General features: G+C 39.1%; 4 protein-coding genes and 1 non-coding gene across 9 annotated transcripts; 2 read left to right on the forward strand and 3 right to left on the reverse strand.

Moving 5' to 3' along the window:
- The first annotated feature begins 8588 nt into the window (after nt 1-8588).
- Nucleotides 8589-23464, forward strand: CCN6 (cellular communication network factor 6). The gene is made up of 5 exons (XM_045544204.1): nt 8589-8883; nt 14872-15169; nt 18557-18799; nt 21859-22052; nt 23120-23464. The coding sequence occupies exons 1-5, from the start codon at nt 8638-8640 to the stop codon at nt 23399-23401; spliced, it is 1263 nt and encodes a 420-aa protein (XP_045400160.1). The 5' UTR covers nt 8589-8637; the 3' UTR covers nt 23402-23464.
- Nucleotides 23465-23674: 210 nt separating this feature from the next.
- TUBE1 (tubulin epsilon 1) lies at nt 23675-48622 on the reverse strand. 3 transcript variants are annotated; one of them, XM_045544201.1, is made up of 12 exons: nt 47878-48622; nt 47706-47779; nt 47047-47099; nt 44632-44689; nt 41524-41639; nt 33581-33702; nt 30150-30337; nt 29756-29931; nt 28825-28965; nt 25520-25660; nt 24769-24943; nt 23675-24425 (listed from the first exon to the last, which is right to left on the reverse strand). In XM_045544201.1, the coding sequence occupies exons 1-12, from the start codon at nt 47900-47902 to the stop codon at nt 24267-24269; spliced, it is 1428 nt and encodes a 475-aa protein (XP_045400157.1). In that variant the 5' UTR covers nt 47903-48622; the 3' UTR covers nt 23675-24266. The 3 variants fall into 3 exon arrangements, with proteins under 3 accessions (XP_045400157.1, XP_045400158.1, XP_045400159.1); XM_045544202.1 differs by lacking the exons at nt 47706-47779; nt 47878-48622 and adding an exon at nt 46132-46199 and having other exon boundaries at nt 23678-24425; nt 47047-47688; XM_045544203.1 differs by lacking the exons at nt 47047-47099; nt 47878-48622 and having other exon boundaries at nt 23678-24425; nt 47706-47777.
- A 15792-nt stretch (nt 48623-64414) lies between these two features.
- FAM229B (family with sequence similarity 229 member B) lies at nt 64415-66026 on the forward strand. The gene is made up of 2 exons (XM_045544205.1): nt 64415-64553; nt 65805-66026. Exons 1-2 carry the CDS (start codon nt 64429-64431, stop codon nt 65920-65922), a joined length of 243 nt encoding a protein of 80 aa, XP_045400161.1. The 5' UTR covers nt 64415-64428; the 3' UTR covers nt 65923-66026.
- Nucleotides 66027-73786: 7760 nt separating this feature from the next.
- LAMA4 (laminin subunit alpha 4) lies at nt 73787-206673 on the reverse strand. 3 transcript variants are annotated; one of them, XM_045544208.1, is made up of 39 exons: nt 206392-206673; nt 205924-206253; nt 171904-172005; nt 165676-165800; nt 160764-160844; nt 152105-152319; nt 150043-150117; nt 148534-148685; nt 146310-146420; nt 139326-139437; nt 136381-136548; nt 133404-133597; nt 127654-127770; nt 121824-121972; nt 118674-118815; nt 117964-118060; nt 113635-113751; nt 111834-112013; nt 109085-109224; nt 106655-106828; nt 105855-106000; nt 105229-105391; nt 104233-104366; nt 103594-103765; nt 101071-101202; nt 99237-99379; nt 98203-98341; nt 97624-97761; nt 95319-95452; nt 94263-94427; nt 93321-93474; nt 86847-87034; nt 85126-85315; nt 83233-83388; nt 81822-81981; nt 80171-80301; nt 78997-79090; nt 78394-78513; nt 73787-74265 (listed from the first exon to the last, which is right to left on the reverse strand). In XM_045544208.1, the coding sequence occupies exons 1-39, from the start codon at nt 206533-206535 to the stop codon at nt 74120-74122; spliced, it is 5730 nt and encodes a 1909-aa protein (XP_045400164.1). In that variant the 5' UTR covers nt 206536-206673; the 3' UTR covers nt 73787-74119. The 3 variants fall into 3 exon arrangements, with proteins under 3 accessions (XP_045400164.1, XP_045400165.1, XP_045400163.1); XM_045544209.1 differs by having other exon boundaries at nt 150022-150117; nt 206558-206660; XM_045544207.1 differs by having other exon boundaries at nt 150022-150117; nt 206392-206529.
- Nucleotides 156689-156796, reverse strand: LOC123633690. Its single transcript, XR_006733713.1, has one exon. It is a non-coding gene; the product is annotated as a U6 spliceosomal RNA (small nuclear RNA).
- Nucleotides 206674-288358: the final 81685 nt, after the last annotated feature.

Genomic DNA, 288358 nt, shown 5'->3' on the forward strand with positions numbered 1-288358 from the left:
TTTTGTCCCATTAAAATGGAACTTCTCCCCATTCAGTGCCAATCCACAAATTTAGTTTCTGCAACCCCTTGCTTCTATTGGGGAGGAGAAGTCGTCATCCTGTTTGAAAGGGTTTGCCACTGGTATTGTTTACAGTAAATTCCAGCCTAGAGTGGGAGGGGGAAGAGGCATGTTTTGGAGGAAGGAAGGCAGGAAGAGATTCTCTGCCCCCAGGACTGGTCAGAGGACTTGTGAGAACGGGAGCTGCTCAGCTCTCCTTGGCGGTGTGCTGGGGAGGTGGCAAGACATGCTTAGGGGTGACCCTAGCCAGGGAGATTGGACTGTAGATGCAGAACCTTCCAGTGCACCAATGATCCTCACGCCCCAGGACTAATACAGACATAGCAGGGTCTTCAGAGCGGAAGGAACCATGGGCGCTGGGGCAGTGTGACCTGTGGGCTGCAGGAAGGTGGAACCCTGACTCACACCAGGATGGAGAGGTGCTCAGTAATGACTATGATTCGGTTGGTCAGTAGCTCAGTGGAAGGGAGACTTAGAGTCACATATAACTTGATTTAACGGATTTCTAAAAATATATGATTTTTCTTGTGCACCTGAGTTTAAGCACTGAAATTCTTGCTTACTGCAGTTGGACATATTAACCGTGGACATAAAGCCTGAATGGCAGGAAGGGCAGTGTCTCTGTGACTGGCATAGGACGCAGATGGTGCGTTCTGGCAGCCAGCACCCAGGACTGAAGGGCTGCTTTCCACACTCTGACATTTTGACACGAGCTTCATTTGGGCGAGTCTTTTGTGGATGAGTCTCATCAAAGAATAGTCCCAGAGTGAACACAGTTTTCTTCTGCCAAGTCTTAAGACAGCATTTGATTTAGCAATTGATTACTTGTGGATCTGGCTAAGTGGTAGATTAGTCTATGCTTTTTGGAGGTGTATCTTTTAAAAATGATGACTACTTTTCTGAATTCAGGTGGAAGCTGTCTCGATTGACTACTGTATAACTGGCCATTTTAACTAACTCTCCATTTCTTCTGAAAAACATACGAAGGTGACCAGAGCCACAGAGATCTCAGGTGTGGGACAGGAGGCTGCTCCTTAGCAGGCCCACGGTGTGGTGTTTGCTTCTTTCCTAACATCTGATCGTATCCTGATACCTACACGATTTGAGCAAATATTCCCCAAACCGGTGATACACAAGCACACAAAGAAAGGGGATGTGTTTCCAATGAAAATAAGCCAAATGCTTCGGAAAGATTCAATGAAGAAACGTCACTTAAAAAGTGCTGTTGAATTATATCTGATGGTTTTAAGTACAGAATCCAGGATTTTTGAGTCAGGATGCTTTGCATTGTTTTTAAATTCTCGGTTCACTAAGGGAATCCAAATGCGACAACATAGAGGATGCATTGCATGCGTGGTTCACAAAGAAAGAGGGCAATACACCACTCCACCCGGCAAATCTGTATTCAAAGACAAGGCAGCGGCCAGACAAAGAACCGGGAGTCCGTATGCATTTGGGTTCCCCGTAACGCGTGCCGCGAGCACGCACCGCGCGGACGGCCCGCACGAGCGCCCCCCACCGGCCCGCGCGTCGCACCGAGGCCCCACCCACGCTTTAGTTTCAGATCATCTACGTGCAGATTTCCGGTCACAAAGCTGGCTGAACATATAGCCGTGGTTAAATCAATATAGTTAAACCGTTTGACGTCTCAAGTACTTTCCTAAGAATGTTTTGTCATTGGGAAACCTAAAAGAGCAACACCCCCCTCCCCCCGTTATTGCCTTTCATTTACTTTCGGTAATATTTCGAAATAGATGCTGATTTAAAGGCAGTGGCTTTCAAAAAAGTGCAGCTGCCATTCTTTGGTGCCGCTACACAGAATGACAATGAGAAATGAAAACGATTCTCTGAAAAGGTCCGATTTTCCTATGAATGAAAAAAGATTATGTGTGCAACAGAGAGAGCTATCTCCCTTCCCCCCGACCCCATCAAGGGACTTTTTGCAGGGAGAGAAAAGCATCCAGAAGGGACGCTGCCGACACTGCAGGCGACTTGGCGAGATGGCGGCCAGCTCCTCCCGCCTCTGCGGCAGCGTCGCCGTCAGTAATGCAGGCTCTGCGGCAGAGCACACGCCGCCCTCTTGCAAGGGCGCGGGGACCGCGAGCCGGGGCTGGTGCCTGGGCTCGTCGTGCCATCTAGTGGCCGCCGACGCTCATTGCAGGTGGCAGCGGGAAAGTCAGGAAACTGCAATCTGGATTGTGCACCGGGTGACCTTCAAAGAATCTCATTTAAAAAGGCAAAGAAAAAAATGAGTGGAGGGTTGATTGCTTTGCCTGTCAGGTGAATAATATTAAGGCTAGAAAAGCCAAGCGCCAATCATGTGAAGTACATAAAAATTGCTCAGGCGCCTGCTCTATGTCAGTCATTTTGTGGGTACCAAGGCTGTGAAGATGAGCCCCAGTCTCCACATTGACGTGACCCAGTCTGGTAGGGAAAATCTTAAGAACATCCGTCCAGCTACATTTGGATTTCAGGTTAGTGACGCATAATATTTTAGTATAAGTGTGCTCTGTATATACTAAAGCATTTCACTGGGCATCCTGTCATATCACTGTCATCGTTTTTATTAGCTAAATCTGGCAACCTTATGTACAGATGACTGCAATGCAGGTTTTACCAGGGCCAGTGGTGGCACACAAATTGCTTGAGGAACTTTGCTCTGGGTGCTGGTTGGGGAGGCTTCTCAGGGGAGAAGTCACGAATGCCAGTGGCTCACCAGCTAAAGCAGTGGGCAGGGTTGTCCTGGGAGAATGGCACGAGCAAAGGCAAGAGGCCGGGGGCTCACAGTCTGGCAGTTCTGTTCTGCTAGAGCTGGGGGGCTGGTGAGGCAGAGAGAGGGCGGGCGTGAGGTTGCTGCTTCGTGGAAGGCCTTCTACTGGCTTCCCAGGAGCTGGGTTTTATCTTGTGTACAAGGCGGGTGAAAAAAAGCTTTTAAGTAGGAGAGTCACATGATCAAATTTGTGTCTAAGGAAAATAAATTGGATAGCAATGTTGAAGATGGATTGAGGGAGTTAAGAAGCCCCCAGGCAGAGTCCTGGAGGAAATTGTCCAAGGTCAGCGAGCTCAGAAAAGTAGCAGAGCTTGGATGTGAATTGAGGTCTTCTGATTCCAAGTCTAGCATGCTTGTCTCTGTCCCTTCTAATTGGATTATGATTTACACGTGCAACCATTTTAAAAATCAGGAATGGCACACCACATCGTGCATGCTTTTCCTTCGTGAAAGATTGGCTCCACCCACATTGGGAAATACTGAACATTCTTTGTCCTCCTTCTCTCCTGCTTCTTACTCCTCTTGCGGCCATCCTCAGTGCCTGCCTCTGAGTACCTCGGCCCTCTTTCCCCCCGCAGAGCTCCCCCTGCAAACCAGACTGACAGGGCCAAGTGACAAAGTGAATTATATCCCTCTGAGGTAATTGGCCTTGTTTTCCTTGGGCCACAGCCTGACTTTTTAGAATGCCCTTGGAATGAAGGCACCTGCTTTTTTTCCTATTCCAGGCCCATGCAGATGGCAGGGCAGGGCATTTTGTGGTTGTCAGGAGTTGCTTGTTTGGATCTGGTTCGTTAAAAGCTGGACAAGAGGCCAAGCAGGGCCTGGTAACTCTCTGCCCTTCCCTACGTGGGGTGGGGTGGGGGGCTTTGGCAGCAGCTTGGCCCGCAGAGGGCAACCCCACAGAAAATGCGCAGGTGTTGGTTAACAAGGCTTGTGTATGGGTTAGTGGAGGAAGAAGAGAGGACAAACCTACTGTCTCATGCATGTATCACTAGAATCATGCTGAGATCTTGAGGCTAGAGCTTTATTGAAAAAATTGTGATGCATTTAACAGAAGGACATATAGGAAAAAGGTAAGTGAGAAGTACAATATAGTCACGCACCACATAATAACATTTCAGTCAAGGACAAACTGCATATACCACAGTGGTCCCGGAAGAGTATAATGGAGCTGAAAAATTCCTACTGCCTAGTGACCTTGCAGCTGTCACAATGACACAGTGCAACATGTTACTCATGTGTTTGCAGTGATGCTGTGGTGTAACCAAACCTACTGTGCTGCCAGTCATATAAGTCTAGTACCTACAATTATGATAACGAGAATAAATGACTGTGCTACTGGTTTATGTATTTACTATAGTATACTTGTTATCAATATTTTAGAGTATAATCCTTCTACTTATTAAAAAAAGTTAACTGTAAAAACAGCCTCAGGCAGGTTCTTCAGGAGGTATCCAGAAGAAGGCATTGTTATAGGCTGTGACAGCTCCATGCATGTTGTTGCCCCTGAAGACCTTCCAGTGGGACAAGATGTGGATGGAGGTGGAAGACAGTGATATTGATGGTCTGGACTCTGTGTAGGCCTAGGCTAATGTGTGTGTTTTTGTCTTAGTTTTTAACAAAAAAGTTTAAAAATAAAAAATAAAATAAAAAATTGTTAAAATAGAAAAAAGTGTATAGAGTAAGGACATAAAGAAACTATTTTGTACAGCTGTGCAATGTGTTTGTGCTTTAAGCTAAATGTTATTACAAAAGAATCAAAAAGTTAAAAAAAATTAGAGGTTTATAAAGTAAAAATGTTACAGTAAGCTCAGGTTGACTTATTATTGAAGAAAGAAAATATTTTTATAATTTAGTGTAGCCGAAGTATACAGTGTCTCTAAAGTCTACAGCAGTGTACAGTAATGTCCTAGGCCTTCACATTCACTCACCACCCACTCACCGACTCAGTGAGTCCTGCAAGGTAAGTGCCCTACGCAGGTGTACCATTTTTTATCTTTTATACCATATTTTTCTGTACCTTTTCCATGTTGAGATACACAAATACTCACCAATGAGTTTCACTTGCCTACAGTATTCAGCACAGTTAGACGCTGTGCAGGCTTGTAGCCCAGGAGGAAGGGGCTACACCACGTGGCCTAGGTGTGTAGTAGGCTGTGCCATCTGGGTTCGTGTAAATGCACGCTATGATGTTCACACAATGAGGAAATTGCCTAATGACTCATTTCTCAGAACATATTCCTGTCATTAAGTGACACATGACTGTACTTGGTAATAATTTGCAAACAGGCACAAAAGGATGCAGTGAATAAATGTATAAAAAATCATAGACATGCTTAGCTTTATTAGTTATAAGGTGATTTAAAAAGGAGTCCTTTGAAATAACCAGCAAGTGTCTACTGAGCACTTAGCACGTGAATGTCCTTCGGCACTGTGGGGCCGGCAGGCTCGCTGAACCGTCAGCCACCTAGCTGCGGCCCCAGCCAGGAGTGAACAGAGCCAGAGGTGATGGCATAGGTGCTCCGGCGCTGGTGTTGGTTCTGAGGACTGTGAATTGTCAGGGGGAGTACACGCTCCAGGAGAATAGCGATTACGTGAGACTTACATATTTGTAGCAAGTATAACTATGATTCCACAAATTCACTTTCTTTCATTCAAATTAAACCTGGCTCTGAACCCTCCTCCCCGACCTCCATCTGGAGATGGATTTATCTAAGGTGTCACTGGTGCCTTCCTCCCCAACCCCAATGCCACCACCACCATCATTACCACCACACACACCACCAGCAGCAGCAGAAGCTGAACAATGCGGGAGGCCCACGAGGTGCCTAGAAAAGAGACCAGGCCTCTGGCACCCATTTCTAAGTTTTCTGCCAATATCTGGACAGTCCATGTCTGCATAGAACTTGAGGCTTTATATTCTTTCAAAGTTCTTTGGGGAACTTTGCCAACCCCGGGACCCCTGGTACCGGGGCAGTCTCTGGAAGCACCATGGAGCACCAAGTGCCTCTGGGCTCCAGCCACCTCCGGGGGCTGCTGCATGGAGAGGGCCTGAGCCCAGTCCTCACCCAGCCCGTGGGCGGCACTCATCTTCCTCTCCCTCTCCTCTCCCAGCAGCACTTCTTCAATGAGATCCAGACAGGATCTCAAAAGACAGGATAAAGTATTCCAGTAGCTTCCATTTTCTGCATGGAGGATGGATCGGGGGGAATATAAAGGGCCTCACTAACCTCTTGAAATCTGGAAGGGGAGCATGAGGCAGGAAAATATTGAGAATTCAATGTAAATTCGTATTTCAATAAGTCATCCTGCTACAGATTATTATGCCATTTGTAGCCCGTGCAGAGAGGCAGCAGAGCACGGTGAGTGCTTGGAATCTTGGTTCTTGCTCTCCACTGACCTTGCTCCGGTTTCCTCGTAAGTAAACCAAAGGTAGTAACAGTAGTGCCTGTCCCAGCTGTTGCTGGGAGGATCAAATGAGTTAATATATACGCGGCACTTAGTGCAATGCCGAGACCAGTGAAGGCAGCAAATGTTAGCTGTTGTTATTGTTATACCTGTAGTTTCACTGATGCGAATCCCGCCCTCCCTCGTAGCACACTTTCACGTCACTCCAGCAACAGCATCTGTCCCTTTTCTCCAGGCTGACAATACCTCCCTCTCCACAACCAGTAAGACAGGAAAAAAAGGAAAGAGGGGACGAGGAGGTCACACCCCGTCCTGTACTAAGCGTGCTGACCAAAGGTGCGCTTCTGGCCTGCCCAGATGGTGCGTACTCCCAGGAGAAGGGAATGTTCTAGCTGTGACGATGTTCCTGACAGAATGACTTCAGGAGTCGATGGGCGGGGTGTGGGCTGTGCTCTGTGCAGGTGGAGCTCGTCCCCATCAGAGGTGTGCGTCTTGCCGGTGGAAAGAGCCCTGGGCCGGGCGTCTTCTCCCGTCTCCTCACCTGGCTTCATCTCTCGACTCTGTAAGCATCATTGCCTCAGAGGTGTCTCCGCTGTACCTAATCTAAATTAGCTGCCAGCTGTCATTCTCTCTCATAGTTTCTTCTCCTTTACTATTAGCCTTTATCCAGTTTGCGATGAGGGATACTTTGTGCGTTTATTTGTTCGGTGTCTTCTCCCCCAGTGGATGATACAGCTCTAGAGGGCAGGGATTAAATGTGTTTTATTGACCAAGTGCAATCACTTAGCTCTAACTTTTTAATCTGTCAAATGAGGATGGTAATACTCCTTTTGCCTACCTCATTGGGCTGTGAAATTAAAAAAGATAATACATGGGAAACTTGCTTGTAAATCATAGAACATGGCGTGGATTTAGCTCTGCTTAGTGCTGTGTCTATTTGAACGTACAGCACAAGCTGAGGACTTGTGAAATGAGCTCCTAGACAGATTGGCTTTGTGTTAGATGAGATAGTGGAGGGAGGTGGTCAGAACAGGATGTACCCCGTGATAGCTCTTATTGTATAAAGTCAGAGATAGCAGCAGCCTCTGAAAATACCGTATTCACTTAGTCCACCCCTAGTAGGATTGAAATAGTTAAATAGGAGCCCCCGTGGCTGGAGACGTGTAAACACACACGAGAGTGAGTAGCCTGGAGCCTTGTGTTCTGTACACGGGGGGGGGGGGGGGGGGGGGGGGGGAGGTTTCAAAAGTTAGTTCTCAAGTGAGATGTCCCTTTCCTACCAAGAGGCAAGGTGCTCACTGTGACATCTTCCCTGCTCCGCAGCAGTGAGACTGCAGAGGGAGGGAAGACGCTTCCAGGCCAAGGGCTGCGGCTGCCAGCGTGGCACAGAGAGCAAGCGGGAGGAGCTCCCGGTTGTCCCTGACTCTCCAAGGACACCAGATTCCCTGTGGTTAGAGGAGAACCTAGTTTTTCCCAGAGCCCCAGCTCAGGCCTGAGTGAGGTTTCCTTCCTATGTCTTCACACAGTTGTGAGTGCCTGGAACAGAAGCAGAGGTGAGCGGGGAGTCAAAGCAAATAGAAACAGGCCCTCGGATGGGGCGGCAGGTGGACTGGATCCACAGGAAGACGGAGCTCCACCGCAGGTGCAAGTTAAGTCACATGAACAAAGGCCAAGGTCGAGAAAGTGGGATAAGCAAAGTCACACGTGACGACACAGGGGGAGATGGGCTGGTGGCCACACATGTCAGAGAGGTGAGCGTGAGAGGGAGAAGGGATACAAACCTGTCACTCTTTAAAAAAAAAACCTTAATTTGTTAAATGAATGATTACCACCAGCTTAATTACTTGATTTTAGGCCCAGAAGATTGGAGTTAACTTTATTGGCATCCATCATGAAACCACGGCCACAGAAAGAGGCTTCGAACAGGCCGGGTGCTGCAGGCGCCCACCCCTTGTTCCTGGTGGATTTTCCCCATCACAGCCCAGCTGGTGCGAGACTCGCGTTGCAGGAGAGGCCGGCGCGGGGCACTGCGGGGGGCGTCAGAGAGCGGAGCCAGGGAGTCCTCTGGAAGCCTGTCATGGATGCCGAGGGAGAAGGCCAGGGCCACTCTGGGATGGGGTGCAGTGCACCCTGTGCTTGGGGGGCCACACAGGAAGAGGAAGCAGCCCAGGCAGGCGCTGGAGCAGGGCACACGGGCGGAGAAGCCAGGGGCGAGGAAGGGGACGGGGTCTCACTCTGCCGTGTGCCCGAGGGCAGGCTCTGCCGGGCAGGAGCAGGTAGCGCAGTCACTCAGGGAACAGTCACTGCTCCATCCACCCTTGGGGGCCCCGGGAGGAAAGTGCTCACCCTCTCCTGACATGTGACACGCTAACTGCGGAGGTGAGTATCGGAAGAGTCCCATGAAAGTCAACAGGGTATTAAAACGGATCCTTCAAAACGAAAGTGCAGCCTGCGAGTCAGCAGCGTGGGAGCTGGAGGCGTGTGTTCTTCTGCGGGGGAGCCGAGGGGTTTGCAGAGGAGACAGGGCAGCTTTGTGCACCCTGAGCAGCGAGCCAGCTGCGGCTCCTCTGCCCCTCAGGCCGGCCCAGGTTCCCAGCAACATGCAGGGGCTGCTCTTCGCTCTCCTCCTCGCTGGCCTGGCGCAGGTAAGTCCCTCTCCTCGCTCCTTGCCTCCCGGACACCACAGCCACGCTTAGTTCTTCAGGCCAAAAAGTTTAAAAAATGAAGATGGGGGAAGAGGGAGGATAAATTACTTGTGGAAACACTTCCTAAGAAGTGGGAAGCCATTTTCTTCTCCAAATAAAGATCTGCTTTAGCTCATTAGCTTCATGAACGAAACGTAAACCATTTCTCCCTTTCAGCCATTGGCACTGAAGCCTGCTGTTGGCGTGAACAGCCCCGCACTGTACTATGTGTGTTTGTGGCCGAGTCTAAGGCACAGCACCTACCTGGGACGCCCTGTGCCAGGCAGCAAACAGAGTCTCTTCCTGCCGGCTCCAGGCTGGGGCTCAACTTTCCATGGTTATTTGCAAAATGTGCAGAGCCCCTGGAAAAACGGATTTGGACAACCACCTTTTTCAGTTAAGCCTGTCCTTATTTGAAAGGAGCACCTCGGCACAAACATTTACATTTTTAAAACATTCTACGACTTTGTCTTTTCTCAATCCATGTGTTTCTCACTTCATGAAAGGGAATCAGGCCATGGACCAAAGGGAAGTTTAATATGAGCAGTTCATTGCCTTGGTAGTTTTAAATAAGAAGATTAAAACAGGATGACTTATTGATTTATTTACACAGTGGAGGTTATTGTTGGCACAAGGGACACAGCTTTTGAAATCTTCTGGTGACTTAGAAAACGTGGACATGTCTGTGAGTTAATAGTTGCTTGAGGCAGTCAGTACTAGAAAACAAGGAATTGGAAATTGTTATACTATATCTAAATATATATCTATATATCTATATATACTATATATAACACAAGATCGGGCCAGCTATTAATATCCTATTCCACCATTCTTGAGAAAAGGGCTGTCATTGTGGATTGAGAGCAGCTACGTGTTCTTAAACAGCAAGCATTCCAGTGTGGAAATGTGTACAAAATAAATAAACACAAAAATGTGTTATACATAGAGCAGTAAGAAAGTATTATTTTGTGTTTAACTTTGCTTTTATGAGTTGTTGAAGGGCCTGGTAATGCCTGTCATGTATCAAACATCTGCTGTGTGCCAAGCACTGTGCTAGACACTTTAGTCATGATCTCAGTTTTTAAAACAACCTTATAAGGTGAATATTATTAATCTCATTTTATAGAGGAGATTGAGGCTCAAAGATCAAATCTAAGACCACAGAACTATCCTAAAGCTCAGACCTGTTGTCAAAATGCCTATTCTTTCTATTGTCATTCTGATGTCTCTCATCTTGAGATTTTGCTTTTGAAAACAATCAAAATATTTCTGAAGAAAGATAAAAATATATAGTTCTCTATATTCACCCACATATTTGCTATTTCCAGGACTCTTCATTTCTTCTTGTATTTCTGAGTTATTATCTATTGTAATTTTCCTTCAGACTAAAGATCTTCCTTTAGTATTTCTTGGGAGGCCAGTCTGCTAGCAACAATTTCTCTCAGTTTTTGTTTCTCTGGAAATGTCTTTTATTTAACTTTCATTTTTGAAAGATAGTTTCATTGGATATAGAATTCTAGGTTGGCAGGTTTTTTTCCTTCAGCATTGTCTTTGGGCATTATCTTCCTCTCCACTTCTTCCTCTTCTTTTGATGAGGAGCTCATTTTTATTGTTCTTCTCCTGTATGTAATGTTTCCCTTTTCTCAGCCCACTGCCATAATTTTCTGTTTATCCTTGGATTTCAATAGTGTTACCTTTTGACCTCAGAGATGATCTGGAAATGCTTCAAGACTGAAAGGATAAACGGGCGTCCCCAGGTTGCTGGTATTGGGAGTGGGCATTTCATTAGCGAGCAAAATGAGGAAAAACAGGGAGGAGAAAAGCAACACAGGGAGTCTGGTAAACAGTAAGGCAGAAGGGAGAGCATGCTGAGAGCTAAGGCTGGTGAGGTGGGCATCATGTTCAGAATTTGGGCTGCAGACAGCAGGGAACCACCGATGTGCTTTAAGGAGAGGAGTAATACAACCAAGTAGTTCTCTAAAGGGATCCCTCCAGCAGCACCATAGTAGATGCACTTAAGAAGTAGTTCTTGAGGCAGGAAGGCTAGACAGGAACTTGTAGCAATAGTACTTAGTAGCAGTGGAATGGGGAAGAGTAGCTAGTTCTAAGGAGATAAGGACGACGGAGTAAGCAGGATAAGCTACGAAACAACCGTGGGATGGATGACTCTTAGCTTCTTGCCTCGAAACTTTGTAGGTGAAAGATGATAAGTTTTGGGCCTGAGTTTTTCCTGTAGGACATTTAGTGATATCCAGTAGGCAGTCAGCTCATGGGTCGAGAGCTCAATGGAGAAGTCCAGGCTGGAAATTTAGTTCTGAAACTTGCATAGGATGGAAACTGGAGGCAAAGGGGTGGATAAGATTGCCAAGAGCAGGGTGGTAGCGTGAGAAGAGCAACACATTAAGGTTACAAAGCACCAATAAACCTAAATGTAAGTCAAATTCAGGGGAACAGGAGCCTGTGAAGGAGGCTGGGAAGGTGTGCTGGTAGGAGGGGGAGGAGAGGAAGGAGGGGAAGGGCCAGGTGCAGTGAAAGATGGGGAAAGGAGAGTCAGACGCCTTGGGGTGGGGCAAGAGGACTGAAGAGATTCCATGAACACAAGACAAGCTGAGAGGCCCGGAAAGGAGAGTCAGACGCCTTGGGGTGGGGCAAGAGGACTGAAGAGATTCCATGAACACAAGACAAGCTGAGAGGCCCCTGAACCTGGCGTGTGAATCACTGGTGGCCATGGCTGAACCTGTGCAAAATTGAGAGGCAGGCAAAACATTTTTTTAGTTTTAAAAATTTTTAAATTCTAGCCTCACTATTTCTACTCTCTTCTGCACTTTTGCTCCTTCTCCAGAAGCCTGGTGCTGTCCTGTCCTCCCCATCAAACTGTTCTCACACTGTGCAGTTGGCTTTTAACTAACAGCCAGACATGTTGCTCTTTACTGGGGCATACATGCTTTACCAGTGATAAGAAAAAAGGCTGAGAATTTCATGGTAGGATTTTATACTGATACTTCTTAATGTAGAGTTTTTGAGTTGGAAAGAGGCTTAGATCTCTGATTCATTCCAATTGCTCTCAGGTCCTTCAAATAAACATTGAGAGTTAATTGCATAAACTAATCACCAGGTGCTGTGCTAGGTGTCAATGGTACACCCACAAATGAACTGCAAGCACCTGAGGTTGGGTGGCTTTATGGCTGGTGGAGAAAACAGATACTTCCTCAGATAATTTCAGTTCAAAGATTTGTCCGAGGCAGGGAGGTTACAGAAAGCTTCCTGGAAAAGGTGATACCTGAACAGAACCTTGAAGGATAACTAGGTGAAGAAGGAGTGAAACTTGGGGAAGAATGTTCCAGGCAGGAGGAACAGCATCATATATGCAGAGAACAGCAGGTGATTTAATTTTCTGGAACATAAAGAATATGAGGACTGCAAGAGATGAGGAGGGCCCTGAATGGTGTGCTTAGGAGCTTTCATCTTTCCTGCAAATCGGTGACTCTCAGGTGTGAAGGATCAAGGTAAGGAAGATACCCAGAATGGTTTTTCGCTTCCTGGCTTGGGGACCTGAGTGGATGGTGACACCATTCGTTAAAACGGGAACTGTTAGCTGAGGAGCAAGTTGGTGGGGGTGGCGGCGAGCTGCTTGAAGAACCTCAAAGTGGATATATCCAGAAGCAAATAATGAGTTGTTAATAAGTTTAAGGGGAGAGGTCTCGGCTGGAGAGACAGATGCAGAGAATCAGTGATTTGGTCAATGTCAAATCTGGGGTGCAATGCGAGCTAGGACTAGTCGGGGACGGAGGGTGAGGGCTGAGAGCTCAGGCTCTGGAACCTGCCTGCCTGATTTAAATCTCTCATCTACCACTTCCTTGATAACCTAGGGCAGGTTAAATAATCTGAGCCTCAGGGTCCATTTATAAAATTGCTCATATAGCTTCCTATTGCTATTATGACAAATCACCACAAATTTAGCAGCTTAAAACAACACAAATTTATCATTTACAGTTCTATATGTCTGAACTCCAAAAACGGGTTTTATAGGGCTAAGGTCAAGTGTCAGCAGGATTGCATTCCTTCTGGAGGCTGCAGGAGAGCAAGAGTTCTTTGCATTTCCAGCTTTTAACCACTGTCTGCCTTCCTGGGATCATGGCCCCCTTTCAGCCACAGCATCACTGCACCTCTGCTTCTGTCCTCACAGCCCCTTCTCAGAGACACCTGCTTCCCTCCCAGGTGGATCCAATGTACTTGTGATTACAACTGGGCCCTCCTGGGTAGCCCAGGATGCCAACCCCAAGATCCTTAACTTGATCACATCTGCAGTATCTCTTTGTCATTGTAAGGTAACATATTAATAGATTCCAGGGATTAGGATATGGACATCTTTGAGGGTAACATTATTCTCCTTATCACATGGGATAATAATTACTGTATCCTGTTGCTATGAAGGTCATGTAAGATAACTATGTAAAAGTACCTGGCACACAGGAAGCACCATGTTCTTGTATTTAATCATTTATTGCAACCAGCAAGACAGACATTAGGCAAAGGGCCTTGATCTCAAGCAGCTCACATTCTTGATGCAGGAATCAGAAAAGAAGCAACTAAAATGCTAGAATAGGTAATCAGGCAGGTGGTAAGGTCTACGGGGAAAGGGCTGGGGTAGAGAGCTCTTGTACAAAGGGAGGCCAAAGAGGTCCTCGCTGAGGAACTTGAGCACAGACCTGAAGACAACGAAAGAATGACCCCTGGGGATGTCTAGGGGCAGAGCTGGCTGTGTGGCTGGAGTGAAGGGAGCAGGAGTGAGTGGTCACAAGCAAAGGGAGACGGGGGCGTGGGGACTAGGGGCTGCAGGGCCTTGGAGGTAGTTTGGATTTTATACTGAAATGGGCAAAGAGTGATGTGAACTGACATGTTTTAAAAGAATCCTTCTGGATGCTGAGTGGACAAAGGGGGGAGCAAGGAGAACATTTAGGAGGCCACTGTACCCATCCAAGTGGCTTGGATCACGATGGCGGCAGAGGGGGGTACTAAGAAATGAGCAGGGTGGGTGTATTTGAAAGGTATAACCAACAGGATTTACTGATGGGATTGGATGTAAAATGTGAAATAGAAGAGCCAAGAATGATCTGACTCCAAGGTATTTTGGAACTGTGAAATTGGCATTTGCTCAAATAGGGAAGTGTATGGAAGAGTAGATTGGCAGGGGGGGATAGGGAATTTGTCTTTGGTGCTGTTAAATTTGCTTGCCTCTGAAGCAACTCAGTGGAGATGTTAAGTAGGCGGTTTGAGACTGAGTCCAGAAGGGAGGTATAGGCAGGAGACATGAGATGCAGTGAAGGGAAGGTACTTTAGAAGTCTTAGCCATGGGGGCTCCAATGTTTAGAGATTAGGAGGATGAGAAGAAACCAGAAAAGGAGACCGAGAAGGAGCAGTCGGCGAGAAAGCAGAAATAAAAGTGAAGTCTTGGAAGCCAAGTGAAGAATAGTTTAAAGAGACAGTGATCATGTCAAATGCTCATAAGTATTATTATTATTACTACAGAGTCATGACACTGTATTCTACCTGTTTGGGGGAATTTTTTTTTTTTTTTTTGAGACAGAGTCTCACTCTGTTGCCCAGGATAGAGTGCTGTGGCGTCAGCCTAGCTCACAGCAACCTCAAATTCTTGGGCTCAAGCAATCCTCCTGCCTCAGCCTCTCGAGTAGCTGGGACTACAGGCATGCGCCACCACGCCCGGCTAATTTTTTCTCTTTTTAGTAGAGACGGGGTCTCACTCTTGCTTAAGCTGGTCTTGACAAACTCCTCTGAGCTCAAGTGATCCTCCTGCCTTGGCCTCCCAGAGTGCTAGGATTACAGGCGTGAGCCATGGCGCCCGGCCTGGGGGAAATATTCTATTCCTATAATCTCTCTGAAATTAGTTTGAGGAACCATTTCTAACATCACCTTTATCATCAAATGAAGTTCTGCTGCAGGACACAGGGCGCTGGGCCGTTAGACACGACACCTGAAGCAAGGTCCGGAGAAGCATCAGAAGTGCAGCAGCGTAAACAGTTTTGTCACTGGCCTTGCAAATGTCCTTATCAGAAGCCCAGTTGCCCTCCTGGAGTGAGCTTCGTGAGGGACGGCTGTGGATGCTGTAAAATCTGTGCCAAGCAACCAGGGGACATCTGCAATGAAGCTGACCTCTGTGACCCACACAAAGGGCTGTACTGTGACTACTCGGCAGACAGGCCTAGGTACGAGACTGGAGTGTGTGCATGTAAGTGTCTTTTTCTGGACCTGCTGGAAAAGGCTGAGTCTAGACAGAATTTTTTCCCCCAGCAATTAACTTCGAGTGTTTAGCTTACTTTGGTTAAATATGAGGTGGGTTTAGTTTCATGCACCAGTGGGATTGACTCCATTGTGTTGGACACCATGTGAAATTAGCAGATGCTTATGCATTTTCAGAAACCTGTTATTTTCATTGCATTGAGGTGATCTTGCAGTTCTTCTCAGGTAATGGCTTTTAATGATAGAAAATAGAAGAAATTATGTAAACAGAGTCTGATTTGTTAAAGTGCCACAAAATGACAGCTTTTGTTAATACTGTCAAAAACAATCTGAATTCAGCCTTTTCTGTAACTGAAAAATAATCCTGCTTAAAAATATAAGGCTGTATGACTAGTATTCAGACATACTACTTTAACCTTACCCTTCCCAACTAACGATCAACTTGCTGTGCTTTTTACTGCAGCAGATTTGCAAAAAAGGTGAGGTCACCCCAAACCACAACCTGACCCTCAGCTTTATGGTTCTAAACTCTAGGGATGGATTCAAACCATCTAAACCTACAACACACTGACACTCATTCAGGATGCCAAGTTGTTTAGGATAAAAAATAAAATTTCTAAGCAAAGAGAAATACTCTTGTCACCTGGACAGTTTAGTCTCTCTGCAGAAAAGTCTTAAGTGGGAAGGCAAATTCCTACCAGAAGTTTGAACATGGAATGAAGGAAAGATAGGTTCTATCTTTGGAGTCAGACTGACTGTGTAGAGCCATGCAAGGTTGATAGCTTGATCCCCCTGTCAGCACGATATCGTATTGGGAAAGAATGTGAGATCTGGGTTCAAATCCTGTTTGCTCTTCTGAGAAACCTTGACCAAGTTGTTTAATCTCTGTGCCTCCGTTACATCATATGTATGTCCTGGCTTATGGAGCTGTTGGAAGGGTCAAATAAAATAATGACATAAAACCTAAAACACCCAGCACGATATCTAGTAAGCAGTAGGCTTTCAAAAATGATTTTTATTTATGGGAATTCTATGGGGAAAACATGACTCTGGCATTCCAGACACTCCTCTCTCTCAAACTGGGCAGGTTGTTTCATTAACCTCACAAACAGTGAGCATTCACTATGGAGCCGGGCACTGTGGCCAGCAACTAGGGACACAACAGGGGAAAAAAGATACAGAGTCTGTGTCTGCCCTCACAGAATCAAAGTTTATTACATTAGACAGATCTCTCCACAAGGAATCGCACACAAAATGTGATGACACTTTTAAGAGAGGACAGCCATGAGGATGGGGATTGGGGATAATCTATAACTGGAGTCCACAAACTATGGCCTGGGTGTCCAATTTGGCCCAGAGCCTGTTTTTGTAAATACCATTTTATTGGAACATGGCCCATTCATTTACATGGAGTCCGGCTGCTTTGCAATGGCTGGGTCAATTTCGACAGACTCTGTGGCCTGCAAAAGCTAAGATATTTACTATCTGGCCCTTTACAGAAAATTTACTGATCCCTGATCTAGAACATTTTAAAAACTTTTTGGTCTGAGGACCCCTTTATAATCTTAGAAATTCATAAGGACCCAAGAGCTTTTACCTGGGTTTTATCTATGGATATTTAATAATGAATTAGAAATTTAAAAATATTTACTAATTCATTTAAAAGTAACAAGCCCATTGCAAATATTTTTTATGAAAAACCTTATTTCCCAAAACAAAAAAAAATTAGTGAAAAGAATGGCATTGTTTTACATTTTTGCAAATCTCCCTAGTGTCTAGCTCAATAGAAGATAGCTAGATGCACACATCTGCTTCTGCTTTCAATCTGTTGCTATGTTTTTCTGGTTGAAGTATATGAAGAAAATGTGGCTTCACACAGATATGTAACTGGAAAGGGAATATTTTAACAGGCTTTTCAGATAATTGTGAATTACTTTTTTGGTATTATATCAAAACTTGGTAAGTGGTAGTTTCTTAAAAATTACCTGCGTCCTGGAATCTGAAACCACATCAATAAACTTTGAACTCTGTGACATTAAATACATTGGTCTATCCAAGACTCACTTGGAATGTGTCTCTTCCTCATGCATAATTTTGTCATTCTATGAATTATTTGGAAAATACCAGTTCACTATGTTTGTAGATGTTCAAAATGTTGATACACTTAATTATGTAATATTTTGAAAAATCACATGAATTAATATCACTCTCATCAGAAAAGTCTACATATTGGGTAGCTTAAAGATCTCAGTGGTAGATACAAGTTTTCCAAAATTCTAATTTTTGCTTGAAGGCTTGAATTCTATCACTGGCAACAAATATTGTCAGTTGTTTTCTCTGAAGTGACAGGCTTACTTTGTTCGTTTTCAGGAAAATGTTTCCAAAATACCCAAGTTTGAATAACGATAGTTGGTTGTCAAAGTAAAATTCTCACTAAAAAAGTGGCTAGTTCAGCTCGCAACTTGAACAATGGCATAGTTCCTTATGTTTCTTCAAGACAGCTATTGTGCTTTAGACTATTCTATATATACTTTCTATTTTGTCATACAGAATATTAAAAAAGACATACGCGATACTTAAGATTTAATAAAATTAATAAGTTTTACTGTGCCATCAAGGACATTCTTAGGCAAAATTAGCCTTTTTTTTTTTTTTTAAGTATAAGTACATGGCAAGGAAAAATACAATGACTGTCTCTACAGTTTGATTTATGCTAAAGCACCAGTTTTAGCCACCATTACTTTTGTACCACAGTGCAAATATCAACAGTAAAAAAGGCCAGCCACACTGGTATTTTGAAGAGTTTTGACCTTGCAGATCTCCTGAAGGTGTCTCGGGTACTACCAAAGGGTTGGTGGACCGCACTCGGAGAAGGGCTGATCCCGATGGTCAAGAATACCTCTCAGAGGAAGTGAAAGTCTCCAATTCTCTTAACAGAAAAATCAGTTACCTTGCAGTACTGTAGTTAAATAAATTATGATTTCTTCAGACATCACTTATCCCGTCTTCCTAAGACTATATTGTAGCCTTCTTGGATGTCTGGGGAAAACTGTCTCATGAGGCATCAACCCATCTCTGATTTGTAATTGAATGCTATACTTATGGTGATTTTAGAAATAATTTTACTCCAGAACAGGGCCTTTACTTGGTCTTAATTCTGGAAATGACCATTTGGGGTTTATTGCCTACAATCAATGAAAATGCCTCATTTTAACCTTTCTACAGATGTTTTGTGATGAAGGTTCCAAATGGGGCCCAAGAAGTTGAGAACTATATTCATAAAAGGGATAGCTATTTCTTCTAAGGTATATAATTGGAGGTCTAGACTATTACAAATTATGGTTTCTTTGGTGATTTTGCTCTTTTTTCTTTTCAGACCTTGTCGCTGTTGGATGTGAGTTCAACAGGGTACATTATCGTAATGGCCAAGTGTTTCAGCCCAATCCCCTGTTCAGCTGCCTCTGTGTGAGTGGGGCCATCGGCTGCACACCTCTGTTCATACCGAAGCTGGCTGACAGGCCCTGCTCTGGAGCTAAAGGGGGAAAGAAGTCTGGTCAGTCAAACTGTGGCCTGGAACCATTACGACGGCAGCTTTCGACAAGCTACAAAACAATGCCAGGTGCTCATAAGCAGAGCTATTTTTCATGTATGACTTTGGTGGTTTTCTTTCATGTTCCTTTTATGTACCAGAGGCACACTAAGTACTTATTGATTGGTAGTCAGAGTGAAATTTAATTTAGGTGTATATTCTTACTGTCTTTGCCTCAGGCAAGTGTAAGTACCTGAAAAGGAAACTTTATAATGTTTTAGATTTTTCTGGTAAAATATTTTTAAAAGATTTACTATGTCAGGAAACCCTTCTAAAATCTTATACTTCTGCTTATTCCCAATCTCTTCTCAGGGAAATTGACCAAATATTGTTCATATGTACCCTAGAGAAATTTTTATTTGTTCTATTATGGGCAAGAAGCCTGACCATTAGTTCCCCAAATTTTCAAAGGCAACTTTTCTATATGGTACAAGCAGAAATGGAAGTCATCTGATGAAAAATATTTAAGGACTGACACGTTTTGAACTTGTAAATATTATTTCTAAAAATAGAAAACTGATATAAAGTCCTCTCATTTACTCTGAAATCGAAGCTCAACAATTACTAATCTCCTCTCTCTAAACACACACACACACACACACACACACAGAAGCACTTTTAAGTAGTTTACCCACATATGTATGTAGCGAGAAAAACCAAATGCAATTCTTTATTAATAATCTTGAGCACCTGGCCATTTGCAGCTAGCTTAAATATATTCATAAAACTTGTAGTCTGGTCTGCTCTAAAGGGTATTCTGGAGACAGGAGTTTCAAAAATACCAGCAAATGAAGCACAGAAAAGGAAGGTCTCAAAAGGGGTAATATTGATGTCTGGTTCTTGTTCATATTTCTGTGTTCTCATCTAGAAATCAAGAATGCCTTTTTATTGAAGTTTAGAGCTTAGTGAAAGGTGCCATGGAAATACAGAATATTTGTATAAGTTCACTTTTATTATGTGGATATTTAATAAAAGCAACTATAATCAGAGAAATGAGTTTTAGATATTTAAAAACTAACTATGAAAGGAACACTCTTTAGGGACTCTGTCAGTTAATTAGAAAAAATTTACCAAGTCGCGGTGAATTTGCATTTACCATACACAGTTATTCAGCTGACAGCATGACACTACTAATGCTCTAAAACCTCTGAAATTATAAGCCAATTCTTTTGTGCTTTTGTCAACGTGTCCTGAACAGCTGGCTTTCTGCATTGGATCTTAGTGACTCAATATAAGGCTCTTCTTAGAACCCATGCAAGAACTTTCCTGGAGGGACTACCTTAGAGCATGTTTTCACAAATAAAGCTCTTTGGATCAAGTTTACGTTGGTCTCATTTGTGGAGTTAGAGCACTTTCAGTGGATTCGCTTGAAGCCTGGTTGGGGAAGGCATCTGATGGTCAGCCGTAGTAGTTAGCGCTTTGCTACACAAAATCAGAAAATCTCTCAAAGTACTCTCTGGTATTTGAGATTTAGGCCTAGATATGTTTCAAAGGGCATATGTTCAGTCTAATGTCTCTCCTCTCCTTAACTGTTTAACTGTATTTATGACTCACACAGGCATTTGGCTTTAAAAATTAACCATGACAAAAAAACACTTTAAGATATATTTGTGATAATAACTTACACAGTCTATGGTTGGAATCTAGCTTTTGCTGGGTCAGTATGAAGCATGCAATGACATAATGCCCTCATGCTTTTCTCAATGCTCACCAAACACTAAGCTTTTTGCTTAAAAAATCTCTTCTAGTTTTCTTGCTTTTTAATGACTGTTCAATTCCTGAACCGCAGAGCTCTTGGTTTAACAAGCGGGGTTCCTGGTGATGCGGTAATCTAACCTACCTTTATTTATTGCAGATGTGTGCCAGGCTTCTAATCTGTTTCCTGCCTTGAGGTCTTTAAACTGTTGTCTACCTTCCAGGTACCTTCATGTTTCTGCTGCTTCTCCCTCAGTTTACTGTGCAATCCCAAGCTCCTACTGTAATAACACTCAAAGCAGTACCATACTATCATTTTATTCAAAGATAGCACATACTTCAAAGTGACTATTTCCTATGAAGAAGGAATTTTTTGGGGTCTTTTTAGAGTTTTAAATTGATTTTTTGAAGCAGTATAGCCACAATTTTCCCATGTAGACTCAAATCACAAACTTACTCCTAAAGCATCCATTTAAAAATGCACATTAACCTTAAGGAAATGCCTTGAGACAATAAACCACTATGTAGTTTGCTTAAAATGAACCCTGGGTCCTGATTCATTCATAACAAGAAGCCCCCAATGAATTTACATGGAGATGGAAAAAATTTACACTTATAATCTCATTATTTATCCTCTTCCCCTCCTATTTCTCTGAAGCAGCAGACAGTGGAGGGGGTTCTATGTATCCACCCACTCACCTACCTATCCATAGATCCATTCATCCATGTATCCCCCCTTTGTCTTTCCATGAGTGATCTGAAATGGCTAGCCACTTAGAGAGTACCATGGGCCAGTAACATAGGAAATGTGAAAATTAAGCTGAATGAATGATAACACATTTGCAATGACTTAGTATATAATTATTTAGTTCAGTGTAACATTACTTGATTTATTAGAGATTTTCTAAAGGACTAGATTAAAACACATGGAGGAAAACTGGTCTCATTGACAGTATAATTCTCAAATATTTTTGTATTTTACATTTTAACATATGATGAAATTTAACAGTAAGATCACACTATTCTGGTCGAATTCCCTAATCCTACTAATGATTATCTCAATGTCTGCTGGAAATGTGGCAAGAACTAGGGAAAAGACATATCAATTGGAACATAGGTTTGGTATTCAGAGTAAGCAGAAAGATGCAAATGGGTGAATCAACTCAGTTTTTCAAAGATAAAATATTTTTATTCCTCTTAAGAAATTGGACTGTAATACTTGGTTATTTGGGGAGTGGGAAAAGGAATACAGAATGATAAATTAGACCATAAACTTCTTTTATGCTGAGTTACATTATGCAAAAATATTCAGATCTCTGTAATATTAGTTTAAAAATATTATCTATCATACCAGTACATATATATGTATAAATATGTAATTTCCCTTATTTTAGCTTATAGAAATCTCCCACTTATTTGGAAAAGAAAATGTCTTGTGCAAGCAACAAAGTGGACTCCCTGCTCCAGCACATGTGGGATGGGAATATCTAATAGGGTAACGAACGAGAACAGCAACTGTGAAATGAGAAAAGAGAAAAGACTGTGTTATATTCAGCCTTGCGACAGGAACATATCAAAGACAGTAAAGGTAAAGTCTAGATTTAACTTAATTATTCAATATTAAGAGATTCCTTAAAAGTATTAATATGTTTGTGTTTTGAAGAGGGGGATGGTGTTTGGTTCTTAGAAAAATAAAACCACCTCATTATAACTCTTAAAGTCAAACTATCTCAGAGGAAAACAGATATTAATCTAACTGCACTTTGTGGGGCAAATTTTACCAAGCAGAGAGGTAATGTTAACCTGTTGATTCTAGACACTAACAGCTTAATAATGTGGGTCTTGATCAGCCTGATTTGTTGTGGTACCCCTACATGTATATTGTTCTTTAAGAGATCCTTTTTAGATTCTAACTTCTCTTTTCTATATTAATTGTACATGGTGAAATTAAAGCAATGAATAAGATTTTGGTTGCTGTACCATAATTATGAAAATAGATACTCTGAACATCAGAGAAGTTCTGGTCTGTTATCTATCACCGACTTGAAAGGAGACCACACCATTTCCAAACTGCTCTGTGCTTAGATAGTAAACTTGCTAAAGGACTATGATAAAATATTTACTCTAAGATTGCTTGGTATAACTAGAGCTGGTCCTACTTCTTAAACTAGGCAAGACATCTGTCTCAAGAGTAATTTTTTGAAATACTGCAAAATCCTTTTCATCCTTAACTTATTCCCTATCATATTAGCAAACTGACAACTCCATTTTAGAAGGATTAAGATATTTATTCATCTGCCCCTCCACCCAAAAGTGTCTAAGCTGTGTTAGGGAATTTGCCAACTCTTAGGTAAATAAGCATTTAATAAGACAGGGCCCCTGATACTAAACAAAACAGAAATTTCTATTTATTATGGAATTGAAGAAAAGATGCAAAAACCACTGCGGAGTGCGTCCTATAATATGATGAATAGTAAAGACAGACCTCTGGTGAGAGGGGATCTGAGAGGCAGAGAAGGAGAGGGTGCTGGAAGTAACTACATAGCAACTATTATTATTGGCCCAGAAATAATTACATCTGTATGTTTGTACAATAAAATGTTCTGTGATATCATTTTTCTAAACTACTGTAATCCAATTTATGTATCTTTTCAGATCCCCAAAGGAAAAACATGCCAACCTACCTTCCAACTTTCCAAAGCTGAAAAATTTGTCTTTTCTGGATGCTCAAGTACTCAGAGTTACAAACCCACTTTTTGTGGAATATGCTTGGATAAGAGGTGCTGTGTCCCTAATAAGTCTAAAATGATTACCATTCAATTTGATTGCCCAAATGAAGGGTCATTTACATGGAAGATGCTGTGGATTGTATCTTGCGTATGTCACAGAAACTGCAGAGAACCTGGAGATATGTTTTCTGAGCTCAAGATTCTATAAAACCAAGCACATAGGGAAAAGTCAATCATGTCACCTAATAAAAACATTACAGTGGTTATAAAAGGGTGGCAAATCTGGTTTTAAAAAAGTAAGAATGCTTAGCTATTCTCAGATCATTTTGTTTAAGGCATTAGGAGCTTTGCAAAAAGCTCCTTTTCAAATTTTATATATATGATTACAGCCATTTACTGCAAAATTTGGAAGGAGACATTAAGCTGAGTAATGCTCTGTTCACTTGCATAAATAGTGACATGCAAAATAATAACAAGCAGCACTGTTTAAAAGTATGGACATTTATTGTTATAAATATTTTTAAATAATTGCTTTATCAAAACAATTATTTAATATAGATTCTTTTGAGTATAAATAAGTTGTTACCTAAAGAAGAAACAAAACCTCTTTAACAGCTGTAATAAAACCTATCCTGGAAAAGTTAGCAGATATCACATGGAGATATTCATATTGTGTTCTACTCAGTACCTACTTTTAAAGAATCAGGAGAATTTAAACAGAATATCAAAATATAAATTATAAATAAATACGAGAATATATCTGTACAAGATTTTTATTGAAAACATGATTATCAGTGTCTATATATGCTTAAATATTAGGCTATAAATAAAGCAAAATATTAATTTTCTGAAGACAAATGCTTGATATTAAGGTACTAAGACTTCACTAATTTCATACACTGGTATCATCAACAAATTGTGATTAAACAGAAACCACTCTTTTAGATAATACTTCCTGCTAATATGAAACACAAATCTGGCTTTCTGAATCACAAAAATGCTGAAACAGAAGGGTGACAAAAAATAATGTGAAATTAAGAAAAAGTAAACGTTATGTTTTTTGTGTTTCTTTTTTACATAGCTATGCTTAATCTAGGCATATCTGCCACAGGCATGCTTTTCGTGGCATCCAGTTGGTTATACTCCTGTATGAGTGCCGACAAGGATGACACAGCTCCTGTGAAACAGCTTTCTTCCATCCCTTCAACTTGTAGGTAGTGATGAAGGTGAGCCTATAAATTAAAAAAATCTGGATGTTTACCTTTGCAGGAACTTTAATACACAGTTATCCTATAAGGTAAATATGTTCTATTAAAACTATAGTTCATTCAGCTTTGTAATGGAAATGAGAACTTGTGTTAAATGGAATATTTTGCCTAAATCCTATAATAAACTCACAAAATTTCTCATTTAGAGTAATAATAAATAGTATGAGTAAGCCTCTCCTCTTCAGTTATAATCAGTACAACAAATATAGTAAACAAGATCACCCTTGATTTGTAATAGTGTAATTCTTAAGACTATATCTTAAATAGCCAATAAACACATATAGTTACAAAGGTGTATGATAATTACCTTTTTCTTGTAGAGCCTCATGAACCTCTCTCTCAGTTCCACGAAGGTAGGCTTCACACAGGTGTTATTTGCTAAAGCTAATAATGAATGAGAATGACCCACAGGAGGTACTGAACACAGGCTGGTCTTCCAGCCTTCTTGATTCCAGGAGACAAACCGTAGAGAGGGTTTTAACCTGAGATTAAAAAACCCCACAAAGGTAAGAACTAAGGACATTATTGATGGTATAATTCTAATTGCTTACTATTTTTTTTACTATTAGCAGTAATATGGTGAACTAAGAGACAGTTGGTAGGGGGGACATTAAACTGGCTGTGACGGTGATTCAGAAAGGTAGAAATGCATTCCTTAAGATCAGAAATCCAGGGATAAAAAGAAATGAAGGCATTATAATTTTCCTTACTTTGTAATTCAATAGCGTAGTTTTCCTAAAAATAGACTGTCACTAAATAGTAAAACTTAGAAGAAGTATAGTAGTAGTGCTGGTGGTAATAATAAAAACAGTATCAGCTATAATTTTATGAACACTTTCATAAAACATCTATCATTTAATACCCATAAATAACAGCTTTGTATTATTATTATTATTATTTTACACTTGAAGAAAACAGGGCACAAAGGCTAAGTAGCTTGCTCAACGTCACACTTTAGTAAGTGGCATTGCGAGCATTTGAACAGAGGCAGTCTTAAGTACTATGCTACACTGTCTCAAGCAGTATACATAAATTATCTTGAAAAATAAAAACCAAACCTTTCAATATTTCTGCGAAGATCTGAAATCTGTACGTTTCCTCTAACCATGAGAGCACAGGCGAGGTAAAGACTGTGTTTGGGGTCTGCCCGAATTAGCTGGTGATCTTTACTAAACGCATCTGAAAACATCTGATCCAATCTGGAACAATGAAAGTATCATTGTTTATACAAAATATTACTTCTTCCTTCTATGTATAACTATAAAATGAAAAGACAGTCATCTATAGGTAAATGAACTTCACACCAAATATTAATATTAGAATATATTACATATTCTAAATATATTAAATAGCCAGCTATCATTTTCTCAAAGCAATCTTGATGATAAATATGGGAAGAGAAGAAATCGTGTAATATCTTTTTTGGGGGAAAAAAAGCTTCTGCAGTAGACTGGTGATTTCAGGTAGGTACAAAATGTTGACTATAGCATTAGTGAGCTCTATGTAGTACTGATTTCTGAAATCTCTATCATTACTTAATCCAGTATGCTCATCTACTTTATAGTATCTGAACTATCAAAGCTAATTAAAAACCCACAACATTGAGATGATTACTTTGTCTCTGTAAAATATATCATAAATTAGTTAAGAACAATTAGGAGGAAACTATCAAAGGACAACATGAAGCTCTCCTATAAAACTGTGGTCCCCAACCCCCAGGCCATGGACTGGTACTGGTCTGTGGCTTGTTAGAAACTGGGCCGCACAGCAGGAGGTGTGTGGGCAGGTGGGTGAGTGAACGAAGCTTCATCTGTATTTACAGCTGCTCCCCAAAGCTCACATCACCGCCTGAGCTCTGCCCTCCTGTCAGATCAGCAGGAGGCATCAGATTCTGCATTATGGTGAGTTGTATAATTATCTCATTATATAATGTAATAATAAAAAAAATAAAGTACACAATAAATGTAACATGCTTGAATCATTATGAAACCATCCCCCCACTCCTGTCTGTGGAAAAACTGTCTTCTATGAAACTGATTCCTGGTGTCAAAAAGGGTGGGGACTGCTGCTATAAAAGATGAAAATGTGTAGCAGTATTCCTGAATGGGGAGACTTTTAAACAAAAGTCTTTTCACTGAAGGATAAAAATACAAATACAAGATTGTTTTACCCTTCAGTTAAAGAGAGGAAGATAAAGGCAACTGAAAAAGTTTATATCTAATAACACAGACTCCTAGGTCCTTAATATGGCCCCAGTTTGTTCTTAAATCCCATTTAACTCAATGTAAATATGATTAGGTTCCGTAGATAACTCTAGCCAGAGGTTTATGTGCTGAATCTGCAGAACGTCTGTGAAGAGCTGCAGAAATCTGTGCTATTTATCAGATATTTACAGTGCCTACTCTGTGCCAGGCACTATTCCAAGTGCAAGAGACAAAGCAGTGAACAGAATAAGAATTTCCTGCCCTCATTGAGATGACATTGTATACTGATTATCCTACAGAAGGAGAGATAGAGGACTTCCTAAGGCACAGGTGAGTTTTGGGGCATTCATGAATCCTCTGTGATTATGTTCAAACTTCTGGTGAGTATGTGTTTTGGGGCATTTTTATGGAGTCAGAGAAGAAAATCCAGAAAAGATTAAGAACCACTATACAACAAGCAGGTAAAATCACTCCTAATTATTTTCTTGACTCATAAAATATAAAAACTAGTAAGAAACTATTTATAATTATTGGGATACTTGTTTTTATATATGCTTACTTTCTTTTGGTAAAAATGGACTAGGTAAAGAACTGACCTTTGTTCACAAAATCTACAACAAAAAAAAATTCTCACTTGTTTAGAAACTACTTGTAAGAAATTGAAGACAGCTTTAAAACTATGCCTTTTAATACTATAATTTTAAAACAATTTATTATTTACTCAAGGATAAATGATTGTGTCTATATACCAATATGGCAGCCTTTGCAATATCTACAAGTACAGCAGAAGCAAATAGCTCCCCACCAACCGCCCTACAAACATAGTAAAAACACTGTGACAAATTCCTTAAACATCTAAAATTTTAAAAGTTCCCTACAGATTTTCATGAACACATTTTAAATAAAAATAAGCCTTCACCACAAATTATGATTAAAATTAAAAAAAGTTGATAGGCATTATTTATATCAAAATGTACTCACTAGAATCACAAGATATTCAACAGACTTTGAAATATTCAGGTTGAAGGACCAAGTCACATTTTTTTCATTATGCTGAGCTTAATTAGAAATTCCATATCTTTATTTTTTAAGAACTTGAAATACAAAGAAGTTGTCACGATTGTACAATAAACAGCTTAGCACTAATTTGCATTCTATGTGTTCACGTTAAAGGTGTATGTTCTATTTCAATATACTAAAATTTAATATGCTGGGCTGATACTAGTGGGCATTTAATGATCACCATGGTCTATACACTGTGTATGCTGCTTAACGTGTTAAAGTTCCATGCAGAAAAGGAGTCCTACCTATGAGTTGGTGTAAATGGTCATTTGCAACTTGCTCAAATGAAACCTTATCAGTATCATTTGTGACATTCCTGAAATATAGAATTGTTATCTTGCCAAAACTTTATAAAAATAAATCTTTAATTTAGGTTTCACTTTCTCATTTATACACTCTCCCTTTGCAGAGTTTGTCAGGACCTTTTCCCTCAGTCAACTGTAAATGCAGTGTGAACTTTTCAAGCTCATCCTAACTGTATACGCTAAGAGTGTCTTTCAAAACCATTTTCTGTTAAACTGATGTAAACTTTATGCTCAAAAATGACACACAGTTTAAAAAAACCGTGTTCTGGCAATATATAATAGCTACTATAGACATTTATATCTGAAAGCCTTCTATGGTGTTGGGCTGTGATAAGAACTTTAAAACACAGTCTTATTTAATCTATTCAATAAGCAAAAAACTAAGATGAAAAATTTAAGTTACTTGCCCAAGGTCCTGTAGCTACTAAGTGACAGAATTGAGATTCAAACTTAAGTTGTCAGACTTCAAGGCATTTAATCTTTTTCAATAAATATTAAATCTTTATTTTCACAAACCTACAGGTTTAATCATTAGATTTAATTTCAAATAGTTTAATGACATTTTACAACACTTACTTCAAAGTAAAGAAGTATGCATCTAATGGAAAAATGGCTGTATTTATCACTTCTCACAACTGTATTTATCACTGTATTTATCAACTGTATTTATCACTTCTCACAAATAAAATGATACAAAGAAATAACTAGAGTTATGGCAAACTTTTTCTCTGAAAAATTTTTTTTTACAGTAATTCAAGTTCTCAAAAAAACTGAAATAAACTTACTTCTTACCTTCGAGGAGGAATATTAACATCTGCCAGTGTATACAGAGGAGTTAGGCTTGACACAAGATAATGAAGTTGAGGAAAAGGAACTAAATTCATGCTGATTTCATTAAGGTCCATATTAAGGGATCCTTCAAATCTCGCAGAGCTAAAAAATTAACATTAAAACAATGAGAAAAATTTTAATTTAAAAACTATATACTTCCAATGCAGCTTGATTTATTCAGCAGACAGCTTCTCAAATCCTTTTGTACACTTCCTCAATGCAGAATATGTGTTTTCTGTATTAGTGAAATTTAGTATCATGAACAATCATGTATAAAGATAAAATATAACACACATGTACAGTAATTCTTTCTTCTGTATTACCTGAAGTGTGACCAACATACTATTATAGTTGTTCACTGCACATATATCTTATTAAAAACAAACTTTATTATTTGAATTAAACACATATAGATCAATAATTATTCTAGAAACTTTACTAAATTCCTCGAGGGTTTGCGTAATCCACTCTATAATCTGGAATATAAAAATGCCAAAGAAATTTGATACCAGAATCATGGAAATCTTTTGGACCAGCTCAAGAGGAGGTATATATTAGTTAGCTTAAAAGATCAAGATATTCAACAGTAAAAAATGTTTAATTTTGTCTAACCAAGTGTTTTAAAAGTGTGTCTACCACAAAACCTTTTATATCATGACACCTGTTAATATTCCACGGAATGTACTTGGGGAAATGCTGCTTTGGATTCATAGAAATTAAAATTCTGCTTTACCACTCCAGGAGATGAAACTACAAGAAGAAATAAATTAAAAAACCCCACAAAAACAAAATGAAGCTCCTATAACTTAGAATAACTAAAAAATGCTACTACAAAAATTCAAAACACCCTCAAAAGCACAGTAGTTTTTTGACTACTCTTAGATAGAATTACCTTGTTAGGTTGAGCAGCAAATTTGCCACAATGTTGTTCATTGCATCAAAGGGCTTCTTATGCTGCTTTTTTAAAGCCCCAGCACTTGAAGTAACCAGACTCTTTGGCTTCACAGTTGTATCCAACTTTCCAGAATTCACCACAAGGTCAATTTTGCTAATGATGTCAAATAAAGACTTTTGAGGAAAAAATATTGGGAGAGAAGCTATTAAAGACAGTGGACGTATATGATATTTTACTAGGAAAGAAAGACAAAGAATAACAATTTAAACTTATTTTTTCTCTTAGATAAGAAAGCTGAGAGGTGAAGAGAATGTTTCATGGAAACACAAAAGCACAACACAGGATTGAATACATACAAAATTTGTCCATAACTTCCAATGTCATTTCTTACTTGATTGTCAATGGGCAACACACAGTCTGCATGCTCATTAAGTTCCTTCATTGCCAAGATGCTATTATAAGGTGAGGTTATGACATCATCCTCACTGGAAGGATAAATTGAAGTTACAAATCTGTACACTTCTGGGAATTCATCTTCAAGCACCTTTAAAAGAAATGTGCCAAGTCCAGATCCTGTTCCTAAGAATTAAAATTTCAAAAAAAAAAAAAAGCACAAATGATTTGGAACATAATTGTGATGAACTTGGAATTTTATGTTTTATTATGGAGACATAATTTTCAATTTATTTGTCATTACATATTAACTAACCTAATTTCAGATAAGAAAATGAAGACAACATGGGTAGTGAGGTCTAAGTCCTAAATTCCATTTCTGGCTCTGATAATGAATTTGGGAAGGCTTTGTATATTTCACTCTCTTTCATGTTTAAGTTATAGCTATATGATGCCACAAGAACTTACTGAACAGTAGAAAATTCAACTAAGACAGTATTCAGTCTACACCTGATGCGAAGCAACTTAAAAAACCTAACTTGACAGCTTTGGTTTAGTATATATACAATCTTAATCATGAAGAAAACTATCAAGTCATTAAGCAACTTATACTGTGTTAAAATTATTTAAAATTAAGCATGTCTACCTTGAACTTATAAAATTTTCAAATACCTATTTAAAAGTACAAATTACAGGAATCTCATTAAAGACAACTTTCTGATACATACAGTTACATTTAAATAAAATTTAGAAATTTTTAAGAACTTTTAAGTGAGAGATGGAATCTTCTAACCTTTTTTTTCCAAACTGGGTTGTGAACCATTAGTGGGCTATGAAACTAATTATCAGATTACTACCAGTATTTTCTTTTCTTAAATGAAGTCATAGAAAATATCAAGGTGTCACACGTAGTGTGGGTAAATAATGTTTCCTAAATCTTTTGTTTCAGTGTGTATACGTGTGTGCGCGTGCATGCATGTGTATGCACATAGCTGCATTGTACCATAAAATCTATTTCTTACTATTCTGGTTAACCAAAAGGTTAAAAGCCAATGCTCTAATCCATGTAGATAAATATTAAAAGGCTATGATGCTAAAAATACTAGAAGAAAGTGAGGCAAATTTTTTTGGGTAATCTTTAATGAGAAGGACTTTCTAAACATCATAAAAAACAGAGCCATTATAGAAAAGACAGTTTTGGTTTCATTAAAAATAAACAAAACTTCTATATATGTTTGGGGAAAAAAAGCCCCATAAACAAAATAACAAGACAAACTAAAAAATCTTCAACACATACGATGGAGGACTAAATTTAAGAGTTCTCACAAATCAACAACCAAAAAATCATGAATGCAACTGAAAATTGGGCAAAGGATAGAAATATGTAACACAATAAAACAAACACAATTGGCAAATAGAAGTAAAGATGTTCAACATTACTTCTAATTAAGGAAATGCAAATTAAAACAAGATATTTTGAACATATCAGATTTACATTTCATAATTCTCAGAGTTGATGACAGTGTAGGGAAATGTAAACTCTTATACACTGTTGCTAATAATATGCATTGGTGCAATATTGTAGGAAGGTATATTAGTAGTATGAATCAAAATTTAAAATGTACATATTCTTTGGTTCTATCTTCCTTTCTAGGAATATTGCCTATAGCTATAAATGGCACAAATGCACAGATTTATGTACCAGATATACATGGGGATTGTCTGTAATAACTAAACACCATAAACAACTTAATGTCCATCAATAAGAAACTGACTTAAAAATTATTACATATATTCCAAAATTTACAGTAATATTAAATATAAAGCATTATATATTATATACAATTGATTCTATGAGAGGGAATGATAGGGAAAGATATTTAAGAAAGATATAAAGTGAAAAGATTACAGAATAACTTTTATGATTTCATTTATGTAAAAATATACACACATACTTTCATAGGATATTTTCATAGATAGAAAATATCTGAAAAGGTAGACATAAAAAAACCCTGCAAACCTCATTATCTGTGAGGAGAGGGACTTGGAATTAGATGTGGGAAAGAACTTTAACCTTTAGCATTATTTAAATTATTTCTGCCACCTTCAGTGAATTGTAAGTATATTCTTCTGAGATGTTGGGTAACAGGGGGATTAAAAAGAAAGGTCCCACAATGAATTATAAATCAATGGTTTTCTTTTGAAAACTTACTCAAATTTGAAGTTTAATTATACTACTATAAAGACAATTTGTTTCTTAATTAAATGATTATGATGGTTTTCTAAAGGCATGGTTACAGAGCAATTGTAACTAATTTTAAAATGCTATGTCAGTGAATAATAGATAGAAATGTATAAAAATCAATCGTACATGACCTGCTGAATATACAATCTTAACCTCAGCTTGGAGAAAAAAAGTATGGCAATTTTTTTCTTTTAAAAGTTGCTAATCTTGGCCGGGCGCGGTGGCTCATGCCTGTAATCCTAGCTCTGGGAGGCCGAAGCGGGTGGATCGCTCGAGGTCAGGAGTTCGAGACCAGCCTGAGCAAGAGTGAGACCCCGTCTCTACTAAAAATAGAAAGAAATTATCTGGCCAACTAAAAAATATATATACAAAAAAATTAGCCGGGCATGGTGGCTCATGCCTGTAGTCCCAGCTACTCGGGAGGCTGAGGCAGTAGGATCGCTTAAGCCTAGGAGTCTGAGGTTGCTGTGAGCTAGGCTGATGCCACGGCACTCACTCTAGCCCGGGCAACAAAGTGACACTCTGTCTCAAAAAAAAAAAAAAAAAAAAAAAAAAAAAAAAGTTGCTAATCCTGCTTTAAAATTAGCAAATTATATTCTGTTTCTATTTCATAAAATGGGACCAAAATACTTTAGTTCTAAGGTACAGGCATCCTTTAGAAAGGAAAGCGATGCAGATCATTTATTTTTAATTCAAGTTGATTAATTACCACGTAAGAAAAGATTTAAAGGAATTGACTGAGTTTCTTTTACTCTTTTTTCTCTTACTGGAGACAAGAAAGGTTTGAAGGTGGTTAAAGAAAGGTTATTGATATCCTTTGGCAAGCACACATATGAGCAGGCCAGAAATGCTTAGCTCTAGTTAGGAAATAGGACTGAACAAGCAAACTCTGAGAAAGTAAGTGCTCTTCAAAAGCTCATATATCTTAAAGTGTCGCTAAAAACTTTGTGAAATTTCCAATATACCCACTCTTAAGAGGGCTTAAATTAAAAAAAAATTGGTAATAGTGACACAATTTCACAAAATTTTAAGATAAAAAGCTCGATGTACATACATTCAAACACATAAACATCGAATAGTTCTATCTCCATCAGGCATAGGTCTAAAAACAAAACTTATTCTTGCAAAATGAATTCCTACTTATACTTTAACATTGTTATAGGCAAATGAGTGAATAACTTTACCTCCTCCCATGGAATGTATTATAAAGAAACACTGCAAGCAATCACAGTGCTCTGCTGATTTTCTCAGTTTCTCTAAAATCTGTTCTTGGTAAAGACTGCCAAAAACCTTGTGACCCACAGCCCTGAAAATAAAAATACAGATTAAAAAAGCCCTGGAATTTATTATTTTTGATTTTGTTATTTCTGATCTGAATAAAAAGATTATAGAAAAATGTTAAAAAGTATTTTTATTATACCAAGTAAAATCTATTTTTGTTTCATGTAAATAAATCATGTTATAATATCTTGAAGATACTAGATAGAAAATTTAACAAATATTCTGTATCTATAATTCTCAAATATCTTGATAAGAGAGCTTATTAGCAATGGCTATCAAACTATGGCTTTCTAAGTTTATCTTCTCAACTTTTAAGGTACAATTACAATAAAACAAGATTTCAGTTACACAGTTTTTTCTTGTCTCTATTTAAAGTAAACTCTGAACTGTAGTGGATTTTACATATTATTAATAAAAAAAAGCAAGATGGGGGAAGATGGCTGACCAGAGGCACCAGCTGCCAGAGTGTCTCAGTAGGAAGAATAGGATTTAGATGAAAGAGAAAAATAACAGACAGATAAACACAGATGGGGTGTAATTCTGAGGGAAGAGTGCCAGAACCTGTGGGGGACTCCATGGGAAGAAGTTGCAGAGCAGAACGAGGAGGAGCAAGATATTGATGGAAATCAACCCCCGAGAAGCTTGGAGTCCAGCAAAATTAGGTGGAGTGATTTGTTTCTCTCACCTTCACATCTCTGACAGAGGGCTTCCGAGCTGCTGGAGTGACTTTCTACCCCCATGAGCCCAAAAGCTGCTGCCACCAGAGAACTGGGGGCTTCCTGTGGACACACTACCGGGCTCCCAGTCTTGCAGAGTGCTTCCTATCACCACAGACCCAAACGGAGAGGGCAGATGCCATATTGCTTCTCTAACCCACCGTGTGCCTTTGTCCTCCCCAGGGGGCTTCAACCTCTCAGTTTTTGGCTTGCTTATTCCCATGCAAATATATCCCAACTCTGGCCCAGACTGCGGGAGCCACAGGGGCCCAGTGGGTCCTGGGGGATCTGTGTGACCCTGGAGCTAGGACATTCCAGGTGGGCTGCCTTGCGGAGAGGGGGACGGAGATGACCAGAGAACTAGCTTTCCTCCATCCAGACTCTTTTTCTCCCCATCCCTATCCCTACCCGCAGCTGCCAAAAGAAACAATTGAGCCACCAAACCGAGGCTTCTACAGAGAGTGAGGCTCAAACTGTTTCCTCTTAAAGTCCTGCAGTGGTCTAAGGGGTACTTGGGATGGTGAGCTCCCTGCTCACTGGCCCTCCCTGGTGTTGTGTGCCCAGTGGCTCCACCAGAGCAGGGCACACCCCAAAGTGGAGGGACATCAAACCTGCTGAAGCACCCCATAAGCAACTCAGGACCAGCACACTTCTCCCTGGTGTGGTCAGGGACTGCTATTCGGGGACCTGGGGATAGGCTTGCAGGCCAGATCCTGTACCCTCAGGACTTGACTGTGTTGCTCAGCGGTACCGAGGAGAGATTTGTTAAATAATCTCAGGAGGTGAGGGAGCCCACACGGACAGAACTAAGAGGAGAGTGCAGTGAGGGTCCCAGCTGTGGCATACTTGCAGAGTGCTTCCCACCACAAGAAGGCCATGCTCTCAGCCCGGGCCAGTTATCCTGGGCGGGGAAGTTCCCCAGCCTGCAGTGCAATCATAGGGGAGCTTATACAGTGTGAGCTCCTGCCTGCCTGCTGGCAGACACTGGAGGGAGAACATAAAGCAGGGGAGCGGGGAGAAGAGTGAAATCCACTTATGACAGCCAGATTGTGAATCTCAGATGGCACCATCTCCGCAAGCAGGCTTTCTGGTTAGGTGGGGCCACTTCAGCCCCTCTCTGGCAGCTTTCCTCAGAGGCTGGGAGCAGACATTTGACCCCTGCAGAAACAGCTACATTGCTGGCTTTTGTGGAGCCTGAGGGTGGGCTCACCCAACCCAGCCCCCCAGCCACAGCAGAGAATAGGGACTCAAGCGGAAGTTCCAGGGCCCCACCCAGCATCTGGGGCATTTGAGTGCTTCTCCTGAGGGACTAGAGCCAGTCACAGGTCCCCAAAACAACACTGCAGCTTGTGCCTTCTGGCAAGTGCCACCTACTGAGAGGGAGGTCATTTCGCATGCCCTTTTCAGCATCCATTGACTTGTTCATACAGGGTGTAGTTGATTCTCACCCATAAGCACCATGTACTGTCGCAGAGATTAAACTGGGCATGCCAACTGAATTCACACCGTTAAGAAGACCACAGGGCTGGGGAAAGAGAAAGGATTCCAAGGACCTCCATCCTCCCTCATCAAAGAGAGACAGGAAATCTGCCGACTCACACAGCTCAAAACTCCTAAAGCCTATGATCAACTAGCAACTGAGAAAACCACCACATTAAAGATATCTATAATCAAGGCATTCATCCAGAAACTAGAGTGCCATCAAAGCACCTATAAGCAAAGCCAAAGATTCTTACCCAACATATGCTACAAACACACCCTGTGAATGAGAGGGGAGGAAAAAGCTCCATCTTAACAAAAGAAAATCCCAAAATAAGAAGCAACAGTTGCTCCAGATAAGGAATCAGTAAGAAAACTCTGAAAGTATGAAAAATCAGAGCAGAAGGACACACCCAAAAGGGAACACCAACTCTCTAGCAATGGATATCAACCAAAATGAAAATACTGAAATGACAGATAAAGAGTTCTAAATATGGACTGTAAGGAAGCTCAATGAAATCCAAGAGAAAATGGAAAACCAACTCAAAGAAACCAGAAAAACAACTCAGGAAATGAATGAAAAATTCACTAAAGGAAATACAAAACACAGTGGAAAGTTTTAAGAATAGATTAAGAAAGAATCTCAGAGCCTGAGGACAACTCTGTCGAATTAATTCAGTCAGTCAAAAATAAAAAACATAGAATTAAGAGGAATGAACAAAGCCTACAAGAAATATGGGATTATGTAGAACAGCCAAATATAAGAATCACAGGCATCCCTGAGGGTGAAGAAGAAGATGCACGAGGGCTGGAAAACCTATTTGAGGGAATATCAAGGAAAACTTCCTTGGTCTTGCTAGAGATTTAGACATCCAGGTACAAGAAGCTCAATGAACACCTGGGAGAGTCATGGCAAGGAGGCAATCTCAAGACACACAGTCATCAGACTAGCTAAAGTTAACACAAAGGGGAAACACCAGTAAGCCCTAAGGTGAAAACATCAAGTGACTTACAAAGGAAAACCCATCAGGCTAACTGCAGACTTCTCAACTGAGACCCTAGAAGCCAGAAGGGATTGGAACTCCATCTTCAGTCTTCTTAAACAGAACAACTCCAGCCTAGAATTTTGTATCCTTCAAAACTAAATTTCACACATGAAGGAGAAATAAAGACTTTTCCAGACAAGCAAACACTGAGGGAATCTGTCAAGACCAGACCTACCCTGTAGGAAATACTCAGAACTGCATCATACACAGATCAGCACATGAGTCACCTATCAGTGTAAAACCACCCAAAAGCTAAATCAGAGCTCATATAAAACAACAGTACAAGAGGTAAAACAAAGCAATAAGGTACTACCCAACAGAATGAACAGAACAGCATCCTACATATCAATTCTATCAATCAATATAGTTTGAATTCCCCACTCAAGACACAGGCTGGCTGAACGGATAAAAAAATACAAGCCAAGTATCTGCTGTCTCCACAAAACACATCTAACCCACAAGGATTCACAGAGTCAAGCTGAAGGGATGACAAAAAATATTCCATGCAAATGGAAATCAAAATAAAGCAGGTATAGCCATTTTCACATCAGATAAAATTGACTTTAAATAAAAAATAATAAAGAGAGATAAATAAGGTCATTATATAATGGTAAAGGGAGCAATTCAACAAGAAGCCATAACAATCCTAAATATTTATGCACCTAGCACAGGAACACCCAGATTCATAAAGCAAACCCTACTAGATCTAAGCAAAGAAATAAAGAGGAACATCATAATTTCTAGGGACTTCAACACCCCACTGACTGATCTGGACAGATCATCCAAGCAGAAAATAAATAAACACTGGACTTATATGGGACTCTAGAACAAATGGACTTAACAGGCATTTACAGAACATTTAACCTCAAAACTACTGAATATACATTCTTTACATCAGCACATGGAACATTCTCCAAGACATCATATTTTAGGCCACAAAACATGGCTCAACAAATTCAAAAAAATAGAAATCCTATCATGTACAGTCTGTCTGGAAAGTATCCAGCCACATAATATGAAAAATAGAGACATTTATTGAAGAAGATACAAGAAACATTGTACATAGGACAATGATGCCTAGTCCTCTTCAAGGTAGACACCTTGGGACCTCACACAGTTTTCCCAGCATCTCTTAACCTAACCGTAAAACATTCAATATTCTCAGGTGTTGTGCTTGTTGCAGGCCTTCCAGAACATGGATCACTTTCAACAGATTCTCGACCATCTTTGAGGCATTTATGTCACCTTTTTATTTGCACTGCACTCACTGCATTATCCCCAAAAGCCTTCTGAATCATTCAAATAGTCTCCTTGGAAGAACTGTCAAGCTTAACACAAAATCTGATGTAGATTCATTGCTCTACTCACTCATTTTGAATGTGACAGCCACACTCAACAACATCTAGTGCCCCACTGACTAGTACAGTGAAGTCATCATTGTTCATGCATGTGCATTACAGTCCACTTTCCTTGGCTGCCAGGTTACATCGATGTCATGCAAACTGTTCTTGTTGTATTAACAATGGCTGGACACTTTCTGGACAGACCTCATATCTTGTCAGACCACAATGGAATAAAAGTAGAAATCAGCTCCAAGAGAAACACTCAATTCTATACAAAGTCATGAAAATTAAACCTGCTGTTGAACAATTATTGGATCAACAATGAAATTAAGATGGAAGTTAAAAGATTCCTCAAACCAAATGACAAAGGGGACACAAGCTATCAAAACCTATGGGATTCACAGCAAAAGCAATCCTCAGGGGAAAATTCATAGCCTTAAAGGTCTGCAACAAAAAGACAGAGAGATCACAAATTAACAATCTAATGAGATGTCTCAATGACCTATTAATAGAAAAGGAAGAGCAAACCAACCCCAAACCCAGCAGAAGAAAATAAATGACTAATGTCAGAGAAGAACTAAACAAAATAAAAAACAAAGGATCAATGAAACAAAAAGTGGGTACTTTGAAAAGATAAAATTGATAGATCTCTTGCTGGATTGACCAGAAACAGAAGAGAAAGGACCCAAATAAGCTCAATCAAAAAAAGGAGATATTACAACTGATACCATGAAATACAAAATATCATCTGTGAATACTGTGAAAATCTCTATGCATATAAACTTGAAAATGTAGAGGAAATGGACAAATTCCTGGAAACACACAATCTCCCAAGATTCAATCACGAAGAAACAGAACTCCTGAACAGATGAATAATAAGTAATGAGATTGAAGCAGTAATAAAAAATCTTCCAACAAAAAAGCCCCAGACCACAAAGGACATGAACAGAAACTTTTAAAAAGAAGACAGAATGATGGCCAGCAAACATATAAAAACATGCTCAACATCTCTAATCATTAGAGAAATGCAAATCAAAACCACAATGAGATATCACCTAACCCTAGAGAGACTGGCCTCTATCAAAAAATCCCAAAACAACAAATGCTGGCGAGGATGTGGAGAGACAGGAATACTCTTAACACTGCTGGTGGGACTGCAAATTAGAACAATCTCTGTGGAAATGAATTTGGAGATACCTCAAAGAGCTAAAAATAGAAATACCATTCGATCCAGCAATAGCACTATTAGGCATCTACCCAGAAAAGCAAAAGACATTCTATAACAAAGACATCTGCACCCGAATGTTTATGGCTGTACAATTCACTATTGCAAGGTTGTGGAAACAACCCAAGTGCCCATCAATTCATGAGTGGATTATTAAAATTTGGCATATGTATACAATGGAATATTACTCAATTATAAGAAATGATGGTGATCTAGCACCTCTTTTATTTTCCTGGATAGAGCTTGCGCCCATCCTCTGAAGTGACGTATCACAAGAACGGAAGATAACTGATCAACACTATGGTGCTCACATGGTAGTAATATTCTCTGGGGATTCGGGGGTTGTGGCAGGGGGGAACTCACAACTAATGGATGTGGTGCAGTGAGCATTGTAGAGGGGAAGGGCATGCCTCTAATCCTTGCTTGGGTGAGGCAAAGGCATAAAATGTAACCAAAATGTTTGTACCCTCATGATATCCTGAAAAAAAAAAAAAAAAAAAAGCCCCAGACCAGATGGATTCACAGCTGAATTTTATCAGACCTACAAAGAAGAGTTGGTATCCATAAGGCAGAAATTATTCCATAACATTGAAAAGGAGGGAATCTTCCCCAACTCATTCTATAAAGCCAGTACCACCTTGCTACCAAAACCAGGAAAGGACACAACAAAAAAGAAAACTACATAACAAAATCCCTTATGAATACAGATGCAAAAGTCCTCAATAAAATATTAGTAAACTGAATTCAAAAGCACATCAAAACAATAATCCACCATGACCAACTGGGGTTCATCCCAGGAATGCAAGGATGGTTTAACATGCATCAACTGATAAATGTGATTCATCACATAAACAGAAGCAAAAACAAAGATCATATAATCATCACAATAGATGCATAAAAAGCATTTGACAAAATTCAGCATGCTTTCATGATAAAAATCCCTCAACAAACTAAGCACAGAAGGAACATATCTCAAAATTATAAAAGCCACATATGACAAACCCACAGCCAGCATCAAACTGAATGGGGAAAGTTGAAAGCATTCCCACTAAGTACTGCAATGAGACAAGGATGCCCATTGTCACGACTTCTATTCAGCATAGTCCTGGAAGTCCTGGCCAGAGCAATTAGGCAAGAGAAAGAAATTAAGGGTATCCAAATCGGGAAAGAGGAGGTCAAACTATCACTTTTTGCTGACAATAGGATCTTATATCTACAAAACCCCAAAGATTCCACCAGGAGACTCCTGGAATTGATAAATAAACTCAGCAAAGTCTCAGGTTACAAAATCAACATATAATAATTAGAGAAAACCCAGTTAGGTGGGCTCACTTATTAAGTGACTGGTTCTCCCCAAATTAGCCTCCCAGAACACAAGATTCAAATTCATACTTTAGAAAAATTATACACCACTCCACATTATGTACTTGAGGGACTGCAAATAGTTAAAATAATGAATATGACATTTGCAAATAATAAGGAGCTAGTAAATTTTTAAAAAACAGCAAAAATAGTCTCAGTGTGAATTCTTAAATAAACCCTGTTGGAGTTTTATTTTTCCTCATTAAAGAGAAGAGACCACTATAAATTTAAGGGCCAAAACCACCTCAGACTCAGCTTGAATACTAGTACACTGGTATGGCTTACCTGTCTGTGTTCTATTAAATCTGACCAATTGGTGAACTTGAAAGAGTCAAATAATATAGGTTAGAGAACAGTTTATTAAAGTACTTAAAACTTTTGTTACTATTTAGTGTTATTTAAGAATCAATTTACAAAGAGGAATTCAGTAAAGTAATTTTTCATGATTCATCTTTTTCTTAAAAAAAAGTAAGAAGAATCTAGGAGTAAGAGTAAATATAGGTGGCTTCTAAGCATTGTGAAACACCATCATTTATTAAAGAAAAGATGATGGGCCGAAAGCTCTAGCTTTGTGTGGCAAATTATATCCTGCTTTCATATCAGCAGGACCTATCAGAATGAAGACTACACATTTTTTTAGATGACCTTCAATTTTTACATTCAGCATATTCTCACCAATTATTTCCTGAGCCAGAAATATCAGTGATGAGCTGCTTGGTATCAAATACATCTCTCAATGGTCCTTGCAGAATTTCATTCACTACCCCTTCTTCCATATCAATCAAGACAGCCTGAGAAAGAGAAATAAAATTTAATTACTATATTTTCTTTTATTCACTGTAAATGAAATTATGAGCTAAAAGTTACATTTTTTTAAATAGTTTAAGCTTAATCAAAATATTTATGTAGAATCTGTTGTAAGAATTAATTTCCCCCTGCTTGAAAGGTGGAATCCAATTAAAGGACTAATTTTAAACTCTTTTATCCTACTCCAAAATGCCAAGTGGGGGGACAAAGGGAAACATGCCCCTCCAACTGAACTTTTAACAAAGCCTCAGAAATCTAGAAGGTAACCTTAACCAAAAAAGGTTCTCAATAAATGTAGGGTGCAGTAATGCGTTTGCTCACTAGGACCATGCTGTTCTTTATGAATCAAAGCCAAAAACTGTCCAATTCAAATGAGTAAACTTACTATTATATGCAAAGCAGAGGCACTGGATAGATGTCAAAGATGACAACATGGCCCCGTTTCCCAAGTTATTAACAATCTAATTCATTACCACAAACTTTATTGACATCAGAGAAAACCTACTCTACTAAGAAGAAAATGAGAATAAAAAACAAAATTAATTATGCAAAGAAAAAAATAGAAAAAAAGATGAAGGAAATAGAGCAAAATGTAAGTAGGGATAGCTTGGCAGTTGTATATATGCTCCCTCCTCCCACTTCTTTGTACTTTACTTTCCATATGTTCTATAGTGAGAAAAAAGAGTGAAAAAGTAAAATAAGTAGAGTTAAATAAAAAAGCAAGGCTGAAAAAAATTCTGAAATAATCTTAGGGTACACTATAATTTGATTTGTTAACTCTTTGATTCAGCGTCACAGAGAAGTGCTCGGTTTATGGGTTTTAATTTTGTGCCATATAACATAAAGCAGTTATCACATGTCACTGTTCTGGATGCTTTATATGTATCCTACTATTTAATCCTTACAACTCTATGCATAGGTACTATCATCCCTATTTTACATATAAGGAAACTGAGGCCTAGAAAAGTTAAATAACTTGGCTATGATTACCCAGCTAGTAAGTGGTAGAACTGCGATTCAAACCAAGGTAGCCTAGCTGCAGAATGTTCACTCTTAACTACCAAACTCTATGCCCTATCTAACTGAAGGAAGACAGTCAAGTTTAATTATTTATAGAGTACTTACTACAATGGAGTTATAATTTATGCACATTTAAATTCTGTGTGTATTTAATGTGTATTTAATTAAAATGTGTATTTAATTATGCTACTTACTATAAGATATACAATTAAAATATAGCAGTATATTACAAACACTATAAAACTGTTTTACAATGTGCTCCTTTATATATAGCAATCATATATTAATATATACTTTACAAACACAGGACTGTATTGGGTTATATATTGGCAATTTTAGGGATTTTCAAGGATACTTCGGACAATATGCAATTTTTACCTTAAATGCTAACTTTAACACCTAACTAACTAAAGAGGGACTTCACTGTATGGGAAAACTATAGTACTACAAGTTGTGTAAGATTATATAAGAAAAAATTAGCTTATGCTGGCCTTGTTCCAAAACAGATTTATTGAAATGACTTGTGGAAGATTAAATGTACATAAATCACACCCTCAACTAACTTACTATCTGGCAAGGGAAACAGTATGCAGAATACAAACTGATATTCAGGTACCTCCTGGAGTGAGTTTTGAAAGAAACATCACTGTCCCAGTCACTTTGCATTAAATCCCTGACATAATATATAACTCTTGTAGTCCTTCCTTGGTCACATCAGGCTCTTGTTTTTCCTTTGGACATTACTAAGCAAACTTTGGGAGAGTATTGTGGGTTCCTCATTTAGGCATCCAAGGTCACAACTGTACCAGGATTTGATGTTTATGTTTCCTTCCACACAGCAACCTGTTAATAGCCTTCTGGCTTTTCCCTAACTGTAATATAGGATTTAGAAAATTCTGAGTATTTGCCTATTAAGCTAAGAAACTGAAAATGGTAGAGGGACTCAAGGACCAAATTATCTTAAAAAGCCTGGATTCTTTAGTTCCTAAGGAGAAAATGGAAGAGTACCTTCTTGGACAAAAAGTCAAAGGCTACAGAAACATACCGATTTCTTCTTTCTTAGTAGTGTTTCCCCCAACTCTCACTCTGCTCACTGAAATGGTTATAGGAAAGAGCTCAAATTGAGAGTAGTCTAGGAAATGTCAAGTCTCTTTGTCTTAAGATTTGGATTGGGACGATAGCTCTATTTCATGCAGTACACTGTGTTAATCAATTATCCTATCAGCCTACAAGCACACAGTCTCTGCCTTAAATTTTGTTTTCCAAGGACATCAGAGATCACAGATACAAGGAAATACTTCCCAGGTGCCACAACACTATTGCTGTCCAATTTTTCAGCCACTATACCAGGTCTGATCCTTAGCATGTCAATTCCTTCCACAGCATTTAAACTACTTTTCTTGTTATAGTCTAAGATTACCAATTAATAATCTAAAGAAGTAGTTTGTTGTAGAGAAACAACCACAGAAGAGAAATGCTGGAATGAGGATTAAGACTTTAACTATGAGCTATTAACTTAAAGCATTTTGTTCAGGAGAACGTACATGGTTATGATATTTATTCACTATAATGTGGCTGGGCCCATGCTTTGTATTAGTTGTAACCCTGAAGCAAATAAATCTTCCATTACCTTTAAATGAAACATTAAACTGTATTATTAGTATGTATTTCAGGTCCTTCGAGTTAAGATGGCTCCTTTTGTTACCATTTATCTAGATATCTATTTCCCCTGAAAATATTTTTAAAAATGCTAAATATACTGTGTTTTTAACTTAAGTATGAAAATTTCCCCTGAATGTTTTAGGTGGACACACATGTCTGCTTAGTTACATTTACATTATATGTGGCTTAGTAAATGTTTTTGAATTTGAGAAGTTAAAATTTGTCATGATAGTTACAGAGTATAGTTATTTTAAAAACACATGTAATGTAAGAATCCAAGCATATATATCTTACTCGTGCTTTTAAAGAGGATATTTTTCCCTTGGAAATACTGCCACCATCACCAGCCACTCTGAAAGATAAAAAATGAGAAAAGGTCATAAGATCTTCCATCGCTTATAGTGTTATCAAGTAACAAAGTTAACTTCTATTTATATAATAAGACTGGTTATGGGCAAGGTGAGGCAGACACAACAGCCATCCCTAAACTCCTCCTTTCTTGCTTACTTTCTGTTAGGCTAAAAAAGTGAGGCACTTATTTTCCTGACTTTCTTTATAGTTAGGGCTGGCCATGTAATCCAGTTCTACCCAATGAGATAAACGGGAAGTTTTCTGATAAAAAGGACCAGATGTAGTTGGTGCCAACCTTCTTCCTTTTCCTGCGTCAAATATGAATAGGGACGTGATTCCCAGAAAACAGACTACCATTTTATAGCCATGAAATAAAAACACAAGGACAAAAAGTCTACATACTAAAGAGAGCAGAACAATATACAGTATCTAGGTCTTTGAGGCATTTCTCCAAACCTAGAACAGCTAATTTCCAGATTTTTTAGTCTGTAAGATAAATGGACACCTTTATTGCTTAAGTCACCATTAATGAGGTTTCCTGTTGCAGCCAAACACACATCAACTGATATACCAGTTATGTATCATTGAGCATCTAACGCTGTTTCTAGAATTTCGTATTACCAAAGTACTGAAATATACAACCAAACACAGTATCTGCATCAATAAAGACAATTCACAAGATGACAATATGTGAAGGGAAGCCTAGTTAGACACAGATGACATGACAGATCAGAGGTTAGTAAACTACAGTCCTTAGGCCAAATCCAACTAGCCACCTGTTTTCGTAAATAAAGTTTTATTCAAATACAGCTATACCCATTCACTTACATATTATCTATGCCTGCATTCATGCTACAAGGTCAGAGTCAAGTAGCTGTGAAACAGACCTTATGATCTGCAAACCTAAATATTTACTATCTGGTCCTTCACAGAAAAAAATTGCCAACTCTTGCTATAGGTAAATACCTATCATGCTATTAAAAATGTATAATAGTTTGATAAGGTGTACATGAAGATGTGGTCTCATTTTTGAAAAAGATTTTTCATACTAACTTGTGAAACAGATGCTGCATGTATTGACAGTACACAGAGAGAAGAGCAGGATGCCACACCCCTTCTTCCCAAACTTAAAAAAACAATGCTCTCAGGTTAAAGTATAAAACAGAGTAGATGAGAGTGTAGTCATGTTAAGTCACTTTATTAAGAAAAGCTCCCAGGCTGAGTCTGAACTACGTAATACTCAATGAAAAGGGTTGGCTATCAAGAAAGGAGAGGTGGGCGTAGCACCTGAAAGAAGTATAACAAAGGCAAATTTGAGTCTTCTAATAGTATATAGAGGTGAGGATATTTTGGGCCACAAATAAGAAGGAATCTAGTCTATATGACAGATAGGTACACATAATAAAGATAAATGACACCAGCCATTAAGGTAATAAACCTAACCTTCCATGTCTGATTCCATGGTCACCAAGCAACCTTCTGATTATTATGTAGTCTTTCAGGTAGTTTTCCTACAAAAGATAATGTGTCTATGATGGAAAATGAGAATCTAGTCTTTGGTCAACATGACTGTCCTGGACAGCACTAGACCCATTTTCAAGGTGCCAATAACATTTCTGAGTTTGCAAGCTTGAGCACCAGACTCTGGAACTCTCTGAGGAAGTAGGCGCTAATTAGCATTCCTTAGAAGATAACTGCTCAAACACCCAGACAACTAATTCAAACTAGAACTGGAATTTCTATTGAATTAGATCAAAGCCTGATATTAAGTATATATTTTTCAGTTCAAGGCCGCCACAGTTTTATCAAGTATTTTGAAAATGTATGAAATTAATAATTTAACATTAAAAGCATAGACATACCTGAATGTCAACTTAAATTATTCTTTCAGATAAATGATATATAGTACTTACATATACCCTTTATTAAATAAACAAAAACATCTGACTATTTTTCTCATTTTTAAGCACATTTTATACTTAAAGCAAATATTCCTGACCACAGATAATATCAGAGAAATGTAAACAATCTATTTTTCTTTCAAAAGTTAGCCATTACTGGATGCATTAACAAGATACCCTCAGGGAAAATGTCAGCTTTTCTTTGGTGAAACTTTATTTCAAGGTTAAATTAAAAAAAAGTTACACCACAGGAACACCTATTGTCCTGTTCTGTAAGATGACGTGAGAATATTAATGATATAACAAGAATAAATACGCTCATATGAGAAAAACAAAAAAGCCAGACAACTTCCCAGCTACTGACTGTTTTTTTTTATTGTCCTTTGAAGAATTCTGTCCCATCTGTTGAAATGAAAAGAATCATCATGTTCTGTAACAGACTTTAATCCCATCTTACCTGGTATCCACATTTCTAAAAAAGCTGCTTATTGCCTCATCATAAATTCCTTTCTAAAAAGAAAACAAATATAGCATTTAAGTTTTGCCTTTTCTCCAATCTAGTCCTTTCAATTTTAATAATCCTACAATGGCTATTATGTGGCTAAGACAAGAAACAGCAAATTGTCACAAAATGCTTAGTCTGATTCTTCCAATCTCCTTCTAGAGGGGAGCAAATGTCATGAGATAGATAAAGTTCACCGGGGGTGCTGAAAAAAGGAGTCTCCATAATACTGTAGAACAGGTGCATCAAATGAGCGTTCTCTCAGGATTCTTACTGATTAATTTAAAAGCTGACTGGTTAAATTAAGGAATACAATAACCACACGTGTTATCTATTTTACAAAGTACTTTCACACACACTATCTCACCGCTCGTCACACGAACCCTAATAAAGAGAAGACCTTGAAAATTAAGAAAAATGTTAAAACTAAGGTCTCTGGCCAGTGTTGTTCTAGTTTAGTGTGTGTTTGACAGCAACGTATCTTTAAAAACCAGTATGTTCCGAAAAGACCCCACACGACTTATATCGTCAGATACAAGCTCAGGGTATTTTCTACTTATTTGCTGGAAGACGTCGGCGACGGCGAGGGCAGCTCCCAGCGGCGGGCCAGGTACCTGGTTCACTGCGGCGTGCTCCCTCAGCGCCAGGTCCCAGAAGCAGCAGCCTATCTGGTTTCCGCACTGGCCGACTGCGACGAAGGGAAAGGACAGAACATGGACATTAGGCAGGAAACAAGGCCGTTGGATTCCGCGACGAACACGTACCCATCCGCCCCGTGCAACTCACTCTGTACGACCACTGACTGGGTCATGCTGGAACATCTCCAGTCCTGGCCGCCTGCGAGCCTGCGGCGGCCTTCGCATTACCGCTCGCAACCGCGCTCTACGGGGGAGCGGCCGTAAGTCACGCCGCTGCCGCAAATCGCTGCCGTCGCGAAGCACTTCTCTAGGTTCAGGCTGAGGTTTTTCGTCAGAAGGCCGCGCAAGTGCACTTGCGTCTCACCGTTACCATAGCGACTGGGCTTCCGGACCGCAGATCCTCGCTGCCTTGTCAACCAACATCTGTGAACACTGGCAGCTCCGGAGCCCAGGGTAACTGGCCGATAACTAGGCTTTGGAGTGTTATTTTAGAATATGTGTCTCTAAACTGGCCAGGGAGTATCAGAGGTTTAGTTTTCGTTCACTGGCCCAACAGCCTGGGAGGTGGATCAAATTCTGTTTATTCAGATTACAAGGGTGCTGCGTTAGCATCTCTATCTAACAAACTCTTTGTTCTAATAGAAAACAAACAATGTCAATGAGCGCAAAGAAACCTCAGACAAATAGACATGTGAGGGCACAACCGAAACTAAGTGGTTATACACTTTGGCAGAAACGGCTAAACTAAGTTTAGAGACCCAACCAGTATTTGTTGAACCCGGTATACTCCCAACATTAACTTTAGGCCCTCTGGAGGATTCAAAAGAAATCAAGACAGAGATCCAACTCGAAGAAGCTTACAGTCTAATTGAAGACACATACAGACGAAATACTCAAAGAATTGTGACTTAAAATATTGGGTGGCATTGACTATAAGCGCAGTAGCATTCAGTGAATGAGGAGTAAATAGAAGTCTGATAGAAAAGATGGGATTAAAACTAGGCATTTGATGCATATATAATGTTTAGATGGGATAGAAGAAGAGAAGATTAAAAAATCAGATATTCTTGAAAATTACTAATTCCTTGATATTGTCAAACATTTAAAAATACTGTAAACTACTGATCAAATTATATCAGGTTTTAATTAAGAACACAAGCACTTCTTTAATGAAAGTATATTTTTCACAAAAATTCTGAGGAACTACATACAAAACCCTAAGAAGTCTTATTCACTTAATAAAAAGTTAAATTATACAGCATATGCCATTAATGTGTGGTAATATGAACTGTAATATTCAATTGATTAGAACACCTAATTCCCCTACCAAGACAAATAATAATAGTTGTTATTACATTTCTCTGATAGCTGGTAAGTTTGAAGTTTTAGTAGGTTGTGTTGCTGAGGCTTTCCCACATTTACATTTGATGTCATTCACCTTAGTACTTATATCTCGTATGATTAATAGGCAGCTTTTAATGAAGAGATTTTTTGAAATTTCTGGATTTGCTTTTTTTTTTTTTTGGAGACAGAGTCTCGCTCTGTTGCCCGGGCTAGAGTGAGTGCCGTGGTGTCAGCCTAGCTCACAGCAACCTCAAATTCCTGGGCTCAAGCGATCCTACTGCCTCAGCCTCCTGAATAGCTGGGACTACAGGCATGCGCCACCATGCCCGGCTGATTTATATATATATATATATATATATTTTTTTTTTAGTTGGCCAGATAATTTCTATTTTTAGTAGAGACGGGGTCTCGAACTCCTGACCTCGAGCGATCTACCCGCCTCGGCCTACCCAGAGTGCTAGGATTACAGGCGTGAGCCATCGCGCCCAGCCCCGGATTTACTCTTAACTGTTTATTGGTGAGCATGGGGTCAGTGGTAGAGGTGCAGTTAGGCACTTTGTGTCTTAATGTTGAAGTCCCAAAGTATGGGGCTTCCAAAATTTGCAAATCTTGGTCTAGTTTGTTGGCAGTGCTGTGAGTAGATCTGTATCAGTAAACTATGGTGTCAGATCACCTGGTATTCTGGCCTCTCTCTGTAGGGCTCTACTCCTCATGCTGTCCCAGTCATTATTCCCTAGAAGCCATACATAGGAAAGGAATTAAATTAATAATGTTCTGGCTGGGCACAGTGGTTTGTGCCTATAATGCTAGCACTTGGGAAGCTGAGGCAGGAGGATTGCTTGAGGCCAGGAATTGGAGACTGGCCTGGGCAATGCAGCAAGACCCATCTCTACAAAATAAAAATATTATTAATAGCTGAGTATGGTGGCATGTGCCTGTAGTCCTAGCTACTTGGGAGGCAGAGGATGGGAGGATTGCTTGAGCTAAGGAGTGCAAGGCTGCAGGGAGTTATGATTATATCACTGCACTTCAGCCTGGGTTACAGAGAGAGACCATGTCTCTAAAATAATAATAACAATAAAAAAGAAAGTACTAATGAGCCTCATTAATAACTTTAGTCTGGAGAGACTCAGACTAGAGAAATAATTCTGCTTAAGAGACAAGTAAGGTAGAACCTTACATATAAGCCACTCCAAAACCTCAGTGTAGCCAAACCCAGGTTAGTCAGTGGAGATCAGCTGAACTGCAGCAGACTGCCAGAATCTTAAAAGCAAGAAAAATGTTTTTGGTTGAAGGCAAAACATTTGAAATTCTGGGGTATAGTTGTATTGGAGCGTTAGTTGACTAACATACAGAGCAAATAGATTGGACAGAATTTCACATGCTAAAAATGAAAAAGAGAAAAAGTCATTGAGTTTCATGCGGACTACTACTATGGAAGGAAAGATGCAAAAGATAGATAAAATATATGACCTTGATTAAAACCTAACCTAAGTGTGGAGGCGGGTAGAGAAAAGAAAATTCTTCATATATGCTTTGTGCTGTAGAAGAATTTAATAAGAATATGAATGCAATAAAACAGGAACTTAATGACAAAATGCTAAAATAATATATTGATAATTGAGCTCTATGAGGGCTGAGTAATGCCTGTTTTGTTCACTACTATATCCCTAGTACCTAGAACCTTTCCTGGTATACAGTAGGTAGTAAAAGATAAAAGAACTAAGGAAATTAACTGAAGACCAAAATATCCACCTTAAAGGACCAATGAATAATTTTTAAAAGTATGAGGAAGCAGACTAGAGAGATAAAAATCAAATTAAGATGAGAGGAAAGGCTTGAGATAATCACAATACTGAGGCAAAGGACAAAGATATTGATGTTATTAAAAGATAGTATATGTGAAGAAAACAAAGATGGCTCAACATAAGATTAATACAAGCCCCTGAAACAGAAAACAGAGCAAATGGAAGAAGAAATGTACTTAATAATATAAAAAATAATGAAGAAAAATATATAAATTAAAAGGGTACATTATGTTTTATGGGAAAATTTCTACAAAACTGTCAACATCAAGGGATATATCTTGGTTAGGTAATTCAATTTTCAGAATAAAGAAAGACTTCTTTAGGTACCTGGTCAAGAAACAAATAGGGGGAGTAGGGTGGAGAAAAAACAGACTACTTTAGATTCATCTATAGCACATTCAGTACTGAAAGACATTGGAAAAAATGCTACAAAGTTCAGAGGGGGAATAAATGTGTTCAAAGAAAATTATACTTGTATCTCTTTCCAAGTTGTCATTTAAGTATGCACTCTATCCATTTTTATTCATGTTTGCACACTGCTATTGCTGAGCTCATCTCTTTCTCATATAACTTGACAAACAGAGTCAATGGCAACCAACATGTTATCAACAACTGTTTTCCAATCTCTTCTCCTAGCATTTAAATTCAGTAGGTAAATGGTCTGCTTTCTAGGTTATCACAGAGTTTTCCAAAGGTTTTCCCAATAGGTTTGTCACCGAATAACAGATCACTATCCTTTTAGCATCCAACAACAGTTTCCTTGTCAAATGCTGCGTGATCACTTAGGTAGTGACTTAATACTTTAGGTATTTGTTATGACAGTACCTAAGTCTGGACCTACATCTGTATAAATCAGGATAAACTTTGTTATGCTGTGGTAACAACAACAAACGTTTATTTTTTGCACACGATATAATACATGTCCATTGAGGAGTGTGTGGGGGGCTATGCTTAATGTTATCTCCCCTCTGGCACCCAATCTGGTCATCTACCATTATTTTGTCCATTTCTGATTTATTTAATTTTAGATTGATAAATAATAATTATATATATTTATGGGGTACAATTGATGCTTTTATATATATTGACATTGTGGAATCATGAAATCAAGCTGAACAACATATCCATCATCTTACATACTTATCATTTTTTGTGGTGAGAACATTTAAAATCTACTTTTTAAAGCAATTTGAAATATACAATACATTATTATTAACTATAGTTACCATGCTGTGGAATAGATCTCGAAAACTTATTCCTCCTGTCTAAGTGAAACCGTATCTTTTGAACATCTCCTGCTATCTCCCCCACCCCCAGCCCTTGCTCCCCTACCCTTTAATAACCACCTTTATACTGTTTCTGTGAGTTTGACTTTTTTAGATTGCACATGTAAGTGAGCTCATACAGTATTTGTCTTTCTGTATCTGGCTAATATCACTTAGCGTAATGTCTTACCGGTTCATCCGTGTTGTTACAAATGACAGTATTTTCTTCTTTTTAAAGGCTGTATAGTATTCCCTTGTGTTTATACACCATACTTTGTTTATCTGTTGATGGATACCTAGATTGCTTCCATGTCTTAGCTGTTATGAATAAAGCTGCCATGAACATGGGAGTGCAGGTATCTTTCAACATACTGATTTCAGTTCCTTCTGATATATACCCAGACGTGAGATTGCTGGATCATGTGGTGATTATATTTTTAGTGGTTTGAAGAACCCCCATATTGTTTTCCATAGTGGCTGTATTAATTTACACCAACAATGTACACAGTTTTCCTTTTCTCTACATTCTTGCCAACATTCGTTATCTTTGATCTTTTTGATAATAGGCATTCTAACAGGTGAGGTGATACATCTCATTATGGTTTTAATTTGCATTTCTCTAATGATTAGTGATGTTGAGTATTTTTTCATATACCTGTTGCCTATTTGTATGTATTTTTTCTGAGAAATGTCTATTCTTAAAAGGTCCTTTGCCCATTTTTAATTGGGTTATTTGTTTTCTTGTCAAATTGTTTGAGTTCCTTATATATTTTGGCTATTGGCCCCTTGACAGATATGTGGTTTGTAAATTTTTTTTTCCTGATCTGTTGGTTGTGTCTTCACTCTGTTAATTGTTTCCTCTGGTAAGCAAGAGTTTTTTAGTTTGATATAATCCAGTTTGTCAACTTTTGCTTTTATTGCCTGTATTTTTGGGGTTATATCCAAGAAACCATTGCTCAGAGCCATTTTGTGGAGATTTTCCCTGTTTTCTTCTAGTAGTTTTACAGGTTCAGGCTCTATATTTAGGTCTTTAATTTATGTGGAGTTTATTTTTATATATGGTGTGAGATACATTTCTGTTTTTTGTGGTAAAGACAAAGACATTCAAGAGGGTCTTGCATGGGCAATTAATTATTGCTTGTAATTCACTAGCCAAAACTAGTCACATGGGTTCCAAGTAATCTTAAGGCAGCTAGGGGAATTGTGGTTCCTGGAAGATAAAAAAGACAGAAATATTTGATGAACATTTGTAAGTAATGCACAAACATTCCCAGACATTACATCAGAATAAAGCATCTTAAGTAGGTAGACTCTAAGATGACACCCACTGATCTTTGTCTCCTATTCTTGTGTAATCTACTCTCCTTAAGTCTAGGTTAGACCTAGTGATGTTTTTCAAACAGAGCCCAATGACCACCCTGAGTTGAGGAGACAAAGTTATGAATTCTGGGAGATGAAAGCAGCTAGAATTTGCAGGACAGAATGCCAAGTAGGAGAAATTATATAAAGAGAAAGCTCTGGACATCTTCAGGGGGGTCCTCATGAGCTTAAAACTGAGTACTTATTGGTATATGCATGTGTGGAAACTAAAGCTAAGGGTAAGAATCAGTGGAAATAAGCAGGCAGAAAAATTCCTGAGGTTCACAAAGGGCTAGGACTAATTCACATTCCCAATATGTTCAGTGGAAAAACCTTGTAATATATGGTCTATCGAGGTGAGTACACATAATTGTGTTGCCTCAGCAGTGGAGACAAATTGGACCTAGATAAAAAGCTGTTGTGATATAGTCTAAGAAAACATAAAAGTAAGACTTCAAGGAACCAAGCTGTTTCCAAATAACTGTGCCCCAGACCAAAACTCAAAAGTACTTAGAGGACTAAAATTAAAATTATTCAGCAATAAAATTCACAGTGTCTGGCACTAAAATTAAAAATTGACAGATATGCAAAGATAAGCCCCATAACAAATCGAAAAATCATCAATTAAAAACAGACTAAGATATGGCACAAATGAAAGACTTAGTAAATAAGCACATTAAAACAACTATTATAAATATACACCATATGTTCAAGAAGACAGAAGGAAGCATGAACAGATTAAGAAGACACAAAGAGATATGAAAAAGAGATTCTAACTGGACTTCTAGAGATGAAACCTATAATGTTTATGATGAAAAAAATGGATGGAATGAAGATCAGATTAGACATTGCAAAAGAAAAGATTAGTAAACTTAAAGATATAGCAGTAGAAATTATCCAAAATAAAATAGATAATAAAAAGACAAAAAAAAAAAAAAGGAGGAGACAACTTCAAACAGCTCAATATACCTGTAATTGGAGTTTCAGAAGGAAGTAACAAAAAATACTTAAAGAAATAATGGCTGAAAAACTTCCAGATGTGATAAACATTATGAAACTACAGATTCAAGAAGCTCAATGAAGTTTAGGCACAAGAAATAGGAAAAAAGGCCAACACTAAGCACATTATAATCAAATTGTTCAGTATCAGTGCTAGAGAGCAAATCTTAAAAGCAGCCAACACTGCTTGTAGAAGAACAAAGATAAGAAAAACAGCAGACTGCTTGTTGGAAACAATGCAAACCAGAAAATAGTGGAGCAAAATCTTCAAAGTTCTTAAAGAAAACAAAACAAAACTGCCAACTTAGGATTCTATACCCAGTGAAAATATTCAAAAATGAAGATGAAATAAAGAGATATTAATACAAAAGCTGAATGAATTAATCACCAGCATACCAGCACTGTTAAATGAAAACCTTCAGGCAAAAGGAAAATGATGTTGGATGGAAATCTGGACCTACTCAAGGGGATAAAGAGCACTGAAAATGATAAATATGTAGATAAATATAAAAGAGTTCTCTTGTTTTTTAAAATCTCTTAAAAAGGTAATTGCTTAAGAAAAACTAATAATAACCTGTTGTAGGGTTTATAATATAGGTAGAAATAAAATATATAACAACAAAATCATACAGGGTGAGAGAAGGGAAATGGGACATACTTTTGTAAGGTTCTTCTAGTATATGGGAAGTGATATGTTATTTGAAGGCAGACTGTGAAAAGTTAAAGATGTACACTATAAAACCTAAAGTAACCCAAAATAAAACACAAAGATATGTATATATATACCAATAAGCCAATAATGGAGATAAAATAGATTCATAAAATATACTCCATTAATCCAAAAGAATAGAATAATAAGAAAAAGGAAACAAAGAACTGATGGCACAAATAGAATACAAATAGCAAGATGGCAGATTTAAATCCAACTGTATCTATGACATTAAACATAAATAATCAAAACACCCTAATTAAAAGACAGAGATTATCACAGTGGATAAAATAAGCAAGACTTCTACTTTGGGTTTATAAGAAACCCACTTTGAATACAAAAACCAAATATATTAAAAGGAAAAGAATAGGAAAAAGATACGTCATACTAACATTAATGGAGAGAAAGCTATACAAATTTCAGACAAAGTAGATTTCAGAGCAAAAAATATTATCAGGGATAAAAAAAGATGTTTCATAATGCTAAAGGTTTCAATTCATCCAGAGGATATAACAGTACTAAATATTTATACACCTCCTAATAGCTTCAAAATACATGAAACAAATGCTGGCAGAATAGAAAAGGAAAGTAAAGATAAATTCATAATTATAGTTGGAAATTTCAACATCCTTGTTTCAATAATTGATAAACAAATATACAGAACATTAGTAAAAATATAGAAGACTTGAACAATTCTGTCAACCTACTAATTACCTATATAGAATACTTAATTTAAGCCAACTACAGCAGCATACACATTCTTTTCGAGTACACATAGAACATTTACCAAGATAGTTTATATTATGGCTATAAAACAAGTCTAAATAAATTTAAAAGTATTCAAATCATACAAAGAATGTTCTCTGACAAAAATGGAATTTAGTTAGAAACCAGTAAGAGAAAAATAGACTCTTCCCAAATATTTGAAATCTGAATGATATAACTGTAAATGATTCAAAGGTCAAGGAATATAACAAAAGGAAAAATTTTAACTGAAGGAAATGAAAATACAAAATTTCAAAATTTCTGGAATCCAGCTAAAGTAGTGTTTTGATGGAAATTTAAAGAATTAAATGTTTATGTTAGAAAAGATAAAAGCTCTCACATCAATGACCTAAGTTTCCACCTTAAGAAACCAGAAAAAGAAAAACAATTTAAGCCCAAAGTAAACAGAAGAAAGGAAATAGCAAAGATTGGAGTGGAAATCACATAAAGAGAAAACAAAATTAATAGAGAAAAATCAATGAAACCTAAATATGTGCCGTGAGAAATTAAAATTCTTTGGCTGGCTTCCTTGCTCATAAGATAAAGTCTAAAATCTTTAACTGGGGTTTATGCTCCTGCCTGACTTGGCCTGTACTTATCTCTCAGATTATATTTCTTTTCTGTTTTCCATGCTGTGGTTATGCTAACCTTTCAGATCTTTTATTGTATTCTCTACTGGCACATGCTGTTTCCTTTGTTTGCTCCCTCCCCAACTGTTTCAATGTCTTTGCCTCCCACCTATTTCCACCTAATTAATGCCTACTCATCTTTTAGATTTATATTTGATATCCTAGTTTAGAACATATCCTACCCTCACCTGTAAACTCCATTAGATCAGGAACTTCATTTGTCTTTGCCTAATCTTTTATCTTTAGCACTAAACATATGTCTGGCTTATGGTGGAGTCTCAGCAAATATTTGCTAAATGGATGAATGAAGCCTAATAATAGGTCTTTTTTCCTTAGGATATGACCAGTTCAAACATCACTCCTTTTGTGCATCTCATAAATTTATATCCTGAGATTGAAAGGTCATTATTCTTAGGCTTCTGATAATTTAAGAGGGAATATTTGGAGATTTTACCATCTTTTTATTCATCATTTATACTTCACTTATTTATCTGCTGCTGTGTGAAGTTCTGCTGGAGAGTCAAGTTCATTTTGTCTTCTTTATTTTGTTGAGACAGAGTCTCGCTCTGTTGCCCAGGCTAGAGTGAGTGCCGTGGCGTCAGCCTAGCTCACAGCAACCTCAAACTCCTGGGCTTAAGCGATCCTACTGCCTCAGCCTCCTGAGTAGCTGGGACTACAGGCATGCGCCACCATGCCCGGCTAATTTTTTCTATATATATTTTTAGTTGGTCAGATAATTTCTTTCTATTTTTAGTAGAGACAGCGTCTCACTCTTGCTCAGGCTGGTCTCGAACTCTTGACCTCGAGCGATCCACCCACCTAGGCCTCCCAGAGTGCTAGGATTACAGGCGTGAGCCGCCGCGCCCGGCCCATGTTAGATTTTTTATTCCTTGAAACTTTATGAGGTAAGAATTAATACCATTTTATACACAAACTTTTAGTGATTTGCTGAAAGTCTCAGAGCTAACATGGTGTCAAAACTCAACCTAATTTGATGCCAAAACCCATAATTTTCCCACTGCTGCCTCCTCTCAAAAATGTGAACTATTAAAAAATTTTGCCATCCTAGGGACCAAATGTTTAGGTCTAATGATACATTAGCTAACAATGGCCAGCAATTATTTCAGTTTGTCTGACTGTGACACAGTCAGTTAAATAATTTTTCTAAGCTAAAATTGTGATTAACTTAGTCACAGATAGCAGCCTAGTAAGAAAAAGAAGGTAGAGGTAAGATTTTCTCTAACATTGCTTTAATTCTTATGTGAAATGCTAGCTTTCTATAACATAACTCATATGAAAACACAATAGTGGGAACTTAGCATAAAATGTAGGTAGTAAAAAGATTTTCATTAAGTTAAAAATGCTCACTAGCATTTAATAGTTTAGTCATAAGCTATGAAAATTGAAATATTGGTTAGCTGAAGAGTACTGTTCTGGCTTAAGGGTTAAACTTAAGCATTACTGAGCAGGGCAGACTTTCAGTGAAGTAAGCTGTTTATACAGAAACCAAGAACAAGCTGGGAGAGGGAGAGCAGTTCAGGGAAATGCAAAGATGGTATGAGCAGAGAAGCAGCTCAGGAAACAGAATAATGAGGACAGTACAAGATGTATTCTTCCTTTCACAATTGCCATTATTCTTGCCATTTGGGAATTTCAAGACTCTCTTGAGAAAATAGGAAAAAAAGAGTCCAGGAATTTGAGAGTGTAAAGAATCTCACCTAAGAAGAACTGTAGAGAAATTTGTAAAGGTGTGGGTTGGGTTTAAAGGCATTGAGTGGGATGAGGATGTAGATAGACTGGATTAATCTGGGTTATTAGTTAAGGGTAGGTCTGGGAGATAAAGAGAATGAGGAAAATGGGATATAATATGAGAAGAATCTCAAGTGTGATTTTGTGTAGACTGACTAGGCTATCGGTCTTCATTCATAGATTAAAATACTAGTATTGTTGGAAAATAAGGCAGTGACAACAAGAATAAAACCCTCAAAAAACCCTTAGAGACACTTAATTTTTAGCTAAGTTTCAGGTTGTTGCTGGAGCTACTAACTGACATTTGATTCTTTAGCAGGTAAGAAACTATGTGAAAGAATCTTCTGATGTCATAATTTCTGGGTGTCACTGGAACATTTGATCATCATTCTTTTGGCAATTCCAGTCTTCTATGAAAGGTCAGTAGAAGTAGTTGACTTATTCACTTCTACAGGAATAAGACTTGGCCTATTTTGGTAAGTCTACATGTCTTTGATCAATTTAGCTAAAACTTAATACCTACATATATAGTAGATAGTTATACTAAACCACAGAATTTACTATTGTTTTTACTAAATCATCATGGTGCAAAACACTTTTTTTCTTGATAATTGACAGCCATCTATAAAAATCATTACATAATGTTCAAATACTTAAACCTTAATTTAGTTTTATTATTACCATCAATAAACATTTACTTATTAGGCATAGAATAGTATACTAGTATAAGAAATAGTTATGACATTTTTTATCTTTCCTATCCTTTCTGGCCTAATAGTTGAAGACATGTGAATTATTTCAAGATAGAGTTATTAAATGCCCATTGTGTGCCAACCACTGTTCTAGGTATTACGGACTTAGTGGTAACAAAGACAAACATAGAATGGTGGTGGATATTAAACATTTATAAAAAGTTAGGGCAGTGTTTCTCAACAGGGAGCAATTTTGCCTCTCTCCCCTACCAGGGGACATATGGCAATATCTGGAGGTGTTTTTGACTGTCACAACTTTGGGGGAGCAGTGTTATTGGCATTTACTGGATGGAGGACTTGGATGCTGCAAAACATCCTGCAATACACAGGGCCGTCTCCTTCCTCCCCAACTAAGAATTGTGCCATGGTTGGGAAGCCCTGAATTAGAATGATAACTGTTACAAAGCAGAAATAAAGGATGCTATGAAAACTTAGACAATGGGGGTTATGGAAAGGTTCTCTGAGAAAGTGAAATGTAATTAATAGAGGAATTGGCCCTAGCAAGCGAAGGCTAGGAGCAGTGGAGTAGGGGAGAGTTCCAAGCAGAGTCAACAGTGGGCAGTAAAGAGTTGATTTATTATATTTATGTGTGTATGTATGTATGTGTGTGTATACATTGTATGTTTCATAATAAATTTCATAATTCATATACATATATACATTTACATATATATTTACTAATACTCAGTAGTACCAGCTGAATAATAGTTAACATTTATTGAGCACTTACTGTGTGTTAGGTACTGCACTTTACATGCATTATCTCACTTAACCCTATTACCCTGTAAGTAGATAATATCATTATTCCCAATGTACCCTTGAGAAATAGAGAAAAGTTAAGTACCTTGACTAAGATGACATAGCTGGGAAGGGCCAGAACTAGGATTTGAACTCAGGTCAGTCCAACTCTCCCAAGGCCACTTTCTTAACCATTGTGCTATAAATGTAGAGAGACAAAGGGGAGTAAATAATCACCAGGAACAGAAGGATTAGCTGAAGATATTTTGGTGGATGTGAAAACTGTACTTGAAAGGAAGGGGAGAGCATAGTTAGGTGGAGAGGTGTTTATTGATTACAACAACCATTTAAAGGCAAACTGAATTTTGTTTTCACACAGCAGAAATGGACTTCAGTTATGTTAACCATAGGGCACAGTTCACTTTTATCACCTGGTGGCTATTTTTTATTTTTGCAAGACTTAAATTGTATGTAAGGGATAGTTGTGTAATATAGTATTTTACCACTTTTACATACATATTTAAAATGTTATGGGGAGGTGGGGGTGGCGGAGGGTGTCGGGAATGCAGACCGAGGGCTGTCGGCCCTTGTCGAGGGCGGGGGGCGACTGGGCACGCGAGGGGCCTTTGGAGCTAGCGGCGGGGGCGGGGAAGCAGGGACTCGGCGGCCGACGCCCAGAGCCGGCAAGATTTGGCCCTGGAGTTGGGGCGCGGCGAGCGAAGCGAGGCGGGTGGGGGTGAGATTCAGTGGGAAAGGGTAGGGGTCGGGGAAGCTGTAGCCCCGAAGCTTGGGGCTGGGGAGGAAAACCCCAGTTCGCCGCTTGATCCGGAGTAGACGCTGCGGCGCGGCGCTGGCGGCCCCGGCGGAGCTGAGCGTGGGTCGGCGGCAGAGGGCTGGACCCGGGCAGCGCAGCCAGGCCGCCCCCCGGCCCCGCCAGCCCCCCGCTCGTCCGGGGCCCGCCGGCCATCGCCGTCGCAGCCGCCTCAGCCCGACTCGCCGCCGTCGCCGCTTCGCCTCCGCGACAGCTCGGCGGCGCGTCCGCGGCCCCCGCCTCTCCCGCCCCGACCCCCGGGCCAGCGTCACTGACGTTTAAAAGTTTTAAAAGGAGGAAAGGAAAAGCCAGAAAGATACAGAAGAAGACACCCGTGAAGAAACAGGTCAACCAAACGGATTCCTAGAGCGATCTGGACAGCTCCCCCGAAGACGAACTAAGCAGCCCAGACCTGGTGGGGGAATAACAGCTCCTCCTCCAGCTCCGACCCGGACTCTTCCTCAGCACAGAGAGTTCCGGAAGGGGCCTTGGAGAGAAGGAGGTCGGGGCCCATTTGGGACCAACGGTAGAGAAGGAGGGAGAATCAGAATCATGCAGCCAAATAGAGAAGGGGGAGACACTGCAGAGAACGTCTGCCGAGAAACTGCAATCATGAAGGTGTGAAACCATCCGTGCGCGGCGCAGCTGTATGAAGTGGGAAACACCGTGACCGCCGTTGTACGTGGCGACGGGACCCGCCAGTCACGGTGGTCTCGGCGCTGGGTTATGGCCTTATTGCCCCGGGACGTCTGCGGCGCAGGGATCTGAAGCCGGAGAATCTGTTACTCGACGAGAAGGATAACATCAAAATAACTGATTTCGGCCTCAGTGCCCAGTTTGCTGTGGGCACTCCACTGGAGACCTTTTGCCGGACCGCTTTGTGCGTAGCCCCTGGGATCTTGGAGGGGAAAATGTGTTACAGCCCCACTGCAGACACGTGGAGTTTGGTAGTGGTACTTTATGTGCTCATTACCAGCACCTTGTCCTTTGATGGGTCAGTCTTAAGGTTTACTGGGGTATTACATGGACTTTGGACTTAAAATGAATTTATCAGAATGTAAAACCCCATTATAATTGGAAGACCACCTGTAAATCAATGGAACAAAATTGAGAGTCAAAAAATATACCCACAGAAATATACACAACTTATTTTTGGCAAAGGCAAGATGGCAATGCAGTGGAGAAAAGGTAGACATTTCAACATATGGCACTGGAACAACTGGATATCCATATCTAGAAAATGAACTTGAAAACATCCTTCCCACCATATATAAAAATGAACTCAAAATGGACCATGGATATAAATGTAAGATCTAAAACTGTGTGACTTCTAGAAGAAAGCATAGGAAAAAAATCTTTGTGACCTTGTGCTAGGCACAGATTTCTTATTAATAGATATGACACAAAAAGAAAAATCCAAACTGGAATAAACAGAAAAATTGGACTTCATCAAAATTAAAAATTTCTGCTGTCCAAAAGATAATATTAAGAGAATGAAAAGTCAAGCCACAACTGGGAAAAAGTCCTCGTGAAATACTTAGCTAACAAAGGAATAGCATATAGACTATATAAAGAACTTTGACAACTCAACCAATAAGAAAACAAACAACCTAATTTTTTAAATGGCAAAGATGTGAAAAGACAGTTCACCAAAGAAGATATACAGATGGCAAATAAGCACATGGGAAGATGCTCAACATTACTATTCATCAGGGTGATGTTCATTAAAAACCACAATGATAGGCACAATATACATACCTATCAGAATGGCTACAAATTAGAAAAACTTCTAAATGCCAATACTAAGAGTTAGTGATGATACAGAGCAAATGGAACTGTCATGTACCTCTGATGGGAATGGAAAATGGTACAAAGACTTTGGAAAAACAATATACCAGTTTCTTAAAGGGGTATCAGAAGACTATTGTGGGGGATGGATATGTTAATTATCTTGACAATGGTGACGGTTTCACATGTGTAGAGAGACCTATGGCAAACTTATTAAATTGTACGTTTTATATATGTGCAGTTTATCAAACATCAGTTATACCTCACTAGACTAGAGCTACTTATTGCAGGAGCAGACATCGAAGCCTGTGGCTGGGACACAGAGACAAAGAAGGATATAGAATGATGCCAGATAACCCTAGAGGACTGAGATCTTTAACCTTATAGCAATGAGAAGTGATAGCTGGGTTTTAAGCAAGGGAGTGTCATGATGACATCTCAAATTATTAAAACAAAAAATCACGGTTGCTTAGGAGACCATGATTTTGGGAGGTAGGTTAGTAGCGAAAACACTTCTAGGGTCCTTGCAGTATTCCAAGGGGAGGATAACCGTAACCTGACCTTGGGTAAAGGCATAGGAGAGAAGCAGGGTCACAAAAACACTGGGAGTGCCCTTCACACTGAGAGTAGCAGAGTGGAATTATCCTAGCTCTTTGGCTGAGAGGGTACAATATACACTAGTCCTCACTCTTTTTTAACATAAAGCATCTTTCTGAGATGAACATCAGTATAACACATCAGTGCTCTACGGTGCCATGCTAAGCAATGTGTGCAGATGTTACTGTAGGATATATAAACAGGCCTTATATTTATGCAGTGATCCTACCTTCACAATCCTTTCCAAGTCAATTTGCAACATAAAATTCTCGTAATTAGAGGAAGGAAACCCAGCATCCTCTGAGGCTGGTTCAGCTGACTCAATGAAGTCATCAAGGTCATCCACATAATGTATTTCTTCTTTGACCTATCAAATAACACTGTTTCAACATGTCCCCAAACATTTATAGCATCCACTGAATAAAGTGCCATCTTTTTATATGAGCACAAACACACGTACTTTCTCAAAGAACTGATACATTTGTCAACAGCTACTACTTCTTAATCCCTTTTTCAAAGTAAATGTCTTTACAACAAAACATTCTCTATTTTTCTACTTTACCTTTTATAACTTTTTTAACAATAATACTTTTGATAATTTATTTTTACAATACCTTGTTCTTTTTCTTCAATGTTTCCTTTGCAGGCCTAAAAAAAATAAAGAATTCCTTTCAGGCATATGGTAAATATGTAAAAACACCAAGAATATCTAAAACTTGTTTTTATATAAAATCTCTATAATTGTAATTTGTTTCTTTTAATCATAAAGTTTACAGGTATTTTTTTTTCAGGTAATGTAAAATACAATAATTCACTACAACAGGGATTAAACTATAAACAGGAAGAATAACATTAAGGGACAAAGAAAACATACTATTAATAATATAATTAAATTTAGATCAAACTTTCTGACAGTCAAAGCAACAGGAAAAACTTAATGTTACTTGTATCATTTGATAGAAATATACCAGGATTTTTGTGTGTGTGATTGTCCTTTTCAATAAAAACAAGCTTTTACTGGCAAAAAATAAATAAATAAATAAAAATAAAAATAAAATGTTATTTTCAGAATGTTTCTATATATCTGTAACAAAATAGTAACATTAAAAATTCCAAGGCTAGGCCATGGCATATGTGCCTATAGTCTCAGCTACTATTTGGAAGACTGAGGTGGGAGGATTGCTTGAGCCCAGGAGTCCAAGGCTATAGTGCCCTATGATTGTGCCTATGAATAGCCACTGCACTCCAGCCTGGGCAACACAGTTAAGATCCTGTCTCTAAAAAAATAAAAAATAAAAAAAATCCAAATAACTCTTTGAAGACAAAGAGTTATTGCTCCTGGTACCTCCATTATTTTAACTTTTTAATCTAGGTTTTCAGTGAATTATGCCTTTTCGGTTTGGGACCCAGCCAAGGAGGTTTCCAGTTGAAGGAGGAGATTCTTCAATTGGGCTGGAACGGGGGCTGAGCTCCAGTGCTGCCTGTAATGGGAAAGAGATGTCACCAACCAGGTAAAGTCTTCTTACCCTGACAACTGAGGAAATGTGTAGTGGCTATCATCAATCAATACAATCTTTAACTGATATTCAATATTAGTAAGAAAAAAACCCCAGGAATCCAAAACATTGCTGTGTTTAAATTAGTATTAACAGAGCTCAGGTTTTCTTAGCATAGAGTCTAGATTTTGTATCTCTATAAATCTTGATGATGGACCATTTCTCTCTCTCTCTCTCTCTCTGATACATTTTTAGCTAGATTGTTTTGTTAATTGTTTCAAGATTGGATAACACTTAATTAAACTCTCAGTGCCATTATGTGCAGGGCACTGTGCTAGGCATAAGGTTACAAATATGAAAAAGACTTAGACTTCAGATTTAGTGTCACTTTGGCTTTGATTTGACCTTTGGCAAAAAGAGAGTGATAAAGAGTGTGACGATTCTATGAAACAAACCATTTTTGCAAAATTGAAGAAACCTATAATAAATAGGATTTGTTCCACTTTTCTGTGGTTTACCATAGCACAACATTAGATACTACATTGTTAGGTTTCTCATGGCTTGGAAATTTTTGGAACACAGATTTAAACTTAGTAAGGTAGGTACTTTAAAAATCAGAGTTACTCAAGGATGAAATAGACTACTTTGGGAAGTAGTGAGCTTCTTGTATTTAGAAATGTTTAAGGCTGAGTGACTATTTGATGGGGATGTTGGAAAGGAAATTCATATACTAGATATATTTTTGGACTAGGTATCATTTAAGGGCCATTTCAAATCTGAGATTCTATCAGCATTTGAATGGTATGTGGAATAGTATATTTAGTTTTATGTTCTTCCATAAATAAATATTCTAGTTTTGAAATCACTCAACTGAAGTGATTTTATAGTGTGTTTGTTTATATATATATATATATATATATGTACATATATATATATATGAATTGCCATAGTATTATCACTTACGTTTATAACTAGGCACTTTTTATGCCATTTAGCAATTATTGCATACCTTTCAAAATGAACATCTGGAGGATTATCTTTGTATTTATGAATTTCCTGTAATTAAATATATGGCAACAGCCACAATTTCTTTTCTACATAAGTCTGAAACGTCTGCCTCATCAGTGCCACTGTGTTATACTCATTTTTCAACATTTAGAGATTTCAAAGTGATTTAAAACAGTTGAATATATATCAAACTTTGGTGTTCTGAAAAAGTGTTTCCTTTTTAGTATCTAACTATGTGTCATCTGGTCTTTTATTCAGGCAACTCCGAAGATGCCCTGGAAGTCATTGCCTGACAATAACTGATGTTCCCATCACTGTCTATGCAACAATGCGAAAGCCACCTGCACAAAGCAGCAAGGAAACGCACCCTAAATAGCATCATTAAGTCTTTTGTAGAGGTTTGACTAGGTCAAGGGTAATGGGCCAGTATCATCTTATGATCTGGTAAACAAATAAAAGTGGTGGCACCTTTGGATGATGGTAACGGTTGTACTATATTTACTTACAGTAAGAAAGGCAGAAATATGGTCAGTAAAACACATGTAGTAATAAGCTGTCAGATAGATGAGACAGAATAATATTTCAGAATGTCTGATAGATGAGACAGAATAATATTTCACAATTAGAAAGTGCCTTAGAGATCATCTTTCTCACAGTAGATCATTAATATCAATAATTCAAGATGAAGCTTAATCTACCGTGGTTATAAATCAGGTGGGGCTTATTCTCTAAATGCTTAGTAATGTGTTTTAGACTAGTTTTATTTGTTTATATTGGGTTGCTGCTTAGCTGAATCCTTTTACCTGAGTACCACATGCCAGTTTCTGGCTCGATATCGTTTGATAATGCTTTGCTTAGGAATAATTATATTGGGTGAGAAAGGAGCCCTGGGGGTTGTACATTTTGGAAGAATACCCAGGATCAAGGAAAGTCTTAGTCCATGGTTAATATGCAAATCATTTAAATTACTTCCATAGGGGAGCTCAGATTATGGCTTAAGTTTATTGATAATGAGGTCAAGGTTATAGTTCTAACCCCTATTTCTCCAGGCAAAATGATGTCCCATTATTGTATTGTACCTCAAGTCCCAGCCAGTCATCTTGAAATTGTCTACAATTAATACTGGCTAACCTCAGATGGATTTTTTTTATTTGATTAGATTTAAGGATTACTTTTGACATCTAGGCCAGCTCTATATGTTCTCTTTTTCTTTTTGCAATGACCAGCAGAAGCTCCGCCTACTTTCCTTTCTTCTTGATGGCTACCACCATACATCCGGTGAAATTGTCTTCTTCAAAAGACTGACTTTAGGGTCAGATACAATTTACCCAAGCTTTTTGTCTCCTTTGCTGCTCCTGAAAATATACATATTAAGCCTTTTAAAATGAAAAATTTATTAGCTCATAATTACATAGACATAGATGCATATGTGCTACATTAGTGAAAAAGAAAAACTGCCAGGGAGATAGAAGACGAAAAACTCTCAGAGCTAACACAGAACTGGGAGATGTTTGAATTCTATCCAGCCAAAGCGGAAAGACCTTGTTGAACATACGAAGCATTGAGTAGAGACACAGAAAGGTCACACCTTCGTAGATGTCAGTTAGCACTAGACTTAAGGCTAATGTGTATCAGCTTTAACAAAGCTTAAAAATAAGCCCTGAGAGAATCAAGTTTATCTCTAAGTTATCCCACTTTGTCTGCCAAATAAAAATGTAACAATCCTTAAAGGAAGAAAACAAAATATGGACAGGAAATTGCCAAGGCTGGGGAAAGAATAACAGAAAGGAGAAAGGAATGATGAAAAATTCCTCAGAGTTCATACAAGGCTGGGAGGAATTTGTGTTTCAGTGATAGTAGAAAGATTTTTTTTAGTGTAGTATATGGATCATTGAGTAGAGTCCTTAGCAAGATATTGCCAAAGTGGGGATTGGGTGGGGGTGAGGGGATGGGAATAGCTTTAGACTGAAGATTGCTCTGGATTTGCCCTCACAAAGCTTAAGAGCAAGACTTGAAAGGATCAAACTAATTAATTCCAAGTAACTTCATCCAAGGAGGGGAAAACCCTGAAAATTTAAAAAACTACAAAAAAATCCAGTACCAAATATGTAAAATTCATAAAGATCAACATCTAAAAAAAAATTACCAGGCATGCAAAAAAAAAAAAAAGGAAAGAAAATACAATCCATAGTCAGGAGAATCTTTAATCAATAGAAACACAGTCAGAATGACAGATGATAGTATTAACAGACAGGCAACAATAAATATACATATTCAAGTAGTAGATGAAAGCATGATAATGGCAAAGAGAGAAATGAAAGTTATAAAATCAACCCAAATGGAACTTCTAGAGATGAAAAATACAATATTGTGAATAAAAATGTACACTGAATACGATTAAGAGATTAGACACTAGACAAGATTAATGAACTTGACGATATAGCTATACAAATTATCTAAAATGAAATAAAAAGGAAGAAGGAATGAAAAAAGTATAAAATTAGTGCTTTATTATCATGTAGTCTAACAAGTAAGTGGCTTCCTGGAAGCAGGGGAAAGGAGGACTGAAAAATATTTGAAGAAATAATGGTCAAAATGTTTCCAAATTTGACAAAAACTATGAACTCACAGATCCCAGTACCTTAATCAAACCCCAGGAGAAGAAACGTAAAAACAAAACAATAACATGTCATAATTAAATCGAAGAGAATATTTTAAAACTTCACAGTTAATGACACATTCAGAGGAACAAAAATAAGAATGAAAGCACATTTTTTTATCAGAAAACATGCAGTCAAGAAGGTAATGGAGCAATATATTTAAAGTATATTTTAAAAATGAAGATGGAATAAAGACTTTTCAGCCAAACAAATGCTGAGAGAATTCATCACCAGCAGATCTGCACTATAAGAAATGCTCAAGGAAGTTTTTCAGGCAGAAAGAAAATGATACTAGATGGAAATTTGGATCTGTAGAAACAAATAAAGAGCACCAAAAATGGAAAATATGTGGATAAATATATAAACTTTTTAAGATTTTAAACAATTATTTAATAGGTAACTGTTTAAAGAAAAATAATGGCAATGATAATTTATGTAAAAGTATAATGTATAATGGCAAAAAAGACAGGAGGAAGAAAACAGAAATTTAGTTTTGTAAATGTCTTAGACTATGAAATGGGATAATTGTATTTGAAGATAGACTGTGATAAAGTAAATATGTAAATTTTAAACTTTAGAGTTATCTCTAAAACCAATAAATAATAAATTTAAATTTAAATCTAAAACCAATAAACAATAACAAACATAGTTAGAGCTAATGTACCAAAAGGAAAGATTAAATGTCATAAACATCATTGAGTTCTGAAGAAGACAGGAACAGAGGAAAAAAGGGACAAAGATAATAGAATTAAACTATATCATGGATATTTTGCAAAATTATTTATACAAAAGATCTAAACTTCAATATTTTGGCAGAGATTGTCAGATTGGCTAGAAAAGAAGCAGCAACTATAAGGTGTCTATATGAGCCCACTTTAAAGACTCGGATACTAAGACTCAGATAAATTAAAAGTATAAAAGGATAGAAATAGATATGCCATGCAGACATTAATCAAAAGAAAGTTGGAATAGCTACATTAGTAATGGACAAAAAGACTTCTGAACAAGGAATTTACCAGAGATAAAGAGGGACAATTTATAATGATAAAGACATCAAGAGTATATAACAATCTTAAATGTTTGTGTAAGAGCTTCAAAGTACTTAAAGCAAAAACTGAGGTAATTAAAAGGAGAAATAATACCACATTTATAGTAGGAGATTTCAACTGGTAGAACAAGTACATAGAGAATCAGTAAGGATATAGAAGACATGATAATCAATACAGAACACTCCACCTAGGAACGGCAGAATACTGTACATTTTTCAAGTGCACATGGAAAATTTACCAAGTAGACCATATTGTAGGCCACAAAACAAGTTTCAATAAATTGAAAAGTATTGAACGTATGGAGAGTATGCAACGTATGTTCCACAATAATAGAATTAAATTAGAAATTAATAACAGAAAGATAGCTAGAGATTCTCCAAATATCGGAATATTAAATGATACAACTAAGTAACCCATGAATAAAAGAAGAAATTACTAGAGAAATTAGAAAGTATTTTGAACTGAATGAAAATGAAAACACAACATACCAAAATGCATAGGGTGCAGCTAAAGTAGTGCTTAGAGAGAATTAAAAGATTAAATTCTTTTAGTAGAAAAGAAGAAATGTCTCAAATCATTGATCTAAGCTTCTGCCTTAAGAAAAGATGAGCAAACTAAACCTAAAATAAACAGAAAGAAAAATAATAAAGATAAGAACAGAAATCAGTATAGTTAAGGGCAGATAAACAATAGAGAAAATCAATGGGACCAAAAGCTTGTTCTTCAGAAAGACCAATAAAACTGATAAACCTCTAGGAAGAATTATCAGGAAAATTAGAAGACTCACTGATAACCAGGAATGATAGTGGAAGCATTACTACAGATCTAAAGACATTAAAAGGATAAACAGAGTTCAGCAGTATGAATTCTTTAGTCTTCTAAGGCCTCTACCTTGAATAAGTGCCTCTACCTTGAATTACTTGCCTAGGTATAAGCTTTCTGTAAGGGAATATAATTGATGGGTCTCAGGGTAACCCTGTGCCATCATACTTTCATAACTTTCCTCCAGGTTGCTATCAGCTCGTTAATCATCAGTTTTTAGAAATGATCATTTGAAACCTGTTCTACTGAGACTGCTGATTCAACTCACTGCTGGTAAACTCACCATGGTCTGGCTGGGCTAGTGGGAGACTCAAGCCTGAGCAGCCACCATCACTTCTTTGGGAGTTCCTTAAGAGATTTAGTTGTTTTTTTCTGGATGCTAGTGTCATGCTACCTTTGTCTTATGTTTTTGCCTTTTTGTCCCAGGCTTTCATCCCTCAATCTGCTCCACCCTCTGCCCACCCCATCCTGTTCTCTAGCAGTCTTCTCTGAGAATGGTGTCCTCTGGTGCTGTGAAGTTTATAAACTGAGTGGTCTTATTCATGGTAGCCAACACTTCCCCTACTTTTCAGGATTTGAAAGGTTCCAAAGACTTGGAGGAGTGCTTCTTGTCTCTGACAAGCTGTGCCATCATTCCCCCAGTCTTCTTCCCACACCCTCAGGCAAGTCAGAGATCTCTGGTGCTCAGTGGAACACAAACAGAGGAGTAACTTTCAATTTTTCCTTTTCTCAGACTTCCAGGAACTTCACAAGTGATTGCCTTGGGACGTGACGTGAAGGAATAACCTTTATGAAAACTCGGCTTCCCTTAAATCCACTCAGTTCAAATTTATTGAGCACATACCTACATGCCAGGCACTGGTCTAGGCTCTTATAACACATCAGTGACTAACACAGACAGAAATTCATGCAGCTTACATTCTGGACAGTGGCTGGTTCAGTTGCCTTTCTGTACTCTTTATGTAGACTCTCTCTCTCTCTCTCTCTCTCTCTCTGTGTGTGTGTGTGTGTGTGTGTGTGTGTGTGTGTGTGGTGTGGTGTTGGGGCCATAGTGGTGTCGCACTGCCAGTTATGCTGACATGGCTTTTCTTAGCCAGTCCTAAAGAAGAGATTGGCTCCACACCTCAAAGTTTGGTAAACTTAAACTGTGGTGTATTTACTATTTTATGTTCCCAACTATAGGCTGTAAGGACCCATATAGGGAAACAGGAAAGACCCTTCTGACCCCTGTGCTGTTGTATTAAATACAAGGAAATGGCATCAGAGAAGAAATACGTTGCAGTATCTTCTGAGATACCTCTCTATAAATTCTAGGCTTTGAACTGAGTTGGCTATTACTGGACAAAGGGCGGGTCGATGTACCATCTAGGTCCATGGAATGGGAAATGTCAAGTGTTTTTTTCTTTCTTTTTTTCCCTAAGTGTGTATCTATAAATGTGCATGGTAAGCACTTAAAACCATACTTTCAGATAGGATCCTTTTGGCTTCAGCTTCTACTACTCAGTGCCTGATTTTTTCCATGTTTCTGAACTCAAAATTTTAAAAGAAAATATCCAATTGTTCAAAGTCATCTTTTCATACTATGACATGGAATGTTGTTGCTTCACTGGAAAGCTATAGGATGGCACCCTCCTTGTACAGTCAGTGATGGCCATGAGAGGAGATGGTGGAGCACAGGCCAAAATAGGGCTGCTCCTTCAAACCAGGGGATAAGGAAGGGCCTTTTCATTTTGAAGGAGCTCTGAACTGGCAGGGGCCACAGACAACAACTGGTCAAAATTACTAAGAGCACTCAACCCATATTTCTCTGTATGAAGTAATGACATGTTATAATTAACTAAAACAAACAAACAATCCTATTACTTTCTCTGTAGACAGAAGTTGGGAGGATGGGGTCCCATCTAAGAACTGACTGAGTCAATCTCTTATAAATGGTGAAGTCACGGTTTTAGACGATCGTTGTGTGATTTTTCAAGAATTGTATGGATCAGTAGATGCTCATTTGCTGAATATAAGAATGTGAAGCACTAACTCTGCAAACAAGTGGCCTTTGTAAATTATGGAGAAGTAAGGAGTTTTTATGGTTGGTTTTAGTCTGCATAAATGTGAATCCGTGCCTGACTGCTGGGGCTACTGGAGGTCCAGACAGGGTCTCCAACTTGGTTGGTTTAGTTTGCTTTGTGCCACTGCTGAGAATGAGGGGACAGAATGGCCCTATAGGATGCCTCAGGAGAATAGTTCGGAAAAGAAAACGTTAGGTTATTTCAGATCTGCTTCCACCTGCTTGGGTCTGATGGAGGGAGTATCATGAGGGTTCAGTGTGTTAAGCCCTGGTTCAGTTAAGGCCCCAGACTCTTTGATTCAGAGTCTTTAGCCCAGAAGCTATCTATGGTTTCCATAAGGTTTTGTTTGGTCAGTACAGCATTTTCCCTTTGTGGTTCTATTGTTTTAATTACCAAATGAACAATCAGGCCATTTCAAACCACCCAAATTTCACATTTCCAGCTTCTTTTGGAAATTCTGGCCCTTCAGGGTATTCTTTTATGTTGACAACTGGCTGAACTAATTACCTGATGCCCTTTTAGAGGAGCCACAGCAAGTGCCCTCTTGGTTTTCTCAATGAGAGAATCCCTCCTTTATGGTACCTCTCTGGATCTGGTTGGCCTGAAGGCAGACAGTCTTCAAACGCAGGGAAGCAAGGGCACAGTCACGCTGCCCCTGGACGAAGGCAGTCTTGTTTGGAATTCTGACTTCTTGGTCTGGCTGAATGACAACAGGCAAGTTATCTGAGCTGCAAATGTTACCTCACAGGAGTAATGTGATGAATAATAAAATAATCAACTTTAGTTTATCATGGTGGCTGGCACTTTGTAAGTCCTCTATGAACAGACATTAGCTATTTTCATTGATATTGTCGACATTATCATTATCTATTTGCCCCAGACAGAAGGATAGCAAGGGAATATAGGGAGGTGTGCATATCTTTTCAGGGTTAGAGATTGCTTCATTCCCTTTGGTAATTCCTCAAAATATTTTATATCCCCTCCCCTCAAAAGTTGTTTTGGGTATCTTCAACCCTGCTGATACCAGGGCTTGTTTTCTCTCATTCTGTCTTCTGAGTTGATTATCTTTCCATGTATAATTCTTTTATTTCAGTTTCTGTATTTCAATATTCTATACTATTAATATAGCTACTTGGAAAAAAATTATAAAATTTTAGAAATAATACTAGTTGTGTTGCAGATATGTGGAGAATAAACTTTTAATAAAAAGACTTTTTTGCTATTAAATTGAATTTTATGATTTTGTCCTACTCTCTTTCCTGTGATGTCCTTGATGATTCCTATAGAACACACAATAATAAGCAACAGTAATTTCCTACAGGAGCCTTCCCTCATGTATAATTTTATTTTTCTTTTAAGGAGATAAGGTAGGATAAAAAGTAGTTTGTTTATACTATCATTTTGCTAGTAATCTGTTAGAAATTTACTTTCTTAAACCTCAATAATTGCTGCTATAGAACTAAAATATTCTTGTTACACTGATCGACCAAACAAAAGTGCTAAAAGCAAATCTATCATCTAATTTTATATTATATGTAAATTAGTAAATCTTTTCAAGATAAAGAAAGGTAGCTTAGGACAAAGATACTTTGGTATATATTGAACATTATCTTCCCTGAAAGAAAGATGAATCTGAGAATCTAACAGTACTTTAAAAATGTGTGCCAGTGTTTATTTAGAATCCCTTCTATTTTATTAGAAACAGGAACAGTAATTTCACCAGTAGGAAGTAAGTGTGTGCTTTCAATACAAGTAAGTTTACCACTCCTTCGATTGTTGTCCATTGCAGACATTTTGGATCCAAGGTAAGGATCCAAATGAGAAAGAAGAAGCATCCAGTCCTTGATGATTGATTTAAGTCCTGTTCAACTAGATGAACGCTTCCATCAGAAGGAAGAGTTGCTGTTCCTTCTGGCTGGCTTTGTGTTTATTTCAGTGCTCTAAAGAACTTTGAACTTGGGCAGCTGTGTTCTGTCGTGTCAGGCTGCTGGACAGGAGTTGATGCTCACTGCACCGCTGACCAGGGCTGCTTTACTGAAGCTCACTGGGCGCCCATCAATCACAAAGTGGCGGATGCAGCCTGTGAAAGGTTTGCTGGGGGCCAAGCGTGGTGTCAGGAGAGACTCTGAAAAGAGAAAGAAAGAAAAACAAAGATCGCAATTGAGGCATTCCAAGCCCAAATATTACTTCTGGGTAAAAAAAACATGTCAAAAATGGAATATAGTTGTAATTGAATCATTTCTCAGGAACATTATTTGCTTTTGAAGTAATATGAACATGTGGTAATTTTAATGTTTTGCCACGTTTTCCATGACCATATTTCTGGGTATTGAAGCTGTCTTCCAAGGCTGAAATTTACCACTTAAATGTAAAGCCTCAGCAGTGAACTTTCATGATCTATGTATGGTTTTTAAAGTTGATTTCACCTGGGCCTTAGTTATATTTATTGCATACTTTGCTAAAAAGGTGGAAAGAAATTTTAGCTTCTACACTATTTTTGGATTTGGTTAGTGTTTCTGTTTAATTCATTATCTTTCACCATTAAGCCTCCACATTTTTGCCAAGCTCACAAAATATAATGAGAAAATAATGAATTCAAATAAACTAAAATTTAATTTTTCTGAGCTCAGGGTTTAAGAACTATAAATAGGGTAATGATAACTAGCTTAATCTTCATGTGAACACAGGTGCCCTGTGGTATGCCAGGGGAACTTTCTCCCCTTATCTTAATTAGAGATCTGGAAGCAACCTTATGCTTATTAATTGTACAGTCACAATTAAATGTGTTGGAATGATAGAAGCTATATAATTTAAAACAATTTAGAGAGCTTAGAAATATCATAAAATTAAAATCCATTTAGTCAAAGCTTATTGTTATGTACAAATAGCTATGTGAGCAGTAGCAGATAAAGGATGGAAAATACTCAGAAATCAGTAACTCAAGGAAGAACATAAAAGAGGACAGCAAATTAAACATCAGCAAGCAGCTGTAATAAGTTTTCTAAGCAATGTAGAGTCAGAATATGCAGAACCTACATACTGGAAACAAATCATGGAAATGGCATTTCATATTTAGAATGATAATCATAAAGTTTTAGATTTGGAAGGGGCCTGAGAGATCAATTTCCTTTATTATCTTAAGATTAGTATGACAATATATATTCCTCAAGCCTGCTCAGTATACTTCATTGTCAAAATAAAAAATGAGTGATCAGGAAAGATTGTAAGAGGTAGAAACATCTAATGCTTCTACTTATTTTGGAGACTAGATTTAGAACATAGGTTTTGATTCTGCCCAAGTTTGCCCCCCTTTGGTTCATGGGGGAAATCATCCAGAGGTAATAATTCATATAGCAATTATGGTCTGCATAATTTACCACACAATTAATTGTAGCTAGTGACAGTAAAGTGCCCTTGAATACTAAAGATTTGATTAATAAAATCAATGCATTATTTTAAGAGAATGTTACCCAGGTTGAAGGCTTGACTATATACAGAATAATGCAGGATTTTTAGTAGAGAAATGAATAGTTCAACTCACATGTGGGCTACATTAACTGAAAAATTTCCTTAACTTTTAATTTTGATTTTAAAATTATCATACACTAAAGTTGACTTTTTTTAGTGTGTAGTTATATGAATTTTATGCATTAGCTTTTTATCGATAGAAATAATGAGTCACTAGGGTTCTGAGTGACACAAGAGAACTGGTAAAGATTCCAAGAGAATTCGATGCGTGTAGGAGTTTTTATTTATGCTTCATTTCTTTAGTTATCCTTCTTAATGCTCTGGTTTCTGATGTGATTTTAGTAGAACTATTCTTGAATAGCTCAAAATGATATAATTAATTACATTTAGCTTAAATTATAATTGCTTTTGTTCTGGGCTTGCTGGCATGATTCATGATGGAATTAAAAGCTGCACTGGTGCAGGGGGCTGGTGGTTAGGCCCCCCTGGCCTGCTAGTTCCCGTGTGCTGGCTCATTAGCTAAAGTTTGCTATTCGTTATATGTCTCAAGCCGTCTGAATTTGGCTTCAGGTACATCTTACCCATCCAGTCTGTGGAGCTTAGCAACTCTTGTAGTGAAGCAGTGTGTGAGGCTGGGATCAGAGAGTGAAAACAAACAAAAATCAGAGAGAAATATTTGTTTGAATGATGTAGTAAGCGCTTTGGGTACAGAGTGAAGAACAAATACTATAACTTCTGTGAGGGAGGGCCATGCTTGTTTTGTCCATCTCCTGGACCCTAACACGGTGCTTAATAGACAATCCATGTTGTATGTTGAATGAAGTTATGTTCCCTGCCAGCAGGAGTGTAGCCAGCAAGGAGTATACTATTTAGCTTCAACAATATTTTGTGTTAAGTGCTGCAACAGTGGTATACATACACATTCTAGGGTGAATGGGCATGAGGGTAAGTAGAAGTCTGAGCTTAGTCCCAAAGGTCAATAAGGAGCAAGGTTGGGGAGGAGTGGGAGAAGTTGCTCCTTAAAAAAGTACTAGGAGAGGAAAGGAAGAGCATTTCCCAGAAATTGAGGCCCTGTGCACTTGTGCAAAGATCTGGAGCGAAGAGAGCATCACTGAACATTTATAGGGAACCGTAGGTCCCAGAAGGTATGGGGAGACCCCAGATGCAGGGGCAAGGGGGGCAATTAAGTCATCTTAATTCACTGCAACCTCAAACTCCTGGGCTAAAGCAATCTTCCTGCCTCAGCCTCCTGAGTAGCTGTCACTACAGGCACACACCACCATGCCTGGTTAATTTTTCTATTTTTTGTAGAGATGGGGTCTTGCATTTTCTCAGGCTGGTCTCGAACTCCTGGCCTCAGGTGATCCTCCTGCCTCAGCCTCCCAGAGTGCTAGGATTACAGGTGTGAACCACCATGTCCAGCATATATGCTTAATTTTATCTGTGCTTTCTCATTCTCAAAGCATTTTCTGCCTTTACAGGATTCAGTCTAAAATAATCTAGTTAGGAGATTATTAAAATCCCCACCAGGCCAAGTGTAGAAGGAAAAATATCACATGTTCTCACTCATATACGGGAGCTAAAAAAGTGGATCTCATGGAGATAGAGAGGAGACTGGTGTCTGTGGCCATAACACCCTGAATACACCTGATCTTGTCTGATCTTGGAAGCTAAGCAGGGTCGGGCCTGGTTAGTACTTGGATGGGAGAGGAGAATGGTGATTACCAGAGGCTGGGAAGGGTAGGGGGAAGGGGTGAAGAAGAGAAGTTGGTTAATGGGTACAAAAATACAGTAAGATCGAAGGAATAAGTTCCAGTATTCGATAGTACAGTAATTTATTGTATATGTCAAATTAACTAGAAGATAAGAATTGTAATGTCCCCAACACAAAGAGAAGATAAATGTTTGAGGAGATGAATATCTCAATTACCCTGATTTCAACATTATATATTTTATACAGGTAGCAAAATATTACATGTACACCCAAAACATGTACAACTATAATGTGTCAATAAAAAAATCCCCACCAAATTCTAGATGGAAAAGCTTGGTTGCCTAATTCTTATATCCCTATCCCCAGCTACAGCATTCAGTTTTTCCAAGTTAGTGAAATGTGTAAAAACAAATGCATTCAACATAAGGACATGGTCCTTTCTTCAGAGGTTTAAAACAATTGGGGGACGGGGGCGCCCATAAGTATCCTCCTATCACTGTTCTGGATTATCCACCATTCTTGGCAGATGATAGCAGTGGTTACTGATGATGTTTACAGAGTTGCAGCTGGGAACCTCTCTTAGGGATTGTCACTACATAGACACAACAGAACGTATGGTCTGCAGCTGTTTTTTGCAATTCAGACTAATTGTGGATAAGGAGAACTGTCCATTCTTTCCTACTAAGGAAGGGAGTAATTATCAGCAAGCTTAATCTTCCAAGGTTCTCAGATCCTAGAGCAGTATTAGCAAATGAGTGTTCTTTGTGTTATAGATAAAATAGAGCATATGTTTCACAATGTATGTGTGTGGTATGTACTTAAATGGGCGAGAAAAAAATGAGCAAATATGGCAAGGAGAGAGTCATATCTACTGGTTAGAATGCTGGGGTCTAGGTCTTATGTGTCACTTTGTTGTGCTTTTCCCATTAATGAACACTGTATATAAAATCTTTTGAATTATTAGGTGAATTATGAAAACACATGGCTCAATTCTTTAATACCGTAATAACAATTACAAAAACTTACTATTTTTTTGGATTTGGAAACTTTTCCCTTTTAAATAACATTTACCTGGAACACCTCCAACAAACACAGGCTCCCTGTGATCAACTGGTTTTGGATTCAGGGGTCCAACCACATGGTTCACTTCAGAGTCTACATCCAACTGAACCACATTTGAATCTCTGATAACTGAAATACAGGAAAAAGATTGGTCACACGTGGCACTAGAATGATGAATTTTCACATGAAAGAGACTAATTTATCACAGTAATAGCTTTTATTTATTCCAGAATAAAACCCCACACTTTCTCATATATTGTTGAAAACATCAATGATGTCTAACAATGTTTAATCAAACAATCATTGTAACATTTTCCTTTGAAAGGGAGAATGTTTTGGATACTCTCGCATTACCTTTTTGCTCCATAAGTTATGTATTATTTAAACAACTACCCAGCATTATTTTGGCAGCTTTCACTTTTTCAAATTACATGTGAGTTCAATACACATATTTTAGTAAAATAACACTTGATACTCTTATCTTGGCTACTTTTAGACTTTAGTCCATCACCTATCATATATTATAGTCTAGATTTGCCAGGTCATCATCCCACAGGTGGGTGTGCAGGCTCATCTTTATAAAGGAAACCCAGGACACTCAGCTTTTCTCACCTGTAATTCTGTGCCATCTGCCATCACAGAGACTCTGCTTGGGTATTACTAAGGTAGAAAAGTCTCTGATGCCATTATTGACTTTCACTATGACCTGCAAAAGACATGGCACATTATATAATTTAGTTTCGTTTCTCCTTATTGTTAGAAAACTAAATTTCTTAAATAATTTACCAGTGAAGCAGTACTTTTAACAAATACCCACACATGATTAACTTTGCAATTTGAACACAAGGGGTCACTCTTTGGTAGGCTATAGTTTATACTAGGCTTGCTCCTTGGAGAGAAAGCAAAATAATCACACAGGAGAAAATAAAATAGGAAGAGAAAGACAATAAGAAATAGAATGAATTCCTTTAATTTCTAAAGATGGAGTGTGTTATTCAAAGCAAATTAAAGCATTGGTGAAAAGCATGGACCTTGAAGGCAGACTTATCTTACTCTCTGCCTCAGTTTTCTCATTTATAAAATAAGACTGATAATATTACCTATATCATAGAGATGCTGGGAGGATTAAATGAGTTAATCCACAAGAGCGTTTAGAATGGTACCTGACACATAGTAAGCACCAAGTAAGGATAACTTTTATTGTTACATGGTTTATTATAGTTTAATAGAACATACTAGGCCTCATAAAAATCCATTGTATTAAGTTAGAATATGGTTTTTCATACATATTTACTTGAGTACCTTCATTGATATTCTTTAGTAATATTTTAGGATGAGAGTGGTATTTATAACAAAATTTTTTATTTTTAGCAATTGAGAATAATATGTATATTTATAGATCATATGTCTATATATCTGATATACATGTATTATATCAGATATACATAAAGCTATTTAGAAAGGTGTTTTAGTGTTTGTTGATTTTGATAATTGGTTATATTTGCTGCTTCCTCTTTTAGTTCTTTTGTTAAAATTCTTTATGTTGTTATTGGTGATCTTTTTTTGGTAACTTTGCCATATTTTCATGACTGTTCTAATCAAATCAACTCCCAACATATGAATCTGAATCCAAATATTGCCCACATTTAAATTTCACATTACAGGTCCCCTATTTTTTTTTCCAGTCAGGAAAGATTTATGAAATAATTCTGTGAAATAAATCTGCTTCAGATCTGCAATCCAAGGTTAGATGAAACAAATTGTTAAGAAAGTTTTAAAACGCTACCTGCCCATTTTTCATGTGGACATTTAGGTACTCCCCATTGACACTGTGGCCGTGGACAAGGGTTCCGGAACTGCTTCTAGGACGGACTTCAAATGCAATTTCAAACTTCAATCCAATATTGAAAGACTCATCTGTGGAGAGAAAGCCTATAAACTCTCAAGAACAGCAAAATAGACTTTGTAACTATGGCACGATTTTGTAATTATCCATTTTTGTATCTGTTTTTGAAAGTTTGATGCGTTTTTCAACAGATGAGTAGAGAGTGACTTTTCCATGTCAAACTCACTGTGGAAAGCTCTGTGAGGTACTAAGGTAACTAACATATCACGACTGTCGTGGGGCATGAGTCTGGGAACAGCACACTAAAAATACGTGCTATGGGAGTTCAGGAAAGAATAAATTAATTCCCAATAGCAGCACCATTCAATATTTCACAAATGAGGAGGACAGGGCAGAGGAAGTGGCTTGAACACAGGTGCGGAGGCTGGAATGCTTGGGGAGCACTGTGAAGGCCCGTGTGGCCGGATTGTTCCTGCAAGGGGAGGAGGAGGTGAGCAGGGAGCCGCACGGGGAAGGGCCCTAATGCTGAAGTATGTAAGTTAGATTTTATTTTGCAGTCACTGAGCAAAGGAGATGACTTGATTAGACATACATTTTAAAATAATTCTTAAACAAAAACCTAACTGGTGCCAGTGCTGCAGAGCATTTCAGAGAAGAGAGAAAGAGAGCAACAAAGCATTTCGGAGCTGTCATTGAGGTGATCCAAGAAAATTCTTACTAAGAATAGCTGTATTCACTCCAAGAGACTCATTGCAAAGCTGGGCATCTTAATAAGGTTCACTTGATGTATCTCCTTATAAATCACTTTTTAATTTTTCCTGGTATTAGCTAATGTTCATGGAGTAGCACATTAATTGTGCAGTTTGTTATGCATTTCACACTGTCCAAAACTTTAGTGTTCTTAACACTGAAATTCAATGAAGGGCTGAGAAATGTGAGTGTAGGTGTTTTAGTAGGAATAAAGTGGGTGGGGCAGAGAAGGAAAGTGAAATCATGAGCCAAAGAGAGGAAATACTGCCTCTGGTTATTCTATTGGACATGGTGCTAGTTTTAAAAAAATATACTAGGCTGCCTTGTAATTTCTTTATTCAGGGAATGTACAGAGTGCCGAAGTGCCTTGAGGGCAGGGAACTGCCATACAGGAGGCACACACCATAAAAACTATTGAATGAATGAGAGAGTAATGGTCCAGGAGAATAAACATCCAGAAATAAACTTTCTGAAGCATGGTGTTGTCTGCTGGTGTTGCAGGTCAGGGGGAGGAAGTGGGACTCCCTTTAGAGGGACAATGGTTCATGCTAAGGGAACAGAGCAAGACCTAGAGGAGCAGCACAGGCAGTTCTAAAGGAGCTGAGATGGTCTGCATCCAGAAGTTTGGCGGCTGTGGAGAAGCTCTGGTCAGGGCAAACAAACAGGGAGGGTGTGGAATGGTAGGAGGGGAGAAGGGTGGTCCTTCTGGAAAGAGATCATTTTCTAGGGCTGAGTTTGGCATTCTTAAATTTTAACTCTGGGCCTGATATTCCATGTTTATCATCTACAGGAAAGAAGCATTTCATAATTCATGTTTTTTTTTTAGCATAACTCATGTTACCTAGAACCACGTATCCTCCTTCTGTTGAAAAGTAAGTTCCTGTTTCCATCGGACCTTCAAAACAAGGGGTCACGCTAAATGTCTGAGAAGGAGACGTGATGGAGGCCCCATTGAGCTGGAGATTGCTGAGACAGCCACTGAGACTGTAGACTGAATTAATCTGAGAGAAGAAGACATACCTTAAAATCCATTTTCTCAACACAGATGGGGAAGCAAAATGAGGGGGTTTGAGTTCTGAGAGAAACCAAGTCATTCCTCATTTTATTTATTTTAGCTATCTGAATGATCAATACTTTTTCAGGTAGTTGGCTTTTTAACTAGTTCTTTGAAGCTGGAATTTTTTTAATTGATGTTACCCTGCAGTAATTAAGCTACGTAAATTTTTACATAACAACTTGATAAAATAAAGTACAGCTGTGGTTTTCAAATTGAGTATTAGAGATATTCTGTTTTGTTTTCCTTCAAGAATGACAGCTGTGCCCAAGATCACTTAATGCTGATGAAGGCTAGCAAAGTTCTTAACTTAATCTACTGTAGCTAAATAAACAGCAGAAGGCTTGCATTTCTGGTTTCATTAGCTGCCTCTGTGGTTGAGAATTTCTCATATCACAGAACATGAAACTTGGTCCACTTTAGACAACTGATTTCACACCGCATTTAGAAATCTTTTAAAGAGGTTGACATGGAATTGGGGCTGCTTATTTAAAATATAATTATAATCTAAACCTTTTGCTTTGTCTACATATATTAATGGATCTTAGAAATGTATTATTAATATTTTGTGCTAAAATCAAATCTATTAATATATTTATGTTAAGAAAAACTTAGTCCTTTGAGACGTTTTCTTTACTACTAAATATTTTTGAAAGGTGAAATATTTTTAATTTTTAAATTACAAAAATAATGTTTCTTACTATATTCTCACTTATCCCCAGGGTAACCACATTTCCTTGCACATTTACAAATTGTGTGTGTGTGTGTGTGTGTGTGTGTGTGTGTGTGTGTGTGTGTATGTGTAAGAAACAAAAACGGGATTGTAGTTTTCATAATGACCTACAACTTTTTTTGATCAATAATATGGAATGACTTGCTTTCTTCTGTTATCTCTTTATATTAGGAGTAAAGAGTACTTGTTGAACAAATAAAATTCCCTCGAGACATAAATTTTCATGATAATTTGTATCTCTGAAAATTGTTTTCATTTCACATCTACTTTAGAATGAAAAGATCACTCCTGGTTTTGTAATGTGACAGGCAGACAGCCCACAGGAAAATACTTACTTTGATATCTCATCTCCAGCCAAACTACAAATTTACTCTTGCTAGTTTCCTAATCTGTAAAATGAGGGCCTTGATTAAGTGATATTTCAGCCCTTAAGGTCCATGGCTCTACCTGGTCATGCTGGCTTACCTGGACATTTTTCACAGCCCTTCCCGGAGCCACACCTCCCAAATAAATGGGACCCTTGATTTTCCAGGTAGCTCCAGTAGGAGGAAGACTTTCTTCTAGGACTCGAAGACCGTCTATTATCAGTCGGCCACTGCTCTTTTCCCGAATAAATATCACCTGAATGGAGAGAAGGAAAAGGGAAAAACTCAGGTACATATCAAGATTGGGGAAAAGGCTGTGTTGCCTCTCCTCCCAACTTTGCTATTGCAGTGCTGTGGGAAATCTGCAGAAAGTTTATTTTAAAACGTAGTATCTTTTCCGAAGGTCAAGAGTTTGTCTCTTCCTCTGTTTAGTAGGCTTCTGGCAATCCAGTTTGTAAAATGACAGAAACTTTATGCCTTATTTGGTTCTGTTATGTTGTATAGCGTATGCTTTATTGTGAGTTATCTCCAGGCCTCCGTGCTTTGTAAACATAAGTGTATTTTCCTGCTCACCTTCGATTTACCATTTCATGTGTTAGAGGAAGTGATCCGTGTTTTCTGACCTTTAGATAGAATGATTTAAAGCTACAGGCTTAATTTCTGAATATAGCTTATATTTAGCTCAGTTCTCTGGGAAGCTCTTTCCAGTTGACCAGCCCACATGTTATCTCCCTCCCTCAAGCTTGTAATTAACTGTAAATCCATCTTACATTGCCATTACTACCCACTGATTTCTTTCAATATTTATGTGTTCCTCCTGTGATATCCTGTCTTCCTGATTCACTCTTCACTTTGCGTCTTCCACAGTTTAGCCTATAAAAGACACTCAGTAATAATTGTTGAAAATTAAAAAGGTATAGGCAGTAAAAACAAGTTAAGTGAAAAATCAATAGAAACCAAACTTCAATCCTAGCACTCTGGGAGGCCGAGGCAGGAGGATCACTTGAGGTCAGGAGTTCGAGACCAGCCTGAGCAAGAGCGAGACCCCTTATCTACTAAAAATAAAAAGAAATTATCTGGACAACTAAAAATATATGTAGAAAAAATTAGCTGGGCATGCCTGTAGTCCCAGCTACTTGGGAGGCTGAGGCAGGAGGATCACTTGAGCCTAAGAGTTTGAGGTTGTTGTGAGCTATGCTGACACCATGGCACTCTAGCCCTGCACAACAGAGTGAGACTCTGTCTCCAAAAAAAAAAAAAGAAACCAAACTTCAGTTTATGCTGGCCACTGATCCTTTGTTTAAAATAATTACACTCAGCCTGCATTTCTTTTTAAATAGTATTGTTACAGTCTGAGTTTTGCACCAAAAAATCATTAATCTGCCATTCTGCTTCTGTAAAACCTGCTTGCTCCTGCTTGCTACCCCCAACACAGAAATTCCTAAGTGACTGCAACACCCATGTTCTGCGTAAAATGATTACAGCCCCCATGTTTTGTGTGAAGCTATTACGACACTCATGCTTTGCGTGAACAAGATATGGCCCAGAGCCCAAACTGCCCAGATCCTGTTACACCAAAGATAAGAAAATGATATCATGCTTACTCAAGGCTTTTTGTACACGTGCTTGCTCTGTCTTAGTAATTGTCCACCCACAAACTTACAATATAAAAACTTTCTGTTTCAAAGGCTCACTGCTGCTTTCTGTGCTGCCTTTGGGTGGTGCAGAGAGTAGTCGCTGGCCAGCTAATAAAGACTCCTGATTTGGCTCAGTTCGGTCTTTAGGTGGTCATTTCTCGCATCTCAGACCATAACAGTATGTTTTGAAATTTTTATAAGGAATTGATAAAAGTTTTTGAAATTGAAGTCTGAGTGTACAGCAGCAGAATTTTATAATGGCTATTTCTCTGGAGAGATCAATGGTGGGACATTAGTGTCAGTCCATTTGACAACGGTACATTTGCTGATAATGCTGTTCTCTGCCCTCAACTTACATCATGCCACGATCCATCATTGTATTTCTCCTGGCTCCTAATCTTCAGTTTCTTGTGGCCAACATTAAACATGAAAATCAAGCGGCCATGGGCCAAAAATAGAGTCATGAAGTCATTCTCTTCTTGATCGGAGACATAGAAAATCATCCCATGGGAGGAACGAGTTTTCAGACGAATGGAAAACTGAGATCTGGTAAATGAAAAGAAAAAGCTTACTATATGTAAAATGAGACTGAGGATAATCTCTAACTTCTCAAAGTAATACAGTGTAAGGAAGAATGAATAAGTAGCCATTCTATCTAATCTAAACCAATATCACTTCTAATTATTCCCTGAGTATTATTAATGAATATTGAGTAAGCATGGCTAGCTCAAAAATGTAAATTCTCTACTTCCTTATACAACAGGGATATATTCCACATCTAAGGAAGTGTTTTTTCATTTAAGGATCTTATTTCAAAATGTCTGGCTTTGAAAATATGGTTGCAATTTTCTAAAAATCTATATGTTAAAGACTCTTATCCATGTGGATAAAATACCAGTGCATAATTAGTATGCATACATTTGAATAGAAATGATATTATTTGTGTACTAAGATACAAATTAAATTTTTCCCCCAGTAAAAATTAATTGATGGATATCACATATTGAAAACATGTTAAAAGTAGCCACCTGAGTGTGTAGAAATTAACCAAAACTTTCTGGAAATTTAGTTCCAGGCTATGGATAAAGATACATTTATTAGGTTAACTTCTACTTTGATTAAATTATTCCTGAAGAATACAAGATACTGATTCTGCCTATTAGGAAAGTAGCAAATTAGAAGGCATTAGAGATTTCTTACTGGATGCATTGCCTGTATGAATGTTTGAAAGAGTTGTGTAAACCTAGGCCAGGTGCAGTGGCTCATGCCTGCAATCCCAGAACTTTGGGAGGCTAAGGCTGGAGAATCACTTGAGGCCAGGAGTTAGAGACCAGCCTGGGCAATATAGCAAGACCTCTGTCTCTACAAAAATCTAAAAAAATTAGCTGAGTGCAGTGGTGTGCGCTTGTAGTACTAGCTGCTCAGGAGGCTGTGGTGGGAGGATTGCTTGAGCCCAGGAGTTCCAGCCTGAGTAACAGAGCGAGACCCTGTCTCTGAAAAAACAAAAACACCCCCCCCAAAACCTATGTAAAAATATTTGGGCTCTAAAACTTTAAAAACAAATCTTCAATAATTGTAAATAACCTAGAGATTTGTGAAATACTGGGAGGAGGTGATGGGGTTTGAGACAGGTGGAGGGGCAATACAATACATACAAGCATCATTGTATTTTTAGTGTCTTTCCTTATTAACCTTCTAGCAGTTAGAATACATTCCCATTTATAATCTGAAAGCAATTTGTATGGGGAAGGGCAGGTGATGTCAATGTTAGGTAATCGGTCATTTGAAACTTGTTCCATCTTCCTTTCCTTGATTGACTTTTCTTTTTGATCAAATACATCAAACTCCTGGGAGAATGCTGTTTTATGCACCTTACATTTAGGGGAAAAGTCACAGAGAATGTAATTTATTGGAAAGCATAAATCATGTACTATTTAGTATTTATTTTGATGATAAAATAATAGGATTAATGTGGCACAGAAAGGAAAGGATCACAGGGAAAAAGATGACATGTGGCAAACAAGGATGGAGCCTAGTTTTGTCATTAATTTTCTAGAAGTATAGTGTGTTAATTTACTTTTCACCAAAATCTCCTCTTAAGTGTTCAAATTCTTGGCGGCTGTTGGCTGTTCCTCCATATTGATAGGCGTGCTCTATTGCCCTAGGGCTGTTGGAAAGGTGGCAGTGAGAGTCTCTGGGAGTATTCCGCTCTAGGAATTTCAGGCCAACAGGATCCCAGGAAGGTGCATCTTTACTTTTCTCTCCCTATCAAAACAGGAAATAAATCAAATTAAGGGATAAAAGTGACACACTAGCAGCAAAAATTAATTTGTAATGTCCTCATCACTAATAATAATAAGAAAAGCTGCATAGTATTTGTACATTTTCCATTCAAATATTAGGCCCCTGCCTAATATTTCCCTCCCTCTACCACTATAAGCAAATGACAGCAATAGCTGCAGCAGTAACAACGACATAACGTGTTAACAAACCCAAGATTCTAATCCGTGATAGTAAAGCAGAGTTAAACTGAAGCTATAGATAACTGCTCTATCATATAAATTAAGTGCACATCTAAACAACAGTGAAAAGTTGGAAATAAACCCTGAGAGAATCAATCAATAAAACCCCATATAGGCATCAATATTACTTTATAAACAGATTATTATTTATACATGTAGTGTAAAAAGTTAACATACTTAGCAACATCTTCAAAATACTTAAAAATATTTTTGGTGATAGGATATGTAGCAAAATTTTTTGTGAAAGGATAGAGAACAATTTTAAAATATTTTATCATGCTCTTAAAATTGTACTCTGTTAATATTTAAAGTTGTGAAAGTATAGCCTAATATTTAATGAGTATTTAGTTTTAATTTCTGAAGCAAAATAAAAGTAAATGCAAATAAATCCAAGCATTTAGTTATTTATTCAAGCTTTGAATATCGAATGTTTGAGTATCGAATGGGTAGAAGTGGAGGGAAAGAAGTCAATGTTTCTATATGCCTTCCGCGGGTGGTGCACGGTGGGGAATAGAAAAGTGAGTGAGAAATGATTCCTGTTTTTTAAGGAACAGAAAATCAATTTGGAGAAACAGGTATATAAATAACAAATTGGAAAACAGGTGGGTGCTAGTTAGAAAGGACCTTACATGACTTGCTAGAGTCAAAGGAAGGGCTGATAGGGGAGGAAATGCATGGCAGCAGGGAGGAAAGGGGAGAGCATAGCAAGAGCCAGGATTAGAAAAGACAAGTTCTCATTCAGGATTATTGGAGGAGCACACACATTTATTTTCCTCTCTCCCTAATTCCCACTGAAATGTCAGAAGAACTATACACAGAAAAATAACCCACAGCAGTCCTGGGAATCTAGAAGGGTTTCTACTAGCAGAAAGAAGCAGTGTGAAATTTCTGGAAGATATAATGCAGATTGGAACAGACCTGGCAATAAAATCCTTAATCCTGTATGGGCAAAAGACCTCCAAAAAGTCAGCGTTTCAGCCAAACTCCAGAATTACCCTCAAAATCTAGATGTAGTGGGCAGAAGGCAGGTTAATTAATTAAAGGGCAGACCAGCTGTGCCAGCTTCCTGCTTTTGGGGCAGCAGATCTTACAGTCAGGTTCTGGCAGCAGAGTCTCTCAGGGTGGCGGTTAGGTTGGAGAAAAAGAGATTGGAGCTCACAGCTTCACACATTCCAAAGGAAAGCCCACCTGGATCCACCAGTCCCTCTTCTCCTCCTTACATTAGTCATCAGGACTCAGAACCTGAATCACTGCTACAGAAGCAACGTTTCTCTCTTAGATGAAGGAAATACACCCAGTGACCAATAATTTTTGGTCCAGGTGCTCACCTGCAAATAATGGCCATAGCTTCAAGCCATAGGTGGGCAGAATGGGCTGGAGTGGGGCTGCAGGGAGATTCTTTTCCTCTAAGATGTCTTAAGAAATTTCCCCAAACCCAGGCTGTGTGTCAATCCTTACAATAACATGCCTTATAATGGGAGATACGATCACCTTTGTCTCAGTGAGGGGCCCAGCTGGAAATCCTTTGCACAGGGCCTGGAGGGTGGGGGCAAGAGAGTGGGATGGGGTGGGAATTGGGGACTTTCCCCAACTCTGGTTGCTCCCTGTTCTCTCCATTTCGATGGCAAGGATCTCACTCTTTCTTAACCAGTGTATCCACTTAGCTCTAGAGGCTTAGGAAAGCATGGGGTTATTAGAAACAGGACATTCTCAATTTACCAGCCTTGCCTTACTGTGCTTCAATGTGTGAGACATGAACTAGACTGTCTCTCATCTGCTGCAAAAATTAATAAACTCTGGTATCTTTATATATGGCAACCAAATACTCTAAATCCTCTGTGGATATATGCTCTTAATAATGATAAACAAGACAAGTTATAACTTGATTACTACTATACACAGAGTCTCAGTTTATTATCCTAAAATGGGTATGTGCATAGGGATTCTCATTAAACCCCACTAGAGTTTAACTTTACCAGTGTAATGTTTTTCTCTGAGGCCCTATTAATTTCAATTTCACTGGTGGCACTAATTTCAATTTAGCAAGACTCCTTTGTCAGATAACAGCCAAGCTAGTTGAGCTACTGAAGAAAAAGAGAACAATGTGTTATAAGGGTATAGGGGTATCTTACACAATCCAAGAGAAGATAGTATAGTGGGGTCCCACCAGGGCCCAGAACAAGGAATTGAAAAGCCAGAGTGAATCAGGGCACTCCCTTTCTGGAGGTTTCTGGTATCTCAGCTTTGATTCTCAGTATCTACTTTCATTTTCCTTTTTCTGCAGGACAGCTTTCTGCTTTTCATTCTTTCTATAAAGCAAATTTTTTTTCTCTACATGATTAACATAGAGCTCTTAGGTTTACATCTTTTCTATTCAATGACCAGCTCAGGTTAGTCTCTCTGAGTTCTATGTTTCTAAGGAAGAGAATCTGACAGCCCAGCTTAATTCATATGATCTACTTTGATCCAGTGATCTATATCCAGGGAAAGGAGGTTGTACATCTAAAAGAGGGCCTGCCTGGTGGGTAGGGAACCAGTTCTTAGAGAAGAGGTGGTTGGCCAGATACCCCAGAATGATGTCTATCACTGTACATAAAATGTTCATTATTATGTTAAACACCTAATGAGAAACTACTTTCCCAATTGAATTGGAAACATAAAAATTATGAAAAATTTTAAGGCTGGAATGAATATAGGTGGTAATACAGGTATCCTCAAATACCCCTGGGGAATATAAATCAATGTTACACTTTTGGAAAGTAATTTGCCTTGATCCAGTAATTCTATCTCTAAGAATCCATCCTAAAGATTTATTCAGCAATATACCAAAGATTTATGCACAAGGATCTTCACCCATTAAAGGAGAAAACTGGAAACAAAATCTATTAATGATTAAATGAATTATAATAAATGCATAAAATGGGATATTAGGAAGTGATTGTGAAAATAAATTATTATAATACTAATTACTTTGATGCAGAATTGATAAAAATTTAAATCAGAGGCCACAAATTTTTCTTGGTAGCTATTTATGAAGCTATTGAAACAAGGGTAAATACAAGAAAAGATTAGCCAACAATGACATTCTAGTTACCATAAAATATAAGTGAAATCTATAGTGATTCTGTATCTTGTTATTACAAAGTTGAGTTTCTGTCTAAGACTATTTATCATAAAGGTTAAAAGGTTTTCTATAATATGGAAAAGGCTGTGTTAATGTTGAAAAGTTTGTGTTAGTAGGGCTGTTGATTGTAATCTCGAAACTGAATGTTAGAAAATTACATTTTATAGACAGTTTCATTTAGAAAACTAGGTTCATTTAAAGCAAATTGTGTTTGCTTTAGAAGGCTGCTCTCCCTCATAAATCTGTGATGTTAACCTGCTGCCTATGACAATAACCAGTGTTGAAGTGCCAGCTACAATATTTTTAGGGTAAGCCTTTTAGTATCAATGTATGAAGGTGATAGTAGAATCCATCAGAATTTCATGGTATCCTCTGAAAAGTTCTTCATAGTATTTTGTAGCAAATCCTTTATAAAAATCAATGGAATTATCTATCTGCCTGAATCATTTAATCTTCCACATCAAATTCTGGAAACGATCCTGAAAAACTTCTAAGTTTTGATTATATATGAACAAAATTATTTTATTAACACTAAGAAATTGTGTGACAAAAGGAGAAGTTTCATGGGGATTTAAAAAAGTGGTCCACATATGCTCAAATATATGGGGAGGTACCCAAGACATAACAGTCAGGGGGAAGCTGGTGAAGACACTTCCTCTTGCTGACAGTCTAGAATCCAGCCTTGGAAGGCAACCAGTTCTTCTCCAGAAAAGACAGTCAATCTCATTAGCATTCAGAGAAATGCAAACCAAATCCTCAAAGAGGTGCCACATTTGTCCATTAGATTGTTAAAATTCTAGAAATTCGATTATATTTAGTATTGGCAATTGTGTGGGACAATAGGTTCTTTCAAATGTTTGTGGGACTATAAATTGGTATTGCCTCAATATGGAAAATGCACATTCCCTTAAGCCAAGCAATTCCACTTTTAGGAATCAATTCTCCAGAAACAGTCACAAAGCTTTACAGAGATATAATAACTAATATTCACTGGATGTTTATTTACTATATGCTTTGAACTGTGCTAAGTCCATTTCATTCATTAACTCACTTAATCTTTACTACCCTATGGTACAGTTAGCTAAATAGTTATCGAATGCATATTTGTGCATTGTTCTGGATGCTTAAGATACATCAGTGAACGAAACAGATAAACTTGCATTCTAGCAGAGGAGACAGACAATAAATAATAAACATAATAAATAAAAAATAATAATAAATTAAAATGTGGTAAGTGCTATGGAAAAATAGCAAATAGAAAAAGGCAAAAGGGATCAGTAGTACTGATGGGAGGCAGACTATGGTGTTAAAGAGGGGGTCAAGGTGAGTCATTGAGCAGAGATGAGAGCTGGGCAATCCTAGAAGGAAGAGAAGTTGTCTGTGCAGGTATTTGGGAGAAGAGTGGTCCAAGTAGAAGCAGAGCCCAAATAAAAAGCCTAAGATAGGAGTGCAGGTGACCTGTCCTAGGAATAGCGAAGAGGTTGGTGTGGGAGAAGAGTGAGTGGGGTAGGCAAGTGGGAAAAGATGAACTCAGAGAGGGAAAGGGGCATGGATCACATAGGGCCTCTGTGACTTGGGCTTTTACTCTGAGTGCCATGGGGGCCACTTTGAGAAGAGTGACATGATAGGATTTATATTTATAAGGATCTGACTGTTGTGTTGAGAATAGACTATCAGGAAACAGGTAGAAGCAAGGAGACCTGTTGAGAGGCTATTGCAACAATTCAGGTGAGAGATGATGGTGGCGTGGGCCAGGATGGGAGCACTGACACCTGAGTGCATTGTTAAATTTGGACCACGAAAGGGGTGGTGAGGGTTAGACTGAAAAAATGGAAAGGGATTGAGGCTTTCATTTGTAATGAAGGCAAATAACTTGCATGCTGGGAATGAGAAAGAACAGTAGTCAGAGAATGGAATTTTAGAACCCAAGATTTTGATGATGCAGTAGCTTTAGTTGATGTCACAGATCAACTGTGCATGTGAATAGTTGAAGTGAAGGTCAAGGAAGGAGGGGGAAATCAGGGTAAGAACAGAAACTTTAATAACTTCCATGATTGTGACAAAAGCCTGAGATGGTTACATAAAAGGAAATGATACTAGAGAATTATAGTACTAAATAACATGTATTATTTATACAAAAATTTATTTTTAGCACAGAGAAATTTTAACCACTGTAATGAGGTGTGAGTAAACAGCAGATTCAAACTGTTTCACTGGGAACAAGAATTGATGCAACAATCTTGGATGAGCCTGGAGGGCATTATGTTAAGTGAAATAAGACAGGCACAGAAAGATAAATACGCATGTTCTCACTCACACGTGGGAGCTAAAAAAGTTGAGTTCATAGAGGTAGAGAATATAACTGTGGTTCTTAGAGGTTAGGAAGGGTATGAGGGAGGGGAGGATAGGAAGAGGTTGGTTAACAGATACAAAGTTACAGCTAGATAGGAGGAGTAAGTTCTAATGCTCTGTAGCATTGTAGGATGACTGTAGTTAATGATAATTTATTGTTATTTATCTTTTTATTTTCAAATAGCTAGCAGCAGGATTTTGAATGTTCCCAATACAAAGAAATGACAAATACTTGAGGTGATGGGTATGCTAATTACCTTGATTTGATCATTGCACATTGTATATATGTATTGAAATATCACTCTGTATCCCATAAGTATGTATAATTATTACATGTAAATTAAAAATTAAAAAAATTTAAAAATGTTTCTACAATAAAAAAAAGAATTAATGCAACAAAGCTGGTAAAGTGGAATATCTGATACTGCAAGAATCCCATCTTTCATATGCACACAGTTACAAACTAGAGTAAATTCTATAAAGCAGCAATGTCTAGAGTTGTGTACATGGAATATGAAGGCAACTGGAAAGTGGGCACAGCATTATCTTTTACCTTTTTATTCTGACTTGCTTTAGGCTTTGAGAAATTTTTTCCTTTTTTGTGAAGGAGAAACAATGGTGAAGCCTCAATGGGACACTCATAAAGAGAAGTATGGATCTTTTCAGAATATCGCTGGAAATCTTCGACCTCCACATCTCTATCCAGCCTGTTTGTAACAGAGGTAAAAAACAAACTTTAAAAATATCATTAGGAATTACATGATGAAAACTATGGAAGTCAAAGAACTTTGGCAATTAAAAATTTGCCTGTGTGTGTGGTGCGTGGGGGAAGTCTTTACCTATCAACCACTATCTTAACCAGAACCCTTTAAATTATCATTCAACCAATTAATGACACACATCCTCACTGACAAACATTTTTTTCCTCACCGCACTCTGGATATTTGGGACTGCCTCTGTGCTTCTTAATTAAATTCCTTGTTGCTTGTTCTTGTACTCAAGGAGTCTCTATTGTCTTTGTTAAGGAACTAGATTAATGGCTTTGTTTAAAGTCACCTATTAAATTAAGACAACATTCTTAAACTTCTAACAAGAATTTTGGTATGTTACTTTCTACTATAGCATTGATGACAAGCACAGAAATAACTGCATCTAATACCTAAATCATGTTCTATGCCAGGTGCTGCACAAGTTGTAGCAATTGTCTCATTTATCCCTATAACAAGCCTACCAAGCAGGCATTATTATTAATCTGCATTTTGCAGGTGAAGAATGAAAGCTTGCTTAGCCAAGATCATACAGAAATGAAATGGCAAAAAACCTACACACGTACACAAGTATGACAGTTGTTCAAACACACACAAGCTTTTCATTACTGTCCCCGGCACCTCAGATAAATTTCATAGTTTTTAGTTTTAATAATGTAAATATTTTCACTATTGTCTTTATCTTCTTTATCAATCATGCAGATTAATTAACAATAAAAATATTGTACCTGGTAAAGTAGGCATTACTTATACAGCCAGTGAAATTAGCATACTGGGTACTGATGGGTAAGCCACCGAAGTAAAACTTCTTTTCACCTGCTTGCGTCTGTTCTGCTTTACCTTTGGTAGGGTTCTTAGTCCCATGTCTGCTTTTATCTACTATCAGTTCATATCTGCAAAAGAAAAAGCTTCTTTACACACCACGCAGCTACCATTTTCCCTGAGTTCCACTCTAGGCTGGATAAGCAGGTTTTCTCATGGAATCGAAATGGAACATAGAGTTAACAAGAAGACAATAAGTTGCCAAACTCTTCAGGAGGCTCAGGATAAAATGGTTGAATATTTATATATGCAAAAAGACTATTCAAACCAAGACTGGAATTTAAACTCATAAAGCAAGAAGTTCAGATGACTAGTCATCAGCATTATTTTTTTGTGGTGGGAACAGAACATATCTCATGGTGATCATTTAGTCACATTTGGGAAGGACCATTTTCACTGCAAAGCACATTGTATGGTTTTGATCCTGACTGGAAACAGAGTCTAGAAAAAGCCTACTAATGATTTCTTCTGATGGGAGGGCTCCACAAAAGTGGACACAGAATATCAGCACTCTACAACACAGGTTGATTTCTTATTCCAGACAGTTTTCTTATTATGAAAAAAATTAAGTATTACGTATTTTAAAGATAAAGTCAGAGTTTTTAAAATGTGGCCATAAATGTGGTATCCTCAATTGTTTAATTCAATGTCTAAACAAGACCAGTGTTTTCCAAGCTCCTTGCATGTGCAAAACAGTACACTCCATTCAGTACACAGTATGCACAGGCACTTCTCTCAAGGAGATTGTAACCTTTATATTTCTTTTAAGTAATTTTGTAGTGATTTATTTGACTTATCTTGGAAATTAATAGCAATTCTTTAAAGGAAGATAAGTTGTTCCTTCCAGCACTTTTGTTTTAACACTAGAAAAACAATAGGATAGCCTATTATTCATAGTGGCATTTGACAAAATCACGTCCTACAAATAGACATCGGGAAAGAACATAAGCGAGGAGCTGTACCTCGTGGGTGAGACAGAGGTAATGATGAAGTGGGACAGCCCATCATTGTACTGCTTATCTGCCGACGGAACTTTGACACCCTTCACATCCATGACGACTGTACCGTTATCCAGTGAAATGGAGAACACGTCTGACTGAAATGCAAACACAGGCCTTTAAGTAGGGAGTCCAGGGATCCACACGTTTTCAACATTCACTTAATGGTATTGCTCAAAGGAACATGCTGTGTGCAGGAAATTTGCTTGTAAAATAATTTCTATGAATAACTAAAAAAAAATACCCTGTTGTTTGTATTGGTATTGCTTATAAAATTAGACACGTTTCCATGGAAAAATGAATCTTTTATATTTTGAACTGAACATTTTTGGTGACTTTGTTATGCTGAGAGTTGTCGTCCCAGCCTCAGTTACCTTCTTACTTTCAGTCTTACTTCGAATCCCTGTTGAAAAGACAATATTTGGATCTCTCCTTGGGGATGTAGCTAGATGACTAGGCAATGGTTAATTTGCAAGTTTGGCTTTTTAAATGTTTCACTTTTCATTTTTAGAGACAGAAAAAAATTGTTAGTAAGTAGAAGTTAATTCCTTTTCCGAATTTGCTTATTGCTTGTCTTAAAATATTGGTAAATGTTAATCTTACTTCTCTTTCCTTATATGGGCACAAACCTCTAAAGTCTGCCTTCAAAATAGACTATGTTTTGGGGACAAAAAGTGTTATTTAACTAACCAGGGTAATCTGAGGCAGGTTTGGAGGCAGAGGTCCTACAAATGTTTTGTGTGAATTCTCAAAGATGCTACTGATTTAAATTAAATTGGATATAAATGTGACAGATGCAGGTCATATACATGAAAAGTGAAAGCTGATTTCAGAAATTATATTATGATCTGGCCCATCAGCGTATATATTGGTGATGACCTTTTCAGAGATACATCAGTCGGATCTTAGGGTCACAAATCCTCTACAGACCTTATTTCATTCTTGAAATAGGATATTTTTATGAGCTGAGCTCAAGTGTTCTACAGCAAGTCCAAGAACAGAGAAGTATGTATGTTCTTTTTACTCTTTTATAAACTAAATCACAAACGTGTTTGTTCATAACATACAAACAGGGGTTCTTAACGTTTTTAGTGCCAGAAACACTTTCATATGGACCCCTAGATAAAATAATGTTTTAAAATGCATGAAACAAAATATATAAAGGAATCATTATATCAAAAAGATATCTGCACTCATATGATTATCACAGTACTATTCACAATAGCAAAGGTATGGAATCAACCTAAGTGTCCTCAACAGAGAACTGGATGAAGAAAATATGGTGTATATACACAGTGGAGTACTATTCAGCCATAAAGAATGACATTATGTCTTTTGCAGTAACATGGATGGAACTAGTGGCCATTATCTTAAATGAAATGATTCAGACACAGAAAGACAAATACAAAATGTTCTCACTTATAAGTAGGAGCCAAATAATGTGTATACATGGAAGCAGAGTGTGAAATGATGGACAATGGAGACTCAGAGGGGTGGGGGTGGCGGTGGGAGGAGGGGGGATGATGGGAGGCTGCTTGGTGGGTACAATGCGCGTTGCTCCAGTGATGGCTGCACTGAAGGCCCTGACTTCACACAGTGCAATACATCAATGTAGCAAAAGTGCACTTGTACCCTATGAATATGCACAAATAAATAAATAAAAATAAAACGAATGAAACAAAATATGTAGGGATACAAAGGAAACCAATTACAGTGAAACATAGTTTTCAAAATACTAAAACAATAAATCTGTGCTATAGTAATATGTGTATACTTTTTTATTAAGGCATTAAATAATAAGATCTAGTAGCAGATCTCATAACTACTGTAATTTAGAAGTAGCAATGACATTTTGAGATATCTGTGACAATTATAATATGAAACAAAAAATATCCGTGATTTCTATTAATGACCAAGTCACAGGTACTGCTAATGCTACTGTGGTTTGTTGCCTACATTCATAATTAAAGAAAATAATAAATTTCAGTTAGACAAAATAAAGCTGTGATTTTTTTCCCCATCCAAATTTGCAGACCTGAATTCTGTCTATGAACCCCAGGGGGGTGGGGTTTGTGAATTCCAGGTTCAGAACTTCCTGTGCATAATATATATAATATTTTACAAAGTAGCTGAAATGAGGCATTCTGTGTATGTACATGTGAGTCAAAATTAATCTGAATAGAAAATTGCTTTTAACATGACTAAAAATTATTTTTAATAGACAAAAATTATCACAAAGAAGCTTCCTCAGGGAAAAACAAATACTTACCCCTGAAGCGTAATAGAATAGTAACCCATTCGGCTGTAACGTTCGGAAATTAAAACCTCCTTCAAAGCCATCAAAGAAAGATATTTTCTGAGTTGAAGCAATGAAACTCTGCCCATTGAAATATGCTCTGCGAGATATCTGTGTGCCAAGAAAAGTGAATATAGTGTTTTTGATAATTACCAAATGCTTAACATGTCAACTTTTCACATATGGAGGGCCTTGTCTGTTAGTTTCTATATAAACAGTTTATGTTTTGACTTCTGGTTTATGCTGGAATTCAGGCATAAACCATAAGCTCCTCTAACAGAGTTTCAGTGTCTGCCCTTCCCCCAGCCTGAGTGATCAATGACACTCATGCAGCCTTTCTGGGTTTCGGATGACCCACTGAAGCAAATGAACAAGTCACAGAGGAGCACCACAAGCCTTTCATAGGTTAGTGATTCTTCTTTCTGCTGGTGGCAGAAAGGAACCCAAGGTGTACCTAGGATCACAGGGAAACAGAAAAGAGCTTTTCCAGCTTTTGAAAGTGATAAGTTTTGTATCTGTTTATTTAAAAGCTTTTGACTGAATGTTTCTTACAAGGGAATCTTCTGGGCATCCATAACCAACTCCCAGGGTTTCTGTCTGTTCCAGTAAATTGAAATCTTTCTTTTGGAACTGGAAACCCTTCATACATCCTCTGAAGTTGATATCTAGGGGAAGGTGTGCTCTTAGCGCCCTGGAAAAGAAAAGTCAGTCTTCATTGATATAACCATGATAATGAGGATGATGTCACCCTGCTTATGAAGTCTATGAAATTTGTGTTTGTTTATAGCCATTTGTAATGACTTTACACTCATTCAAACTCTCATACTTTCTTTGATAAGCACACAATGATGTCTAATCTTTGCCTATATAAGAGTTTTGTTCTGAGTCAAGCCAATTTGTTTACTTCTTTATAGTTTTCAACAATCCTTTAACTTACATTATCCCATTTTATCTCTAAAACAATTTGGTGAGATTAGGTTGAACCATAGGGAATTGACATACTGTAGGTCAAAAATAGTCAACTCTAGGCAATTTTGCAGGGTTTAACTTATAAAATGAAACTAAGAGACAAGTTATTTTATTATGTCAAAAGAGGCAAGTTTAGGATTTGAACTCAGGTCTTCAGACTGCCACTAATCCACTTAGGTAATGAACCCATATTTTTGGCATTATTTGCAACACACTAAGGCTAGAGGAATGTCCTAATGTTCCATTTCACATAATCTGCAGCTCCTTGGATAATCTTAAAAATTTTCGTGCCCTCAGATGCTATTGGAGAGTTCAAAATAAGTTTAAGCCTAAAGCAAAAGTAAAGAGGGTCAAATGATGCTTTGTCTTCACACAATACACATATTCCACCCTTCCTCTTGCCAGTGAGAAATACTGCATCATACTGTGTTCTAAGAGCTCACGAGGACTGGCTGCAGAGGGCCTTCAAGTGCATGAATGTGTGTGCCTATGTCTGTACCATGTGTAGAAGCAGCAAGTGGGGGGTGTTTAAACCTGTTACTAGCTCTTCCCTGGATGTTGAATACTCAGCCCAGTACATTGCTAGGAACAAATGGCTACTTAACAGAAAACATTACCTGGATTGTAAGATTTCTGGGGGAGCTCCTCCAATGTATATATCTGTAAAAGGTATCTTCATCTTTTCATTATCCATGCTCTTGATATGTCGTCTGTCAACTACCAAGATCATTTTCTTATCATTGTGGTAAATGATTGAGATCTATGAGAAATAATAGACAGTAAATCTTGATCAACTACTTAATAATCAGCTTTTTGAAGACTTCTCTATATTTTAATTATTCTGGCTATAACAGCTGGTCCTCCATGTTCTTGTGCTTGTTTATCCACAAAACGGGGAATGCATTTTCCTTTCTTACAGACATGAAAATTCTTGCCTATTCAATGAAAAGTTCACATTTCCTGTGGAAGGATGTCTATATGGAGAGGGAGCTGGCCCCAGAATTACTTTGCCTTGAGACCTACTGTTTTCTCCTGCCCCTTCTGAGGGGATTTGAGAAAGAACTATAAGCAGGTGTCTTCTTCTTATTATTAACTGCTTCATTGAGGTATAATCAAAATGCAAAGAACGGCATATATTTAATGTATACAATTGGATGAGTTCAGGCATATGCGAACACCCATCACTCCATCCCCACAATCAAGGTAATAGACATATCCAGCACTCCCCAAAGATTTTTTTGGTCCCTTTGTGGTTTTTGTTTTTCGAGTGTGTGTGTTAAGTATCTTTAACATGAAATCTACCCTCTTAATACATTTTGAATTATTGTTAACTATAGGCACTATGTTGTACAGCAAATCTCTAGAACTTATTCATCTAGCATAACTGAAACTTTATACTCATTGAACAAAATTACTCATTTCCCCCATCCTCCAAACCCTGGTAACCACTATTGTATCCTCAAGCAGGTGCTTTCTGGACTCTAGACTGCGTGTTACCAGGTATCATTTTTTGGTGATATAGTGAGCATTTCTAATGAATCTGCAAAAATGCTAGTCAGAGAAATAGCTAAAATATTCTTTTATCATAAACCATCCTAATGAAGGCTATGGATTTTGAACTGGAAAGGAAAATACAGCTTCCTACCCCTGCATTGTGGTTGAACTTAAAAGATACGTTTTTACATACCTTATTAAATTGTATATTTAAAGTATTCATAGTTGTTAATGAAAATGGATGAAATATATTTTGAGTAGATTGTAATCTGTTTCATGACTAAAGGGCATTCTTTGTGAATTCTCTTTATAAGGAAAACTGTGTTAGTATTTTCTAAATTCTGGATAAATGGTTTAAAAGAAAATTCTACATTTACTTATATCTACTCTTGTTACAGTTAGTGGAACTTGAAAGATAAATTAAAAAAAGGCTGTGTAACTATACTTTGGCATTTTCAACAAATGTATAGAAGAGTACTATAGGAGTACCATTGTAATTGAGATATTTAAGATTAATAGGAGATTTTTGGTTAATTAAGCAATTATACAGAATCTTTCAGTGATTTTTTTTCCTACTTTTTTTGAGACAGAATCTCATTCTGTTGCCCTGAGTAGAGCGCCGTGGCATCAACCTAGCTCACAGCAACCTCAAACTCCTGAGCTCAAGTGATCCTCCCACCTTGGCCTCCCAGAATGCAAGGATTACAGGTGTGAGCCACCACACCTGGTCCAGTGACTGTTTTTTTTTATTAGAAACGTCAATATATATGACAAAGACATCCATTCTTTTAAAACAAATGTTTTCCTGAGGTTGAGTAGATGAGGGCCCTTCAGTTGTTCTTTAGATATGAAAGTGCTCATCTCCTCTATCTCATTTGACCACCTGATTAGACCAATAGATCTAAGTATGAAAGAAAAAACCAAAACCAAAACCACCCAAACTCTGGTCATTTGTACCTCATGGTATTTTGCATCATTAATTTGAGCTTTCTTCAACGTGTCTTCAAGATGCACAGGGCCATTGCTGAATCCAAAGTCATAGAACACATGTAGGTAACCATTGCGCATTTCTAGGCTGAAAAACATACTCTGTGGAGAGAAAGAAGTTGTAAGATGGGAGCATCTGCTTTTATGAAAGTAGAGTCATATGTAGCTGAATTTCAGAAATAAAATTATTATTGTATTCTTTATTATTGAAATTATTTGAAGACTAAGAAAGTCTCATGAACTTATTATTATGAAATAAAAATGACTACTTCCATGTCAGCAGTTATTTCTCATGTAAATACACAAAAGTGTTAACATTTATTTAAATATTTAAAATAACTATCTTGTTTTTATTCTACTTTACAAATTAATGGATGAAGTTGTAATCTACATTACTGATCTTCTAAAATTCTTGAAAACAGAGTGTAATGTGCCATGTTTATTCAACTGCCTAGTCTTCAGGCAATTTGTAAAAATCATAACAAGCCAATAGATGTGATCACATTCATTTTAAGACAAAAATTGGCAATATTAAGCAATAATTTCAAGGAATATTGAAAAGAATCCCCCCAAATTGTCAGAAAATATGGATATAAGAAAAAGAAGGCCATTTCTGTTTTATTTTGAGACATTGGATTTATGTAAATAAATATGGAATTATTATGCACTTGGACCACATGATGTTTGAGAACCAAAGTAATTCGGTAACACTCAAGTAATACTGATCAGGTTTGCTTGTTTCAGAAGATAGCTCATAGATAAAAGAGTTCAATGGATTTTAATAATAAAGCATTGTGGTAAAGTCCCTATTCTACAGGAGGTGATCTCCTGAGTGGAGTTTGTGTATTCCTGGAAGTGTGCAAAATAATCCACTGGGCTTTAGGAAGAAAATATTTCAACTTCTATACATATCCATTTTAAAAATCTAAAATAGAGAAAGACACTAACCTTTAATATTGAATGCATGGGCTACTGACTCTAGGCCTCCATTTCATCCTTTTGTTAGACTTTCATGGGATTGACATAATAAGTGAAGTTTCCCAAGAGGCATCCACACTTGAAGGATTGAAGGTGGCCTCCCCCCACCCCCATTTCTTTGCTTCTAGCCTGTTGCAATTTATTGTAGTTTATATGTGCTTAGTTACATGGGTTTATGGGTGATATAACCTAAATGACAGAGTATTTACATTCATTTTGTATTGAGATGTAGAGTGGTGTGAATATATTTTGAAACACATAGACACTTGCTAGTTACTTCCTGCAAGTTACTAGAAATGCTGTCAAGTTCAAAGAGGGTAACACATTTTTCTTTATAAAATGAATTATTCTAAATTTGTTGAAGTTTATTTGTGATGACAAATGTCTTTCAATAGTACAAAACCTACTGGTTATTTCAAAAAATAAACACACTGTCACATCAAGGTCAGGATATTATTATAACAATGGATGAAAAAGTAACTTTTTTCTTTTGAAGACAATTATACCATGGAGAGATTACCCTTTAAAAAGATGTTTGGAAATTTTTCTATTGTTAAGTTATTTTGTTGATGGAAATAATGTAAGTACACACCTACAAAAACTCTCATATCTGTACTATTAAAACATTTGTGGCAAGAAATTTATCACTTGCTTAAAAATCTTTCAAATGAAGATTGTCAATGGTTTTTTTGAACCATTTTATTAAAGTTCACAAAATGATACAATATCTTATTAGCTTGCAAGCATTGTGACATTAGGAAAAAAGAAAATGTACCAGTGAAATCTCAAAGACAACCTTAGCACTTGGTGAATGTGATTAAAAGACTGTATATGATTTAGTAGGCACAGCCAATGATACATTTTCTTTAGTTTTTTGAAGTATCTTGTCCAGTTATGACAGCCAAGAAACCATAGTGTTGAAATAAACTGTATTTAGGATAAGACTTTTGAATCACTGTATCACAAAGAGTTTAACAAAATTTTCAAAATATTTAGCATATTTAATTACATTGTTCTCACTACCACTGCTATTAGAAATAATTTTTAGTGAGAGAAAAAGGTTTCTGTATCATTAATAAATAAAAATTAATTTAATTTAATTCCATCTTTATTTTAAATGTTTTATCTATTTGTATTTAATCTTTTATTTCATCTTTATACAATTTGCCTTTTATTGCTAGTTTTGAATGTTTCATACCATACTTATATCTGTATAGTACATATATATCACTTATAAATAAAGATGTGTGTGTGTGTCTGCGTGGGTGTGTGGGTGTGTAAGTATATGTATATTATATATCTAAAGCATGCAGCATGGAGAAATGCATCTCAGGGCTGCTTTTATTTATTGCTGTAATTACTTCCCTGAAGAATAAAAAAGTCCAATTTTGTTTGCTAAACTAGAATTTCAGTTTGATGGTGTGACACACTCAATCTGGGAAGATTCCTGAAAATGTGACTAGCAGAAAGTAATGGCAATAAAGGAGAATAAATAGGACTTTTATTTTTACTCACTCTATTGACCATCAGGAGAATTAGGGCGTTGTCAGCTGGGGTTCGAACTTCTATATCAAAGCGAGTCACCTGACCAAATTTCCCTCTCCTCGTGATGTCCCTCACCACAGCATAACTAGAGCCGTCAAAGAAGTAACTGGCAGCCCGACTCTGAGTGAAGGCCAGTTTATCTCTGAAATGGAAACACGAGGGTCATATGAACATTACAGTTTCTGTCATTCTTTTCAAGTGAGGCCCCTTTAACACATTCTCATAACATCTTCTGTGGATCTCACAACATTTAAATGAAGTCCTGTTGTCTGCATGGAAGAGATAAAGAAGTATTTATAGGTAAGTTAAATGGATTGTTTTTAATAAATTTCTTCTCTATCCTATGTGCTAAGACAACTGAAGTTTCAGGGACACTCCAGTCTCTGGAATCCAAAATCAGAGCTGCAAACAAGTTAACATTTAATACTTGTGTGCGCTCATCTATGGTGGAGAAAAACTGAAGATGTTTTTGTAGATGTGACTCTTATGCAGTTGCAAAACTGGTTTCCCCAAAGAAAAGTTTGAGAAACTGAGTACTGACTTGCACGTGTCCTGTCTATTGCTCTTGTATGACTGTCAGAGTCTTCGGTACTCTGAACTGTCTCTTACCTGGCACAGGGCACTGATGTGGAGGGGTCCATATTATAGATGTGCTTAAAGTTGTACAAGCTGATCACATCGTTATTCAAAGTGGCCAATTCCAGGCAGCCAGCGAAGCCAGGCAGGTTTAAGCTGGCAGGAAGCTGTGCAATAGAAAGAGTAAAGTCAACAGTCTCATGACCATATTTCACCTGGGCATCACGGAACAGACCATGAGACTAATAGCAGGTCAAAGGGACCTACTCCTTAATGTAATATCTTTCTAGAACTGAGTTCATGTCTACTCTATGCCAAATCATTTAGATCAGCAGCAATTTGTCAGTTGTGCAAATCTTAGCAGAAAAGGTGGGGTTTACTGACCAAAGACTATGTGCTGGTCATATGCTGGACAGTGAATTCATGACAAAAATCAGTCTTCACCCCAGCTCTGTGAGGTAGACTATTTTCATATAACGAGAGGGAAAGTAATTCTCAGAGAGGTTCAATCAGGTACTCATAACTATTAATAACAGCCTTGAACTTGAAACTATAGATTGACTTCTCATCTTCTTAGGGTTTTCCTTTATCAGGTTTCATACCCTGTCCTAGGTAACCCCCTCTCTCATCCAGATACCTTATTTCATGCTTATATTAGTTGAGATAACTGAATTTTTGGAATTGCCATCTGCAAAGCTGAAGACTAGATCCAAATCGTGGTGATACCACAAGGTAGCAGACACCCCTGTAGCAGGTGGGGGTAATATCAATTACATACGCATGAATCAGAATGAAATTAATTGAGCTTCGAGTGATAGCTATAGCTTGGAAGCATTTGACACTATGAAAATATGGGTAGCATAGGCCATATTTACACACCAGATTTATAGATTTTGGTTCAGAATTCTACTACCCACTGAGCTGAGCTCTTGAAATCAGCCCCTCCCCCAAATCATTATAGGTTTTATGGATTTATAAAAACAATTACTGTAGATTAGTAACAAGTCAAAATGTAGCTGGCTGGCTTACCTTGAAGTTTGAAGGCACGCCACCAACGTAAAACACGGCATCCTCCGCATCCAGGTCCAGCAGGGAGTCGTCTCCCGCAAACTCCCCCTTCTTAATAAACTTTTCCTCTGCGGTGCTGCTTAGACTCGGGACTGTTAAAAACACCTTTCCATGTTTTCCCACCCTATTGAGATAAAGAATTTTGACTCTTTATTAGTTAGATAATTTGTAGAAAATGCTCTTTTAATGTCAAAATGTTAATGTTCCCTCATCACAAAATTGGTGATTTGATTTCGTCACATTAACAAGCATTTACAGAACATCAATAATCAATGGGAAGGGGGAAAAAAAGACATTCCATCCTGGAATTAATTCATGGCTTGGCCAGGTAAAAAGATCTAATAATCAAATTGCTATTTAGAAATGACTTTTTTCCTTTTCTTTCCCATTAAGGTATTTGGGAAGGAACATAAGAATTATGGAAGAAAGGAGATTAAGAATAAAGGGAAGAAAATACTACATATAGCACCCACAGGAAGACTCTGTGTGTGTGTGTGTGTGTGTGTGTGTGTGTGTGTGTGTGTGAGTGCATTTGACAGGTTTCTATGAAATGTGCACATAAGCCCAGGCTCATGGATTCACTTTACCTTTCAATTTTGACAATGCTGAAGTGAGCAGGCCAGGAGCTGACGGGTTTGGAGTCAAGGGGAATCTCCACATCCTTAGTCCCCAAATTATAGACATATACCAGGTTATCATTTTTGATTGCAAGACCCATATACTCTTTTTTGGCCTGAAATGTTAAGAAGTCACTTAAATAAAATTCATATGAATACATATCATCTTTTCTTTTCATTTCTTTAAAGGACAATCAGCAATCCAAATACTTGGCTGTACATAAGTGACTTCTGGCCGGAATTATTAGCCAAAGTTCCTGCTAGACTGGGCAGCAGCTCTTCCTTTCCAGCCTCCCTGTGGCAGCGTCAGAGTTTGACGCCTCCTGTGCCTGCTCTGAGTGTGTCCTGGCCAGGGAGGCACCAACTGCGGGCTTGTAGAAATGTGCTGGCTGCCAGGAGCGTGCTAAGGCTGTTAGGCTCACCCAGGGATGTGATGCAGCCCGACAATACCGATCACTACACATCTTCAAATAGGATTCGGCATCAAACATAACAGGCTGCTGTTATTCTGATGGTCTTTGAGATGCTCCGTTCAGACTCATCAGAGTTAGCAGTGTTGTGGTGACAGGAAGCAATCCCAGAAATATCCCACACAGAGGAGAAATTACTTGTCCTTAAATCACTCCTTTAATCTTGCCATTAAAATTATTTTTATATTTTGAGTGACCAAAGAGGACATTTTGTTTGCCTAGGTAGCTTTACTTTAGGCAAGAGAAAAAGCAGCTTTCCTTTTTAGTACTGTTCCCTCTTTTAAAAGCTCATGTTCTTACGTTTTTGCTTCCAAGGTACAGGACGAACTGATCTGCAGTCCCAGCCTGCTCTGGCTGCTTCACGGGAGGCTTCATGTACAGGCTCAGGGATGTGAAGGCCTTTAAGTCATCCACACTGGTTTTGGGGTGCACTTCCACGGCCGACTGGCCATCAAACATCATGGAGACTTGGATCTGGAGTTGTAAAATTGTTTCATTAAAAAGTTCTTTGCAGAAACATTTCTCAAGCAGGGGCCTCTAAGCTTGACTCTCTTTCATACCTTTCTTTATTTACTTACATCCTTATCTTCTTGGAGAGAAGATTTGAGGCAGATTTACAATACAATAGTTTAAATTTAAAGTGGGGTGAAAGCAAGCAAGCGAAGTGGTGACAAAGTAGGTCCAAGAATGAGGATAAATATGAATTCTGCAATGAACTATATTCTTGGTTTGGGTGAACTGAACAACTTGAGGGGCTACCTGACCAGTTATATAATTCTCCAGGCCCATAAAATTTATACAAAAACTAATTTTTTAGGAGAAGTATAACTAATCTTCAGTACTAATACAACTAGGACTTTCTCCCCAGGGTCCTCACAAAAGGAGCATGGAGTGAGGCTGTGAGCAACATCTTTGACCAGGTCTGTGTAGTTGGGAGGAGTCTAGACACAGGTTTGTAATCTTAGACCAGGTTTCAAAACCTAGCTCTGCCACTTGCTCGCTATGTAACCATGAGCAAGTCACTTAACCTTCAGTTTCCTCATCTGTAAAATAAGGACAATAGATTTGTTGTGAAAATGAAATAAGATCACAAGTATAAGGTGCTTTCCAGTGCCTGCCTCTATCATTATAACAATTGTAATGATAAGTTCACTAGGGTGCTTCTTACAGTGATTTTCAGAAAGGCATCATAAAAAATTCAGTAAATGATTTTCTAAGAGGTACAACATAATATACTGAATTGGTCTGATTCAAGGGTGATTTTTAGGGTATTCAGAAGTAGATGGACTGTGTATACTCATGCCATTTATCCAAATATTTCTGAATGATCAGATACATTTACATCAATTTATTATTGATTAACATTAATAATTAGTTCATTAACATTAATTAATACTAATAATTTAATTTAATTAATTAATATCAATAATTGATGTAGATGGTCGGTGAACACAAGACTATATTCCCAAGGGCCTGAAGTATAGCTGCCCTACATTGCCAGTTGAGTAAAGACCTGTGTATCTTAATAAACAATCAAGCAGTGTGTAGGATTAAAGCCTTATGGTAGAAATTGGGAGTCTGAGAAGGATGCATGTCTGCACGGAAAGCGTCTCACTTTGGGGAACTGAGCAAGCTCCCAACTCGCAAAGGTAGGGCCAATACTCTCTTTAGAAAATAGTTTTAGGTGATTAAGACCCCCGAATTATACTCCATATAAATACTACTACAAGAAAGCATTCACTGAAACCTAGACTTTAGAATGCCACTTCTTGATATACCTTTAGATAAACCTTTTTTGAAATCTTCGCTGGGGTATCTAAATAAGGTAATTTGTTGTAAGAGACCATTTATCATATGTTGTTTAAAAGTCAGGTATATTTACCAAGAATCATCTCTTTCATTATAAAGTAGTTGATTTATAACTCTTCTTTCTGTCAGTAATTAGGGCCAAAGTCTGTTCAGGCCAATTCTAATTGAAAAAATAAAACCATATAATTTTGTTGTAAAAAATGAGGCTGGTCCATAAATTAAAAAAAAAAAAAAAACAAATTAAAAAGAGGTCCAAGAACAAGCCCTACTTTGCCACACTGAAAATGTTAATTGTGTCCAGGCATGTTCCTACTAATACTGGCTCTAGTTATCTTGTTGCTAGGTTGCTTCTGTATTAAGTGTCTCAGAACTGGGGTCTTTGTTGAGTTTATTCAACTTAGCCAGTGTTCAACTCCTCAACCAAGCTTGTGCATGGTCAGTTAAAGCTTCACACAATCTATGTTGTACCAGAGAATTTCTTGAAGAGGTAGAACAGATGGGAAAGATTATTTCATATGGTAATTGCACTAAAACAGCTGTTAAAATAATGAATAATAATAATAATGAATTGGGGTTTAAATCGGGACTTCATTTCTTTTGCTATATTAGCTTTGTGGACTAGGTTAACTCTGTGGTTCTTAATCCTGGCTACACATTAGAATAACACAGGAGCTTTTAAAAAAAATACAGGCACTGACCCCTTCTTCTAGAGAGCCTGAAATATTGCTTTGAGGTTGGGACCAGGAATTGGTTTATTTTTCAAAGCTCCTCATGTAATTCTAATGAGTAAATGGAGCTGAGAACTACTGAGTTGGATAATAAGAGTAGAAAGGTCCCAGGCTCTGGAAGCTGTCCAAGGAGCCAGAGCTTAGCTTCATGCTCTCATGAACAGAGTGACTGATGACTCCCTTCATCAGTTACCTTGCTGGCGACGCTTCTGGTCTGAGCAATGAGCTCGCGAATCCTCTGGATGCTGGCAGAGACGTTGCTTGCAGGCCGCTTCTGCTCAACCGTACGAAGCTGATCCAGGAGCTGAGGTACAACCTCTGTCAGATTTCTTACTGCAGTTAACAAAAATTAATCACCTGAGTAAATATCTCAATATTAAGTACACTTCAGGAATCAGGTGAAGAGATAGCACATGATTAACTTTTGTAGAACTTAAGAAATTATCTTTAATCCTGCAAAATTAATAATAAAGCCCAAAGCATAATCAGTTTCTATTTTGTGACATTTATAGTACGTATTGATTTATGAATTGTATGTGGAGCATGCTAATGTACATTTCTAAAGGGCAGGATCCGTGACAAATATATGGATGTTCCTTTAACTGTATAGCACAGATTCTGCTTGTATTTCTCATACAACAGATATAACAGGGCAAAAGGAATGTTGGGCAAAAGGAGGTGGGAAGGTTGTTTTTCAGAATGCCTATGCACATATCACGCTGCTGCTGCCACTGTCTCAGCAGAGGCAGAGCTAGATGGAGGAAAGCAGGTAGTACCCAGGAAAGTGACAGTTGTGCCAAGGTGACAGTGGGCAGCCATGGCCTATGGGCCCAGACAAGGGTGATGCTATAAGCAGATCATACTGATCTTTTTTCTCCCTTTTTCTCCCTGGGCCTCCTGCAGGAGAACAAAACAACCTCTGGCTGTTGGGGATGGGGGACAGCAAAAGAGGAAGTGGTCAGGGTGGGGCACATACTCCTCTTGACCCAGCCTAATGCAGCTGTGTCTCCAGGCCTGTGACTGACCTACTTCTTATGTTTTTTTTTAATGCATAATGTACACGTAGAAAAAAAGTCACAAGTCATAAGGATATAGCTTGATAAGAGAAACCCAAAACACAGAGAATGGCATAACTTTTTCCAAAGTTTCATTGACTGAAAGTGTGGTCCTCAGATAAGCAGCATCAGCATCACCAGGGAACTTGTTAGAAATGCAAATGTTTTGGTCCTATCTCAAACCTACTGACTCAGAAATTCTGGGAGTGGGGTCCAGTAATCTGTGATTAACAAGTCTCTGGGTGATTCTGTTGCACACTCATGTTTGAGAAGCCCGGGATGAGAGAATGGATATTTTTCAGGTACTCTCCTACCTAAGGGCAGGACCACAGTTACTGAGCATTGGCAGGTGGGCAAGCGTGAGCCTCTTTCTAGAGACAAACTAAATGCTGATTAAGGAGACTACATCAGTATGGATCAAGGAAACATCTCTTCTCTGTATTTAGGAAACAAGCTGTTTCTCCAGCACAAGGAATGGAATTAAGCAAAACAATAGCAACTATCAGTTTATTGTATTGATTAATACAGGGGTAAATATTTTTTGTTTGGCCCACTGACCACAATAGCCATTTTGTAGTATAATAGTCTTTAAAAGCTAGAGGTAATAAAGCATATTTAAAAAATTACATTTAATTTTGATTATGAAAATTTATGTGACAGAGTCCCTCCTGCCCTCAACTGTCCCAAGAAAAAGGGAGTCACCTTATATTAGAGTCTCTGTAAAGTTTCCTATATTATGGTATGCTCTGTCATTTACTTTGTTTTGAACCACAAAATGCTATTTGAGGAAAACACAGTAGACTGAAACAACTTCAATTAGTGCTAGTTCTAGATGCTTATTGAAATCACTTGGTAGGACTGGTTAAAAAAAGGACAAAAAGAAATTTAACACAGATTTAGTAAATATTCCTGAAGCAATGTCTTTATAAATGTAAATGTTGGACATCATGTAAGCAAATCTTTTAAAGATAAAAATTTAAAAGCACTTAAATGAGTGGTTACATGGAAGAACTCATGAACATATACTTAAAGATGAATATAAAAGAGCTATTTTCCTGTTATGGGAATGGGTGTTTGCCAACCGAGATTAAATCTGGAGTAAATTTCTAGTGACAGACAGATCACGTACGGATTCATAAAGTTGTATCTTCATTCAGATGCAAGTGAAGGTAATACATTATGCAAAACCATATTGGAGAACTAGAAGTTCTGGTCATGATTTGTCATGATATTGATAGACATTGACATTTAAGAGGTTATGAAGAGATTGAATAAAAATGTGAGAATGGAAGAAAGAAAATTTCTCAAGTATTATATGATATTAATCTAACTAAGTTAGGTAGGCACTAAAATATTTCATTTTCATTGCTGTAAAATTATATATTCAAGTAGGCCAACACACTGTTCTTAATATAAAACTGGACTTACGTTTGGCATGTTGGTAATAACCTGCCTTACAGGTAAAGACAAAGCAATGCTGTTTAGTAAAAGCATTACATTAAATTTAGTATTTTTTTCCCTTAAAAAAACCCAATATTTTGTTAAAGTTATTTACTCTAACATTTGATTGACCTTCTTCCCTAAGGGATCAATCTTACATTGATACAAATGATTGCTACCATCATTTTATGTAGAAAAAATTATGACTCTTTACCAATCTACCTAGTGTTGATTTATGTGAAATACATATATATATTTCATATGTATACACACAAGCATATGCATTGATAGATGAACTGAGCAAATTATTTCTCTATTCCTAAGCTAACTTCTATAATATTTCAATCCAAAACCTAAATGAAGAAAGCTATTTCTTAACACAAGATGTGTAGAGTTTAATGGCCAGTTCCTCAGGTGGATTCAAAGTGTGAAGTTTCTAAGTGATACCTGCATCTCTAGCAGAGTCCACGGCAGTGTTGTAAGCAGAGGAGTCAAAACTTTGCAGGTTCTGTGACCAGGTGGTTAGATTCTTGGCCATCGGGGCGGTGGCATGTTGCACCTCCATTGTTGTCTTGTTCGCTTCCGCGGTGATCAGCCTCGACTGACCCAGGCGCTGCTGAGCGTCCCCTGCACACAGAGCACAAGGTCATTCACTTTGCAGAGAAGCAGCACATTTGTTGGGGAACATTAACTTCCATTTAATCACTGGGATGAAACAGACTCAAATTTTGGGCTCTGAAGCAAAACTAAGATCTTTAAATATATATTAGTGATGGTGTAAGTTAGGCACATAAGAACAGTGTAAGCAATATTAATAGATGAGTTTGAAAGACTCTAAAGTCTTATTAAAACCATGTGGCTCACTTAAAATGTTTTCAAATTAGGAGGCAAATTAAAAAAAAAAGAGTAATAGTATTTCCTCAGGTTAGTGATCTTGTGAGACAGCCATAAAAAATGCATGTGAGATTTTAGCTCATAAGAGGTTTGTGTCTGAAATTCATTGTAAATATCACTTTCTTTGTGAAAAAGAATTCTTGTGGAACACTTTTGCCATAAAAATGATGCTATTGTACAGAAGTTGATAAGGAAAGGTATTTTTTAATGAGAAAAGCAAGTTTCAAAAGAGTATCATTAGTGAAATCCCATTTTTGCTAAAAATCACATATTTAAAATAAAAATAATGTAAGTTCACAACAAAAAATTTTGTCTAGGTAATGGAATTATAGGTGATTTTTCTTCTTTTTTTTTTCTCTGTATTTTCTAATTTTTCTATAAGGATCATGTATTACTTCTATAATAAAAAAAATCAGAAATCACTTAGGTGATGTCATAACTTTTTCTAAAGTGAGGAAACATTTCACTCAGCCTCATATGCTCTGGATTCTGATGAATGCTGGTTTGAATCCTGGATCTGCTTCTTTCTAGCTGCACCTGTTGGAGCCAATTCCCTAATGTTGACAAGTCTCAGAGTTCACATCAGCCTAAATGCGAGTGATACTTATCCCTCCGAGATTAAGGCACGTTGAACACTTAGCCCAGCGCCCCGCACACACTAAACACCAACAACCAGTAGCTCTGATGATGAGGCTTCTGAGTGAATGACCAATGGCCAGAGCATTGGTGTACTGTAGTACTGTAGCTACTAGGGTTTGCTCCTTTTAGTAAAACACCCATATTCAGCAGCAGTGTTTTAACTTTCACTGTGCTGAGGAAGGCACATCTCCTGCCAATCACATCCTTCTAAGATACCACAGCAGGCCCAGATTAGGCAAGACGAGTGCTCTTGTTTCTCTATTTGGGCTCGTTGGTCTCCCTGCTTTATATAAGAATGATTTGACGTGTAACAGAGGGAAGCTGTTTATAGTTGGGGCCAAAGAAATCCAATAACCAAATTAGGGCATGTTGTTAACGAGGAAGGATGTTCATAAGAAAGCTGTTACCAAACAGTATAAACAGCATGATCCCATTAAAACACACACACACACACACGAAAGACTGGAAGAAAATGCTCTCAAATTTAAAGGTCAATGCTAGGTGGTGTGATTATAGCTTTTATATTTACTTTCTTCTTTTTATTTTGTAGAACTTCTTTTTTAGGGTGATGAACATAGGTTCTTTTGTCATCAAAAAAACCCATTTATTTATTAAAAAAAAAACAAGTAAGAAACCATCTATTCCTTTCTCAAAGGTTTATCGTACACACCAGTGAACCAACGGATGAGACTGAAGCTCTCTTTGTGCTTCTTACCTCTCTCTGCTGCTTGCAGTTGCTTAACAGCATCACTGAGTCTGTTCTTAAGGGCACTCTTCCTTGCCAGGGCTCCACCCACACGCCTGCTGGTGTCAGCCACTGCCTCCTCATTGCCTGCGGAGAAGCAGTAGAAAAGAGTACCAATAGGGCCAAGATGCCTCAAAAAGTCTCCATTTTAACAAGCAAAATTCTGATTTGTAACATAGAGTCACCTGCAATATTCTGAATACTCTGAACATAGGTCATTAGTTCTGGAAAGTAGCATTTAAAATCAGAGGTGCAAGATTGCAGGAAACCTGTAACACTGCTTAGGAATGACTTAGGATGCAGTAATGATTAATTTCTTTGATTGAAAAATGTAGCATTGCTGTGAGTAATAAGACCTAGCAGCACAATTGGTAAAGACCCAAAAAGAAAAAAATCTATTTATAGGATGATGACTGGTTATATGAGAATAATTTTTTCTTGTTTTGATAAAGTTTTAATTGATATGTAGCATACATCTAGAAAAGGCAGCCATTACACATGCACAGCTTGATACATTTTCACAAAGTGAATACAAAATGTAACCAGCACCCAGAACAAGAAAATAGAAACTTATTAGCACTCTTGAAGCTCCTTAGGGAGGGCCCTATGATTACCCAAAGATGACCACTTCTGAAGTCTGAATTTTATCTCCATCTGTTAGTTGTGTCTGTTTTCAAACTTTATTTAAAAAAGATGATACAGTATTATAATCTTTGATATCTTTGTCTTAATCTCTATAGAGTTACAATAAGTCTTGACACCACAGTTTAAGTCTTTCACCTTTGTTTTTATTCTTCAAGATTGTCTTAGCTATTCTTGGCTTTTTCCTCTCATTTCCATAGAAATTCTAGAATCATCCTCTGTGTGTGTGTGTGTGTATATATATATATATATATATATATTTATTTATTTCTGGTATTTTAATTGATACTGTATTGAATCTATAAATAAATTTGGGAGAATTATCATTTTTATAAATTTGAATCTTCCACTCAAGGAATATGGTATTTATTTATTCTTCTTTAGATCTCAATTTAGATCTCCATTTATTTAGATCTTCTTTAATTTCTTTTAGCGGTATATTATAGTTTTATCTGTAGCAATCTTAGCATCTTTCATCAGATTTATTCCTATATATTTGACGTTATTGCAAATGCTATTATTTTAAAAACCTAATTTCCCATTGTTGTGTATAGAATTAAACTGAATTTTTACACATTGAGTTGGTAATGTGGGGTATCCTTGTCTTGTTTCCAATCTTAGTGGGGAAGCTTTCAATATTTCAGTATTAATATGTTTGCTGGGTATTATTTTATTATTCTTTATTAGATTATGAAAGTTTTCATCTATTCCTAGTTTCCTAAGAGTTTTTTTAAGTCATGAATAGGTATTGAGTTTTGTTAAATGATTTTCCCGCATGTAGTGAGATGATCATATGAATTTCTCCTACATTCTTTAAATGTGGTGAATTATAATTGATATTTTAAATGTTCAACTATCCTTGAAATCCTGTAATAAACTCAATTTGGTCATCATATATTGCTATTTCTATGCATACTAGATTTGATTTGCTAGTATCTTGATTAGGATTTTTGCATCTTTATTTATGAGAGAATTTAGCTTATAATTTTCCTTTTTTATAAGTCCTTATCTGATTTTGGTGTCTCAGTTTTGTTGGCTTCATAAAACAACTTGGAGAGTGCTTTCTTATCTTCTATTTTCTGTAAGAGTTTGTGTAAGAGTGGTGTTATTTCTTCTTTAAATGTTTGGAAGAATTCACTGGGAAAGCCATCTGAGCTTTGAGATTTCTTTTGTGAAAAGGGTTTAATTCATGGTTAAATTTATTACACATACATATGTTCTTACAGAACATTTTATCAGATTTTCTATTCTTTTTGTATCAGTTTTGATAAATAGCCTTTTTCTTACAAAATTATTCTTGAAATTGTGCTTGTGGAACAGTTCCTAAACTTCGGTTATCTTTGAGCAAATCCCAACAGGTCATGATACATTAATAATATCAGCCAGTAATGCTTTTGTTTGTGCTTTGTTTCTGCTTGTGCTTAATTTGCTTCCAAAACATTGAGAATCTTATGTTTCTTGACAAACAGCAAAATAATTTTATCACTTCTCATTATATTCTTCTCTTTCTCTGCAATGAGCTCGTAAATATACACCTTCCCATGGTGCACTTTCTCTTTTCTATTATAGTGTCTTGGTGTGCTTGGTTTGCTGTTATCTTTTCTCCCATATGTCTATATAATGGCTATTTAATGGGGGGACTTAGTCGACATTGTCACCAAGTACAGTATAACCAAGTACAAGCACTTCTTTCTTGTTCCCTCTGGGTAGTTGGAGAATTTTCCAAAATTCAAAGAGAAACTTAACCATGCTTTGTAGTTTTGTTGCACCCCCAAGTCCCTCTTTCTAGTTTCAGTTTTCAAATATTGTGTTACAATGTTTTTGCTCTTATTTTAGGGTCTTGTGACTGCAAAAAACACTGGCTGAGATACTGAGAATGAATATATTTAACTCTGTATTTGGAGGTCTTGATAAAAATAGGAAAAAGAAAATCTATTTCGGGTTCAATGTTTATAAGAAGAAATGTTTCATGAAAAGTGTGTCCTATATGGAACTTATGATCTTACATAAACATTTTTCATTTTGCAAATGAAGTAGAATATTCTTTTAAAATGCAGCTTCCTGAGATTATTATAGATTGTTAACTGTTTGATACAGATGATGAAGAAAAGGAAAGCTGGGAAATAAAGATTACTAAGCATTGAAAGTCATTTGTAAATGAAGAGACAATAATCTGAAATGATAATGTAATTCAGTACATGACTATGATTTAATTTGAAAACCTGAAACCAGATCTGCAAAATAGTCAGAGAGGCTGATGTAGAGAGATTTATTAGACATAAAGCATGAAACTTTGAAGGGATGTCATTCCTGGAATAGAAAAGTTGCTTTCTTGAGGTTCGATAACTCAATAATGACAGGATTGAGAAAATACATTACAAATTATCCAGAAGAATAAAATATTTAAGTCATGGCATCTACCCAGAATATGCTAGACCAGAATTTGTTAGGGGTCTTCACAACACAAGAAACAAAAGCTATACATAGATACAGCAATGTTTACTTAGAAATATTTTACTATTTATATTCTAATTCTTTACTGCTAATATTCTAATTATTTTCCAAAGAGTATGGTTAGGACTAGACTCATATAATAAATTAATTAGACTTACATAACAGATTACTTAGAACAGAAAAATTTAGCACTTTTTCTCACCTTTGCTTACTCAGTAAAAGAAAATAACAGTTGCAAGATAATTAAATAGTTAAGTACTCTGCATATGAATAACATGAAAAACAAAGTGCATTTATTTTCTATATAGTGGCTCTTAGCAAAATGAAAAAAGGAGAATGCACTGTTAGACTTGAGATTAATTGCTTTGATAAAACTGTGTAAAGTTTCCAGTTTCAAACTTGGCCTTTGTTTCTAGTTGGTAGTTAGAAGTTAGCTGGATAATGAATTTCCAACCTCATTAGTCAATGCTCAAATATCTTAAGAAATTATTTCATTACCTCAGAGATGAGTAATGTTTAGTGAAATTCTCAGTCCATTCCATTGTTTTTAAGGGTAACTTACAAGATTCAAAATTGACTAACATGATTTCACTTTTATTTTTCCATTCCTCTCCCACACTTGGATGTGCATGCTTTAGCAGATGCAAACACTGGTCTTTGGAAGTACTTCTTTCCATATGGTCATTATGTTTGTCCTAAATACAGTAAACTGTATAGAACACAAACTACAAGAAAGTACAAATAACCAGATGGCTTTGTGGTACCCTGTCATCCTAACTGACTCTCACAGTGATGGCCCATTCCTTTGTGGTAAAAATTTTAAAGGATCTTCTGAATTGTTCAAGAGGGATGAAATTACGGGCAATATAGTTTTAGTGTTAAGTGTATTTTATAGTATTTTCTCCTTAAAAATTGGCATTTATGATAAGTTTCTATTAATCAGTCTATTTGATTAGCAAGAATATCCACCATAAATATATGTTTTCATATAGTTTCACTACATGGAAGGTTTTTTTTTTTAATCACAATTGATTTTAAAATCTTTGCTTTTTTATAACTTGACTCTGAGCAGGGACTATTGATATATTATTCATTGTAATATTACTTAATTTTTAATCCTAGATTTTGGAACTCTGTCTACATGTACGAGAGGAGGGCAACAGCTATAAATCAGAAGGAAGACAGGAAAGTGAAGATATTTACTAGAATCTGCCCTTGCTTGCAGTTCTCTGGCTTGATTGAGGAGGTTTTCGCTTTCATCTTTATGGTAAATGATTTGAGTATCAATCCCACTCACAGCCTACAAAGGAATCGGGTGGAGAGAGTAAAAATGACAGCAGAAGAAATCAGCTTTTCATATTTTTAGGATTTAAGTGACACAGTTTATCTGCTAAACACCAAGCAAAATTCATAGTTTCATTTTCATAGCTCAAAATCCAGATCAAATGTGAAAATGAGAAGATAAAAACTTTGGCGTTTTCAAGATAAATGTTTTCTTCAGGAAAATTTAGTGAACTTAGAACACTGTATCCTGGCCAAGGTCCTGCCAAAGTGCTTGTCACATAGAAGCTGTTTAGTAAATAATTTTGAGTTGAAAAAAATCTGAATGGATGCATAAAGCATCTACTTTATCAGCAGGAACTAGTCATAAATATGTTTTTCTTCAGGGACTTTGGCTAAAAAAAGCTGTCAAAGGAACTGGCATTTGCTGACTGGACTATAACACATCTTGAAGAACTTATACAAACTAAAACCTTCATGGCATAAGTAAAATGGTCTTTCCTTAGTTCCCCTGGCCTTTCTGCCATTTGTATTTTACACTGGGAAGCTCAAGAGAGGACATCAGACAACAGAAAAGGCATAAAGTGGGAAATGACAACATACAAATGAACTTTCAAATAGGGAATACTCACGTCATAGATTCGGTCAGTGACGTTCAAAGCGAATTCTGCTGTTTCATTGGCTTCACTAACATAATTGACAATATTTTCATAGACATTTGATGCATCCAAAGCCTTCTGTACCAGCCCATTCATATCTGCACTGTGCAAATTTCTGTTAATAAACAAACTTGTCTTTATTTCTCCTTCTAACCTCCTTGGGAGAAGGGGCCATTTTTAGGGCTTGATCCGAACACTTCCAGGATCACAGAGGCTTCTATTCTATTATTCAAAGTCGCCTGGCTTGGCAAGGTTTTCCTGAGCCACCCTTTTTAGGGTCACATCTTCTCTGCATTCCTCTGCCTCTGCTGTCCCCAAGACTTCACTCCATTTTAGCTCCATGGCAGCTGCCTGCCTGGCAGTAGCTGAAGGAAAAGGGCCTAATGATTTGAGAACAGCCTTCTGCACCCCCTTGAGAGAGCATTTGTTTAATGCGGTAGGGGTCAGGCAGAGGAATGAACCCATGGTCATCGTCACCTACTACTTACCCAAATCAGCCTTGTTATTCCCTCTCCCTAAAGGAGGCCCAGGCTCTCAGAGAGGGTGCATGTGGCCAGGGCACGCATTGTTAAGGTTTGTGGCACTCCTGTGGCCTGACTGCGTCCTGTGAGCATACAGCCCCCCCCAGCCCACCCTCCCCCTGCCCTTCCACCCATGGTCTCTGCCTCTGCCCCTCTGGACTGTGTAGGGTTCACAGAACATTTCCTGAGTACCCAGCATGCACTGGGCACTCCCGCACACGGGGGCTGATCACGGCATGTGCCTCCGAGGACCGATGTGAGTATGACACGGACCAAATACATAAATGCTCGGAATCCTGTGTCTGCATCCGGTAAACAACAGGGCTTATGATTGTACTTAAACTATTTCCTGAATCGGAACTTCAAACTCTACGTGTATCCACACGATTTGTTTTATTGACAAAGGCTACTTCTTCCTCTATACTATAAAATCTACCTCTCCTTTCACAGTTCATCTAAATCCTTTGTCTTAACTTTGTTCAGTCTTAAATCCACCAGTTCTTTGTTTTTTTTCTCAGTCCCAAACATTGATGACTAGTATCACCTCATTCATCAGTAACCTCTGGAAGGTCCTCTGTGACCCAGTATATGCCATTGCAGAGCCCACCCTGGTTCCCTCTGGCTGCCAAGCTCAGTTTCTCAGCCTTCCCCTCCCAGCCGCAGTCCCTGCAAGCTCTCCCAGGCTCAGCAACTTCCTGTGTGCGCCCTCGGCTACTTCCGTCTCTTCTGCCCAAGTCTCTCATTATTCTACCTCCTTTGCAGCAGGGCTGATTTAGCCATTCCGCACACTAGGGACTCACAGAAATGTTTTCAATTCATTTTTTTTAAATCAGAAGAAAAAATGAGGACAATAATAATCCTTATGTTAGTCTTTAAACCAATGCAAACATGAAATAAAGTTTTTAATTTTTTTTAATGGAAAAAGGGGCCCATCCAGGCAAAAGTGCCCAGAGCCCACAGAGTCCCAGTGCAGCTCTGCTCCGTAGAGGGGATTCTAATCCAGACACTTGCTATTTGTTCCTCCCCACAACCCCTTCTTCTTAGAAATGGCTCAGAGAGTAAAATCTGAGGAAGATAGACAAAAAAGTTTTAAAAGAAAGGGCTAAAAGAAACAAAATGTTACAAATATTTATTAATATTTTAAAATTTTGCTGGCTAGGGCGGTAAGATATGCCAAAGAGCTTAAAACAAAGCCTTTATTACTTTGTATTTATTACTGGGCATAAAACAAGTACTGTCTAAATATTCAAAATAAAGATGTGCTTTTGAAATGGAAGCGTCTTAATGAATCAAGTCTTTGTTTGAGCACAGCATGCAAATCATTGTGTATACCAGACAGATGTTAAAGAATATTCACATTTTAAAGGGAAGATGTCTATAAATTTGAATGTTTCTATGAATATATTTAGTCAGAAATAGTCTAAGCCCAAAAGGGACTTCAGAGTGATTGATGTTTTTGATCATGTTTCACGTAAGGCATGTAGTAACTTCTCTGGGAGAATCATGCTAGAGCATTGCTTGTTGCAGAGTGGCATTTGCCGGAGTTATGTTTTGGGACCCTAATCTTGATGCAGTTACTAAAATGACAAAAGAATGATGAAGAGAGCCATACAGTAGATCTCAAAAACAATATTCCAGCAATATAGTATCTTATCAAAAACAGTACTTTATCTAAGCTCCAGTTTATTGCCTTCACCAAAAGCACATTTCCTAGGGCCACTGAGCTGGATATAGCACTATCTTACACACCAAGACTTTATGTGACCTCTTTCTCTTTCTTCCCGTCTCTCTCTCTCTGTCCCTCTTCTCAGTAGATTTAGAAGAGTATTTGAAAATTTTGGCAATCAGAAATAAAAAGATGATTTATGTTTTGAACAGAAGTTAATATTGGCTCTTATTTTATTCATAACCTTTACTGGTCCTTGTTTCAAACTGACTGTTCTGTAGTCTTTGTAGTGATCTCATTATTTACCTATTATTTCAGGGTCATGAATTCAATTCCAATTTTTCAGTACATTTCAATTAACATTAATTGAGTGCCCAAGGGGTGCATGACTCTCTGCTAGATGCTGCGAGGAAAAGTGTCAATTGATTTTCTCTTAACAGGTGTTGAAATCAAATAGTTCCTGCTGAGCACTGCAGAGTGACTAGAGTATTTACCAGAAGTCAGTTATAGTGCCAACTCCCAATCTGCTTTCCTTAAGACACTTGGGTGTGGAAAGCTAATGCTGTCTATGAAATAAATAGGTGATTTTTGTAAAAGGATTTGATTTATTCAATGATATTTTATGCAGGAGTTTTGCCCCTAATCCAAATGCCTTAGGTCATCCTAGTAATTGTGAAACAGAGCCCTCACCCCAAGAACACAGGCCTCTAATATGACATATTTTTTAAAATCAAAAAACTGTTTCCCCAAAACCATTGCAACAAATAATGATTGATTCTGAGAGGGAACAACCAACAAACAAATCAACAAATCAACAAACCCAACCCTAACCAATCTGCTAAGATTGTATCCTAGTAATTCTGGCACGTGGAATTGAATAAAAATATTTTATTCAGCCCATGTATAATATTTGCATTTCTAAAACCAGGATATTACCTGCTCAATTCATCAGCTTCTTGTTGAAGGTTCTGTGCATGATCAACAGCTTCTTGGACTAAATCATGGCTGAGGTTACTTAAGTTAGATAGTTTTCCTTGTAGTTCATTTTTGGCTCCATCTATTTCTGCATAAATCCCTGATGCATTCTAAGGAAAAAAAATTTTTAAAAATGAATTGAATTTAGAAGAACTTAAAACATTTTTCGTAGGGAGCACCAAAAGATAATCTCTATTCTTCCTTATTATGAAGTTCAGTAAATTTCAGAACAGGCCCACATAAGTCTAAAATACTATAAGTAGGTATTTATCTATTTCTCCTGCATCTTCAACTCCTTCTTTTCTATTGATCGCTTTTCTAGCATTTATACATACTCTGTCATTTCAGATCTAAAAACAAAATGAAACTGAACAACAATTTCTAATGTTACTGTACTGCTTTTCATAGCAAAATATTTTTTTAAAAGAGAAAGTTGTTTATATATGTTTTCTCTATGTTCTCACTTTCTATTCACCATTTTCACCTATTCCAGTCCGGTTTGTACCTCATCACCCCAGCAAAACAGAAGTTCACTTAATGACATCTAAGTTACTAAATCCAATGGGCATCACACAGTTCTCATCTTATCTGACCTCTCAGCTACATTTTACATGGTTAACTACTTCCTTCCTGAAGCTCATCTTGTAACATGATGTCCTGTGGATTTCAATCTAATCACAGACCTATGATCTCAGCTAAGGGTCACACAACTATGTAGATGGATGCACCGGCAAACCTATGACTTCCAGCCTTGGTTCAGCCCTCCATGCTGAACAGAGATGTGCTTTCCTAGTCACCCAAATAGTGATTCTAAACCCTGCCATCATTCCCAAGCCAATGATATTTCCTTCCCCCCACCCTCTTCTGATTCTAAACAGATCACTTTCTTTTCTTTTTTATTTGGAAGACATAAACTAACTGTTAGCAGGGAATGTTTCTTCTACACCCCTGATGTTTCCTCCCTATGAAGGGAGCTCAAGTAGTGAAACTCCATCCCTCTCCACCTCTTTCCTCACTCTGCTCCTAAGAGGGGTGGTGGTGATTTATTCGACTGATAAATTTGGGAAGAATAACTGTACATACAGGCTTTGCTCAACTCCACACTTCCTGTTGAGAGCAAGCTGCCAGCAGAAAGTGAGTTTTCCTGTGTGTCTCCATATGAAAGCCATTTTGGGCAGAACCTCCAGTGTTGCCTCTCAGGGTGGGTACAGCTGCCTAATTCTGGGACTGGGTATCAGCAACCCACTCGGCTAAGAGCCCTAGTGCCATAACTTCACTGTAGCTGCATCAGAAATAAGGTGACATTCTTGGTCTCCATATTTATTATCTTATTTATGTTTTGATTTGTTTAGAACTTGGGTTCTGGAAAGGGGCGCTATTTATTGGTGGACCCCTCAGAGACTTCAACACCAATAAACAGGAATTTCCCCAGCTTTTTGCTACCATCCCCCAGCCATTCTCCACTAACCCTATACACTTACTTATAGTCATGCCTATATATATATTTTTCTCTCATTTTAAGAGGAAAAAGTGCTCCTTTTCTGTATCAGGCATACTCCCCCATTTTCTCAGTGGCCCCATTTTCTGTTCTTCTTGCTCGCTAGCTACTGACTCTTCTCAGATATCAACACACCCAAGTGTCTCCTGTTAAAAACAAACAAAGCCTGTCCTTTGACTCTAGATTCCCATCTATAATAGCTTTTTCTTTTGCTTTGACAGTGCACTTTGCAGAAATAGTTCTTGCCAAGATCCCCAACACCTGACCCCAAATTGCCAGATCCATTTGACATTTTCCCATCTTTATTTACTGGATCTACCTCTGGTTTGTGACAATGCTGGTCACTGTCTTTGCTTAAAGCTCTTTCTTTTCCTAGCCTCTGTGATTCTGCTGTCTCCTGGGTCTTCTCTTTCCCTGACCAGGAAAGAGACCTTAAAAGTTGGTGTTCCTCATGGTTGGACTCCTAGCCCTTTCCTCTCCTCTGAGTGCTCTCACTTCTCTCTCTGAGCCCAGTCTTTCAGTATTCTAACCCACCTGCCATCATCCTGCAGGAAAGGAGATCTTTCTATTAAGCAAATCTGATCATGTTATCTCTCTTCTCAGAATCAGCGAATTGCTTTGTAGGGATAAATCTAATTCCTAAGGATGGCGTCATCAACTGACCCTCCTCTGTCATCAATTTCATTCTCACCACTCTCATGCCACTGTATTCCATGGTGCAACCTTGACTGACTGAGCATTATTTTAATGCTTCATATTTTTTTCTAGTCCCTGTGACTTTGTCCATAATATTTTCCATGTCTGGAATAATTTGCTTTTCTTTTCTGCCTGATATATCTGGAAAAGTTCTACTCATCCTTCCAAATAAGCTCAAATATCACTTCCTTTATGTAGCCATCCTTAACCTCTTCAGGATGAATTTAAGTGTTGGCATATATTTCTCTTATTCATGTACCACATTATTGTAATCATTTTACATGATTATTTAACCCATTAGATCACACAATACTAGGAGGCAGAAACTGAGTTTAACTCATTTTTGTATTCCTAGAATGTGGCACAGTTCCTAGCACATAGGGTTTATTTTTATGGAGACAGTATTAAGCCTCTGGACATTTGGTTGGTCATCTGGGAAATAATACTTTGGAAAAAATTGTTTTTAATTGTATAAACAGAAAAAAATACCTTAGACCTTCCACTTTTACTCATTAATTCATTCACCAATATTCACTATGTGTCTACTATGTGCTAGGTACTCATTTAGGATATGGAATACCTATTATCAGCCTCTATTTTCAAGGAATTTACAATTTAGTGGGCAGATATAGATAATAAATAAGTGATCAAATAAGTGAATAAGCTGATTTCAGAGAGTAAAAGATACTTTGAATAAAATACAACAAGTGGGATGGGATGGAGAGTGGTTGAGAGTAAGGGGTTCATTTGGATTGAATGGTCATAAGGACACCAGTCTTGTGAAGCTCTGAGGATAGCAGATGCAAAGGTCCTGAGGCAGGAAAAAGTATAGTGTGTTTGCAAAACAGAGAGGAGTTTAGTGGGCTGGAGGGTACTGAATGAGGAAGAGAGTAGGGCATGAGGTGAGAGAGGGGGGTTGAACCAGGCCACTTAGGGTCTCATGGGCAACAATAAAATTAGCTTGTTTCTTACTTTGTCATTGGGGGCTTTGTGTGGTAGAAGTAATGTAATCCCATCATGTGTTTAAAAGATTATTCTGCTAATGCATAGAGAACGAGTCTCAAAGCACAAGAGTTGGGCAAATGGATCAGTCAGGAGGCTCCTGGGGCAGTGCACACTGGAGATGAGGCCACTGGACTAATGGGTGGCAGTAGAGACGAGGGAAGTGGTCGGGATTCATCTTGGGGATGAGGAAAAAGGGGCAATTGAGACTGACTCTGGGGTTTTGATTTCAGCAATTGGGTAATGCCATTTACTGAGGTGAGGCAGACTGGGGGAAAGTGCAGGGTTTTATTCAGAACACGTTAAGTTTGATATGTCTATTACATGGTAAATGAAATTATTGTTACACATCACAGTGAGTTCTGACTTGAAAATGTCACATAAGAATTTGTGTAATTTTTTTTTCCTTTTCTTCACATAAGTTTGTGGATATAGGAGTTTGGAACTCTGTGGAAGTGTCAGAGCTGGAGGTATACATTGTGGAATAGCCAGTGGATAATTGTTCTTTAAAGCCAGGGGATTCAATGAGATCAACTAAGGAGAGAGTATAAGTAGAAAACAGGGCCCAGGACTGAGCACAGAGCCACTCATTAACCAGAGCAGGGATCAACATGGCCCAGGGCCAAGTACAGCTCAAAGCTTGTTTTGATACAGCCCTGAGCTAAGAACATTTTTTATATTTTTGAAGGGTTGTAAAAAAAAAAAAAACAAATGGAAAAGAAGAATAAGAGACTGTGGTTGTACGTGGCATGCAGAATCTAAAACACTTACCATGGAGAGGATGTGCAGAGGGGAAGTTAGCGAAGGAGGCTGGGTGGAGTGAGAGAGGGAGAGAAGCAGGTGACAGAAGCCAGGATGAGAGTGCCCCAAGGGCTAAAGAAGGAGGACGGCTAAGGGAGCTGTGTGGAGGCTGAGAAAGCCCAGGAGAGACAGGGTTCTCTCTCTGTGCAGTTTTGGTTGCACGGGGGTTGGGGGTCGCTAGTGACCTGGACAGGGACAGTCTCAGAGGAGGGGGATGGAATACTATTCAGAATGGGCCGAGGACAGCAGAGAGCTGGGGCTGGGGATGGACACAGTAACTGTAATGACTCGAGACATTCTGTGTGAAGCTGAGCAGAGTCACGGGGCAGACGTTAGAGAGGATTTAAGTTTTTAAACAAAATTTTTTAAAAAGCGTCTTTTTCTCATTTGATTATTAAAAGATAGGAGATATTAGAGCTTGTTTTTATGTCAACAATGATTCAGTAGAGTAAAAATTGGTTGCTGCAAAAGAAAGAGGGCACAGTTTCAGTGGAGAAATCCTGTAGCTCTGTTTTCAAGGTGAGGAAGAAAGGGATTCCGAGCCCAGGTGGAGGGATCGGGCAGGAGAAGGCCACTTGTAACAGGAGGGGAGGTAGAGGAGTGGACGCAGAGGCAGGTGGGTTGGTAGATTTGAGGATGAGGAAGGATGAGGCGAACTCTCTTCTTTTTGTTTCTAATTTTTCAGTGAAGCATGAAGCAAGTCACCAGCCAGAACTGATGGAAGGGTAAGGGGGTTCCCAGCAGTCGCATTCAGCTGCTTTGGTACAGCCATGATGTCAGGGATATCTGGGTTACTGGGGCTACAGAGTTAGCATTCTCAGGTGAGTACAACAGGGGAACAGGTACTTGTGAAAGTGAAGGGTGTTTTCAAAGAATGATTATATGGATAGTTTTAGCTGCTCAAGGAGAGAAAAGAGGATAGGAGAGGGCTAGGGTAAATGAGGCAGAGGAGGTTTCATGTGGCCAGAGAATGGTTGGAGTGGGCATTCTAGAGTAAGTGAGATAGGACGGTGCACAGGGAAGGAGGTGCTTGAAGCGGGATTTGGGAGGAGGTAGTGCTATTGACAACAAGATCTGGGTATGGCCACGGGAGGGATAACAGAGGTGGACTGGAGGAAAGGCTGGCTGGAGAGGAGAAGTTCAAGGGGCTGGAGGTCAGAGAGTTGGGGGGCTCATCCATATAGATTTTGATGTCACCAAGGACAGTGATGGAGGTTGAGATGGAAAGGAAGACGGGAAGCTTGGTGCCTAAATAGTCACAGAATGAGACAGTGATCAGATGACCTTAAAGTAATAACCTTGACAAGTAATAAAAATGAGCTAAGAGTGATTTCATGATGGTTTGCTTCACTGCATCTTATTGGGAAACTTCTCCTTTTAAAAAGATGTGGCTTTTATTGATTTTGAATGCCAGATTTATTAAACACACAGCTTTATGAGTACAGAGTGACTAAGATGGATCTAGATCAGCGTTTTCTATAGAATCTTCTGTGATGATATCTGTGTTGTTGAATATAGTAGCTGCTAGCCGTATGTGGCCACTGAGGACTTGAAATGTGGCTAAAGCGACTCAAAATACATTTTTAAATTTATTTAATTTTAAGTAATTTAAGTTTAAATAGTCATGTGGCTAGTGGCCACCGTACCGTGCAAAAAACTGAAAAACTCAGTCACCTGATTTCATTTTTATAACACCTGATCATCACTGGATATATTTAAATTGAATTTGTTCTTCTGTGAGACTATTCAAACCTGCTAGAAATATGAACCTGAACAAGTCACGAGGGTCCTTACCTTTATTATACCGTCAAGTTCCGAAATCGTCAGACGAGGCATTGCCAGGGAGTCCGCAGATGCACGCAGAGAAGTGTTCACCGCTTCCATTTGTTCCCGCACTCTCTCATGCTGTTTCTGCAGGAGGGAAGAGCAAGGGCGAGAGAAAGAGAGTGTGTCTTTGGGGACAGCATCAGGGGGAGCAGGAACTGTCAACTTGCTGTCTTTGGACTCAGACAAATTTGGGTTCATATCCCAGCTCCATCTTTGCTATGAGCCTTTGGGTAATGCTGCCGGTCTGGTGCTCGGCTTTTCATTTATAATATGGAGATAATATTAAAATAAGTACCTGGGGAGAATCAAAGCACTTAGTTAGGACTACTCCTTATAACATCAGCATCTCAAAGAGAGCACTTTAGAGAGGTCGTTTGACTCTTTTTTCCATTATGTAAAGGGGGCTATGGAGACAGGATTGAACATAGGCTCTATATTTGCAGTAATTGGAAAATGAATTAAATAAAAACATTTTCATGCGCCAACTTTGGCCCTGGCACAAATAGCCCATCTGGACAGGAATAGAATATACAAAGAATAATATTAATGTCCTTTTGAAAATTAAAAATGGCCTTATTATCAAAGCATAAAATCATGATCTTGCTTCATACCACTCTGAGCTGTTGATGTTAGATGCTCAAACTTTTTGAGGAAGGAAATTGCCCATGGATTAATAAATATTTTTTGTGAATTCTTTAATTTTTACCTTCACTTTTGGGTTCTTGAGACAGGGATGCTGTGATTCTGAAGAAATATTATGGGGCTTCAAATGAGTTCAGAGTTTGAAAGTAACAGAATGAAATGTTAGGAGGGAAAAGTAAAAGCCATTTCACAATTTGAGTAAAAAATGAGCTAAAATTCCTTTAGAAATAGTAATTTAAGTTAGAGTTGAAATGTATGTTATTGTGTAATTTAGGATATCATAGAAATAATTATAGAAACCTAGATATAGAAGGAAATATTTTTAAAACTTTCTAAGTTCTTCTTAATGGCCTTTCTTACTCGCTGCATTCCTTCTCAGTTTAGCAGAAAGGAAGAATGAAACACATCTTCTCCAAATACATTGCTACCAGGGTAGATGTAGGTCTACAGACAGAAAAGAATCACATTTGAACATCCCTTTAATGCAAGAACATAAAAAAAATCAATTTCCAGGCCGGGCGCGGTGGCTCACGCCTGTAATCCTAGCACTCTGGGAGGCCGAGGCGGGCGGATTGTTTGAGCTCAGGAGTTCAAGACCAGCCTGAGCAAGAGCGAGACCCTGTCTCTACTAAAAATAGAAAGAAATTATCTGGCCAACTAAAATATATATAGAAAATTTAGCCGGGCAAGGTGGTGCATGCCTGTAGTCCCAGCTACTCGGGAGGCTGAGGCAGTAGGATCGCTTAAGCCCAGGAGTTTGAGGTTGCTGTGAGCTAGGCTGATGCCAAGGCACTCACTCTAGCCCGGGCAACAAAGCAACACTCTGTCTCAAAAAAAAAAAAAAAAAAAATCAACTTTCTCTCAATATCCATCAAGCCTAATGCACTGTGTCTAGAACCAATGATTTTTATTTCTATAAGGAAAGGTATTTATAAAGCTCTGCCTAAAAGCAAGACTGTAAAATATGTGTATTAAAGTATGTAAAGGAAGGGAGATTAAAAAAAGTTGGTACTATTTAGCTCTCACAGAAATGTTTTCCTTTTACAGGGTCTGAGCTATAACCCCTTCTGTGAGCTCTCGCATCTGGGTTGCTGTCAGAGAACAATGCTGACACCTTCAAGTCAGAGTCAAACTTCAAAGCTGTGTCCATACAGCACTGTGGGATAAGCTTATCTGCAGTCAATGGAAAATGATATGCCTCAAGTTAATGGGTTTCTCCCACTTATATACTGCATTAGAGATGAATTAAATTAGCTTTGAAACAAAGAAATGATGTTCTCACAGGAATGTGGTCAACTTGAATAAAAGAAAATTTTGAAACTAATAATTATGAAAATGACATAATTAGCACTATTCAGCAATGTCTCAGTATCTATAATATATGCAAAAACTAAAACAATTTCCTGATTTTTTTTAAAAAAGGATAGGAACAGTGCTAGGAAGGCAGAGTTGGATCATGAGAACCCCCAAATGGTGCTTTTCGAAAGAGTATTTTACCTACTTATAACATACAGAATCTTATGTTCGTGTGATAAACATTTTTTATCATTCTGTTACTTTTTGGAGTTAGGAGTAAGATGATAAAATAAATAATGTAATTATTAGTTGTTTGGCTACTGTTTGCACACATCAAAGTGATTAACCTATGTGGGTATTTTTTTGGCTTTGTATAAAGACTGAAATTTTGGTGTTATTCTTTGCTAGCCCACGCTGTAGGTCTAATAGTGAAATTCAAACTTAAAACACTTCAGTTTGCTTTCTAAAACACAGAGTCAAGTTCCAATAAAGTCAGACTCATCAAATCAATTTGTTGTAGGAAAGACTACTAAATAAATAAAAGGTTGGGTTTTAAATTTTTTTGGAAGGAATTAAAGTTTCATGACATTTAAATATGCAAAAGTATACAAAAGAATAATAGTAGTGTTTAGTAATTTAGAGGTCTAAGTTAATGTGAAATAAATAAGAGTGTTTGTAATTAAGAATAACCAGTATGCACAAATCATTTCTGTATTACTTGAGAGTGCTCTATGCATTTGTCTGTTCATGAACAAATGTAACAAATGCAAGATATTATGTTTGGTGCTATAAAGATATAATTTGTGCAAGGCAGGAGTGCTGCCCTTTTGATGCTTACAGACTAGTGGGGATAGACTAGATGCATACCATAACACACACACACACATACACACACACACGATACACAACTATGCATTCAGCAATTTAAAATGCCTCCTAGACTGGAAGGTAGAAGAATATATGCTAAGTGTGATGAAGGCTGGTGATCATTCAAGGGGTACAACTGACGGCTGCACCAGTGTAGAGGGCGGGACTCTTTCTGGTGCTCAGGGTTCTTAACCTGGGGTTTGTCAACTTTGTACTTATGAATAAGTGCACATTTTTCTCATGGCAGGGGTGTGTGTGTGTGTGTGTTCATTCTCCAGTTTTCATTGAATCCTCAAAAGGATCTAAGACTGCAGCAATGTAAGAAGCACTGGATTCAAATGAGTAGGTGAGGCACTCCACGGAGGGAGACATTTAACCTAGCTTAAAGGCTAGGCAGAATTAAGCATAGGTGAGAGAGATGAGCAAAGGACACACTAACAGCAAAGGAAAGAGGAAGTGCTTGGTCTCCAGTGGATGGGAAGCAGGTTTTGCAGGGAAGTCAAGAAATATCACTGGAACAGTGTGTGAGCTCACACCATGGATGTCTGGGCAATTTACCTTTCTTAAGTAGGAAGCCACAGAAGCCTTTTAATGAAGGTTGATTATATAGTTTCTGTACAATTAGACAGACACCTTGGAATCAATCTAGCAGTAATCTGAAGAAGAGGGAGGCCAGGAGCCTAGGCAGGAGGCAGACCAAATGTCCCCAAGTGAGGTACAAAGGGCTGGAGTAATCACTGCTTACAGACTGCCAGGGAGGAGGGGCTGACTTAGAGCCTGGGACTTGGGAGAAGAGACCCCTGGACAGGAATGGGAAAATTAGGAAGGGAAATTGGAGGGAGAAGAGTTGATTTTTAGCAGGTAATAGCAGGGCACAGCTACGTGGCTATTCCTGCAGACAGACACTAGTATGAAAGTGGTGCTGTGGGCTTGGTTATGAATAAGGATGCAGACATGCAAATCCCTCTCAAGGACCGAAGCAGTGAGATTGGTGAAATCACTGAGGGAGGAGATGAGGGCAAAGGGGTGCAACTGTGGCTAATGCCAGCGCTGAAGGGCAGGAAGAGGAAGGAGAACCGAGACTGAGCAGGGCTTTAAAATGCCTCCATGCTATGCTCTTCCTCTTCCTGAAATATTGCTCATGCTGTCCATTTGTACTTAAGTAGAAGAGTTTGTTTAGCAAAGCTAAAATGAGGCCTACCATCTGTCTGAATCACTAAAATGCCAAATTCCTGGTATCCACATGCATGAGGTTTTTAAAAAATTGTGCATAAGAAGCATTTAATGAAAAGCTATTTTGGCAATCATTCACTTTTAGAACTGAAGTCCGTTCATACAGGCAGCACTTTCCACTGCTTGTTACATTTACAAAGTCCAATGTGTCCTGACAGACACACTGACATTGACGAGCCACTAGCAAATCAGCTGGTTTGTGCCTATGCAGATACTTTGATTCTCAGTTCACTGATTGTGTCTTACCCTTCCTCATCACAGACTTTACAAAGGACCTTTGACAACAAGATCCATTCCCAAAAATAAATTAATAGAGAACTGATCATGTTAATACACAATATGAAGTGTTGCATGTGTTCTCTAGCACAGATGTATGAAGAAGACAAAGCACTTTGCTGATATTAACAACTTAGAATATAAAATGAGAACCACATACAGTTTACCATTACTAGTAGCAATAGATCTCGCTTTTTTTCTCAGTAATAAACCTTACTTTCTGTGACTAAGGAGACAGCTGTGGTCTGCTGGGGTCTCCTGCATGCCACTGTTTGCCTTTGTCCTACCAGGATTGGTTTGGCGTGGCAGGTCCACTTCTCACTCCAGGGCTCTCAGTACTGAACATGCTTCTGGGTCTGCATCTGATTGCGGTGTTGTTTTCTCTTACTTAAAGGCTCTAAGTCCTCCCTTGGGAATAGAAAGTGGTATTCCCCAGGCTAGGGTTATGGGCTTGAACCTCTCAGGATAAGAAGAATCACTTATTACTCAGCATTGAAAATAGATCTTCAATAAACTTGGGCACAATCTGACAAAACTACAGGATCCTCAAATTGGAAAGTCCTTCAGGTTTTCATTAAATCAACACATTTACTGAGCTGTTACTTTGTGCCAGGCATTGTGCTAAATGTTTGAGAATTAAAAGATGAAGAAGACAATATTCCCTGACCTTTTGGATCCCTGAGTTTACTCATAGTTGCATCCTATTTGTTCAAAATTTTTTCACCTTAATCTTTGTAAATATGTAGAAACATGCACGTGTCGTTCTGTCGGAAGGGGACCCCTCTCCGTGGAGGTTGTTGTGAGCACATGCATCACTTGGAGCGGACATGTGACCACTACTGGTTCTCAGCCCTCTGGGTGTGGGCATGCACGGATTCTGGCCCCACAGGATGACTGCCTTTGCAAGCCATGGCCGTGTCTGGGAATTTTCTTTGCCTTTTTGTATTTGCATAGCCTTGGCTTAGTCTCCCTATCTCTGCAGCTGCTGACCAGCCAGGCTGGGAGATTTGCTTATAGTGCTTTCCAAACATACCATGTGTAATATGTCTTTCCAAAAATTACACATGCCCAGAACACATGGTTCTGGGCTCCTTTGGTGTTTTAGCGCTCTCAGTGCACATTGCTCACCCACCTGCAAGGGCAACCCATCCACACACACAGACACAAGCATGAGAACAACTGCATTCTTAGCAAACCAAGAGCTGAACAATTATCATACTTTCAAGTTGATTTTAGGGATACGCACTTATATTAGTAATTTAGAGCAGCAAAAAATATACCAATATTTAAAAAATATGAATATTTAAATACACCAATATTTTAAAAAATTGACATCATCTGCCCCTTCTTGGTGGAAATTCACTTTGTGCCTGAAATGCATTTACGGTTAGTGCCCTCGGTACCTCGTAGTCCCGCTGCCTGGCTGCCGTGGCCCTGTTCATGTCTTCAGCATCCGTGACACGGTCAAGGGCCTGGTCAAGCGACTCCTGGAGGTCTGACAACTTAGCGTTGTAGTCGTCCAGCTGCTCCAGGACGACAGGGAACAGAGAGCGAGTGTCATTGTACAGCCGCTGCCAGCTCTCAGCCTGGCTCAGCACTGGGAAGAAACGGAGACAGAGCTCAGTGTGCGCCTCTCCCGCCTCTCCCCGTTCCTCCCGCATTCAGCAAACTTGCAAAATCCTCAGGCCATGCCTTCTTTACCAATTGAGACTGAAACTGTTGTTCACAAAAATAGCCCCACGTTTGACATTTGAAGTAAAAAACGCTATTTTGTAGGCTTTGGCAGCCCTTGAATAGCAGTCAGTTAGGAGAAAGGTTTGATTAGTTTTCCTGTAGAGATTATGTTTTATGTGCAGACCATGTCATTATACTCTGCGGATCATAACCTAGGTTACTAATAATTTTACCATGTAAAGGGGACCGAGATCTACTACAGTATTTACTATTAAAAAATAATCAAAATTATCTTGTCAATAGTAAGGCAGAAAGATGTTCATTACCACTCATTTTCTGTATTTTCTCCAGGCAACCATTTTTTAGCTAGCTTTTTTAGGGGAGACCAAAACCATGATCTTGGGTGGAATAAAAATTAAATGGCAGTGATATGAGATGCTTAAACTCTGTATACGTCCTTTATTCTCTGCTCTAAGGCATGTGAGTTGACTATGTGCCTTAATTCTGCTTTTCTTCAGGGAATATTAGTCTATCAGGGAATATTGAGGTTTTGTATTTTCTTTCTTCACCGTGAGCAGAAGACACAAGTTCAAGGCTGAGTAAAGAAAAGGGTTGAAAATGCATTCACTAGGTGGCAGGAGGCTAAGTGGGAGACGTACCTGGTCGCGTTTCCCCAGGGCAGTCTTGTTAAAGTCCACAGTGGGCGAGGACCTTGGGAGCACCTGGCAGTGACGTCGGAGCCCCAGCTTCCCTGAGTGTCGTCCTCACCCAGACCCAGAATTGGGGCCTGAGGTTTTTCTTTGGGTGTTATTGTTTCTAAGACTTTATACATTTGCTACCATAATAAACCTTTATGTCGGCCGGGCGCGGTGGCTCATGCCTGTAATCCTAGCACTCTGGGAGGCCGAGGCAGGCGAATCGCTCAAGGTCAGGAGTTCGAGACCAGCCTGAGCAAGAGTGAGACACCGTCTCTACTAAAAATAGAAACAAATTATCTGGACAACTAAGAATATATACAGAAAAAATTAGCTGGGCATGGTGGCGCATGCCTGTAGTCCCAGCTAACTGGGAGGCTGAGGCAGGAGGATTGCTTGAGCCCAGGAGTTTGAGGTTGCAGTGAGCAGGGCTGATGCCACGGCACTCTAGCCCAGGCAACAGAGCAAGACTCTGTCTCAAAAAAACAAAACAAAACAAAAAAAACCCTTTATGTCAATAATGTTCTTCCTACATGCTATCCACAATAATTGTTAGCAAAAGTCGATAGTGACAATTGTAGGAAAAGGACCTAGTGTCCTTTAGCCCTTTTTGTGCCATTGGTCCCTTTGCAGTCTAGTGAAGCTTTCAGACCCTTCTTACAATATGTTTTAAAATGCATACAATATAACATATAGGACTCAAAGGAGACCAATATGTTTAAAAAACCAAACTGGTAACAACAGGTATTATCTATTTCAAAGTAGTGAGAAGAGAGGACTTGAACAGTTCCCAACACATAGAAATGATAAATACTCAAATGATGCACACCTCAAATACCCTGACTTGATCATTGCGTATTCTATGTATGTAACAAAATACCACATATACCCCATAAATTTGTAAAATATTACATACCAATAAATAAATTTTTTTAATTTAAAATACTGAATTGGTAGTATAATATATATGCTTCTTTATTAAAGCAATAAGTAACAAGATCCAGAGGTGAATCTAGTAACCACCATAATTTTAAGTTATTGATGAATTAATTTAAACAGTGTTGTGAGATATCATCAACAGCTAAACTGTGATGTGTGAATCCACAATTTCTTTTGTTGATTGTATAAATTAGAATGAATGCAAATTCCTTGCATCTCTTCCCATCAAGAGTGAAGTTTATTTCCCCTGCCCTTGAATCTGGGCTGATCTTGACCAAGAGAATGGATGTGACATTGTTGAGTTCCAAACCTAAGTCTCAAGGGACCTTGTGCTTTCCATCCCTGCCCTCTCAGAAGGCTGCCGCCATGTGAACAAGCCTGGGCTCACCTCCTTGAGGTGTGACCCTGCATGGAGGGAGAGGCCCAGCATCCCCGGCCAGCCCAGACACAGGAGTAAGCTCAGCCATAGTACATGGAGCAGAGATGAGCATCCAGTTTGAGTCCAGCCCAAATTGCCAACTCATGATATTATGAGCAAATAAATGGTCATTGTTTGAAATGAGTATGTTTGGGGTGGATTGTTATTTAGTAACTGGTAACTGATACAGTGACCAAGACATAGATTCAATACACTACTGTGGTTTGGTGCCTACATTCCTCATTAAAGGAAATGTTAAATTTCCATGGATGGTTAAAAGCTATTAAAAGTCATTCATGAATGTTGCTGGGCTGGTGGCATTTCTGCCTTCTCAATAAAATTTCTCTTAATGTAGTTCTGGGAATTGGTTCCCCTTAGCATTTCTTCTCCTGTCTTACATGTTTTCACCAAGTGCTGTAGATTCCTTATGAGATCTCAGCTGTTTCTCAAGGACTCAAAGTTGGGCCTGAATCTAAAAATCATAAAGTCAATTGTCCTGAATGATTCACCGAGGCCATGTCTAAATTCTACATAGCTCTGAATATTGGGAACTGGTTGCTTTGACTAAATGTTGCTCTGCAGCTTGGTGTCCTCTTCTGGACCTACAAAGAGAGCAGACGTGTGTTGGGTCAGGTACCAGGTGAGTACACCTACGTTCATGGGCCTCATCTGCCTCCTCATCCACAAGCTCCCGCTGGTTGAGGAACGGCTGCCGGCGTCTAATCTCCTCTAGCATCTTCTGGGCCAACACCAGTTTCTCAGAGATTTCCTCGGGGCTAAGTTCCAGCTCCTCTCCATAATAGAGCATCTTGTTGTTGATCTCTGAAAGGAAGAACATGGTAAAACAAGGCAGCAGGGAGAGATGACCTGGCATGAAAACACAGGGGAGTGAGGGCTGGTGGGCAAAGGCCGGCGCTGACCCTGAAATAGAAAGGGAGGCTCATTCGGAGGGCCTGCTGTGCTGGTGTTCATGCTGTGAGCGCTGGTGTCCACGAGGAGTTCATCACATATTCCAAGGAGGAGAAAAACCCGAGGCAACCACTCTTCTCTGCTTCCCATGCGGTGTCTTCAGAATGGGAATCGGCTACTACAAAGCCTGCACTGCTTTCATCTTCATCTGGTTTCCACAGTGATTCCAGAATGTTAATATTTAACATTAAGTATTGTGCCTTAATATTTAAGGCACACAAATCTAGGGTCTTTGATCAACACTTTTATAAAATATTTGGAGAAAATAGTCAGAGATATCTCCTGTCATATGTAGAATGTGTTGGAGAATATTAATTATATTTTAGACAAAGATTTGACCAAAGCTCTAAGCCAAAATGAGAGCAAATTGTTAGTTGTCCAAATGAGTCTTTCAGATTGTTTTACAGACTAGATACAAAACAGGGGTTTGTTATAGTAGGATGAGAGCTCTTGCTCACTAATATTTGTTTCCTGGCAGATGCTGTTTGACTTCTGCGTTATGACTACTTGTCGAGATGGGCCACCCTACTTACAGGTGGAGAATTTTACACTGGAGGGACTGCTGAAGCTCAAAGGGATTAGGCGACCTGTCTAAATGGTAGCAGAGCTGGGATGATTCTCTAACTCCCTCATGCCTACTACATATGATCAGAAGAAAAGTGTGTAATTGTCACCTTGTCCTATGGCAGCTCTGGGAGGAAGCATTTTATCTTCCTGGCATAAATGAAATTGTGTGTCTGTATTTTACTATGGTCTATGTGGTTGCTCAGACAAGATGGGTAAACAAACACCAGTATCCCATAAATCATACCAGGATAAAATGTTGTATTTTATATGGATAATAGCTTGAAGGTCACCAGCAGTTACTTTAGAGATGGTTGGGCATAAGAAATAACACACAACTGGTGTTGTATAGCACTACGGAATTTTGAAGGAAGGGAGATAAATGGGGGAAGAAGTTTTTAATGCTATAAATATTGCTGAAAGAGTTATAGGAATATTAAGATATGTTTAAATAACAACTATGAGGAAATTAAACATTCATTTTTCAAGCAGAGTCTGAAATATTAACTCCTGAAATAAACGAAATAAAGATTTTTTCCCTTAACTTTAGTGCTTGCAATGCTGAATTCTTTGACATTTTGATGCAAATATTATATTTACAATTTTGGCCTATTTTATTTTAAGCCACATGCGGTATAGACTAGAAAAAGCAAATAAAGACAATAGACAATAACATTTTTGTCTTTGGTCTTTGGAGACTGTTCGTACATTATTTTAGAAAGGTAAAAACTGATGGAAGTTATTGTTGCCATTTATATTTCTTTTGTATTTTTTCATCCTTTCTTGTGCTTAAATGGTCAAATAAGAGGATTAACATCCATTCCAAATGAAACATCTTGGAATCAAAATTTGGGTTACAACAGCAAAGGTGAATTATCTTCTCTGAATGGCTTACTAGGGTCCTGGCATTAGTTGCTGCCTCAAAGGACATTTATTTCTTAATGGAATGAGGTCATCTAATCTTCCAGGTTCAATCTTACTTTTTGAACAAATCAATAGTAACTCTAAAATGCTATAGGAAAAGAACATTTTATCAGTAAATACAAAAGCATGAGATATGGGAGGGGATGTGAGGATGAGAGTGAGGAGTGTTTACAATGCATGCCATTTATTTTTATTGTTTATTTAGGCACCAAAGGAAATGTGGCAAATGACTAATCTTGGCTTTATATACCCCTTTGCCTGGGATATGCCCTGATGCCTCAATATAAAGCTATGAATCTCCCATGGTGGGTCCCTTTACTGCCATTGTGCCCTGAGATGCACCTGGTGTTGTCATCCAGGCCTTAACATATAGTACAATAAAAACTACAGAAACGTGGATACTGGACCTTAGCAGACTCTAACTCATGGAAATTCTCTTTATCTTAGAACAAATGAAGTCTCCCGATTTCTACTGGCAAATTGCAGGCCAGCTTTTAGTGCACTATTAAGATAGTCTTCAAGATGCAAACTGAACTTATCCGAAGTTAGGGCACAAATAAGTAAGCCTCCACAAGGGAAGGTACAATCTGTCACAGTGCTTTAGGGCACAGACATCTCCCATAGCATCTTCCCCACTTTTCTTCTGATCTGGGGACCCCAGAATGTTGCCTGCCTGGCCTTTGGGAAAGAGCATCATAGAAACAGCTTGTGAGGATTCGGATTAGCTGACAGTCTGTTGCTATGCTAAAGGCAACGTTTTCTCTGCAAATAACTGAGAAAAATCTGTGACTCTTACTCAACTCTGGCACTTTAGAAACATCATAGCATATGATCGCCTCTGCTGCAAAGGTATTCTGTCATTCCTCTTCTGTGACATGCTTAGAAAGGGAATGATTTTATACACTGATTCTGGAACACCAGGAGATAGTAGGGATGAGTGCTCAGAAACCCCAGATAAACAAACATGAAATGAAGACTTTGTATAAGTTTAAACCTATATACTCTAACAGCAAGTTCCTGGCATTGTAAATACTAACATATTTAGCATATAGTAAATACTAACAGTGGCCATTGTTTTCACTATTGCTAATAACACAAGTGTTTCCTTGACATTAAGCAGAACCAGAAGAGAATACAGTTACCTTGGATTTTATCCCTCATCTCATGGGCTTTCTCCACAAGCTGAGTTGCGTGGTTAATGGAGTCCATGCTTTCCCTCTGAACCAGGTGCCCCTTTCTTGAGGCTTGACTTTCCTACAAATAATCCATACAAACACTAGATTAAGTTTGTGAGAAAGGAACGTTGTTGTATATGTGTGTGTGGGGGTGGGTGGGCATAACGTATTCCATAAACATAAATGTTCCTGGCATGTGAAGGTTCTATAACATATAAAATGGTCCCAGAAATCATGCACAAAGGCTGATGTGATGTCCAGTTTTAGAATCACAGAATGCTATAAAATAAGATGCTATCTTGTGTCACCAGTCACTGTTCAATCTGAACCAACTGCCTTTCATACATAGTTTATCCTTTGAATTTTTACTGTATCTTGAGATGCTGAACTAGGGACTTGTCCGTGTCTGCTGATCATTTTGACACTGTGCTGACAAAAGAGCTTAAAGATTCAAAGAGAAAACTGTGGAGAAAATAGGCAGACCTTGAAATGCACCATGCTCCCAGTGGCTCCTGGGTGGTCCAACCACTGCTGAATTGCCACAGAGATTTAAAGGATTATGCTCACTGGGCTAAATGCTGTTTTCAGTGCTTCATTCCAAAGTCCCATCAACACCGATAGCACTTGTGTACAAATAACTGCTCCAGCAGATTTGGCTCAGCAGTGAATGGAGCTCTTCTCCAAGAAGCTGACTCCATTCTCTCAACTTGGGAGCTTCTGCTTTCAGCACTGTCGAATAGTAGTTGTCGAAATTCAAGCCCAACTCAGATGTGGCTTCTGAAGAAAGGGTGTGTTGGGGCGTACATCCATGTGTATGTTCCTATGTGTGTCGCCAAGGACAGAAGCTGATCCAAGAGCACAGAATGGTTCAAGGCCAGGAAACTGCCCTGTATGCACAGCATGGGGAATGTACTGCCTTTGGGATTAGAAACACTGATTCATGAGTTGTACGTAAAGAGGAGGAGGAGTTCTTCCGTCTGGCATTTGGTAAATGTCCGCTTGCCTTGTCTGGTGCTTCTTCGGCTCTGCTCTGTAACAAAGTGCTGCAGTATCTGAATCAGCTGCAGGCTGACCTGCCCCACAGAGCACTGACAGAACCATCATACAGAGTCTCCCCAGTGTAGGGACTTGGCTGTTTCAAATGTCTCTCATCCAGTACTGTACCCCGAGGATTATGCCATGATTTTACCTGGAATATTTTTACACTTCTCAAGTATAACCTGAGCAAGTGGCCTTCTAAGCTGGTCAAGGAAGAGAATGTAAAAATGTATCATAGCAAACACGTGCCTCGAGGCTTTTTATCAGGCAAGTCACTCATCCCCTCCATACAAAGAAGTGCCACCAGATTCATGAAGCTCCCTGTGGAGCGGCGATGTAGCCATCAGTCCCTTCACAAACTGTGGGCTCTTTGAGTGGACATTGCTTCAGAGTCCTTGTGTTCCTTCCTCCAACTCCAGTCCTCCTCTTGGCTTGTTCTAATGCTTCCCAGGGAAACAGTATTATGGTCATATAAAATTAGATGATTCAGAAAATAAAATAAATCTTATTCTTGATGTCATTCCTCCTTGCTTTCAAAAAATATAGACATAAACATGGAAAACATTTAAAATTTTTTAACAAGTTGATCTTTGATCCAGTTTACATTGAGTTATATTTGCAAAGAATAACACTCATAGCTTTGACTTTGGCTTCATCCTTCAAGGAAAATCTCTATTGTTATTTCTGTGTCATTAAACTTATTTTTTAGATGGAAACTTTGAATTGAAGTGATTAAAGACAGCTGGAGAATGTCATACCTATAAGAAAATCTCTTCTTTCTGAAAAACACCAGAGGGCGCTGATATATAGATGGATGATAGCTAGAAAGATAGATGCTAGAGGATAGACAGAGATAGGTATTGATATACTATATATAGGACTCAAGCAGTGGCAAAAGGGAACAGCCATTACTTTAAATTATAAAATTACTGAATAGAATATATAATTATGCCTTATTTGAATGTTTTATTTTTTTCTGTAAATTTGTTTGTGGAAGGAAAATGATACGAGTGCATGGTAAAACAAGTGTGTCTTGCTTTAAGAAAAGCTGAAATTAAAAAATTACCTTGCAGTTCTAAACCAGTTGGTGGTTTACATTACAAATGGATTAATCATTTACTTACCTCTCCAGTAAATTCTCCTTGTATATATTTTATATAAAAAGCAGCAAGAATTTTTTATAGTATAGTACATAAAGGGTAGTATACCTAGAATATTAATTCTAAAAAATCATTGAGATTAAGTGAGGATGATAATCAATATATAGGGTGATCATATATTTTATTGTTTAATCTGGGACACTTTTTGTGAGTGAAAGGGAGAACTTTTAGTAGTTACTTTGGAACACAAACATAAATAGGGGAAGTCATGGACAAACTAATAATTGGAATATCGGGATGCTATTTCAGAATTTGTTACAGTAATATCCACTTCCATTGGTTTACCTACCTCCTAAATATTAATGACTTCCAAATACCTTTCCAGCTCTGAGCTATCCTCTGAACTGCAGACCCAATTCTATAACTGCCCTCTGGCGTTCACTCTTAACATGTCCAGAATAATCCATGCTGTATTTTCAGTCTTAGTCATCCATTTCTCCAAGACTCAGCTTCCTTCCTCACTGCTCCTCACCTCCAGGTGGTCACCAAGTCTTTTTGATTCCACTTGCTGTTCTGGCCTCTCTTCCTCTTCTCTACTGCCACAGTCTCAGTTCATCCCTGTTCTCTGTGAATTCTTTTCAAATGAAGGCAAGATAGCAATCAACTACTCTCTTGTCTAGACAACTGTGGCAGTCTCCTGACTGCCCTGTCCTTGGAGTCTTTTTCTTTTTTGAGAGAAGTGTATTAATTTGCCAGTGAATGAGGAGGCTGGCAGACTCCTATCTTAAAGTACCAGCATCATGCTTCTGCGCAGACGTACAGAGTTTTTAAAGGTTCTGATTAATCCCACCTTAGGTTAAGACAATCTTATGACCTCCGTCTGGACAATTCAGAGTCTTCACTCTCCAGTCTTTTATCCATACTGCAGAGAAATGTTTTTGAAATGCAAATCTGATCAGCTCATTATTCTGGGTAAAGACTTCAGTGACTTCCAAAGTCCACAGGATAAAGCCCACATATTCCTGAGCATGGTGGGCGAAGTTCTTCATGATTTGGCCTCTAATAATGTCTTCATAATTATGTCCTGCTCTTTGCCTTACAATTAATCTTCTGCAAGATCAAGGCCACAGTACTAGTCCCAAGAACATAGCTATTGCTTCATATCTCTCTGCTCTTGTAGTACTTATCCTTTGCTTGGAAGCACTTGAGAAAACTCCTAGTCCTTCTCAATATAGAGAAGGGTCAGTACTCACCTTCTCTGAGAAGCCTTCACTAACGTACCCCTGCTGAAACAGTTCGTGATTTCTTCCTTAGAGTTACCCGTTAGCCTGTACCATGCCTCTCTTATTAAATGCTATGTCATAATTAGGTTTTTACATATCTATTTCCCTACTAGACTGTGAGCATCTTGAGAGCAGAGCCTTAATATATTCATTTCAGTACCCTTAGCATAATAACTGTTATATACCAGGTGTTTAGCAATTCTTTTGAAATAGAAACATATACAGCCATCCCTCAATACCCCTGGGGAATTGATTCCAGAACCCTCCTTCCCTCTTGGATCCCAAAATCTGTGAATGCTCAAGTCTCTTATATAAAATGGGGTAGTATTTGCACTATACCTATGCACATCCTCCCATATATTTTAAATCATCTCTAAATTACCTATAATACCCAGTACAATGCCTACATATCACTTCATTCACATGGATTCAACACAGTACTCAGCATGCAGCAAATTCGAGTTTTGCTTTTTGGAACTTTGTGGAATTTTTTTCTGAATATTTTTGATCCATGGTTGGTTGAATCCATGGATGTGGAACTCAGGAATACAGAGGGCCGACTATACTTATTTTCATAGTGCCTTTTTGTCAGGACTAGAGATGAGGCTCAGATGCTTTTGCTGCTTGGAGATAACCTACTTCCCTTTCAGTCCTAAAGATCTTTTTGCACAAGTGAATATGCAGGGAGCTTTTGCTGTGGTTGAAGGAGTAGAGAGGAGGGCAGGGATGGAAGAGGTGGAAAAGTGGAGGGGATGGTGCAGCACCTCTTGTCCCACGCTTGGAGACTGGGCCTTGTGACTCCAGGCTCTCCAGTGGACCTTTAAGACCAGATAGCAAGTGGCAGCATTGAGATTGGGAGAGGGCCACATCTCCATCTCTGCTTGTAGCCTAGGACCACTCTGACCTTGAGCATTATGGCTCTTGGAACACAGGAGAATGGAATCTGGGCATGATCTTTGGTATTTTCGTTACAGATATGATCAGCAGTGGCAAGAGTGAGGCCCTCTGAGCACCAGCTGTTTGTGAACACAGATGTGTGGGAATTCTTTAGGGGCTTCCTAGAAGTGGGTAGTGGGAAAGGGTGGCAGGACATCCCAAACAGGGGCTGGAGGACTTGGATATGGAGGTTGGGACAAAACTAGTAACTATGTGAATTTAACTTGTGAGATTTAGGTCACATGAGATCCATGTGGCAGGTAATTTGCAAACAAGTTCAAGAGGCAACATTACTCTTATATTTATCACTGTGGGAACACACAATGAAATCCTTCACTCTACTTAAAGTCAAATATTAGCAACTTTCTTGATAGAAGGCTTTCTAAGGCAAAGTTTTCCTTAAATCTTTCTAAGAGTCAACCATGGACTTTTCTAGACCAATGGCTTGAAGGACACTTAAGAAATCGTTAAGACCAGCTCTGGGCATTTGTTTTGAAGTGTTTCAGCAGGTTTCTGCACCACCAGGACTATAGTCAGAAGAACAATATCTTCAATAAAAATTGATGGAAACAGCCCAGTGAAAGTTCCTAGCAGCTTTATCATCAACCTTCCACTTTGGTGGCCTGTTCTGGTTGCCTAAGAGCCTTTTCTACTGTGATGTCACTATCAAGTATGGGTTATTTCCTCCCTATTATTAAAAGCCTGCGTTTAGTTTACATTAGAAGTGGGAAAATTGTACAACAAAAGGACTTATAACTCTGTCTGAGGAGCTAATCTTGGTGAAAACATTTCCTCCAACGTTTTCTTGAAAATTCTTTCCTCAAGAAAGAATTAAGACATTTTTAGCAAGTTCCAGCCATATCTGATACCAAAATGAAGTAACAATGAGTTTTCACAAAGATTTCTTCCTTGGCATTTCCTTTGAAACTTGCTCTTCAAATGCTAGTGGTTGGATTAATATGCATCATTGCACCGGAACGAGGCCACAATTTTCATATGCATTTTAAAGTAGATGACTCTTTTCAAGGGTACAAGTAATTTACATTTTTAGAAGCATACTTTCTTAAAAGTTTAGTAGATACAAGGTCAAAAGAGAATATCAGAGTAATTTTAACCTTTATTTTTGTAGAGCATGAGAATTATTTTGAAAAGAACTTTGATAGTTTATAATGTCAAACACCTGTGTCCTAAAGCAGCCATTCCAAAGTACTGTGGCCAGCACTGGTGGAGCATCATTAGGGAAAAAAAAAGTGTTAAACATTTTAATAAGTTAAATATGGTGCCTTGTGACTTAGTTTGTAGTTTTTTGATTCATATGGAGGATGGATGGATATTTTTCCATTGGGCTGTTGGGGAGTGTATTGAATAGTCTCACATTGACTCTGCTCATGTTTTAATTTTTTTCTTGTTAATTTGTGACAGATTTTACAAATCATATTTCCCTCAATATTTTTCTTTGTCTAGTCAGCATTTTTTTTTGTTTATTTGGTTGTTTTACTGGGTATTTGAAATTTTATCTCGTCAACTTTATTATCTCTTTTTTATTGTAATTCTCCATACGGTATTTAAGCATACTGTTACTCTCTTTCAAGGTTTAACAATTATTTAGTTATGTTTTCTTATGAATTTGAGATTTATATTCTTTACTCTGCCTGGAATTTATTTTAGTCTATGGTGTAAAATGAGGGTTGGAAGTAATTTTTTCCTGCCAAAGAGCAAAATTGCCTTCTCAGAACAATTCTTTTTCCTTTTATTTATCATTTAACGCTGTGGTCCCCAAGCCCTGGCCACAGACTGGTTAGGAACCAGGCCTGTTAGGAACCGGGCTGCACAGCAGGAGGTGAGCAGCGAGTGAGCAAAGCTTCATCTGTATTTACAGCTGCTCGCCATCACTCACATCACCCCACAAACTCTGGCTCCTGTCAGATCAGCAGGGGCATTAGATTCTCACAGGAGTGCGAACCCTACTGTAAACTGCACATGCGAGGGATCTAGGTTGCGCACTCCTTATGAGAATGTAATGCTAGCCCTGGGGAGCGGCTGCAAATACAGATTATCATTAGCAGAGAGGTTTGACTGCACAATAAATGTGACGCGCTTGAATCATTCCAAAACCACGGCCCTCCCGCCCCCCTCTCCCTGGGTCTGCGGAATAATTGTCTTTCATGAAACCAGTCCTTGGTGCCAAAAAGGTTGGGGACTGCTGACTTAATACATCCTTTAGCAAACATTTAAATTTTATATTCTATATAATAAGGTTTATTTCTGGATGCTCTATAGCTCTTAGATGTAAAATGCTAAGCAAACAGCTGAATGACTATCCTAATTGAAAATATATCAACCATATTGACCAGCAGCAAATACACAGAAAGTTCCCCATAAACATAGTTTTCCAAGAAACCCAGTAAACATGGAAGAGATGGTGGAGACCAGGTTAACTTTCTCCACAGGTCTGGCTTTGATTTATTTTAAGGCACATGGGTCACTGCATTTTTTCTGGGTTGTGTTAAGCCTTGGTCGTTTGTGACTAGCCAGGCTCACATCAGCTAAATCCTTTCTTTGAAGACTGTCCCAGAAACTGAATACATACATACCTTTTCAGCTAATTCCTCTGCGTCAGACAGAAGGCTTTTCATCGTGTTCTCAGCATTGTTGATTTGTATCCTTCTTAGGACATACTGGTTTTCTCTTTCTGACAATTTTGTCTGTGGAAAAATGTGTTTTGAAAATAATCAGTTGATGTGTACACTAGATTATTATAATACAAGTATACATAAAACTCAGTGTAAGATGACTCAGAGTAAAGTGTGAGCCCCTCTTCTCAAAATAGTGGGGTCCAGAGGCCGGTACCGGCTGGTGTGAGGGGTGGGATCCACAGAGGGGGCTGCCATTCTGGGAGCTCCACTCACCGGGCTAGGGACGCGGGCCTGGCGCTGGGCTGGCCGTGGGGAGAGAGCACTTTTTCTAATTTGTACAAAGGCACAAAGGCTGGTGGTGGCCCTGGGTGTCTGAGCTTTAAAATTTCAACTTGGTCAGACCTTGGAAGTACTGATCAACCCACCAGGATCAATGTAAATAAGGTTTAGAAATTCACTTTCTTCTTTTTAGTGTAAAAAGAGAAAGTCTCTGTATTTCAGATCAGTTGCTTCCTCCTTTTGCATTTTTGAGGAGTTTGGTCTAAATGTAACTTTACTCAGATTACTTTGGAGTATGCCCTTCAACCTTGGTACTGACCTCCTGTCAGCTATAACGATTTCTATCTTGAGATTGTGCCTTTGAGGAAAGAGGATTTGAGTGGTATGAAGAGGCCTAAATCTGAGCGACTCCCCTGAGAATTAGTGCCCTCATGTGTCCAAATAGGTGAGTTAGGACAAGAACAATTCCTAAGTTTAGAATAGAATGCTCACTAAGATTCCATCCAGGCTAGAATTTCATAATTTTTGTTTTGGTTTACACTTTACATATTTGGCCAAATATGTAAATATTTTGCTGTGGATATCATTTGCTCTTCCAAAAAGTAATGAGTTCTTACTATGCCAGGTACTGTTCTAACTTCTCTATGTATATCAGCTCATTGAATTATTCAATAGTTCATGAAATAGATTCAATAATTATCCTCAATTCCAGATGAGGAAACCGAAGAATAAAGAGGTTAGATAACTTACCCAAGGTTACATAGCTAATAAGTGCCAGAGCTGGGCTTTGAACACAAGCAATCTGGTTTCAATGTCTATGTTCTTAATCATTATGCTAAACTGACTAATAAAGTAAAACAATGTACTGGTATTAATTCTATTGTCCTCTCAGCTAACTATAATATTATTATTTTAAAAAATATTTTTAGTTGTGATGGAAGCCTATGATTTAGGGGGAAAGAAAACTCTTAACATTTAAATATATAAGGACATTTATACAGTGTCCCTTTGTATCTGTGAGGGATTGATCCCAGGACCCCCTTTGGATACCAAAATCCATGGATGCTGAAGTCCCTGACATAAAATGATGCAGTATTTGCATATAACCTATGCACATCCTCCAGAATACTTACTAATTACTAATGGTTAGTAATTATTTATAATACTAATGCAATGTCAGTGCTATACAGTTATATTGTTTTTAATTTGTATTATTTTAATTATTATATTGTTATTTTGTATTGTTTTTTAAAAATAGTTTTCATCTGTGATTGGCTGAATCCAACAATGTGTAACCCGAGGATGCAGAACACATGGGTACATAGGGCCAACTGTGCTACTGCTTTTCACTGTTGGCTGCCTTTAACTTGTTTATTAACCGGTAAACCTATGAGGAGAAGCAAGGCGCGTGTGTATGTTTGAGTGTGGGAATGTGGGAAAATGAGAAAGAATGTGTGTGAGAAAGAAATGTGGGTGGGAAGGGGAAGAGAGAGAGAGAAAAAGAGAGAGAAGGATGCTTCCAGAGGAACCCAAAACCTTACAACTGAGGCTAAGGTAATGATAGCCTTGTGGTATATGGTAACAACTTGGACAACTAACGCATGGCTTCACCAAGGAAGTAAGAGTGTTTCTCTTCTCTCAATAGTTTTGTCGTCTGAGTCATTTCATTTTCCGTATAACCTCTTTTATAGATGGCAGCTCTTGGTTTGGACTGAAGCTCACGGTTACGATCTACTTTTCATAATTTCCTATGACACTACTTATGTTATGTATGTGAGCCCTACGGGTCTAACAATGTCATACAGCGATGAGACTCCGATTCAAAAAGGGCACAGGAGGAGTTACTGGGCCCTCCTGTGAAAGCAGAGGGAAGACACAGCCGAAGGCACGACATGCTGCGTACTTTGAGGAGGTAGATGGTGGCGTTGATGTCGTTCACAAGCCTCTGCGCGGCGGCGCCCGAGGACACGCCCAGCAGCCCGGACCTGCCGGCCTCGACGGAGAGCGCCGCGAGCCGCAGGTCGTCGGTCAGGTCCCAGACGCACTTATCGCAGCCTGGAGCGGAAACAGGAATGCCGTTTCTTCAGAATCAAAAGTCGGCCAGGAAGCATGTCGCTTTAAGTAGACCACGCATGTGTACTTCCTTGGTTAATATCATTTTTACTTCATTTCCCGAGGAGCTGTGATTCTATCCTTGTCAGGCTTTGGTATCTTGCGTGGGTGCCAGCTAGTGAGGGTGGCTGTTTGCGGGACACCCCTCCGTTCCTATTAGCAACCCGCAGTCAGCACTGGGGGCCAGCACGGCCTTCGCCTCACCCCAGGGAGGGCTCAGCTCCCCCCGGGGCCCGCCCCTGCGCGCCTCCTTAGCACAAGGAGGCCTCCGGAGCATCACTGTGCACCATGCTCTTGACCACCTTTTGCAATTTGCCTGTTCCCAATCTCATTCCCTCAGACTGTACTTTATTTTAGAGAACCGATAAAGGGAGACTGGAGTGTTAATGGTTGTTAATATGTTAATTTGTTATATGCAATTTAACATGGTCTTTCTTACAAGCTCTCTCAAGGGAATGAGTCCCCAGCCAGCACATTAGGCTGGTGGGGGAGATGCTTGGGGCCAGGCAGGCATCTTGATGTCCTTAAATTGACCTGGCCTAGGGGTCAAGGTGCCCTATTCCATCAGTGGGGAACTTCGCCAGCTTGTGCCTCACATCCTATGCCATCTTCTAAGATGTGATTCACTGGTAATATCAATCTCTCCTGCTCAGAGAGACTGAGAAACCAGATACTTTTGTTTGTCGGAGGGGATGCCTAATGTTAAAATAGTCTTTAAACCAAAGGTTTTGTTTCCAGTATAACTGTTCATGATTTGATGGACCGAGAAGAGACCATGATTTGAGGAAGGCAGCTCCATTTCGTAAAGTCTGAATATTTTATAATATTTCTGGTCCCACTTCCAATTTGGAGTGACTTGGGAAAAGCCACTTAAATCTCTTGGTATCTTAGTTTCCCCGGGTGTTATAAAGCATTGCCTGTATGTCATATTATCTGAGCACATGAAGAGACAAGATACAAAAAGCAGCAAAAAAGAGCTCTGTCATTGGGAGTTGTTTCTAACTTTGCCTTTACCCATTAGGCAAGACGCTAAATGTAAAGACTTGATAACATAAGTTTTCTAAAATAGTGCCAAGTAAATTGGCTATTCACCAATTGGAATCAAGTGGACCACCAAGTACTTTGTGCAGGGTCCATTTGGCTGAGAGGCAGACAGGGTTAAATCCAGGGGTGGGACTCAGCAATTTCTAGAAAGTGACATTGCATAGCTCTTCATAATCCCACACCTGCAGCACATTAGGGAAAGTGGGGTTAGTCAATCATGTACTGTTATTTTTACTTATGGTTGGGCAGTCCATGCCTGCAGGGGGTTCAAAACCTTCTTCCAAGCATTCTCCGGTTACGCTGTCACATGGGCCTCCCCCACAGTTGCACACTGTGGGAAACAAAAACAAGAGATCAGGGATTCATTTCTTAATGCTTAAAATATGGCAATATTGTCATGGTTTCTAGAAATGCTAACGATTCCTCAATTCTTCAATGGGGATTAATTAGATTCTTCCTTAAGACTTTGTGGAATCTATTATATAGAGATTAAGCCCCTCACCCACTTAAGCCCTAGCCCAGTGAGATTTTTCACAGCTGATCCTGGGCAAAACTGAATCTGAGTTTTTTAGGATTTCTCTCCCAACTGTTTGGTATTCTGGACATGACTGTGCAATTGCTTTATCCAAAAAAATCCTGGTATGTTTCACAAGGAACTAAATGACCATGCAGCTCATCGTTCAACTTGAAATTGAAGCCATCCCTTCATTGCAGACTCATACTCCAGTTAAATCTAACTCCAGAGTTGATCGCTGCCAGGTGTGAGGGGGGAGCAGCCCAGCGAGGGAGAGTGAGGAGGCCCACGAGCCATTCTTGGCTCCCACAGTGCATGGTCCTTGGCAAGGCAGACTCCAAACCTCCGAATGATAGCTATCAGTGGGAGGGCTAGGAATACTGTTGTGGAAAGAATTAGGAACATGTTTACATGGATTTAGAAGACCTGAGAGTCCATTATTCATCTACTGATGATTTTCAATAATGCCTTTTGGAAAAAATAAAAACAGAAAACCCAATCTTATCAGACTGTTCATTTTCCACTGAGTTTCTGTGTGGGAATTCATTTGTATTAATAATATTTAAGGAGGAATTCCTTAGCTCTCTGTGCTAGCAATAAGCTGAAATAGAATTGTGAATTTTCCCCACCTCTTAACTGTCTTTACAGAATAATCATAAAAAATCAACTTCATGGGGACACCCATTTATTACATTTCAGCTGTTTAATGTTCCACAAAATGCAGTTTTATTAAACCATTCAGCAATAAAGATCATGCTTTATTGCTTCTTATGTTAGCTTCTCTTTGAAGCGTGATCTGCATCTTTGTAGTTTAAACACAAGTTTAGTCAATGTTTGGAGAGTCAGGATGTTCACCTTTCAGGCTTTGCTTTTGTCAACACTCTTTCTGATGACTGCTTTCTTCCTCTCTGTTCTGAGCAGACACAGTGCTCCTTCCTTCCTGCCACATTCTCAGTGTCATGCCTCTGCGCACATTGCTTTTTTGCGGAACTGTTTACTTGTATTGTGACTTCTGCAGATCATACACATTCCCTTTCTGATTTTAAACTCTTCACTTCCTCAATCTTTTCAAGTGGGAATTTGTTTCGGAGAGGATTTTTTTTTATAGAAGCAGCCCACAAGAGCAAAATACCTTTCTCTCTCCCTGCCTCCCCTCAGAGTCACATAAGAGTAAGAAATACTCAATCTCAGCATTCCTGTACTCCTAGAGAAAAGCAATTTAACTTCACTTCTGAGGAGTTTCACTCTATGTAGCAAATGGATTGGAGAAGTCATGATTAAATTTGTACATTTCAGTCTATCTCACATCTAGGAATATTTCTTAAACTATTCTTGAAATATTTACTCTGACAATTTGAGGAAATTAGGGGGTAGCTTGCTAATCTATTTCACTGAAATGTCAATTTTACCAAGCATAACTGAAAGAGGAGATATAATGTCCAGAATAAGGAAACTGATTTGGACCGTGCAAGATTTCATTCGGTCCTTTGGTCAATGATAGGTAATTCACAGAGGTCTGATTTATTACTTTGATCAAAATTGGAAGGATATGATAAGAAAAACGTTCATTTGTGTTAGTGTCTCCCAGTTCACTCCACCCATGAGCTAAGTTACATTAGGAGCCTTGATAAAAATTTCTATCCCTAGTGAGTTTGGGATGTATATTCCTGAGAATGTACATTGCCCTGGAAAAGAGACAAGAAGGCACTTGCAGTATTTCTTAAGATAAATTCTTCATCTAAATTCAGTATTAACAGAGGGCCTCACTGGCCAGGCAGCTGGCTTAGTATTTATAGTACTATACCTGCACAGTTCTTGGCTATACTGGCATCCCCATAGTAGCCAGGAGCACAGCGCTCACACTTGAACCCAGTAGTGTTGCGTAAGCAGTTTCTACACTGGCCAGTGACTTCATCACAATCCTCAAAGATCAGATTGGGATCTGAATTTCCACTGCAGTCGCATTTCTTACAGGTGCTTCCAACGAGTAAGGGGTTTCCATAGTAACCAGGAGCACATCTGAAGCGGAATATCACACATTTAAACATTTAGCATCCATACTTTCTCTCCCTTTTTATCCTCTTTCCTGCATAAAAGAAAGGTATCGTGGACATTTGCAAATTGCCCTCCCAGAATCCATTCCAACTTTCCCATCTTTCTAATGGGACCAGACTTTGTTTTTAAGAACCCACCCCTCTCCGTTGTGCTGTAGGCCAGTCAGTTCAGCCAGGCCTGCAGTTGTAGGAGTGTCTGGATTAGACTAGTGGATGGGCATTTTTGGTTATCCCAGGGACTGGTGTGCACAGCTGGCATATGATGAGTGGAACTTGAGATGCTAAATGTCCTGCAATGAGATGTATGCAGATCTCAGGGTACAGCTGGGACATGTCCTGGCCAAAATGTTAATAATACCTCTACTGAGAAACATTAGTCTAAATCATAATTTGTCTTGCAACAATGAATTGCTCAAGTAACTAAGCCTGAGCCAATCAGCGCCTGGCCAAATGGGATTGGCTCAGGAGGGATTCAGTTGGAGTGGAGCTCAAGGCTGTTGTTTCAGGGTCATGGACCCAGATTCTCTCCGATTTCGGATGAATAAAGAGGCAGTAGGTAGCACTCTTAGCTGCTGGCAGTTACCCTGTGACTGAGCAAAGCCAGCCTGGAGACAAGGCAGATGGCAGAGCTGACAGTCCACAGATAAACAGAGCTGGAGCCCAGGATGCCACTCTTCTGAACGTTTCAGATATGTCAGCATTTACTGTGGGCAGAGCCAGAGCCTATAGCCATCCTGGCTGGGCCCTCAGCAAGGGAGCCCAGCCGAGTTGGAAAGTAGAGACTGAAATCCACCCAGCCTTTGCTCTCTGTTCCAAGCTATGCTCTCTAGGTGGAGCTGCCTCTGCTGGGAGGAAGAAATGCCTTTCTCTACTTCCCAAAGGTGCCCTGCACACCAGCAAGGGCCGTGCTGTGAGTGGTGGGACTACAGGCCTCATCCAAGGCGGCAGCTGTTACCAGGCTCCAGTCAATTGTTGCCAGACCCCGGCCTTGAGGGAATGAAGGATTTGTGTTGCCAGATCTCATTTCTGAAGAAAAAAGTAGAAATTTGGATTTTTATTTGAAATTGCAATTTTTAAAATTTGGCTCAAATTTTGTAAGAATACTGTACTGGTCAAGCTACACGTTTGCTGATTGCGGACTCTCTTTTGCTGTGGACCCTAAACTAGTGTGGAAGATGGGCTACCTGGAGCTGAAGACACTCTGGGAGTTGTTGGAAAGAATGTGCAGTGACACTGTAAGGGGACGGAAGGTCTGGCAGAGGAGTTAGTTCTGACGTGTGAGAGAGAAAAAGAGAGAGCCGGCAAGGGTCTTGAGCGTGATGAACGCGGGTCAGGGTGGACTGCAGGCTGGAGCAGGCACACGGGGTGGGGCGCGAGGGCCTGGGCTGGGGCGTTGGCCTTGGGAGTGGAAAGGAAAGGAGAGCTTTCCAAGGAAATCAATGTGCCCTGGCCAGCAATAATAAGACACTACATTTTTTAAAGGCTTCCCTTTAAAGTAAGAGAATCATGATTCAGAACATTTGAAAAACAGAAATGAAAACAATCACACCTGTAACCCCAGGATCCCGACAAAATCACTGTCAAAATTTTGTGTACACTTTTCCAGCCTCTTTTCTCATGTCTCAGTTTTTGGGTGTAGTTGTAGTGATGGTGTATGTTCAATCTTTACACTCTTTACCTGCACTGTGTCTTACGGCTTCACCTATGTGAGTTTATTTAGCTGCCACCGACACCTGGGAGGGAGCCAGCCAGGCCTGGCATTCTGAGGCTGAGAGGCTACTTCAGTTTTCCAGGGCCACAGAGCTAGAAAATCACACAGCCCAAGGTCCAAACCCTCTGACCCTGCTGTGTTTTCCTTTGCTCCACCCTAGACCACACTGCTGCTGCTGCTGCTGCCGCCGTGAATGGATGAGTGAATTCATCCAACAGAGGGACACTTCATGTCCATTTTATGTAAGGCACAGAGGGAGACAAGAAGAGGAAAAACACATAGCTCATGCTCTGAAAGAGCAGGAAATGAGTGAAACATAATTATGCACAATATCATGAATGCTAGAAATCAAGTTCTGTGAAAAAGATGAAGAGGATGAAGATAAATTCTACACAACCCACAAAGAGACACTCCAAGAGGAAACGTTCAATGAGTTTTGTGATTCACACTTTCTCATGTGTTTGCACCTCAGGTTTATAGGCCCTCCGGTGCGCAAGGCAGCATAAATTATTCCTCTGTGGAACGCACAGCTGGATTGAATTTCTATCCTTTGCTGCAGTTCACCAAACAGAGAATATTAAACTCTTAGGCCCATGAAAATGGGACTCAGATCTACCACCTCAATGAGTACTTGGGGGCCTGAAGATCTGTCTGGGAGTGAAGGGACTTGCCCAGATGCCAGTGACGTTCTTTTCTCCATTTAAATCCATTGCATTTGCTCTTTGTATATTACCCCCTGGTCTTTCGCAAGAGAAAAACCAAACACTCTATTTTGCAAGTTGGAATCTCAATCACAGTGGAAACCTACTCTGAGTTACTCTGATTTAAAGAAAAGTTGTTGGTGGTAGGTTCAGAGGCAAAGCTGAAGTTGTAGTCCAAACTCTGGCTTCTACAAATTTTACAGCATACAAAGACTTATGGTATCTCCCGACAAATACCTACTGTTATAGATAGGGAAGCTGAAGGGCAGAGAAGCTAAATGACTTGCTCATCACTGCATGCCTCAAACCTCTGTGAGACTCCAGGCTTAATGCTTTTTGTACTCCACAAGTCTGGCATTAATAAATTCACTAATTAATACATTAACAACTATAACAGTTGAATAATCAAATGCCAGCTATGTGCCCAATCCTGCCCTCCAAGAGCTAATAGCAAATATACAAAAGGATGAATACTTGGATTTAGAGTCAGCATTGGAGCCCCAGTACCCAGTAGTCTCTTCTTATTTTTTTCTTCCATAATCTCATTTCTACTTCTATTAATGACTTGATCCATCTAGAGAGAATAGAGCTGATAAGTTTATAAGGCAAATGAGAGGACTGTGGCAATATGAACTTTGCCATTTCAGTTAGTGATCATACTATCTGGGCAAAACGGAAAAGCAAAAGATATATTCTTTGGAAAAACTGAGGATTTTGTCCGAAACCTATTATTGTGGGAATGTTTGGAGTTCTCTCCTCTTTCTTGACTTCTGCTCTTCCTCCCAGGGCTACACAGCTGTCGCTGGATGGCTTTAACAAAGGTACCCAAACTCCTGGCCTGAGAAACCTTTCTGGGAGGGGTGTCACTCTGTAGATGTCATTGGGATTAAATAAGATGATGTAAGAAAAAGCACTTGTTGCAAAGTGTGCCATAAAAATGCTTTCCACTTCTTCACCAGAGACTGGGAAACAAGGCTAGGAAAATATAAGTAACCTATTCAACGTTACAGGACAAGACTTCAGAAGTGGGGCAAGGCAGGGAGTGGAGAGTCACAGAACTCTATGCAAGTAACAGGGCTGAAAGCTGAAGTTTGAAAGACTTGATACCTTCAGAGAAAATTAGACTCAATACCCGTATCCCAGTAAGCCTCAAGAAATGTTAGCTATCTCTTCCTCCTCTCCCTTGGTCTTCTTTTCCAAATCAAGGCCATCATCAAAATCATTACTATCGTTAGCATCATCTCTGTTAATACTATGTCCTGCCTTTCCTGTTAGGGGTTTAAGGTCCCTAACAGTGGGACACTGAAGCATTGAGATTGTATAAGTTTTTCAACTGAAAACTGAATTGAACATTGAGGGTCCTGGGTTTTAGTTTTGATTTAATGCTAACCAACTGTGTGACCTTAGATTAAGTGTCTTCATGGCTCTGAGTCTCAGATTCCTTTTTTTGAATGAATTAATTTTATTACATATATACCACTACATATATATTTTTTGGGGGGAGCCAGTGAGCTCCTGAATAAGGATTTTTTCCTTTTATTTTTAGTTGACACATAATAATTGTACATGTTTAGGGGATACAGAATGATATTTTGATACATGTATAAAATGTATAATGATCAAATCAGGGTAATTAGCTTTAAATATTTATCATTTCTCAGTGTTGTGAACATGCAAAATCCTCTCTTCTAGCCTTTTGGAAATATACACTAAATTGCTGGTAACAATATTCCCCCTGCAGTGCTATAGAACACTAGAATTTATTCCTCTCCTCTAGCTGGAACTTTGTATCCGTAAACCAACCTCTCTCTATCTTTGCATGCCCCCTAACCCTCCTAGCCTTTAATAACCACAATTCTACTCTCTACTTCCAAGAGCTCATTTTTTTTTAGCTCCCACATATGAGTAAGAACATGCAACATAAATATATGGACTGCTTCATGAATTCGCAAGGATTACTTGTGCAGGATGCCATGCTAATCTTCTCTGCATCATTCCAATTTTAGTATATGTGCTGCCAAAGTGAGCACCTCATCTTTAAAGTGTACTTAATTGTGAACTGGGATGAGAACGAGAATTGCAAAACTCCTTCTATAAGTTTTGCACATTTTTTGATTATTTGCAGCAAAAGAGATCTTCCATTTGCAACTTCTCTTCTGCCAGAGGGCATTGACTTGACTCAGTCAATTCTGGGTCACCCTTTTCCATTTCCTGGTATGGGGTGGGAGGTGGGGGTGTTAAACAGGGCAAGAAATGACTCTCTTCATTACATCATACCTTTTTAAAAGGAACATTGAAAGGACTGTTGTTTTTTAATTAAGAAAAAAGCATTAGTTAAGCATATATAGCTGAGTGCCCACACTGTGCCAGAGCCTGTGTTGGGGGAAGAGTGGACAGAGAAGGGACAGGATGCTGCTTCTGTCAAGGTGCTCCCAGTTTAACAGTAGAGACAGAAAAGCCATTGCGTGATTTTGGGCAAGCGACAAACTCTTTGTGTCTCTTCCTTTGTAAATAAGGATGAAAATGATACCCCATAGGTTTTTTTTGTTTTTTTTTTTTAAGGCTTAAATGTGTCAGTGTCTGTGAAATGCTTAATAATCGTGCCTGGCACACCACACAGTAAGCACTCAATAAATGTTAGTTATTATTGTTATCATCGTGCTCATGGTCCAAATGCAACATGGTGTGGTAAACTCTCCAGCTGATCTGCTGGATTTTGGGAACAGCACGCCTGGCATGTAGAGTTTAAAGTGTGAGGTAGGAGAAGCGCTTTAAGGAAGAAACACAGGAGGGGCCAGAGCAGGCTAAGAATCATGGACCTAATAGTCAGGACAAGGCAGCTGGCTATGTTTGAGCTGTTTTACAGGGTACTGTAAGATGCAGAGTAGGTAAAACACGTTTTATGTTTCAGATCAGTGATTCTCAAATTTGTATGTAGTATGGATCTCTTTTAATGGAAAACATTTTCATAGAATACCCCCTCCAGTGTTCACTTAAATTGTCTTTAAATATTTTGAACATAAAACTAGGTGTAAACTCCTTGTATCTATGGCTTTTATATGCTTTGAAAACCAAATTTCCAAATTAAACATAAATGAAACTATAAAAATAATCAAATTAAAATAAACATTAATTCAAGACAATGGATTATGTTGTCTTCTTGCAACCGAATGGCCACTTGCACCCTGATGCAGCAGAGGATTGTCTGAGTCCAGCATGCATGTCCTGCCATGTGCTACCTGATGACTCATTCCTCTCACCAATTTTCTTTCTGGAATCTTTAGTTTTATAGCTCGCTTGGATGTCATGCCATTCGACCTCCAATTGTCTGTCATGTGTCACTGACACACCATCACCCCTGTTATTTTCTCCCAGCATTGGGAGATATCTCCTTTTGTTATAAAGTGATACTACAGAACGTCTAGAACATGTTTCAATGAATGTTTTTCTCAAGATTATCATTGAAATTAAACATAAAGTTAAGAAAACATTCACTGAGCCCCCATGAACCTGTTCTGAGGGTCTGAGGACACTGGGGGTTTTTAGGCCGCAGTTTGAGAAACACTTCTATTATGTGGGTATGGTACTGAAGGTTAAAGTAGAGCAGTGGTTCTCAAAGCAGTGAGAGCCACGGTGCATGAGAATCCAACAGGAAGTCAAAACATGGGTCCTGGGCCTCACTCCTACATGTTCTTTGTCAGTGGGTGGTGGAGGTGGGGTTCGGGAAAGGCTTAGGAATCCAAAGGGTTGCAGAAGACACTTAGACACAGTCAGATTTGAAAACCACCACTGGCTTAAATAATCTCTATCTACAGAAAGACTTAGATATTCTTGGTTTGGACTAATTTTTGCTTTTGTTTGAAATAGATATCCACACAAACAAGCTGCATATTTTGAAAAACTCTTGTGGAGAGGTCAAAGTTCCCAAATACATTGAAAACATAGATTAGATGCTCAGATAACTTAAGCACTTGGCTGTTAAACTCAAAATAGAAACCCTTCTCTCATTCCCAGGGTCACACACAAATCAAAAGCAGCAAAGACCACCTCCTTTTCAGTGATCTACCCCCTCTGGCTGTTTCCTTATCTGCAAAATGACAAAATATAACTTCTCAGGGTGGTTGTGAGGATGACAAATGAAGAATGTAAAGCAACAAAGACATGAGAGATAATCAATAAATGTCACTGTGTAGTTCAAAGCCATGATTTCTAGCTAAGAAAATGAAGATTCAGGGAAATGAGCCAACTGTCCCTGGCACACATCACCACACCAGTGGCAGAAGTTGGACAATGACTACAGTGACTCATACTGTCACCAGTTAATTTTTATTGAGCCTTTATGAAGTGCCAGGTGCCATACTAAAAACTTTGCAATATTACCTCACAGCAGTCCTGTGAACTGGGCACCTTCATTTTTCCACTCTATAGAAGTGGGAATTAGCACTTAGAGAGGATGGATAACTTGCCCAGGAGGATCACAAAAGTGGCAAGAGCTGAGATGCAAACCCAGCCAGGCCCACGCAAAATCTCTTTAACACTCTACTTTTCTACTCAAACTAGTGCTCTTTCCTGGGTCCTACCATTGCAGGGCCAGGATCCTACCATTCTAGCACCATATCTGACCCAGTCTCGCTGGCAGAGCCTGGGAGCCTCCCGTGTGGGCTGGGAGATTTAATATCTGCAGTCCCATGGGGGGTGGGCATACTGTCCTGTGCTGGGCTGGGGGCTACTGTTGCTGACAGAACCCTTATCTGCACCCCTGTGTTATGTTGCAGGACTGTGCCCTTAGGGCCTTAGGGGGAGGCTATTTCACTTCTGGGAGGTTTTGCATTTGGTCAGCAGGGCTCCATTTAGGGCCATTAACTCCCCTCTCACAGCCTTGGGAACACACATTAGCAATACTGCTCAGCCATCATCAGACTAAGCTGAGTTAAGTCTGAGGAGAAAAAGCTCTATCTTGGCTGATTAACCAACCTCTCAGACCTCCACTGAGCCAGAAAATGAGTAAATCAGGTGCCTCATGTTCCTGTGTCTTCAAGTAAGGAAATACAGAATAAGTGTGTCACAAACATTAATCAGCCCAGTGTAATCTGATCATCTCTGTCGTCCCTCCCTCCCGATGGATGAAATTCATGTGGGACCTCAGCTCTCACTTTCCCTGTTACGGCAAAAAAAATAAAAATAAAAATAAATAAATCCCATAACCCTTTAGTGAAAGAATTATCTGCATTTTGCACATTTATTAATCATCATCATAATAATGCCTTTTGAGTGTGGAAATTTCCTCTGTCCCACAGACACTGTGGCTTTTTATTGTTTGTTTATTTTGGAACTACTCTCTGAGAGATAGAGAGGGTTCTCTCTGGAAGTGAGATTGCTCGTAATTTAAGGTTTACATTTCAAGCCCAGGTTGAGCTGAGCTCCCTCCGGGCAAGGGAGCCTGCAGGTGCTGCCTGAGCTGCCTGAAGAGGTACCACTGGCTCTTTGGGTAGCGCCTCCTGGCCCTTCCCTCCCTGTGTTTAGGGCACTACCCGTCACTTAGCTGCCTAAACACAATGATGAGGCCAATGTTAAAGGCATTTCTGTTAAAAATAAGATGTCTCTGTGAGTCTTTTTTTAGCAAAAGCCATTTTATCTTAGAAAACTGTGAGCAGCTGACAGGTGGGTTTCCTCACTCGGTCTATTAGCATTAGATCACACCCTTTTTGTCCGGTCATATTTCTGCATGGCTGTCTATGCTTTGTTAAACCTAAGCATAAAAATGGACAATTTCTCCTGTATCTTTGAGTCTTCATTCTGAAGGCTCCCGTGCATACACATTAAATAAATTTGTATGCTTTTTCTCCAATTAATCTGCGTCTGGTCAATGATTGTTCAGCAAACCTTCAGAGGGCTAGGGGGAACCATGGCCCCTGCAGGAGTGTGGCAGAGCTGACGAGTGCAAGAAACAGAAAGCCCCCTTTGACTCACACAGAAAACAGAATTTTATTAGCCTACCTCTCACAGTTAGGTCCAGCATAGTTTTCTTTGCACACACACCGAACAGCTCCGTTTTTCCTATAGCAGGATTCTGCAAAACTAGAATTGTAAGTGAAAGTTAGAAGTCAGTTCCATACGCTACTGAAGAGATTGTTTTATCTTTTTATTAGATCACCTCTGTGTTGGTCCCCTTGAAGTTCTAATGGGTGTGATCATTTGCTTTATTTAAACTTACTACATTTACCTTGCAGGAAAGTTCCAACCAGCAGGCCCAGATACAAAATGCCACTCCATTGGTGGGACCATTCCTAGGTCCTAGATATATATATTTCAAACACAAGTCTAAAACACATATTCCAAAGCCAGGAATAAAATAACCAAATTTTGCCTGCTGTATGAGAATCCCTTCTTATCCCCCACCACTTTCTGTATATACTTTTAAAAGTTTCCCCCTTTCTTTCTGTACTAGGTCTTGTCTGCTTTTAATGGCCAGGAACCAGTTCTAAACTATACTCTATAATCTCCACAACCTTAATTTCTTTCATATGTACCTTAAAGATTGGGCATAAGGGTACAGGGACTAGCTGAGTTGATCAAAGTCACAAAGTGAGTACTCCAGCAAGGCATAGGACCCACCATACAAGGATTTTAGTCCATGTATCCCCTCTCTTTCTTCTCCTTCTTCCTTTTTTTTTTAAGATAATAAAAATTAGGACACAGGACAGAAAAGTAATAAAAATATTGGTCTGGCAGGATAAATAACTATCCTAATTATTAAGGCAGGGGAAAAGGGGTTATGCTCTCTACAGTTTGGAAAATCTTACATTGAGATATGAATTGTGCAGGGTGTAGGGGCGTGTGTGTGTGTGTGTGTGTGTGTATGTGTGTGTGTGTGTGTAACATTTTCAAGACTTTTAAATTAGTTTTGGCTTAGGTACTGTGCAGCCAATGGAGTGTGACCTGCTGCTCTCCTGTTCCTGCCTGCATCAGCAATTTTTCCCTAATGGTCTTCAGAGGAAAGCAAATGGAGGATGTGTTTGCTCTGAAGACATAAAATCAGTCAGAAAACAATACGTGTTTCTCAGTGAAAGGCAATACCCACAATTTATTTTCTCTAACAGTTTGGTAAAAACATTCCAACAAAATTACATTTCTTTGACCTCTTACCCTTTATTTTACTCGTTAGCCTACTTAAAGAATCACTGTCAGTTAAGAGTCCAAAGCACGAACACCCCCCACACATCTTTCTTTGAAGGTGTTCCACCCTGCAGCCCGCCCACGGCTTGAAGGATGGAACATCTGCCGGGGGCATCTGGAGTCATCTGCCTGTAGCTGATGTCCTGCTGTTTCAAACAGATGACATTTTCCTTAATTGGACCGATTTCCATAGCTACTGGTAGAGATGGAGGATGTCTGGCCAATCTCAAAATAAGAACATGAACTCTACGCAAACGGTCCCCAGGAACAACTGCAGACCCTTGGTCTCAGTGGTAGTGGCCAAGTCTTGGAGGCAGTGCCAGCCCTCGAGGGCTCATTTTTGTTTTTCATCAGCATAAACTGTTTATGTTTTTCTTAAGGTAAACTCTGGTTTTGGCCAGGGAAATGCAAACACTGCATCCCTCTCAGCTCACTCTGACTGCCCCTTCAAGTGCAAGGGTGTCTTTTACTCTCAGAAAACCCTTAGGGAACTTAAAGAAAAATAGACTCTGTCTTTTGTTTGCTTGCTTAATTCTCTCAAGCATTATTTCCTAGCTTTCTGATGTGGCTATTGTAACTGGAAATCCAACTCCTGGGGCTGCAGGCTCAACTTCGTGGATCTTTCAAAGTGTAATTCATATTCCAAACTGGGGGCCTCTCTGAAAAGTCCTGGAACTTTTATTTTTATAAAAAGTAGCAATATGAATATTTAAAAGGAAAGCTGAAAGAGGCAATGGGGCATTTGATTTTTGATAAGACATTTGATCAGTATTTGAGATTAGTTAATTAAGTCAGTAATAATGCCAGATTACAGGTTAGAATTTTAGGAGATCCAAGCAAATTTGTTCTGTTTTATGACCACAGACTAGCCCCTCCTCCCCTTTTTGCTGCCAGTTCCCCAACTCCTCCCCCAAAGGATTCAGGAAGTAGAGCTATTGCCAGGACAGACAAAAATCTGTAAAATCTCAGAGGTCTCTTATACCCTTAGCAATTGCTCCCTACTCCTACATACCCTTTACTTACAGGTGACAGATTTTTGGTTCGTTTTCATTTTCAGCAGGTTTTTCAACCTTATATCTGTACTATAGAGACTCAGTTTTCATATCTGTGAATATGTACCTAACTTCAGAGCGCGTTCCCTAAGTCCCTTAACTGCTCCTTTGAACCCTGGATCCACTCACACCTGCCAAAAGAACAGGCACAGTAATGGGGGTCCTTGATGCCTTTGGAAACTGTTTCCTCTTTCAGGACAGGAGAGTCACACCCAGTTGGCAACTTTCTCTTCATTCATTGAAAAGAGTTAGGCTTCAGAAGCATTTCTTTCTTAACTCACATACTGGATAAATGTGGCTCAAAAGGTAAAGGATCATCTGCTCTTGGAGCTTCCAAAAATTGCTGTATTTTGACCTATTTTAATAAAGGAAAGACTTTTTGACTGTTTTATTCACTGTGTCACCAGTGACTATTACACCAGTGACTTATTACATGACTGGCATGTAATAAGTACTCGAAAAATACCAGTTTTTATACTGGAATATAGTAAGTAGTCAATAAATATATGATTGCATGTAGACAAGGCTTCTCAGTACATAGGGAATGATATTCTGAAAGTCTCATATCTGAAGACATTAATGTCAGATCATTTAGATAAGCAAGTCTTGTCACATGAATGGGGCAAAAACTGAACAACACAATTAGAATGAACCATCTGAGATTGCCTTCCTAATTCATCTGTTACTACCTAAAAAACTATCTACAGCTTAAAGCTTATGAACTTTTTTGTGAGTAGATGATGCTACACAGCATCTTTATATGGGAGATTGAGTGAAACTGGTTATTAGGAAGTTAGAAGTAAATATATTTAACAAACCATATCATGGCAAGAAAGAAATGTGCTTAACCATGTCAAATGTGGTTAAGACTAAAGTTTGAGAGCAGAATATTAATGAATGATTGAAGAATATTCCTAAATGAGGCAAAAAAAAATATCAGGACATACGTGAGTGAAAATAAAAGAACATTGTGTTTTTTACCCTCACTCTTGGTACCGTCCATTTTACCCACATTATTAACACTATTAGATGTGAAAAACCACAAAGCAAGGTCGGAGGCAGTTGAACACATCACAAGGTAGTAGGTGAAATGTCAGTCCACGCTGGTTTTCCCACTAAGAAAAAAATTAGTGGGAAATCTGGTCAACATCTCTCTCTCTTTTCTCTTTATAAGTGAGTGAGTGTGGGGGTGTGTGAGGGAGCAGTTACTTAGGTGTTTTTTTTAAGTCATTTTATGTGCATCACTTAATTTAATCTTTACAACCGCTATCAGTTACATAAGTATTACATCCAAACACTTAGAACTGTGCCTGGCATAAGTAAGTAAGCTATAAATATTAGAAAAAATACAATGTTATACGTTCAATAAAGAAAACATCTACCTAACACCTTTCCTTGGGGAATGCACCAACCCAAATGCACCACACATATTCTCCTAGTTCCATCTTAACAATCCTATGATACAGATGCTTAATTCTTAGTTTGATTTGCTATACTAAGAAAAAAGCTGAGATCCAGAGCTGGTAAAAGAATCAGAGATGAAGTCAAGATCTGAACCTAGTCTTCTTGACCCCAAATCCTCTGGAAAATGAAATATAAGGAGAAAATAACTTGTCTAAGATCACACAGGTGTTATGTGTCAAAACAGGAATATGAACTTAGGTTTGCTACTCTTTCCATTTGTGGTATAATAAAAAACACACATACAGTATTTAGTCTTTGTCCCTGGTTCCTGGCACAGAGCTCCTATAATCCTTGGAATTTCCTGAGTGCAAACACTGCCTTTAGTTGTTTATAGCAAGCCTGTTTCAATACCTGAGTTGATGCTAATGAGGTGCTCCAGTAGAGAGCACTGAGTCCCAGCACCTGCCCCTAGCCCCACCTCTCCATATCGTGTCATATGCATCACTTCCATTTTGCTGTTCCTGAGTTCTATCCTTTACAATAAATTAACAATTATAAGTACAGCACGTTTCTGAGTTCTGTGAGTCATTTTAATGATTTATCCAACCTGAGGGAAGGGTAGAGAAGATGCTTAGAATTTGTAGTCTGCTGGGCAGAAGTGTGAGTAGCCTGGGACCCCGTTTTTGTCTGGCATCTGAAGTGGGGGCAGTTTTGTGGAACTGATCCCAACGTATGGGGTCTGTGCCGACTTCACAAACTTAGCGTCAAAACCAAATTGATTGCAGGACATGCAGTTGGTGTAGAGAAGTGGAGAACTGGTTGACGTTTGGAACACCATATATCGCTACACCATTTTACTTCTATACTCTATCATGTTTAGGCCAATAAAATGGCCAGTCATGATTTGATTACTGGATTTATACATATTATATACCTGAAAAGAATTCCATCATTTCCATTAAGATGTATGTCTATTCTCTTTAACTTCTCACTCAGGTCAAACCATAGCCAGAAGTGAGAGTTTGTTTTCTTATAAATCTTCTATGAGCCAATTGGCCTAAAGCATGTATGCTGTTTATCTGTGTTCTAATTCTGATTGAAAAGCATATTTGGCTGACACATATAGGGTAATGCCTATTTTGTGAGAGTTAGAAGAAACTGCTGAAAATACTATATTATAATGAGTCTTTTGGCATTACCACTTGTGCTCTCTCTAGGTCAGGAGATAGCCAAGAAAAGATGAGGCTAGCCTTGTTTATAAAACTCGGAGGACTTACTTGGCCAGCTGGGGCAGGGGACAGGGGCACGGCTGGCAGAACCGGGGTGCTCCCCTGATGGAATCCCCAATATAACCATCCAGACATTTTTCACAGTGCTCTCCTGTCGTGTTCCGCTGGCAGTGCTAGGAGACAAAAGAGAGGAAAATTGACAAGGATGCAAAAGAAATTTTAAAGACAACAGATGTTGAAACCAAACAATACTTCAAGCCAAGGGGATGTCAGGGTTGACAGCATCCATGGCGTGGGCCAGTGCTAGGAAGAATGGACAAGTGGAGGATGGATTCCTCCTGGACGTCTGTGTGTGCACTGACAGCCTGGGGACTCTTTAGGGTTTGTGTGCAGAGGAGATTTTACTCATTTCAATTCAGAATGATAATCAGAATGATCAAATCCTGAATGTTCCAGAAGCCTCAGCTTCCTGCCTTGGAATGAATGTGAAATGAAAAAACAAACAAAACAATCAATCAATCAATATCCTCCGGTGCTTATCCATGACAATAGGAACGATAAGGATTTCTGGGTTTGGAAGGAAAACCGTGTGTGAGGCTGTAGCATAAATGGGTAAGGTAGAAAGATGAACATTCTGCTAATGGATTGGTGTCTTGGATAGTGACACAAAAGAAATAGTAAGCAGGTTTATTTGCATGATTTTTCCACTTGTAGTAAGGATAACAGGAAAAAAAAAAAAAGCACAGGACAGGCTGATCCTTCTGCCTGGAATACCTTTTCATCATTTAAGTCTGCACCAGGCTTCAAAATCTCTGGCAAGTCCTCCCTGATTCTCCCTTCTGGAATCCCTCCCACTTTCCACTGCCCACATTGTCATCTATTACCTGTTCCCAGCCTCAGAGGCCCTCTCCAACACTTTCAGCGCCTATTGCTGTGAACTCGAATGGAGTAGTTAGCTACTCAGTAGCTGTGGAGCTGATGATTCATTTCTGCCAGGGGCAGTGATGCCAACACACAGACAGCTTTCCTCTGCAGGATTGGACGAGATGGCACAAGGCAAAGCTATTAGCTCTGTGATATTTTCATCTCCACATTCATAAGCGTGTATGTGTATAAAGGTTGAATTGGGTTTTCAGTGAAAAATTATACTGTTATAATTAGAATACCACTGAAGAGGCACCCTCCTATTTGAGCAATTGCCTTAGTAACACAGATGTATGAAAGTTTCAATGGAACTACCTTTTAAAAATGGTGCTCTGTGGAGGCACCGTGGGGAAGACAACATGAAGCAGGCAGTAGGCTGAACTGTGGGCTCTTTATTTTTGTCTTTATGGTATATTTGAGATTCTGAATATAATAATAGCGAGGCCCTGTTCTAAACAGTTTACATGGATTGATTCATTTAATCCTCCCAACAATCTTATCCCCCCCACTCCTTAATATATGAAGAGAGGAAAGCACAGAGAGCTTAAGTAAATGGCCTTGGGTCACACAGACAGTAGGCAGCAAAAGTGAGATTCAAAGTCAGGCACTCTGGCTCCAGAAGCAGTCTGTTAATTTCCAAACTACACTGCTTCTCCAATATTGTTGGAGAAAAGGCTCCTTTTCCAAACAGTCATAAGTCGACTGCATTAGAAGGTAGCAGACTATTTGACTAACACTTTGAACTTCAAATGAAGTATAATACATTAGTCAAAAGGGAGAAACCCTACTATGGGCAACTATTTATAGCTATCCTGGTTGAACAACCTTCAGGCATTTGTCTGAGTCCTTATTGGACAGATGAAGCCCATCTGTGCATTGGGTATGAACAATATTTGGTCTCTGATTAGAATTATGTTAGCAGAATAAAATTTAGGGGCTACTTCAGACTGCTTGACAGATCAATGAGAAACTGAAAAATGAAGTATAATGTGCAGACAAGATGTTAACATATTTCCCTCACAGTTCTTAATACTGTGTCTTGTTCTAAGCTTTCAGGAAATATTTGTTGGCAAAAAAAAAAAAAAAGAAAAAATGAAGGAAAAGAGGAAAGAATGAATTAATGAATTAGTGTCTAGAGCAAATAAAGGAAATTAAGATGCACTCAAAGCTAGCTCAAAGTTGGTGGCAATCTCCCATCCCAAGGAAAACCAATGAGCCTTACCCAACCACCCTGACCTAAGCCATGGCAGTCTGGCAGGGCGGCTCGTAGACTGAGGTCAAATTTTTCTGAGTCCTTATTGGACAGATGAAGTCCATCTGAGCAGAAGAAAATAGGCCCATTGTAAGATGTTAGGCCATTCTTTGTGCCTGAAATGACTATTAAGCTGCAAAAATGAACTAATTCCCAATTCTGTCCCCTTATGGCTTGATAGAAGCTTTGGATTCTTTGTCAGGGCGTTAATTCTGCCATGGCAGCCACAGGGCGCAATTACCCCGAAGGGCAAAGCACCAAATCTCTCCCAACCTCTAAATGCTCAGAGTGCAAATAGTAACTTTCCTTATCTGCCTTCTTTTAAAGGGTTTGCTATGAAATTCCCTAAAAGGCATCAATGCACATCCTGGGAGATGGGCAGAGAGAGTACTGAGGGCAAGGAGAAAAGGTCCCCAGCTCTATCATTCTCCAGCTGGTCGACTAGGAACAAGTCACTTGACCTTCCTGGGTCTCTGTCCCCTTGTCTGTAAAATCAAGATTTAGACTAGCTGGCCTGTCAGTTTCTTCTAGCTCTGAAAATCTTTTACTCTGAGATTGCAAAATGTCCTTTTGCCTACCGTGCTCTGACATTTGAAAAACAGAAAACAAAAATGACAACAATAAATAAGTATGTTGTTGAGGGGAAAAGTTTAATTTTTAATAAAACTTAGCCCACTTAAAATTGGAATACGCATTTTGAATCTTCGGCCAGTGGTTAAGAAAGCTACATCTAGATGATCATTGCAGATAAGTGTTAGCCATGACATTCGGACACCAGCTGTGTCCTCCATGTGAGAAATGATGTCTCTCACCTACTTGGTCACAGCACCAGCATACAATGCAGGGAGAAGTCCCAAAGGATCAGGTTAGCCTTCATGTGTTTGTCAGCATGCTGAAATTAGAGATGTAATAGTTTTGCTTTTCTGAATAGGGTTTTAATTAGGCTTTGAGATTAACAAAGCCTATTAGCCTTCAATATACTGGATTACTTCTCTTCTCCATTGTGCTTAGGGTGGGCTAGAAGTTCATTTGGATGAGCCCTGTGCCAGTGGCAAACTTCAGATCAGATTTGCTCCGTTCTTGTTCTGGTCACTGGGTTCCTGGCTTTCTCCTAATGACTAAGCACCAGTTTTTTAGATAGTAACTGCCCTTAGTTAGGTCCCCTTCTTGGTTCTTTGTGTTTAGTTTCTTGATCTGGTATTATCTGTGACCAGGCATTCCTGCCACCAGCCACCTGTCTGTTTCTACCTGCTTCTTCCCCTGAATCCCTATCTCGTGCCTCCTTCTGGAACCTTCCTAGGGAGCTGGCCATATGCACGGCAATAGCCTGACCTTTGGGGCCCTACTTAGCTGACCCAGCAGAGAACCCTGTCCACTGCACTCCAGTTCTGATAAGCTGCAAAGTGGTCCATTGGAAAGACACCCACTACATATTAGATTCCTACGCTGTTTTTCACTTGGCCACCTTTCTGTATTTGAAAGATTAGTGTTCCACGAGTGAAGAAATTGCTTTGCTTGTCTGATATATCTAAAATGGTAGTATAATTTTGCCTACTCTATATTTTGTTGCTTTATTCAGTTTAGTTCAGCTTAGTTCGAATGGCTTAGTTAAAATCAGTCTGTAAATTATAATGTCAAATTGACATTGCATGTTGGAATTGAGAAAGAATTTGAAGCAGTTGAGGGTGGACAAGGCAGATACAGAGATTTTATAAGCCTTCAAAATAGAGGCAAAATAAGATAAAATGGAATAAAAGAAGGCCTTTTATTTTTGGGTGCTTGTGGGAGATGGGAGAAATGAGTTAAGTCAGGCGGCCTGTAAGAACTGATTAAAAGGCTAGTGACAGCAGGAAGCTACCAGGAAGCCCTGGTGTTGGAGCCCCTGCTTCCCTGACGAGAGCCCAGAGTGAGCGACAGGGCGGGGGCTGAGGAACCTGGGTGTGCTCCCTCAGTAGGCTGGGGCAGTGATGCCAAAGCAAACAGAAAAAAAATGAGTTTGCTTCCAGTATGACACCACAGACTTAACATATTTGCCAACTAAGTGACAAAATAGTCTTTCTACATTTGCAAGCCTTTTCTGTTCCCTCATTTACATTTAATTAAATGCAAATTATATCTTTTTTTCTTTTTACATTAAATGTATAAGAATATTTCTATACGTGTAGCTCTGGGGGATTGGATTGTAGGTGATTCTTACTTTGCATTTCAAATATAATATCTATCTATATTTTTTGTTTGTTGATTTTCTTATGCTGAGCATATATTACTTAAATCAGGGGAAAAAAGATATTTCCTTCTAGACAAGGCAGGATAGGAGAACAACAGTTCAGATGATCAGAATGGCTATTTCTTTTTGTTTTCATTTTCTGTCTTGGACCAAAGTAATTGCAGGAAGATCGGCAACTTCTCAGAGTGTGCAGGTAAATGTTTACACCCTAGCCCATCCCCAAACATTTATTAGAACCTCGTATGTCCCAGGAACTGGGAAAGAGTCACATAATGACTGTCCCTTGCAGAAGCTCATTTCTGGGTCAGAGATAAAACCATGATTGCTCCTATTCTGACTACGTCACTGTGAAGAGGAGTGGCTTAGTCATGGCCCTCCATAGGCAATGGGACTGGCAGGTGGAACTTTTCCCCCTTTAATTTATTTCAGTCTTCCACCTTATCGACTGCCTAACTAACAGCAGCCGAGGGGAATGACAGTCCCTGTTGCCTTATATTTTAATAAACCAGATAACAAACAGCCTTAACTGGTCAAATTATCAGAGATGTACATTATTAGTTCAAGTGTATCCATGGGATTTTTTTTCCTAAATGTCACTGGGATTAAAATAACAGGAAACCGGAGATGGAAGCATTAGAAAAGGGTAGACTTTGGCAGCTGCAGATGCCTGCACCGCTACAGAGGACATCCTGGATGCAGTGGTTATTTAAGAAGATGGGGGAGGGGGAAAACAGAAATATCAGGACTAAACAAACACTACAAAGAGATAGAAATGCTTAGTATTTTGCCGCTTAGTTCTCTGTCCCTAGAAAAATGGCAACTTCTACGTTTAAAATAAATGAAAACATTCTAATTTGCATCTTAATGTAATGTGTGAGTAAAATAGCATCTTCATGTTGTGAAGTGGCCTTAGAGGCCACTTATAATCAAAATTATCTGTTTAATAGGGACAACTATGCTAATTTTGAGTATATTTAAATAAGTATTCTTATAGTCTATGCAAAAATACTCTTGTAGTTTAGGAAAGCCTCTATTGCTAGATAGGAACTTGGAGAATGGAATTTTTCTGCTGTATTATATAGCTCATGAAGGAACACAGTTTTAGAACATAAGTTCCTAAAAGTGCCCACTATGACTTCTACTGAAGCCACTTCTGGTAAATATTTCAATATCCATTTTCACTAAGTTGTCAGTCCACTCATTGAAAATAGGAAATATGTAGCAAGTACTTTTCTGCTAGAAGGCTTCTCAATCTCTTTCATAAGTCTCTGTACGCTTCACTGAAGAACAGTCTGTTGGAGAATTCATTTAGTTAAGGGGAAAAAAAGTCTCCTGGGGACTTGAACACAGACTTACAAAGACCACAAGGCCAAAGATTTCATTTGCATTACCTATTTGGTTCAAACTTAAATTTTTTTAAAAATTAATTTTGATCTATAGACCTGATGACCTTAAGCTCTAAACTACGCTATGCAACAACTGTTTTATTCTCCTGGTTCACGTGGAATGAAGCCAAACATATGGCAAACTATACTATTACAGAGGAATTTGGATGAATGTTTTCCTCCTGTGTGTATTATTTCCAGTCCCATCACACTGGGCCACAGCAGGGAACCAGCTGCTGAGGGTGGTGAGGCAGGAACCTCCCGGAGCTCATGCACATTCATGCCTATGCCTTGGTGGCCACTTAAAATCAGAAGCAGTTTACACGGTACGTTTTACAGGGAAAGTTGAAGGGTGGGGAAAAAAAAAAAGAGAGCTTGATTAGCAGTTTGACGCAGCTCAAACATCCAGGAAGAATATTTCATCTTTTTCACCCAAGATACACAGGCCCAGAGAAGAACGTGGGGAGTGGCAGGTGCCCCTGACTTACCACGCAGGATCCAGAGCCGTCCAGACACTCGTGGGCGTTGCCGTTGCAGTCACAAGGCTCACACTCCCCCGACGGGGCGCGGAAGAGTCCAGCGCCACATTGCTGCAACACACACAGAAGGAGCATCTTAATTATTGAATAGATCCTTTGGGTCAATGTTTTCTGCGAAGAATAAGAGAAGATGATTATTAAACGATCTAAACATTTCTAAAATGATCACACTGAATGAGACATACAAAACATACTAAAACGAACTATTTATACTACCATTCAGTGATAGGTGATGTATACATCATTTTCTTTGTTACGTGTTTTTTCCCCTCTTCTTTTCAGGAGACCAGGAACACCCTTAACACTGTCCCATTATTGTAAGGAAGAATAGGAAGTTATTAGGTAAGAGTAAGGGAAAAAGAAACTTTCTAACGCTTTCTTCCAATACAATACAAAACAAAACAAACAAATAAAACCAACACTGAGAATTAGTCAGGGTGAGGAATTGCACCATGTTCCCTATAAATAAGACTTCTGGTTTCAGAAATTATTGGCAATGGTATAATAACTTAGAGCTGACTTTCACAAACCTGGCCTCTTGAAAAATTCTATTTCTTCAGATGCTAACATATTAAAGGCAAGAGTAAGAAAGTGAATGAGTTCTTACACTTGTCAGATCCTGTGTGGGTGCCGTTCACATATGTATTTCTTTTATCTTCATAACTTTGGCAGGAACACGTTGTTTTCCTTCATTTTAGTGATGAGATAATGAGACTCAGAGATGCTAGGTGGCTTTGGGGATGTTAAACTACCCACGATGCACCAGTCAACCTGCACAATCGCGAACTGCGCTCCCCCAGTGTCGCCAGTGGAGAAACACTGTGTGATTGTTTCTAGTTTATGTGTTTGAACTATGGATATATATTTGATATTTCTTTGGAACGTCTCAGCAATGCAGGCAAAAAACGGCATTATAGGCCTGGAAGTCTACTCCCTGCCCGTCAGACAGGCTTACATCTAAAGAATTCCAGACAGATAAGAATCTGCTTTGTTTCCACAGACTTACAGAGAATGAGATTTCACATCACTCCCCCCCATCGACTCATTGTAGTTTGTACTGCTTTGGCTACCAGGAAATTTTTCATTATATCTGGCTGAAGTCCCTCTGACTGCTATGCAAACCCATTTCCTCTTGCTTTTTTTCTCTGTAAAGAAAGAATCACTAGACACCATTCACAGTATAAAAACACCATCAATTTAGACTCAAAAACTAAAATTTAATATATTCCATTTGGAGGAAATTTAAGAGAGAATAATGACATTTGTCCATGAAGAAAAGGCAAAGAGATTTCATCTTTCCAAGTTAGAGAAATAAAGCTGTGAGGGGACCAATTTATAATGGAGAGTTTGTGGTTTATAGTAAACCTTTATCTTAGTTTCCTCTAGGGAACAAAAGAGAGGGAAAGGCATTAAGACTTCAGCAGGAAGCATTCTATTTATACCATTTAATTTCACATGTTTTTTTGGCTTTTGTCTCAAAGTAAAACACCCATATTTTCATTGCGATGCAGTACACACATAAGCATCTCTATCTCTACATTGGTATCTGTAACATATCTATACTGATACAGATATGGATATAGCTATGGATATATGAACTCATATGTATCTCAGAAACAAGATTGACAAAACAATAATTACTATGTGTGATGTACCTTAAACTTCTCTCTTTTATTTAAAAATATATACTGGTCACAACCCATAAAATCGATCAGATGACCCATGAATCAGATGACCCAGATGACCTATGTTGCAACCTGTAGTTTGATATTACTGCAGGGCTTCAATTATAAGAGGAGTGGGTAAGAGCAGTGAGGGTCTAAATGTTAGTTATCTCAGTAGCCTACTAAACAGTGGTTTCTGAGCTCTCTAACTGACTGTATTACAGTCCTCTGGGGAGCTTCTGATTCAGTGAGGCCAAAGGATCTGCATTTAGAAAAAAATAAATTTTGTATTTTAGAATAACTTTAGATTTGCAGAAAAATTGTAAAGGATCTGCATTTTCGAAAGTTCCTAAAGATTCTGATATTCATCAGGTTTGGAAAGCATCTCTCACAGTGCCCATATGTTAATTGCTCAATGAACACTTGGTAATTTGAATGGTTTGGACCATGATAGCAAATCTGAGGCACATGTACTATTGAAAACCAGTGGCATATGCTGATAACCCATCCATCGCTCTCTGCTAGGGCTGGATTTGGTCTCAGATATTTCTCAACAGTCCAGCAGCCACTGCCTAGATTGGATTATGTGCACAATGAAATCTTTTTGTTGTGCCAGGTTTAGGAGGAGAGTTACTCATTATCCATGTACCCACTTCCTAGGTTAAGGCTATGACCTTGGGTGAAGGGTAACTTGGCTCCAGTGTATTGTGGGAGATGAGAAGGAAAAGGGAGGCAGGAATAGGGCTGTGTTGAGCAGTCATTTGGCCCCTTGCCAAGAGGATGGGGGACATGGAAATCTGGCAAACTCCTTTGCTGTTAGCATCTGAAAAAATTATATTTTCCAAGTCATCTGTCTAGAGGCCCTGGGTGTGGGGAACTTCTGATGCCACTGATAGATCACATGTTATGGACACCTTGGGCCTTGTGTTATAGAACTTTAGAGGGTTCTCTGTAATGGAGTTGTTACGTGGTTCAAGAGAAGTTTGACTATCCTGAAGGAAGAGCTGTTTAAGGTTATTTCTTTCATGTGGAAATATTTCATCATGGCTCCAGAGAGTCCTTTTATTTTTTTTTAACTGAATCTTTTCTTGATATTCCATAGGAACTGGTAAAATTGATCTTTTTATCATATTAAAAGGCAGATATTTTCAAGAATAAAAGCAGAGCTATATTGTTTTGCTCCTGATTAAAAATGTTTTTTCTTAGTAATTCTAGCACCTGTGTTGTTTAGTGGCTTGTGAAAGCTGAATGATCTTCCCACAAATTAAATAGTGTCTGTCTATTTTCTTTTGGAAGATTCTCCACAATTTACTAAACAAAGATGGTGTTTGTATGTATATATGTTCAAGGGAGCAAGAGAAAAGCCTTATATTTTTAGATGCCACACTGAACCCCCTTTTGAACATGAGAAGACTGTCCTATAGGAGACAACTATAAAAACACATGGGTGGGAAATCTTAGCATTCAGAAGATCTGTACCTTCTGGGATGGGGCCATGGCCTTTAAAAAACTGATGGTAATAACAAGGATAATGATGGTGATGATACAGTTACCATCAATGTCATACAGCTTTGTAAGAGGTTCAGAATGATTCAAATCTTGCTCTTTTGTCACTGTAACTTGCTGCCCCTCATAAATAAATGCATACATAAAGTTTATTTAATTGAACATTTAATTAATTGAACGTGAATATCTACCATGCTTAAGTCTCTGTGTCAGTCATGTTGCATAATGCTTTCATCTAACCCCGCAATACCCCTATGAGGTAGAGTCTCCTGTTGCCATTTTACTGATGAGGACTTTATGGCTTATGGGGATTTATTACTCAGACCAAGTAGCACAGATAAGAGATGGTGAACCCAGAATTTATATCTTTTGTTTTTCTTTCACGGTTCAGCTCTTAACCCTCTGGTGCACCTTTAATATTTTCAACTCAACATTTCTTGTGGACTTTTAGGTTATTTCCAAATTTTTGCTGTTATTAACATTCCAAAGCAGGCTGAAATGGATAAAAATGTAAAATATCTCCTTTAAACATCAGAAAAAAATCTTTAATAATAGACACAATGCCTAAAAACATATAGTTATTAATATATAAAAACCATTGGATGGGAATATTTACTTTTTAGACAATTTACTTTAGCCAGATTGTCATTTTGATCAATTACTTTCATTTGTAGACCTTCTCAGCTCTCCGTTATTAAGCGTCTCTATTACTGCAGCCTGCCTCCTGCTCTGCCATTAAGACTGAATTAATCAATACCATTTACTTTCGCCTTTGCAGAATAAGCATGAAAATTCCCATTTGCTTACTTTGTTATTATTAATATGGGGTCCAACTTGGCGTAAAAATTGATGCATTCGTACTTGTCTTATTTTACATTAGAAATTAGAACTAGATGGAACTTTAGGAGGAAATTATTGTGGTGTTTCTGCATGGGCCATTTATATTTAAAGGAACTACCATTCTTATCATTGCAGAAAGCATTATTTCTAGAACTTTATCATCTAGTCACAATATTAATTATTTCATAAGATATACTAATAATAAATTAAGATTGTTTTCTAATAAAGAGGATGATATTTATACAACTGATCATTTTTGTCCTCATTTGAAGAAGTCCCCTTGAGAGCACTGGACTCTTATCAACAGTACTGTCACTAGACAGAACATTTTTTGTTTTGAGACAGGGTCTTGCTCTGTTGCCAGGGCTAGAGTGCAATGGTGTGATCATAGCTCACTGCAACCTCAAACTCCCAGGCTCAAGCGATCCTCTTGCCTTAGCCACTTGAGTAACTGAGAATATAGGCACATGCCACCAGGCCTGGCTAATTTTTCTATTTTTTTGTAGAGACAGGGGTGTCTCTCTTGCTCAGACTGGTCTCAAACTCCTGGTTTCAAGTGATCCTCCCACCATGGCCTCCCAAAATGCTGGGATTATAGGTGTGAGCCACCTCGCCCGGCCCAGAACATTTTTTGAATTTTCTTAAAATATATAAATCATGTTCTTTTGAAGGACAGTCCAGTCTACATCATTTGGGTGTGGCAAACTGTTAAAAGTCATTTGGAGTTACTATACAAAGTGAATACCAAATAAAATTTTAGGCTAAAAATTTTCATAAAAATCTCACTGTTTCCCAAATACTGTCACAGAAGAGCTAATTACTTGACCATATGCAACTACTTTTGCATAGACACTGAATCTCTGAGAGCTTTAGAATTTCTGTTTAAAAATCTGATTTACTAAATAACTTAAATGCTCTAATAGCATTCTCTAGGAACCTAAGGTCCCCAATTACTCATTAAAACAAAACCACAATGGAAAAAATTGATAAGATTTAGGAAGAGCCTAAAGTTGACATCTTAAGGGGGTGAGATCATCCTGAGGTCTCTGAGTAGGTACCTATGCCCTGAAAAGAATCAGACCCTAATCTCCAGCTCTACCAAATTACAATAAATTACTTATAACAAAATTTCATTACAAAGAACTCACTCTATACCCCTGGGAGCCTATTCTAATAGGATCCAATTTATAATTGGAATAGATAATTGTATTGTGTCTTCAACCAAGGATCTACAAACATTTTACAACTATTGACTCAACTCATCTTGCTTTCTGAATTAAACTTTTAGAATTTTGATTCACCAACTTTTGCTTTAATTTCCTGAGGCTTAAAGCAGAAAGCATAATACAAAAGCAATAACCTTCTAAATTCATTCACTGGTGTCCAGAGTCATTGCTACCTTTTAAATTACTATTCCTTAAATTTAACAGCCCACATTAAATAATCTTTTTGCTTAGGTGTTTATATGTACACAATGAATCCACTTTTCTCTTGTTTCCAGGCAACAATGAGTTTATCTCTAGTTTTAGTTTTAGTTGAGTTTCGTTTTTTGTTTTGGTAAATGACAAAGATCACCTTAAGATAGAATTTCATGCTCACTTGGGAGCTAAAGCTATGTGCCCTTACTCAGAGTCTATGGGTTCTGCACAATGCTGACTTCAATCTGCTTAAAAGTTGGGCAGATCTAAGAATCCGGTAATATTCAATGATCTTCTAGTGGGGACCAACAGAATTTAATCTACTTAAAAATATTAATTTAGCTTTTGCTAGGGAGGAAATGACTTCTGAGAACATATGAATTTATTAAACGAGTACACATCTCACAGTCCATTTTTTTCTGTGTATAAAAAAATAAAAGGTAAAATATCTGAGTTGGAAAGCAATCCTAAATTAAGGTATTGCTAACTTTGGCTCTAGATTTTTTCAGGTAAGGCTTAACAAGTCCTGATTTTTCAAATGTAAACCCATAATCAAAGTACCAAAATGAGTTAAATGCATCATGCAATGTGTTGCAGTTACCAACAAGTTGGCTTCTTGATTGATTTTACTTAAATCTGGAGAGAATTACCCATGTATCCTCCCTTGGGTATCTCTAAGCTCTTGTTTGCGTAATTGAAATTCCCCACATTTTAATAGGCAAAGTTAACGTTGAGATTTTGACAGTGATTTCACCATAGCTTGATTAGGAAAGTGGTTTCAACATTCCTCAGAGGTTTTACCCAGTTCAAAGGTATTTCTTCTTATGACTGGCATAAAAAAGCTAGGACAAAATCTAAACACAGACTATGGTGCTGGTCTCTCCTAGTTGGTTCTCAGAGCTACCTTTGTGCTTACTGCTTAGGACCTGTGTCTGCCATGCTTTGTCCAGTTTACAAAACACTCTAGCTCTCAATTTAATCACCAATGAAACAGGCAATGACTCAGGTCCTGAGGAATTCTGAGGAGCACAGAGCTGTGCTAACCACTCTTAAGCCATTTCCTTTAATTTAGTAGAGTGGCAGGTTATCACAATATTGACATCACATTTGTGAGGCTATTCGTCAGCACTCCTCATGGGCTTCGTGGGTATTTTCATGGGTGCAAACTAATACTCCACCCACAGATCCCAAATAACTGTCCCTGAACCCCATTCATCAAATGTTTATTTGGACTGTAAACACCAACAGAGTTAGAGTGTGTTGAATTACTTAGTAGGCTTGCTAATAAATAGCCCTCTTTATTTGTGTAATTAAAAGGAACAAAAGAGCTCATAACCCTTAAAGCCATACAGATTTTCCTTTGGAAATATTGGGTCTGGGGATGATTATATTTATTAATACTGATGAACATCTCTTTAATTTTTCTCTTTGAAAATTACTTAAAATAATTTTTAAGTTGCACATTTATAGTAACAATTGCCACTTATATAACATAATGAGGTGTCAGTGGCGCCTTTTCTCCTTCGATTTTTCTTGAAATAAATTGCCTGCTAACATCTGGCTTTCTGCTCTGGGTTTTCCTCACATCGCCTCCTGCAACTGGCTTGTTCTTTTCACTCCTCGCCTTCCAAGCTATGGTTACACAACATAGCCTCTGCCAGCTTTTTTTTTTTAATATCTGAAAACTGACTCAGTTTTATTTAATTTACTGGGGCAAATGCCATGGACACATTTCCAAGAAAGGAAGAGATACGGACCACAAGGGCCAGCTATAAGAACAGCAGACAGAAATGACTTCACAACTACAAGCATTTAGGGGAATTTGGTATGATTCCTTAGCCACTTAGAAGCAATCAATGTTGTGAGATGACAGGCATCTCTGTTATCTCCATCTGGATTTCTATGAATAATAACAACAAATATTTATTGACAGATATCAGCCATGGAGCTAAGTGCTTTTTATAGATGGTCTGATTTGATCATTACCATTTAATGGCCCACTGTCTTGCAAATATCTGCCTAAATTACCTGTTCTTTTTACAAGAAATTCGGAGTTAAAATTGTCTATAAATGACAATGACCTCTCTTCAGTGTACTCAGGGAAGGCAGTGGTGTTTTTCACTAGTGTTCACTGCTAGTAGATGGACCTGCTTCTGTCTCGAGGCTCCCTGTGTACTTCAATGGTACCCTCACCTTGGCTCATTCAAGATGCAAAGCAGAAAGTGACTGGCAGGGAAGTCTTTCCTTGTGCTCTCCCTCACAGGTTCTCGTGTCACTGAGAAGTGCTACTACGAATTAGTAGGAAAGGAGAAAGCATCCCAAACTTCTATTGCACACACTCTCAGCAGCTAAGCCTGTTTCTTTCAAGGAGAACATAGAGGCTGTTGGGTAGAGAATCTCACGCTATCTCTTTTCTCCGTCTCAAAATTCCCCTCTGTCCTGACCCACCCTTATGCCCTCTGCTCATCTCAGAAGAGGCAGTGCTCCGCTTCATGGGAAAGGTGAGCCCTCTGAGACCCACACATCTATGGCTTTTGGCCCCTGTTCTGTGCCCGAGCTCCCTTCCTGACATACCATCTGTGTCTTCACACCCATAGGGCTGAGGGGAGGCAAAAAGGACAGTTGGGTGCTGTGTCCTGTGTTAGATGAGCCTTACTTCTTTCCCTGGGCTCAGATTCCAAGAACATCTTTCCTAGCTCTGCCTCCCCTTCATTTCCTCCTTTCTTGCCTGATCTTGAGTGAGAACTGCATCACACTGGCTCTGCTTCCTTCACACCAACCCATGCCTCTGTCATCTGGCTCTGCCTCCACTGCACCCTGAAACTGCCCCGACAGAGATGTCCAGTGAGGGCTTTGTGGCTTTGCTTTTCCAATTTTACTTGCTCTCATTCCAGTTCTTGACATTGGTGAAATTTTCTCCTTGAAGTTCTCTCTTCTCTTGGTTTCCAGGACAACTCTCTCTTCTGGTTGTTCTTCTGCCCATCTTTCTTTCTCAGTTGGTGTTCTCCAGGATAACCTTGTCCCACTTTTCTCTCTACATACTCTCATGGATGATGCCATACTCTCCCACAATTTCATCCTCCATCTATACTCTGGTGACTCCCAAATCTTTCTCCAAATCCCTGATCTCACTCTTTCATGCCACCCTCTTGTTTCTAAATGCATGTTAGACAAGCCCATCCCCAGTTGTGTAGGCACATGGAATTCAATATGTTCCACGTTGATTTTGTAATAGCCTCTCCCAAATCTAGTTTTCTCCTTATATTTCAGTTAATGATAAAGATTATAGAGGATAAAAAGAAAAAGTAATGAATTAATACTTTTAAATTACATTAATGTATTTTGTATTAATGTAATTTTTTGGAATTCTTCCAAGAGAGTGAACTGTGCAAGGAGCAGAGAATGGTTTGCATATAGAATGACAAAATTTAAGTCAATTTCCATCTCTTCCTTTTCAGAATCACTGTGCTATTGTTGTTGATTTTGAATCTGTATTTTAAATGCAGGTATATGGAATACCACAGAGATTTGAGTCTCCAGTCAGAAGTGATCTCACATAATTCTGCACTGTTATAAATTTACTCTCTAAATTAAACCTGTGTTGGGGCGGACTATAGGACTAGAAGTTCTCCCAATTAATTTCTGGATAAAACACAATGTTTATTAAAGGTTAAGTAATTGTAATGTGCTAATTTGAAGCTTACATATTTGTTGTATTATTAAAACTCAACAGTAACCACAGCAACTGCTTAGAACTAAACAACAAAAGACTTCTCAGGGCGGAGAATTTTGTCATTGACATTGTTTAGAATTGCTGGCACAGGGTGATAATAAAATGCAGACTGAGTTTTAGTAAGTTTGATTATTGTTTTTAAATTCTCTACACATAGCGCACCCGCTTGCCTCCACCCCAGTCAGGCTGTTCCCACCTCCTGCCACCCTGTGTACACTGTTGCCTCATGGAGTTGACATTCTACCTCTGAAATATTCCATACTACCAACGTGATTCTGCCTCCTTGCTTAGTTCAGGATCTTGGTGTTTCTTTCTCCTGGATTATAATAATGATCTCTACTCTACTCTCTCCATTGCCAGGCTTTCTCCCTTCCAGTACATTCTTTGTTACCAGAATTAATTTAAAAACCCCTTATCATACTGCTTTTCTGTTTTGAACCTCCCAGTGGCTCTTCATTCATTGACTACATGAGTAAATAAAATTCCTTAGCGTGATATACAAGGCTTCACTTTTGTAATCCACCCCAACCTATCTCTTTAGGGTCAGCCTTGGCTCCCTCTGCTCTAATTATGCCCCCCTCCCCGCCATATATACCATACTCTTGTCCACCTTTGCCTTTGCACGTACTTTCACAGAAGCCTGGCATGTCTTTCTTCCCTCTATCACCTGGGAACTCTTTCCCAAGTCTTTCAGACTCAGTTGCTCATGGCACTTTGCAAATACCTCATTAGAGCACATGGAACATGATGTTACAGTTTTTAATTTACACTCCTGTCTCCCTGAAATCACCCTGACCTTCTTGAGAACAGGGATGGTGTCTTACTCATCTTTGTATCCTCATCAGTTATCACAGTGATTAGCAAATAGCAAGTAGATGCTGAAAATATATTAGTGGAAAGAATGTGTTTGAATCTCTAAAGAATGACCCAAGTGATGGTAGATTGTGCAAATGCTTTGGAGAGCAATTTGGCAAATCTCACAGGTGAAGATATCTTCAATCATGAATGAATCTTTTAAATATAATATTGAGGAAAAAATCCAGTTGCAGAAGAGAAATAATATGGTATTTCTGTTGCATTTTAAAACATGCAAAATAATACTATGTCATCCATGTGTAGGGATACACACATATAAAGTATGAAGAAATGAATGGGAATCTAAGAAATGAGTCCAGTTAAGGGGAAAGGAGGGGAATGAGGTTGAGAAAGGATACCTATGCTTCAACTGTATTGGCAATATTTTATTTCTTAAGCTACATGGAGGGTATGCAAATTCTCACGAAAGAATGAAAGGAAGAAATGAGAAAAGAAAAAAGAATAAAGGGAAACAAAAGATCTTACTTCGGTTGGCAGGATATTGGATTTCCATGTCTACACCTGGTCAGATCTCTAAAACAGCATCTCTAGGAAGTGACTAATGTGGTCCTGACAATAGATTTAGATGCTTGTGTATAATTTCCCTAACTTCCTGGTTATGCAATTTATGTATCATTATCATTATACACAGTTAAAAAATAAGCATAAGAACATTCCTTTCTTAATTTGTCCTTCCTTTGTTTTTCATCTTACAGCTCGGAGCTACCTCATCCCACGTGGCAGCCTTTCACATGTCTATCTCTGTCTCTGTTAAAGCACACATCTGCTTTCAGGTTCTTCTGAAATGTTTGAATGGCTACTTGATTTGATTTCCACTAATGATTTCATTCCAGCAATAAAGCTACACGTCCCTGGTTACCTGTACAACCTGGAGTGCTTTCAGGGTGCTTGTTTATTCTAGTTGGGCCTCACTAATTTAAGGGAGAGGTAAAATATTCTCAAGATAGTGCACAATACTCCCATTTTCCAATTGACTGAGAAACTACAATATTAAAACCCAAGTAAGAGGGTTTACAGGCCAGTTTTCTATCTTAAGAAGGGAGTTGTGTCTCAGACTCAAGAGAGTGTTGTCTCTTTAGGGATCAAGTCAGCTAATAATGGGGGCCTCATCCATCTCTGGCCTTGGACTGGCAGAACACGAAAAGAGTGACCCGCAAGCTCAAGCCAAAGGTTGCCCTCTCTGGCTGGCCTGGAGCTAAACTGGGGGAAGTAGGAAAAGATAGTGCAATAATTCAAAGCACACGAAGCTGAGTTGTGGAATTTAAGATTATGTTCTTGTAGTTTGCTAATTTTTTTTGGTATAATCTCTTCTCCATTATCGTTTTTTACATGAAGGTACAATAATTTGTGAATTAAAATAGCTGATTGAAGTAGATGTTTTTGGAAAGGGCTTCTCCAGATGAAAGAAAAAGGAAAAAGCCATGAATTTCTGGAGGGAGCTTATCATTAATGCAATCAGTCAGTTAGGGGCCCAGCAGGAAACACAATTCGCCTCAGGAGGTTCAAATGAAGAGAAAGAAGAGAATCAAATGATGGATAGTTGCAGAAGCGTGGGCAGGTTAAGAGAGCAAGGAATGGAGAAGCCACAGAGGCTAGAAACAGTAGAATTTGTAAGGATCCTAGGCCCAAGGGGTAAAGAAAGCTTGTTACCTTAATCCAAGGAAAGCCTGAGCTGTGTGCAGGAGAGATTGCCAGTGGGAGCTCCCTTCCTGGAGGCTACAACTTCTCTGCCCAAAAGGCAGTGCTTGAGGCAGAGGGGGAGCAGAGCAGAATTGCCGGAACTCTCGCTTTTCTTACTCCTCTCCCGCCATGCAAGCGGCAGTCTGCCTGCTGCAGCCTTGGGGTCAGCCTCTGGAGGCAGGGGCAGATCTGAGATCTGGGGTGGTGGGGGGCAGGCGCAGAGTAACCAGCACACCCTCATTCCCAGGGTGTGGTGGGAGAAGGCAAGCAGAAACAGGAAAGACTTCACCTGCACGTTCTTCAATGGTCCAGCAGATGTGTGAAATGACTTCTGATTGACTTTCTCAGCTAGCCCAAGGTCAAGACTCTTTCCAATATCAAGTTATCCTTACTAAATTTTCACAGGCTCATTACAAAATGTTAATTTACCAATTAAGATGGTTTTAAGCCCTAAAATAAAAGCAAAGTCAGCTTTTGTTAGAAAAATATTAAATGTAACATCAGCAATCACTGGGGCTACATGGAGCCAGCGAGAAATAAGTCAAAGGTTTAGGATTATTTATATCCAGCTTTTCAATCCTGTCTTCCTCATGCACTGCCCCATGCCTGGCCACCCTTTGCCTCTTGGATAGCTCTGCTCTTCAGCCATCCTCAGGCACAAGTCTCTGAAAACAGCCCAAACCACAACAACACCCATTATCTCCTCCAACATCCTGAACCACAACTTTACATTTCATAAAGATTTAATCAACTCTCGGGAGATAATTGTTCTTTGTTGTAGTGGAAAGGCCTTTTTAGCTGTAATTATTCTAAACATTAATTTGGTGGTGACAACAGAATTTTAAGTAGTCCCTTTAGGGGCCATAGTTAGGAAACAGCATGGATACAAATGCTTCTTACAAGATGTATTTCTGGAATAGCTAGGAAAGGACTGAAAAGAGCTAACAAATTGAATTCTATCCATCTGGGACTGCAATTGCACTATCTAAAGATGGATTACACTTCGCATATTTGGATTCTTCTATCATAAATTATAACAATCTGAGAAATGTGACATTTTCCCCCTATTCAGTTGGGAGAGCATATTTTCAGAGAGTCAAAATAGATAAGGGTTTATGTTCAAAGATGGGACCGATTTCAACTAATTAATTTCGATAAGTTTCTCAATATAATTGCAGTGAATTAATGGTAAAATGAAGAAATTAAGAGCATTTCGTAGGTAGGGAAAAAATTCCTTTCAAAAGGTTTGTCCTTTTTTTCTCACTTTTCTAACATCTGTATAAATCCTTTTCCCCCAAGGAACATGCACATTCAGGTGCTACTTCTTTAGCATTTACACCCCAAATTGCCAGGATGTGATGAAAATCTATTCTTTGGCATTTTAAGAAATGTCGAGGTGTATATCCATGCTCAAGTCCCCACCTGTCCACCATGTACCTGGCAGTCATTCAGTAAATACTCATTGAGTGAATGAATGAATTACTCCTCCAGATATACTTGCATTTAGGATTACCCCCAGCTTCTACACCTTACTGGTTTATCTTCCATGGGCATTGATGTGACAGACTGCAATCTATTCCTTCCAGTAGACATAATTCCCTATAGCTACATTTTTTGGGGACAACCTGAAGCAGTGAAAAGCCTGAGATCATTCCAGTTCCAGCTCTACCACTGAGTGACCTTGCCTGGGGTTATTTAACTTTAGGTCTTAGTTTCCCTTTCTGAAAAAAATGGGAATGCTCACTTTATTGTTTTCTAGAGTGACTGTGAGGATCAACTAATATTGTGCATTTAATTTCCAAATATAAGGGCATAAGAAGGGGTCAGTAACAATTAGTTTCCTCTCTTGCTTTTGGACTTCTCTGTGCCACGGTTATCTGTTTTACCTGGTAGCTCCTTATGGCACAATGGCACATGGCTCAGCAGTGACACCTGAAGTTAGCGGTTCATTGTCTTTCTTCCCCAGGAGGTTTAACTCCCGGAGAACAGAAACTGGATTCATCTGATTTGTCACTGAATCCTCAGTGCCTTTAAAGAGTAGGTGCTTAATAAATATGCATTAGTGTGTCTTGGCATTACAGGAACACAGTGTGCCAGAGCTGTCAAGGACCTCATTTCCTGTCTGATCCTTAATTTTAAATTTGGGCAAACTTAGACCTGATGAAGTAAGGAACTTATCCAAAGCTATTCACATAGAACAAGGTGATGCTGCCGTTAGTGTTCTTTCCACTAAACTGCACTTCTTGATGATGGTGATGATAAGAAGAAAATGATAACGAAAATCTCAGGGTATTACTTAAGCTCACACTTCTGGGGCTGCAAACAAACCTATGTTGTCCATCTCTGTCTTTCCCTGGGACATCTAGGATAAAAGTCAACTTTGCTCATGTTTCTCATGTTTATCAAGAATCTCACTGAAGATATTCCATTAGCACATCTCCCTTATTTCACAGGGAAGTGCTGTCATCATTAAAAGGTCTTAATGCCATGTCCCAGCCATCTCAGAGGGGGGAATAAGGATGGTGGGGGGGGGGGTTAGGGGCGCAAATACTCTTAAGAAACTGTTTGTTCCATAGGTATATGGCTGAGTGAAGACAGGAAACATTGTCCATCAGTCCTTTGTAATTCTTTGGTTTGGCATATGGTAGTCATTCTTAACTTAAATACAATAATTTGATTCTGGTGTTTTAGTTTTTAAGTTGTTTTTATGTAATGCAGCTAGAAATAAACTGTGAAGCAAATAATGTAGATTACTCATTAGAGAAGTCAACTCTTGTCAGAAGCTAGTCCTATGAATGACATCCAGCTGTGTCCCTGACACCTCCCTTGTTCCGTTTGAGGGATCTGACAATGGCCCTGGGAAAGGACACCCCTTTGTGCAATATACCCTAGCCCATGCACAGGTGTTTCCCCTCATGAGTCAGAAGCAGACATCTGGTCAGGCAGAATATGTGGCAGCTTGACATATGTCTGGCCCACCTAACAGGAAAACTATAGCCCATAAACTGTACTAATAAAATCCCATCACTGCAATTTTGACAAAGCCATGAAATCAACACCTTCGTCCTTCAACACTAAGGGAAGCTAGGTTCCCCAGAGGGTTTGTGACTGGATCCAACCTTAGGACTGTGTGTTGAACCCCAACTCTGCCATGTGTTTTATGAGACAAATGATAGTGAGATTCTATCCCAAGCATTCCTATTTGTAAAAATGTGAGCAGCAGAGCTCATTTAACAAATATTTCACTTCTATACTATGTGCCAAACACTTCAAAAGGCTCAGAAAAATGGATGTTCAGGCCAAGATCCAAATATTTCAGAGTGGTAGTTCAGGGCCTCTGGTGACAGGGCCACTTTCAAACAGTTCATCAATAAACAAATATACCAAGCATCAACTGCTTACAGAAAGTGAGGCAAATGAATTAAAAACACTTGTACAACAAGTGGTAAATCTATACTAATACAATTTTAGCTTCAGTATCATGAACCATTCATAACCTACTTCTTTTTAGAGAATGAATGGTATTCAAAATTGGTACAGAATTTCCATCCTTTTCAGGTTATTTAAGGATATTTCACATGGTTTTTCTATCCAACTTCCCTCCCTTAAGATTTCATTTTGAGGTTTTTGTGAAATACTATTTAAATCTTCATTTCATTTAATATCTCATTTACAAATGGCATAAATAATCCGCACATTTCTTTTGAGTAAAAATTTTGGAGGATAGTTTCCGAATCACTTTACAATCTATAACCTTTTTATAGCTTTGAAATTTTGCCCTCAAATAACTGTTGTTATCCAGATAGCTATTCTGTTATAGCATGTTATAAAAGTGAAAGTAAAGAACACAAACCAAAGTAAAAAGAAAATGACTGCAAGGAGATGGCAATGCCTGGAGTGCTCCAAATCTAGTCTCTGTACTGCCCTTTCAATGACAACAAAATAATACACATTCATGAGAGGAAATGGATGGGGAAGGCTGAGAGTGTTTGATTTAAAGCAATTCTGTTATCTGTCATTGGAGGGAAAAAATTCGTGCTGATTTTAAAACAATACTTTAGTTACAGATGTTTCCAGACCCCTTCCCTGATCCAAGGAAACAAAATACCATTCAGCAACAAGCCCAGATTTAGAGATGGGGCTTGTTCCAATATAAACATTTCTTAGCTAGACCTTCTCCATGAAAGTACATAGTCAATTTTTCCATATACAGTGGGAAGCACAAAGCTTTTAGCTTAAAAGGCATTCTTGCCCGCAGTGTGGAGCTCCTGGAATGAGCAGCCCAGGGACACCATGGTTCACTACTGATGTCAAGCCGAACACTATCTTGACTTGCTCATTGATATTATGCAACAGAATTGTATCAGAATGTGCACATGCAACAAATAGAAAACTAGGCACCGCTTTGGCTCTCTCTATGGCCATTTATTCATTTTGTCTCTCTGTTTTATGTGCCACTGCTTACCCAGGCCCAGCCTGGCACAAAGCAGGCTTTCATCAAATAACTGAGGAATGCATAAGCGATTTTTTTGAGCACAAATTATACTGAAGGCACTGGACAGGCAGTTTGAGGAATCAGAAGATGAATCACTGACCTTGCCGGCCTGCAGGAGTTCCATGGGGGCATTTAAGGTGTGTCTGCAACTTACTGCAATATATGGAAAAAAGTGCTAAGAATCATAATATAATAAGAGGTAAAGAGAATTGCTGAGACCATGAAGAGGAGGAAGAGATTACTTTTAAAGTAGGGTGGGGAGAAGGATCAAGAATGGTTCTTTGGACGATGTGGGGTTTGTGTAGAGTTTTCTAGAAGGAGGAAAACTGAAGCTGAAAGTCTGGAAAGCATAGGGTAGTTTTTAGTTACTCCCCATAAGGTAGGGAGGCTCAAACTTATGTTCTTTCTGTTGTTTTATTGCTCAAAGCAATATTGCTCCTTGCTGGTAATCTATCCCAATAAAGGTACCAGATAGATTTACTTTTTCTACTTGCTGGAAATTTTCTTGGAAGGATTAGTTTAATATCAACAATTAAACTTGTGGGACATCTCCAGCAACCTTCTGGCTTGCAGTATTCTCACATGGACATACCACTCTCTGTCCACATATTGTCGATAATATTGGAGGTGTGCCCCCATGCCTGAAATAAGTGTTAGGCACAGCTGGAAGCCTCATTAATTCTTTGTGGCCACCAGGATCCCACGGGTTACTCTCATGTGGCTTGAAAGTTAGGAATTTTGGAAGCAATAATCTTCAAGTTATAACTTATACATAAGGAGAATATCATTCAACTATAAAAAGAGAATACTTCTATTTTAATCCTCTTTCATTCTATTTAATGCATGTTACCCAAAGTGAGCTGAGTAAGATAATAATGGGAAAACTTGGTTTTGTGGCTCTCTGAGTAGCTGCAAGATTGATTTAATTGACCTAGAACCTACCAAGAAGTAAAACAAGAACCTGGTGCAGTTGGTTTTCAATACTGTACTTACTGTCAAAAGCCCAGTCACTGAGTAGCTGAAATACAGCAAAAATCTGTTCTCATAAATCTTTGAGTATGCTTCAGGGATTTTTTTTGTTTTTTGAAATTTATAGATTTCTACATGATTGGAACTAAGCTCAAAGGAAATTCATGCTGACTAAAGACTTTGAGAAGAAAGCACATTTTCTAGATGAACATGAGCTTATGTTAGCAGATTAGAAAAGAAAAAGATCGTCATTAAAGGAAAACCAAAATAGTTTAGATAATATGAGATGAAGATATAATGTCTTATTTTCAAATAATGTCTTATAATTAATAAACAGATCCAACACTTAGCTTTCAAAATAACTGAATGGAAGAGCAGACAAAAAGATATTCCACAGAAAAGAAAAACCAAAATGCTTATTTCCACTGAACAATTTGATATACTGCATGTCCAAAAACCAAGGCCACAGGAAAAATGTGCTTCATCTGCCAAAGTAACCACAAATACTGTTTGAGACTAGGAAGAGCCCAGATGTTTAATAAAAACACAGAGATTTTAACCACCTTATGAAGAGTATTATCCTTCCCTCATAGAGATGATTACCCTGACCTTACAAAGATAGTAGTATCACCTTAAATACAAAATTACTATCACCCCACTGAGGATCCTCCTCACATCCAAGACTGGAGAGAGAACAAGGCATGACGGTGTATACCATTTTGAAAATGGACCATGGGACAGGCAGCAGGTTAGAGTTGTCCTGCTTCCTAAAGGCACCACGTGGGGGCTGCCTGAACTCCCCAACATCCTCCTTATTCTTTGTCCTCTATTAGGTTCAAGGCACATCTCAGCAAGTGCTATTCATGGCAAAGTCCCTGAATTATACCCAAAAGTTCTGTAGTTCTGCTGGGAATTGGCAGATTTTCTTTGAGAAACAGGTGTATATATAGAAATATTTATATATATACATAAATTATTATATATGTGTATATATATTAATGTTTCCTTGCTGTTAGAAGACTAGGGTGACCTGGCTTTGAAATCGGCAGCGGAACAGCTCTACAAATAAAGATGCAGGTGCTGAAACTCAGAATTGTTATACAATAGAGTGGGAAGGTCCCCGTCGGGTACAACTGCCAGAGTAGACCACGTTCATGCTGCCACACATTTCATTTTCTTCATTAATTCCTCAGGCCTCAGCTGTTTTGCTACATGACAGGGAAGTTTCTTAAAGTCATGTGAAAACCTGACTGATGACTGTGTGCAGGGGGAATACCAGACATGATGTGGCCTGGGAAATTTAAAAATTAGTTCTACAATTGTTTTGAAACAAAAGCATTATTGTTCACTTTTGAAAAGATCTTTCTTCCTCCCTTTTAAGATCAAGGGTGTGTTGTTTATTTTCATGTGACCATCAGAAAACCCCAGGCGGAAATTCTGCAATCTTACTGCACTTGAATGCTTGCTTTCTTAGTATAGGTGCTGAAAGCACAGTTGAAGGGGTTGATAGCCATATGGGGCCAAGGCAAAGAATTCCTGAAATGAAAGAAGAGGGATGCATGGTGTGGTTACAAATTAAATTCCAAAGTGAGATAAATATAATGACCTAAGGCTGAGAGAACTCTCTTAATGTTTTAGTAATTAAGCTACTTAGTTCTAAGACACAGATAGCTACACAAGTTATAATGAGAAGGGGAACATGGATATGCTCTTGTCGGATACAGCTCCTTTAATGTCCCAGCACACAGATGTCCAGGTGTTTCTCACCCCCATTATTTATCCCTGTGATGGTATCTAAGCTCTATGAAGCAGTTGGGCAAGAGTACTTCCCCAAAGCCGGGAAACTTGGATGTGGTTCCAATTCTAGAAACTCTCTGTGGCACCTTGAGGGAGTGACTCAACTTCTGACTCTAGTTTCTTCCTGTTCCACTGTCATTAGCAGCATGATGATTTCTAGGCTCTTCCCATCCTAGCAGTCTACAATGCTGTGAAACTTCCTGCTATTGCAATAAGGTTACATGCTAGGAGACTTGGGGCCAATCACTTAACATCTCCATGCTTTTATAAATTAGAGATTAGTAACCACTGGTCTGCCTGGTTTATAAGATAGCTGTGAAGATTAAAGGCGGAAATAGGTAGAAAAAAACACTTTGTAAACCATGAAAACTTAATAAGTATTAACATTGGTTTTCAACTGAATTAGTAGTCATTGGAAATTCCAATAATATATCGGGCAGTCGTGAATAACATTTGTCCAAAATCAATAGCTTTTTAAAAGCTGAACTCTTCAAGCTACAGGTTGAAAGAGAAATAGGATGCTTTCCTAATTCACTAGAACATCGGTTCTCCCTAGAGGTACTGCGTATACACACACCTAGGGACAACTTTATTTTCCTATAAAGCAAAATAAAACAAGCTGCAGCTTGCCTTCATGACACTGTGAAATGCTTAGGGTGTCACTTTTTTTATTCATATGAAAAACTAATGATAAAGTTTTTGATGTTTATTTTCTCAATTTTCATAGACATAACATTCGAAATGGAAGTATTTTGCCCTTTAAAGATCATGGAAATGACTTTTGGACCACAGATTGGGTGCAATACTGTGTTGAGGGAAGGGAGAATAAGATTGAGAGCTATTTTTTTAGCTCAAGGTGTGGGTCAGAAATTGTAGTTTATGTTTTAGAATCAGGTGACTTTTATTGTGATGGAATCATTAGTCTAGAAAAATAAAAACTGAATTAAAAGATAGTGGTTATCTGGTCTACCCACTACTACCGTATCCTCTCTCCAAAGCTCCTTTACTGTTTTCCTCTGTACTTTCAGGTAGTGACTGAGACAAAAATGGAATTTCCTAATTTCCTAGGAGGGCCAAAAATACCATCAGACAGAGAACAGGAAGCATAAAAATATCTCTCAGGAGAGCACTGATTGTTTAAGATTTCTAGCTCATGTTTAGAACTGTTGCAGAGGTGCTCAGAGCGTCAGCTGCTTAGAGTAACCAACAATGTGTACTGGCCCGAGGCAGGTGTGTGTGTTGCTGTGAAACTGCCTTGGAAGCACTTATTGGAAGAAGATTTTGGGTAACATTTTGGAGACTTGTCATGATTTAGAATATAAACTTGGGAAGCCCCAGCATAGTGGTCCTCACACATTTTAGAATTGAGAAACCCTTTTGTAAAGCTAGTGATAGTCATGTGGAATTCATCTATAAAGTAGATAAAAAAAAAAAAGAAGAAGAAGAAGATGCTCTGATTGGAGGAGGTAGGGCCCCAACCTCCTGATGCTCAGCCTTCTTCACCCCAAGTTGTACCTGAGGCATTTCTATGGAGCCTCAGCCTGAAAGCCACTGATTTAGTAGGTCTTATGTTAAAAGGTCCCTACAGACTTTCCCCCTATGATTTAATACATTTCTACAAACATCAGCAACAACTTTGACTTCTCCTTCACCTTTGCTCTCCAAGCACACGACAAACCATCTTGATAGAACCTTGGCAATGATCCCAGCATCTGTTCACTCCTATCCTGACCACAGTCACCATCCAAATCCAGGCCCTCCTTACTCTCTCTTGGACGGTTACCAATGCACAACACAGGCTGCCCTGATTCCAGGCTCTCTGCTGCCTACTGCCCAATCTGCCCAGTAGCCTGTTTCCAGATTGATGTCGACAAATCACAATTCTCATTGTGTTTCTCTTTCTTCTGCCCTGAAATATTTAATGGTGTTCTCTTGTCCAGTCCAACCAACTGGGGCTATTTCCCTTCCTAGAAGGAACCCTGTGTCTTTGTATTTCCTCATCCTGTCCACTTGGCTTGTCTTCTTTTCCTCAATCTTAAAGATTTAACTCAAATGCCACCTCTTTCATGAAGTCACCCGGAAACTTTCCAGCAGAAGTTGACATTCCTTCTAAACCCTAGAAGAGATTTTATAACATAACAATTTAGTTGTATCATGTTATTAGTATACTTTTTTTTAATCTCTGTGTTTTATTCTTCTTTGTAGGATACATGGCACTTGCTGAGGTAGTAGGTATCTTTTTGTTAAATCAGAGAGTAAAGACATTGATACTGATCAATCAAGTGTCCTGGACACCTAAGGAACACAAGGTGGCAATACAGGGCCTGATATACTATTTTCTATGTTTCAAAATATCTAATTAAAAGTTATTTTGACGTATTTATAAAAAATATACATCTAAAATAAAATTCTAAATTTGGCTTTTGGCCAAAGTTAAAACAAAGTGATAATATTAATTATTTTATCAGAAGCTCTATTTTGCAATTACAAGTTATTTTGCCTTATTAAATAACGAGTTATTAGAACTCAAACAAATCAGCAAGAAGAAAACAACCCCATTAAAAAGTGGGCAAAAGACATGAATAGAAGTTTTTCAAAAGAAGATAGACAAGTGGCCAACAAACATACGAAAAAATGTTCAGCATTACTAATCATCAGGCAAATGCAAATTAAAGCCACAATGAGACACCACCTTACCCAAGTCAGAATGGCCATTATTAAAAAGTCAAAAAACAATAGATGCTGGCATGGATGCAGAGAAAGAGGAATGCTTACATACTGTTGGTGGGACTACAAATCAGTACAACCACTGTGGAAAACAGTATAGAGATTCCTCAAAGAAATAAATGCGGACTTACATTCAACCCAGTAATGCCACTACTGAGTATCTACCCAAAGAAAAAGAAGTCATTTTATCAAAAAGACACCTGCACTCAAGTGTTTATCACAGCACAATTCACAATTGCAAAGATGTGGAATCAACCTAAGTGCCCATCAATTTGTGTGTGGATTAAGAAAATGTGGTATATGTACACAAGGGCTGTCCATAAAGTATCCAGCCACATAAGCATTCTTGTTATTTTAACAATGGCTGGATACTTTCCAGATAGCCACCGTATATGCCATGGCTCATATTTACTCAGCCATAAAAAGGAATGAAATAATGTCTTTTGTAGCAACTTGAGTGGAATTGGAGACTGTTATCCTAAGCAAAGTATCTCAGAAATGGAAAAACAAACACTACATGTACTCTCTAATAATTGAGAGCTAATCAATGGGCGCACACAGGCACAAAGAGATGTAAGGGTCATTGGAAACTAAGAAGGGGGCAAGGGGGAGGGGTAAAAGCTTACTTATTGGGTACAATGAACACTATTTGGGTGATGGGCACACTAAAAGCCCTGACTTAAGCATTGTAAAAGGTATCCATGTAGCAAAATTTGTACCCCTTTAATATTTTGAAATAAAAAGATGAGTTGTTACTTAATACATTTCCCTTGGTAGATGTGATGGACTGAATTGTGTCTCTTTAACATACATGTGTTGAAGCTCTAACCCCCAGTGTGACTGTATTTGGAAGTAGGGCCTATGAGAGGGTAATAAATAAAAGTAGTAAAGGTTAAATGACGTCATAAAGGTAAGGCCGTAATCTGATGAAACTGGTGCCTTTATAAGAAAAGGAAGAGATACCAGAGACCTTTCTCTCTCTCTCTGCCTGTACACAAAAGAAAGGCCATGTGAGGACACAGTGAGAAGGTGGCCATCTACAAGCCAGGAACCAACACTGACAGCACCTTGATCTTGGACTTTTAGCTTCCGGAACTATGAGAAAATAAATTTCTATTGTTTAAGCCATCCATTCTGGAATATTTTCTTATGGCAGCCCCAGCAGACTAACATGGAAGATAAAATATTTCAAAACATGAGGTTAGAGAAGGAGGAGAAATACTAAAGAGATCCTTGGGCATGAAAACTTGGGGGACTGCTACTCCAATACATTCCCGCTTCCAGTTACAATGGACTTCACAAGTCACTACTCCACAGCCTTCCTCCTAGTCCGCGAGGGCAGAAGACTACCTGGGTCTGCTCCAGATCAGATCATTGGTGACTTGAATGGGCCTTTCAGCATTAGGCTCTTATTCCTTGTGCGCTGAATGAATAACTCTTATTTCGGACAAGTTGTTTTATATAGTGCTTGAAAATTTAGAAAAGGAATTAATAACCTAGGTTTCTTGTAGGTCTGACTTAAATCTTTTCTACTGTTAACCTCCTTTCCTTTTCCTATTGTCATTTGTAGAGAAAAATTTTGAAAGGTAAACGGTTTCTAAACCTTCACTCAGTTTTCCTGTGATTGACATATTTTGTGTAATCATTTCTCCTGAGATCCTGTTTTTACTACAGGCCAAGCTCTTTCCTTATCATTTTTAAGCTCTTTTAAATTCTAGAGTCACCAAGTAGACTCAGGACTCCACTGATGCTTATGCTCAGCATAGCTGGAGATGCACGAATATACACACATTCAGAAATTATGTCAACTTTCATTCCTCTCAGGTTTATGGGAAGAACTTTCCATTGTTATGGAGATGACAGAGTTAGTTTTCTCTATAACTCTCCAACTTGAAAAAAAGTCAAAGCCTAAACATACCATGAATTTAAATGCTTTTTATAGACTTGTCAGCTACTTGTCAGCTGCTAGGACCACTGTGGTATTTCTAGATAGTATGGGAGACCTGTGTTAGCTGAGATATTGCTAAGACACTCTGAGATTTAGAGACAGATGTTAGAGAGTCATTACAATGCAAAGGTTCAGAGCTTGGAGCTAGATTTCCTAGCTATGACCTTGAGTAAGTTACTCAACTGCTACATGACTCAGTTTCCTCAGCTGTAAAATGGGGCTAATAGTAATGCCTTCATAGGGTTGTTGTGAGGAAGCAATGAATTAATAATACACATAAGTGCTTAGAACAGTTCCTACGACACAGCAAGTGCTGCTAATCAAGTGCTTAGTAATTAAAGGTAAAGGATCTTAGAAATCAGCCAGTTAGCTGTCTTGAATGGGTTCAAGCACAACTGTCCCTTAAGGCTGTTATAAACTAGAAGTCTCTTAGGGCTGAGTCTGTATCCAGGGCATCTGGAGTCTGCTGGGAGCATGGGGATGCCTGCTCTGATACAAAAGAAGACACTAACTCAAAAGCACTTTCCTGCAGATCTCAACCCCTCTAGAAAAGAACCAGCTTGAGGAATAGCCTTGGCAATTTTCATTTGGAGGAACTATGTCTTCCCTCTCTCTTAATATTACCTTTTTAGTCTAGGACACAGACTACACTCCTCGTTCCCTGGAGAGACAGCCGGAATCAGAATGACTCTCTTGTTAACCAAGAAAAACATTGCAATCTCACTATTTCCTGAAAAGTGTGAGCAACACCCTATTTTCGAGCAGATTCCACAAGTAAATTCTTCCGCTGCCTCCCCTCCCCTTCCCTGAAGGACACAGAGTCTCTAGTGTTTTGTTATTCAGGCTGTGGCTGCTGAGAAGTGTTGGATGGGAGTAGAAAACCTTCCATATCATTTCATGCCTTTTCTCAAAAAATACTTTCTGAGCACCCACTATGTATGGGCCATGGCTTCAGGAAGTGACTTTACCTTCTCGGCCCCTCCAGAATGCCTAGAAGCAGCAGTTTGCTTTGAGGACTGTGTTTTTTAATTCTAAAGTACACCTTTTTAGGGATAGGGTCTAGTACATGGGTGAGCCTGTGAGCCCCCCACTAGCCTCACTCAGCCAATATTTGGGTTTGTTTTTTTGGTTTCCCTCCTCCCCTGTAATTATGTCGACAAAGCTTCCCTTTTCTAGATTCACAATTTCCCTAAGTCCATTCAAGATTTAAGCCCCGCTGCACTTTATAGCCCAGCATTTCTCCTATTTTGATGTGCATGTGAACAGCCTGGGGGTATGGCAAAATGGAGGTTCTGATGCTGGGGTGGGCCCTAAGATTCTGCAGCTCTGACACAGGCCTGGGTGACGCTAATGCTGCCAACTTCGGACCACACTTTGAGTAGCAATGTTTTAGACCCCTCATCCCCATAGCCGGCAACCATCAGGGCATTCATACACCAGGACAAGTTCCCTCACACACCAACAATTCTGACTTCCAGAAAGTTCTGTAAACATATTTGCTTGCAAATGTCATGTTTTGCCCAATCTAGAGCAGGCTTCTTCTCTACACTATCATTAAAACTCAATGGACAGCTGTGTGGTATATAATATAATGTGATTTCAGTTGATGGTTACAATGAATTAATAATCTGTCACTGGCTTTTCCTTCCTTTCCCGTTGAGTGAAAACACAGTCTCCTCTCTGGACCCTCTGCCACTTGGCACTTAACGGTACATATTGATATGAGTGTCCACTTGGTAGTTCTCCAGCCCCTGTTCTCTTCCATTGCATACCTTATTGTCTCTCTGTAGTGGAGCCTCACATTTAGGCTCATTCTGAAGGGTATAGATGGAGTAAGTGGTAGCCCCCAGGAACCCTGGCATGGGAGACCCTTGACATTTACTGACCACGCCAAGACACCCTTGGGACACACTCAGGAGCATGTTGTTAATGCTGTCTGGAAAGGATCCCGGAGAGGCTCATGCCTATGGCTGGGTTGGTACCCTGTCCTTCAGGCCATCCCTAGCCCCACATCTGGAGTTGTTAGGAACAGGGGAAAGTACTCCATTAAAATGTCTGCCCCTCCCCCAACTAGGTCAGGACGCTCGGGATCTGGACTTTTACATCTGGGGGTTCTAACTAGGACAATAGCTATGACCGCGTGATTCAGTGCCTTAAGCCACATTCCCTTTAAGTGGCATACATTTTAACCTATTTGTTAGACAATTAAAGAATTTTGTTGCTAGAAATAACCATTTTTAATTTTTTTAGCTGAAAAAACTGAGGCCCTGGAGGTGAAGGGATTGACCACGTTCCTTTACCTGCAAGGGTGATCTGGTTGGTAGTGATGGAACCAAGAACCAAAATAGTCAGTTACAGACTCACAGCTCTGCTCAATTCCAGGAGAATCTCCTACTGATAATTCAACTTAAGGACAAATAGAAATAATAAAAGTAAGTGAGTAATAATGTAGTAGAAGTAAACAATTTTCCTCTAAAAGATATCTAGATATGTTCATGGAGTAATCTCTAGCTCTAAAGCTAAGGATGGTATACATATGCCACACTTTATTAATCCACTCATGGCACATTTATAACTTTGACTCAAACTGTACAAAAGCAACTCATGTAACCAAAACATCTGTACCCCTGTAATATTCTGAAATTTAAAAAAAAATTTAAAAAATAAGGATGGTTAAGCCAATGGAAACAACTGAAAAGAACATAAGGCTAAAAGTCAGAAGAAAGAGTTCCTTATACCGCTGCTAATAAGCTTTGTGTCCTCCCTTCTCTCCCCAATTTAGGTTCCTCACCTACAAAATGAGAGGGATAAATCTCTAAACTTCCTTTCTAGATCTAACATCTATGATACCTTTGATTTTACGGTTCACACTGCAAAGCATAATAGAGTTATGCATCCAATCATAACCACCCACTGACTACATTCAAACAGGTCTCCTTTATGCCGAATGCTGCAGTAGAGGCTTTGGGGCTTGTCTCTTATGAATGGAGTTTCAGAGTATCTGTTAGCACTAACAATGACAGACAACAATTTCAAGGGAACAACATAGAATGAGGCGATTATTCATGAACTACAATGAAACAGCAGCCCATCTCCAGACAGACTGTTTAATCTCCAAATAGCAGGCATCCAGCATCTCACCTGTGACCTGGGAATTGGCAGAACTACCCCGATGCTCTCGGGAATCACCACAGATCAGCAGGAAAAGAGGTAATGCTTACAGCATATTTAGTTTGTCAAATTGTGTCACTATTCATCAAAGGAAAACATAGACATGTGGACATGAAGCCTGAAAGGCATCCTGTACTAACTAACTCTGCTGGGGAAGAAAAGGCTTGCCAAGATTTTAAACCTGAGACCCTGAATTCGTGCTATAGCTCTCTGCTATGATTCTAGAGGGTTCTACAGCTCCAGCATCCCAGGGTTTGGGCTCAGCAGACATTTCTTTTGCCTTCTGCTGGTGTCTATATTATGCATACCTTTGGATGGACCATTGGCTATATAGTTCAGTATGTCATGTTGCAATTCACTTTTTACACAGACAACAGTATTCCACGTAACAGTCATGTCTGTGAGACAAGGTTCAGTGAAGACATCTTTGACCCCTAGAGTCCATGATTTCCTTTAAAGCAATCATGCCACTCTAGCTAATGGAGGGCATAATTTCAAAATAAATGTTAATACACAAAGCCTGTACCATGCTCAAGGGTTTTTTAGTTGGAGTGTACAGCATGGATTACTGGTCTAGTCTGCAAAAGACTTGTGCTAATGCAGCTGTTAATGTTATGGGATTTCTCCAACTCACCAGTTCTCATGAGGTCAAAAATGTATATACTTCATTCCATTTAGGTAAACATAGATCTCTAGCCTCTATCAAAACACAACATAAAAACTAAGTCCTGTGAGTGAAAAGAAGGTCATTTTGCATATTACTCAAATTGTATCCACCCATTCCTCCTCCCGCTTTTAACAGAATTTGTTTTTTTCATGTATTTTTTTCTTTATGCACAGGATTTGGGCTTGAATATGGAAATTTTGCCACTACCATTCAAGCCTCGGAATGTTGTTTCCCCCAAGTTCTCATGATAAAAAGATTCAGATTCAGAGCCGAACTGCTGGCAGCTGAATTTCATTAAGACTTTGATGGGAAACTTAAGTTGGAATTACAAACATCTGTGGTTAAACTGCCCTTTAGTAAACCATTTCCCAGAATTTAACTTTACCACACCAGGAGCGAAAAAGGAAAACAGTTGGAAAAAGAATGCTACTCTTTTGCAAATTTGAGTAGATATTTAAATATTCTTCTATATGGTTACTCTATCTCAATGAATTAACAGATTTACTTATTTTAGAAAATAAATGATTGTTTGGAAATGCTAAGTTTTGAAACTCAAAGCATGTAGTGGCAATCTGATTTTTAATAGTTTCCAGCCAATCAAAGGTCTCAAAATTATGTCTGGCCATCATTACATTTAATTACATTTATATGGTTACTATGAGCCGGAAAAAAACCCTAAAGTAGGGGATTGTTTTTGGGATTTGTATTCAAGAAACTGTGACAAGTCAGATTTGAGAATTTAATTATGAAGAAGAAAAGTAGGTTACTGTCCTTGTCATATCATATCAAAGATGTTGGGATTTTTGTTTAGCTTTTCTAGGGACTTAGAAAAACCCATTCATTTCTCTCAACTGGTCAGATCATCCCTATTGCAAAATTTGTAAATAAAAGTTGAAAATAACCAAATTTACAGATTAAGTAAAGAGTTAGATAACAAAACACTTTAACAAGATATGATAAAGCTTTACCTGCAGTAGATAGAAACAGTGGAAGAAAGAGGGAGCAGAAGGAGGGACAGAACGAGAGGAATGAGGGCAAACTTTGTGTTAGGCAGTTTATATATATCATTTCATTTAAATTTCACAACAATCATGCAAGGCAAATATATTTAAATTCATTTTGCAATCAGAGGAACTGAGCCTCTAAAAGATGATCTATATAATTTGTCCAAAGTCCACTGGCTGGAAAGCCATAGAGCTGCACACATCTGTCTGGTTGTAAGCCCATGTTCTGCCTGTGATGAAAAGTGAATTTCAAATACTGTAAGGCAGAGACTGCATATAAACAGTCCTCGGGCTCAATCTGGCCCTCGGATGTACTTAGCCTACATGGCATTAAAAAATTTGAGTCTGCAATTTCACTTATGAATCCAGATTCTGTCTTCTCTTGGGAAAAACAAAAAAACCCAAGACCAACCAAAACCAGAAGACTTGGCAACGCCAAGAGGTGGCTGCCTCTCTGGAAGAGGCATCCCTTTCTCTCCCCACTTTCACTGAGTTGGATTCACCCAGTTATTTTTGACCTGGCCCCTGTAAGAATTTGAGTTTTAGGACTTCCTCTGTACCATGTGATCGAGCAATCCCACTTCTGGGTACATACTCAAAAGCACTGAAAGCAGAGACTCGCACAGATACTTGTACACCAGTGTTCACAGCAGCGTTATTCACAATAGACAAAGGTAGAAACAACACAAATGTCTGTGACAGAGGAATGGATAAAATGTGCTGTGTTTATAAACAGAATATTAGTCTTAAAAAGAAATGAATTTCTGACAGGTACTACAACATGGGTGAACCTTGAAGATACTATGCTAAGTGAAATAAGCCAGTCACAGAAGGATAAATATTGTATGGTTCCACTTCTGTGAGTAGTTAAATTCATAGAGACAGAAAGTAGAATGGTGGTTGTAGCAGGCGCTTGGGGGAGGGGTTAATAGGCAGTTATTATTTAATGGGTTTCAGTTTGGGAAGATGAAAAAGTTCTGGAGATGGATGGTGGTGATGGTTGTATAACAATGTGAATGCACCTAATGCCACTGAACTTTATACTTAAAAATCATTCAAATGGTAAAATTTATGTCAAATATTTTATCACATTAAAAGAAAAATCTTCTGGTTAAATCAGAGAACTCTGGAACTATAGGGGATAGGATTGTTTATTTTCTAGCAATTTTGTAATAAATTCTGTAAGATAGACCACATATTGCTTATGTTGCTGTTTTGAATTCCCTACCTATTAATCTAAATCAAGAGCTTCTAATATAGACTGTCGCATAATGGGGAGGACACATACTAGAATATGATTATAAAGGAAAATAAGATACAAGAAGACTCTATAGTTAAAAAAAAAAGAGCTTTCTATCATGGAGACTCACTAGTATACTGGGAAAAGAGAATGGAATTTGAAAATTTGGGTAAGGTACTTACCATCTCTAAACATCAATTTACTCATCTGTAAAATGGGTATAATTTTCACTATTGGTTCATAGGACAAAGTAGACATCAACAAGTATTCTTTTTTTTTCTTTCTTCCATGAGTATTTTAGAAAGTAGTTATTAGACTAGATAGGGAAGGGAAGTTATCTCCATTCTTTGCAACTTCTGCTACTCATCTAAGAAGCACTGCCTAAATGGTCTTTAAATGGTATTTTATATTTCTTCATTTTAGGAAATTCCTAAAACTTTGACTAAAATTATGCCTACAGATACTTCTATTTACCTAATCACCTCTTCCTAGATATTCCTGCACAGTTGAACTGCTTTTATAACTCCTTCTTTGCTGTGCCACTTGCCAGGTTGGGGGGCTGGGCAAACAATCTGTGCCTCGGTCTCCATGTTTATAAAATGAAATCATAATTTTGCCAGTCCCACCAATTTATCACGAAGGTTAAAGGAAGTAACTCATGGAAAGCGTTTAGATTAGGGGCTGGCACATAGTAAATACTCTATGAGTGGCAGCTATAAGCCATACTATTGTCACTATTACTACTACTACTATATTGCAGTCCTTCTGTAATAAGTTGTTTAAAGCCTTCTTTGGTGTTTGGCAAGTAGGTTATTGTGCTCTACTGGTCTAGCATAGGAGTAATACTTTTTACATGTTACCTCTGTGACACAGCCTGTAGCCACTCTTGCAGAACATTAATTCATTTTGCTTTCTGTAGTGGTTCTGTATGTTCTTTCTCTCTTCAATTGCTTGCCCTTGAGGATAAGGATGAGAATTTACCTTCTTTCTATCCCTCCTGGTGCCTGTTTTACTGCTCAGTACATGGTAAGGTTCCAAAGCTGCTTGTTGAATGAATAATTAAGTGAATGATATAATGACTACATGCAAGTAACCAAATTATTGGGACATCAGTACAGAGGAATGGCCCAGGCTAGTGACTGGAGATCTTCGTGTGGTCCCATGGGACCTTTCTTAAAGTAAGTGACCAAGATAAGAAAAAGGAAAGCAGATAGTGAAAGAAATCTAAAATATCTTTTAATAAATGTTGCACAATTTTGCTTAATGACCTAACAATGTGTTGGGGCATGGGATCACATATGCACAAGGAAGAGTCGAGAGGAAATGTCCCTTGGAATTAGTCTAATTCTTGGTGCTTCTTTGTAGCAAGCAGGTTTGTACAGCACAGGGTACACATGTGGCCCATGGGGCACTGATTTTCTTGGAGGGAAGTTGACACAATAGTGACAACAACAGCAAAACCCAGTCAGGCTACTAGGAAATAAATTCCTATTTGCCTCTCTGAGGGGAGTTTGGTCAATATAGTCAATTATTTTCCTATTTTCTCATCTATCCATCAAAGCCAGTAATAGCACTGTTCTGTTGCCTCCTCCACTGCCGCCCCCTTTGCCCTGCCCGCAGAGCCCTTGCCTCCTCTAATTCTCAGAGAACTATGGAGGAACTTGGGAGAACCTTAGGAAGGCCTTCAGCCAAGCATCTCCCACTGCTCCCTGCTTGCCTTAGTATTTTTCTTCCTTCCCTTTGAAGGAGAATTGCAGAATAACCATTCATATAAATCCAATACAAATAAAGTGAATGTATTTTTAGAATAGCCTCCCATCTACTTACTGAACCTCTCCCACGAATAATGTGTCTGTATTCCCTTTCTCGCTATATACACATAAATACATTCTTCGGAACCAATCCAGTAAAGTGTTTATACCATGTTATTAAATCTCCGGAATGTATTTGGTTTAAGGTCTGCTTACTGGCTATAAAGAGCATGGGAAACCCGATGGTGGGGAGTGGAGATTGCCATGGGACCGCAGGCTAACTGGAGGCATTATGTGAAACTATGCAGTGGGAACATAATTACCTCAATCCCACCCTTTCTACACCATATACTTTGACCTTCCTGGAATGACTAATATCTTCTGTTTCCCAAAACCAAAGGCTTCAACTGGTATTCTGAAACTATTAGTCTCTGACAGTATCACAAATTTAACTCACTATACATTTTTTTTCTGGTTGGAAAGATATACACAAATAGAGAGATAACAATATTAAATAAAATAATACCACAAAAATAAAGTTCTGAGAAATATTTCCAAATAAAGGTTTCTTTTAATATAATCATCTACATATTTTAATAATAATAACTCTTAGCAGATATAAAGCACTTATACTATGTCAGACACTATGCTAAACACTTTAATTTCATCACAATAACTGTACGAGGTATGAAGGACATCAATAACTTTTCTAAACCTAAGTTTCTTTAGCTGCAGTTTGGGCATCTGTAACTTCCTCAAGGTCAGGAGCTTGAAATTTAAACTTGGGCTCATCAGTCTGAAAGCCTGCAATCTAAAACACTTTGCGGTGCCACCTTCCTATTATTTCACTGACTGTATGAGTATATAAGAAATTGCTCAGGATCTCAAAATTTATTTTAAGTTTTCCTAAACCACAAATAATTATTTTTTAATATTTTTTTGGGATGAGAGTTACAAAAAACCAGTTGTATGTGCTTTAGATTTAACAGATAAAAATACATGATGCCCAGATCAATCTGAATTTCAAATGAAGGAAGAAAAATTTTTTATTTATACATAGGATGTATAAATATATGCTATGCAATATTTGGGACATGATAAAAATGTATTCGTTATTTATCTGAAATTCAAATTTAATTGAGCATCCTGTATTTTATCTGTCAATGTTACTGTTAAGTCAGGCATTTCATTCAGGGACTTTCCATGCTCAAAGCAACAGGTGAAGATAATGTTTCCCTGGGGTTAATTCCAAGCCTGTAGAGAAGCGATGCCTTCCCACTGCATGGAGTCAGCCTTGGTCTGGCTTCTACCCCAGTCTTTGAGTATGAGGATGACCAGAAGCCATGCTCTCTCTTCTCTCATGGAGGCTACATTTTACACTATAATGAGGACTTGGTATTCTCTGGCCCTCGCCTTCCTCCCCCTTTTTTTAGAGTGTGGGTAGGTCTCACTCTGAAGAAGGACTAATTTCATGCACCTTATTTTTGATTATCAATAATTAATAACTGCAGTTATACTAACAATTAATAGAATTAATAGCAAGAATTCAGACCTCAGTGGTGTTAGAAACGGTGTCAATCCACAGAACTCCTTTAGTTGTATGGTTGCTGTACCCATAGCTACAGGGTGTGTGTGTGTGGGGGGTTAGGTCAATTGTTCTTTCCTTTCTCATTAACTTAGGTGACTTCATTTCCCTCCTACTTAGTATCTCTCACGCACTGGACATGCTGTTGTCTGTCTCTGCTCAGGGGACTCTTAAATCCTTTATTTACCCTCCACCAAATTTCTACATTTTCGTTATGATTTCAACTTGAAAGCGATTGTAAGGCATTCAAACAGTAGCTCTTTGAATATAATAAACATAGTATCAAAAGCATATCCTGATCATCTTTACTTTGGGACCAGGGCTTGATTTTAATAGGAACTTCTTACTTCTGGAATATAATGGCTCATTCCTATGTGGGGTATCTGCTCTGCAGTTTCCTAACAGCTTCTTTCACGTCCAATCACCCTCCCTCACTCCCTCGTCTTCCTCTGCTGCAGAAGACCTTTGGTTTAATCTGAGACAAAAGGTTAGGTCCTGCAATATTGTTCCCACTGCCCCAACAGCACAGCGGAGCAGGAAACCAGTGACAAGGCACACACATTAAGTGTTGTGGTTTGACAGAATGATTACCGGGACACACAAGTGGCAGAAAGTCACCGAAGTGCTGCTGCAGTCCCAGGTGAGAGTCTAGCAGACCTACTCAGAGCCCTGACACGTTCGCTTCTGCCAGTTTGAACAGATACGCCCCAAAGCCTCCAACTTCCAACTCTCAACAACCAATTCAACTTGCGAAGTAAGAAACTTTATTTCAAGTTTCTGAACCGATCTAGCCCAGGTGAAACCCTCCAGGCAGTGGGCAGGGAGAGGGGCGGTAGAGGGAAGAGCGGGCACGCCCGGGCGCAGGTGCCCGCGGGGTGGCGGGGCGGGGGCACGGTACCTCGGCAGCCGGCGGCAGGCGTCCCGGGGCCGCGCGGGGCTCGCTCGTCTCAGGCGGGTCTTGCCTGCCAACCGCTGAGCTCCCTTCAACGTCAAAAGGAAAAGCGTCGTCGTCCCCGGACGCCGCGCGGGCGCAGGCAGCGCCCCAGAGCAGCCACAGAGGCAGGACGGCGCGCCAGGCCGAGCTCAGGGCCATGTCTCCGCGCACAGCCCACAGCGCTCTTCCCGGCTCGAGCCCCGGTCTTCGCGGTTCCCCCGCGGCGCGGCGGAGCCTGGCTGACTTTACCTCCTCTCTGACTGCAGCATCCAAATGTGGCAGCCCAACCAGCAACTTAGTGAAAAAAAGGCAGAGTGAGAGAGTAAGGGAGAGTCCCAGTCTTTCCCTCTTTCCTTTTTCTCTTCCTCTCCCTCCCCTCCCTGTCCCTCTCTTGCTTGGTCTCTCCCCCCAGGCTCTGGCCCGAGAACCTACAGATAGACGAGCCTGCAGCCGAGCGTCGAAAGGCAGACAGTCGCGGAGAGCCCCGTGGGCCGCCGGCCACCTCCGCTCCGCTCCCCTCCCAGCGGCGGCCAGGACTGAGGACGGCACTGTTCTGGCTTTTTTCCCCACACTCATTCTCACCACTCCCTTTTTTTACCTTGCACGTCCAGGCCCTCCCCCTCCAAGTTGGCTTTTCAGACACTGAGGTCCGGCCTTTCCTTGCGGCCTCCCCTCCCCTCTCAGTTTGGAGTCCCTCCAAAGGCTCCAGATGAATATTCAGCTTTTGTGATTGCTTCCTCGCAGCTCTTGTTTATTTAGCCAAGGTGCCGGATGTCTTATCTATATTTATATAGATCTTTTCTGTGGCCCCACGAGATTGCCCGGAAAGTGGGTGGAAAAGGGATTCCAGGGCAAGAGCCAGAGGTAGAGATATCAAAAGGCAGAGAGGCAGGGTCCCACTTGCTCCAGCAAGGTTTCACGGTTTCTAGAGATGGACCATTGCACTCTTTGTGCAGATATCTTCTCTAGAGATTTGCAGGCCACCCCTCTTCCTCCCGATAGTTCTCACCCAGAGGGCTTGGGAGAAGAATATCTTTCACTACAGCACTGGAAAATGACTTCATTACTCAAATGCATGAACTTTTATTTACAAAGAACATCTTGTTTTCATCCTAAAGAGGTGCTTTGTAAGGGACCCGGAACAAGGCTTGCAGTGTATGAGCCTGTCAAATATATTGCCCACAGCCCTGACCTCTTCCTCTTGGCTGGTAATCTCATGCCTACTACATCTGTCTGAGTTATGTAACCTTTCCAAGACTTCAGGGTAAAGTTGGCTGCAGTTATGCCAGGGGTGCTCCTGTGGATGGGACAACAGCCACTACAGCTGATAGGTACCTTTGTTTATACTGGCTTCATAACAGAGCTCTAAACATTCCTGCAAGCCCTCAAATGTGGCTTAAAAATGATCAGATGAGACAACTGTAAAATGACACCCAGATAAATTTCTAGGTGCTTGAAATCACAGATAATCATGCAATGAGTCATTTGCATAAAACCCAAGCCTTAGCCCTATTTCATAGAACAAAAGCCCTTTTATGTAAGGATAAGCAAAACACCATTTACTTCACACCTACCATGTGCCATGTACTTGGCATCTATTATTTGCAAACCTCACAGCATTTCTGCAAAGTAGGACTATTATTTCCTTTTTATGGAAGAAGAAAGGGAGGTTCAGAGAGACTAGGACATTTCCCCAAGGTCACACAGCTAGTAGAAAGTCCAGTTGAAGTTTGGATCTAGGCCTCACTGACTCTAAAGCTCTCTTACATCTGTACTACACTGAAACTCACAAAATAAAGACCACGAATTCAGAGGGAGAAGAGATAGGCACTCCCATATTTTAGGTGCCTCCTATGTGCCAAAAAATTTGCATAAATTATCTCATTGAATTTCATCTTCACAATAATCAATTTAAGTAATTATTGTTATATGAATTTAGCAATGGGTAAGTGGTAAAAGTACTATAAGCCAAGTAAATCTGATGCTAAGGTCCTTGATTTTAATGATAGAACAGCCTGATACAAAAGTGCCAAAGCTAGAAGAAGCAAAAAGAATTCTTACAGATTCCTAAGTGTTTGTATTATTTTCATTTTAAGATATAAAAATAGTAGTGCAAGGAACCAAAAAGCTAAATTATGATCATCATCTTTCACATAAACTGGTTAATCTACTAAATTAAGTGAAAGAACTTAAGAATATTTGTTTGGTTTGACAGATTCTTTCAGAGTTGATTTTTGTTTTCTCATCAATGTTATAATAAAACAAGGTTGAATGAAATAACATTATTTGTGGACCTGCTGTACTATATTTTCCAGTCTTGAAGAACAGAATGACTATTTTTAAAGAGGAAAACTAACCATGTTTATTTATCCTGTGGCGTAGGTAACTCTCATTTGCTAAGAATGGTCGTTCACATTTCTGGCTGCTATTGGGCCCTTTCTTGTATTAATATTAACCATGAGTGAGACTGTCATGGATCGGAGAGTAATAGGACAGGCAGGCAAGGAGAGAGCGCGGCTGACTATTTTTCAGCTAGTTAGAAGGCACTAGAACAGAGGGAATTACCTCCTCACCAAAGGGCCACTCCCAGACCACCAAAGGCCTGAGTGTAGGAGGATTTTTTTCCTGCTAAAAGTACAACAAGAGCACATTTCCAGTGTGGCTTTCTGATTGTGACCTTCCCTCTCTCTCTCTCCTAGGATTGGGGCCAAGTATTCCCCAAGTACTTTCATGGCCGTGATCATTTTTTGGGACACCTGCCTACCCTGTGATCAAACCAGTGCTTCTCCATCATCCCCAATGCGCAGAAGAGAGTGCATTCAGAGAAGCTAAGAAATTAAATGGCTTGTCCAAGGACACTAAGCCAGTCAGCCCAGAAAGAGGGCCCCACACCTTCCAACTCCCAGACCAATGCTCTCCCAACTAGACCAACCTATTTTTAGTTCTGGCAGCAGCAGATCTGGTGGTTTTGAGGCTTCATCAAAAGAAGGTTCTGGAATTCCGTTATGTGTCCCCCGGTGTTGTTATTAGCAGATAAATATAGGAGATCAGGGCTGCCTACTCCCTTCAGCACTAGGCTGTTGGGCCTGTCCTCAGCATCCCAGGATCTAGTGAGGGTGTTGTTAACACATCCCATGTGCCTTTCTGTAAATAGAAAGTCACGTCAGATGCTATTTTGGATTTGTAAGTGCTAATCCTGACATAACTAGACAGAGAATTGTTGTGGGGACTGTGTACCAGTGACAACAATTTTCTGATGAGATCAGACAGAGAAGCACGTATGAGCTGAGCTACCCCCACGGTGAGGTCTCTGACTGTTCCTCAGGTGGCAAGAACAGAAAGGGTAAGATGGGGCTTCTATTCCTGCTGATCCTCCTCAGAACCTCTCTTCTCAGACTGAGGTTCTTGTGTATGGATGACTCTGGTGGCAGTTCAGCTCTGTGAGGAGCAGCAACAGCAAGTGTGCTAGGGACGGAGGGAGGCTTTTCAAAAGTTGTTTTTCCTCCTATCAGTGTCTCTGGGCTTTTGTTCAGGGTGTGGATAGTATGTTCTGTCTATGCTTCCTCTTCTGTCACAGCCTCATTTGACTTTTAGTATATGTTACCTGCATTTTTTGTCATTCATCCCTCCATCTATTCACCCATCCATCCATCCATCCATCATCCATTTGTTCATTTATTTCATCAGCATTTGTTAGATACCTCAGTATGCCAGGTTTAGATGCTGAGGATAAAATGATAAAAACACAATCCTAACTGTCAAGGAGTTAAGAGTCTGGAGGGACAGATGTAAGTAGACCCTGTAAGGAGTGCAGTGACTAACAAACAGGAGCTCAAAGGGGAAGTACAGCTAGTCTGCCAATCAAATAGAGAGAGCAAGCCTGTTACCCCGATGTGGCCAGGGGAAGTCAGGGGAGATGTGAGAAGGGGGCACCTGTGCTGAGTCTTAACTGGTGGGAGGGAGGGGAAGAGCAGTGCCCCAGGAGTAGAGAAGTGCACATGCAGAGGGGCAGACGCATCCGAGACCATGATGCCACAGGAGGGGTGAGAAAGCCATGTGGTTTCCAAACGCTCTCTGAGCCCCTTGTTCATAAGGTCCAGTTCCTGCCACGAGGCCTCCTGCTGCTCTCTCAGCCCTGCGCTCCAGTCCAGTTCCCACACGCAGCAGAGGATCCTCCCCCAGTGCCAGTCTGAAAACGGGGAGCTATTCATAGTAATCGTTAAGCCCTGAACAAAAGCCCAGGGACACTGATGGGAGGAACAACAACTTTTAAAAGGCCTCCTTCCATCCCTAGCACGCTTGCTGTTGCTGCTCCTCACAGAGCCTGAACTGCCACCAGTGTCGTCCATAAACGAGAACCTCAGTCTGAGAGGGGAGGTTCTGAGGAGGATCAGCAGGAATATAGGTCCCATCTTGCCCTCTCTGTTCCCGCCACCTGAGGATCAGTTGGAGACCTCACCGTGGGGTAGCTCAGCTCGTACTTGCTTCTCTGACTGGTCTCATCAGAAAATCGTTGTCACTCTTTTCAGAGAAGAAATTTAAGCCTAGAAATGACAATGATCATACAGGCATTTAAAGAATTTAAAATGTACCAGATGAAATAATTGTAGTAAAATTAGAAGTTCCGGATATCAGAACGGAGGACAAAATCGTTACCAGGGATCATACCACTCTGGGGCAAGAACTCGTAACACATAAAATGTTTTGGTGTAAAAATACCTTCAGACTTTTGTTACATCTATATTAAAGTATCCCATCTATTTTTAGATTTTATATCTTCCATCATATATATTTTACATATTTTATACATGTCCATTTTGTGTATTCCATCTAATTCTTTTTACAAAAATGAATCAAACTGTGTATGATGTTTTTAAACTTTTTATCCATGTCAATGTAACTCTAATATGGTACCATGAGTAACTTGCAGTGTTGAGATTTGCATTCTGGAAAGATCCTCTGGTACGGATGTGGCCTGGACTGGAGGGCAGAAGTGCTGAGGGACCAGTTAGGAGGCTGGGGAAGCCCTTTTTTCTCCTGCAAACTCAGTGAGCCTCAAGGCAGGGACTGTGCCTATGAACAGGGGGACTCAGAAAGCATTTGGGACAATAATAGCAATGAGAACATCCTGATCCAAGTGGTTTGGCCAGATGGATGAAACAAACAGATGACAGAGAATGGTCCTAACAAGGATTATTGACCCATCTCTGCGGTGGCCATCCCTTCGGGTCTAATAATATAATTGCTTTATCAGTGCTAAAGGGAAGTGATTGATGCTCCCGGTAATATATTCAGTGGAGAACAGCAGGTGTCAACATCAATTAGCTCAGTGATAAGATCAATATCAAATGGGTGCTTCTGGGACTTGATAATGAAATGATATAATTAAGAAGAATTGGACAATGTTCAAAAGAGGAGGTCTGAGAAACTGCTTTTTGTGTCCCTACACCCACCCTACTCCTAGTACCACAAAGGGACTGAGTCCATTAAGAGAAAAATTGTTGTCATCATGGTGGGTGGATATGCAAGATAGTGAGTTAAAATCTGTTCTAACCTGCTTTGTGTGAGCGCTACAGAAACTAAGATTCCAACTCAAAAGCTCCCTAGCCTAGCTCTGAATCTCCTGCATTATATTTTAGAAAATGCAGGCTGGACATGTTTACTTTAGGAAGTCAACTGACTTTAGAAAAATTACAGAAATAGGGAAGGCATAACCATAATATTGCCTCAAATTTTTACAGTGCTTTATAGTTTGAAATTGAAGTACATTTATTGCTTCTCAGGTAAAAGAGATCTGGCACCGAAGGGCCAAATGTACAGATTCAGACCCTTCAAAGAAAGATTCTCAAGTCACTGCCCATCACATCTCTTATCCCCTGGATATTTAAAATTTCTTATTCACCATCCATTTATTCCACAAATATTTTTCAAATGTCTATCTTGCAAGCTGCTTTTTTAAGGCTCTATAGCAAAGAAGAAATCAGACAAAAATTCCTGTTTTTGTGGGGTTAACATGCTAATTAAGGCAAGGGAAGGAGCAAGGTAGAGAATAAGCAATCAGACAAGAGAAATATATAGTATGTCAGATTGTAAGTGCTATGGATAAAAATAAAACAGGCAAGTGGGACAGAGCTGTGAGCTGGGGAAGGTGGGGCAAATCTCTTTTAAATTGGGCTTTCAGCAAGGCCTCACCAACAAGACAACATTTGAGCAGAATCTGGAAGGTAAGACAGCAAGCCAGGCAGCTATCAGTGTAGAAGAGCAGACCAGAGAGAAAGAACAGAAACTACGCAATGGAAAGGAGGAAGGTGCTTGCTTTGTTGAGGAAGAGACTAGAAGGAAGTGGTGGAGGTAAAGGGTAGTTGGAAATAAAGTCAGAAATGTAGGGGGCTGTGTGGGGGCCAATTATGTAGGACCTTTGAGATAGTTATAAAGACTTTGGCTTCTGCCCTGAGCGTGCTGGGGAGAATTTGCAGGATCTTTGCAGAGGAGTGACATTATCTGACTTATTCTGTCTACTATGTGGTGAATAGATTGAAGGGAGAGTGGTGAGGGAGGAACCATTTAGAGGCTATTGCAATAATACAGGTGAGAGATGATGATGGATCAGGATGTTAGCATTGTATGTGAGAAGTAATTAAATTCTAGATTTATTGTGAATGTAGAATCAATGGCATTTTCTGGAAGTGAGGAATGAGAGTAAGAAAGCATTCAAGGCTGATGTACATGTTTTTGTCCTGAGCAGGCTTGAATGACTGACTTGCCATTTCTAAAATGAGAAGGACTGTGGGAAGAGCAGATCAGAGTAATAGAGATGATGAAGAATTTAGTTTTGGACAAGACATTCTTAAGATACCCCTTTGATCAGATTCTTATGCCGTATTCCTGACTTTATAAAAAAAATCTTGTTTTTAAAACTTTATATATCCATATTATGTGAGAGATCTTCAAAAAGTTCATGGAAAATGCTTATGATAAAACTGTGGGTAGATTTAAAAAATCTTTTGCACCAAAGTGAGCTCATACTAACTTCTTACAACATATCAGAACAGGATCTATCATAGTTTGAGGCACTAAGAAGGGTAAGACATCAGCTTAAAAAGAGCTACTATCAGAGCAACATGAATTCTGCTAAACTTAAAGCAAGAACAAACATCAAGCTTATGGTAAAACTTGGGTGGAAGAATGGTGAAATCACTAATGCATTACAAAAAGTTTATGGGGACAAAGCCCCAAAGGAATCAGAAGTTCACAAATGGATAACTCATTTTAAGAAGAGATAAGATGATGTTGAAAATGAAGTCCATAGTGGCAGACCATTAACATCAATTTTTAGGAAAAAAATTTAGGAAAAAATTGTTTGTGCCCTAATTAAAGGGGACTAATGAATAACTGCAGAAATAATAGCCAACAGCACAGATAACTCAACTGGTTCAGCTTACACAATTCTGACCAAAAAATTAAGGTTGAACAAACTTTCCACTTGACAGGTACCAAAACCATTGGGCCCAGATCAGCTGCAGATAAGAGCAGAGCTATCAGCAGAAATTTTAAACAAGTGATATCAAGATCCTGAAGTATTTCTTCAAAGAATTACAACAGGAGATCAAACATAGCTTTGCCAATACAATCCTGAAGACAAAGCAAAATCCAAGCAATGGCTACCAAAGAGGTAGAAGTGGCCCAAAGTACAAGAGGACCAGTCAAGAGCAAAGGTCATGGCAACATTTTGGGGGGATGCTCAAGGCATTTTGCTTGTTGATTTTCTTGAGGGCCAAAGAACAATAACATTTGTTATTATGAGAGTGTTTTGAGAAAGCTAGTGGAAGCTTTAGCAGAAAAATGCCTGGGAAAGCTTCACCAGAGAGTCCTTCTCCACCACAACAATGTTCCTGCTCATTCCTCTCACCAAACAAAGGCAATTTTTTGAGCGTTTGAATGGGAAATCATTAGGCATCCACCTCACCGTTCTAATTTGGCTCCTTCTGATTTATTTTTGTTTCCTCATCTTAAAAAATCTTTAAAAGACACCTACCCATTTTTCTTCAGTTAATAATGTAAAAAAAGATTGCATTGATGTGGTTAAATTCCCAGGACCATCAGTTCTTTAGGGATGGACTAAATGGCTGGTATCCTGCTTACAAAAGTGTATTGAACTTAATGGAACTTATGTTGAGAAATAAAGTTTATATTATATTTTAATTTTTATTATATCTTCTAACTTCATTTCTCTATGAACTTTTCAAGGTTCCCTCATATAATGTATAATGTGCAAAACTGGAATCTATTATGTGTAAGGCACTATGAATAATTCTATAGGACATACTTATAGTCTAGTAAGGGAGATTTATAGCATAAACCCCAGTATCTGCAATTCAAGTCACTAACTGCCAAGATGGACACAAATCCATGGCGCTTGGGAATGAAGCAATAGCCAACACCATAGACAGAGTTAAAGTAGGAACGGATCCCTTTGAGCTCAATGAGAAGAGAAGGCATAGAGATTTGATCTGGATCACCACATGTATAGGAGTTAGGTATGGGAAGATGGGTGGGGAGGCACATAGGGAAAGGAATTTCAGGTAAGTGGAATGGCAGAGGCAGAGGCATGGGAATGGGAAAGCACATTCATGCTCAAGCACAGGCCAGGTGGCAGACTGGCTGAGCACTGCACAAAGCTGGTTTGGGTAGATAATGGGAGACAATATGGAATAGGTAGGTATGGCCTGATGACTTTATAGCTTACTACCAGGAGACAGGGAAAGGTCCCACAGGAGTTAAGGAGGATTCATCGTATAATGGCGTGGGGCATGCACTGGAGTGGAGAGAGACTCGGGGCTGGTGGACCAGCTGGGAGATTGCTGCAGTAATAATCTAGGCCTCAGGTGACAAAGGCAGAACAGCGTTTATGAATTGTCACTGTGTCCCTTGAATACAACTCCATATTCCTGGGGTAATCCGGATGTAACACAAATATCTCAATTTATAAAATGACTATTTCTTTGAAACTGAGGTCAATTTTAGCTTGAATGAGTCAGTCAATGGAAGGATAGACCTGGAAAAGAAGCGATATTTGACATTTGTGTTTCCCAACTGACACACGCTGTCTGGAGTTCACCAAGCTACACGTTGGCTGCTCTGCCAGTGGAGGGCATCGCCTGATGCAATTCCTGCTAGATAGCTCTATCCAGCACACCGTTCATGCTTTAGTAAAGTTCATTAGTTAATGGCCCTGAGTCTACTTTGACTATTTGTACTACTTCTCAGTAACCCACCAATAGTTTTCCCTTCCTTTCTCTCGTATTCTTGCTTTCTTTTCTTTTTCTTTTGTTCTTCTTCTTTATTGTCCTCATTTATTTTCTCAGAAGCTCCACATTGACTTTAATTATAATTTATCCTAACCTAAATTCATACTGTGTTTTCTTTATTTACTAAAAAGATAATATTTCCCACTATCTTTCCAACTCCCAGGGCCACTTTTCTTTTGAATATTAATAGTTAAAAAATAATGTGTGTGTATGTAAAAATGAACAATTACAATGACATTTGGAGTTTCTTAATAGTAAAGCAACATATAGGACACAGGTTCTCACCTTTAAATACAGACAAATCTCTCCATAGCAATTCCTAGACTCATCCTGACATTGCTGGGACCTAGAGATGTTGATGTGGACTCTTGGGGACATTTAGCAGGGAGCTCTTGGTAACTCCTCTTGGGTTTTTTTGGATCAGTGATACCTTCTCCACACAGTTGCTGTGCTAGGGTCTCATTGCTCTAGCATGAGACATTTGGGTCAGGCTTAAACCAAGCAGTGTCATTTCACCCACCCCCCCACCCCGGAGAACAATTAGTGGGTCAGGGATGGTCACGTGACGAGCACTGCCCTGTCAGGTGGAAGAAGAGGTTTGCCAGGGTCTTCTGGAAAGAGGAATCCTCATTCTTTGGAGAGAGCTTCCAGAGGTGGACAGCTCTTTTTCTTGTGTGTGGAAGAGGGACTTTGTTGCCCTTGGAGTCACTGACAGTCCCAAGGGAAACCACCTTTAGGAGAAGCTGACCCCATAGAGGGCGGAGTGGAAGGAGAGGAAGAAATGGGTCCTGGAAGATGTTATTTAGCTGCAGAATCTAACCTTTCCAATTTCATGGCTCAAAAAGTACCGTTTGTTGCCAAGTTGAGTTACATTTTCTATTACTGACAACCAAAAGGATTCTAACTGATACAAGAACAGCAGGAATTTGAGAAATGTGTGATTTTGAAAGAGACCATGATGAATGAGTCGGTGAGAAATAGAAGGAGTGGTTATTTGAGCAGAGATGTTAGTTTTCTGGAGGAAGTTATCAGGAAAGCAAAACCAATATATAGAATATATGGATTTTCAGTAAGTTCCTCAGTTGGTAGACACTTATTAAAAGAGAAATTAGATGTGGTTGTTGAAAACACAGTCTATGGAGTTAGATAGTCTGTGTTTATAGCCCTCAATTCTCCTACTTATCAACTCTGTGATCTTAGAAAGCTATTTTACTCTCAAAGCCTCAGCAGCAACATCCATGAAAAGGGAAGTGTACCTGTCTCATAGAGATTTTGTGACAGTAAAATAAGATCATGTGTCTAAATTGCCAAGAATAATGCCTGGCATATTGTGAGCACTCAATAAACCTAGCTGTTATTATTATTATGACTAATATTAATATTATTAATACTACTGTTGTTAGATGCCTAATGTGTTCTGGAGAAAACAGAAGACAGAGAGGTAGGTTCATGGTTATAAAATTAATAGAATTCTGAGTTATCTATAGTATAATGCATAGGTATTCTTCAGTTTTCTTCCAGTCTTTTTAATATTCAGAAGCTATAACTTAACAATTACAGATGTGTTATTATCAATGTGGTATTTAATATTTATTAACATTTCTCATGGAGGCTGCTAACTGGGCTGTCACATGGTTATGGTCTCGTTAGGGACCTAAGACAACATTTAGCCCTGATTACAGGTCCTGTCTTAATTCTTATCACGATCCAGATAATTCACAGCTCCAAAAACTCTGTCCTTAATTACTCAACTCTTTCAGCATGAATCCTGCCCTTAACTGACTCATTCTCTATTTGAATTTTCACTTGTAGACTCAGATGTAGTAAAACTCCTTAGGAATTAGTGCTTAGAAGTGAACAGCCTTTTCCAAGGGACTAGATCATAATTTAGGGGACAGTTTCTTGTCTGGTATTCTCAGGCACTCAGATTCAGGACCTATAATTACTAAAGGTTTTCAGCATTATGGCATTTTACATTGGTCTTAATTTGTCATCATTTTGAGTATGCAGAATTTTGTCACCTATATTGTCTCAAACAATTTTCTTGACAACTCTGTGGGCGAAACATCATCATCTGGCTTGAAGCTGACAGAGAATCACAAGTGAGCAGTTCCATATGACCCCAGTGGCTGCTCGTCAGCTCTCAGCCTGGTGTGATTTCTCCCCATGCCTCCTGGCTCCTGAAGTCACCCACCTTTGACATGTTTAACTTCACAACCCCAAGTAAGTAACAGTTGAGCAGTAAGTATACAAAGAGAGCAGCGTTCAAGATTTCTGTCCATCAGATTTAGAGAAACAATTTGTTTATTACCATTATTAAATTAATGATAATTAGAAAAGAAAAACATCAGATAAGAAATTGTGGGCTAGGAGGAGAGAAGGATCATATGATTGGAAGGAGGCACATTTCATCTTTATTTTTTTTATTTTTTTTTTTTTTTGAGACAGAGTGTCACTTTGTTGCCCGGGCTAGAGTGAGTGCCGTGGCATCAGCCTAGCTCACAGCAACCTCAGACTCCTGGGCTTAAGCGATCCTACTGCCTCAGCCTCCCGAGTAGCTGGGACTACAGGCATGAGCCACCATGCCCGGCTAATTTTTTTGTATATATATTTTTTAGTTGGCCAGATAATTTCTTTCTATTTTTAGTAGAGACGGGGTCTCACTCTTGCTCAGGCTGGTCTTGAACTCCTGACCTCGAGCGATCCACCCGCCTCGGCCTCTCAGAGCTAGGATTACAGGCGTGAGCCACCACGCCCGGCCCACATTTCATCTTTAAATAACTGAATAAAAGTGAAGGCTTGCTCTCTCTATCTTTATTAACTGGGATATCTGAGCACAGAGAATTTAAAAATTGGGCTTGCCATGGCTTGGGCGTGTAGGGAAGAGATCTTCTGGGTGAATATGCTTATGTACCAAAGACCTTGAAATAAGCATTTCCTCCAGCCAGCTTCTAAAACGGGCCTGTGGCATTTCTGTGCTTAATTCAGCAGCATAGCCTTTGCGAAAGGTCCAGTGTGATTTTCAGCCTTGTGATAGGATGAGTGATGATGCACAGATCCACGGAGAGCCTAGGACAGAGCACAGGGGGGCCCTGGACCAGGGCCTGGAAGCCTGGTGTTCTCATCCCCAGGGCTGCCTCTCTCAAGCCACAGTCTTGAGCTAATTTCTTAAACTCCCTGGCCTTCACTTTGCCCTCTATAAAATGAAATGTGTGGCAAGGTGAGCCTGGGGTCCTTCTCAGCTTCAAAGCCCTAATATTCTAGGAAAGGACCTATCCCCAGACACAGTTCTGGCCATGGTCAGGACCAGATGGATGGTTTAGAAAACAACACATAGAGGACTATTCCATAACATTCTCCACTGAAATAATTAAACCCTGGGTATGGTAATTTGTGCCTGAAGCTATATTTTAGGTGTTCCAGGAAAGCCTGTGGACAGTTCATGTAACAAATCAAATGCAACAAAGGGAAGAGAAGTGTGAGTTATTACTTTAAACTATGCCAGATTCAGAGCTGTAGGCCAGGAAAGAAATAACGCTGCTTGAGACCACAAAAGGAAAAGAATTTGGAAATATGTCTCCTGTCCCCAATTCACCCCTCTGTTATACAGCCCTTCACTGAACCTATGTGTGTGCTTCCTAGAACAATAGGCCATCAAATCACGCAGTGCCAGAGATGACAAAAGACCAGGCAAACTACACAGGATGCTGCAACAGGAAGTTGTGACTCTACTGGCAGAACAGGGTGGTTTCTCTCAGCCATTAATTCACCTGCAGGGCCATTCAAAAAATGTTTATTGAGTTATAGTGTTTCAATAAAGTTGAATTACATTCCCTTCATTTAACCTCTATTGTTCTTAGCTGTGAATAATTTTATTCTTGCTATTTGCGAAGACTCTAACTGTATAATTACAAATGCTAAAAAGCCAAAGGGTGACCTATGACAAAATGTATGTGAACCCTAAAAGCCGCAGCCAAGTGTAGGCACTGTGTGCTGAACTGTGAAGAGCAGGGAACACCTGCTTGTTGCAGGATCTGAGGAACACGGGGGATTAGTATGTCTGTAATACTAGCTGTGAATTCCTCGTTTACTCAGAGATTTTATGTAATCTATTACTTAGACTAAGTAGAACTCAATCTTTCATGGAAAATGTTCTTATTTAACCCTATGAAATATAATAGCTATGAAACCCAGACCACTGAGCAGTTTTGAGTAGCATATATGGCCAAAGTGGGAAACAAGCAAACTCAACCCTTCTGGTCTACGTGTGACACAGTCATGAGGACAAACCATAAAAAGAAAATAAATTTAAAAATAAACAAAAAAACACAAGCCAGGAGCATTAAAACACAAAGCAATCACACAGAGATCAGAAGAACATTGTCTGTGCCTTCCGTCTCCCCACTCCCACCCCTTTTAATAACTTAAACAGTTGCCTGTGATCCTTTCTTGGAATGGTGGACAATACCAAATGCTGTGGTCCACCCTGCACCCTGGCAATTCTGTTTACTGCATCTTGGCTGGACATCAGCAGCAGCCTGGGAGAAGCCAGTTGGACCTGGGCAGGAGGCACAATACCAACAGTGTGTCCAGCAGGCTGCTGGCATGAGGTTGGTGAGTGGCTGAGCCTTCATTCCAGAAAGAACTGCCAGGACATTTATGCCTTAATCAGCCACTGCTTCAGTGAGGGCTGAGGTGCTAACTAAGTCTATTCAAAGTGATAGGCCAGACTCTACCCTGAGGATCCTGGGAAATCGCAGACATTTTGATTTCACCTTTTATTAAGCCAGGGGGTACTGCTTTTACAATTGGAGCAACACCTCCATCCTCTTACCTAATTGTAACATTAGCAGAGCCGTGGTTCTTTGGATGAAAATGGAGTAATCCAGTGGCCTCGTGCCCATTTGAGTCCATCAGTCAGTCTAACGGCCAATCTGTTGGTCCTCAATGTAACAGCCAGTCTCCCATTTTGATGCCATTTTCCTAAGTGCAGGATTTTTCTTATTAGCCAGAAGGTTCCAGCTTCTCATTCTGTCATTTATGGTTATGAAACACTTTTTCCCTCCCAGAACTCACCACAATCTTCTCTCATCATCTTGTCTATTTGCCCACTTTTCCTTGCTTCTACTCCAGCTCTTAGGCTGTCTGGCATTGCCACAGAATGCCATGGGATAGTGTAGACTCTCTACCACAATTCCTTAGTTGTAACCTTATCAGGGTCTTCACAAATGCCTGGTCATCCATATATAATATTCATCTGTTTTGAATTCTTTTTGCTTATTTTTAGAGGCTGTGGTACTGGACTGGCACCGTTACTCACAGACTGTGTGTTCTTTGGCAAGTCCTTTAACATCACTGTCTGTAAAGTGCGTGGTTGGATGGAATAGTCTCCAGGCTCCCCAGCTCTAAGCAGAGGCCGTGTTCTGAACCTTCTCAGTCTTCCTGAGACACCAGATCTTCACCACTGTCCTTCCTCTCACGGACAGCACCAGCTTCTGCTTTGTTGAGACACATTCTTGGGTTCCCTAGGTTTTCCTCCTCTCTGTAACTTTTCTGTCATTCACTACTGTCTTTCAGGAAGAGGGGGCTTGACTCTTGCCAAGGCTAACTCATCCTACTGCACTAATCTTTCCTTTTCTCCAGTGATTTTATATGTTTTACTGACATACTGAAATTACGAAAAAATTCACATTTGTAAACAGTTAATAATACAGAGGTAATCAATTATCCACTTCCCATCTAATCCTACTCTCCAAAGATAACTACTTTAATTTGCTTAATATTCTTCCAGAATTTATATATGCATATGTCTCATATATATAAATATACATATATGTATATATAACAAATGTGAATCATGTTATACATGTTATTCTACAACATATTTTAAAAACTCAACATTCTATCCCTTTCAACAAGCATTTATTGAGCACTTAATGTGGGTTGAGCTCTATGTTAGGGCATGGTGGGAAAACAGACATGGTTCCTGCCCCAGTGGAACTTACAGATCACTGGGAAGATATTGTGAGCTTCACTGCATTTCAGTACACACGTACTTTGCTCATTGTTTCTAGTAACTGCATAGTATTCTCTAGAAGAGATCTACCATAATTAATTTAAACATTAGTTTATTGAAGGACATTTAGGTTCTCCATTTTTTACTATTACAACTAATATTATAATGAATATCCTTGCACACTTGGATGAGTTTTTCTGTAGGACAGAATTATATTAGTGAAATTGCCAGATTGAAGGGTGTAAATATTTAAAATTTTGACTGATATTGTCACATTATTCTTTTAAAAGGCTGTTTCAGTTTATACTCTACCAATAGCAACCAGACTCCTAATCTCAGTTCCTCCATCCTCTTTGAAACTCTGCTTTATCAACTATCCTCCCTTTTATTTGCATCTGTAATGTCTCCCTTTGCCTGTAAAAGAGCTTAGGGTGTTTTGCCTCTTGAAAATGTGAATATTCTCTCTATTCTGCTATTTTTTAAGTTGCCAACCTGACTTTTCCCTTCATCACTGATTTACTAAGTCAGTGCTCTTGGCTGTTACTTTCTCAGCACTCCCTCAATTCTTCGCCCTTTCCCTAAGGTTTAGATCCTCATCATAATGCCACAATGCTCTCCAGAAGGTCCTCAGTCACCTCGAATTGCTACATTCAATGAGATCTTAGTCTTTGTAACCTCTGGGATACATCTCTTCCGTTTCAAGGCTCTCTCCTCTTTCAGCTTCTACAGAAATATACTTCTCTTGTTCTCTTCTTAACTTCCTGACGGCTCCCTAAATATACGGACACATTCTGCCTTTGGCATTCTTTCCTTTCTCCTCGTCATTTTCTTCTGGATCCTGCTGCCCTGGCTTTCATTATTGCTTCTGTGTACAACTGAAATCTTCCCCTCTAGTCATGATCTTTCTAATAAGCTCTAGAACTGAATTTCTAATTGCTGGAATGTTATACCTCACAGAGGACCTTTCCGTCAATCTCAGTATGCTGAGAATGGATCTCATCATTTTCCACACCTGAAATCTTCTTCATACTTCCTTCCTTGTTTATAGAATCACCATGCTTCCAGTCATCCAGGCTCGAAATATCTGCGTAATTTTTACTATTACCTTTTTCTTGAACCTCATTTCCCATCCATTGCCAAGTCAATGGATTCCACCAAAGCTGCATTCCACAAACCAGCATCTTACAGATTAATGGGTTGAACAAAGTTTTTAAAAGTTTAGACTGTGATACTTTAGTGCGTTGCATTTAGGATCTCTGCATTTGTCCAGGTCCTATATATCTATTTGTTAGACCAAAAACACTGTTCAAGAGAAGCCTATTGGGGTTTCTCAGGAAGTTAAGGAATATATTTTGGCCAATGCATGTACAGAACAAAATGTGATTCTCTAATAAGACCATTTTGATGTATCGTTTCACTGAATGCATTCAGAAGTGAGCTACATGAGAGGGCCAAATCTGGTGAGAGCCATGCAGAATGGGGGGTGGGCTTCTTGCCTGACATTGTCTTTGATTCCAGAGAGTAAACATCTGTGCAGTTTATTGCAGGCAAGTTTTATAATCAGTGTGAAAGTAATCACAGATGCACAGGCATTTAAAAAATGGGTTAAAACAATTTCGTACTTGCTCAGTATTACACTTGCTCAAAATTCTTTTAAGTGATCATCAGACATCTCACTCTGTCTCTAATTTGATCCTGCTCGGGTTTATAAAAGAGCTGTCTTTTAAGCAGTATTTACTAATTTCCATTGAAAGCTACTATTCTCGTGTATCGCCAAGTGGAAAAACTATGCTCCAAGATTATCAAATACACTGATAAATTTGGCTTTTATAAAAAGCTAACTATAAACTGACACAAGTGAACAAATACATTACACTTTCTTTTAGGTCCTAGAACTGACTTTGGTTATGTCTACCCTAACCTGTATATAGCTCTGAAATTATGGCCTGGAAACTATATTTACTGCTACTATAGCATTATTTTATGCTTCTTTTCACATCAAAGAATATTTTCAGAATACAGTAAGATAGAAATGTATGGAAAGATGGAAAACAAATATCTCATTTGTATGTGTTTCTCTAAAAAATGAAAAAATACACATTTTATGCAATGGCTATAAAATGCTTATTGCAAGTGACACATTTCTAACTGCCAGGTGGCATGTCCTGCTGTACAGCGAGTGAGTGCTCAAACAAGGGAAAAGTGTCAATCGGAATGCAAGAAATTGAAAAGTCCTATTGACACTGGCATGAACAATAGGGAAATTCAGGTTCTTACATAGCAAGAGGCCCAGAAGCGGGGACTCTAGGCACTGCACAGGTTGGGAGGACTCCAGCTCTGCTTTTCTGAGCGTCTTGGTTTTTCTTTCCTCTATAAGTTGATTCCATTCTTAGGCTAGCAGCAAAATGGCTGCAGCAGTTCCAGATCTCAGAGCTAGACTTAATATTTTCTAGAAGCAGAGAAGGATCCAGCCCCCTGCAGACCATCCCTTAGATTTCACTTGCCAAATGGGGGTCACACCATCATTACTCACCAGTCAATGGCAATAGATCAATTACAACTTGTAGATACCAATGGCTTAGACAATAAGCCATAACAACATGACAATAGATCAATGGCTTAGATCAATCAAGACTTAATCCTAGAGGAGGGAATTAGGTCACTATCCTCTGAATCACTTAACCTAATTTGTACTCTGCCAGCAAGAAAGGAGGGGGAATGGATGTTGAACGGACCAGTTTTCTCTGATGGAGTAAGAAGCCACCCAAAACTTAGTGCTTAAGACAAGTACCATTTATTTAGTTCTCTGGGTCAGCAATTTAGGCTGGCCTCACGTGGACAGTTCTTTGCATTTGTATGGTCTCCCACATGTGTCTCAAGTCAGTGATGGGTCGATTTGTGGCTTTGCTTTTGGGGATGGGCTGGCTGCCAGCTGGGGCACCCAGTCCTCCTGCAAGTGTTCTGTCAGTCTCCAGCAGGTTGCTCTGGGCCTCTTCACATAGTGAAGGCAGATTCCAAGAACAAGAGGGCAAGTTTCAAGGTGCAAGGCCAAGGAAGTGGGTATGTTTCTGGCAGTATTTGCAATATACCACATCGAGTTTGCCATCATCTGCTATGGCAAATTTTAGTCAAAAATCATTAAAAGAATAAGTGTACTGCTCTCCTTGCCCTTTTCCTTCATTATACCCACTTCAATACAACACCACTTTATATAATAGTTTAAGCAAAACTAGATTTCTAGATATCAAATATATTGGATTTTTTCTCTTCAGCTATATATCTGCCTTAGGACCTGGCATGATATTAATGTACCAGCTGGAATATTTGTTAGGAAAGCTCAGCTCCTTGGCCCTTTGCCTAATCAAAGGCTTAGAATCTTGGGACTCTTTTCTAGAGATTTCTAAGCAAAGGTCAACCATGTTTCCAGGTAATCCTGATTCATTAGGATAATGCTTCATGGTGTGGCAAGACCTTCCAGTGGAAGATTAAGGTATATGGTAATGATCAAGCCTTGCCGTACCTGAAAAGAGGTGTCTATTTCATTTTAGAGTTGTATAGACTGAGCTATGTAAAGAATGATTTAGCTTGTTGCTTAATCTAGAGCAATCAAATGTCAGAATTGAAATAGAACCTGAATTGTGATTTAAATCCTCTGCCCAACTATTTTAAATAGTTGGAATTTGGCCATTTAGTAAACTCTTTCACTCAAAACACAACTGAGAACAAGAAAGTGAACAAAGAAGCCTTTTAACCCTTAAAAGTTACATTATAAAGTCCACCAAATTTATTTTACTTGGAAGAGATCCTCTCAGAGCTCTTTACTCTTAAGTTACACACAATCACAACAGGTCTGGCCAGTGGTTTCTAAGCCCATAGTGGATTAGAAGAGTATTTCAAAGGGGAAAAATAGGCACAATTATGTGAGAAAGTAGAGTGATATCTGATAATTTGGCAGGAAGAAGAAGAGAGAAAACTTTTAAAAATTAAATTCGGGGATTAAAAAAATACAGCATTTGGATCCTTTCTTAAAAATGGAAATAGTTCTCTCTATTTATTGCAACTGGCATGGAGGGCATGGCTGTAATTTCGGTTCATACAGCACACCCACACACAGTATAATTTATCTGATTGCCTGCTTCAGATACCAGAATTTTGTTATATATGCTTTTGTTCCCCCTATCACTCCCCCAGTTCGGGGATTAGCCATAACAATGCTTAAAGAAGCTCCTTAATTTGGACAGTCATAAAGCCATAAAAGAATTTATTGTGAATGACTGAGCCTGCACACTATGGAAATAACAATACACAGTTTACTGAACAGCTAACTTAATCATAAAATGCAACTACAATATACAAATTTTCACCAGCATGGTTCTACTGTTAACTTTGAGCCCTCCCACACCAAAATTAGCAAAGCCCTTCCTACTCCATGGTGTAGGGGTCATCACCAGGCTTCCTTCACAGTCTGGAGTCTGTATTGGCCTCTGACACATCTCTGGAGGAGCTACTCCCTTGTAGGATGGGGCCCCTGCTTGGATCTGAGCTAGGAGGTGTGCTTGTCTGAGAATGTTTGGCATTATGTTATGGAGTTGAACATCCTCATACCCTGTGCCCACTGACTCTATTCCTAGGTATATTTCTAGGGGAAACTGACACATGCACAATAGGACATAAGCACAAGAATGTGGTACTGTTCACAACAAGGAAAACACAAAAACAATCCAAATGCCCCACCAACGGGAGACTGGGTGAACAAACTGTGTAATACTTAGACAAAGGAAGATTATGGTCTGAATGACTGGATCAATTTTGACAATATAATGTTAAGTTAAAAACATTAAGTCCCCAAAGAATATCTACAGTATGATATTATTTTTCTAAAATTAAGAACAAGCCAAATAAAATATACATTTTGGAATGTGTGTGTGTATATATATGAAATAAGACAATTTTAAAAAGGAAAGCAAAGCACTGACCAACACAATATTCAGGATGGATGATGTTACTTTGGGGGGTGGGGGTTGCTGGGAGAGGGGAAGGAGTCATGTGGGTATATATAGGTTATTTCCAAAGTTCTTTTCAAAGTTCTAGATTTGTAGGGAGGAGAGGTAGTTTTATAGATGCTTATTAAATTATTTAAAAAGTTAAATAGCTAACTAGATAAATACAAGTAGGACATACACGTATCAATAAGAATATGTCATAACACAAGAGTGTGATTAATCCAATTCTTTGTATCTGAAGGCCAATGGAGAATCTGGGAGGATACTTTGGTAAATTAGCAGCTGAGGTCTCCAGGAGTTGATTTGTAAGAGAGCTATTCCTTAAACTACAACTACCTCTTCCTCGCCCCACTGAAGGACGCCTTGGTGGAGAGAGTGCGAAGGAAACAGCATGGTGTCCTAACATAGTTATCTCACAGCTATCCCCACGTCTGTGCTCCCCAGCAGGTTGGCTTGCAGAGCTCGGAGCTCAGAGGCTGACTCCATTTCCCCAACTGCATATCAGAAGCCCATCTATGCTGTGTGTGACTGTGACCCTGAAACCCAGCCTATTTCAGTGTATTTTGCACATCCTCCTCTGTGAAGTGTGCTGGAGATAAAAATGATTTAATGAGAAGTGTACGTTTCATTAGCACATGGCTTGCAATATCCCTCCCCCCCCCACCTCCTGATGATTAACCATTCTTTTGTGGTTTTGGATAGAACCTTAAATCCAAGTTTTTATAAGAGTCTTATTTTCTGAATACAGTTCTAGATTAGTTTTCAGAGACAGCACATTACCCAAGAATCTAAGAAATAGACATTCTGCACAATACGAGATAGAAAAGTTTAGTCATGTTTTTTACTTCTTTCTACAGTTGGTGAGAGAGAAATTATGGCAGCCAGAGCAGTGCTCTAGACCTCTGGAAAGAAGCGTTCCTGCTAAAATAAAAGGGGAATGGAACACAGGATAAAGACAATTATGAACATGTAACCAAGATGCAAGCCTTGGCTCTGTCTCTTCCTCTCCCTGCCCCGTGCTGCTCCACCCCAGGGCAGGCAGCTAGAGCAAGGCCCTGCCTAAGCCAAGGCCCTGCCACTGAGCAGGACTCTGCCAGTGGCTCAGCAGCTGTGCTCCTTATACAGCGTATTTGACTTACAGGATTTGTGACTAAAGCTGTATCTTTTTCCTTCTCCACCCAAATGAAATCATTTCCTTTCACCATCCTGCAGCTTAATTCTTATGGAAGAGAGGAGTTAGGGTTGTAAGGGAGAAAGGGAGGGAAGAGCAGGGAAGGAACAGGCAGCTTATAAACAAGCGAGGGTTTAATATGTGAGCTGGAAAGAAAGCTCACACTAGCAGAAGACGACAGCGCTTAATAAGGACCTGAATTTGCCATATTTCTAAAGATCACTTTTCCCATCTTTCCCAAGCCAGATCCCGGAAATGTACCATGCTGTCCGCTGAAAGGAATCCTTGTTCATTTGCTGTATTTTGCCTTTTCTTTTTTAGGGATCATTAGGGCTTTACAATATCAAAATCTTGTTGGGAGTTAACAAGCAATTTTCAAAGTCATGTTAAATCACTGGATGGAGAAGGTACTCCCTAATCCTCATAAACTTGCAGAAATGGAAAAATGCCATGCTTTGCTTTTTATCCACGGCATATGAAATTTGAAAATAGCATAAATAAAGACTGTATCCAAACCCTTTCTCTGCCTTAAAAATGGCATTGCAATCTAGAGAATGAATATATGCATTCACATATGCTGTCAGCTATCTTGATAAACCAATGTTTCCATAATATAATGTTATTTGTTCAAACCACATTCAATATTCTTGGCTGCCAGATGACAAGAGGGTAAAAACAGGACACTCTGAGGGCAGAGGACAAAGATTCAGGATAATGTAGTTTGAAATTTGCTGCTCCTCTTGCCTGTCCTTTTTGATTTTTGAGATGGGTAGGAAAGAGACACATAGGAGATTTGGGGAACACTAGTTGCCCTGGTGTTGGCAATGATTTGGAGAGCATTTTCATTTACTCTCATATCAAATGCTCCAAAGTTGGGTGAACATGGACTAATAGCAGGAGAAAAAGACCCTGATGCTCCCAAGCTACCTTTAGGCAAGTGCCAGGGTGACTGCTATCAAGGAATGGCCTCTCTTGAGTAATCTTCCAAATGGGGCAGTCACAAATGGAATGAATTATTGGCTTAAGGTACTTAATAAAGTCATAGTGGAATCTCTTTAGTATTGTATCCCAGCTCTGACCTCCCCCAGTGCATGCACACAAACACACACACACACACACACACACACACACACACACAGACATCTCCTTAGCTTCAATTCTGCTTGAGAGAATTTTTGTTTTAGTTTTAGTTTTGTTGCATAGAAGGCAAGATGAGGCTGGACACTGTGGCTCATGCCTGTAATTCCAGCACTTTGGGAGGCTGAGGTGGGAGGTTCATTCGAGGCTGAGGCAGGAGGATCATTTGAGGCTGAGAGGTCCAGACCAGCCTGGACAACACAGTGCAACCCCATCTCTACAAAAAAGAAAAATTAGCCTGGTGTGGTGGCATATGCCTGTAGTCCCAGCTTCTTGGGAGGCTGAGGCAGGAGGATCACTTGAGCCTAGGAGTTCAACTTTCCAGTGAGCTATGATTGTGCCACTGCACTCTAGCCTGGGTGACAGAGCGAGACCCTGTCTCTAAGAAAAAAAAATGGCAAAGATGAGTAGCTTGAGGCCTTCAAAGGATTTGAAAACTGCTGATGGTAAAAAAAAAAAAAAAAAAGTTAACTGGTTAAGACTATAAATTCTTAACCATGTTTATTACATGTTCAAGGATTATTGTTCCTTTGGCCTCATCTTCATCCACGTCAACATAAATTAGATTGTAAGTCAGTCGCGGGTAGGAGCAGTGACCATAGGCTCTATATTTTCTAAAGTAGCCCTGATTTCAGATGTTCTGCTTAATGGTCCCCAAAATACCCTCAAACTGATTAGAAGATCTGCCCCATAGCTCCTCTGTCTACCTGGCTTCATATTTAGAAAGGTTCTTAATTAAAGCTTTATGATGATGGTAGTGGAACGGGGAGCTTAAATGGCATGTCCTAATTTGTAGCTGATTAGAGGTGACACCTAGGTCAGGGTCCCCTATTGTGTGTCGCTCCCATGAATGGACACCTTGGTTTTATTATTCTCACAGATCCAGAGGAGGGAGTCCTCCAAGAGCACCTGTTTTTCTTGATAATGTGAAATTTACTCTGGTGTTGGCAGGAACTGTACAAATGCCTTATTTTCAGGAAATGATCTTCATCTCATAAATTTTGCCAAAACATGAATATAATTAAAATATATCCCGAAGTGAACTGAGAATCATTCCAGAACAGCAAAGTTCCCCAGTGAGATGAAACTTGCGTTCTCTTTTTTTTTCAGTTAATCTTTGAAAATTAAATTTTACTTTTTTTGTTTTCCTCTTTAGTTTTCTTGATAACTTTTTCAGCAGTTCAATTGAAGATTTTGTCTTTTTTCAGTCTAATTGAATACTGCAGCAATTTTAGAATTTTGCATGCTTCAATGTGGTGGATCTTATGTTTTAATCCCCTCCCCTCGCCCCTCCCCCGTATGCACCCATCGGGAAGGTGGCTTCTCTGGGCCACTGACTCAGCAGCAAAATGACATCTGCTGTGGGTGCTCAGCAGCACAGCTGACATGTATTTGAAAAGTGAAGTGTTAGAGTCATTCAGGGAGCAGAGCAATTTCCTCTGTCAGAGATGAACCCTTGGATTAACAGAGAGTACTTAGTTCCCATAAAAGTTGGAGTCTGAAATAAGTGCCCGAAGCAAATCTCTTGACCCTGAAGTTGAGGCTAACTACTCTTGGACAGTCTCAGAAGCTGGAAAAAATGCGTTAACAGAGTTTAATGGGGTGAAGGATATTTCCAATAGAGTCTTCAAAAGCCCTTCAAGCTGCAATTAACATGTACCATTAATATTTGCTTAAGAGGAATGACTTCATCCATTGGCAGCCATTGATCCTTATTTATGGATATTACTTTTTTAGAGACATTAAAGTAATATAAATAAAACATTTGATGTTTATCTTTAGTATTTTCCCTTCCTGCTCCAGCCATACCAAAGTTCTTAAAATTTTCTGAACAAGCCATGTCGTTTTGTTGTTAAGCTTTAAACATGCTGTTTTCTCCTCTAGGAGAACTCTATCCTTTCTCCTGCCTCTCTTTGCTGGGATGCTTGCTACTCATTCCTCAGGAAACAGGCTCCTAGCTGGGTGGGGTGCCACTCCTGTGAGCTCCCTGAACCCCCTCACCTCACTTGTCATGCTTTTCTTTGTCTGCCAGGACTGTCTGCCACTTGCTCCATAGCTGTTCTCTCCAGTGCTTGGCACATACTAGGCACTCAACTAATATCTGTTGGATGAATGAATAAATGAAGAAAGGAGGAACAGATGAATGAACAAATAATTAGTGGAATTAGTGAAAGTAGAGTAGTTTTCAGATGCTATCTACGTCAGGATCACTTGGGGTCCTTTGATACAAATGTACATTCTCAGGTAGGTTCTAACTGCAGGGATTTAACATGAAACACAATGGTGCATGTGGCAAGCTACAAATAATTTGTGACAACAGAACATAAAATGTAAGACAGAAAGTGAAGGGAGGTAAGGTGGGAGGAATAACCAGGCGGCAGGATTTGGAGGAGCCTGCCAATGAGCTCGGACTTTACCTGTCATGCAGGTTATGGGGAGCCAACAAAGGGCTTCACATATGGACACATTTCTGGTGTCTGTGTAGAAATTAAATTCAGTGTTGGTTCTCAACCTTGACTGCATGCTGGAACTATCTGAAGGAACTTTAAGGTGTAATGATGCCTGGCTTCACCCTGAGAGATTCGGATTTAATCGATCTGAGGTGTGGCCTGGGCTTTGGAATGGTGTTAAAGCTTCCCAGGTGATTCTAATAGAAAGTCAAGATTGAAAACTACCAGAATAGAAGAGAAAATTCATCCATACAATTTGACAATCAATTAACTCTCTTGTGACATCTTTTAAATTGTATCTGTATACTGGGGAAAAGCAAATTTAAAAACTAGCAAATTAAAAACTGCAATGCGACATCACTGCACATCTACAAGTATGGCTAAAATAAAACATGGCGGTAAGGCTACATGCTGGAGAGAATGTGGAGACACTGGTTCTCGCATACACAGCTAGTGGACATAAGTGGCAGTTTCTTACAAAGCTAGCCATGCAACCGTCATACAACCTAGCATTTGCACTCCTGGACATTTATCCCAGAGAAATGAAAATGTAGGTTGACAAAAAATTGTACATGAATGTTTATAGCATCTTTAATTGAAATGAAAACAACCCAAATGTCCTTTAATGGATGAGTGGTTAAACAAACTCTGGCATGTCTATATCATGGAATACTACTCAGCAATAAAATGAATAAATTATTGACACATACAACAACTTGGATGGATTTCGAGGGCATTATGCTTAGTAAAAGAAAATAATCTCAAAAGGTTACATACTATATTGTTCTGTTTATATAAAATTCTTGACATGACAAAAATATAGAAATGGAGTACAGATTAGTGGTTACCAGGGGACATTGATGAAGGTAGGTGTGACTACAAAGGGGTAGCCCACTGTGGTTCCTCCATGGCAATGGAATAGTTCTGTATCCTGATTGTGGTGGTGGTTACAGGAATCTGTACAAGAGGTTCAGTTTTGCCTAGAACTACACTCACTCATTCACAACTCCACATACTCATTAACTCCCCCTCCTGGCTAATTGAGTGTCAGGTAAAAACTGTTGAAAACTGACTCTGTAGTCTAGTTATCAGTATTGTTGTACCAATGGCAATTTCCTGGTCCTGATATTGTGTTAATACTATAGTCACTTAAAAGGGCACCATGGAAGCTGGGTTAATGGTTCGGAGGTCTCTGAACTATTTTTGCAACTTCCTGTGTGTCTGTAATTATTTCAAAATAAAAAATTATACTTGTGTAGTGTTATTTATTAGCTATATTTTTAAAATGTCACATGTATGTATGGAGAATACAAAGAAAAAATTTTGTAAAATTTTATAATGAATATTTTATAAAGGTACATTTAGCTATAATTTCCCATTTTCCCTATGTATGGCGATTTTGGGGACACCTTGTACTTTAATTCCATAGCTAGATCGGAGATTAAAGTATAGTGACAATGTCTCATAGTACTAATTCAGAGTTGGGGAACCTGTGGCCTTAAGACCACATGAGGCTTTCTGGGTCCTTAAGTGTTGCCTTTTGAGTGAATCCAAATTTTATTTTTATTAATTTTATTTTTATTAATATGTTTTTGTTTTTAGTTTTTAAATGATTATATTTAAAATACCAAAGAATAAAATAAGTTTTAACAAAGTAATCCTCCCAGATTGACTGGCAAAATTAGAACATTGATAAGCCATAAGGGGTAAATTGACCGCTGCTACACCCATTATTTAATTCTAAATTCCCCCTCCTGACTGGTGCCACTACTACACAAGGCTGGTTGGCGAGAGTTTATGGGGGTCTAGTACGTCAGTCTGTTATCAGCTTTTGACAATGGTGCACTGTGTTTCTGTTTGAAGTGGAATTTGTGAATAGTTGCACAGCTTGACAGTATTTTTCAATTTTGTCTGCTTAACACCCTATCATGTCAAAGAAGACCAAGAGAACACTGAAGGAAGAGAACAGATTTTTTAATAAGGATTGGGAATTGCAATATTCCCAATTGTTTCTGCTAAAGATGAGATGATTTGCTTGCTTTGTGATACTGCCATTATCAACATTAAAGAAATTCAATAATCATCAGCATTATAACACTCATAAAGACCACAAATATTTTAAATTAGAGGGAGAGGCACAAAAGTTTGTATTGCAGAAATTAAAAGATGAAAAGCAAAAGCAAAGACAATTCTTTCAAGCAGCAGTAAGACCTGGAGATAATATCACTGAAGCAACTTATAAAGTAGTTTATACACTAGGGGGAAAAAGGGAGGTCATTCGTTGATGCAGAAATTGTGGAAGAATACATTGTCAAAGTTGTAGGATGCTTAGACCCTGATAACGTTTCAAAGTACAAGCAATTGCCCCTTTCAAGGAGAACCATAAATGATCAGAAACATGAATTAGCTTAACAAAAACACAATAACTTAACAAAAAAGCTTCGTGTAATATTTCAAAAAGAAAATATATATTATCCAATTGTTTTGGATGAATCAACTAATACTACTGACTCAGCACAGGCTTTATACTTCATTCGGGTCATAACTGAAGATTTTCTTTGCTATGAAGAGGTACTCGTTTTGGGCAGTCTTGCGAACAGAATATGGGGAATAGATATCTTCAACAACTTTCAAGATAAAGTGGTTGGACTGACTTTGGTAAATTTAGTGAGTAAATTCAATATGTAAAAGCGGTACACCTTCCGTGACAGGAAAACATGAAGGGTTTATTGCTCAGATAAAAAAAGTGTTAACAGATCCAGATGCTCTCACTTCTTTTCATTGTATCTTGCAACAGCAAAATCTCTGTGCTAAAGCTACTATTTTAAGTGACACTTTGCAACAAGTTACAAGTATTGTTAACTACATTCCTGCAAATGCAACATGGCATTGTCAGGTTCCCAACATGCTAAAACTGAACAATGAGGTATTCAGTGTGGATTTGCCATATCATTCTAAAGTGCATTGGCTCAGTTTCTTGGCTATTGCAGGGACAGGTGTTAGCCAAAATTTTATTTCTGTCAGAATAGATTGTTAAATTTTATGAACAATAGAATCAGCCACATGAATTATTGAAAGATTTCTATAGGAATGCAGCATTTCTGTGTGATGTCATGTCAAATCAAAACGACTTGGCTATTTCTTTGCAAGGTAAAACTAAGTCTTATATGATATGTGCCAAAAAATCCAAGCATTTCGAAAAAAGCTATCTTTTTTCAAAACACTTCTTCTTCAAAAGGAAATTTCAGATGAACATTTTCCCCAGTTAGCAAAATTCACTGATGAGCAGGATGATATATGCGAATCATTTGAAGAATACACAGCTGTTATAGACCTATTAATTGAAGAATACAAGGAAAGGTTCACTGACTTTGAGAATCATGACATCACACTCACATTAACATTTCAGCCTCACCTAGTTGATATCACCAAGGCACATAAAGAACTACAGATGGAATTGATTGAGCTCTTAGTAGATATTTTAAAGTCATTGTCTGATGCTAAGAAAGATCTGACTGAAATATGAAAAAATGCAGTAGAATACTCACGCCATTGGCATCATACCCAAAAAATGCTTTCTTGTTTTTCAACCCCTTATTGCTGTGAATCTACATTCTCCTACTGAACCCAAATTAAGACACCTTTAAGGTCACAAATGACTGATACTCACCTAGAGGATCAACTGAAACTGTGGACCTCAGTGCTGAAACCAAACATTCAAATGCTTTCTAATAAAAAACAGACACAACAACGACATTAAAAGGTTAGCTAACTTTACAATTAACAAATAGTTTTCATATTTTGAAATTATTAAGTACACAGTAGTTAGATTTTTATAAAATAATGTGCATTTTTAAGTATACCTAATTGAAATTTCTTGAATGTGGCCTTATTTGATTATAGCAAAATTAATGCAGCCTTCCAACATGAAAAGGTTCCCCACCCCTGTACTAATTCAAGTCAGTTTAGTTCAATTCAATTCAATTCAAGTCAATTCATTTCAATGAATGTTTGAGGGACTACTAGACATGAAATGAAGTTACTCATCTCACCTTTAATATTATATTGTTCATGCAGGCTAGCACAGTGATATGTACACAGTAAGACCTCAAAATATAGTATCATTTGACCTTATTAATTGCCTTATTAATTTTTTATAGTGCTAGGTGAAAGATCCCTTATTTAACTAAATGCTGCATTTTCTTTGTTTTCTTTCTCTGAAAAGATCAAACATATATGTAAGAAAAATACCTTTTCCAAATTAATTGCTGTTATCTAGATTTTTAAGTCACAACGACTGATGAAAATATTTATATGCTTCATAAATTTATTTCAGGTTTTAAGCTGCAAGTATGTTTTAGTATACTATTTTCTATCAAAAGACATACTGTATATTTCTATGCTTACCTTGAAATTAGGACAAGACAGCTTAGACTAGCAAATGATATTCTTGATCTTTTTTTTTTTAATAATCACCAAGCTTAAATTTGTGGGGAGGAAGCCAATTTCCTTAATGCTTTTGACTCAGTTCAACATTTCCAGACAGAAATTACAAGGCAAATATCATTTCAGTAAATGAGAAATTCTTGTTTTCATGTACTGATTGGCTTTATTACACACTAGGGTTAATTGGGAGGCTTCTAAGGCTTATCTGGGTGATGAGGAACAGCTGCAATAGATTGCACTCCCCCGCTTCCCCCTTTCATATCATTTTGACACAGCACCACCCAAACAAAACCTCACGCAATTTGAGTGTCATTAACCTTCACTGCAAACCCTGGTTGCAATTGTATCCGAGATAGTATCATAGGCCACCAGAGGGAAACAAAAAGCCTGAGAGAAAATGTTCAAATTAGGAGGGGTAGTCACCCCAGACCATTGCAGCTATAGGATTTGGTTACTGGAGTTCCAGTGTACTGTACTTAACTCGACAGTTCTTTTTCTTGCCTGAATAACTGGTGACACTCCCAGCAAAAATGTACTTGCCTAATACAAATGTCCTAAATGCCAGATTTTTATATTCCTAATATAAAAATCACATTGCTAATTTCAGTAGCAAGGATGCCTTTGACTGCTTTGAAGAGTTTGTAAAGTGCTTTATCTGTCATAATGTTTTTAATAACAACAGCTAATCTGTTTGAGTACTTATTATGGGCCGAGTATTGGACCGTTTCTCATATACCAACTCAGATAATCCTCCCTGTAACCCTAGGATAGAATTATTATGCATGCATTACAAATGATGCCTAGCACACTTATGAAACTAGTCCAGGGTCACAGAGCTGTAAGTGTTAGAGCCTGGACTTGAGTCCAGGTCCATCTGTCCCCCCAAAACTTACTCTCAGCCTAATGGGAAGGTTAACAGAGAATGCTTTACAGGGAACTCATTGAGAGAAGGTTGCCTGGTAGATTAGTTTTTAGGTCAGCAGATATTTTTTCCAGTTCAGTTACCAATTGGCCAGGTCACTAAGTCGATAACCAGGATGCTCTGTGGTTATCTACATGCATATTTGGGATGAGGCTGTCTTCCATTGTGGGGGATTGTGATGCTTTGGTGTTTGTTAGGGAGCTGAAGTGTGTAGGTCAAAGCAACTTGCTTAGTGATGAAGGAAGAGGTTGCCAGTAATGCGTGCGATGGAGGATGGATGTGCACCATCAGTGCCCCTCTTACTGGCTTCTCCTCATCCAAGGGCCCCTCTTCCCCACCCCGCCTCTTGTCTTCTTCCACACAATTCGGTCCAATCCTGATCTTCATTTGGGCCTAGAAGGGGCTTAGTTACAGTCATTCATCCTGCTATCTATTTTGTTGAGTAGTTCCTTACATGTCTCTTACCATTTTAGCATATAAAGCAAAGAAGTACAGTAATAGCTTAGGAGGGCAGATTTGGAGTCACACAAACCCAGGTTCAAATCCCAGTAGGGGAACTTACGGACAGACATGAATTTCAGTATTTCGGTCAAGTCACTTAATTTCCCTGAGCCTGAGTTTCCTCATCTGTAAAATGTAGCAATGACACAACCTCACAACCTTATTGAAATAATTCATGTCAAGCTGAATTCTTAGCACAATGGAAGTGCTCAAATGTTAGTTATAAATAATTGTCACAACAATAGCTCAAATGTACTCATTTCTAATCCAGTATACCTGCTCTTTCCATAATTTGGAATTCCTTTTTTCTTCGCTAATCTTTGAACTTCCTTTCCTTCAACATACTATAGTTGTCCCTCCGTATACATCAGGGATTGGTTTCAGGACACTTCTCCTCACCCCCGACCATTCCCCCAAGCAAATACTGTATTTTCATTTGGCATTTGGTTGGAAAAAGTCCCAGTCTACGTGGACCTGTGCAGTTCAAACCCGTGTTGTTCAAGGGTCAACTGTATTTACTACCCATGAAGCCTTTCAAACATTGCTCTGTATTCCAGTTGCCAAGCACTGTAATTAATACTCTCTACTTTCTTAATTCTTCTTTCCATGATATGTTATTTAGCACCTGTATAAATCTATGCAGCTGTGCTCAGCTATGTATAAATGTTTGCTTATGTTCTGTTATATTTATTTATGTGATTCTGTGTAGAGCTAGTTGCTCTGTTAAATTATAAGCTCCTCTGGGCCAACTGTATTTTCTACTTCTGCAACAGGTCTGGATGTCCTTCCAAGGACCGATTTTAGGAAGGGTGAAACTTAAACACGCAGAGCTGCTTTAATAAAATGTTAATGACAAGTTTTCAAACATTGTGTTCTTATCTAGGATGTTGTTTCTTAAAGTAATTTCCATCATAGCCAGCATTCTATAGAAATGTTCAACTTGGAGGCCTTTAATTGGTGGCTTTTTACATTAAAAAATTAAATGAACAATTACATTTTGAGAAACAAGTGAACAAGTGAACAAGGGGAAAAAAGGGTTTAATAATTGCTGCTTTCAATAATACATTGGGCCATATTTCTTTTGATCAGTTAAGTGATTGATACATTGGATTAAGAAAATATCAAGCACATATAATCGAAATAATAATGGCTGCACTTCTGGAGCACTTAGTAGGTGCTAGGTGCCTTGCCAGGAGCTTGGTTTGTCTAATCTCATTCAATCTTCTCAGCACTCTCATGAGGTTGGTGCCATGTTTCTCCCCATTTTGTGTACAAGGAAACTGGAGTGAAGAAAGGTTAGCCATTGTCCAGAATGCGGCTGGAAAGTGGTGAAGCCAGGCCCAGCGCCCCAAACCCACATGATTCCCTAAGCTTTGCTGCCTCCCACAATAGAGAAGGAGATTTACAGATGAGCTATAAAGATAATTCTAACATTCCTCTTTTTCTTCTCCTGCAACACCATTCCTTGGCCCCTTCACTCCAAGGAAAGGAAATTCTATTAGTATATAGAATTTGTTTAGTGTAGATTAAGATACTGCAGAAGTTTTGGATGGTTTGCAAGAAAAATATAAAAAAGAAGAAAATTTTCTCACTGGTTGTTTGCCTTCCTATGCTCCTATTCTCCAAGGCCTAGCTCTTCTTTCTGCCTAATGGTGAAGTCCTCAGGGGAGTGTTGTCCTTGTCAGAATGAAGTCATCAGGGACAATGTCTCATTGCCTTTCAAGTGGACGGACAGGAAACATCTTTTGCTTTCTTTCTCTTTTCCCTCTTCAGCTATATTCTTTTCAAATACATAACAGGCTGACTTCTCCCAGGCATTCAGTAACTTGAGCCGTCTTGAGCTTCCCTCTGAGAAAGCTGGCTCTAAACACACACACACCACAGGCAGCTGCTTGGGGGCCCTGCTCTTTGGCAGCCTCACGACTCCCGCCTGCTTTTTCTGGATTTCAGGACCCAGCAATTAAAGAGCTGGCCTCTGGGCCTGCACGTAGAGCATGCTTTAATAATAAAAACATCAAGTTGGTCTCTTCCAACTTTGAACAATCTGTGAATCTCTCAGCCTGGAGTCATGAGGCATCCAAGGACCTCTCAGTGGAGTCAGGATTTTGCTGTAGTTAATTTGTAGAAGAATTCTTACATTTCTTCCGTTTTACAACCAGGAGAGCTTCACGTGAAGGTGGAGAGCAGAGGTGGCTACATGGAGGCTAACGATGCGTAGGCTTCAGGGTCCTTGGCTGCCTGTGTTCCAGCAGGCAGGGGCCCTGTCGTATGTGAAATTCATAATTCTGTGTTTTGTTTCTTAAAAATGGCCTCCCAAATTGTATAATCTTCAGGCCACTTAAAACCTGGATCTGCCCTGGTTGAGTGACTTTGAGCAGTCATTCAATCTGTGCCATGTTTGACTAACACATTCCTAATTGTAAGAAATTGAAACCCTGGATGGTTAAATATGAGAAGGCAAGTGCAAATAATACGAAAAATTAACTTTTTTCTTGATTCTATACATGCATGAGGCATAGTTTTAAGCATTTTTCTTATATTAACTCCTTGAATCCTCACAACTCTGACCAATATTAATGGGCTAATAATAAGATCTATTATTGGCCTATTTTTAGGATGAGTGTACTGAAGTTAAGTAACTCACCTCAGGGTTCCAGCTAGTAAGTGACAAAGGCTGGATTAGGACCCTGGCAGTCTGACTCCAGAGCCTTTAGCCACTGTGCTGTTCTGGTATGAACCCAGAACTTTTGTTTTACCTCAGTCTCTTCTGATGTCTTTGTTCTTTGTATTCAGTAAGCCAATGAATTTCTTTTTGCCTTAGTCTCCCCATCAGAAGATTTTTATCTCTCTGCTTCCCAGAGATCAGGATGGATTTACACATGTTTAATATAGGACACTGGAATCATGGACTCTGCAAAATGTATTCTGACTGATACCCAGAGAAGGTGCTGGCTGCCACTGAGCAGCAGAACCGGGCTTGGGACTCTGCTCCATTTCTCACTCACCATGGGGGCTTTCTGCAGCATATTCTGAGCTCACAGTGAGTGCAGAGTATGGTATAGTGTAGTATAGTAAGCGAAGAGTATACAGTAGAATTTCTATATGTATTCAGTTAAGGTTTGATTTAAACCAGTGCTTCTATCTTAATTCCTAAGGATTGATTAATTTAAATAATTCTTTTTATTTTTCTTGTAAATAATTCTATGGTTGTTCACATCAAAAGAAATACTAAGTCGTACTACAAAAGGCAATAGTAAACTTCTGTAACTCACATTATTATTTTTTAAAGAGGCATTTAATAAATAAACAGCCCATATTTCAGTTCAGTGGTGTTTATGTTTTTAATACATTCTTCTATAAAATGTAGCATAAATAAATAAGTTGAAGCTGTTTGTTCAGACGAGACTAAACCATCTACTCCCACATGAAGAATGTAATGTCAATTTTTCTTTTGATGCTTAGATGTTGCTTATGGAATTATAGTGGCCGACTAGAGTTTCATCCATACTCAGGGTCATGACATAGCTGAAACCCTCAGGAAACACACTGTATTATTGTTCTTGAATCATTTGAGCATTGTAGATTGACTGACTTCAAAACCGTATCATGGGTGAAAAAGTACAAAGTTGCTTTATTGTGGTTTTGTCCAAGTAATTCCAGATTTTTTAGCTATAGCTTTAACTATGTATGACAAAAGCGCTCCCAAACACCAAACATTTTAAATAAATGATATTCTTTATTATTTCATCTTGTATTCCCTGTGTGTAAATTGTGAAGGACCACAGTATTTTCTGTCAGTTCTGTCTTTACCCAACCCACACTAAGAATTTCCACTTTGTTCACATTTCACAATAATTTCTCACTAAGCCTCTGGGCTATGAAGGTAGCTGAAAGGGCAAGAGACACAACTGGCCTAATGAGACTGTTGTGAGCTTTCTCAGCTTCAGCCCTTTGGCTTGTCAGTCCCCCCCATTAGAATGAGGAAAGGAAAGAAACAATGCCTCTTTTCTACACTACTTCTCAAGATACCACACTGTGCTTCTGGGTTTTTTTCACCTTCACATTTTTGGAAAGAAAGATGACATGTGTTACCTACATGTCCACACTGTTTTTAGTCCTTGGGAACTTCCTTATCTTTTATGACAGCAGTGCCGAAACATGATCGACCACTCCATTCTCTGAACTCTACTGTTTTCACTTTCTAGACCCTACTCATATCTGGTTCTTTTCTTAGTTCCTGGTCCACGTTTTATCCCTCCTCTGTCTGTCTTCTTTGCTGGTTCCTCTTTCCCTGCCCAAATCTTAAATGTTATCTAAATTTCCAACCATATTTGTTGTTCTTTTCTTCAGCTTTGGAAATCACCCTGAGTGATCTCACCCGATCTCTTGGCATGAGCTCCAACATTTTCTATACAAGTTCTGCTTCCAGCTTGATCTTCTCATCTGAGCATCAGGCACAAACTTTCAAGTGACTGTTGAACTGCTTCAGCTGGAAGACCTGCAGTACCTCAAACTTAACATGTCCAAAAATAAAACTCTTTCCCTTCTTGCTAAAGCCTGTCCTTTGCTTTGTGTTTTATACGGACATTGGTAAATGTTCCCACTGTTGACAGATCCATTCCATATTAAAACATCAGTTATTCAACTCTTCCCTCTAGCTCACTCTAATATACGATCATTTCAGCTATTCTTCCCCCAAATCATGAGAAAACATCAGACAAACTGAAATTGGATGATGTTCTACAAAATACCTAACAAGTACTCTTCAGAAGTATCAAAGTCATGAAAAACAGGAAAGTCTAAGGAACTTTCACAGATTGAAGAAGACTAAGGAGACATGATGACTAAATGTAATGTGGTGCCCTGGACTGGATCCTGGGAAAGAAAAAGAACATTAGTGGAAAAACTGATGAAATCTGTAGCTAGCTAATGGTAATGTGCTGATGTAAATTTCACAGTTTTGACAAATGTTCTGTGGGTATATGAGATGTTAAGATTAGGGAAAGCTGGGTGAAAAGTATATGGGAACTCTGTACTATCTTAGCAGCTTTTCTATAATTCAAATATTATTCTAAAATAAAAACTATCCTGTCCTATAGAGGACATAAAAAAAGATAGAATAAAAACTAAAAAACAACAAAAAGCATAGCTTCCCATGGCCTATGCAGTACTTCTCAAATTGAAAACTCATGTCTTGAAAAGCTCATCTGGAAGTTTTTGAAATATACATACTTGGGCCCCACCTGGAAGATTCTGGTTCAGTAGGACTGTAGTGAAGCCAGGGAAGCTGCACAATTGTCCAGTGCCACAGGAGATTCTCATATACTCCAGGCATTACAAAACCCCTTGTCTGTAGGATAAATGGAGACTGCCCATGACATTTCTTCAATATAGACTTAAATTTTTTATAGCAGGCAATTGCTCAGAGATGCAAGCCAGAATTGTTTTTTACAATTGTAATTAAGAATATACTACTTAATAAGACACAAGTGATTACGAGTATAAGGAATATAAAATTGGTTTGTAGAATAAATTTTAACACAAAGAATTGCAAGAAACCTATATATTTTTTCTAAATACAGTATATTGCAAGCTTGCATCTTGAAAACAATAAGTCCAAAAGCTTATTAAATATTTACGGACCAGGGAATTATTTCCATGTATTCATTTTTGCATTCCATTTGCTTTGAAGTGAAAATTTGCACGTGATGTATTACCAGCAGGATTTTCATAAGGTCATCCTGTACTTGCAAGCTTCTTGTGAAACTAAAATACTCTATAGTTATTTCGATAAACTGGAAAAAAAAAACTTGGAAAGATGTAGGGGAAAGCTTTTTTAAGACAATGTACTGGGAACAGATTGAAATTAGAGAGGCTGTGTGTACGTGTAGGTCTCTGTGAGTGTATGTGTGGAAGAAACCTCTTACTGGGTTCCATGAACACCTAGAGATTCATGAAGAGGTGTCGGAGTTCCTTGGGTTATCTGAAATTGAAGGAAAATGTATGTATGTACATTTTCTTGGGGGTTCTCAATGAGAATGGTGAGCTAAAAAACACTGGGAAACACTGAAAATGAGGCATCTTTCAAGAAGCAATGGCATAATTTCATGTGACCTAAATTGTACTTTTAAGTCAAATAACTAAAATACAGATGCATTGTGATCTGATTTCATAACAAGACCTATTGCTAATGTAGAGCTTATTTATTTTTCCCAATAGAGAGATGAGAAAAGTCTTAGAATACAATAAACAGTCCCTTAAAGGCCGACCCAATCTGAAGCCTTGGTATAACGATAGGTCATTCATTCTTCAAATGCTTGTAAAAGCCCTTACTATGTACTAAGTGAAGTTCTAAGGTTTTTGTATACATTATCGAACAAAACAGGCAAACATCTGTGTCTAATTGAGTTTATATTCAATTAGGGAAGGTAGACCATAAAGAATAAATAAGTAAATTGCATACTATGTTACAGTGAGATATGAAATATAAATGCTATGGAAAAGAGAAAAAACAGAGCACGGTAAAGGGGTTGGACCTGCCAACTGGGGTTGGGGAGCATTTGGATATTAAGGTGAGAGGATAGCCCTCAGGAAAGAGGCAAGAGTTGAGTGAAGATCCCAAGGAAGTGAGTTAGTCTTGGGGATCTCGGGGGTAGGGTGGGAGAAGTCCAAGCAGTGGGAACAGAGCAAATGTCATGTTTGGGAACAGCAGAGGCTCTCTGTCAGGAACCATGTGAGCAGTGAGCTAGGAGAACAGTAGGAAAAGAAGCCAGAGGAGTAACTGAGACAGAAAGGGCTTTGCAGCTGCTCGGAGGACTTGGGCTTTCTGCATGCAATAGGAACCACTACAAGTTTTTCTTTTTTTGGCTTTTTTTTTTTTTTTTACAGAGCCACAAGTATAATCTTTAGTATACTTTAGTCAGAAATTGCCAAATCAAGTCAACCCAAAATATGCAAGGCCAGAGTGAATTTGATAAACAAAATTAACATAACAACCAGCTCTAAAAGGAGAGAAAGCATTTGCGTTTCAAACACACAGGAACAGTTATAGACATTGCCCATGTATTATTATTATTATTATTTTTTGAGACAGAGTCTCACTCTGTTGCCTGGGCTGGAGTGAGTGCCATGGCATCAGCCTAGCTCACAGCAACCTCAAACTCCTGGGCTTAAGCGATCCTACTGCCTCAGCCTCCCGAGTAGCTGGGACTACAGGCATGCGCCACCATGCCCGGCTAATTTTTTTCTATATATATTTTTAATTGGCCAGATAATTTCTTCCTATTTTTAGCAGAGACAGGGTCTCACTCTTGCTCAGGCTGGCCTTGAACTCCTGACCTTGAGTGATCCACCTGCCTCGGCCTCCCAGAGTGTTAGGATTATAGGCGTGAGCCACCGTGCCTGGCCGCCCATGTATTATTAATAGATCTCAAATAAAATCTCACTAAATTCAAGAAAGGAAAAAAAAAAACACAACATATAATCTCACAACAATGCAGCAAAAGTAGATTATTAACAAGAACAGAATAGTTTTTTATAAAAATATACATTTAGAAATTTAAAAGCACTCTTTCAAACAACTCTTGGTTTAACAAGGATATCAAACCCAAAGTCACAAACTACAGAAAAATTAATGATGAGAAAAACATTGCATATTGAAACCTATGTGATATAATAAATATGGTACCCAGAAGTAATTGATTCAAAACCTCTCAGGATCTTTTGTGTTGAAGTTATGGCACTGTTTGGGAAAGAGTGATCCTGAAAATAGGGATGGGAATAGCTGGTGGACTCTAATGTAGCTGAAGAAATTAAAATTAAACCTTTGAATTCAGCTTACTTTACCAGTAGAAGCAGCTTTTTTCTTTGACTGAAGAAGTTAGTCCCCCCTAGCTTGAAGAACCTGCAGTGGCCTCCCGAGGCAACAATTGTCTTACTGCAGAATTCAGAGGAATGCGGGGTGGGAGTGTGGGGGTGTGGGGGAGAGGTGGGGGGGAGGGTTCAGCAGAAGAATAACAGTTTATGTTTCTAATGAAATCACTTGCTGTTGTGTTGCAAAAGACATTAGAGGGCGACAGTGGATGCCAGGAGACTAGGAGGCCATTATTTTAATAGTAGCTGACATGAGAGAGGACAGTGACTGGCACCATCCTTGGAACCAGGGAGTGGTGAGAAGTGGTCAGAGTCTTCATATATTCTGAATGTAAAGCCAGCATGATCTCCTGACTGGTTGTGAGGGAGAGTGGGGGAAAGAGGAGAGATGAGAATGACTCCAAGATTTTTGACCTGAGCAACTAGAAGGATGGAGTCGCCCCAGTTGAGATGCAGAAGGCTGCAGGTGGAGCAGGTCTGGGGGGGAAGATCAAGAGTTCAGTTTCACATCTATTAAGTTTGAGGGGTTAGGCATCCGCGTGGAGATATGGAGGAGGCAACTGGCCATATGAACCTAGAATTCGGGAGAGAGGTCTGCACTGGAGCTGTGAGCTTAGGAGTCATCGGCACATAAATGATGAGTGAGGTCATGGGACTTGAGATCACCAAGGGAGTGAGGATAGTTGGAGAGAGAAGAGGCCAAGGACTGAGCTGTGGGACTCTCCAACACTAAGTCATCAGGGAGAAATAGAAACAACTAAGCACGGAGAAGGAACAACCTGACTAGAAGAAGCAAAACCAGGAGTGTGGTGCCCTGGAAATCACATAAAGAAACTGTATTAAGGAAGAGTGAGTAATCAGCCTTGCCACATGCTGAGCTGACAGATCAAGTAAGATAATCAGGGAGAACTGACCAACAGATTTAGTAACAGGGGAATTACTGATGACTTTGTCAAGAATAGTTCAGTGGAGTGGTATGGGCAAAAGCCCGGTTGAGTGGATTCAAGACAGAATGGGAAGACAGGAACTGGAGACTGACAGGGCATCTGATGCAGAGGGGAGCAAAGGAATAGGGCAGTAGCTGGTCAGAAGAGTGGGGTCAAAACAAGTGGTGCAGTTGTTTTTCCTATTTAAGGTAAGACAAACAATAGCATGTTTGAATCCCGATAGAATGATCCAACAGACAGTGAAAAATGAATGGTGTAGGAGATAGAGAGGAGAACTGGTAGATTGATATTTTTGATTAGGCAAGAGGGATGGAATCTAGTACACAAAGGAAGGGAATGACAGGAAAATGCAAATTTCTTCTATGGAAGAGGTGGGAACACAGAGAATGTGGGTAGGTACTTTAGTAGACATCTGTGGAAGTTTTCTTCTAATTGCTTCTATTAATATTTTTCTCATTGAAGTGAGAATTAAGGTCAGAAGCTAAGAGCAAGGACAGTCCACAAATTCTATGAAGATATAAATACATCCAAGGGACTCATGGCTGTGAAGCTCCTTCTATTAAACTCTATTTGCCAGAGTTTCACTTGGGAAGGCAAGACATCAGTTTGAGAAGTACCATAATAACGCAGCACAAAGGATATATACCATGTGCTACTCATGTCTAGCTGTTTGAAATATAATCAGATGATGCTCCTCCAGAACTCAGCATACACAGAGGGAAATTTCAGGGCCTCGATCCCTTGGAGAATGTTCCCAGAGAAAGGTAACCCATAGCAACTGCACAAACTGCTCCCAGATGACTCACCAGAGAGCCTCTGAGTCAAAATCCAGTGGAAATAATGCAGACAGATTCATCTTGACCCCAGAGGTCTAACTCCACCCAGGGTTTAAGTTCCTTTACTCTGCTGCACCCTGTGAATTTCCTGACGCAAATATTCATGTTTAGCTCCCACGTCTCTTCCCATTTGGCTGTCAGGTCCGTTTAGGTGTGCAAACCCACTCAGTTCTCACTGCTTTTAAAATGTGATGATTCCCCCTGGTGTTCTCCTGAGACCCCTCACAGTGGTACCTTTGTGCATGCCTTCAGGGAAGAGCAGCGTTAACCCTAGGGCTTCCTGAGAGACAGTGGTAACACTTTTAAACAGAGAAAAGCATTAGGAAAGCGACTTCATTCAATCATTTAATTGTTGATTCTTCTATTTAGAACTTCAAAATATAAAAGGCACCTCAGTCATAAAAGCCTTCTGAGAAAGAGGAAAAATATAAAGTAGTAAAAAAAAAAAAAAAAAGAAAACAGTAGCTCTGTGATTTCTATCTTTTGCATAGTTAACCTATAGAGAAAATTAATTTGTTACCACATTTGTGTGTGTGTGTGTGTGTGTGTGTGTGCGCACGCGTGTATGTGAGAGAGAGAAAATCAGGGCAGATCTCATGAACTTTCACTAATTCTTGTATAATAGGCAGTTGTACATTCTCTTAAGTCACAAACAAGGAGTCTCAATTCTTTAAATATCTGATCCTAGGTACTAATCAACGCTTCATCTCCATTCAAGATGAAGTCTCTTCTCACCACCCTCTCCATGCAGGCCTGTTGTGGAAGGGCAGCTTTTGCTCCCTGTCCCCACTCCCCTGGGCTGGCCAATTCCTTGGGGTGGCAGGGAAGGCCTGGAGGAAGTAGAAATGGCAGCGGTATGTGAAAGTACTAGCTGATTGCTAAATATCAGGAATGTCATGTGTTGGTTGTTAAACTGTGGACTTGTATTTAAGTGGTTTAATGTTGAATTGTTGACTGCATATTTGATGACTTCCTGGAAGTCAGTGCTCACTCGAATGGAATGCTTTCTGTCGGAAATGTACACTCATCTTCCACATTAATATCATAGACATATTGATATATAGACATAGTGGGCATATAAACCAGGCAGGATAGGAAACCAAAGTAAATGTTGAAATGCTGAAACCAGCATTCATAGCTGTGAGCCAACTGGCCAGGGTGACATGAAGCAGCCTGCTTCAGGGATCACAAGGATTAGGCCAAAGTCACAAGCAGGGATTGTCTTGTAATCAGCAGCCACGATTGTCACTCAATATCCCAAGGGCCTCTCTTTTGAGTTGTACTGTTCACCACTTGAAAGGCAAATTAGAAAGCAGCAGTAGCTCTACCTATTAGGCTTAATTATTTGTGTATTGTAAATGGACCTGGGCCATTTTGGAAACAAACAATCCTGAGTGAAGTTATTTTTGGCAGATAACAGGAGATCCCAACAAGTTTGGTGTGGGCAAAGATTAGTGCCTCTCTCACCACCTTGCCTTCCGGTGCTGATGACAGAGTCTCAAAATTCTGAGTCACTTGCAGACATTTGTTATCCTTTATTACAAAGCAGGGCTAGGCCAGCTCATAAAACCTAGTCTTTTTTTTTTTAAAATAAATTTTATTGTGTATATTTGAGATTTACAACATGATGTTACAGAATGCAATACATAATAAGAGTTACTGTAATGAAGCCAATCAACACATCCATCATCTCAGGTTGCTACTTTTTTTTGTGACAAGAGTAGCTAAAATCTGGTCATCATGTTGTACATTAGATCTCTAGACTTACCTCCCCTACTTATCTGCTACCTTGTATACCTCTTACTCTTTAAGCCTGAGGAGGTGTTAGCTGTCTGTCTTGAGGTGGTTGAACCACTAGTTGCACGGAAGGTTTGTTGACTTGAGGAAGACACACTGATTTCCTGAAGGCAGGCTTCTGTTACCCTGAGAGTTGACATTCTGACCTTCCAGTTAGATCCAGGATGGGGACACAGGCCACTGGCTTGTTAGATTCTTATTCTAAGGTGGAGAGTGTCTTAAAACCATTTCCTTAGCTCTTCTGCATATCTACCATGTCATTAATTTCATCAATGAAGGCCCATTTCTAATATTCTTTATCCTAGTTTCCTAAACCTCTGGTGTGAGAAGACTTGTGCTAGCCTCTGGCTAACTAACTAGCTAACTAACCACCCCTAGTGTGGGGATTTCTGCTTAGGACAACAGACAATACTTAAGCCTCTACTTAAACTAAAGCGGGCTATTTATGCTGAAGCAGTTTGAGGAAAAACACATACATCCTAATAATGCCCACTCATTGGATTATGTGCAGTCGCATTTTCAGGCAAGCACATATTTGAAAACAAAACACTTGAGGAAATGTTATACTAATCTCTCACACTGGAGCTTGTTTTAGCTATGGACTAAGGGAGAACACAAATTTTGTTGTTGCACTTCATTCTTTTTCCATTTCTGAAATAAAATTGGCAAAAGACTATAGGCTCCTGATCATCACTAAGCTGCCTCCAACTGTTGCAAATTCTTCTTCTTTTCTTAGTAGCATTAGTGCAAAATCAATGTCTCACATGTGGCATTAGTTCAAGCATAATGCCATCTCTCAAACAGAGGCATACTCTTTATTTCATGACTGCATTCCCAGGTTGACTCCTAAGGAAGAAACTAGTCTTTCAGTGTCTCTCTCTGTCTCTCTCCCCCTTACCCTTCCTTTCTCTTTCCCCACTACTTACCTTCTCTCTTCCATCTCTTGGATTGTTATTTTAAATTTTTTTCTAATAAGACAGTTGATTGCTTGGTTCTTTGGAAAAACAGTACTGAGCTACTTTTACAAAGGAGCTAAATTTCTATTACTCCATGCCATAAGGAAGCTCTTCTAAGAATAATAATAATTAAAAAAAAAGCCAAAAAAACAAAAAAGGAAGAACAAACAAACCAACCAAAAGAAAAAAAGAAAGAAAGAAAGAAAAGAAAGAAGAAAGGTATAGCAGCTTCTATATGTTGTAAGTGTTCTAAATCTACAGGTTACCCCTTGGCCAATAACATCTAAGTCTGGGTTAGCACCATCCCCTGCTGAGCGTCCTAGAGTCTTTCTTGGTGCCTTTGTTTCCTTCTACCAGGTGTCATGGATCATTAGTTTCCAAGGGCAGGCACTTAAACACTCAGGTTGCCTTTGGTAATTTATTTATCCTTTCATTCATCCAATAAATATTTACTTATCACCTCTCCTCAAGAGAAGTGATAAATGAGGGAAATATCATCTAACCACAATGAGATACTTAATAATAGCTTTTTGACAGTAACACTTGAACATTTCTCTGGGGCTCCATCCCGTACAAAACTGAGCATCTGGAAAATGGCACATTAATTCCACTTCAAGAAACCACGGGTTAGGACAGTAAACCTAGAGGCTAAAATTAACCTTGGCCATTTTTTTCTCCCCCCCCTTCCTTCCTTCTTTTCTTTCTTTTTTAAAAATCTGGTTTTAGAACTGGACTGAGAACTCAGGTAAGTGAAGCAATCAAGCATTTCCCAGGTGATAACAACTCAAAGTGAATAATATCAAGAAAAGAAAGGCAGATTTCTCACCTGGAAAGCACTGGAGACCTTGAACCTAGGCAGTGTAGATCAGTGCAAGAACAGGGATGGACAAGATGGTAAGAATTTGGCCGAATCACCATATTTCTTCATTGTGCCTTTAGTAAAAAAGGAAAGAAAATATCACCTGGGCTCACAGAGAAGATATATTGAATAATGAAGTACAACCCCTCACACTGCTTAGCAGGTGTTCAGTAAATACATATTTTACTTGTTTGCGGAAGTAATGTTTGACTTGAAATGCCTCTAAAGCACCTCTGTCTGACCCAACAGTATTTACGGACCTCCCATGCACAGCCCTGCACCAGCTTTCTCGGAGTAGTGTATCCACAAAGGCAAGCCTTCTGATCCCCAGTAAAACAAACGATGGCATAAATATTCAGTATCTTGAAGATTTAAATGAATACTCAATGTCCTACCTCTAATGTATGTCTGCAAATGATCTTGGTTTGTTCCTTGGAGATAAATCAAATGCTTTAGAGTGAATGGTGAGAGTGAATGGTGGAACATTCTCTCTTCCTTTGCTTTATAGACCTGGCCTAACTTAAAAATAAATGTTTATTTAAGAAGATCTCCAGCTTGAGTTTTCTGAAGGCCCTGGAAGCTGGATTAAGTGTAGTTGTCCATGGCTATAGGTTGGAATGCCCTGATGTGGGTGGAGCAGCATTCCCAAAGGGAAGTCCCTCTTTGTTCACCAACTGGCATGCTCATGACTTTCAGAAATGGCTGGGATGTTCAGCAAGTCAAAATCTGTGGGGTAATATGTACATTGGATAATGGAGAGTGGATTTTAATTTTTCTCTTCAACTATTATAACATAACACATTGAAAGGCTTGTAACTGATAAGTGAGTTTGGCCCAGTATTCAGCACTATGGCTAATTATATCAATTCATAAAAAGTGAAGGAGCTCAGGAAATTTCACCCCAAAATATGAATCCTTGGTACAGAGTATTTTAAATTAAAGGCCCTTAGAGATCAACATATATTGGAAGGGGCTTTCCCCCTTTCTTCATAAAAAACCAGACCCATCAAAAAGAACAATCAACTTCCTTTCCCCTTCCTGTTATCTCAATATCTTGCAGTAAAGAAGATCAAGAATGCAACCAGATCTGGCCCAAATCATTTTAAATATAATACCTGTTTCTCAGATTAATTTAATATCCAAAGAGAATAATTTAAAAGTCAATCTGTTTCCTCCCATCTATTCATTATTCCAGGTATCTGTTCGTCCTCCTTAGTAACCATTTATTGCCCCTAAATAGCATTACCTATGTTCCTCATCTCTTCTTCCCCTCTAGAATGGGGGTATATAAGTTTCTGGACCTCATTGGGATATTGGATAATAACTTTGTGATTCTCCCCATGCTCATTGTAAATATCTTTCTTTTTTATTGATCTGCCTTATTGTGAGTTGATGTTTCAGTGAGCCTTCCAGGGTTAAGGGGAAGTCTTCCCTCACCTTCCCAAAAGTATGAGGTGGTATTCACTGTGATAGACTGATGGCTGTGCTTATAACATGTGGTTGTCCACTTTCATTTTCCTGGAGTCATCTAGCTCAAAAGCTTTCAGGTTGTGGATAAGTTGACTTACCATGAACCAGTGGAGGGAGAAGATTTAGATCCTATCTTTTACTTGGTATGCAAATTTGGGAAAACATCTTCCCTTCCTTGAGGATTAATTTCTTACTCTTGTAACAGTGTGACATTAGGGGCTAAGTGGGATTTCCTCTGGTGTCCCAGAATCTTCAGTAATGCCCAAAGTGGAAAATATACCCTAAATTCTAAGCCCTAAGAACTGCAGCTACTGGGGCCAATTGCCTACTTGCAGGGCCTTCTGAGAAGCAGTTATTCCAGCAGACTTGATTTCACACTGCACTGTCCCTCACCCCCTGCTGACCTCAGAAAACTGAGAAGAGAAGCCCTTTGGGGGAGTAAAATGTTCATTTCCTCTCTTCATCTCTGTTGGAGGCAGGAGAGGGAGGTCCAAGAGAGTCATTCATAAACCTGGGGGTGGCTAAAGAAGGGCTGACAGATGCTTCATTCCATGGTTGAAAGCTTAGTTAGCAGAGCAGATGCCCTACTTCTGAGCTGCTAGATGTGTGTGTGTGTGTGTGTGTGTGTGTGTGTGTGTGTGTTCATGCATGGGCTTCTATGTGCACTTGTATGTTGGGGAGGGGACCATTAGGTAGAGAGGTCACTAGGATCTCTAACTGCCCCTCCTCTGTCAATGGAAGAATGACGGTATTCATAAATTTGGAAAAGAGAATTTTATTTCTTGTAAAGGGTTACAGTCTGGAGGCTGGCCATCTTGCAGGCTGGGAAGTAAAGCCTTGGACAGAAACCAAGACCAAGAACTTTGAGGGAAGGGGAAAGGGAGCAGGAATTTATGCTGAGGGGGGTGACTGAGTATACATATTTAATAAGCTATAGAAGGAGTCATGAAGATTTATAAAAGGAGAAACACACATATGAGCAATTGAGCTTCATGTCCCTTCATGGGTCACATATACAAAAAATGGTGGTGTTAGCATGATCTGAGGGTGGGGTTTTCTACCCTCTGACATCAAGAGGTGAAGCAGAGGACACGAAAACCCTCACTGTGCCTCCTACATAGATAGGCCAGAACCAGTCCATGGTCAGTGGTCTCGTATCTGGATGAAAGGAATGCTGGTCAGTTGTGTCAAAACTGCAAAAACGGAGCAGCAACATTAGGTGGTTGCTTAAAATCAGGGATGGAGCAAATCTTTTCAATAGGCTGGTTCTGTTTAACCCTTAGGGAAGAAAGCCTAATGGCGGTTAACAACCGAGGGGGTACAATGAGGTGTGTAAAAACTCCCATCTTGTCATGGTCAGGATTACAGTTTTTTAGGTTTCTCTGGGGTCCCCAGGGCCAAGAGGGGGTCCGTTCAGTTGGTTGAGGGTCTTAGGATTTTATGTTTATTCCTCACCCCCGATTCACATGTGCCCCTTTTGAGGAAATACTGACATGGTTCCCACATGTACTTGTTGCAGAGCTAGGAACTGGCCACAGAGGTTAGATGAGGTTAGCGATGTTAAAATAATTAAATGGGAGGCCATTAGACTGAGGCAGCTCTAATGTCCTGGGTTCCTAACTCAGAATTTAAAAGAAAATGAAACTTAAGCTCAGCCAATGACAGGCAGCCAACTCGGCATTAGTTATATTGTCTTGAGCTTCCCACTGGGACAATCCAAATAAGCCAGTTGTTCAAACTTTAATCAGTCAAGCAATTTCTTTGTTTCACCCTATCAAACTCTTCTCTTCATGCCCCTCTGCTGGAGCCCCAAACTACTTCCGGTTTGGAGCTGCCTGATTCATGAATTGCTGTCTGCTCAAATAAATTCTTTAAAATTTTAATACACCAAAGTTTACCTTTAAACAGAGCAACTGTCTCTAGAAAAATTCCCCAGTGGGATACAAAAAAATATGACACAATAATGTCAGCTAGGGTCAGCCAGAGATGGGGCCAAATTTTGCAGAGAGCTGCCAGTGCCTAGAGTTGCTGCTGGGAGGGAGCCTGTGGGAGAAGGTGAAGCATGCTGGGGCCACAGACAGGCAGGAGGGCAGCTCAGGAGGGGTCTGCGGCTTCCCTCTGTTCTGCCCCAACACCAGAGGAGAGGCCCAGGGAAGAGGGTAGAAGGGGGAAGGCATCTGGTCGAGCCCACACCCCTGGCTGGAGGAAGGGAAAAGAAAGTTCTGAATAGAGTATGACATGAACTCTTAGTGAAGTAAAGAGACTCAGAAAACAGGAAATAGGGCTCAGATGATGTTAGGGAGGGCTTGATCTAGCATAGTTGGGGACAATTATTGGAAGAAAATAAAATGATTTTATATCCATAGCCTAATGAGCTGAGACTCTTCCACACCCTCTTCCCACATTACAGTCCACTGTTCTTCCTGCCACATGGTGCTACCTGCTGACGTTCTCTAAACATCGTCTCTCTCGTAACCTGTCTCTGTTGGTAACATTCTAAATATTGGATTCCAGCTCACCCCCATACTTCAATTTTACAAACTCTCGGGAGTTGTATCAAATCCTACCTATTCCCAGAAGTCTTCCTTAACAACTCCAGGCCCCCTTTCCACCCTACCTTTGCCCCATTGCCCTCCACCATTTTGGCATTTTCTGGAATCCATCCTCACTTTTCATTCCAGTCCACTGTGCCCTAGTTCAGGACCTCATCTCATCTTGCCTCCTCATGGTTGCCACATGCTGCCCAGGGACAGTTGGCTGAGGCCCTGCTGCATTTGGCTAGCCACCCGCTCTGAAACCCGCAGCGTCAGCCCACAGGAGCACCTTTCTCTCAGTGGCACGAAGGTCTCTTAGCTCACCAGGTGTGCACCTGTGGGGTCACGTCTGCTCAGAGGGAGTGTCTTTTTCTAAGTTTCATGAAGGTGACCCTGTACTTCTTAACCACCCTGTCCCTCTCCAAGAAATCAAAACATCTCTTGATTTCAAATTATCCTATACATAACTGAAATATTTAATTTTTTAAACTCAAATGTATTTTTCTACATAAAAGCTGCCTATAGGGCATTGCCAACCTCATGTGTGTTGGGTATTGTGAAAGGGCTAAGATGAGACAGCCTGGATGTGGAGTGAGACAAAAAGCTTCCTAGCACCATAATTCTCAAACTTTAATGTGCACACAAATCATTATCCGGTCTCATTAAAAAAGGCAGGTTCTGACTCAGAAGGTCTGGGTAGGACCTGAGATTCTGAATTCCTAACAGGTGCCCAGATGATGCTGATGATGCTACTCCAGGACCACACTTAAAGCAGTAAGCAGATCTCATTGAATCCTCACAAAGATCCCTATGAAGTAAATATTTTTAATACCACTTTAGGAATGAGAAAAGCAATGGCCAAACCAATTAAATAATTTGCTCCAGGTCACACATCTTATTGGTAGAGGAATAGGGGTTCAAATTCAGGTCGGCCTGATTCAAGAATTCTTTTTAAGCACTATGGTTTCTTCCCTCTAGAAGGACTGGAGAGAGGAGAATGGACATGAGGAAGGTCTTTCGTTCAGGAAGTAAAACAGGCAAACTTGGTGATGGGTGGGCCTTGATCCCTTGACCTTCTCAGTAGAGTTGGTGGGGAGGTCACTTTCTGCTAGAAGCCAGTGGCGGTGGCATGAAAGCTTCGGGTGAGTGGGGAGAGTTTGGGGGAGCTGGACTGGGCCATTTATTGGGGGAGCAGCAGGACGAGCAAAAAGGGCTGTGGCAGAAGGGAGGGCCCTGACCAAGCTGGGTGGATTGAATCTGCCAAAGCACTACTTCAGTGTGTCCCAAGCTTGACTGGGACACAAACATCGATAGTTTCTGAAGATACCCAGGTAATTCCAAACTGCAGATTATTCTGGGAGCCAGTGCCACAGACTATTTGTTTCTAATGCTCAAGGGGCAAAGTCTGTCATTGCTTTTAAATAATCCAAGGAGCATTAAATAATGGTTTTGGCATTTGGCATAGTTCAGGGTTTGGAAAACTTTTTCTGTAGTGAGCCAGATAGTAAATTAAATATTTTAGACTTTGCGGGCCAAGAGGCAAAATTTAGAGCATCGTGTAAGTACTTATATAACAAGAGAAAAAAATTTCCACAATTTTTTATTGATGAAATTGAAAACTTTATGGATGCTGAACTTCAAGTTTTATATAATTTTTATGTGTTATCAAATATTATAATTCTGTTGATTTTTGCAATCAGTTAAAAGTGTAAAATCATTCTTAGCTTGTGGGCCATATAAAAATAGGCAGTGGGCTAGAATTGGCCCTCTAGGTTGAAGTTTGCTGACTCCTAGTATAGCTAATGATATACTCTGATGAATCCACAGAAGTCATTAAAAACATGCATCTAAATAAAATTAAGTCAATATTCAAATGAGTGCCTTACTTGACCTGCTGTAAAAGTGGACTGTAAAAAATCATTGCACTTTATAAGGGCAATGTGCAAATTGAATGACAACATTTTGAGACGAAGAATACTTTTACCCATATTTTTCATAATAAACCCAAAATAGCTGCCTGAAAACATGGGTGACCTACATAGGGTCCACTATATACAGTAGTGTGTACTGTAATGATTCAAAATACTTTAAAAATATCTCTAAAAATATAAATAGTATTTTGATTTAATTTGAAAGCATCTTGGCATTTAACCAGATGTCAGTTCTCCTCAAGGCCTCAAATTGTTAAAGACCGCTGGTTGCAGAGTGCAACCCTCTTGTGTTCGTAATTTGTGCATTTAGATACAGGGTTATAGGTCAAAAATTGCAATTTTATGGAAATGCTGTCTGTGTCATCAGGCGGATAGCCTGAAATACTTTAGAGAGGTTATAGAAATCACTTTCCTGTCTTGAGGCATTTTATACCTAGGCCACCCTGAATTATTGCATTAATAACTTCAGATAGTTTCTCATTAGCAAAAAGCACAGTGGGAAAAACGAATTAAAGGAAAAAAGGAATTTTAAGGCATGAAGGTCTAAATATTGTATTTGTAATTTATTTACAAATGGACAGTTGGTTTCCTCACTATGTATGAAAATTTTTAACTGTAACCACAAGTTACTGGAAAATAAAAAGATCCCCCATTTGGAGTTTCTCTGTGCTGAGAATTTGCCAGGCGTGGAAGGGAGCCCTCTGCTGTTAGTTTTATTTATTACAGTAAAATTTGAATTACATTATTTTATGCTCTTCCTTGCATCTACTCAGGTTTTTAATGTTTCTGTTATGATTGTACATTTTACATAACAAAGAAAACATAAATTCTATGGTGCCAGGTGGCATGGTTAATAATTCGTCAAGTCTGCCCTTTTTGAACTATACCACAGCAATGGAACATCTGGCAGTTTCCAATTTCCATGTTAGAGTAGGGTTTTGACCTCTATTTCACTTTCAAATGGGTCTCCTTGGCAGAATAATTCTGCTTTCTCGATTAATTTTACTGTTCACACCCTTCACAGTGAACATGAGGCCCTAAAGCTAATGCTTCCAAAGGCAATCGTGCAGCTTGCAGAGGAAACTACAGCTCTTCCTTGCTCCATAATCACCTTTGTTAGAGTCTCCTGTCCACTAACTGTGAATGTTCCTTGAATCTTGGATCTCTAATTTTTGTTGTTGTTGTCATTTCTATATGTGTTGCATCTGAGGACTCACCTGTTCTCATAATCCTAGTTACCATGTCTAAACTAATTACCTCTTACACTGTGTCATCCCCAGGGCCCTGGAGGTGGGGCAGGGAACAAGCATTTATTGCATGTCTGCTACATGAGCACAGTGGTGTGTGTGTGTGTATAATATACATATGTAAATACATAATATATATGCATGCATATATATGTATACATATTTCATCTGGCCCTCTTCTCCAACTTTGCTTCCAGTAATATACACCCCCACAGTTGCCTTAGTCATTGCCCTTCTTGAGTTAAACCCTCTGTGCCTACTTTCCTTCCCTGGCATCAGAGTAACTCCACTTTCTGGTGCTCAACCACTTGGGGACAAGTTTCTTTTAACATCAATAACCTGAATTTACTCGTTTTCTTGTCTATCCCACTACCACCATAAAGGTCTCATGACTTCACATCTGGATGGCTGTTTTCACTTTTCAACTATTTTTTCTAGTCTCCAGCATCTTTTCCTTCCATTACCTCAGCATATACTCATCATACCACCTTCTCTAAAGACTTCTTTAATCATTTCCCTCTCCCTTGGAAAATACCTGCAATGCTTCTCCATTGCTCAAAGGTTCCATTTAAAATTTTTCACCCTGACATTTTAGGCCCTTCTGATTCTGACTGGATCTCTCTAGCCTAACAGGGCCTGTTCCAATCAGGCCGATCTCCTTGTGGCACCCCCTCCTCCTCACACCAGGCTTAAACTCCTACCTCAGTGCTCACTCATTCTGCTCAGTCTGAAATGTTTTCTTTCTCTCCAATTGTCAAAATCTAACTCCTTTTTGGAATACTATTTCCATCAAACCTTCTTTAATAATCTAGCCAACATTGATATGACCCTTTCTCAGCTACCTACTTGGCACTTACTATTAGTACCCTGCATTGCAGTATTTCATTGCATTTATGTATCAGTTTTATTTGTATTTAATTTTCATGTATTGTCGTAAGTAGTCTTAATTGTTTCTTCAATACATCTTGTCTCACTCACAAGATTATATGTCTCTGATAATAAAAATTTAGTTTAGTATTTCATACTGGGATATCATACTGGGTTTAATCAATTACTTAAACTCTCTGCAATTCATTTTCTTCTTCCATAAGATGGAGATAATAATACCTCCTTACCTATCAAGTGTCATTTTGACACTTAAGGCTAAAATGAAATAATGTAGAGAAATGCTTCAAAGCTTTCAAACTCATTTTTTACCATGATGATGATTATCATGCATAACATTTTTCCTCCAATATATCACCTAATATAGGGTTGTAGCGGTGGAAAGGGCTGATTCCTTTCCTCTTCATAGTAAAGGGTCACAACCTACACTCCTATAGCAAAAAACAGGTTAACAAGAGAAAAGCATAACAAGTCTATTACTACTGCGTCTGCACGTGTACATGGGAGTCATACAAAACATGAACTCAAAGAGGGGCAGATGGTAGAGGCGTAAATGCCCTTCCCATGGTGGGGAGGGAAGTGGGGGTGTAGGAGTAAATGATTTTTCAGGGAAAACAATAGGCTTGGTGCCCAGACAATGGTTCACAGGAACAAACATTATCCAATTATACAGATAAAGTTTCTTAGGAAATCTCTGGAAGCTGCTTTCAGAAGAATAGATGAAAAGTCTGTCTGGGCATGGTGGTGAGGACTCCCAGTTGCTTCTATTCTCTGGTGATTAATCTTTCCTGGTTATTTGATGACATCTCTGGGGTGGGAGGAGGTCTTAAAATAATTGCATTTCTTTTGGAAAGAAACTTTCTTGGTCAGATAAAGAGATTCCAGAGAGTTTCTTCCTGCCTGCACTTGAGGGGTGGCGAATAAGACAAAGTTATAGAAACCTTAGTTCTGAGGCAGCTTTTAAGGTGTCTCAGCAGGTCAAAGTGCCAGTCTTTGGGGTATCACTGTCTGAGCCCCAATAACGTCATGGAATCCATTCTGAGGATAGAGCTAGTAACCAAAGAGGGTCACTGCCACCATGAGAAAGAAACACCAACTTTGCAGGCCCATCAGATCTGCCACAGTGAAAGACTGAAGTCAGTCCCTCAACTCAGCTTTTCACCCCCTCACCTGTAGATTTCGATGCTGCCTATTTCCCTCCACACAAGAGCTTGTGAAATATTAGTCTGCACTTATTGTTTATACTCTTGCAATCTGGGGTCAAAGCTCATAGTACACAGAAATTGCTTTCTAGAAGTGCTCAGAGGCATTCTGATTGTTTAATCAAATGGCTACTCTTCAGTCCTCACCTTCCTAGACCTCTCTGTGGCATTAGATGCCATCAAATAGAGTTGTAATGTAAGGTTCCAAGAAAGAGAGATGTTGCAGTGAAAGAGATCACAAAGAAAAAGACAGATTTGACTATGGTGCATTTCCAAAAACTTGAAAAATTTTTGCTATGTATTTGACAATCATAGAACAATTTCTAATGTTAAAAACTGAATAATATGGAAAAGGATAAACATCATAATGGGAAAAAATGGGCAAATTTCATGAACATACAAACCATAGAAGAGAAAATACATAAATGCACATGCCATATAATGTTCAACTTCACAACTAATCAAAAATGTCTATGGCCAGTTTTAGGTTCCATATTTTTCTTTCTGAAATGTTTCAGAAGTATATTAAATTTCTTTAGAACATATTCCATAAGAAGTTCTTATTAACCTGCTTGTAGTTCTTTGTGTTAAGCTCAAAATGGTGGGTCATCCTCGTTAAACTTGCCAGAAGGTGTCAACTGGGCACAAGCTTTCTTTTTTTCTAGGAACATCATGGAGCAAGTACATCTTAGTAACAATCCCGATGATAGCATTAGCTTGTAAAGGTATGTTTACATCAAGTTATGTTATGAATAAAGTATATCTGCCCTGTCCCATTCAATAAAGAATAGAATCTAGGAAAGACAGACAAACTCATGTTAGGTCTTAATGAAAGAATGAGTGACAGGTTGTTTAGGAAGGCAAAGAACAAAACAAAATTTATTTGCATCCAAACATTGCTTTGTGTCAACATTTTAGGTTTGTATCCTTGGTTCAAGGTTGCAAATCTTCCCTTGGATACCTTAGCTGTCAGCCATAAAGTCATATGCCATGTTGCCAAAAACTTTCTTACTGCCTTGAACATGTCTCACCTCAAGCAGTATCAAAATATGCCCTTTTGGGTCATGAATCTAGAAAAATATCCCTTCTTTTAGAGCTAATCATTTCAAATGGAGCTAACATTACAAATATCCCACAAATGTTCTCTTCTGCCTTTACGACCAAGCTACCACCGCTGAGTATAAGATACCAGGCACTTTACATATACAGTTCTTTTAATTTTGTGATGCTTCTGTAAGATAGGATAGGTTTTTTTTGGTTTTTTTTGCAGAGAAGAACTGGTGCCCTAGGTAAAATAAATAACTTACTTAAGTTTACATAGCTCCTAAAAAGGCTACTCTCAACGGAACTCAGGTATGTCTGATTGTAGAACCTGTGTTTTTTTCTACCTTACCTCATTTTATTGTGTGTGTTTCCTTTCAACTCTGTAACCTTCATATCATGTTCATGTTAAAATTGATACAAGACTTGTCATGATCATGCTTCTTCAGTGGTATGGATTTCTATCCCATAGTCTTGTCACACTGTGCCCGGGTAAGGCAGGTGCCAGCTGTAGCCAATCTCTCTATTTTGCTTCTATGTCCTGCCTAGAAAAGCCGGCCGCTCACACTGCCAGGCAGAGCTCTCTGAACCTCTTCTGCTGCTGCCCCTTCCCGAATCATTCTTCGCTCAAATAAACTCTGCTAAATTTAACTTGTCCAAAGTTTTCCTTTTAACATAGGATATCAGGAAGATTGTTTTTCTTCCTTTCCTAGAGCTCATGGTTAGGGCAGGAGAGATGCCTCTACTAGGTTCATGTTTTGGCTTTGCTGCCTGATAGCATAGTTAGCTCACACTTACTGTCATCTGATGGGATTTGTTTCATCAGTAGCGAACGGCATCAGGGTGAATCCTTCCCAGTTCTCAGTGTCTCTAAATAATTTACTATGCTTCCTGAGGAAGTAAATCTGCTTTATCTCCAGGATTTTGCTCTTAGGAGCTATTTTGTTCATAGGCTCCTAACTGAAAAAAGGTTATCTTCCTAAGACATGAAACAAAATGATTCTGTCCATAGCAATTTGTTCATTATTTTGTAATATATTGTTATTTATCTTCCCTCAGTACATTGCACGGTCTTCAAGGGTGAGGAGCTGTGTCTTATTTAATTTTGTATCTTGAAGGCTTGACACAGAGTCAGGGCTCAGCAAGTATTTTATGGAATGATGAATAAATGAGTGAACGCAGAGCATGAGGTGAGCAGAAATACTGACATTTACCTGTTCGACCGGGCCACAGAGACAGCCACTCTGATCTGAGTGCCTCAGCAGGCTGAACATTGAGGTTTTCAGTATTCACAAGTTATCTTTGAGGGCCCATGGCAAGCAGACATTTGTACTCAATTTGAATTTCACAGGCTTTGACAAAGGCTTATTTGTGACAGCAATCTCTTCTCAGATGAGTGAGCACCTGTCAATGGCATTTAAGGTTGGTGTGCAAGTATCTACATAGCTACTCATTGGAGACAGAGAGGGAAAATAATTACTTGTAGTAATTGTTTTCCAGAATCTGGAGATTCTAGAAGGCCTACAGAAGCATCCCTTGAGAAATATCAATGATCTACACTACCAAAAGTGATTTTAAAAAAGGTTAATGTAAGGTAAATATAAAATGGGATTGAGATAGGATTAGGTAGATGAGGAGAAAACCACCTAGACAAGTAGCTATGAGACAGTGAGCGGCCCCTCCACCTTACAACCCGTGGTGTGTCGGGGCTCCATTGGAAGCCACTGTCACCCAGCTCATCCTCTGTAAAGGGCTCCCTTTACTTGATTTATCCCACCATATCACACGCCCCAAGGCCACCATCCATTGTGCCATCTCTGGTCCTCACACCAGAGGGTGTGGGTGAAACTTGCAACAAAGAAGAAAATTGAAAAGGGCTAAATCCCACATGCACACACTTCTGGCAAACAGAAGGGCAATTTGTGGGTCGACTGTGAACTGGCACAGTTCATACCCCACCAAACCCCGACTTTCTCCTCCCTTTCACACTTCTGGTAACAGGACAATGTGTGTGGGACACTGGGGACATTCTTTTTATTTTTCCTCTTTCAGAAAGACTAAAACTTTACTTTTCATCCTTTACTATTTGGCCAGCAGTTTACAGGTAAGAACAGTGTTCCCTTTTAACATTTGCAGAGCACATCCTTGACATGCTGGTATCTTTGAAGACCTTCCTTTCCAAGTGTATACACCCATTACAGGGTGAAGCTGTATTGTTTTTGGCTAACATATCCTGAATCAGATTGTACATGCTGCCCTAGTAACTTATTTACTTTTGCACATATTGGAGAATTTGAGTTTCTTCAACACCAACTCTATTCTATTCTATTCCATTCTATTCTATTCTATTCTAGACACCTACATTTTACCAGGATATGCCCCAGGCATCCCAGTTCTTTTATAATTCTCTTCTTCTTCAAAGCATCTTCAAATTAGGCAGGAAAGCTCAAGGGACTAGCTAGAAATCAGGATGCCTTGGATAGAAGAGAAGCAGAGAGAGTAATCATCAGCCTCATTCTCTGTGATGAAAGTGAAGACACCCAGTTCAATCAGCTGAAGTGCCCATTAGCTTAATCAATAACTGAAGCTGAGTGTTCCCAAGAGTTGAAGTTCGTGGCAAGGTTCAGGTAGGGGCCTGGCCTTGTTTACTCATCATTCAACAAATATTTGTTATCTGTCTAATGACTGGGATTGCCAATAGGAGTGAGATGAGTTTTTTGCCATTGAGGTGTTCATGATGCATTGAGGAAGACAGACAAGAATCAGTGGTGCCATGAAAGAGGCTGAGGTGAGTGCTCATGTGGCGTGGCCTGGGAACATCTCACACTCTAGATCCACGACCCTGAGAGAGGAGAGTTAGGCAAATTTAGGGAGCCCCCCCACCCTCTGCTGACTAAAACTTAAACCCTGGTATTTGGAGATGTTGATATTCTCATGTATCAAACGTAAAGAATGTGTGCTCAGAGGTGAGGTTTCCCCTGCTGATTCAGAGGAAGCTGGCTCTCAGCTCCATGAAATCTTTTGAACTGGGAAGTCATTACTATTGGTTTTCTCTGTTATCAAAGAAAATTTTTGTAACAACAGCAACAACAATAGTTGTTCTTTTGATACTCTTATATTTCATATTCTCTGTTAAGTACTTTGCTTATAATAATTGTAAAAACCTTGTAAAACAGTATTATCATACCTATTTTACAGAAATGAAAATAGAGGTATAGAGAGGTTAACTTAATAATTTAGTCATTCAGGTAGTAAGTTTTGAAGTAAGGGTTTTAGTTCATAATATACTACTGCCTCTTTATAAATCCCTGTTTTTAGTTATATTAAATCTGCAAAAATTGCAATCTCTTACTTAGCCCAATTTATCAGTACCTACAAATGCTTCCTGAAGGATGTCTCTGGGAGGCTTCTAAAAGACTTCAAAATTCTCATTTTTAAATGTTTAAGGAATAAGACTCACATAAACAATTTTAAAGAAAGAAACCAAAAAAGTTGTTGTATTCTAACTTGATAGATAGCAAGATACAAGAACAGAATTAAATTCTTCATCTAAACCTTGCTACAAATTGCTTTATCCCTTGGCCTGAAGTTTCCTGCTCTGGAAATTAAAAATGTGACCTAAATGATCTTAACCCTCTCTTCCAACTCTTAAGATTCTTTTATTTTAGTCAAGCATGTATGACACTTCTGTCACTGATTTGTGAACTAAGGAAAAGACTTTGTTTCATTAAACTGATTGTCAAAACTAGCCACATGCTTGACTGTGATAGTCAGGGGAAAAAAATTCCTTCGGAGGACAACGCCACAAATGCTGTTTTGAATTCAGAGTCATATCTATCATTTTTCTTCATGGGATGTGTAGAGGTTAGGGCATATTTCTTGGTTTCTAATGTTTTGCTGTAAGGACCTGATGTAGAAGTTCATTTCCTTACATACCAGGAACAGTGTTTGTAGGTCAAGCTCCCACGCTGTGAAATACTTGACCTCTCTAGGAAATATTCTGGGTATATGATTATCTTCTGGCTGACTTGGTCTCCAAGGAGGCATTGGAAAAATGGAACAGAACAGAGAGAAAGGACCTCAGTTTATTTCTGGCCTGAAATAATTTTTGCCAGTCATCTTGCATCTTGATTACTACATCCTTTCACTGCTTTTGCACAGCAGAATTGAATTTTTTTTTTTTTTTTTTTTTTTTTTTTTTTTTTATAGGCAAATCGATCTGCCTTTCTGCTTCTGTAGTCTGGAGAGTATTCTGCTGGATGAAAAGCCACACCTGGCAGCTTGAGGAAAGGAGAAACAATTGGCCCCAACCTTAGCTGAGTCTTCACAGATTCCTGTCAATGCCTTTACTTGTTCATAGTTGTTGACTCTTCAGGTCCCTGAAAGATTTCCGACACTTGCCATGCTTTTTCTGACCGCTCTTTAGTGCCCTCTCTCGCTGTGTCAGCAGATGACCTTGATGTTCCTTCACCGGGGACAGTTAGGTCCCAGGTGTGCCCTCCATCAGCCGCCAGCTGTACCTACCTTCTCTCCTCCATCCACATTCGTACCAGTTTCTGTGATCTGTCTTCCTGTCTCAGAGGATGGCTTATTCCTTTTTCAAGTCCGAGTTCTCTAGGCCATTGACCTAAATCACTGACCCTCAGGCCACTCTGAACTTTGGCATCTCATTCCCATGGTCATTGCCTCTCGCTCCTGTGTCTCTTCCCTCCTCCACAGATGCCTAAAAAAGGAAACTGGTTTTTATGCCATTCTTCCCTCTAGCCACCATCAAGTGTTTCTCCTCTTCTTAGAGAATTCAACATTTTCAAAGATGTGGACAGTACCCTAGCTCTCCTTTCTTACCTCACTGGCTTTTGTCCCCACCATTCCTTAACTGCTCTCACTAAGGTCACCAAAAGTGCAGCATTGACCAAGATGCAATTGCTCTCTTTTAGTCCATGACCTCTTGGGTCTGTGTGTGGCATGTGGCAAAGGTGACCACTCCCTCTTCTTTAAAACATGATGTTTTTCCTTGGTTCCTCCAACACCTTCTGAGAGTCTCTATCCCAGCATGCTTGTGCTTCTCGCACGTGTGGGCTCCATTTCCTCTACCATCACTGATACATTTGTAGAAGGCAGGATTGGGTGGTAATTGTTATTGAATCAGATTGTCTCTCACTATTTATGCTTCCATAGATTCTTAATTCCTCTGTGCCCCAATTTCCTCATCTTTTAAAATGAGGTTGATAATATTTTACATTGTTATAAGGATTAAATCAGATAATGCACAGAAATCACTCAGTATAGATTTTTCATTTCAAAAAGAAAATTTAATCATTTTGGAATAATTTAATTACATAAAGAAGCCATCCAAAATGAAATTTTAAGCTTCCAATTTTCAGTTTTACAATAGTAGTGCACCAATATCCCAACATGCTTTAGACTTTTCCAGTTGTGAATGTCCTAGGCTAGGAACTACTTGAAAAATAAAATAAAGGTGCTTTTCTGAATTTGTTGTGACAGAGCCAATTAGAACTTTTAGTTATCGAGGGCCATTTCATGGGATTTTAAAGCATCTAAGACTATTAAAAAATAACTAGATGTCCACTTTTCATCGTCATCAGAGGTTTTTTTAATAAAGTTGTTAAAACTAAGATGAAGATTCAAAACCACACAAAATCTCAAAGCATTTGAATTTTTGGATCACACAGTTAAAGCAAGTTATTATTGGATTTAAAAAATAATAGGTAAGTTCACCTTTATTTCCAGTAAATTAATACAATTACCAGAGATTTATTGGCTCCTATATAATAATATATAAATACGGTAATAACATATACCTAAACCAAATAAGGTTGATTTCAAACTTATGTGTGGAGCTCATTATAAATTAGAACAAGCCCCTAACATGCTCATAAAAACTGTGATATTTGATTAATAGAAAAATGCCTGAATTTATATTTCTTCTATTTTTTATTTGGCTATTCCGGAAAACCAAAAACCTATGTCAATATTTCAGATTTCTGAGGCACATTTTCCCCCAAATTCAAACTTAACTATTTTGATCAGAAGAAGTTTACAGAGTCTTCTAAAGTTGCCTTAGTCCTTCAGAACATTAAGATATTGTTTAATAAATTTCTTTTACTCACTAAATAATGATTATTTTGGCTTTCTAAATTTTTTGATCTGAATATCAACTATGATTTCATGTATTGGTGTGGAAATGAAAGATTCAAATTCATAAAAGCTAATTTTATTGTTAAATGGCATAACTTTCTGATGCAACTCCAATAAGGAGATGTAAATTTATCTGCCTATATGTGTCATATATGTATATATATATGTGTATATAAATATACACATTACTATTTACTTATATTAGCAAATGTCATGATTAAATTATCAGTTAGAGTTAGAAAGGTAATAAAGACAATATTACATACAAAAGCCAACAGAGCACTGCATTGTTTAACAATCATTTCCAGGGCTCACGTTAGACCAATTGCCATAGTACTCAAAGCTGTTTAATATTATTGTTAACATTTATTGAGTTACTATTTGCAAACCATTGATCTTAATATTAATACAAAAAGCCAATGAAAGAGGTGCTGTTATTAACCTTATTTTATAGTATACAAAAGGATAGGGAGGCAGTGAGAGGGTAAATCATTTGCCCAACATCACACAAGATGTTGGTGGAGCCCAAATTTAAACCAAAGTAGTATGGCTCCAGAGACTATGCTCTTAATCCCTAGATGAACTGCTTCTTTATCTCACTTAATCCTGTAACAGCCTTATGGGCTGGTGTCCTCTAGGTTGAAGCATATGAAATTGCTGATATTCATCCATTTTAACCTTCACAAACAGCAATTTCATATGATTCAACATAATATTATTTCCATTTTAATAAATGAAAATGGAGCTTAAGTCATTAAATAACTCACCCAAGATCAAGCTGTGTGGAATGGAGCCAGGATTCAACATCCTACCCTCACTACTACTCTGTATCACAGTATTATCTCATCTCATCCCCAGCACTGTTTAATCTCTTTGTCCCCGTTCCTTGCACTCATGCCTCTAGGTATCTACTATCTTGGTATTCCCCAGATTCAAATTATTCCTGGGTAAGTACTTATTCTACTACACTTTCAATCATGTTTAGCTTCAAACTTTGTTGTCACTTCCTTTTCCATCATCTCTTAGACCTTGATGGCTCATACTAATAAATTTTTTTTCTCTTATTGCTTCTCGAAGTATTTAATAAATTTTCCCTACAAGTATCATATATTTTGTGGGCTCCAATGAATGCTAATTGAGGTACTTATTATAATGTAATTTCTGCAATAAGCAGAAGTCCTACTTGAAACTCTTATGAAGATGACAGAGTATATCCTTATCAACATACTATAAATAGTTTTGTTTTGATATTTTCCTCTATGACTTGTTTTGCTGGCCAAATATTGACCAGTTGTTAATATTTCCAACTCCTATTGAACGTTTTCCTTGGGGATCCAGCATCACAATGGATACTGGGCTATGGCCTAAGTGCAGATTCTTATTCTAATTATTTTAATGAAGTATATATTTTGTGAACAAGAAGTTCTTTACCATCAAATAGGTAGCGAAAGTCCTCCGTGGAACTCAAGGACTAAGGAATCAATACTTAACTGGGTCACCAGAGGAGAATTCCTTTCTGGGTCTGTGTTGGTTTCTCTGTGGTCATTCATTGGAAAGCCTGGCTCAATGAGGTTACAGACTTTGGGATGGTTATTGCTCTCAGCATAAAAGAAAAAGTCAAGAAGAAACAAATCTGTTTTAACATTTCATACATGCAAACATCACAAACAGCTCTTGAAAAGGACATGGGTATTAGTCTTTTCCACAGGTACATCATATTAAATCCTAAATCATCTGTGTTTCTGGATGTTCATATTTATGTAGCGCCTTCTGCAATGTAAGTCCAATGAGTTAATGTGTCTCTTTAATTTCAGTAATTCTGAGGTAAGTTTAAAGTTATAACAATTGAACCAGGCAAAAGATTCCATGTTTTAGGTGCTGCTCATGTTTTAGGCTTACTAGGGTGATAGATTGTGCCAGTTTTTCCAGATCTGTCTTGGTTTTAGCACTGAAAGTCCCTTGTGTTGGGAAACTCCTTGGTCTCAGGAAAACTGGGACAGTTGGCCACCATAGGTGTGGCCAAATCCACCTGTGGCCTGACCAAAATTTCCTTGTTTCGAATAATGACAACAAAAAAATCCCAGCAAAAACTCTATGCTTTCAACTCATGTTTCCTTAATTAGAAACAGTTAAAGACAGTGATTTCCTGTTGCCAGGAGTCAAGCCAGATTTATTTTTGTGCTTTATTTCATACTGCTTTTTCTTATAACCTGAAGCTCAGTGGTAAAAGTAAACATTCTCAGATCAAAATGGACCACACTGAATCCACCTTTCAAGCATCAGGTATCTGAATAGATTCTATGTCTGTTTCAAGAGATCTTTTATTTTTACCCATCCCTTCATTACTTAGAAATATGACTTATGATTAAAAACTTGAAGCATCTTTACATTTGGTAACGTGGGGCCATAGTAATAGGATAGTAGATTAAACTCTCTGGAAAGATTATTCTCACTTTGGTTTATTTCATTTATAGCTTATTGACCTACTGAAAGGTGCATCTTTTATTGCTCCTATGGCCAGAAGCAGAAAACTGCATCAGTTTCTAGCACATCCCACATCAAGGAAACACAATGAAAACTGGCAGCAAGTGGCGCTACCATTTAGTGACTTCTCCCTCAACCATCTCTGCTTTGTGGTGCAATTTAAGGTAGATGAATGGTTTACTCTGGGCTCCAGGCCAACTAACTGGCTCTGGGGAAAATCATTCTCACACCCACGCTTGATGCACACACCCTTCAAACTCTCTTTCCTGCCCTGCAGCCCCCCAGATGAAATCCTTATACTCCAGGAAGCAGCAGGTCCTTTCATTGCTGTCTCTGGGCTACAAGAATCAAAGAGCAAAATGGATGTTTTCCTCTGAGAACTGGCACCGAACAGAAGGAAGGAAATGCCTACTCCAATTCAAGCATGTTTTAATCTCTGGAGAAGTGGGTACTGGGGAAAGGCAATATTGGCTGAGGAATCAGTGGGAAAGTCATAAATTTTGTCTCTTATTCCAGCAACTAACATTCTTCTTTTAGAGTGCCGCCCACTCTTTTTTTTTTAATTCTCTCTTTAGAGGATTTGGATAATGAACAATCACTTTCTAAATTCTCAAGTTCAAAAATCTCTCAGTGGAGGAAGAAAAGGGAGTTTTTGAGTAATTCTCTAAAGGTTAGATGAATCATTTAAAAACATGCTCAGAAACTTCAAGATTCACACACACATCATGAATATATACCTTCTGAATCTAATCTAAAGAATATGGCAGCAAAACAAATCCAAAGCTCTTTACCTCTTCTCTTTGATACTTTTAATATCTAAAAAGATGAGTAGTAAACACTACTATGATAACTTCCAAAAACTCTGGCCCAGTTTGATCTGCACCAAATCATGAGGACACAACCAGACAAATCCAGATGGGGGGAACAGTCTACAAGTTAATTGACATGGACTTATCAAAATGTCAATGTCCTGAAAAACTTAAAAAAATAAAGGTGATGTGGGTTCTGGGCTGTTTTAAAATAAAAAAGGCATTGAAGAGACAAGACAAACAAATAGTATGTAGAAACTTGCAGCTTGATTCTTGATTGCAATAATGTGATTATGTAGGAGAATCCCTTTGTTCTTAGGAGCTACATGCTAAAGTATTTAAAGACAAAATATATTGAAGTGCTCAAGTTATTTTTTAAAAATATCATCACAGACAAAGAGAGAGAGAGAGAGAGAGGCAGATGTTAAACAAACAAACTCTGGCCTAAATACTGATTTGGAGCACACGTTGGAAAAATTCCTTTTTGCGTGTTCAAGTCCAGGTAAGTTCACGAGTTCACCAATTGGCTTCAGAGTATAAACTGGGCTGTTCTGACATGTTCTAAAGATCTGTCTTTAGCTTGGCTTCCCTTCAAGTTTTAGCTAACAGGAAAGAGCTTTACTCTCTGAAGAGGTGTGTCAGAGCAGAATTTCTTACAGATGTCCCTTACAGAAATATTCCAAATTCGTTTCTCTCAATTAATTTTTCAATCAATATCTACACCCAGTTCATTATATTTTAAAATCTAATTTGCAAATAAAATGGCATTTGCATTTCTTGGGTAACTTTGTCCCTCCTGTTACCTCCCATTTCCATTTCTAGAATCTCAATTATGTTATGCTACGTTCCACAATAATTGCATTGTAAAATGTCATGAACCATGATAATAGGAAGGCTATTCATAAAAAATTCCCTTATTGTCTAGTCACACTAAAGGCTTGATTCATAAATTTGAAAGAAAAATTTCATGATTATGTGAGCTAGTGGAGAATCTTTATGTTTTCATAGGTCAAATAGCCCAGGGTACTGAGCATGTGCACATACGGGAGTTTTTGAATATGCTTTTAAAGTAAGTCTTTGGGGCTTCTTCCTTTAAAAATATCAAAAATAATTTGAAGAAAATTCACTTTTTTTTTTTTTTTTTTAAAGAATCCTCAGTCACAAATCTGACCATTCTATTCTTTTGTTGGGTCATTGTTTTTGAACATCTGGCAGTCAGCTCAGGGGTCCATTTTCAGTAGTTCATTGACAAGATGAATAGCCTAAAGATTTTGTTTCAATTCTTTGATATCTTTGAAAGACTCACCTCTCTGTCCATTACTTAGTTTTCTGATTCACTTATGCTTGAAGTATCAATATTTTTTCTCAAAAGCATTCTGTGATTCAAGTCATTCCAATTGAAACTTTAATAATGTTACGCTGGGCATTATGCAAGGCAATGTAGGGGAGAGATGGAGCAGTGGAATGTGCCTCCCTGGTTTGTTAGGAGAATGTGATCTGGCAAGGATAGAAGACACACGCACAGCTGGGTGTGCCGATGTGTACCTGTAGTCCCAGCTACTTGGGAGGCTGAGGAGGGAGGATCGCTTAAGCCCAAGAATTGGAGACTGAAGTGAGCTATGATTGTGCTCCTGCACCCCAGCCTGGGTGACAGAGCCAGACCCCATCTCTAAAAAAATAAAAATTAAAAAAAAAAAAAAGGAAAAGAAGACACATGTACAAACTACTCATGTTAGGTAGTGTATGGAATATTTCACATGAAAGTTGTAAACAAAATGTTATTCTGGCTTCTTTACTCATGATTTCAGCTCTTTTTTGCATGATTAAAATGTCCACCTTTCCCGCCCCCCCATCTCCAGCACATACACTGAGAGTGGGGCAACTACACACTTTATTATGGTTAGTGAATTTTCCAGCCTAGAGTAACTTTCTTGAGCCAAAGTCAATGATACTCATTTTATACCTTTCTTAGGTAGATAGTTAGGATCTCTGGCTCTTATTGGGACAAGGGTTTCCTGATTTGGTGCTCTCGAGCAATTGCTCCACCTGGGAAGAAGGATAAGGGCGGGCAGTTCATTTTGGTGCTGCCCCACCCTTAATCCTATTCCGAGCAACACCTGGGGAAGGAGGGACTGCTTTATCAATCTGGGAATTCCCCAGCCCAGGCATGATAGGCTTTAGAAAGTGACCTAGAGTAACCTAAGGGTAATTATTATGCCATTAGCTTGAATCCACAGTGTGGTTCACCCCCTCAGGTGGGCTTTCTTAGAAGGAGCTTATACAAGCAGATAGAATTTTGAGGACACCTGTTGATCATTTGATAACATCCCATACCTCCAGAGAGCCTGCCCCCAGACTGGGCTAATAAAAGGAAACAATCTGAGAATTCAGAGAAACAGAGAGTGGCTCAGACAGTCAGAGAGTCAGCTGGTCTGTCTCCATGTTTGATTCTACAATAAAGAGCTGCTTTGGTCAAACTGCTTCCTGCCTGTGGTTACTTTGTCTGTCGTACTGGCCCTGCTGGTGATTTTTCCAAGATACTAATCTGGACTTGACACTTTGGTGTGTCTGGTCATTCTTCAGCCAAGAGCATACCAAGAACCAAGAGCAAACTGCCACCCTGACACCTTTAGCACCTACCAAAGTTAGTGGTATATAGTAGGACCTTAAAAGTCATTGTAGTGTAGATGTAGAGTGGATGGATAGATGAATGATGAAGGTTATCATAAAAGCCTATATGTCTCTAAATTCTTCCATAATCAGACTGACACAAGCTTTAGGGTTTGGAGATCTTTGGTTTCAATTTTTTACTGATATTGCTTTATGAACCCAGGGATAAAATCACCATGGTGAGAACAATGAAAAGGATTTAGATGTTCTCATTTACATCTCTTATTGCTACTTTTCTTCTGTAACAAATTGAAAAAAAAATACAAGAGCATATCTTCATCTCTACCACCATGATCTTAGAAATTAGCTTCTGCACCTTCACTCAATACTTGTTCAACTTCTGGTTCAGTTTTATAATTTTCTCACCAATTCCCTATAGATTAGCCCTATCCTAGGTCAATAATTCAATTCTGGGATAACAGAGCCTGTTGCTCATCTCTTCAGGTTAATAAGGAGATTGAAACTCAGTACTCATTAGTAAGTAGAAATAAAGTCTAGGTTCAATGCACACACTATTTCCAGTGCTACAAAGAAATCATTGAAGTGTTTTTAAAATATAAAGAGCTTGAGGTTCATCTGGTTGCTTGGACAGGATGAGAAAGGATTAATTCACTTTTAAACTACTTGGGTTATTAGTCATATTATTTGTGTAATATAAAGCCAGCTTACATTAAATATCAAGTGGTTATAATTATTAAATGATTTATAAATCTGTTACTCCATACAAATAAATGGTAAAGTAAATAAGAAAAATGTACTTTTTCTTACTTGAGTAAATGTCAGTAAAAGTATAAACCCCACTAGTGACGTCTGCCTCTTTTTAGTAGAACCACTGAGATGAATGGAGTGCTGACTACTGCCAGAATAATGGGTGCGTTACACACACTATCTTTAATCCTCATAGCTCTATAAATCATTTTCCCTATTTTACAGATGAGAAAACCAAGTCTCAGAGAGGTTAAATAATTTGCTCCAGGTCACACAGCTAGGAAGGGGCTCCTGGAAACCAAATCTCATTCCATGAATAAAATAACCACATGAACTTAGGAAATTAATAAAATGAATGTCTGACATTGACAGAATCAAGGAATTTAGGGGTAGAACATCCTTAACAAGTGGTAGGGAATCTTCCACATAAAACCAGAATGGACGTAAGGTTTGACTTCAGCATGTCCAGCCTTTTGAAGATATTCAGTACAGGATTAGGTCACCACTCTTTCCCTCCTCCCTCCACAGTCTTGTTTTAATGAAAATCACAATATCAGATCTATACATCTCAGTGTACTCAGGTTTTGTTACCTCTCTTAGGGAGATGGGGCAGTTTTAGCTTCCCTCTAATTTTTAATAAAATGTTTTAACCATGCTATGAGAATCTCAGACGTAAGTTAGTAAGAGACAGCTAGATTTTGGAGGGCCTTCCCTTTGCATATGAAATTCATGAAGTTATATTTATGTAAGATTGGTTGCATAGTCACCTTTGTATTAATTATTCTGTAGGTAATCAATCACTGAAGATATATTTACCGAGTACGTTCAGTGTGTCAATCACTAGGCTAGCTGCAAGACAGGCTACATCGTTTGCAGGTCCTAGAGCATTAACTGGCCTGGAGCTCTTCCAAGCCCCTCTATGCAACTGCATAGATCACACATTCATGAAGCTGACTCTGGCTAGGTGCTCAGGACGCCTGCCTCATGGAATTCATACAGATTATAAACCAAAAATCACATTAAATAATTTACTATTTGATAAAAATAAAGACAAAATAATAATAATTTTTTTCATTTATTTTTTATTTGTATATATTCATGGGGTACAATTGCAATTTTGCTACATTGTTATATTGCATTGTGGTGAAGTCAGGGACTAATAATACTTATATACTAAAATAAGTACTCCAATGAGATATTTTATCAAAGGAAAGAAACCTAGGCCTGTGCTCAGAGATAGCTTTCTAGGAGAAGTAATATTTAAAGGATCGAGAGAAATAAACTCGGTGATGAAGGGAGGAAGGAGCTCTCCAGGCTAAGAGAGCATTTTGTCTGTACCTGCTCAGGCACTGGAGGGAGGGGCTTAGCACATCATAGACTTGAGGGAAGGATAGTGCACGGAGAATAGAGGGCGAGAGTGGTGGGAACCAAGACTAAAGAGGTAGGTGCACCCAGACAGACATTGTGCAGCACATGGCCTTACACGCTTGGGTATGGATTTGGGTCTTTATCTTAGGGACAAGGGGAACCCACTGAAGAATTTTAATCAAGGGGCAGGGAATAAAAGTTCTGAGTAACAAAAAGATTGGAAGGGGACCGAGTGGATGCAGGGCGACCGGTCAGAAGATTGCTGTGGCAGCTGGCCTAGAGATAACAGTGGCTTAGCCTGGGACCGAGGTGGTGGGGGATGTGGACGGCTGTGATGGGAGGCTCTTTGGGCAAGGACATACAGAGAGAAAGGAAGAACAGAAGGTTTCTGGCCGATCTTGGAGGAGCATGACACTGGCAGAAGGAGTTTAAATGAGGAGCCCAAGTGACAGTTTGCTTGGCATTGTCTGTCCTAGCAAAGATTCAGAAAAATGAGATAAATAAATATTTGAAGTATGGGAAAGAACAAAAATCTTCCCTTTGCTATAAACCCATCTTACTTTGGGGGAGAGAGAAATCAGTGATTTGGTTTAGTCCCTTGAGTGGTGAGAGCTGTGGGTGGTCTCAGAGGTTTGAAGTCTCCTCTAACTCTGCAGGAGCAGGGTTGTTCTGAAATGTCAGATCAGTCTGGTGGGGAAATGAGCGGCTAGAACAGTTGAAACACAGAATGTTTGTTGTACTCTCCCTTACCTAAGGGACATGCCTTTGTTTTCCTCAGAAAGGAAATTCAGACCTTCTCTAGAAAGTCTGCAGAGACGTGAAGGCTTAAAAGCAAGTCATTCTTGCAAAGGTCTTTAGGTAAAACTGGCTGACAACAAAACAAAACAAAACAAAACAAAACAAAACAAAACAAAACAACATTTTCCTTGGCATAACTAATTTTAAAAGTTATGGAGCCCTCTCAAGCTTTTGGATTGAGTAACAAGAGGGCAAGAACCAACAGTGAACAAAATAACACAGGAGGAGTTCCCACTTCCTTTTTTTCCCCCTAGGGACTGAACACTTAACCTGTTCAAGAGATGGTCTTACATTGTTATTCTTCCAAGAGACATTTTTACCAGACCATGCCATCATATTAGGAGCAAATGTGTTTGGAATTGGGGTGTTTCAAGCTCTCTGTTAAGGCACAGTGCTTCTCAGCAGCCAGCCGACTCCTAGCAGAGTTGGCCTTGGAAGAGGTCATCGGGATTAAGTACTAGCTGTGTGCCAACTAGGTACTAGGCAGTTTATAAATACCTATTAAATTGAAATCCACTCAGTGTTCAGTTAGTAGTATTGGCAATTTAGTGAATGAGATCCATAACAAAATCTTATCAAAATCTGTTCCCCCCACTGATCTATCAGAATTGCTAACAAGCTCAGCTAACAAGGCTGTATGTGACAGTTCACTATTATGCATTATCTCCTTTCCTTTGGTCTTACTATTTCAGAGAAACGGCTGGAAGTTAGGTATAAAGATTAAAAATAAGAGAGGATACACCGAATGGAGGCTGTTGACCTTTATAAAATTGATGCCAGATAATACTAGAAGAGTACTATATAAGTACTTCTTTTATAAATAAAACAGGCCTGCAGGAACACTTTCTTTTCTTCCACATATACCTAATTTAATCATCTTAATTGGAGTTGTATGCTTTGGGATTTGACTTAAAAAAACCAACCCAGAATATCTTTTTGTCTGTTTTCTCTGATGCCAAGAAAAGAGATTACAAATGTTATAAACTGATTTCCCTCAGTGAGGAAATTTCTTGTCTAATTTTACTTCTCTGTTCCTAAAATCACCATCCCATGGATCTCAATGAATCTAACTGCATAGGTACATATCTCTCATTTGCATCTTTTTCTAATAGTCATAAAACCTCCCACAAGGCTGGTTTCCTGTTCACCATCATAAATAATGAAGCCTGGGGATGCAGTTCCAGCAGAGACACAGTAGATGGCAGTGTGCAACACAGATTCCCCAGCGTCTCAGCCTTGCACAGCTGACGGGGAAGAGATTGAATCTGGGCATGGAGGCTGTTTTTCCCAGCCTCGTTGGAGGAAGAGCTTATTCTCCTAGGAAATGCCTTCTCTACAGAAACTTGGTTTTGCTGAATCAGTAAACTGCAGTTATTTGAACTACTTTTGACACTGAAGAACGTTAAGCTTCTTTGATTTAAGCCTGATGAAATCTGTACTTCAGAACTCTTTCAATGCATGGCATAATCTTTCAGTTATATGATGCGTTAACCTCCCTGTGCTTCACATTTTATTAATTTTATTAAAACAAGATCACTCTGGGTAACCTACAGATAAGCGCTCTGGACATTTCATAAGCACATGTTGGATATACCAGGACTTTCTGATTTGATTTTCAGCAGCATAGGTGGACTAATTTGAGCATCAGTGTATACTCTCAAAGACCACATTTAATTAGCTAAGTTCTTTGGTTATTTTAAAGCATTTTTATATTTTTACATGATATTTTTCCAAAATTTTAGTAATAATTCTTCAGTTGTCTTAAAAGGTATTTAACATAGTTAAACTTCTTTATATTATAGAAGGGATAGGCTTCTGGGGTAGTTTTACTGAATATTTTAAAACTCTCATTACTTCCTTAGTAAGCAAAGCAATCATTTCTAAAATGATGCTTTTATTAAACATTAGCAAGGGAGATCTTACTCAGTGCCAGTAACAGGTATTTTTAAAAAGAGAATTTCCCTAGATTAAGAGTTCTTGGAGGAAAGATGTTGTAAGCAAATCGTGTACAACAATTAATTATGTTGAGATTTAATAATCTCAATAGACACACACCTACATTCATGTTTTCCCAAACCTTTCCTTTTGTCTGGATTTGTGTACTTGGATTGGGGGCTTTTTTCTGACCTCTGTTTTACAGAGTGTATGCCCTGTCTGGCATTTCCCACTTGGACTAACATGCTACATTGATTGTATTCATTTTTCCAGACCTCTTTGTCCATTTAGATTTCAGGACTCTGTTCAATTCTACAGTTTCCCGGAACTCCCAACTTTGGCTTTTCTTGGCCTGACTCACTCTGCTGGCACCCATGGCTAGCTCACGTAGGCTAAACCACTGGGCATTTTCCAAGTTGCATCCATTTGACTAGAGGTCTTGGAATTCCAAAATTATCTCTTTCCTCAGAGTTTGAGACACAGTCTTTTTGGGTATTGCCCTTCCTCTTGCTTTAAATGCTGGTGTTTCTCAAGGTTCTAACCCAGGCCCTCCTTTCTCACTCTGCACAGCTTTTGTGGGCAATTTCAACCACTTTCCTGGCTCCCAGTTGCCATTTATACTCACATGCTAACCACTTCCATAGTCCAGATACCCCTCTGACCTTCAGAACTGTGATACCTCACATCTATAGAGATACTTAGATGTTTCACTGGCACCTTTATAAAACTAAAATTTCATGCTTCATTTTCTCTGTATATTTGTTCTTCCTGCCCATCTTACTTTAATGACTGGCATCCATGTCTGTGTCTAGGCCAGAAATCTCACTTTCATTTTTGATCTGTTTTTCTTCCTTCAAACAATGATTCAGTTCTGCTCATTCTGGTTCCTGAATATCTTGGAAAACCATTACATATTTTTCACCATTTCTTCTGCTCTTACCTTACATCTGGCCACCATCAACTCTTCCTTGGATTTCTGCAACAACCTCTAACCAATCTCGTCTTCAGCCTTGCTCCTTTGCAATCCATTTCCCATGCTGCAGTTGGGTGACATCCCTTGAATGCTCAGTTGATCATTTTTTTTTCCCCTGCTTAAAAAGCCTTTCCTCTATGGCTTATCTCCCGCCCTCTGGACTCCTTTTTCTCATCCATTAGGCCTCTACCAAGATTTCATTTTCCCTGAACACTTGTCCTGACCCTTTCAAGCTTGTGTAAAGTACCCTCCCATGTGCTCTATAGCACCATGTGCTCCATGTGCTTTCCCGACTATAGCATTTACAGAATGTATTGTGTTTGCCAGTTTACTTGTCTCTATCTCCCACTAGATAGCAAGTTCTGTAGAGGCAGGGACTATACCTAGTTTGATCATGTATTTTATCTCTATTACTTAGGAAGTTGCCTCCCATAATATAGAGGGGCATGGGATACAGGGGTAAAGTAGTAACATGTTATCTGTGGTAGGAATACATGAATAAATAAATGCATTGTAAAACATCAATCCATAATACTTGTCGGACACTTCCTATAGGATGGTCATGGTGATGGGTAATTGGAATTGTGTTAGGGTGGGAGGAAGGCTTGGTTAGGAAAGTAAAGCTATACCAATTACTTCCATTCCATTCATGTGGGATAGATTAATATTGCTTTCAAAGCCTGCGATGATTTTAAGAAATGAGCATTATATATATGAGGATTCTGGAAAAATAATGTCTAAAAACAAGGCAAATGCATTGTTCTTTGTTGTCTATATGTAGATGTGGTTAAAAGATACATGTGTCATCAGCAGTCTATTACTACCTCAGACAGTCCTGTCTATATCACGATGTGATTTACCTTCTCATATGTTTGTCTTACTTCACTTCATTGAGCTATAACATATGGGGATTGTCAGTATCATGGGTGGACTAATTTGAGTATCAGTATAAACTCTGAAAGACCACATATAATTAGGTATGTTCTTTGGTTATTTTAAAGCATTTTTATATTTTTACATATAAATATAAAAATGTTGTCATTCCTTTTTTAGTGGGGTTCCCTAGTATTTAACAGGGTACCTCAAATATAGTAGACACTCAATAGATTGGGATGTTGCTGGCTTTCCTGGCAACTTCAGAAGGAGGATAGTTATTTTGATTAGTTTATTTTGACTTCTTGACGATGGGCAGCGTGCTGCTGAGATGATGCCTTGTGTTTAGATGACAGTTAATTGAAAGATTTGACTGCATAAGGCATTCTCTGCTGAGTTCACAGAACTGTGCTGACTCTGCTAATTAGTCATTACTTTTCCTTGTTTTGCAATGATACCATGCTAAGGAACTCACTAATGGAATTTTTAAAAAACTGAAAGCTAATCAGGCAGGCAAGTACTGACAAGGACATTTAAAAGTATAGCAGAGCCAATGGGTCATACGTGTCTCTTCAGTTAGAACATAAACTATCTGTAAAACGAAATATATGGTAGAAAATGAAGATGGGGTCCTGGATTTCCAGACCTGTGGATGAAGTCTGAAGAGTTACTATGGTGTTAGGACTGTCAAAAAAGCATGGATCCATATTTCCAAGAAAGTAAAATAATTAGGTTAGCACTTATTTTAACTGGACTTTAATTGGATTGGATCAGATGTACAAAATATCAAATAGAAAAACTGGAAAATACACTGGTTTGAACAGGATAGAAATTTATTTCTGTCTCCAGACAGGGTTTAGTAACAGGCCAAGATCACACAGCTCAGCAGTGCCAAGGGCCTTAAATTCTTATCTGAGAGGTTAAGATAACAGCACCTACCTCATAAAGCTAAGAGGATTCAAGGATAAAAAACATGTGAAGTACTGAGAACATGCCTGGCACATGGAAAATGCTCAGTAGGTGTTATTTATTAATGCGAGAGAGCCACAGATCAATCAGGGGACATTCAAAATGTCTGATAACTTACAAGGAGGAAGGACGAGGGGTGCAATAGGGATTTCTGACCCAGTTTGGGGGTCTCTGGGAACACTCTCCTGAGGGGCTGTGCCTGAAAGATCAGCAGGCCTTAGCTGGGTGGCTGCTGGGACAGGTCTGGCTCTGGTCAGAGAACCCACTCTCCTGGATTAGGAGAGGGCACCAGGGAGGAGTGAAAGGAGGCTTTGTGTCTGGATTTCGGAAGATGAGGCTGGAGAGAGGAAGGGGCAGGGCCAGGGCCAGGGCCAGAAAGATGTGTTAGGAACTTCATCTACATCCAGAGAGTGACGGGCAGTCCCCAGGGGGATGAAGCTGTGGAGGAGGGAGTCAGCCATAGTCTCTGCCCTAAGAGGCTGAGAAGAGGGTGGGGCAGACTGCAGGCTGCTGCCTCCTCGCTCCAGTCATTTCGGGAGATTCACGGTGTGCATTTGAGAATACATTGAGTGCCAGACAAATAGGTGGAAAGGAAATTTATTTTGACTCAGACTTCCTCACTTACACAGAAATATTTCGACAGCTGTAAACCAGAGGAGAGAACATATGGATAATCTGAAAACACTTATATTCGGCTCTGGAAACTGCAAAGATAAACAGCTCAAGTGGCAGGGTCACCTGTGTGTGCTTGCTCCTGCAATCCCCACATTCACCTGGATTTACACTGTCCCCCTCTGGCCCCTGCTAGGAATCTGGGATCTACTGGTGAAAGAAGGGTGGGGCCACTTGGGTTCACTAAGCACCACTCATTTACTTGACAGTTGAAATTTACACAGGGACTCAGAGTAGAGTAGGTTATTTTTGCAGATAATATGCCATAGATAAGGAAATCTGTTGCTAGTTCATATATAGATATGCACACACCTTGTGCATAAGACAGACATTATTCAATTTTTTTCAATACTTTTGACAAAAAAACAATTTAGAGGAATGAAAAAAGGAAAGAGGTTCATTCATAGGACTACAGTAGGAACTACATGTTATTGAACATATAACTATGGAGTCTAATCATCCCTGACTGTTACTGTAGCCTGTCCTTTAAAATGTGTTTCTACACTTCTTCTGGGGAGCATTCTACAGTTCTAAATGCCAAAAATATTCTCTTCACAAAGCTTACCAGATCTGCAAAACACAGCTCCTTTTGAAGCCAGGGAGCTCCATTAGCAGGCTTTGATGGTGTTAATAATTCAGAGATGCCCTCCGTTTTCTTTCAGATAGACAGAAGGGTCCATTTTAATGTATCACCAGGCAGCAGAGAGCAGGAGAGGACACGAATACGAGAAAAGAGGAGGTTGCAGACAGGCACCTGTCCCACACCAGGGGACGGAAACTAATTGTGAAAAGCTGCCCCACTACAGCTGCTGCCTTTTGAAAAAGGCAAACTGTGTTTTGAGCAAACACATCGACCCCTTGTAGGCATCTTAGATTCCTGACATGGCTGATTATTCCCTCCTCCCTCCCAATGGCTGCATCTTATTTAACTAGCATGCGTGAAAGTTGATTTCTTTTTTAATCAGAAAGCTATGGAAACAAGCTTAATTTGTGATTTTATCTTAACTCATGGAAGCACTAATGATAATTAAAAATTATTCTAAAAATTAAAAAGAATCTTCATGCACATTTTTGATATGTTGTCCTGAGGGTATTAAGATATCACAGATAAGGGGCTTCAAATATTTCCAGGATTTGAAAATTTAAAAAATGCTGTTTCTCCCTGATTTCAGCATTACTGTGGTAATGGGAAATCTGGGAATGAAAGTATTTCTGGGAAAGAAATACTTCTCCTGGCAGACAGAGGCTCAACCTCATCAAGTCAGTGTATATCCAAGCCACAATCAGAGCTGCCTGAAAAATGTAGAAATCAATGAGAAATGATGTGCTTTTTTTTTGTCATTGTTAGACATCTATTGAGGGTCTATTAGGCTTTATACAATGGTAGAGAACAGCTGATTTGGCATGATCACTGCAGTTAAATAAACTAAGTGAAAAAAGTGAAAAGAACCTCTCACCATTATTGGGAAAAGAAAATCAAATGTTCTATATTTAGCCACAATCATAGGAATTAGTTTTGAGATGACAGAAGCCATACAAAAAGATGGTTGGGTGCTCCCTTGGTTACCAAGGAGCTAAGATTTGCTGCTACCCCTGAGAGTTATGGAATTGTAAAGCAATGGTCTTCAAATAATGGATAGAAGGGTCCTGGGGGTCCCTGAGGTCCATATAAGGACTCTGCAAGGTCCTTCCTTTTCCACCTAAATATCTATGGGAAGCCAAATTTTCCTCATATATTTCATTCAAAGCAACATATCACAACAGGTTGAGCAGAAGCAGATGTGAGAATCCAGCTGTCTTTAATAAAGCAGGAATTACAAAGGTTTGCAAACCTGCAAAACAATGACACTTTTCTCAGTAAGTGTCAGAAAATAGTTACTTTTTCATAAAACTATGTTAGGTTAACATGTAAAGGTTTTTGTTATTTTAATGAGTTAAATCTTTAAAAAATTTCTCAGTTTTAATTTCTAATATTCACATGAACAAAATGCTTTTTGAAGTTCTCATCCATGTGTAAGTGTGTTAAGGATATCACCTCACACCTGTAAAAATGGTTTTTATAAAAAAAGGTAAGTGGTGGCAAGGATGTGGAGAAGAGGGAACCCTTGTACAGTGTTGGTGGGAATGAAAATTAGTGCAGCCATTATGAAGAATCGTATGGGGGTTTCTCAAAAAACTAAAAATAGAACTCCCACATGATGCAGCAATTCCACTTTCGGATATATTAATATATCTAAAGGAAAGGACAACAGCACGTTGAAGAGATATCTGCACTGCTTTGTTAACTGCAGCATTATTCACAACAGTCAAGATACAGAGTCAACCTATATCTATCAGTGGATGAATGTTAAAAAAATGTGGTACACATATACAATGTAATACTTTACAGTCTTAAAAAACAAAGAAATCCTGTCATTTGCTACAACATGGATGAATCTGGAGGACATTCTGCTTGGTGAAATAAGCCAGGCACTGAAAGGCAAATACTGCATGATCTCACCTGTATGTGGACTCTATAGAAATCAAGCTCATGGAAGCACAGAATGGAGTGATGGTTACACGGGGCTGAGGTGGGGGAATGAGACAGGGAATGGGGAGATGTTGGTTAAAAGGTATAAATTTTCAGGTAGACAGGAGGAATAAACTCTGGAGATCTATTGTACATCATGGTGACCATAATTAATAGTATATATTATACTTAAAAATTGCTAAAAGAATAGATTTTAAATGATCTCATGACATTAAAAGTATGTGAAGTGATGGAGATATTAATTAGCTTGATTTAATCATTCCACAATGTATGCATGTATCAAAATATCATGTTGTACACGATAAATATATATAATTTGTCATTTGCAAATTAAAAAATAAATAAAATCTTAAATCTAGGGAAAGCATATGTAGATAGTTCTTTGTACTATTCCTACAACTTTTCTGTAAGTCTGATATTATTTCAAAATAAAATGGAAGAAAGAGTAGGATATTTTTGAATGGTTACAAAAAAGTGTGCAAGTTTTGAGATTAAAAGTAAAAAGCTTGAGACCTGCTGCTGTAGGTATTTAACTCACAGAAATGGAGACAGTACCACGTAAAACTACAGTAAAAGCTAGGTGTTTGGTCTCGTAGAAAGAACAGAAACCCTGGCCATGCGCAGTGGCTCACACCTGCAATTCTAGCACTCTGGGAGGCCAAGGCGGTAGGATCACTCAAGGTCAGGAGTTTCAGACCAGCCTGAGCAAGAGCAAGATCCCCGTCTCTACTAAAAATAGAAAGAAATTAGCTGAACAACTAAAAACATATATAGAAAAAATTAGCCAGGCATAGTGGCACATGCCTATAGTCCCAGCTACTCAGGAGGCTAAGGCAAAAGAATTGCTTGAGCCCAGGAGTTTGAGGCTGGAGTGAGCTAGGCTAATGCCATGGCACTCTAGCCCAGGCAACAGAGTGAGACTCTGTCTCAAAAAAACAAAAAAACAGAAACCTTGAGAAAAGGAGAAGTTGTTCAGAATGCAGTGTATCTCAGGGGAAGAGTTAATTCCAGGGTTCCCCTTAGCAATGGGACTTCATTGACTCTCTAAACTCTTTTTCTTAAGGTTGTGTCTGTGATTTCCTCCCTTATGACTTTCACTGCTTCTTCTGCTCCCAATGTAGACACCATAAAACTTACTCTTTACACGAGGACACAGGTGAGAGTAAAAAATGGTATGGCTGCCATGTTTCTTCTCCCATCCAGGGACTACCCCCAAGAGTAGAACTGCTGAGTCAAAGGACATGAAAACTGTTCTAGATCTTGACCCAGTCCATGATTATATCAGAGATATTAACACCAATGATTACATTTCCTGAGTTTAATTAGCTTTCAATAGTATCTTTCTGTATTTGATCTCTAACACATTTTCATTTTTAAAGTTGAGTTCTGAAATTAGAGAATCTTGTTCAGATGGCAGTAGATTTCCTTGTGTAATTCCTAGAGTTACCATGAAATTTTGAATTTTGTACTATGAAATTTTAATGACATCATTTTGCATGGAAGGGTGGGACTGATAAAGTTTAATTGATTGTATTAAAGTGGCATAATCTTAGGGGTGGAGCCTATGACCCTGATTGGGTGGAGACTGTGTCCCAGGTGCTATAAAAGGGCAGAGTATCTGAGCAGGAGCTGAGGTGAATAAGCCAGGAGGGGAAGAATTGCAGTCTGGACCTTCAAGACCTCCACTGGAAGTCTCCAAGTCAAGGTAAGTTTTCTGTCAGTGTTCCTTTTCTTTCTTTGGCTACAATTGTTTTCCAATACATTTACCTTCGAATTTCAGAAGAGAAAGAGCCAGTTTTGTTCTGTGTCAGAGAACTTTTTTCACTTTCCACTCTAAATAACATCACCATTTAAATTTTTACATATGAACTTGAGGTTGCTTTTCATACATACCTATATTTGTATGTGTTTTCAACCACCATGGATGGGCCATTTTAAAAACTCTTCCTTTTTTACTTTCTAATATTATTTCTTAAAGACTTTTCTGAGTTTTCACTTAAATATACTTACCACTTCTAATAGTTGTCTCACACTTAACTCAATCATTTCTTTATTGCTATATAATTAGATTACTTCTGCTCATTTGAGATCGTAGATCGTAGCTGACACTGAAAGGAACAACTTTTCATGAAAGCAGAATTTTTTCCTTTTGAAAAATTTTCTTTTCTTTCTTTCTATTTTTTTTTTTTTTTTTGAGACAGAGTCTTACTCTGTTGCCCGGGCTAGAGTGCCGTGGCATTAGCCTAGCTCACACCAGCCTCAAACTCCTGGGCTCAAGCAATTCTTTCGCCTTAGCCTCCTGAGTAGCTGGGACTATAGGCATGTGCCACTATGCCTGGCTAATTTTTTCTATATATGTTTTTAGTTGTTCAGCTAATTTCTTTCTATTTTTAGTAAAGACGGGCTCTTACTCAGGCTGGTCTGAAACTCCTGACCTTGAGCGATCCTCCCGCCTCAGCCTCCCAGAGTGTTAGGATTACAGACGTGAGCCACCACGCCTGGCAAAAAATTTTCTTAGATACATTCCAAGGTGAGTTAAGCAATGTCTTGTAGTTTTCGAGCAGCACGTTAAATGTGGTATAAAATTGAAAAGGATAACAGGATTTAAGGAAGAGGTTAACTCTGCTTTCCCCCAGCCAGGCACCATCAGACTGGAATGCTGATTTAGCACCTGGAAGGCTTGGAAAGACGATAGGTTCCATGTGAGCAAATACCCTACACACATTTGTATTTCTAGAGTCTAGTTGAGGCCAAGATCACAGAAAGCTCTTAGTAAGTATTTGTTGGCTAGAAATTAGAGAATGTGTACTGGGATGCAAGACAGTTCTCATAACCGAGTCTGCTGGGCTGGCCTTCGAAGTGCCCATCTTTTCCATGTTGGTGCTGCTCTTCTTTCTGTCTCTGATTCTGTTACTCCAGCCACCATTGAATGTGTGGTTTGTGAGCTCTTGCTAGTTACTATTCAGTAGGAGCCTTTTGAAGAAGAGTCCTAGGTTCACACCATGTCTCAGGTGCTGTCCAGCCTTGTGTGGCTGTCTTCGGGTCAACCAGCCGAGCCCAGTGTGTCAGAGCTAATTCACCCAAAGAATGGTAGCCATTGTGGGAAGGCTTCTGGGAGCACCGGAGGTTCTTAACCTTTGGGAGATGTTGGGGTAACTGTTGGGGGGCCTATTCCTTGTCAGGAACATCTTTTTGGTTTGTGTTCAGGCACTATTATTTTAGAGAAGTTGATGAAAATGGTTATAACATTTTTATTCATGTTCACTCAAGTCTTGATTAGTTTTCCAAGAGTGCTTTAAAGCATTTCATCTAATGATACTTTGTCCTAATAATTGATTTTATTATGGGCAGCTCATTCATTTGGCAGTGGATTTTGCTAGTTTTACTCTCATGTGGTAAATTTTCTTTGAAATTCTGAGGATTCCTTAGTCAGTTTTCTGTGATAACTCCAGTAGAATTGGCTTTACTTTTATGATTGGATTTAGATGTAGATATTATTTTTCTTGACTGCAGGTGACTGACAAGGAGGGTAGGGACTGACTCGCAGCCCATATCCTATTAAAGACTCAACTGTGCTCAGCTCCCACAAGGAGAATCTTTGGTCACAGCCAACACATCATCTGGAATTCTGCAGACAAGGTAAACTGCTTTGTCTGAAAAGACAATACCACTGTCCTATATCTCTTGTGATTACATAGGTTTTAGATAGTTTTTGATAGTTTTTCTCACAGATGGTTATATTACTATGACTCTCTACTGACTTAGTGTCACTTTCATACATAAATGATGGAAATATTTATATTATTTAATTTTTGTATTGGATTTAGACACGTCCTGATGACCGAAGAGCAGGTTGTATACTGAAGGATTTTAAGAGCTTCCAGCAGCTAATACAAGACCATTTCAGCTCAGTTCACTGCCAAGGAGTGACCCTCAGGGACCATGTCCAGTAGTCTGCAAGCAGGGGCAACCTGCCCAATTTGCCTTGATTTTTTCTCCCATCCTGTGTCTCTTTCTTGTGCACATGTTTTCTGCTTAGATTGCATCCAAAATTGGATGTCCGAGAGGGAGGGTTCGAAATTGACCTGCCCCTTGTGTCGAGGATCATCGGAGCAGTCTCTTTTGGAAGAGTGGGAAATCAGAGCCTTGATACTTCTCATCAGGCAGCACCAGCCCCTACTGGACCAACCTGTGCAGGTGAGCAGTGAGCTCCAGCAGTTCTGGGAAGATATGACCCTGGATGCAACCACCGCCAACTCCCTTCTTGTCATCTCTGATGATCTAAGGAGTGTGAAGCGTGCAAAGACCCCTTGCGAAATGATGGAGGACCCCAGGAGATTCGTTCACTTGGCCTGTATCCTGGGTATACCCTGCTTCTCCTCTGGTCGACATTACTGGGAAGTTGAAGTGGGCCAGGTGAAGGAGTGGTCTCTGGGTGTCTGCAAGGAGTCAGTGGACAGAAAGAGGAAGAGTGATTTATCCTGTAAGAATGGCTTCTGGACCATTAGCATGAAGGCAGGAGCAATCCATGCCAACTCCATTCCAGAAAGCAGCATTCCTACAAGCCCTGGTCTTCAACGTGTGGGAATTCTCCTGGATGTTGAGATGGAAGAAATCAAGTTTTTTGATGTTGGAAATGATGCCCTCATTTATACACACAGTCCTCTCTCCTCTTTGGAGCCTTTGTGTCCGTTCTTCTTTCTTGATGTGCCAGGAGAAGGTGACAGCAGTGCTGCCCTGAGAATCTGTCCAAGAGAAACTGAGCCCATCTAGAAGGTTTCTAAGAAGTGAAAGAGGCCTTTGGCCTGAGAAAGGTCAGAACGATGAAGGAGGAGATAGTGTGCTGGAGTGCAAAGATTTGGTATTTTTTAAGTAGATTTTGTAGACTTTGCAGTAACAACTTTATAGATGTTTTTGGGG

This window comes from Lemur catta, chromosome 2, assembly GCF_020740605.2.
Source record: "Lemur catta isolate mLemCat1 chromosome 2, mLemCat1.pri, whole genome shotgun sequence".
Lineage (NCBI taxonomy): Eukaryota > Metazoa > Chordata > Mammalia > Primates > Lemuridae > Lemur > Lemur catta.

Bases quoted from the DNA above. Each gene is read 5' to 3' on its own strand.
- CCN6 (XM_045544204.1), top strand. From the start codon at position 8,638: ATGAAAGTCAACAGGGTATTAAAACGGATCCTTCAAAACGAAAGTGCA. The intron at 8,884-14,871 runs GTAAGTCCCTCT...CATCAAATGAAG, and splicing joins TCCTCGCTGGCCTGGCGCAG to TTCTGCTGCAGGACACAGGG. The intron at 15,170-18,556 runs GTAAGTGTCTTT...TTTTCTTTTCAG, and splicing joins CGAGACTGGAGTGTGTGCAT to ACCTTGTCGCTGTTGGATGT.
- TUBE1 (XM_045544201.1), bottom strand. From the start codon at position 47,902: ATGACCCAGTCAGTGGTCGTACAGA. The intron at 33,703-41,523 runs GTGAGAATATGC...TTTTATTTTCAG, and splicing joins TCTGGCTCAGGAAATAATTG to GGCTGTGGGTCACAAGGTTT. The intron at 29,932-30,149 runs GTAAGAAATGAC...TTTCCTCAAAAG, and splicing joins TGTTGCCCATTGACAATCAA to TCTTTATTTGACATCATTAG.
- FAM229B (XM_045544205.1), top strand. From the start codon at position 64,429: ATGCCTTTTCGGTTTGGGACCCAGCCAAGGAGGTTTCCAGTTGAAGGA. The intron at 64,554-65,804 runs GTAAAGTCTTCT...TCTTTTATTCAG, and splicing joins AAAGAGATGTCACCAACCAG to GCAACTCCGAAGATGCCCTG.
- LAMA4 (XM_045544208.1), bottom strand. From the start codon at position 206,535: ATGAGTGTGGGGAAAAAAGCCAGAACAGTGCCGTCCTCAGTCCTGGCC. The intron at 136,549-139,325 runs GTAACTGTATTC...TCTTCCTTTCAG, and splicing joins GATGAGGGATAAAATCCAAG to AGATCAACAACAAGATGCTC. The intron at 98,342-99,236 runs GTAATGTTTTCT...TTTCTTTTCCAG, and splicing joins CCAGAAATCTTACAATCCAG to GGCGCTAAGAGCACACCTTC.